The sequence below is a fragment of the Mustela nigripes genome, chromosome 1 (assembly GCF_022355385.1).
Source record: "Mustela nigripes isolate SB6536 chromosome 1, MUSNIG.SB6536, whole genome shotgun sequence".
In the NCBI taxonomy this organism is placed as follows: Eukaryota; Metazoa; Chordata; class Mammalia; order Carnivora; family Mustelidae; genus Mustela; species Mustela nigripes.
This window is the reverse complement of record NC_081557.1, coordinates 198,397,429-198,618,829: the sequence shown is the minus strand read 5'-3', so window position 1 is coordinate 198,618,829 and position 221,401 is coordinate 198,397,429. Positions and strand designations below refer to the sequence as shown.

The window sequence follows — 221,401 nt, the reverse complement described above, 5'->3', positions numbered from 1 at the left end:
TTGCATTATTAAAACTAGTTCGGTTATAATCCAAAGGCATTAGATTACATTTATTATTAATATCTGATCAGAGATTTCTTAGTGATCACTTGGTAACTACCTCTGAGAAAAGACGTTGGTTCCATGTCTCACTATAATATTTGTATGATAGCAGAAATTTTTTCTTGTTCGTTGGAGAGTGCCTTGGAACAGTGCCTAACATAATAGATACTCGATAAAAATTTGTGAAATAAATAATAAACTAATCTCCAACATCCTGGATGGTCCCTAGCATCTTGTAAGCATTTTGAAAGATACTTTGAAAGATTGAGTGGTTACTATGCAGCCTAGAGGTGATCTGGAAGACCTCAGACTATACTCAGAAAGAGAATACAACTGAATTCTGAAAAAGAGCCTAGAACAGTGTCCCAAGAGCCACCCTCATTTACAAATATTTACTCAGAAAGAATCCTTCTTAGGGGAGCTTCTAACACATTAAATAACAGTATAATACATGCATTAATTCATTTAAATGCATTTACTGCCCTTGACTATTCCCTCCCTGACAGCCAAGTAAAAATTCATCCCCAAGTACACCAGGGAACAAATGAGCCATAGTGGAAGACAGATTTGTGCATTGGTCCTAGCTGCTAGCAGTCCATTAAACATCCTACACCCCAGGGAGATAGCTAATCTCTAGTTGCTAGTGGAGGTATACTCAATGTTGGTGAAGGTAGTAAGTGCACTAACCTGCATTTTGCTACTTTCAGGAAAGTGCTTGGAAATCAAAATTTGATCACTCATTAGCTACAGATTACCTAATTGTTTTTATTCAAATGTTTAATCACTAAGGATAGCTAGCTACTCTGAATATATTAAAAAAAAAAAAAAACTAGCTCTCTCTCTTTTTTTTTTTTAAGGTTTTATTTATTTATTTGACAGAAAGAGCACAGAGGGAGAGTGATTGGGAGAAGCAGACTCCCCACCCAGCAGAGGGCTCCATTCATGGCTTGACCCCAGGACCCTGAGACCATGACCTGAGCCAAAGGCAGACATTTATCTGACTGAGCCACCTAGGCACCCCTCAAAAAACCAGTTCTGACCATTGACTTTGTATTCTTCAAGTGAGAGTATGTGAAATATTAACATACATTTTTGGGGCACAGAAGCAGAACCTCTGGGACACCTGGGTGGCTCAGTCAGTTGAGCGGCTGCCTTCGGCTGGGGTCATGATCCTAGGGTCTTGCTCCGCAAGGAGCCTGCTTCACCCTCTGCCTCTGCCTGGTACTCTACCTGCCGGTGCTCTCTCTCTCTCTCTCTCTCTGACAAATAAATAAATAAATCTTAAAAAAAAAAAAAAAAAGAAGAAGAAGAAGAAGAAGAAGTAGGACCTCTGAGCAGTGTCTATTCACATAGCAAATGTGCAAATGTGCCTGTAACATGCCAAGAGAACTTGAAACTAGAACTATGATCATGTCCTTTATTTTTTAATTCATGACCATCAGTTCCTGGACATTCCTCTCTACCACCAAACCATTTGCTAAAGGTAATAATTTCCATCTTCCTGAGAGTTGAAAGAATTAAAAGAGATAATATATGTGCAAATGCGTTATAAACTATCATGTGCCAAACACATATGAGGGATTATTATAGGAGGAAACGTGCCTTCTAAAATTAATCATTTAGACAATGTGATAAGCATAAATTATTGGTTTCCGTATTCGAATCATGACAAATTCCTGTCGCCACCATGAAGCAAGAAATTGAAATCTGGGGGAAGAAACCAATAATTCAGCACTTTTAGTTCATGTGGAAATACTAATTTCACAACCCATACAGGAATGTACAGTATTTAGGAGTTTATATTTAAAGTTTTTGTAACAGTGAATTGCCTAGAGAGTCAGCTATTCCTGGGGATTCTCTTACGATTCTGAACATCACCTAGCGCACTAACGGAAGGCGGACGCTACTCCTCTCCTCATTCCACCTCCCGGAAACTTCCGGCTACCTTTTCCACTCCTAGGAAAGCTAACGGGGAGTGTGACTTAAAATGGGTTCGGACTACATCCGACATGATAAACCATGTCTATCTTATTCACGTTGCAAGTCCCTAAACCATCTCCAGCCTGTCCGCCGGAGTTCGGCAGGTGATGGTGACTTCTCGGCTTCCGATCCCTTTTCTGAGAAGGCGCGTACAGCTCGTTTCTCGGACCCGGGAGAGAGCAACAGAGTCGGGAGACTAGGTTGCGGGAGGAAGAAGCGGGCGAACAACCCGTCCCCACCTCCCGGGGGCACACGGGCGGGGCTGGGCAGGGGTCCGCGCTCCTCCCCCGGGCGGAGCTCGCCCCGGCTCCCCGCGCCTCGCAGCGCGAGCGGGCAGCAGAGTCTGCGGCGCTGCGGGCAGCGGGCGCGATGTATCTCCGCAGGGCGGTCTCCAAGACGCTGGCGCTGCCCCTGAGGGCGCCCCCCGGCCCCGCGCCGCTCCGGAAGGACGGTGAGTACCGCGCCGGCCCCGGCGTCCAAGCCTGAAGAGAACGGACGTCTCGCGCGTAGATTGCCCGGGGTCCCCGTCCCCGCCGGCACCCGGGAGGTTGGGGGGCGACAAACCCGGTCCGAGGGCAGAAGCCTGGGCTTGGGGCAAGGGGAGAAATGGAGGAAAATCGCGGGGAGGACGCCCCGAAGTTCTCCAAGCCTTGGATAGTAGGCAACCTTTCTAGAGCGGCTTCGGAATCCGGACTAGGCTTCGAGGGTTCGAATCTTGATTGGGTAAGGGATTTCACATGTTCCCTCATTTCAAAAATGGGGACAATAATGGTTGTGAGTTTTAATGAGTTAATATGCCGTTAAAAGCGCTTAGAAAAATGGCTGGCTAACGCCCGCGTAGTTTACTCCTTTTATTGCGCTCTCCAGCTTCACGAGGAAGCAGAGGAACGGGTAGCACGATGGAGCCAGGCAGGGCGCGGGAGGGAGTGCGGGCCCACTAAATGTTGGCTAAATGCCCCCGAATAAATAAACTTATGGCTTGTCCGGGGCTCCGCAGCCGGAACTCGAGGAACCTTCGAAGCACTTTGTCTGGGGCTGCGCAGAAACCGGGAGCTATCCACCTGTTCCGCCCAGCCGTCCCCGTATCTCTCACCTTCAGATTTGGCGATGCATGGGAAGAGGGATAGTATTCGGAAATTTCCTAAAGAGGGAAGTTGCAGTTCAAGCTGGAAGCTTTTTTTTAAAAAAATTCTGTTTATTTACGGAGAGAGAGTGAGAGAGAGCAGGAGAGGGGAGAAGATCAAAGGGAGAAGCAGACTCCCCGTGGAGCTGGGAGTCCGATGTGGGACTCGATCCTGCAACTGTGGGACCGTGACCTGAGCGGAAGGCAGTCGCTTAACCAACCGAGCCACCCAGGCGCCCAAACTTGAAGCCTCTTTACTAAAACTTGAAAAATACAAAAGCGCCTACTATAGTGCCGGGAACACTGCAAGGGCTTAATAAGTGTGGGCATGCGTGTTTTCCCTCCCTGCTGCGGGCGGGCTTCGCGCTCCTGTGCAGTTCTGCCCCAGCGGCTCCTTCCCAGACCTCCTCCGCCTCCCCTGTCTTGGCGGTCCTGCTTAACCCAGCGGCTCTTAGACAACCTTTTGGAAAGTTCTTAGTTCTCCCCGCACTTGGCCTCACTTTCTAAGGCTTTGAGGTAGTTTTGCCCAGAGCGTGCGTTGGAGCAGACAGAGAAAGAAACACTGCCGCGGAAGATTCCATGGGCCATGTCCCCTTCCCCTCCTCCCCTCCCCCGCCTCCACTTTAATTAGGCCTGTGGTGGTGGTGGCGGTGGGAGGGAAGGAAGGTCTGTCCAGAAAGCTTTATTTTTCTCTTAAAAAAATGGTAGGAAGCCGTTGCCTCACCGATAACAGAGTAAGGCATCTTCGTTTTCCTTGATCTTTATACTGAGTAAGATAGAGCATTTTTTCACTGACGAAGTAGAACCCATTAATTTTAAACTTCAGAAGATAACGAGGCCGTTGTGATTGGGGGTGGGGAGGGGAGAAAGATGAGCCCCCTGACCGTGGCCTTTGGCGTTATCTTGCGCATGCACCACCGGCTTCAGGCACAAATACGCGCAAACACACACACCTCTTTTGTAGCGACGCGTTTCAGATAGTTTCTTCCCCAACTTGGGGTAAAAGAAAAGCAGGTTAGACATTTTAAATTGGTAGTTAGCAATACTGGCTGTAGCAGCCCTGATCTTTCTCTCATTTTCATCTAATTACTTTTTTTCGTAGCATTGATTTGTTTATGTATTTTAAGAACTATTATTGACCGGGAATCTGGCTTCAGTCATGGAGATTAATTGACCTTTTTGTTGGTACTTTCTGTTTTGATGAACTGAAGAGTAAAATTTTAGCTGAGCCTCACCAAATTGTGTTCTCAGGCTTTTGCTTTTTAAAAATGTAACTTTTTGATGAGTAAATAATTAGGGTTTGTAATAGATCATTGGAAGGAACGCAGAAAGGCAAAAGAGAGGTCACCTGTAATCCTGCCACTCAGAGAATACCACCATTTACATTTTAGTATATATAATGTTCCAGAACTTTCTTCCTCTTGCATTTTATTCTTGTGCACATAGCTTTCACAAACTGAGATAGCCCTGTATAGATTATTTTGCTATAAATTTGCATTTGCTATATTGTAAATATTTCCTCAGGTAAGAAAATATTCTTCTGCAAAACTTCTAATATCTATTTCACATTACATTGATATGCTCAAATTTAACTAATTAATCTTTATTAAATATTTATTTCCCATTTCATTGCTCTTTTATTTTTATTTAAGATTTTTTTTTTTTTTTTAATTTGACAGACAGAGATCACAAGTAGGCAGAGAGGCAGGCAGAGAGAGAAGGAAGAAGCAGGCTTCCCGCTGAGCAGAGAGCAGGATATGGGGCTCCATCCCAGGACCCTGGGATCATGACCTGAGCTGGAGGCAGAGGCTTTAACCCACTGAGCCACCCAGGCGGCCCTCATTACTCTTTTAATTGTCATAATTGTATTTGTGTTTAAGTCTTTACTTACATCTCGGATGATTTTCTTTATTGCTTCCTATTTAAAATAATCTTTTTGATATTTATGTCTGGTTGACAACTACAGAAGCTACATATTCCCTGTTTAGTAACAGATGTATTTTTATTTATTTATTTATTTATTTTTTTTTTTAAAGATTTTATTTATTTATTTGACAGAGAGAAATCACAAGTAGGCAGAGAGGCAGGCAGAGAGAGAGAGGAGGAAGCAGGCTCCCCGCTGAGCAGAGAGCCCGATGTGGGACTCGATCCCAGGACCCTGAGATCATGACCTGAGCCGAAGGCAGCGGCTTATCCCACTGAGCCAGTATTTTTAAACCAACAAAAGCCCCACTACAGGTCAAAGCCATACCCTCTTAAGATAACCTCTTTGGCTACATTGGTGCGGAAAAAATATTTTTTCCAAGAGATGATTGTTTATATACAAACTGAAAACACATACAGGAAGTCTTTCCAGTATTGCTAATACAAAGATTTGTAATTAGGGCAACTGCAAATCAAAACTTCTCCCCAGTCCTCATTCACACCCTGTGTGTCAGGCCGCATCCAATTACTTTGCACTTTTTTAGCTCTCCTGACCTTGCATGTGCTGTGCCTTCTGCCTCTGGTGCAATTTTCTCTCCCTTATTCATCTGACAGTCTCCTGTACTTTCCTTCAAAACCCAGGTGATGTCTCTTTAATTATGACAGGTCCCTTAAGCCAGCTAGCTGAGGTTTTTCACTGAATTTTTATGCTGTTGTTGCAACTTCTGCTTGCTTCTGTTCCAGCATTTGTCACACTGCATTTCAGTTATTTGTGCATTTCTTCCCTCCTTCAACTATGTGAGCTACATGAGGCTCAGGACCTTGTATGTCTTGTTCAAAGTTCTATCCTTAATGATTCTGACAAGACGAAACACATAGTAGGCGCTCAACCCTTTTTTGTTGAGTGAATAAATTAATGTTTCTACTTTTTTTGTATCTTGAAAATAAAGAATTTGAGCTATATGAACTTTAAACTCTTTCTATCTCTGAGTCTATTATTTAAAATTTCAATTCAGAGTTCGGGGATCGCGGGCCGAAGAACTGAGTGTGTAGTCATGTCGGCGTCGGTAGTGTCGGTCATCTCGCGGTTCTTAGAAGAGTACTTGAGCTCCACTCCTCAGCGTCTGAAGTTGCTTGACGCGTACCTCCTGTACATACTGCTGACCAGAGCGCTGCAGTTCGGTTATTGTCTCCTCGTGGGGACCTTCCCCTTCAACTCTTTTCTCTCGGGCTTCATCTCTTGTGTGGGGAGCTTCATCCTAGCGGTTTGCCTCAGGATACAGATCAACCCACAGAACAAGGCAGATTTCCAAGGCATCTCCCCAGAGCGAGCCTTTGCTGATTTTCTCTTTGCCAGTACCATCCTGCACCTTGTTGTAATGAACTTCGTTGGCTGAATTATTCCCATTTACTTAATTGGGGAGTAGGAGACTAGAAGAATGTTCACTTTTTGATTTCCCCTGGATGAGAGCTTTTGAGATGACAACTTGGACATGTGGGTGTTCTTCAGATTTATACTGACCTGGCGACTCTGATTGGGACTGTAGGTGGCGAGCCCAGAGTATTTCCCTTGCTTCTGTGTTAGAGCAGCTTCGTAATGAGCATTTATTAACATGACCTCTGCTTCCCATTAAATGTAACCTTTTTGGCTTCCAAATTAAAAAAACTCCATGCCAAAAAAAAATAAATAAAAAAAAAATAAAATTTCAATTCAAGGGCGTATAACATTTACAAGTTTTATGTATTTAGACATAATAATACAGTACTCTTACCTATTTCTATTGGTTTGTACAGAATTGTACTTCTTCACACATGACCATGTTGTAACATCTTGTCCTAAACAATCTTATATCTGCTCATCTTTAAAGGCTTTTGTTAGAAAAATTAAGATTTCTGTCTACGTAGGATATTTGTATTATAGATTTGTAGAAATGTGTTGGGCTTCAACCTGTTTTAGTTCAAATATATTTAATTCAATTTTTGGAAAGATAATCTTTTCCACTGAAGCCTGTAGTGGAGTACATATAGCAATGGATTTCTTTTGCATCTTGTTGGACTGTTAAAACTGTTCAGTGCTTTTGTCATTTCTCCTTACTCACGCCTGCACTCTTTCCAAGAAAAGCATGATGCTAAGCACGAAGCTGACAGGTTTCATAAGTACTTATCAAATGAGATTGGGAAAATGTCAAATGGAATTATTACCCTACTTTGTGATACTGTATTCCCTTAAGCTAAAAATCACTTGATGTTAATAGTTCACTGAAGGGGAAAATTTTTTTGAGGTATAATTATTTTAAATAGTTTTGCTTAAGTGGTACAGCTAACTGTGTTTCAACTTGTTTTCCTAGCATCTCTTCGCTGGATGTCATCTAACAAATGGTTTGGATCATCTGGATCAAATATGATCTATTATCTGGTTGTAGGTGTCACTGTCAGTGCTGGTGGATATTATGTAAGTGTTTAAATAACCATAATGTTTAGGAATTCATATATTTTGTAATATGTAAAACTCAAAACATTATCAAAGTCAGGACATGAGATTAGTTAAATATACAAGATGGTGGGAAATCAACATTTCTTACACAATATACACTGCCAAGTACAGGTGACTTCCAGTAAAAATGACATTATTAGGGGCACCTGAGTGGCTCAGTTGGTTAAATGACTGCCCTTGGCTCAGATCATGATCCTGGAGTCCTGGGTTTGAGACCTGCCGGCTCCCTGCTGGGCGGGGAGTGTGTTTCTCTCTCTGACCCTCCTTCCTCTCAAGCTCTCTCTCTAAAATAAATAAAATCTTTTTAAAAATGATGTTATTGTAAATACTAATAGTAATAGTCGACCTATGAGTGTTTATCATATAAACATGAGTGACAGACTCACGGCTCATTTAATAACTACAGCAATGCTATAAGGTAGGTACTATTATTAACATTTAAACAAGAACCGTTTTGAAAGATTAACTTAATAGACTATTTTTAAAAATATTTTATTTTTTATTTGAGAGAGCAAAAGAACACCAGTAGTGGGGAGGGGATGAGGGAGAGGGAAAAACAGGCTCCCTGCCGAGCAGGGATCCTGATGTGGGGCTTCATCCCAGGACCCCAGGATCAGGACCTGAGCTGAAGGCAGACGCTTAGCTGACTGAGCCACCAGGCATCCAATAGACTTTTTTTTTTTTAGAGCATTTTAGGTTTATAGAAAAATCAACAGGAAGTATAGCGTTCTCACATCTCCTCTCAATACTCCATCAACAACCTCGCATTAGTGTGATACATGTTACAACTGATGAGTCAATATCAATACATTTTAACTAACTAACGTCTATAGTGTACATTAGGGTTCACTCTTGGTACTGCACATTCTATGAGTTTGGACAAGTGTATAACAATATATCCATTATAGTATCATACGGAATAGTTTCAGTGCCCTAAAAATTCCCTGTGTTCCATGTATTCACTCTTCCCTCCCCAAATCTTTGTACTGTCTCCATGGTTTTTATTAGTTTTATATATCTTTGTATACATTCATTATTTTAAAAAGGTAATATTTATTCATATATTTTCAAAAATTCAAAATAGACATATGCAAAGTTAAAAGAATGTTTTACCTACTCCTTCCAGATGATCACTGAAAAATGAAGCTTTTGATAGTATGATTTTTAGGGCTAAAGTGATGAAATATTTGTGTATTAAATAAGTAATAATAAGTCTATTGAATCATTCCCCATTTTGTCATAAACTTTCTTTTTTTTTTTTTTTTTTTTTTTTAAAGATTTTATTTATTTATTTGACAGAGAGAAATCACAAGTAGTCGGAGAGGCAGGCAGAGAGAGAGAGGGAAGCAGGCTCCCTGCTGAGCAGAGAGCCCGATATGGGGCTCGATCCCAGGACCCTGAGATCATGACCTGAGCCGAAGGCAGCGGCTTAACCCACTGAGCCACCCAGGCGCCCCTGTCATAAACTTTCTAAATCAAAATTTAATCTTCATTATGAACAAAAGGAAAATAAATACAAAATTTTCGGAAACCCTAAGAGTACACAAAAGTCACTACATTTTGGTTTGACCCTACAGAGATGTGTATAACTAGGAGCAGTTTGTATGTAGATGGCATAACTAGGAGCAGTTTGTATGTAGATGGCCAAAACAAAATAACTTAGCCTAATCTTCAGAATTTTGAGGGCCTCAAGAAACCAGATATTTCAAAGATATCACTTATATTATCATCCTCCACTGATCCAGCAGCTTTCACTCATACCCAGATTCCTTTCCTTCTACCATCTATTGCTTAATGTCGAATTCACTGCCCAGAGCTACTATTGTTGGAAGTAGGCCATTGGAGAAACAGAGATTGAACTGGGCCATGTGATTATAGGGGGAGCTGGATAGATGGAATTTCATCTGGAACTCACTATGCCCATAATTATGCTTATTAGTGCCAGACATGAATCTCTCCAGTCCAATCTTTCTTTGCAAGAGCAATCATAAACAGGAAGGTCATAAAATGACTGTCCTTTGAGCCCTTTCTGGCCTTGTTCTCTCTCAGTGGGAGTGGGAGTTGGACAAAGCATGAGCTTCAAGTCCCTTTCCACCTCTAAGAATGTGTGGTTTTACTCTTGAATGTAGGAAGCTTCAATTCCCAAGAATCTTAGGCTCTTGTTAGGAGGAAATGCAGAATGTGAGACACTTGAAAACCTGTATTCAAGTCCCACCTCCTTCCCTTTGTCCTATATGAAAATAAGTTCTCTACTAGATTTATCTGAATGGAATCCAGAGATGGTCACCAGCCAGTCTTTCATTTCCATGTAAAATCTTCTACAATAAGGGCCTCTTAGACTCTGAGGCAGGCCCAGGTTATGTCAGGTTTTTGAGGATCTGAGATGTTTGTGGGATATTTTAAATGCTTACATATAATGAGTGATATCATTTGGAAATAACTTTCGAAGTCTACATTTGAGGCTGTGCAAAGGCCCCTTCTGATAGGCCTTTTTTCTACTCTGTGTATGACCACCTTTGATTTGGAAAACTAAATTCTCTCGGCTACACATGAGTGTGAATCATTCCAATATCCTCATCTCTTCGATTCTGCCTGAACCAGCCTTTCTTCTCATCTTGTGTTTTAGTCCCTTGAACAACAAAAAAAGAAAGCATGTTCACTTGGGCTGGGATGTCCATTTCAGGAACGTGAACCTCTCCCCAGGCTCAGCTTTTGTGTACTGAGTGTGGAGCATGTCGACTCAGCATAGTGGTTTAAGCTCTCAGGAGTTCCCACCCTGCCAGGAAAGTATCCCCTGCTCTCATCCAGATTGGTGACCATCATTCCTGCTGATCCTTTGAAACCCAGATGATTCAAGCCTGAATTCACCAAACTCTGCCGGATTTGTTAGGGCCACTTCGGTATCATTTCCACCCCTGAGGTTGTAGATTTTCCATTTTCACAGTCTAATTCTAACATGCTCTAAAATGGTTTGTAATTTGCAAAGTATAATTTTTAATAAGATACATGGGTTTTGGTTATTAAAAATTTAGAGAACACGTATATAAAATGCAAATTTTAAAAATCTGTAATCCTACTGCTAAGTTTTATTCCTGATTCTGTTTCTGAAATAACCGATGGTCAGGTCATAGTTCTGCTTTTAAGGAAAAACCCTAGCTTACTTAAGGAATCTTCATTAGGGTCTACAAATATGCTGTTTTGGAAGATTTTTTTCAAACTTTTGGTTACGAGATGATTGAGTTTCATGTGCGGTTATGAGAGCTAATACAGAGGTCTCACAGAGTCTTTGCCTCATTTCTTCTGGTGAGTAACATCTTTTATCGCGGTAACCCAGTATCACAATCAGGAAGTGGACATGGATAAAATCCACTGTCCTTATTCATATTTCACCACTTTCACTTGCACTTTGTGTGTGTGTGCACGGGTGCACATATGCACACATGCATGTGTATTTCATTCCAGGCAGTCGTATCACGTGTAGATTCATGTATTCACTACTGCTGTCAGGACATAGGATCCCTTGTGTAGTCCTTTGTAATTGCCCTCAGTCTTTTTTGTCCTCTCCTCCCTTCTTCCTAGCCCTGGCAACCACAAATCTGTTCTCTAGGTGTACAACTTTCCATTTCAAGAATGTTACATAAATGGAATCATGAGGTATACAGCCTTTTGAGACTGGCTTTTTTCACTCAGCATAATTACCTGGAGATGCATCCAAATTGTTAAACCTGTGTTGAGAGTTCATTCCTTTTTAATCCTGAGTAGCATTCCAAGTTATGGGTTTACCACAGTTTGCTTAACTGTTCACCTGTTGTAGGACCCCCCAGCCAGATTCCAGCTTTTGGCTGTTACAAATAAAGCAACCATGAACATTTGTATAAGGGTTTTTGTGTGCACATAAGTTGCCATTTCTCTGGGATAAATGCCAGGGGGTATCTATAAATGCTTGTCAGAGTATTTTGGTTCTAGCATGATTTGTTTTTTCCTTCTTTGTCTTCATCTTTGTATCTGCCTGTGTTTTTCTGTTATCTTTGACTCCTGTTAGAGCATTTGTTTCTTTCCTTTGTAAAGAATTTCACTTAGTAGCAAAAATTTCCAAAGGAGAAGCAAAAGTGTGCTGGTGTACATTGGTTTCTCTTCTTTGAATTATAGATACCTTTGAAATTGGCATGTTGAATTTTAGAGCTCAAGAAAGAAACTTAAGCACACATTTACTTTCAGACTTACAGGACGATCACATCAGAGCAAGGCAAACAAACGGAACGTGTAACAAATTTGAAAGAAAAAAACAAAGCAGAGTTACATCCACTTCAAGGTAAAGTGGATTTATTATTTTTTTCCCTTGAGACACTGATTTCCATGATCTTACTCTAGCTATGAACACTATTTGCTTTCGACTTCTTTACTAACTTAACAGAATGGCTTTGGGGAGAAGTTCATTCAGAAAGGGAAAGCCCAACCAAAACCTAAGGAATATTGTTATATGTTTTGGATGAGTACATTAGATAAATGAAACGTTTTACATTTGTACTGCTGACCAGTGACTTTGAATCTTTGTTTGATAATATTACTTTTCCCCTACTCAGACTTCCATTCAGGCGGACATGTTTTAGTATCTGTCTCTCTCAGCAGCTCATTTCCCTCATTTTTTTTTTTTTTAAATCATTAAACTAATTCTTGTTTCAGTTTTGGCTGTGTGTCTTTGCCCAAAGTTCACTTGACATTAGTGCAGTCAATCATGTCTATTAAGTTCCTGAGTTGATCTGATGATAAAATGGCAACTACTAGAACACAAACTTTACATTTTCACCCTAATGTATGTTTTTTGCCTTAAACTGCTTGCTTTGAATACTTTTTTCATCTCAATTATAATGCCATTATTATCTATTACTTTGATCACTATTTAGGGACAGATACTAGCTACTTATGAACCAATTTTAACCTTTTAGTCATGACAATGTTAAGAAATGGAATACCATCAATAAATACTACTGAATAGAATCACGAGAAAGCTGATTGTAATAATAATAAAACTCAACATTTCCATAGCACCATTTATTTATTTATTTATTGGGGTGGTGGTCAAAGGGAGAGAGAGAATCCCAAACAGACTCCCCGATAAGCCTGGAGCCCACTGAGGGGCTCAGTCTCACAACCCTGAGATCGTGACCTGAGCCAAAACCAAGAATTGGGTGCTTAACCTACTGAGCCACCCACGTGGCTGGAACTTTTTTTTTTTTTTTTTTAAGATTTTATTTATTTATTTATTTGAGAGAGTTAGAGAGCACTGAGCAGGGAGCCCAAAGTGGGGCTCGATCCCAGGACTCTGGGATCATGACCTGAGCCAAAGGCAGACACTTAACCAACTGAACAACCCAGATCCCCCTGCACTTTTGGTTTTAAACCCCTTGTCATGCCTTAATTTTAGTCAGTCCTCACAATAGCTCTTTGAGGCAGATATTATCGATTTCCCCATTTTACAGATGATAAAACTGAGGTTGAAAGAGGATAGTGATTGCTCAGTCATCAACTAGTAAGTTGGCTGTTTTTCCATGCTACTTCATATGAAAGGTTGGCTGTTTTTCATGTTCCTTGTATTTAAATAAATAATATTTGTAAATTTTTTAAAGGTTCAAAAGGGTTATGAAAAAGCAGATGCTTTCCCCTCCCTTTTCCCATTTTCCCTCCCCAGAGCGAATCAATAATACCAGCTTCTTTGTATCCTCCTAGAGAGTCTTTGCAAATAAAAACTATCTGGGTATACCTTACCTCCTTTTGTCCATATGGTATACATTGCTTTTTTTCTTGCTTTTTTCATTTAACAGGCTACCTTGAAGAGCATTTCATATCAGTACAGATAACTTTGTCTCATTTTTAAAAAATGACTGCGGGGGAGGGGCGCCTTGGTGATTCAGTGGGTTAAAGCCTCTGCCTTTGGCTGGGGCCATGATCTCAGGGTCTTGGAATCGAGCCCCACATCGGGCTCTCTGCTCAGCGGGGAGCCTGCTTCCTCCTCTCTCTCTCTACCTGCCTCTGCCTACTTGTGATCTCTCTCTCTCAAATAAATAAATAAAAATCTTTTTTAAAAAATGACTTCGCGGGCTTCCGCTGCGTTCCCATGCTCTTTAAATTAACCCTTTGCTTAATGGACTAAATCTTAAAGGTGAAAAAGAGAACGTGGCAGGAGCGGAGAAAGCAAGTTCAGACGTGTGTGAAGTGTCTGCCCCGGAAGTCCTGGAGGTAGATGCGGAAGGTACTCCAGATGTTCCAGCTGCGGCGGTAGAAGAGGCTTCAGCCGGTCCCGGGGATGTGGAGGCCACTGCCGGCGAGCCCGACGCGGTCAGTGCTAAAGTGGGGGCAGAGGCGACAGACGCCGGGCTGGGCGCCACCGCAGAAGCCAGCGCCGAAGCGCCCCCGGAGGTTCAGAGTGCAGCTCTGGATGGAGCTGTTGCCGGAAATGATCTCGGGACCACAGACAAGGAAAGCGCTGGTGGAAATGCTGAAGGAGAAGAGAAGAGTCCTCCGGTTGAATCAGAATCCTCTGCTGGGGATGATTCACAGGAGCAAGCCAGCGTTAGTTCCGACGCCCACGCCCCGACTCAAGGCTAATCTCTTGCTGACCGACCCTTTAGCCAAAAAAATGCCATCCTGTCTGATAGGTGCTTTTGTAGTTTCAGTCATCATAGCTTTAGGACAGGCTCCTTTGCTAGAAAATTTGAAGATTTCTGGTATGTACTGATAGACTTGGGGATTGAGAGACTTTGAGATTTTTATGGGTGTGAATAGTTGCCTGCTCTCTGAGATCAGAATATGACATTTCAGTAAAGAGCTCACGGAGTTGCATCTTTGTATTTCAGTTTTATATCATAGGAATTGAGCTTTCTGTACAATCTGCATTCACTTTAATTTTGCTATACCTGTACCTTAATGTGTGTTAATCTAGATTCTTGAGTTTTGATTTGAACTCATTTAAATAAAGTTGGAAAGTCATTAGTGCTTTTGTTTTTATTCACTAATTTTTAATGTATAGTCTATAGTATTAAAGATCTATATTATTAAAGCCTATAGTATTAAAGATCTATAATATAGTATTAAAGATCATGTATAGTCTATAGTATTAAAGATCATGTATAATATAAAATATAGATTATAATGTTTATTGTAGATTAACATACACACAGCATCGCATGAATAATGAAAAAAAAAACACTTTGGAGCACCTGGGTGGCTCAGTTGGTTGAGCCTCTGCCTTTGTCTCAGGTCATGATCTCAGGGTCCTGGGATCCAGCCCTGCATGGGGCTCTCTGCTCAGTGGGGAGCCTGCTTCCCCTTCTCCCTCTGCCTTCCTCTCTGCCTACTTGTGATCTCTCTCTCTCTCTGTCAAAAAAAATAATTAAAAATTTTAAAAAGAGTTATTTATTTATTTTAGAGAGGGAGTGAGCGAGGGCAGGGCAGGGGGAGGGGAAGAGCAGAGGGGGAGAGAGAATCTCAAGTAGACTTCCCACTGAGCACAGAGCCCTACCTGGAGCTGGATCCCTCAACACCCACATCACGACGTGAGCTGAAAACAAGTGTCACATGCTTAACTGACTGAGGCACCCAGATTCCCCTAGTTCTCATTACTTTTTACAGTTGCATGGAGCTACATGTGTGGGTACTATGATTTACTCAACTGTCTCCTACTGATGGACATTTGAGTTGTTTCTCTTATTTGCAATCACAAATACTGCTGCATTGAATAAGCTTCTGCAAAGTGTCTTTTTGCATTTTTCAGTGTTTCACTAGGATAGATTTCTGAAAGAGAGATTGCTAGATCAAATACGTAAGTAATTTTGCTATCTATTGCAAAAGCCCTTCAATAGGAGTCATACTATTTTGTATTCCCAAAATAACAATGTACGTGAGTACCTGTTTCCTGCCGAGTGTATTTTAAAACATTTGGGTTTTTTTTTTTTTTTAAGATTTTATTTATTTATTTGACAGAGAGAGAGACCACAAATAGACAGAGAGGCGGGGGGGTGGGGGTGGGGAGCAGGCTCCCCGCTGAGCAGAGAGCCTGATGTGGGGCTCATTCCCAGGACCCTGAGATCATGACCCAAGCCGAAGGCAGAGACTTAACCCACTGAACCACCCAGGCACCCCAAACATTTGGATTTTTGATAGGTGTGATAGATGAAAACTTGTATCAGCATGATTTTAATTTGTGTTTTCTTTATTAAGAGTGAGGTTGAACCTTTTTTCATTGGTTAAGGGCAATGTACCTTTCTTTTTCTGCAAAGTTTCTGTTCATATCTCCAACGCATTTTTTTTTTTTAATTTTGGGAGAGAGAGTGGGGGTGCTGGGAGAGGGAGAGAGAGAATCATAAACAGACTCCACGTCCAGCACAGAGCCCACCGCAGGGCTCCATCTCACAACACTGAAATGACCCCAGCTGAAATCAGGCAGAGACTTAACCAACCAAGCAACCCAGGTGCCCTTTCAATGCATTTTTTATAGTGTTGTTAGACCTTTACTTTTCTATTTTTAAGAAAGTTTTCTGTACTAGAGATAGCAAACTTTGATATAAATTGAAATTATTTTCCAAGTTTGTCTTTCATTTTACTCTACTTATGGTGTTTTTGTAGTACAGGAGATTTTTTCTTTAGTTTTTATATAATCAATCTTTTTCCATATTTTTTGTGAATTTTGAGCCATTGTTAGTGTGGTAGACTGGGAAAAAAACAGTCACATAGTCTTTCCACATACACTCCAATGAAGTATGCCTTTATATTCCTTTCCATCAAGGGGTGGAGATTATTTTTCCACCTCCTTGAATTTGAACTTGACTTGTACCTTGCTTTGATGGAATGCTGTGGAATTGATTTTGTGAGACTTCTCGTTTGCTTGGAATCTTGGGACTACTGTACGGTCTCCATGAGAATAAGAGACCTTATGGAGAGAGCGGCCCCATCCCTAGCTAGCGCTAACCCCAGATGCATGAGTGAGGCTATCCTAGACCCTTCAGTTTCAGCCGCCATGCCGGACAACTGCAACTGAGAGATCCCAGGCAAGAACGAGTAAGAACCGGCCAGCTGAACACCCAGACCAAATTGCTGATCCATAAAATTGTGAGCAGATCAGCGGGTTGTATACTAAGCCATGCAGTTGGGGCACTGTAAGCAGCAATATGTAGTTAAGAGTGTTAGGAAATAAAGCTTAACTTTGAATTTGATGCAGACTAGCTTTTGTGTTGTTGCCTGTCACATTCTTCAACAGGGATGATGAAAGAATGAGCTGTACCCCACAGATCCAGAATTTGTCCGGCTTTACCTTCTGGCCAATTGTTGCCTTTTCTGAAAAAAATTTTAGAAGGGTTTTTTTCCTTTTAAAGTCCAGTATTTATTTAGAACAAACAACCTTTTGAAACAGCAGCTATCAAGTCCAAAAGCAAACTATATTTTATTAGCTTTTTTTAGACTTTAACAACCAATGTGAAACAACAATATTTCACAAACAGTATTTTTCTTATTAGATCATTGGCTGATTTTGATAAAATTGAAAATATACCTTAACAAAGTCAAAGTGATATAGAGTGTGGGGCTTGGAATATGAAACCAATTACAAAAGATTAATAATGGCAGTAGAATCAGATAACCAAGTTCTCTTTGATGAAGACAGGGATATAAAAGAGGACTAAATTTATAAAAAACACAACATATGTTTTAACCAACGACATGCCCCTGAAATTTAAACACTACTTTCACTATTGAAAGAAATGTATGGAGCAGTCTTGAATAATATGAAATAACTGCTTTATTTTTTTTAATGTGAATTTTCTAATGCAGTGTATTCCACAGCCAGCTTCTGAGTCAAAGCTGAATTCAGGGAAGATTAGTTTTTGAATGTGCTAGTAATTTCTGTGCCAAGTATTTGTCCTGTCAGATAACATCTGTTGACCAGAAGCAATACTGTCCGTTATAATAAAACACATTATACAATGTTTTTCCTCAGTTGAAGTTCTCTCTAAAGAAATTTCTAGAAAAAGATTTATTTACTTAACTTTTGGGGTGAGTTTTCATGAACAAATGGGAGGAATTTGGCCAGTTAAGTATTATTATTCAAATTTTTCATATGGATGTATAATTTTAAGTAATCACTGCCCAAATTAATAATTAAACTAATCTAAACATTTACCTTTTATTTTCTGAGATTATTTCTTATGGATGGTGATTTCTGGGGCGGAGGAAGAAAATGAAGAGAAAATTAGCTTTTTCCTTTAGCAGGTGACATGAACATTGTGGGCATTATTACTCCCATTTAAAAATGAAAATCCTTTCTCACAAATCAGAAATCCTTTCCCTCAGAACTAGGGAAAGAACGTTCTTTTGGAGAGGAAGATTTGTAGACTGTAGTTATATCTATTATGTCTCAAGCAGAAGCCACATAGAGTGACCAACTAAACAGATTTTTAAAATATTTTATTTATTTATTTATCTGGGAGAGAGAGAGCATGAGCAGGGGGAGGTCCAGAGGGAGAGGGCGAAGCCCACTCCACCCTGAGCATGGAGAAGAGCCCTACATGGAGTTTGATCCCACAGCCTTGAGATTATGACCTGCCCAAAGTCAGATGCTTAATTGACTGAGCCACACAGGCACCCCTAAACTGATTTTTAAAATGAATTTTTCAAGGGATGCCTCGGTGGCTCAGTCAGTTGGGTGCCTGACTCTTGGTTTTTGCTCAGATCATGAAAGTCATGATCTCAGGGTCGTAAGATCAACCCCCCAGTGGGGCTCTGTGCTGCTTAAGATTCTCGAACTCACTCTCTCTCTTTCTGCCCCCACCCACCCACCCCTCCTTGTGCATGCTGCTCTGTCTAAAAAAAAGAAAAGAAAAGAAAATTAATCTTTCAATTAGATGATAATTGAATTAATCATGCAGTGATTTTATTATATTATTAAGATATTTAGAGGGGCGCCTGGGTGGCTCAGTCTGTTAAGCATCTGCCTTTGGCTCAGGTCATGATCCCAGGGTGCTGGAATCAAGTCCTATATTGGGCTCCCTGCTCTCCCTCCCTCTGCTGCTCCCCCTGCTGTGCTCTCTCTCTCAGTCAAATAAATAAATAAAACCTTAAAAAAAAAATAAAAAAGATACTTAGGCAGATTTTACAAAGGTTTGACCCATTATTTTGCTCAAATTAAAACATTCAATAAGGAAAATGTAACATTTTTTTAAAAGATTTTATTTATTTATTTGACAGACAGAGATCGCAAGTAGGCAGAGAGGCAGGCAGAGAGAGAGAGAGAAGAGGAAGCAGGCTCCCCGCAGAGCAGAGAGCCGGATGTGGGGCTCGATCCCAGGACCCTGGGATCATGACCTGAGCCAAAGGCAGAGGCTTTAACCCACTGAGCCACCCAGGTGCCCCGAAAATGTAACATTTTAAAAAAGAACTCAAATGATAGAAAATATTCTGAAACTAAGCTCTTTTGAATTCACCGCCATCACACCTTTCACTCCTCGAAGTCTTTTCCATCACCATACAGTCTCCAAACTGTCACGTTAGCTCAGTTCCTCATATCTGTAGCCCCTCAGTGAGTCTCCCTATCATTCCATTTACAGTTTTCCTTCTGAAAGATAAGTTGAGCATGTTGCCTCCCAGTTTAAAGCTTTTCACTAGCCCACCAGTATCTAATTTAGGACATTTATATTTGATATTACTTCACGGTCAGTATTTTTACTCCGAGACCCACCACAAACCACACCTGTTCAACCTCTCTCCGTTTTCATCTTTTGTCGGTACTCCTATTTTCCTGCAGCCTCTAGCTTTGACCCAAAGAGCCTACATGATTTAACAGCATTGTTACTTGAACTTGGCATCCTGCTTTACGCCTCAAAGATTTGTACATGTAGTACATGTAGTTCTCTCCACCTAGAAAGACACTCCCAGTTCCTCAACTGGCTCAGCTGCTTTCCAGTTACTCAGCTCAAACACCATCGGCTTTGCAACACCTTTCCTCACTGGACTGAGCTGAATCTTTCACAAATTCCTTTGTGTCAGTTTGTACCTTCTCTATCATTGCATTTATCATTCTGTTTTTCAATTATTTGTTTACACTTTAGAATCTCCAATAGAATGGGAATTGCCTAAGTAGAAAAGACTGTATTAGGGCCCTCAGTAAATGTTTATTGAAGAAATCATGAGGCTCAGAGAGTTATGGCCGGGTATATAGAATTGATCTCTATGAACGATTGATATTTGGCCATTTTGACCTACAAAACCAGCCATTTCCTTCTTTCTTTCTTTCTTTCTTTCTTTCTTTTCTTTCTTTCTTTCTTTCTTTCTTTTTTAATAAACTTACTTGAGAGAGAGAGAACAAAGGGATGGGCAGAGGGAGGAGAAAAGCAGACTCCCCGCTGAGTGTGGAGCCCAAAATGGGGCTCAATCCCATGACCCCTTGATCATGACCTGAGCTGAAATTAGGAGTCTGAGGCCTAACCGATAGAGCCACCCAGGTGCCCCTCGAAACAGCAATTTCATAAATATATTCCAAGAAGTAAATCTTGAGAAAATTTCAGAGGGTCAATTTGACTAAAATAATTGAGGCTTCTACGGTAAATACAAAATTTTCTCAGATTGTATGGAAACTGGAGTGAAGAAATTCTCAAATATAAATGTGTTTTTTTTCATAAAGAAATCAGCCTACATCTTTCTTCTCATAGTACAAAGCCCACTTGTTATTCTGAATGGATTTTTCACTCCATTTGTATTCCTCCTCCCCCAAAGCATTCATTTATAAGATATCTTGCTCAGGCTTCTAAGTAGACCATTTCCCATCGTGTCTTTGTTAATAGTCTAGAGAGAATGAGCAGAGGGGTTGGGTTCAACAGTGCTCCCGGAAGCCTTTGCGGCCTTAGAACAAGCATCGCCACATTAATCAATTTACATGAGAACTGTAGCCGCAGGCAGATTCCAGTGCAATCACAGGTGCCGCCTCACATTACTCTAGCTTCACTGCTCCTGAAGAGATTGTTCCCCAAGTGTTTAAACAGGACTCTTCATGACAGTCACTGGCTTTCTCCTCAGCGGAAAGCTGAACAGAAACATCCAGAAGTATCTTCACATTATTCCTCAAAACTCACTCAAAAATCAAATCAAGATAATGAAATTGACATGAGAGCTTATATAAATCCTTGCAAAGACATTTCTTGTCCAGTGACAACACACTTAACAAAACTTACCCACGAATATAATAGTAATGAAGCAGGGTTCCCAGTACCACCATAACTCCTTTTTACCTATGGGCTATTCAGGTTGCAGTAATATTTTCTGCTTCTCCCTAAAAGTCACATTCCTGTTTCCTCAGAACTCAGTATTAATTGGGAGCAGAATTTCTCATATTCTTGTCAGAGCACCCAGTTGGCCATCATCTGGACTGTGTGGAATGTCAACATGGGGATGAGTCAAGTCCCCATCGTTTGCAGTCTTATATAAATATACGGCTAAAAACATATGGTTAAGACAGGGAGAACATGGTGTGTATGGGAACTTACTCTACTAGATGTAAAAAGCTATAAAGCTATAGCAGTTAAGATGGTTAGGTGAACAGATAAACAAATAGCCGATGGAAAACAATGGGGAACTGAGAAATAAGCTGCACATAGGATGGAAAGAATTATGACCGATTAGAAATCAGTGAGGGGGCACCTGGCTGGCTCAGCTGGTGGAGTGGGCAGCTCTTGATCTCGGGGTTGTGAGCTTGAGCCCCACATAGGGTGTAGAGATTACTTACCAAAAAAATAAAAATCTTAAAAAAAATAAAAAGAAATCAGTGAGGAAATAATGAACTCTTTACTAAATGGTGCAGGGATTATTGGGTATCCAAATTTAAAAATAAAACAAAATTAGCCCATCACCTTACAACCTACAGTCAAAAAATTCCAAGTGAATTAATAATTATTTTATTTTATTTTTTACATTTTTTTAAGATTTTATTTATTTATTTGACAGAGAGAAATCACAAGTAGATGGAAAGGCAGGCAGAGAGAGAGAGGGAAGCAGGCTCCCCGCTGAGCAGAGAGCCTCATGCGGGACTCGATCCCAGGACCCTGAGATCATGACCTGAGCCGAAGGCAGCGGCTTAACCCACTGAGCCACCCAGGCGCCCCATTTTATTTTATTTTTTTAAGATTTTATTTATTTATTTGATATGCAGAGAGAGAAAGAGAGAGCGCACGCACAAGCAGGCAGAGCAGCAGGCAGAGGGAGAAGGAGAAGCACACTCCCTGTGGAGCAAGGAGCCTGATGTGGGACTTGATCCCAGGACCCTGGAATCATAACCTGAGCCAAAGGCAGATGCTTAAGCGACTAAACCACCCAGCTGCCCCTGGATTAATTATTTTATTTTAGATTTTATTTATTTATCTGACAGAGACACAGAAAGAGAGGGAGCACAAGCAGGGGGAATGGGAGAGGGAGAGGAAGGCTTCCCTCTGAACAGGGAGCCCAGTGTGGGGCTTGATTCCAGCACCTTGGGATCATGACCTGAGCCTAAGGTAGATGCTTAACGACTGAGTTACCCAGGCACCCCTGGATTAATAATTGTAAAATGAGAGAAAAAATTTAGTATTTGGGGAGAGAAAATATTCCTTTGGCTTTAGACCAGTGAAGGATACCTTAGATAAAACATTACAAAACAGCATAAAAAGATTAATCGGGGGGGGGCGCAAAGATGTAAAACAAAAATGGCAAAATGTTATACTTCAAAGCAAGATAGTGGGTAGATGTGTATTCATTATACTATTTGGTATATTTTTTGTATGTTTAAAATATTTTGAAATTACAATGTGAGCTAAAAGAAAGAAAACCTCACTGCTTTGTGTTTCACTGCACTTTATTCTTCTTTTCTAAAGCTAAAAGAATATTAGCTAACTGATTCTTCTGCTACAGAAAAAAGAACACAGGGGCACTTGGGGGGGCTCAGTTAGTTAAAGCAACTGACTCTTGCTTTTGGCTCTGTAATGCTATCAGAGTTCTGGGTTCCAGCCTGGTGCTAGTCCCCATGCTCAGCGAGGAGCCTGCTTGAGACTTTCTCTCTTGAGATTCTTTTCTTTCTTGAGATTTTCTCTCTCCCTCTGCCTACCCGCCCCCACCCTGCTTTGTGTGGGCACGAGCTCCCTCTCTCAAATAAATAAATAAATCTTTAAAAGGAAAGAGAGAAAAAAGAATACATGTGGCATACGGCACTACCATGACCTTGGGAGCCTGGGCTTTACTCTCCTTCAGCTTCCAGCTGTGGGGCCTTGAACAAATCCTACATCCTCCCTGGACCTCCGATTGCTAACTTGTTAAATGAGAAGACTGAACTGGAATGTCCTCTAAGTTTCCTCTGACTCTATAAAGTTGAGATCCGTGTACCTGTGAGAATGGAGGAAGACAGAATCGTTGGTGTCATAAGGGGCCTGGGCTGAAGCTAGATGGCTGTCAGGAGACTGAAAACCTCTAGGCAGACCCTGTCCTATAGGCAGATGTGGCCTCTGATCCAAGACTCTGTAATGCAAGAGTGTCTGTGAGTCCTACCAAAAAATATCGTGCATCATAGACCAAATTTCTGAGGAATTTTGACCATTTTCTTCCCCTTGCCTACGGTTAGTAATTAAACACAGTTTCTTCCTCTGACCTTCTCAGAGCTCTCTTTCCATAAACACGGTATGACCCTTCTTCTTTTTTTTTTTTAAAAGATTTATTTATTTATTTATTTGACAGAGATCACAAGTAGGCAGAGAGGCAGGCAGAGAGAGAGGAGAAAGCAGGTTCCCTGCTGAGCAGAGAGCCCAATGTGGGGCTTGATCCCAGGACCCTGGGATCATGACCTGAGCAGAAGGCAGAGGCTTTAACCCACTGAGCCACCCAGGAGCCCCGGTATGACCATTCTTTATTTATCAATGTAAATGACTCTAGGTTTATTTTCTTACTGATCTTTAAACCCTTCCCTCAAATGTGTCACATCTATTGTCTTTCAGGCCTCAAAAATTCTAGAGCACTCTTCTTTTTTTTTTTTAGATTTTATTTATTTTATTTGACAGACAGAGATCACAAGTAGGCAGAGAGGCAGGCAGAGAGAGAGAGAGAGGAGGAGAGAACCCGATGTGGAACTCGATCCCAGGACCCCAAGATCATGACCTGAGCCGAAGGCAGTGGCTTAACCCACTGAGCCACCCAGGCGCCCCTATAGCACTCTTCTAAATGAAGTTCAAAGTGTTGACTCCAGGCTCCAGCATTTTCCCTCTGCCCAAATGGTCTTCATTATCTATTATTTCTGTGCTGATTCACAGTCCCTGATTCCACTGGGAAATTTTTTCCCCTTATTTTGTAAAAATCATTTCCACAGTCTCCCTTTCCTTTCTCTGTCTCTTGGCCTTTCTGGAGGACATCTGTACATTTGAAAGTAACTTATATTCTCCCTTTAATCTACTTCTGTTCTTCCATTCAATATTATCCCCATAAGAAATAAAATAAACTTGCATTTTATATTTATCATATATCATCATATATTACGCTATGTATTTGTTGATTTGTTCTTTGTCAGTTTGTTAGAGCTTAGTGTCACACACTAATATATAATTGTTGTAATTAAAATTGGAAAATATGTTCCTCTCTGCATCTGTCTCTTTCTACATATGACAGAGAGATCACAAGTAGGCAGAGAGGCAAGGAGAGGGAGAGGAGGAAGTAGGCTTCCTGCCGAGCAGAGAACCTGATGCAGGGCTTGATCTTAGGACCCTGAGATCACTACCTGACCCGAAGGCAGAGGCTAAGCCCACTGAGCCATCCAGGCACCCCTCCCTTCTTCACATGTATGTAGATGTAATTAGCTGGTAAAGGATGAGGGAAATCAGGCCAGGCTTATGAATTAGTTCCCCTTATATTCTAGTTATCTCTGCTCTGCTTGAAGAACAAAACCCACACTCTCAAGTATAGGGTCTCAAGAAAATGTCAAAGAAAGGGCCACTTAAAAAAAGATTGTTGGTATAACACAATGTGATGCTTGGGAAAGCATCACAAAGGTAGTATCTGACTTATGAAAGATAAATAATATAAGAGGATGTCACTCTTTATCTGAGACTTTGAGTTACAACCTACATAAGGATACAAAATGTGTCATTAACCTTCCTCCACAGTTTACAGAAAGGTGCTAAGATACATGTGTACTCAAAGTTAGTTAAGGATGATTAAGGAAATATAGTTTTATATTTGTTATTTCCTTATAATATTTATATGGACTTCCAAAGATAGAGTAACTTGCAATGATATCACATCCACACTGAAAATTCGTGTGAGGAAATGTAAAACCCGAAAGAAAGAAGAGCAATAACCATAGATTTGTGAGTAATTTTATTAAATACAAACATTACTAATACTTCTAACTTCTTCAAAGTTAACCATTCACTACACGGACTTCAGTTGTAATTTTAATTTTAAAAGAGCATGAATATATTCAACACAGAAAAGAAATACAATAATGAGAATGTAATTAAATGAGAACGAGATACACTACCTCTCAAAATTCTAGGACTTAGTTGAAGTCATAGAATTCTTTTCTGTCTCCAGAAAAGAGATACCCAGACTGCACAAATGAATGGCATTTCTGCAAGGTGTTTCTAGTTCTCTACTGTATCCCCCACATTTGGAAAAGATGATACCAGCTAAGCACCTCTGCAGTCACTAAAGACTTGGAAGTCAAGCTGCAGGTGACAGCCAAAGTATTCTCCATGGACAGAAAATGCAGACAAAACACTGCCTTTTCACCTCCTTTGGACTGCTGTTCTGTAGGAGGTCAGAGGGGGTCCCAGTGTGTTCCCAGGCACAAATGATAAATTGTGCCTAATTATGATGGATAATAATAGTCCCCCCAGAGCCTCCTCCTTTAGGACATTAAGAATCAGACATTACTTGCTTCCTGCCCTCTCCCCTTGGTAATTTTTAATTTAAAAAAATTCCTTCCCTCTGAATGGATTGAAAATATTTGATTTTCTGCCAGGGATTTTCTTGAAGTAATTTCCTGCTTTATTTTCAGAAATGTAAAATGGAGGTTAGGGATAAAGGAAGATTTACCTGACTTTAGAACAAATAATACTTTTAAAAGGCCCTGTCTAAAACATTCCAAGGCAAGTACACAGCATCTTTTACAATTGATTAAAAAGATTGGACTGAAAACTAAAAATCCGTCACTTGATTGTATGGTAAAATCTTCCAGCTCCATTTTGAGGTGGCTTGGCCTGTAGGGCCAAATGGTCTCCTAGGATTCCCTTCTGGGAACTATTACAGGTTCTGTGATTAGCCAAGTGTTCAAAGACCCGTGGTTTTGCTGCCTCAGATCTGTATTTCTCTGTCAAATGGAAACTTAAGAACAACTTTTCTCATTAACGATAGGTGTTACAGATTTGAGGCTAGATTCTTCTTTTTTGTGGTCAGGAGGGAATGGAGAATGTGTCGTCCTGAACCTGGAAGAGAAGGAAAGGGTCCAGGTTCTCCAGAACAATCCCTGCCAGTCATGCTTGCCACATAGCAAGAGCCCTTACTGAAAATGGGAAAAAAAGGTGATTATTCTCAGTTTTCTATTTTTTTCTGAGTATAAGGAGAAAGCCATAGTAAATTCTTACTGTGTGAGAAGAAATGGAAAGAAAACTCAGCAACACTTCTTAATTTTTTTTCTCTTTTAATGAACAATGAAAAGCTTTGCAGTATCAGGGCTTGCTGCTGGGGAGCTCTCAAAGCAATAACTTTTATCTGGCCAAATCCATTCACCTCGTTTCAAGACAATGAATAACATTTATTAATGGGCATTTATTGAAAGACCTACTAGGCTACCGACATCGCAGCAGGCTCCTGGATAGATGGAAATGCTTACATTCTAGTCAAAGAGAAAGACAAAATGGGCTGTAAAACTAATATGGCACACAGTGTTAAAGTAGCTCTGGGAGCCTATGAAAGTTGGGAAAGAAACAGTGGTCACTGAGGGCTTCCAGGCAAAGATGATTGCTCACCTGAGTTTCGAAGGGTGAGTACCCTTGGCCAGGTGAGGAAGTGGAGACGGGTCAGCGGGCCTTCCAGGTGAGAGGAGGTCGAGGTAACTGTTCAGAGTCTAAGGTGTTAGGGTCTGTAGGTGACTCCTGTCGGCACCATTACGGTTCATTACAATGGATGCAAGCATGTCTGTTGGATGAATTTCAGCGCTCTCTGGAGCTCCATTGTCTTGGAATGTAACCATAATAATCACAGAGGAGGGACATTTTCGGATAGGACAGTTGCTTTTCTGGTCCCTTTGCACAGTGACTGCTGTATTCATGCCTGAGGCATTTGCATGCTTTCACATGAACTAATTTTTTTTTTAAATGTGGATGTTACATAATCAGAACGGCAGTCCCTACGGCAAGGCTTCTTCCCATTAGTCAGGTATGTTCCTGACCGCTGTGTCTCAGCTAAGCCTTCTGCTTTACGTTGCTCCGCTTTCCAATCAGAAGTTTCCCATTGTTCCAAGGCACTAACATGTTGTGACAATTATGGCATTCTGGGGCATTTTCTTGGTTCAAAAGAGAGTGATATACGATAAGGCATTTTATTAGACTTTTTGAATTTAGGTCTTCGTTTTCTAGGAAGAATAACACATACATCTACAGTGTAACCATTAAATTGTAAATGGGACTCACTTCAGAGATCCTCTTTTTAAAAAAATATCATGAATTTAAAGCATATTTCCTGACATTCTTTCCACCTTCTCTCCACTTCTCCCCAAACCGCCCCCCACCAAAACTCTAAGCAGGATTACAACCGTGCTTCTGGACCACACAAAGATATCATTTCTGTTTCGGAAACTTGGCATATGTTGTGTCTAGAACCATCTCTGTCGTACACTGCAAGGTCGCTCTCTTGGGTAGGAGTCACAGGTCCAAGGAGAGCACTCCATGAGCGAGGAGGGTCAGTTAAATCTCGGAGGGATGACAGAGCACCGTCACTCCTGACTTTCTAAATATGAGCTCATGAGAAATAAATAAATAAATAAAAATATGAGCTGATGAGATGTTTTCCTTTTGCGTGTCAATCGTGCATGACCCATGCATCACTGACTTCCAGACCTTGCCTGCCCTTGCCCATGGCCTCCGGAGCCTTGGCCTTCCTGCCCGAACAGCTGTCGTGGGCTGAAACCGCAGCAGCACCACAGGCCAAAGGTCTGTCTGGGCTCGCACTCGTATGTTCACGCTTCCATTCATCCATCATGTGTAAGTAGCTCTGGCATGCCTACTACATGCAGGCGCTGTTCTAAGCACACACTGACACAGACAAAAATCTCCAAGGGGCTTATATTCTTTTTTTTTTTTTTTTGAGTATTTATTTATTTGAGAGGAGGGGGGCACAAATGGAGGAGTGAGAGGGGCAGAGGGAGAGGGAGGAGCAGACTCCCTGCTGAGCAGAGGAGCAGGGAGCCCAATGCAGGGGTTCAATCCCAGGACCCTAGGATCATGACCTGAGCCGAAGGCAGAGGCTTTAAGCCACTGAACCACCCGGGTGCCCCAAGAGGCTTATATTCTAAGGAGTATTCACGTCAGCCCAGGTGCCCTGCTCTGTTTCCATGTCTCTGGTACAGATCTCCACCAGCATGGCTGGGGCTCAGTGTTTCTTCCAGGCACTTTATGCTAGTGTTACTCTTAGAAGGGCCTTCTCAGGGTGCCTCAGTGGCTCAGTCAGTTAAGCATTTCCCTTTGGCTCAGGTCATGATCCCAGGGTCCTCAGATGGAGTCTCCCCATCGGGCTCCCTGCTCAGCAGAGAGACTGCTTCTCCCTCTCTCTCTGCCTGTCGCTCTGCCTACCTGTGATCTCTCACTCTCTGTCAAATAAATAAATAAAATCTTTAAAAAAAAAAAAAAAGTGGCCTTTTCAGCACATTTCTTCCAATTCATCACAAGTTGACATTTTCTTCAAGACATTCTAACAGTATCTAGGTAGGAAGTAATTCCTGTCTCAACTACCCCCTGGACTCCAATTGAACATCTCCTGTGATTCCGGACAAAAACTGCACAAAGTTCTGGGTCATCAGTCCAGATTGTCCCTCCTCTCTAGCAAATGTCCTCTTAAGGATTTTTTTCCTCTCCAGGGTGCCTGGGTGGCTCAGGCAGCTAAGCTTGACCTGCTTTTGGCTCAGGTCATGATCCCAGTGTCTTAGGATCGAGCCCCGCTTCAGGCTTCCTGTTCAGTGGGGAGTTTGCTTCTCCCTCGCACTCTGCCCCTCACCCCTGATTGTGCTCTCTCTCTTGCTCGCTCTCTTGCTACGCTCTTTCTCTCAAGTAAATAAAATCTTAAAATAATTTTTTTTTTCCTCTTCCACTTTAACTATCTGATAGTTTGACTACCTGATTCCTACCTGGCTCCCCACAGCCATCAGACATGTACTAATACGTGGGAACCTTCAAAGAAAGAATCTACATTCCAACTTCAATCTCACATTAGTGTTTTCCTACCATCCCTATACCAATTTGTAGATTCAAATAAGAATGAGTAGACTCAGGGTCCTGGGATCAAGCCCTGCATCGGGCTCTCTGCTCAGCCAGGAGACTGCTTCCCTCTCTCTCTCTGCCTGCCTCTCTGCCTACTTGTGATCGCTCTCTGTCAAATAAATAAATAAAATCTTTAAAAAAAAATACAATGAGTATAGAATACCTTTCAACTTCACTAGTTAGGGTCCAAACTCAAAGTCAGTTTTTTTGTGTTTGTTTTAATCTAACTAAGCCCCAGGCCTTTGTGGAGCTAAAAAGTGCTCTGTTACATATGAAATACAATAAACACTATGCTGAAGTTAATTTTTTAAAAAAACTATCTCAGTATTTTCTGGCTTTTTAAATTAAACTCTTTCCAGTTTTTACTGTAAAAGAAATATGTAATCATTTTTTAATTAGAAAATAAACAGAGGGGCACCTCGGTGGTTCAGTCTGTTGAACGTCTGCCTTCCCCTCAGGTCATGATCTCAGGGTCATGGGATCAAGTTCTACATCAGGCTTCTTGCTCAGTGGGGAGCCTGCTTCTTCCTCTCCCTCTGCTGCTGCCCCTACTTGTTCTCTCTCTGAAATAAATAAATAAAATCTTTAAAAAGAAAATAAGCAGAAACACAAAAAATGTAAGTCACATTCGACTATCTAAAGTTTATTACTTATAATTATATATATATATATATATATATATATATATATATATGTCATTAGGTACATAATTATCATTCCATTGCATTTCCTGCATCTTAATTTCCCATCTCTTAAAAACTAGTTTTTAAATTTTTAATTAATACCCCCCAAATCATACAGAAAGACAAGAGTATATAAAACAGGTCCCAGTTTTCCCCTACAATAGCTTTCCTTTTTTTTTTTTTTTAAGATTTATTTATTTATTTGAGAAAGAGACAGAGAGAGAAAGAGTGGTGGGGAGGGGCAGAGGGAGGGAGAGAGAGAGAGAAAATCTCCAGCAGACTCCCTGCTGGGTGTGAAGCCTGATGTGGGGCTTGATCTCATAACCCTGAGACCATGACCTGAACCAAAATCAAGAGTCAGACACTCAACCAACTGAGCCACCCAAGCACCCCTACAATAGCATTTCTTTTATTTTTTTTTTAAGATTTTATTTATTTGACAGAGAGAGTGAGCACAAGCGGGGGGAGCAGCAGGCAGAGAAAGAGGGAAAAGCAGACTCTCTGCTGAACTGGGAGCCAGAATGTGGGACTCGAGCCCAGGACTATGAGATCATGACCTGAGCCAAAGGCAGACATTTAACCGACTGAGCCACCCAGTTGCCCCTGTACTAGCATTTCTGAGAGTTAATCACTGCTAAGAGTGACTCTAGATATTTCTATGCATATATAAACCTATATTTTTAATCATATTGAATCTGTGGGGATTTTTGTTGTTGTTTGATTCATAAAATGTTACATTTCTTTTTTTCCAACAGTTTTTAAAGGCATATTTTGCATATCATGTAACTCACTCTTTCAAGTGTACAATTCAATGATTTTTTGTACAGTTATTTTACCATTTTACATATGTGACCATCATCACCATATCAATTAAGAACATTTTTGTCACTCAGTAAAATCCCTCATTCTCAGCCCCCATCTTCTGAGCCCATATCCGGGCAACTACGAATCTACGTCTGTCTTTAGAGCTTTGCCTTCTCTGGACATTTCATATAAATGGAATCAAACACTATATTGTTCCTTGTGCCTATTTTCTTTCACTTAGCAGAAATATATATATGGCATATGTATTACAAAGTGGACAAAAATTTATGGATGCTGAGATGAGTCTTACTTGAAAACGATCCCTTATAAGTAAAAAACACAAAAGAAGTTTTATATACTGCTAATGTTAGGAAAAGAACTAACACCAATTATCAGCCATGGCAAATCTGTGAGGATAACGAATTTTTTTTTTCATACTCCACTCTTCCCCCTAGTGGCCAAGTTGAAAAAAGGATATTGTGTTGGTTAGTCTAACACATCCTGGATTCTTCAAATACTCCTAAGCGGGAGGCACTATGTTAGGGGATTAGAAATATTATTTTTTCTGTTTATTGGAGGTCTTTTATAAAGCAAATTTCTTGGGAGGTATAATTGTTCATTCCCTGCAATTTTTCTCACCATCAAACCTGTCAGCTTCCCCAAGGGCAGGGATTTACTATTGGTGTTAAGAGCTCCATGTGTGAAGCCAACAACTCAAGTTCAAATCTCAAATCTGTTACTTGCTATTTATGGGCACTGGGGCCAACTTACCCACCCAGTGACTGGATTTCTTTTTCTGTAAGATGAGGATGATAACAATACCTGTCTCATAGAATTGTTGGGAGGATTAAAGGAGTTAAGGTCATACCCTTGAACCATCCTGGGATATAGTAGGAATTGAATAAATCTTGAGTATCCTCTGTCCCATGTTTTCTGCCTTCTCTCCTACTAAAATAAATGCTCAAGCTAGCCCACCCCGTGCTCTGCTCTTATCCCCACCTTTCTTCCCAAGGATTCTGCTTTGGTAATCTTCTTCTCTCTTTCAGCACTTTCCCTCCTTTACTCTACCAGATCATCCCGCTTCCTTCCATCTCCACCACTGCCTCTGTAGTTCAAGACACCATCGAGCACTGATCCTAAGGGAGACTGTTCTGCAGTTTTCCCATCACTTGCTCTGCTTGTACGTCTCCGGCATACTGTCATCACTCAGCAACCAAAATTGATTTATTTCATGTTTGGTGGGAGTGGGTAATCTGAATGTTGTATGTGATGGGTGCTGAAAGACTTTCTACTCAGAAATAGCTCCGTGCAGCCAACTACTGATTCTCCATAGTCCTTGCTTTCCAGGTCCAACACTTTAAGCACGGGCTTCCCAATTTCAGTGATAATCTTGACCCAGGCAGAAAATATACTTCAAGTTCATTTTGGGAGTGCCTGGTTGGCTCAGTGTGCAGAGCATGCAATGCTTGATCTTGGGGTCCTGAGTTCAAGCCCCATGTTGGGGATAGAGATTATTTAAAAAAAAAAAAAGATGATCAATAAATGTTAAAAATAAAATAAAATAAAGCTCATTTTTACCCATAAGTGGTATCTGGGCTTAATTCTGTTGTCAGCCCTACACTTCTGCCACTCCCACACATCCAGGTTGAATTCTGGTGCCCTAGTGTCTGTCATTTAAGCTGTCCCTTTCCTAATTACCCACCATGCTTCCCTAGGATGTGTGTGCCTAAACGTTTGCTACAGTATATGCTTTAGACACCAAGATCCTCTGCCAGAAGTGCAATCTTTCCTTATTACGAATATACTGGATTGGGATACTCAAAACGTGCTTAGGTTTTGCCATGTTTTCTTTTCTTTTTCCTCTTTAGAGGAAGCTCTCTTTCTTTAGAGAGAAAGAGAGAGAGCTTGAGTGATAGGGGAAGGGCAGAGGGACAGGGAGAGAGAGGATTTAAACAGTGTCCACACCCAGCACAAGTCTGATGTGGGGCTCTATCTTACTACCCAGAGATAATGACCTGAGATGAAATCAGGTAGTCAGACGCTTAACCGACTGAGCGATGTAGGTGTCCTGCCATTTTTCTTTTCAAGAGACTGGACTGGGTCTCCATCCTCTATAGCTTACCTGGGTCCCTGCTGGAGTCTATATGGACCACCACCAACACTGCCACTGTCACTGAGTAAGAGCTCCCCACCAGGAGACTCCTGCTGACATGCCTGGACTGGCAGATTTGAACTCCTTGGGTATTGTGGGGAGTGGAGATGCTTATCTTCCCTCAACGCGGACGTATATGATTGGCCAGGTTCCATGGAACAGATATTGTTTATTTTACAAAAGCAAGGAATAGGCGTGTTCTCTCTTTTAGACCTGTCAGTCCAAAAACACCCCTCATGATAAACTGATTTGGACAGGCTCCATTCCTCTATACTTTAGTGCTAGAGGACTGTAGGTTTCCTAGGCTAAGTCATGAAAGCAGGGCAAGAATTCAAATGGAGGCCCACATACCATATGTCTACATATGCATAGATTATAAGTCAAGCAGAAAAAAATGTTTAATAAAATCTATTTTATCCTTCTGCCTTGAAAAATATCCCTTCAGAGTGACAAAATTGAAATATGACTAAAATATGACTAAAAATAGGTAAAATATGAAAGATGAGTGAATTTAATTATTAGTGCATATCTGGGTGTTCTATTGTGAATATAAAATAAAGGCAATAATAATTCATAAATTTTTTATATTTATTTCCCTGGTTCTTAGTTTTAGCAAATCACTAATTATGCCATTTTAATCAAGATTTTCACAAAACTTGTGAAAACAGTACCTATGATCTAAAAGATTAAAAAAATAAACTAACTGCATTCAAAATATACAAAATTTGAGTGTTTTAATAAAAAACTAAATTAAGTTTAATTATTTTCACGTATCTTCCCCCAAAATTTTGTTTTCTTGTAAAATATCTTAAATTATCTATTAAGGCAGAAAAAACAAAATGCTAATTATAATTAATGACTATTATATCTTAAGATTTAAATGATTTTTAAAAGCTAAAGTTTTAATTTTACTTTTAAAAATTTAATTAAGTGGCATTAAATATTTATAGGAAAATAAAACTACAGTAGTCCCCTTCTTTCCATGGGGGATACACATTCCAAGACCTTCAAGAGTACATCTGAAACGATGGATAGTACCAAACCCTATATATATTATGCTTTTTCCTATATACCCATACTTATGATAAAGTTTAATTTATAAATTAGGCACAGTAAGAGATAAACAGCAATAACTAATACTAGAACAATTATAACAATATACTATAATTAAAGTTATGTGAATGTGGTCTCTCTCTTCTAAAATATTTTATTGTGCTATACTCACCCTTCTTCTTTTTTTTTTTTTTTTAAAGATTTTATTTATTTATTTGAGAGAGAGACAGTGAGAGAGAACATGAGCAAGGAGAAGGTCAGAGGGAGAAGCAGACTCCCCATGGAGCTGGGAGCCCGATGTGGGACTCGATCCCGGGACTCCAGGATCATGACCTGAGCCGAAGGCAGTCGTCCAACCAACTGAGCCACCCAGGCGCCCCACTCACCCTTCTTCTTGTGAGATAATGAAATGTCTATGTGGTGTGATGAAGTGAGGTGAATGACACAGGCATTGTGACAGAACATAGGCTACCGTAGGCTTTCTGAGGATGTGTCAGAAGGAAGATCATATGTTTCCAGACCATGGATCAATGTAGGTAACAAATCGGGGAAAATGAAATTATGAATAACAGGGGGCTACTGTAGTCACATTTTTAATGTTAAATATTTATTTGTCCTTTTTAAAAATTCATGTCATGCTTAACACATGTATCTAAACCTATTTCACACTCTAAGATGGCCTCCAGTTATCCTCACCTCCTGGTATTCATACCATTTTGCTGTCTACTTCCACACTGAATCAGGGTTGGTCTGCATGACCCACAGAATATGGCTGAAAACATGCTGCTGACTTCCAAATCCAGGTCATAGAACTCACCGAAGCTTCTGCGTTGATCCCGTGGACTCCTTGCTCTGGAGGAAGCTGGCAGACATGAAGTGGTGATGTTCAAGCAGCCCATGTCAAGACGAAGGCCTCCTGCCAACAGCCAGTATCAGCCTGGCACTTATGTGGGTACACCATTTTGGAAGTCGATCCTCCGGCCAACATTTGACTACAACCTCACAAGAGATCAAGAACCAGAGCAGCCCAGCCAAACTCCTCCCAAATTTCTGATAATCAGAAATGGTAAGAGAAGATAAATCATTATTATTATTTTTTTTATTTTAGGGGCTCCACTCCCAATGATGGACTTGTACCTATGACCCTGAGATCAAGAGTCACATGCTCTACGGACTGGGCCAGCCAGGTGCCCCATAATAAATCATTATTGATGTTTTAAGACACTATCTTGTAGGATGATTTTATTATGCGACATTAGGGAATAAATACTACCCATACATATACAAATGTAAAAATAGAGGGTGCTTAGTGGCTCAGTTGGTTAAGTATCTCCCTTCAGCTCAGGTCAGGATCCCAGGGTCCTGGGATCGAGTCCTGTGTCAGGCTCCCTGCTCATTGCAGAGCCTGCTTCTCCCTCTCCCTCTGCTCCTCCTCCCTGCTCATGCTGTCTCTCTAAATTTGTAAAAATAAAATAAAATAAGTAATAAAAATAAAAACTTTAAAAATGTAAAAATAAAATACATTTTTTTTAATCGCAAAATGTTCTTCAGCTGCCATGTAGAGCTACTACAAATAAAACACCAGTTCATGAATAGCTTCAGAGACACAAATTAGAAGAGGAGTAAAAGAAGGAAAAATAGGGGCGCCTGGGTGGCTCAGTGGTTTAAGCCTCTGCCTTTGACTCAGGTCATGATCTCAGGGTCCTGGGATCGAGTCCTGCATTGGGCTCTCTGCCTACTTGTGATCTCTCTCTGTCTATCAAATGAATAGATAAAAATCTTTAGAAACAAAAAGAAGGAAAAACAAACTTTTGGTCCTACCGAAAACCAGTACTTTTTTCATTGCATTCACGCTGTTGAGAAAAAGGAGTTGACAAGTTAATTAATTTGACAAGGCCTTTCTATTACATAAGGACTTTTGTCACTCAAACCCTCCCCACAGCACGGAACATTTATCCCCAATGTCACCTGTGGCCTTACACCGAGCTGCTGGCGCTCAGAAGCAGTTGGCTTTTCTTTAGAAGACATGGGGCAAGAGATGGGAAGAAGCATTTCCCCGGGGCCTGAATGGTGTGTTGCAAGGTGGATCCTTAGGATACGGATTCCAGAACACTGAACGCTGCGGTCCATGTGGCAGAGGCACTTAAGGAAGTCTTTAACAAATTGTTGTGTTTTTGTGATATGTGTGGCCCTCCAAAGCATGGGGCCCAAAGAAGAGGCTCTCCTTCACCTGGGTATAAAGGCAGTACCACAGGTAGGCCCATTCTGCAGATTCGGTGAAAGAAGGAAGAAGGAACTCTATTTCTGAGTAGGGGTCAAGCTATATTCTCTATTTTTAATAAAGCTGATGTTTTGAATTCCTCTTGTTTACTCTTAATTTGTTAAGAAGTGGGAAGGAGGAACAGTGACTACGTTCATGCCTTCAACCCCCAATAGACATGGATGGCCAAACCGATCAAGCCTATTTTCCATGATCTTTGGTTTTTTTGATTTAGGTACTGTTAAGTACTGTTTCTTCCTCCTCTCTGAGATACCTTCCCTTAGTCTCAGATCTACTCAGTTCTACCGGCTTCCTCCATTTTCTGCCTGGCATACAACCTTATCTGCCATTTGAATTAGGACAGGCCTGCTACTTCTATGATTCTGTCAGGTCAAGGTGCTTATTCAGTACAAGTTTTAGATTATAAAGTCCCTGAGGGGTGAGCCCGGGTGGTTCAGTGGGTTAATTAAGCCTCTGCCTTTGGCTCAGGTCATGATCTCAGGCTCAAGGGAACAAACCCCGCATTGGGCTTTCTGCTCTGCGGGGAACCTGCTTCCCCCTCTCTCTCTGCCTGCCTCTCTGCCAACTTGTGATTTCTTTCTGTCAAATAAATAAATAAAATCTTTAAAAAAAAAAAAAAAGAAAAGAAAAAGTCCCTGAGAACTGGCAAACCATTGGACTTTAGCCATTTCCCAGTTCAGTACAATTAAAAAAATTTTTTACACCAACTTAGGGTTGTCAACTTTTAATTTTCTCAACTAAGGCCATTTTTCTAAAATACCATAGGTTAACAATGACCAACATTTAATAAATATAAGAATTTATTTATGTGGTCCCTCAACATAAAATTTCAGAACAGAGCAGAATCTTTTGAACTAACTCAGCTTTATGAAAAATGTACTACATTGTCCTTGCCTCACTATGGGTCTTGATAAATCTCAGTGTTTGACAGGTAAAGGGTGCCTGGATGGTTCAGTTGGTTTAGTGTCTGCTTTCGGCTCAGGTCATGATCTCAGGGTCCTAGGATCAAGCCCTAGTTTAGGGCCCCTGCTCAGCAGGAAATCAGCTTCTCCCTCCGCCTCACCCCCCGCCTTGCCGCGGTTATGCGCCCTCCCTCTCAAATAAATAAATAAAATAGTTAAAAATAAAATAAAATAAAAATCTTTAAAAAAAGAAAGAAAAAGAAAAGATTTGGGGCGCCTGGATGGCTTAGTCAGTTAAGCGTCTGCCTTTAGCTCAGGTCATGATCCCAGGGTCCTTGGATTTAGCCCTGCATGGACTCCTTGCTCAGCAGAGAGCCTGTATGCGCTCTTTCTCTGTCAAGTAAATAAATAAAATCTTAAAAAAAGAAAAAAAATAAAAAAGACTTGACTGTTATAGACCAGTGTTGGAAACTACTACTTTAGTACAAGTTGGTCAGTTCTTTCTAATAGGAAAGAATAGATAGGAGCTTTTTGTAGCTAGAAACACTCAAAAGGTTTGATAATGAAGCATTAGGTTGTGAGGTTAATGGTCTGGGGATGCCTGGGTGGCTCAGTTGGTTAAGTGGCTACCTTTAATTCCTAATCCTGTGGTGCTAGGATTGAGTCCCGCATCAGGCTCCTTGCTCAGTGGGGAGCCTGCTTCTCCCTCTGCCTGCCACTCCCTCTGCTTTGTGTGCTCTCTGACAAGCTAATAAAAAATTTTTTTTAATTGTTTTTTAAAAATAAATAAATACAGAAATACATAAATAAAGTTAATGGCCTGAATTTTGCCTAAGGGAAGCAGACCTACTCCTGGGTGCAACACTGGAGATGTAAGGGTAGACAGAAAGCAATGAGCACTGAAGAGGTGGAACGGGAAAGAGACATAAAAGGACTCGAGGGAACAACCGGAGTACAGGATGTAGAAGACAGACAAGGCTGGCTCTGCTTGGGAAACAAATGTTTTTATACACCCTGACCAAAAATTATTAGCCTTCACACTCACTGTTGCATACTACGCGGGGACTGGTTGCTCTTGCTCTGGTTCCCTAACACTCCTAACCTTTCTCCGCCCTCTTTTACTTCCAGACCCCTACAGGAGGACTGAGGTGTTTGAATGGAGAGTAGGGGAGGAGTTCTTCCTTCTTTTTCTCTTTTGAGTTTTCTCTGCCTGCAGGGAACACGCAATCCGCGCTGTTCTTCCGTGTATCTGTCTAGCACCATAGATGATAAGGTAGGTAAATTCAATGCGGGGGGGGGGGGGGGGGGGAAGGGTTGGGGCGGGGCATGGTAGGTCACCCCTTGGCTGACACACCTAGTCCACATCCTTCAGCGGCTTTTAGTGGCAGTAAAGGGGATATGTTTTTCCTCTCCTTCTGCATTACTCTTCCATCTCTCTCTCAGCTGGGTCCGCGTGTGGGCGGGAGACGGGAATATCATTCATTGGGCCCTCTAAATTCTGACCTGCCTTGTGCGTGAGGTTCACATGGGCATACGGTCTGGGAATGGTGCTCCTTTCATAGCCTTTGCCCAAATGTAGGCACAAACTTTTAACTAACTCTGCATAGCACAACTTAAGCCATGGTTTTACTGGAGGCTCAAGGAGGGAGTGCAACCCCGAAAATAATTTATAACTACAGCTCAATCCCAGATCTGCCTAGAGCCTGTGGCTGGCTACATTAACCCCTGTTTGGTTCCCACGCTATTGTAATTAATCTGGGACAGCTTGCTTTGTCCCCACCAAACCTGCTTACACCACTCTAATCTCCGTAGCTCTGCCTCAGAATCCAGAACCAACAATTCCCAGACCCTGCTAAGTCCCAAAGAGAAGAGGAAGACCTTCTCTCCTTTGAGCCTTAGCCCCCTTCTCTAAATCCTCAGCGGCTTTCTGTCCCTGAACCTATTTTTTCCCCAGGCTTAGTGACAGTAGGAACATAATTTTCTTTCAGAGAAAAATTCATCCCAAGTATAGGTGTGAATTCTCACCTTTGGTTTTCACAATGAGGCTCAAAAGTACATTTTCACAAGTCTGGGTTATATAGTGTTATATAGTGTTAAATAATATTATGGGTTGGAAATCACAGTGAACTGTGTGATTGTTGTTGTTGTTGTTGTTGTTTTTTCATAGCCTGTCCTTCTGCCTGAAGAGAAGATAAGGCCCGACTGTCTCTTCTGCATTCTGCATCTCTGAGTATCCACTTCAAAACTACATGCAGCGCTCCTTGGACGCATGGGAGAATCTGGTTGCCTAATATTCTGAGAAAATTTAGCAGACAGTCAGCTGTGGCCTAGCTCTGGCCTTTATGGTGATAACATCATAGATGGTCAGATGTCCTTCATCAGCTATCTGTAACCTCATTATTTAGCAGATGGATTAGTAGAGTCCTGTGGAAAGCAGATAATGAGACTGAGATCTATCTGTGAGTAAAGCCTGTGAAAGATAAAGGGGGAGGATGCAGGTTAGCTAGGGGGGCCTCAGGGCTAAGCAGATCTGATAAGGTCTCAGCCAATCAACACAGAGCCACCGGTCCATGAGAGGAGCCCAGGTTTGGGCAGAAATGATCAGTCCCAGTAACCCTGCCATGTACGCTAATTGGCTGGGGCTGCCCAGAAAGAGAGTGGCTGAGGTGAATAATTCCTTGCACTGAAGGGAAAGTTCTTCCTTGAAAGGAGATCCAAGCATGGAGCCCCCATGGCTCTCACAGCAGGAGGCTTTCTCATTGTCAGCCGATTTTCCATCCTGGTAGAGGACCAAGTGAACCCTTGAAAACGATTTGCTCATCACTTTAGCAAGATCATGACCTGACTACTGTCTCTTTAGCTTTTTCCAGCTCCCCAATCCTAGCCATTAGTTCTCACTAAGGCTCTTACAATAGTCTCTACTGGTCTCTCCATACTTATTCCTGTGCCTTCTAGGCTGTTCTTCCCAATGCAGTCAGAGTGATCTTTTCAAATCCAAGTTTGATTAAACTAGTAGCTTAGCAACTTCAACAACACTATCTTCAACGTCCTGAGGGTCACCCCAACTACCTCTTCAGTCTAATCGCATTCCTTTTGTTTACTGTGCTCTAGTACACGTCCTTCTTTCTATTCCTAGGAAATGTGCCCTGCCTCTTTCTTTCACAAGGCTGTTGTATATGCAAGTCCCTCTGCCCGGGGTGCTGCCCACCATCTTTTCCACATCAGAAATACAGCATGATGCAGTTTGTTGTTTGCTGATTTTCTTCCATACCCAACATGCTCCAAATGTTTTTTTTTTTTTTAATTGAGCAAAATAAGGGCAAAGTTTTTATGAAAATAAAATTAAATATATATAGGGAGTATGAGTAGACATGTAAGAGACTGAAGAAGGATGTTACCACACAAGTCACAGATAGAAGTTGAATGCAATTATTATTTTTGAAGAAATAATGTATTATTTTTAATTATTTTACAGATGACTATAAATAATAAATTTACAGCCAATTATTCTTGTGGAATGAAAGAGTTGTGTGATGCTCTCTGAAAAACAGAATACAGATTGATAAATTTAGGACTTCCATTTCTGGAAGTACAGTTGACCAGATAACTTGAAAAACTTCTTGCCATAGAATATCTAGAAATGTGGGATAAGATATAATAAATGTTCTTTTAAATGCATGGCTGAGCTTGCATAAGAGTAAGCAATATCTCTAAGAGAAAGAGGGAGAGGGAGAAACGGAAGGGGGAGAGAGATGTTAACAATCGATAAAGATAGGCGAGGTGCTTGTGTTTTTTGAACTATTTTTTTCTCACTTTTTTGTGTGCTTGAAAATTTTCAAGTTAAAAAAATTAGGGGTGCCTGGGTGGCTCAGTTGGTTAAGTGACTACCTTTGGCTCAGGTCATGATCAGGGTCCTGGGATTGAGCCCCATGTAGGACTCTCTGCTCAGTGGGGAGACTGCTTCTCCCTCTCCCTCTGCTGTTCCCCCTGCTTGTGCATGCCCTCTCTCTCTCTCACAAATAAAAAAATAAAATCTTCAAAAGAATTTCAAGTAAAGCTATAACATAAATGACATAATAGAGCCTAAATCCTGAAGACAATATCACACGAGACAAGAAAGAGGATGAGAGGGTGATCAGAATGAAAGCACTTGAGCTCCTTGTACTCTACAGGAAGGTAGAGATAACTACCTTCTATGGATGTAAACAGAGAATAGGCTGTGCATATTTTCAATTTCTCCTAACCATGCCTTCATAATTCATAATATGTTGTCTACCTCAAAGACATCAGATATGCTCATTTAAATATCTCTAAAGATAGTGAAAGATATGTACAAGGACTTGGATTTCACCAGTGTTTCTTTTTCTTTGTTAGAAACAAAGTATCAGGCTTTGTTTTTGTTCTAGCAGTTTCACATATGGGGAACAACCTAGTTGATAAATGGCTAAGTGAACCATCCCATATATATATGTAAAATAATGCATCTATGCAATCTATGCAATCATGAATAATGCAAACTATGCAATCATGAATAATTATGTTATTTCACATTTACTGACTAGAAAAGATTTCATGCTTATGGTTGAATAAAACAGGTCACAGAATACATGTATGAGCTTATTTACATACAATTATTTATACATCTGTAATTATGACATTGGTTGTGTTCATAATAAGTCTCTAGGTGAGGGGCGCCTGGATGGCTCAGTCGGTAAAGCCTGTGACTATTGGTCACAGGATTGTGGGTTTGAGCCCCATGTTGGGTGTAGAGATCACTTAAAAAAAAAAAAAAAATCAGGGATGCCTGGGTGGCTCAGTTGGTTAAGCAGATACTTTTCAGCTCAGGTTATGATCCCAGAGTCCTGGGATGGAGTCCTACATCAGGCTCCCTGCTCAGTAGGAAGCCTGCTTCTCCCTCTGCCAGCTGCTCCCTCTGCTTGTGCCCCCCCCCCTGTGTCAAATAAATAAGTAAAATATTTTTTAAAGGAAATCTTTAAAAAAAAATCTAGATGACTTTTTACTTTACATTTTCCTGTGTTTGAATGTGTTAAAATGGGCATGTATTATTTAAATAAATAAATAAATAAAAGCAGAGTGTCTAGGTGGCTCAGTGGGTTAAAGGTCTGCCTTTCAATTTAAGTATTGATCCCACGGTCCTGGGACTAAGCCCCATGTTGGGCTCCTAGCTCAGGGTGGAGTCAGCCTCTTCCTCTGCCCCTCCCCCCACTCATGCTCCCTCTCTCAGATAAATAAATAAAATCTTAAAAAAAAAAAAGGCAGTAAAGCTGTTCTTAAATGTAAACAATAAAATACATGCCAAGTACTTTTGATCTTCCGTTTCCAGGGGGGCTCTGCCCATTCGGAAAGAAGTCTGAGGAGAAATGAAGAAAGAACTAGAGTGCAGCTGCCTTTTCTCCTCTCTTGAAAGCAGCTGGGATCCCACGGTCTGTAACTGGACTTCAGAATACGTAGAAAGGTCTTTACATCCTCATCTGGAACGTAGGACTAGACAGCGTACTCCTGTCTGACAAGGAAATCCACACAGGGAAAGGGTCATCTTTCCCTGATCAGTTTGAATGAAAAAAGGACTCTGAAGGCTCAGCTGCCACTGGGGATTAGAAGAGCAGCTGTGATCAAATGCGTCCCCTCAGGCTGTGGAACTCAATATCAAAGAATTCTTCTCAATCCCGTTGCTCAGGATGACCCCTCCCTTCACATTCTTCCAATATTTCACCTTATTCAGCTAACAGAATACTTTTTAGTTCCTTCTCATCAATTCTTTCCCATCTTCTCTAAGCCTTGTACCTAGGCACTGCTTCCCTCAGGGTTTTAGCAAAGTATGTAAGTGTGCTTGTAAGCTTCGTCTGCGTTATGGGCTGTGGTTACTCCTGGACCCAAGGACCCATCAAAGTTTGTACGTGTTATGGAGCTCACAGCAAGAAAATAGATCTGAGAGTCTGAAGCATTTAAAAAATATATATTTTATTTATTTGACAGAGAGAGAACAGCAAGAGAAGGAACACAATCGGGGGGGGGGGGGGGATGGAAGAGGGAGAGGCAGGCTTCCCACTAAGCAGGGAGCCTGAAGAAGGGCTCAATCCCGGCACCCTGGAATTGTGACCTGAGCCAAAGGCAGACGCTTAACGACTGAGCCACTAAGGAACCCCGAATCTGAAGCATTTAATAATAAAATGTATATCCTGACCTAAGTCGCTTAGTCGAACCTGCTGTTTGTGCAATAATGAACATTTGTCCCACCCTGAAGGTCCCAAAATCCATTTTCAAAACAGTCTGCGTTTGTAAATGTGGAAGCCAGGGAGGGTTTTGGCAAACACAGAGAGCAGCACTATACATTTGGGCAACCTATCTGAAAGACATATTGACAAAAGGTATTGCAATAGACTGAATTGTGTTCCCCCAAATTTATGTTTTAATGCCTTAACCCTAGTGTGAATATACTTGGAGATAGGACTGCTAGGGAAGTAACTAAGGTTAAATAAGATCACAAGGATTGGGCCCTAATGTGTCTCTTAAGGCTGGTTCCGCATAAGAGGAAGAGGCACCACAGCTCTTTTGTGCTCTCTCCCTCTCCCTCCCTCCCTCTCTCTCTCTCTCTCTCTCTCCACATGTGCACAAAAGAAAGGCCATGTGAGAACACAGGGAGAAAAAGGTGGCTATTTACAAGTTGGGAAGAGAGCTCTCATCAGAAACCAAATTTTCTGGCACTTTGACTATGGACTTCAAACTTCCAGAATGTTCTGTTGTTTAAGCCACTCCATTTGTAGTATTTTGTTATGGTTGCACAAACAGACTAATACAGGTACCAAAACTTTAAGGAAGTTTATTGTGCTAAAACATACATAACAAAATTTACCTTTTAACCATTTTTATGTGTACAGTTTATTGGCATGATGTATATTCACAATATTGTTCAACTGTGCCCACTAAGATAAATTAATTTTTTTTTAAAGATCTCTATTTATTTATCAGAGAGAGAGACAGAGTGCACACAAATAGGCAGAGTGGCAGGGGGAGAGGGAGAAGCAGACTCCCTGTTGAGCAAGGAGCTCCATGAGTGACTTGATCCCAGGGCCCTGGGATCATGACCTGTCCTGGGATCATGACCAAAGCCAATGATTAATCAACTGAGCCACCCAGGCGTCCCAAGATAAATTTATTTTTAAACAGTATGTGAGTTATATTTTCATGAAAAAAATATGCCAAATATGTTGTTTTCAACCTTTAGTTATATTTAAAGCAATGGGTCCAAATGCCAATCTGAACTAATTAAATACGCTATTTATTTGTGTTTCCAAGCCTCGTGGACGCTATAGAGCCAGAGACAGGCAGGGGGTAGACACGGGTGAACATGAATTTTTCAGTCTTGACTCAAACCCTAGTGAATATATGACCTCGGACACATTATTTAACCTCTTATTCTACTATTGTTTGACTGCTCTTTCTTCCTATATCCTAGTGACCTCCAAAGAGATTTACTCATTTCTCTACCCCAGTAAGTATAGTTTTATAAGTTGTTTCAAAAGCTTGCCTTCATGGTATTACTGGAAGGACTGTCCATCTAGATCATCTTCCCTAATGGCCTGCTATGTTGTTTCAAATTCCAAGTTGACATCATGGCTTCGTAGAGCTGGCTTTGTGGGTGTGCAACCCGGGCAGATACAGAGGTCCTCACACTTAGAAGGGCCCTGGGCTAGGTTTAATGTTCTGCTGATGTTGTGTTGAAATTCTTAAATTCTTAATAATTTTTGAACAAGAAGCCCTGCATTTTCATTTTGCACTGGGCTCCACAAATTGCATAGCAAGTTATGTGGTCCTGCTCCTTTTGGTGAGAGCATTGTGTTCCGAAGGGCCTTATTTTATGAGCAAATAATTTACTCAAAAGACTTATCATATTAACACCAGTTAACACTACTTTTTCACATTAATTAATGTGTTAGTTAACTCATTAAAAACAGCAGATCTCTGAAGGATTGAAATACTGGCCCTCTAAATTTTTTAAAAAAGGTTTTATTTATTTATTTGACAGAGAGAGATCACAAACAGGCAGAGAGGCAGGCAGAGAGAGGGGGAAGCAGGTCCCCTGCTGAGCAGAGAGCCCAATGCAGGGCTCAGTCCCAGGACTCTGAGATCATGACCTGAGCCGAAGGTAGAGGCTTAACCCACTGAATCACCTGGGCACCTGTGACCCTCTAATTTTTGATGTGAAGAAGCAGCATGAGGGCGCCTGGGAGGCTCAGTTGGTTGAGCATCTATCTGCCTTGCTCTGGTCATGATCCCACTGTCCTGGGATGAAGCTCCCATCAGGGGGCTTTCTGCTCAGTGGGGAGCCTGCTCTGAACCCTCTTCCTCTGCCCCTCCCCCTGCTTGTACTCTCACTCTCTCTGTCAAATAAATAAGTAAAATATTTTTTTAAAAAAGGAAGAAGGATGGGGCGCCTGGGTGGCTCAGTGGGTTAAGCCGCTGCCTTCGGCTCGGGTCATGATCTCAGGGTCCTGGGATCAAGTCCCGCATCGGGCTCTCTGCTCAGCAGGGAGCCTGCTTCCTCCTCTCTCTCTCTGCCTGCCTCTCTGTCTGCTTGTGATCTCTCTCTGTCAAATAAATAAATAAAATCTTAAAAAAAAAAAAAAAAGGAAGAAGGAAAAGAAAAGAAAGCAGCTTGAATAGGTCTGGAGCATGAATACTGCCGGCACAGGCTACCCTGAGGGCCTTCGAGAGGGTGGGTGGGAGGGGCCAATGAAGGCACTGGACACCAGAGGACTTGACATATTTTTGTTGAGTGACAATACAGATAAATAGGTGAATAAATGGATAAATGAATGTGCTAAGGGAAAGAATGGAGGAGACACGTAACTCAGGTTTATATATCTATATATATCAGTATATATTCTATTAGGCATAGACTTACACACTAGAAGCTCTGTCCTAAAGTAAGAGACTGAATGCTTGCTTCCTATCTGAGCTAGTCTGCTTTAGGGTGTGCACTGAGGTGAAACTAAGCCTGTTGCCCCGTCCTCACAGCAAACTGGCTTGAGGACTAGAGCACAAGCTGAAGGCAACAACGTAAGGCATGAGGTGGGCTTGCTGCCTCTAAGGATGTCTGGCTGGCATTTTGCTCCAAGATAAGACTCCTCAGTAAATGGTGATACACTGACTTAAATGAAATGTCTGTTTTGGGAAGACGTATAAATGCTAGATATACCAAAACGAAGGGAAGTCATCTTAGCTAAGATCACTGCTGTGAGTAAACGTCCTGGTTCCTATAGTTTGTTTTACACAAACTCCTGAAGTACGAACAGCAATTCGTACAGGATGAAGCAATTTTTGCTTTTTTGAAGATTGTATTTATTTATTTGACAGAGAGATAGAGAGGACAAGTAGGCAGAGCAGCAGGCTGAGAGGGGGAGAAGCAGGCTCTCCGCTGAGCAGGGATGTGGGGCTCGGTGCAGGGCTGGTGGGATCATAACCGGAGCTGAAGGCAGCCGCTTAACTGACTGCACCACCCAGGTCCCCCCATGAGGCAATTTTTAGAGTGAACTTTCTCTCTGGGAACCCTAGGTTCCTACCCATCTTATCATTGAAGGTGATGTGTGTGTATTCCTTTGATCTTAAACAAGCTAACTGATTCAGAGCATAATATCATTATGACAAAAATATTATATAGACCAGGTGAAAGCAACCCAAATGTATATCAACCGACAAATGGATAAACAGAATGTGGTCTAGACACACAGTAGAATATTATTCAGCCTTAAAAAGGAAGGAGGGGCGCCTGGGTTGCTCAGTGGGTTAAAGCCTCTGCCTTCGGCTCAGGTCATGGTCTTAGGGTCCTGGGATCGAGCCCCGCATCGGGCTTTCTGCTCAAGAGGGAGCCTGCTTCTCCCCCCCTCTCTCTCTGCCTGCCTCTCTGCCTACTTGTGATCTCTGTCAAATAAATAAAAAAATTTTTAAAAAGGGAAGAAACCTCATCCACATGATACAGCACGGATGAGACTTAAGGATACAACGCTGAGTGAAATAAGCTGGTCACAAAAAGACCAACACTGTACAATTTCACTTATTTGAAGTATCTAAAGTTGCCAAATCCCTAGAAACAGAGTAGAATGGAGTGTGTCAGGGGCCGGGAGGAAACAGGGAGTCGTTTAATGTGCATAGAGTTTCATTTTTGCAAGCTGAAAATCTTCTGGAAACTTTCGTGCTTAAGAATGTGAGCTTAACCCTACTGAACTGTACTCTGAAAAACAGTTACGATGGCGGATTTTATATTACTTGTTTATTCATACAATTTAAAAAATTATATAAGAAAAATCTTATGTAGACCATTCAGATCAGGGACCACGTGATTCACTTCGGCTGAAACTTTTCTCCCCGTGCATCTCAGTCGTGATGGTTTAAAGGTCTCGCTAAGCCCTTGAGGGCAGGTACGTTGCTGCTAAGCTTTTATAACAAATACCTTTTACTAAGCAAATCATCAAATTGGGTCCCCAAATGGCTTCATTTTCAAATCCAAAGGGAATTATTTAATTTTATATTTGGGTAGCAATACCTTTGGTTTTATAGGTTAAAAAACATTTTTGCATGTTAGCTCATAAGCACACAGATGAGGAAACTAAAGTTTAGAGAGGATTTACTACGTGACTGTTCATGAGGCACACACCCATTTAGCAGCAAGTATGAGTACTGAAACTGAGAAAACTCCCTTAACTACCGGTAGAGACCTCTGCCACTGAGAAAGTAATGTAACATAATTATATAGTACATACAGTATATAAGTAATTTAGTACATACAGGTCAACATTCATTTTAGCAACCTTAAAGTTTATATTTTTGTAAAATCACAATTTCATGAGGAAACAAATTTATCTCTTAACTATGAAAATCATATCAGTGAGAATCATCAACTTTTTGGACCATGAGATATAACCAAGACATCTGGTTCCTTTGGTGGCAACGTAATTTAATTGTGGTCAAGGTCAAGGACACTTTTCAAACTCAGATATTCCTAAAGTGATGGCTAGTTTATTTTCACTTCTGGTCATGCAGAGCATGCTCTTCTGGGAGTCAGGGTCACTGGGGACAGGAGTGAAGTCAAGGGTCATGAAGGGGAAAGAATCCTGAGTGGCCATCAACAGTGCGCCCTTCACGGTACTATTTTATATTCTATCACTCTCTCTGTCCCAAATGCTCCTAAAGTGGTATTTTTCTCTTCCCAACAGTTACAATCTGATTAGACTGGAGAATGTTATCCTCTGTTCTACTGCCCCCCTCCCCCACCTCTCCAGCAGGTAAAGCAAGCAGTGGGACTGTGGTCAAGGATGTAGTACAAATTTAAACATTCTCTTTTGTCAGAACAATTTAAAAACATTTTAACAGGGGGCGCCTGGGTAGCTCAGTGGGTTAAGCCGCTGCCTTCGGCTCAGGTCATGATCTCAGGGTCCTGGGATCGAGGCCGGCATCGGGCTCTCTGCTCAGCAGGGAGCCTGCTTCCCTCTCTCTCTCTCTGCCTGCCTCTCTCTCTACTTGTGATCTCTCTCTGTCAAATAAATAAATAAAATCTTAAAAAAACAAACAAACAAACATTTTAACAGGGATGCTGGGTGGCTCAGTTGGTTAAGTGTCTGCCTTTAGCTGGTCATGACCCAGGGTCCTAGGATCAAGACGTGTATATGGCTCCTTGCTAAGCTGGGACTCTGCTTTTCCCTCTGCCCCTCCCCACTGCTTGTGCTCTCTCTCTCTCTCTCTCTCTCTCTTTTTCTTTCTTTCTTTCTCTTCCTCTTTCTCTTTCTGACAAATAAAATCTTTAAAAAAATTTCGCTTTGGTGTAATGAAATAGGTAATATACCCTGTCTAACAAGAAAGCAAGAAAACTTGATTTCGTTGATTTGTAAAAGTGTGGTGAGGGGCGCCTAGGTGGCTCAGTGGGTTAAAGCCTCTGCCTTCGGCTCAGGTGGTGATCCTGGGGTCCTGGGATTGAGCCCCACGGTGGGCTTTCTGCTCAGTAGGGGGCCTGCTTCCTCCTCTCTCTCTGCCTGTCTCTCTGCCTAGTTGTGATCTCTCTCTCTCTCTGTCAAATAAATAAATAAATAATCTTAAAAAAACAAAATGAGCCATAGGAAATTAATACTCAGTTTCTTTTAAAAAAAAAGTGTGTTGATATTCACTAAATTAGAAATATTGCGAATCCAAAAATATTTGGCATAGTTTTGGAAACAGAAAGTGAGACAAGTCTAATTTTCAGACATACTGTTCTTAAGATAATGAAAACGAAGTCCTTTTGAATCCCTTTGGTTGTTTCCACATTTCTTAGACGCTTCCATTTACACAATTTTCAACCTGCATAGGAACCTTCTAGGCTTGTTCCCAACAGTTTCAGGCTTTTTCAGGCTGCTTCAGAGCAAGGCCAATTGCCTGGATGCGCACTGGAAGTTTTAAACAGAAGAGGGCACCAAATCTGAGAGCTTCTAACACCATGCTCTCCAGGGAAGGTGGGGGCGGGGTGGGCACAAGAAAGGAGGGAAAGCAGAAGGATGGAGGGAACCTAACTGATAGGGGCTCATAATCAAACTCCACAACGGCAAGTCGGAAAGTGAATATTCATGTGAGTTCTCTTTCATGCTAGAAAGAGCTGGGATTTGGCGTAAGGCGTTGGGCTTGAGATTTTGTGAGTGTTGCTCTGAAGAGGTGGACTTGAGAGGACTGACGGAGGGAGCCTACACACTGAACCTTAGGGCTAAATGTGCACAAAGAAAACGAATAATTGAAAAGATACTGTCTGTGTGTTCATTTTCTAAATATACGGACAAAGACTAGACTACAATGAAACAAATTATTTTGGTCTTACTGCCACCTAGTTCTATTTCAATTTTGTGGGTTTTTTTGTTGTTGCTTTTGTTTTGTTTTCTTTTGTTTTTTTAACATGGAAATCTTGCAGTAGATTCTGTAAAATTCTATTCTAGAAGGAAAAATACTACAGTTCACTGTTTTTATCCACATTGGGAAATTCCTTTTCGAATATTGTGGGTAGATTGCCAGGGAATTTAGCTTTTCTGTTTAAACCTGCAAAATAAAATGTCTTAAATGAAGACTCTGAACAGATTTTAGGCTCGTATAGTTCAAAACAAATATTTCAGTATCCCATTGTAAGAATAATGGCCTGATTTTTAGATTTGAGGGTTTCATTTTCTGGGAGAACTGCCCACACTGTTCCTCACCTCCCTTTCCCCAGGATGTGCAGACAAGGGCTAAGCTCTTCCTGCTGTCAGAAAGTCTGTGCAGAGCAGCACTGTTCACCGAAAATAGAGTGCCAGCTATGTGTATAAATTTCAATATTTTAATATTGACATTTAAAAAAATTTAAAAGGTGACATTAATTTTGATATAGTTTATTTAACTCAATATATCTAAAGTATTATCATCACCATGTTACCAATAAAAAATTATTACTGAGCTATTTTATCTTTTGGGAGGGTTATTAACTAGGTCTTCGAAATCTAGAGTATTTTATACTTACACCACATGTCAATTTGAACAAACCACAACAAAAGTGTTCAAAATCCACATGTGGCCAGTAACTACCATATCAGCAGACAGTGCAGGTCTGGAACATACTAACTTTTAGTCATGAGAAAATATGCAATTAATCAGTTAGGTAGCAAACTTAATGATGTACCTAAGATACACTGCCATCTATGTCTAATTTTACCTTTTTAAAAATTGTTTTTATTGCAGTAAAATACATATAATGTAAAATTTACCATCTTAACCATTTTTAAATATACAGTTGACCTTGACTTTTATTAATTTTTTTTTCTTTTAAAGAGAGAGAGAGAGAGAACCCAAGGCAGGGCGGGGAAGGAGGTAGACTCCCCGCTGAGCAGGGAGCCTGACATGGGGCTGATCCCAGATCTCCAGGATCATGACCTGAGCAGAAGGCAGATGCTTAACTGACTGAGCCACCCAGGCGCCCCTCAAATAATCATATCTTTGTAAATACCATTCTATCTTTTATTTAAACAACAGTTTGCATTCAAAATTGACAGAATTGCATGTGAATAATGTGGTATTAACTCTTATTTGAAAAACTTAACTTTTGTATTTTCTTAGTTTTATGAACTGAACAGTTATAAAACTTTTATCTTTTTGAAACATCTACAGTAAGTTTTCGACTTTGAGACATGCTATGCAGACATGCTATTCATTTTTATGAATCCATTTGACCTGGAACTCTGAAGTAAAATATGGAATTACTTAGCATGCTTGTTCACTGAGGATGCTTTGGTAGTTGGTCCCCAGCCCCTGATCCTCTCCTCCCCAACGCTTCAATTTGGGCACACCTAAACGTCAGGCCCAGTATCAGACTCTTCTCCCACAGTTGCCCCACGGCAGGGATATCTGGGTTAAATATGGTCAGCACTACCTCAGCCTGCTCCAGATGGACCCACTAAAGGGGTCAGTCTAGAATCAAATAACTTACTGTCCTGCTCATTTGCTTGTCTTTGATTCCATGTTCACATGTCTTTTTTTTTTCTTCAAGATATTCTTTAGATACTGCCCATTTCATGGGTTGGCTTTCTTTGTCAATATTCATACTTACTAATATATTTGTTACTTCACAAAAATAAGGACATTACAATATATTTTTTAAAGATTTTATTTATTTATTTATTTGACAGAGATCACAAGTAGGCAGAGAGGCAGGCAGAGAGTGAGAGGGAAGCAGGCTCCCTGCTGAGCAGAGAGCCCGATGCGGGGCTCGAACCCAGGACCCCAGGATCATGACCTGAGCCGAAGGTGCCACCCAGGTGGCCACTGAGCCACCCAGGTGCCCCTATAATATTTCTTATAATATTCTAAATGTTCTTCTCAATAAAGAGAAGGATATCCTTAGGAATTTCTTTACCTTCAACTGAAATCTGCCTAAATTCCTGAACACAATACAATGATAAGGCGTAAATGTCTATTGTGGAAGATACCAAGTACATGTTCCCTTGTTTGGGTCTTTCCTTCTTTCCTTTCTTTTTTCTTTTTAAATTTATTTTTTATTTCATTTTGCCCACTCTTATTGAGCTATACCTGGCAGGCTCCATTGGTGGTGCATACCACTCTTGATCTCAGGGTTGTGAGATCAAGCCCCACGCTGGGTGTAGAACTTACTTTGAAAAAGAAAAAGAAAGCCACATTAGTTAAGTTACAGGGTAGTCAGGGTAATGGTTTGACATCTGTATGCATGGCATCTTTCTTTCTTCTTCTAATTGCCATTTAATTTAAATGTCACTGGGTTCAGTTATGCCTAAGCAGCTTCTAAAATATTTTGGGCTCATCACATGAAAACTGCATCAGTTGCACGCTATCTATAAATTTATAGTTCTACCCATTCAGCTAAGACATGTAGACATAGATAGCCTTGGTAGTGGCCCCTCTATAGAGCTTTCTCCGAGATTGAATGCTCTGAGTCCACAAAAGACTTGACTTGCTATCTCTTTCCAGGAAGTCGTGGCCTATACTCTGTGTGTGGCTTTTTCCACTTGCCCTCTTTTGAACATTGCTTTGAAAAGAATGTTTATCTTATTTTTTATTAAGGGGTAGCAAGGATATTCAGATTTATTGTTTACTTGTAAGTTGTAAGGCAACGAGATGCTTCAACATCCTGATCATGATTTTTTAAAAAAATATTTTATTTATTTATTTGTCAGAGACAGAGAGAGAGAGCACAAGCAGGGGAGTGGCAGGCAGAGGGAGAAGCAGGCTCCCTGCTGAGCAGGAACCTTGACTGGAGGCTCAATCCAAGGACCCTGAGTTCATGACCTGAGCTGAAGGCAGACGCTTAACCAACTGAGCCTCCTAGGCATCCCTCTGATCATGAACTGACCTGACATAAAGCTCCTGGAGCTGGGACAAGGCTGCATAGTGGCTAGGCAAGGACACTTCTGGAATTATATGTAGGGGAAGAAGGTAGGTGTACGAGCGTATGTGGTGGAGAAGACAGCAGCCAAAGAATGAAGAATATTGAAAATGTTTTCTCCCAACATTTTTATTTTCTTATGGAAATAGGACTCCTGTGTTGGGTAAGAATTCGTCCATGATGCCCAGGGACACTGAGGATATGAGCCTGAAGGCTACACTATCTCAATGTAGCAAGCTGGCTTGCAAAATAAATCCAAACTATTAAAAGAAGCAGAGGAGAAAGATGGAGTGAGCAACCTGAAAATGAGTGGCTTTGTTACAATCCTCCTTGTCTGTCCATGGGTTGGATAAGTGAGCCAATAAATTCATTGCTGTATTTGGCTTAGGTGGCTCAAGTCAGTTTTTTGTTGTTAATCGTAAAAATAAAAGCTACCAATTATTTTACCAGCAAAAATGGGTTTATTCAGGAATAAAGGAGAATTGCAATCCAGGGCAAATAAGCTGCTGGTAGAACCGTAGTTAAGTCTGGAGAACAAAGGAGAGGTATGCTCTTTCTAATGGAGAAAAGGAGTAAGTTGGGAAGACTGTTATAAACTAGAGGTCCACTGGAGGAAACTGGGAGTTCAAAGTGTAATGGCTTCTCAGTGGCTGAGCTGTGGTGGTGAGGGAGGAGAGCCAAAAAGTATCCACATGCAAGGTCAAGTCTGTCTGAGTGTAGAGATTAATCTAAAAATAAAATGAATATATTTTATTGCATTCATTTTTTAAAAGATTTTATTTATTTACTTTCGAGAGAAAGAGCACAGAGGGAGAGTAAGAGGGAGAAGCAGACTCCCTGCTGAACAGAAAGCCTGATTTGGGTCTTGATGCTAGGACCCTGACATCGTGACCTGAGATGCAGGCAAACACTTAAACGACTGAGCCACCCAGGCACCCCCAAATAAATACTTTTTTTTTTTTTTAAAGATTTTATTTATTTATTTGTCAGAGAGAGAGCGAGTGAGAGCGAGCACAGTCAGACAGAGTGGAAGGCAGAGTCAGAGGGAGAAGCAGGCTCCCTGCGGAGCAAGGAGCCCGATGTGGGACTCGATCCCAGGACTCTGGGATCATGACCTGAGCCGAAGGCAGCTGCTTAACCAACTGAGCCACCCAGGCGTCCCTAAATACTTTTTTTTTTAAAAATGCATGGATTGGGACACCTGGGTGGCTCAGTAGGTTTAATATCTGTCTTCAGCTCAGGTCATGGTTCCAGGGTCTTGGGATTGATTTCCGAATCAGGCTCCCTGCTCAGCAGGGACTTGGCTTCTCCCTCTGCCTGCTGGTCTCCCTGCTTGTGCTTTCCCTCACTCTCTCTCTTTCTCTGACATATAAATAAATAAAATTAAATTAAAAGGCATGGATTTACTCTCTCAAATTTAAAAACTTTTCCAAAATGGCCATACTCTGCTTTTACAATAAGAAAAAAGGCTAACTTCATTTTTATTATTATTGTTTTTTAAAAAGATTTATTTATTTGAAAGAGAGAGAGAGAGAGAGTGAGTGTGTGTGTGTGTGTGTGTGTGTGTGTGTGTACAGGAGTACAGGGTGGAGGGGCAGAGGGAAAGGGTGAGAAGTTCTCAAGCAGACTCAGTCTGAGCCCTGAGCCAACAGAGCTGCATCTCATCACCTTGAAACCTAGAGTCTGACACTCAACCAACTGCGTCACCCAGCACCCCAAGGCCAACTTTAATCTCAAAAATTAAATCTTCAGATAAGAAAGGATAAAATTTTTATTTCTGTTTGAGGGCTCATAGTTTCTAGACAGGATAAGGATAGGTGCTACAATAAAGTAGAGCAATCTCTATTTTAAGTACTTTCGCACATTCCACTCAAAATTGTTAATATAGCAAGGAAGTTTCCTTCTTATAATTTATTTCTGCTCTAATACTGAAAGTGATCTGCTTGGTTTTGTAGGCAAAATGTTCTATTGTTTGTGTTAAAATTACTTAAAATGTTTATCTCTCATCTCTCCCATTTTGTTTAATTATTCATAATTTTGAAAATAAGCTACCTTCATCCTAATACTACTAATAATGTGAAGCAGATAGGATTGGGGCCTCCCACCCTTCAGAGATTTAGGAAAACTTGGTCCCAGCACTCACTTTTTTTATGGACTGTGAGAGCCCCAAATCTGCTTTTAGATTTCTGTGAATTCCTTAAAGATTGCTTCCTTGGGGCTCCCTTGACCTTAGGCTAAGATGGATGTTGGAAGCATGCTCTTCATTGTTTTGCACTGGAATTCCATACCGCCAAGCACTTTCTGAGGTTAACAGTTCTGCCAAGGATTTGCTGCGTTGCTGAATGAATGCATCTCACGGGGCAGAGCCAACTGTCTATCATCTCTGTGGCTTCAACTCTACCCCCTATCTTTTTTGTGCAATCAACAAATTCCTCCCCTTATTCTCCTTTTGATGAATAGCTCTTCACACTTAAATCTTAGCTTCTCTGCTGGCTAAACATAGAAATTTCCCAACAGGTAGGTCTCATTCCTAAGAGAAATGATCACACTAGTTGCTAGAAGAATAAGATTTCCCATTTGTTAAAGTAAGAAAGAGGAGCATTTGACACCTACTTGGGTTAACAAAGCTCTACCTGGCTGACACCTCTGTGATCCCATTGATTGGAAAGATTGTTTCAGTGATGAAGCTGTTTGAGAGTCTCCCTTTCTCTTATCTCTCCATGTGGTCCCTTTGAAAGATGTGAACTGTGAAAGAGGAGAAAAATGTCATCTCTGACAATGGAGTCTTTTCACCAACAGACTGTAGTCCTATTAACTTTCTAAGCATTTTGTTTATTTCCCTATTTGTCATCAAATTTGGGGGGAGATCAGTTGGTATTACTACTTTTATTTAAAAGATACAAAAAGGGGCTCCTGCCAGCCCAGTCGGGAAAGCATGAGACTCTTGATCTCAGGGTCATGAGTTTGACCCCCACACCGGACCTAGAGATTACTTAAAAAAACCAAAAAGTACAAAAACACGTAGGATACCAAAAGATTGGTAATCAGTTACAAATTGAAGATGATATATTTCTTGATGTCCTAGAATCATTTCCAAGGTGTTTTAAAACCACAGATCATGAATTAACATGAATTAACTTTAAGATCAGTTGCTAGGGGTACCTGGGTGGCTCAGTGGGTTAAAGTCTCTGCCTTCAGTTCAGGTCATGATCCCAGGGTCCTGGGATGGAGCCAAGCTGGCATCAGGCTCTCTGCTCAGCAGAGAGCCTGCTTTCGCCTCTCTCTCTCTTAGACTGTTTCTCTGCCTAATTGTGATATATGTCTGTCAAATAAATAAATAAAATCTTTAAGGAAAAAAAAAAGATAAGCACAAATGTCCTTAGTAAAAATAAAACACAGAGAAACTGAAGTCAACATTTATCCCCAAGTAATTTACAGTCTGACTCTGGTACCTGAATAACTTCTTACTCTGGAAGCTATTCTTGCAAGACACTAAAGACAGCTTAAGAGTATAGGAAAGTCATTTAGGTACTCATGAATATATGTTTGTTTGGTTTCTTTATAAAAGGCTTGTAAAAATTAAAACCAATGTAATTCAGGATGCCTGACTGGCTCAGTTGGTAAAGCATGGGACTCTTGATCTCAGGGTTGTAAGTTTGAGCCCCACCTTGGGCACTGAGATTACTTTTATTTTTTTAAGATTTTATTTATTTATTTGTGAGAGAGAGAATGAGAGAGAGAGAGAGAGAGAGCATGAGAGAGGGGAGGGTTAGAGGGAGAAGCAGACTCCCTGCTGAGCAGGGAGCCAGATGTGGGACTCTATCTCAGGACTCCAGGATCACGACCTGAGCCCAAGGCAGTCCCTTAACCAACTGAGCCACCCAGATGTCTGAGATTATATTTAAAAATAAAATAAAATAAATAAAATGATTTCAGTGCCCTGATGTTTTGAAATGATTTCTTTTTTAAAAAATAAAGTCAATGTGATTCAATATTTTGGGGGAGGAAAACATTATCTGATTTTCAACTGTTTTTTGAGTGACTCACGTGTAGCAGACACTACTGGAGTCTTTGCAAGAATGTAAAATGGTGTAAGATGATGTCCTTGTCCTCAGGAAACTTACATAGGGGGGACACAATAGTGGCATAATAGTAATAGCTAACCTTTTCAGAGTACTTATTCTGTGGTAGGTGTTGTTCTAAATGCTTCTCATTTAATACTTTAAAAAAAATTTCATTTATTTGACAGAGAGAGAGAGAGCGCACAAGCCGGGGGAGTGGCAGGCATGAGGGAAAGGAGACTCCCCACTGAGTAGGGAGCCTGATGCGGGGCTCAAACTCAGGACCCTGGGATCATGACCTGAGCCAAAGGCAGACTGACCAACTGAGCCTCCCAGGTGTCCCCTCTCATTTAATCCTTTAAAATCATATGAGGGGGGCGCCTGGGTGGCTCAGTGGGTTAAAAGCATATGAGGGAAGTGAGATAGAAAGACAAGTAATACTCATAAGTAATATTGAGTACTAATACATGCTGAGACGCTGTTCTAAGTGCTTTATCTATATTAGCTCATTTAATTTTCATGTAAGGCCTAAATGGCACATAGTGTTACTTTAGAGATCAATTAATCTAATCCTTACAACAAGCTTATTAACTAGGCCCCTTTATTGTTCCTTTCTGCAGATGTAAATTGGGGTATAAGAGAAAAAGTCATCATATACCTTGGCCAAGTTCCATGTCAGATAAGTGGTGGAACCAGGAATCAAACTCACTTCGTCTAGTGCCAGAGTCTGCACCTTAACCCCTCTTAAGTACTTTCTCTACTATAAAATCCCATTCTATGTGCACTTAATTTACATGAATTTAACCATCTACACTGAGAGAATGCGAGAAAAATTAAATTGGGAGGCAGTTCCTCCTCACTCTCTCCTCGGTGGGTATGTGCTCTGGAGAGAGTGTGCTAGGGGAAAATGAACAACAGTCCTGGACTGTTCCTGTGATGCTCGGAGGACAGGTATATCGCCAAATTGAGGGGGATTTTAGCTTTGAAGATTTGGTAATACTTATATAGGAGGGTCTCTCCATGAAGGTCAATTCCTTTCCTCTGGGGTGCAACAGTGATGTCTTTCCATGCTGAAGGAGAGTGCAGCTGACCCAGAGAGAACAGTAGGTTGCTCTCTAATTGGGACCTTGTGAGGAATTTCCAGGAATTTTCTGGACTATAACCCTTTTTTCCCTCTTGCTCACTGACTTTGGAGCTCCTGTATACAATGATTATAAACTAAGGCAAAAATAGAGTGTCATTGGTAAAGTAGGAAACAAAAGATCCCATGAGTCAAGGGAAGGGAGAAATCACATTTAGGGTGGGGGATGAGAAGTTTGTTGGGAAATTAGGGAAAAGTTTATGAAGGAGAGGATATTTGAGATAGACTCTAAGGACACATAGCTCTGATACCCAGAGTAAGAGAGGGAGTTGTATGTGGGAGGGGGATCCTGAGCAAAGGCACGTGGGTGGAAGAGCTCAGGGCATGATGAGTGAGAGCTTCTGTGGCTGTTGCCAAGACTCCACCAAGGAAAATGTTGGAAAGTAAACTTGGTAAGATGGGCAGTGGACCATTTTATAGAGGCCTTTGTAGGGAAGGAAAAGATTTTCCTTTATCCTCCTAGGGCTCCTGGCTGCTGGTCTGAAAAGTAAATGGACAAAGACTGATTAACAGGATTATTATATTATTCAAAAATACATACCATATAATAATATAATATAAATATTATATTAACTATATTTTATCATATTAATTTATATTTTATATTATAAATAGAAATATAAATAAATATATTTATCTGTATTATATTAATCATATTACATTATATTAATATAATAAAATACATTATATGTTATGTAAAATATAATATTATATAATATGTATTATTTGTATAGTATGTAGTAACATGTTGAATATAAGTTTTACATGGCCTGGGAATCTTCACACAGAAATGAAGATCCAAAGAAACAGACCTATGTTCTTTTATGCTAGCTTTGATGAAGACAGGACAGTAACAGAAATATATGATAGGTTAAGGAGTATGAGATACTTTTAATAAACTGGGGAAACTTAGCAAGGCCTGTTTGTCAGGATTTTTCTGGGTGTTCCTTTGTCTTCGGATATAAGGATGTTTCTTTCCTCTGTGTATAGATAGGGCGCTTCTCACAGAGGGTTTTATGGGATGGGGATAGGAGGTCAGAGTGACCTTCCTGCTTCTGCCATTTTGTCAAACTGCTTCAGCTTAAAATATTTAACATGCCAAAAAAAAATATTTAATATGCCAACATGCCAAATTTTGGGGTAGTATGTCCTGAACCCCATCACTTCCAATGCCAAGTTGGGGAGTCTGTATTCAGAGATTTTGAGTAGTGATGACATCGTCAGAGCTATGCTTTAAGAAGATTAATCTGGCAGGTATGTATGAAACCAATTGGAATTGGAAACAGCATCAAGTATACTAATTAGAGGGGCACCTGGCTGGCTTAATTGGTGGAGAATGGGACTCTTGATTTTGGGGTCATGAGTTTGAGTCCCAAGCATGCTAGTTACAGGTCTAATGTAGTAATCTGGGGATAACATAATCATATATATATAACAGAGCCTTGTATGAGACATTTTGATTTGCAAAAAATGGGTGCCAACTTAATATAGCTTAAGCCAAAAAGGGGAGTATTATATAAGGGAACTGAGATGATTCAGAAAAACTTGGGGCAGGTGGGCAGGTGGGCCTCAGGTTAATAAGCTTTAAGTTTAGGACTTCTTACTTAAACTGACTGCTGTGGAGAACCCAGGATGGACCCCACCGATATACTCACAGTGGTTTTATAAAAGTGAGACATTCTAACCACAGTTGGTTCAGATCACTTCTCTCCATTCACTTATTTCTGGAGTCTGTACCGGCCACAACTGCCTATTTTTCCTGTTGGGAGAGGGTTGAAACTGGTGACAGCTGCCTCCACAGTGCCTGAACTTGTAGACTAGTTCAGTATTTTACAACAGTTACATGTTTTTTGTTTGTTTGTTTGTTTTTTGAGGTTCATGGTTTAGATGAACTTTTTCTAATCTTTAGTTACAGCATTTAAACACACCTGCTGGGGTGCCTGGGTAGCTCAGTGGATTAAGGGGCTGCCCTCAGCTCAGGTCCTGGGATAGAGCCCCAGGTTGGGGGGGGGTCCCCACTCAGCAGGGAGTCTACTTCTCCCTCTGCCCCACCCCATGCTGTTGCTCACCAGCTCTCACTCGCTCTCCCACTCTGCTCTCTCTCAAATAAATAAATCCTTCTTTTAAAAAAGATTTTATTTATTTATTTATTTATTTGACAGAGAGAGAGTGTGAGAGAGGGAACACAAGCAGGGGGAGCGGGAGAGGGAGAAGCAGCCTTCCCAACTGAACAAGTAGCCTGATGTGGGCTGGATCCCAGGACCCTGGGATCATGACCTGAGCTGAAGGCAGATACCTAACCAACTGAGTCACCCTGGCACCCCTCAAATAAATAAAATCTTCAAAAAAAATTTTTTTTTTAAATTTTAAATTTTTTATAAACATATAATATATTTTTATCCCCAGGGGTACAGGTCTGTGAATCTCCAGGTTTACACACTTCACAGCACTCACCAAAGCATATACCCTCCCCAATGTCCATAACCCCACTCCCCTTCTCCCAACCCCCCTCCCCCCAGCAACCCTCAGTTTGTTTTGTGAGATTAAGAGTCACTTATGGTTTGTCTCCCTCCCAATCCCATCTTGTTTCATTTATTCTTCTCCTACTCCCTTAAGCCCCCATGTTGCATCACCACTTCCTCATATCAGGGAGATCATATGATAGTTAAGTCTTTCTCTGCTTGACTTATTTCGCTAAGCATGATACGCTCTAGTTCCATCCACGTTGTCACAAATGGCAAGATTTCATTTCTTTTGATGGCTGCATAGTATTCCATTGTGTATATATACCACATCTTCTTGATCCATTCATCTGTTGATGGACATCTAGGTTCTTTCCATAGTTTGGCTATTGTGGACATGGCTGCTATAAACATTCGGGTGCATGTGCCCCAAAAAAATTTTTTAAAAAGACAAATTTTAATATTCTAAGCTAGACAAAAATTTAGTTATCTTTATATTCTTTCTATAGAAAATAATATCTGCAAACTCATCACATGGAGAAGCAATGAAAGCCTATGTAGCCAGTGAATGTAATAAAATTACTTTAGAGGCATGTCAGGCAGCTGATTAATAAAAATAGTATCGTATATTTTATTTTTCTGAATTTTATAATATTTGAGATATTGATCAGCTTTTAAAAACCTGCCAGAATGAAAAATCTGTAAGAATGAAATTTAGGAGAACCGATAGAAAAGCTAAAGAGCTTCACAACTAATGAGACAAGAGTAGTGAGTACAAGAAAATGTTAATTGGGAGGCACATACTTAATGGCTCAGTATAGGACTGGAAGTGATCATCAGAGTTAGTGTCACAGGGAAGACTAAATTCTCAGAGTGGTAGTGGGTAAATCTGTTGCCCCTCCCAACATGGAAATTCACTTTTTTAGGCTAATTCTTGGAGGCTTCTAATTATATTTGATTAAGCGAGGCCATATTTCTTTATAACATTTCAAAGCTTGACCATTAGGATATTTTTGGGTTTTTTTTTTTAGAAGATTTTATTTATTTATTTATTTGACAGACAGTGATCACAAGTAGGCAGAGAGGCAGGCAGAGAGAAAAGAGGAAGCAGGCTCCCTGCTGAGCAGAGAGTCCCATGCAGGGCTCAATCCCAGGACCCTGAGATCATGACCTGAGCTGAATGCAGAGGCTTAACCCACTGAGCCATCCAGGAGCTCATTTTTAATATTTTTTTTAAAATTTCATCTCTTCTTGGCTCATCAAGATTTTTCTTATACTACTGTCATACTATTCATTTCAAATTGATGTGAATTTCATAATTTCTAACATTTAAAAAACATGAAGTCCTTTTTTTTCCAAAAGATTATTTATTTAAGTAATCTCTACACTCAACATGGGGCTTGTACTCACAACCCCATGATCAAGAATCAAATGCTCTATTGACTGAGCAAGCCAGGTACCCCAAATGTGAAGTGTTTGTTACCAAGCATACTGAGTGACCTTAGGCCCTGAATTCACCATATTTTGCTTTCTCTTTTTTCTTGTATTCTCTTTTTTTTTTTTTATAAGATTTTATTTTTATGTAATCTCTACACCCAACATGAGGGTCAAACTTAAAACTCCAAGATCAAGAATCACATGCTCTACTTGCATTTCAAAGATCTCTTTGAAATATTTTGCTCTAAGAATAGAAACAATGAGTATACCTGGAGTACACAAAAGACACTTTTAACTTACTTTTTCATTCCTTTACCTCATTCATTTATCTCACTCCAAAAATCTGCTACTGGAAAACAGGATCCCAGTTATTTATTTTTGTGGGGTGAGGGTTTCACAAAATCAATCACACGCACCATGGTCCTGGGAACTACTCATTAAGTTTCAAGTTATCTAGACCACTTACAGAAGCACCTGCTGTTGCCATTTTAAAATTTTACAATCAAAAAGAGTCAGTGCTACTCATTTGGCCGGATAACCAGATATGCATCTTACTTCAGTACAAATTTGCCCCTTGCTCTACTCAGTCTTGTCATTTGGAAGTTCAATGTATCTAGTTCCTGCCTAATTCAGCAAATACCATGTTAGTGATTAAGGGGCTCTTTGGATTAATGGTAAATAAAAAATATTAAAGACTGAAATTTCGCTAGAACAATATAAAAATGATTAAGTTTTCCATCATAGAAGTGTTGGAAAAACACAGAAATCGGCTTATAATACATGTAAACCACCTTATAAAAATATACAGGACATCCTGAGGAAAAACTGAAAAGCAAAATAATTTTGAACATATGGATTTGGCTAGCTTTAGACACAATCGTAAAGTAGATAACTGCCTACATTTGAGTTCACAGTTTGCCTAACCAATTTTAGCTCTTTCCTGAGATTTGGCTTGGCTCCTTAATTTCCCACCTCTCTCTCTCTGCCTCACCAGATCTAAGCTTGTCTCCCTCCTTCTACCCTAGGCTTCTTGCCCCGCCCCCCATCTTACTCTGTCCCTCCCTTTCCTGCCCTGCCCCACCTAGTCAGTGAGAGGGAGGCTGTTATTGCTAAACTTCCCGGTTAGGCTCAAGGGGTGTCAGCATTTCCAAAGACCTTCCTCTTTCCCAACTTTCACCTCAGTGACCTCAAAAGGGAGCTTGTGAAAATAAGAAAAGCGGGATTCAAATTCCAACTCTGTCCTGCATTAACAAAAGCAAGTCACTTATTTTTAGGCCTCAGTGTTCTTAACAGTAGAACAATTGGGTCAGAGTAAATACATAATATTCCTGACAGATCTAGAAGACTAAAAACTGGAGACTGTGGACTCCAAACTTGCCCTTTCCATCTGTCAAAGCTTACTTCTTGGGGCACCTCAGTGGCTCAGTTGTTTCAGCGTCTCCTTCAGCTGGGGTAAGAATCTCAGGGTCCTGGGATTGAGCCCCACGTTGGTGGGCTCCCTGCTCCACGGAGATTGCTTCTCCCTTTCCCTCTGCTGCTGCTGCCCCTGCTCATGTGTTCTGTCTCTCTGTCAAATAAATAAATAAATAAGATCTTTTTAAAAAATTAGTTTTCTTTCTCCATCCAGGTAACCAAATAAAAATGCAGATTTAGTAGCTGGGCTCTGAAAATTCTCTTCTAGTAGACAGTAGAAATTCTCTACTTTTAGCTGGTTGAATTGTGAATAAGGCCCTTTCACTTCAAATCACAGATCAGAGGTATTGGTTTATTCATAAGAGAGCACAGGATAGGGAGAAGCTGGCCTGGTCTCTCCTTCAATCCTGGAGAGGACAACACAGAGGAGGAGGAAGCAGAGCAGAATGGCAGGAACGGAAGGAAGGAACGTGGAGTCTGGAGCCAGCCTGCTTGGGGTCTCCTGCCTGGCTCCCCTGCTCACTTGCTGGTGGTCTCGAGAAAGTTGCTTTACTCTTCCGTCACCTCGATGTCATAGTCTGCAAATGATAACAGTATTTCCTGGGTTGTTATGGGGATTAAAATAAAAGGTGAAAAGTAAGTACACATTCAATCAACACTACTAAGATGATGCTAAATTTCAAAAGTATTTTTTGAGTATTTAGGACTCTGATCACATATAATTACAGTTATTATCAATTACTATACCTCTTGAATATTAACTTTAACTGTAGAACTATTACTATTTCCCTCTCTTCTTCACATTATAGGAGTTTCCATTCACTTATATAGATTCACAGTATTTTAAAGATTTATTTATTTGTTATTTATTTATTTATTTTTGAGAGAGAGAGGGAAAGAGAGAGCGGGCACGCAAGAACAGGGGAAGTGCACAGGGAGAGGGAGAGATTCTCAAGCAGAATCCTGCTGAGCACAGAGCCCATGGCACGGCTGGATGTTAGGACCCTGAGATCATGACCTGAGTGGAAACCAAGAGCTGGACACCTAACCAACTGAGCCACCCAGATGCCCCTAGATTCATAGTTTGTTAAAACACTCAGCCCATCTTCCTATTTATTCCATTTCTTTTTCCCTGCCTGGTATTCACATTTTAATTACTGTTCTTCTTAATTATAGTGACCCTTTCATCCTCCATATCGATTGGCTTCTTATCCGGACCCTAATCTCTCTCTCTCTTTTTGCTTAGTGGTCGGGGTCATCAGCAGATGTGGGAGGTCTAGTCAGACAGTGAAGCGGACAGGAAGAACAAGAAATAGGAACAGGAAGAGAGGGAATATGTTGGCAATTGGTGGAGGAAGGAGTGTCTGGAGAGAGGAGATGAGGAAGATGGCCAGAAACACTCAACCATCTGCTATGTTAGGCAGAGCAGGACCCAAGCAGAGGTGAGTAGACCTGCAAGGTGGCATCCAAGCCCAGCGAATTCGGGAGAATAGGACATGAGGCCAGTGTCAAAGCTGAAGGAGAGGGCAATAATTTTTGTCCTTGATGTTTGATCATGAACAGTTAAAACACAACTGTACTTTAAGAAGTGCTTGTGGTTAAAAGCATGGGCTCTGGAGAAGGATTGAATATCAAACTCTATTGTTAACTGTGTAACTTTGAATGAGTAGCTTAACCTTTCTTACCTTGGATGTGAACTGTAAGATGGAGATACTCGTAAAAACTAAGATGGAGATACTCGTAAAAATTAAGAAAAAATACCTAGTAGTATATTAATAGTGGTCAATATTATTGTTATTATTTCATTATTATTTACTATTATTAAAATAATGCCCCCCACTCTAATTAGTTGGCTAATAGGAAAAAACTGCAGAGAAGAAAGAAAACAAATAGTGGAGAAAACAAAGTTTTTGGTTTGCATTTCTAATCTTTAGAGTGATCCAGGAAATAAACGGAAAGGAAGTTTGTTTATTAATTCATTTTAACTTAGTAGCATGGAAGAAACAGAGTTAAATGCCCTTGAAAATTAGTCAGCTCACAAATATGGAAATTTATTTCAGAACTTTCCCCCTGGAATATATTTATCTTTGCATTTTAACTAATTACTATGGCATTTATCTTGGCTTTTAATAGGAAACCTATTTTATTTAGAAACTCTAAAGATTAATATGATCTTAAATCACCAATAAAATTGTCTTCATGTACATTTCATTTGGATTTTTAATTTTTATAATAAAGACAAGGAGGCAAATCTGCTTACAAAAATTGGTTTTATCATTGAAAAATATTAGAAATTCTAACTAGAATAAAATACAATCCATCTTAACACTTCAAATTTTTTTAAAAAATATTTTATTTATTTATTTGACACTCAGAGTTCACAAGTAGACAGAGAGGCAGGCAGAGAGAGAGGAGGAAGCAGGCTCCCCGCTGAGCAGAGAGCACGATGTGGGGCTTGATCCCAGGACCCTGGGATCATGACCTGAGCCAAAGGCAGAGGCTTTAACCCACTGAGCCACTCAGGCGCCCCAACACTTCAAATATTTTAACAAAGCAATAAAATGTATGCTAAAAGTAATTTATTTGTTGAGAGAACTAATAAAATGTAAAGCACTCTCTTAAAGAGAAAGCTGCTTTAAAAATATATCAAGAACTCAAAATATGAAATGATTTCAAGTACTTGTTTTACTAGAAAACAGTACAAGGTAAAATTACATGTGTGACTCATGAGGATTTAACTTCCCTTCTACGAGGACTTAACTTCTGTTCTACATTCAAACTTTGTACTTTCTGCTTATTTTATCTGATTGCTTTTGATGGTACAAATTTCATTCTTAGGGATTGTTTCAAATTAACACCCCCACCCAGAGGTTTTGAACATTTTCTGGGGAAAGCCTCTTATAACTTGTTTCATATAAAATGTTTTAGAGGGGCACCTGGGTGGCTCAGTGGGTTAAGCCTCTGCCTTCAGCTCAGGTCATGATCTCAGGGTCCATTGGGCTCTCTGCTCAGTGGGGAGCCTCCTTCTCCCTCTCTCTCTGCCTGCCTCTCTGCCTACTTGTGATTTCTATCTCTGTCAAATAAATAAATAAAATCTTTAAAATAAAATAAAATAAAATAAAATGTTTTAGAGATTCTGATGCATATAAGGCAAAATGGTACCTAAAATAGGTGTGAGTCTGGAGCCTGGGTTCCTTTGCAGAAGCAGAGTATGGGAGAGTTATGAATAATCACCTTTGTAGAAGCCCAGAAAAGGGCAGTGGAAGGGATGGATATAGTGGCTTTTAAATAAGGTAGGTTAATACCAGGATATAACTGGACAATAGCACTCAGAACCATTTACTCTCTTCTTTTTTTAAAAGACTTTATTTATTTGAGAGAGAAAGTGTGAAGAGGGAGAAGCCAACTCCTGGCTGAGGGGGTGGAGGAGGCAGAGGGAGGGAGAAGAGACAGGGAGAAGCCAACTCCCGGGGAGCAGAGAGACTGATGTGGGACTTAATCCAATCTGGGGATCTTGACCCGCCAAAGGCAGACACTCAACTGACTGAGCTACCCAGGTACCCCATAATCACTTACTCCTTAAAGAGAAGCAAAAAGTAGAGATTTTTCTGGCTGTTCTTGTAGAGTCTACATAGTTGCTGGTAACATAGCGATTTGCCTATATGCAATGAGGGACTCCCAACAGGTTTAAGGTCAGTAATTCAGAGTCCACTAAGTGTGAAATGCCCTTGTGGTAGCCAGCTTCCAGTAGCAGAAGTTAGTCTTCTGTGTTCCTCATGTTGATTATCACTCCCATTCCTAAACTGGCCCTAAAAGTTCATTTTCCCATTTAACATTCTGATTCTGAAGTGGGAAAACATCTTCTCTTGGCTAATCCATTATACTAAAGACGGTGAAATTTTAAAAAAGACTTTCTTAGTTGGTAAGAGAGAACAAAGTGTAAATAAACCAAGAAAAGAAGTGCAGAAGCAGTCTATCTAATACACATATTATACCATTTTATTTATAGTTAGTCTACATAATTACATGTGTTATGTATATAAATGCACAGAAAAACTTCAGGAAACTGAAATGTTAATTTATCATTCATGGTTACTTGTGGAAAGGTAGAGATGTGGAAAGACTGGTTATGTATGCAGGGTGAGGAGTGGAAAGAGAAGTAGAGAAGGAAAGCCAGAGACTTGACTTTTTAAAAAGTCCATTTTGGGGATGCCTGGGTGGCTCAGTTGGTTGAGAAGCTGCCTTTGGCTCAGGTCATGATCTCAGCGTCCTGGAATCGAGTCCTACATTGGGCTTCTTACTCGGCAGGGAGCCTGCTTCTCCCTCTGCCTCTGCCTGCCATTCTGTCTGCCTGTGCTCTCTCTCTCTGACAAGTAAATAAATAAAATCTTTAAAAAAAGAGTCCATTTTGTATTATTTGAAAATTGATGATGAGACTGCATTAGTGAAGTACTTGTATAATTACAAAATAAACTGTACAATGCAAAAAAAGAAGAGCAACTTTAAAAAAAAAACATTTATTTTATTTTATTTATTTTAAAGATTTTATTTATTTGAGAAAGTGAGAGAGAGAGAGAGAGCATGGGGGGGTAAGGGGCTGAGGGAGAAGCAGACTCCCCACTGAGAAGGGAACTCAATGTGGGGGTTGATCCCAGGACCCTGGGAGCATGACCTGAGCTGAAGGTAGACACCTCAACCAGGTACCCAAAGATTTATTCATTTGAGAGAGAGAGAGAGAGAGAGAGAGAGGATGAGGATGGGGAGGAGCAGAGGGATAGGCAGACTCCCTAAAGAGCACGGAACCCTTCGCTGGATCTCATGACCCTGAGATCATGATCTGAACAGAAATCAAGAGTTGGTCACTTAATTGACTGAGCCACCCAGGCACCCCAGAAGCAAGAGCCGTTTAGTTACAACCTGGAGATCCTGAAGTTTATGTTCATTAGCTAGGACCACTGACCACATCATCCCTTTCCTACTGAATCTGAGGTCTTTAGAATGCCATGCTACACTTTCTGGGTTTTTTACTTGGCTTCGACAAAGCTGTGCCCTTCCAAGACCCACTATGGAAGAGCTGCCCCAGAGACATCAGGCTGCCACCTTTAAGGCCAATGCCAAGGAAACAGATCGTTCCATCTCCTATTCTACCAGTCAGCTATTGGAACACTAGTTTTGGATAGCAAACCACTCCCAAACACAGTGCTTAAAACAACAATTCCTTTTTTTCTGCAGGTCACAGGCTCCAAGCTGGGGATGGTTCTAGACCAGCTTCATGTCTCTCATTCTTGCTTTACCAGCAGACTACCCAGGCATGTTCTTCACATTGTGAAAGGCAGGTGTGGGAGAAAGGCAAGCGGAAACATGAAAAATCACCTAAGGACAGGCTCAGAACTGTTACACTGTTACTTCTGCCCATACTCTTGGCCAAAACCAAGTGGAATAACCTAAGTCCAACATCAGTAGGGTGGAGAAACTTTCTGCATCTAATTAGAAGAACTGCAAAGCCACATTTCAAAGAACATGCATGGAAGGGGCACTGAAGAATTGAGAACAGCATAATTTACCATTGTTAACCACCTGGGACTTTCCAGTTTACTTCCAACTGGCAGCAGGAGAGACACAGTTCTTCTCATGGTAGCTGAAAACAGGAATGATTTGACCCAGGTGGTGAGATCTGTTCCTAACTGCAGGAATCAGGCTTTGTCCTTGCACGCTCCTTAATATGACATGTTATTGTCACCAAGATTCAGTAGTATTATTAATTCATTCCATCTATTGAGCGGACAATGATTCCCCTATTTTGCAGGAAATGTGAGATTAGAAATACTGCCCTAGAACTGTTGCTATGTTTGTAGTATCCTGTTTGTGTATTAAAGATTTGAATTCTTTAGTTCAAAAGAATGTCAAGAGTCGCCATGTTTTAGAACCAAGGGATCCATAAAACTTCATCAGAGTTAAGAGGATCTCTTTGATTAACCCTATTTGCCATCCAGGTTTCCTCTAGGTTTAAAAGTAAAAAATCTCTTAAGGAGTCACCAGAGTTGCTTTTCCAGATAGGAAAAGAAAGAGTACCATTTCCACCCCTGTATCCCCTCCTCCAGTAAATAAAAAGACATTAACAGTTTTCAAAAAGAAAGAAAGAGATCATTAAATTGTTCCTTTCTTCAGGAACACATCAGTGGGGCTGACAGCCCTCTGACATTTAAGCCCTACTCTAAGGTTATTTCCATAGTTCCCACGTTACTTTAAAGAACAGCTACCACTTAAATTCTTCACGTTTTTTTCCTTCTCTCATGACTGATTATGGAGCTGCAAAAAGACTAAGGCTGGAGCCCAGCGATGAACCTGGAGGATACCGCGTCAGGTCTATCAGAGTGGGGCTGCAGGAGCCCGAGAGGGACTAGCATTAGTCCCTCCGCGCACCGGGACAGTCATCGCTCTTTGTTAAAGAAACAAATACAAGAAAAGCGGCGGCGGCGAAGTGTGGTGGTGGGGGACTAGATCGAGGCACAACTTTGCGTTTGTATGCATAACTGTGCGCAAGAAAGATCATTCGCGAGGCGCTCCAAACGCCGGACAGTCGAGGGCACCGTGTCATTGGCTTTTGTGCATTGGAAGGCGCGTGAGTGCCCTGCTCAAAGGTTCCCCTTTGTGTGAAAGTGGGGAAGCCAGAAGCGTGCAGCTACTGCTGGGTTTTCATTTTCGAATTCGTTAGGCACTTGGACCGAAAGACTCCCGCACCAGTACACTCCCGCATTCTCGCAACAACAATACTCGGACTTGAGTTACTTATCCGTCGCTAACCGAGCGAAGAGCGACAATGGCTCGGTGCGGGCGCCCGCAGTTCGGCGGGCAGCGCCAAGGGGCCGCCCGCCGCGCTCCGCAGCTGCGCGCTGAGCCCCGCCACCCGACCGTCAGCAAACGCGGGCACCAACCGCCGCGCGGCCCGGCCGTTGGGCGGGTGGTAATTTCTGGGAATGGGGCGGGGTCGCGGGTGTACAAGGCCGGGCGTCTGAGAGCGGGGAGGAGGAGCGGGCGGCGCCGAGGGCGCGAGGCTGGAGGGGCGGTGCGCCACGAGCGTCACCGACCGGGGAGGGGCCGGGGCGGGGCCGGCGGCGCGCTCCGGCCCGCCCGCGCCCCCACCTTTCTCGGCTGTAGAGAGGAGACTGGAGGGACCGGGACTAGGAGTTTATCCAACCCTCGGCCCTCACTATCTGTCAGACTGCCCGAGCGCGGAGCTGTCCCTGGAGAAGGGAGGCAGTCCAGAGCTGGGGATGGAGTGACAGCCGGGGCCCGCGGGAGGCTTCGAAGAGTGGCGAGGGTGTGTGCGTGCGGTCCGGGCCAGCTGGGAGAAGGGGGCGGGCGGGCGCTGCAGGTGCACGCGCGGCCCCGCTGCCCCCACGCGCCTGCCCGCGCCTTGGGGCCCCTGCACCAGTCTGGGGTTGGAGCCGAGAGTGGGATGGGGGAGCCCCGAGCAGGGAGCGGGACAAGTGGCCAGAGTCTACCTGAGAAGGCGGGTTTGGGAGAAGTTGGGGGATAAGGGGCGGGCGAGAGTCGAGAGAGCCACTGAGGCAGGTTGGCGGGCCGGTGGGGGCCAGCGGCGGTGAGGCCCCGCGGGGTATAAATAGACGGCCCCGGTTTGACAGACGCTGCGGTGACTGGCGGTGCCGCCCCCCCTCGCCGCGTGGGGAGGGGAGGAGCGCTCCGAGCGGGCGGGGTGGGGGAGGCGGACTCGAGTGTCCTGGTGGCGGCGGCAGGAGGCCGAGGGGGAGGAGCTGAGGTGGGGGGTGGAGGGAGGGGGCCGGGAGCGGGGCGAGGGCGGGGGCCACCATTGCTCCCCGCGCCGGGCTCTGTGTCGCCGCCGTCGCCTCGGCGGTTGGGGATCGGTGGGGCGGCGCGGGCGGGGGGCGCTGCGCGGGGCGGCTCGCCGCTGTTTTGTTTCCTCCTCTCCCAGTGGAGCGGCTCTGGCTGCCGGGGAGGCCCCGGCTCCCTCGGGACGCCCGGCCAACGGCGGCGGCGGTGCTAGTCCGCGGCCCTGCCGGGAGGGAAAGCGACGCCTTGGTCTTCCCTGGCGACGCGGAGAGCAGGTAAGAGCGCGAGCAGCCGAGGCTGGTGGGAGGGAGCGCGGAGGGCGCGGTGATAAAGCCTCGCTGTCCCGAGTGCCGCCTCCTCCCTCCGCACCCCCGCCCCGCGCCTGTGTTGTTTGCTCCGGGGTTTGCCGAGGGTTTTCCGGAGGCTGTGGCGGTGACAACGGCTGAGAGCTGGGGAAGGGGGCTGAGTGCCCCCGGGCAACGGTCGGGAAGCGGGACTTGGAGAAAGGGGAAGGCGCGCTGCTCGCCTGCCCGAGGGGAGCGCGGGGCGCGGGGCAGGGCTGAGGGAAGAGGTTACGGACCCCGGCGGGGTGGGGGGGATGGGCTGAGCGCAGCTGGTCTCGCTGTGTTTACATCGCCGCGCGAGTCACCTCTGCCGAGGAGCGGACAGAACTGACCCGCCTTATCCCGCGGGGAGGCCAGGGCGGGGGTCCGGCTCCGGAGGAAGCGTGTCCTGGGAGGGTCTGGTAGGGCGGGAGGCTGCGGCCGGCGCCGGGGCAGGGCAGCGAGCTCGGGGCGGGACCTGGGAGGCTCCGGCCGCGCGGGGTGGCGTGGAGGGCTGGAGACCAGTTTCCTTCCCCGTCGGGCCTTACCGCCGCCTCTTACCTTTCCTTCTCTCCGCGGCTAGCTTGCATGGCAGGTTGTACTCGGTTATCCTTTTATTCTCGCCTTCCACGCCGGCCCCCTGCTGCCACTTCCCCCAGTTCCCCCCGGGTAAGGGAGGCTTGGCTGTGATAGGAATCTGTTTTTTAAACAAAACAAAAACGGGCTCTGTAACGCGCGTCCGGTGACCGCCTTCTGGATCCTCTCTTGGAAAAGCTGTCCCCTTGGGACCGTGCTACTGGATGTTTTGGGGGCGCGGGAAAGGAACGGTGAGGGCTCTGCTAGGGCTGGTGCTGACGGCCGGAGCAGCTTTGCGAGTAGAGTAGCCGAACCCCCACCCCGCCACCCCTCCGCTCCAGTCGGGCGTTTTTATTCCGTGTCGATAAAAGACAGAAAATATTCCATAAGGCCAAGAGTAATCCAGATTGCCCTGTTTCTGGTGTTTCTTATGTGCCAGCATCCTGGGCTCTCTTTCTAGGACCTAGATTCGCTGCAGAACAGCCTTTCTTTAAGTTATTGGTACTAGTTTAAATGAGTGAGGGGGGAGCACTTCATTCGAAAACTGTAAAATTTCCCCCCTTCACGAACATTTACTTCAGTTGTGTATTTAATTTTAATCCGGTGATGATACAACAGTAATCTTGTGTTTGGTAATCAGATTTGCTTTTCTTTTTACCTATGAGTCACTATAAAGAGGTAAATTATGCACTTTCTTTAGTGCCATAATCACAGAATAGTGCCCAAATCACGGAACAATGTACACTTCACTAAGGCAGGATTGGATATTTGCGTTTTGGAGTTTCTTTTTCTTTAAAAAGTAAAAATGACTTTATATAAGCCTAGAAATTATTGAATTACGTTTGAAGGATTCAGGAATGATTAACGTTAATAGGTAGGGCCATACAGTTTATGCAGTGCGTTTATATGAATATCATTGAGCTATCTCCTCGCAAACACATGAAGTAGAAAATAGAAATACTTCCGGCATTTGAAATTTGAATATTTAATGTCAACCTGTTTTTTAAGGTTAGTGATTTAATTACTTTGATTAATCATTGCTTCTAGTTTCTGATACATACACACACACACACACACACACTTACAAACTTATGAGAGTATGATTGGAAGATATTTATAACTTCGAGATTTTTGCGTCCTAAATAATAGGTTGGTAACTTGGGATGTGGCAGGCCTACCATTATTGATGGATGGCTTTGTACTCCCATGGTTTTTTTGTTTTTGTTTTTGGGTAACAGTTTTATTGAGATATAATTCATACACCATTCAATTCACCAATTTAAAGTGTACAACTTAGTGGTTTTTAATATATTCAGAGTTGTGCAACTATCATCGTAATTAATTTTAGGACACTTTCATCATTCCAAAAAGTAATCCTATAGTGGTTACTCTCGTTTTTCCCTCAAGATCCCCCGGCTCTAGGCAACCACTGATTTTTCTGTCTCTATAGATTTATCTATTCTGGACATTTTTTATGAGTACAGTCATACAGGGGTGCCTGGATGGCTCAATCGGTTGAGCATCCAACTCTTGATTTTGGCTCAGATCATGATCTTAGGGTCCTGAAATTGAGCTGGGGGTGGTGCCTGCTTAAGATTCTCTTCCCCCACCCTCCTTCCTTGAGCAGGCAATTGTTCTCACTTAAAAAAAAAAAAAGTAGAACCCTACAATATGTGATTTTTCACAACTGGTTTCTTTTACTTAGCTTAATGTTTTCAGAGTTCATTCATGTTGTAGCCTATGTCATTATTTTTATTGCTAAGTAATATTCTGTTGTATGGTTATATACGTTATTTGTGAATTTGTGGATATTTGAGTTTCCACTTTCTAGTTATTATGAACAATGCTACTGTGAACATTTTTGTACACTATTTGTAGTTGTGTTTTCATTTCTCTTGGGTATGTACACAGCACATAAAATTAATATGCATAAATATTGCATTTCTGTACGCTAATAATAGACTATCAGAAAGAGATGTTAAGAGAACAATCCCACTCAAAATTGCATCAAAGTGAATAAAATACTGAGGAATAAATGTAACCAAGGAGTTAAAAGACCTTACTCTGAAAACTATAAAACAGGGATGAAAGAAATTGAAGATGATACAAATAAATGGAAAGATAAACCATACTCATGGATTAGAAAAGTTAATATTGTTAAAATGTTCATATTGTCTGAAGCAATCTACAGATTCATTGCAATCCCTATTAAAATTCTAATGGCATTTTTCACAGAACTAGAACAAATAGTCCTTAAATTTGTATAGAGTTTTATTTGTATCCAAAGACCCTGTATAGCCAAACCAATCTTGAGAAAGAAGAAGGAAGCTGAAGATACCAAGCTTCCTGATTTCAATCTATATTACAAAGCCATAGTGGTTGTCAAAGCAGTATGGTACTTGCTCAAAAACAGGCACAGATCAATAGAACAGAATAGAGTCCAGAAATAAACCCATTCTTATAAGGTCAGTTAATGTTTGACAGAGGAGGCAAGAAGTTACAACAGGGAAAAGACAGTCTCTTTATTAAATGGTGCTGGGAAAACTGGACAGCTACATGGCAAAAGAATAAAACTGGACCAATTTCTTGGGTTTATTTATTTATTTATCTTAAAAGTAATCTCTGTGCCCAACCTAGCGCCTGAATTCTTGACCCTGAGATCAAGAGCCAAATACTCCACCGACTGAGCCAGCAGGTGCTTCTGGACCACTTTATTACACCATATAGGAAAATAAACTCAAAATGGATTAAAGACTGAAATGAAAACCAGAAACCATCAAAGTTCTAGAAGCAAACATAGGCAGTAAGCTTTTGGACATTTGTCAGAACAATACGTTTCTGGATCTGTCTTCTCAGGCAAGGACAGCAAAACAAAAATAAGTAGAACTACATCAAACTAGAAAGCTTTTTGCTCAGTGAAGGAGACCATAAGCAAAATGAAAAGGGGACCTGCTGAATGGGAGAAGATATTTGTAAATGATGTAACTGATAAGGGGGGGTGTCAATAATCCAAAATATATAAAGAATTTACAACTCAATATATTAAGCAAAATCCAATTAAAAGATAGGCAGAGGACTCCAATAGACCTTTCCCCAAAAAGACAGATGCCAACAGACACATGAAAAGATGCTCAACATCATTACTAATCAAGGAAATGCTGGTCAAAACCATAATGAGATATCACTTCACACCTCTTAGAATAGCTATTATCAGAAAGAGAAGAAATTACAAGTGTTGGCAAGGATATGGAGAAATGAAACTCTTGTGCACTGTTGGTGGGAATGCAAAATAGGGCAGGTACTATGGAAACAGTATGGAGCTTCTGCAAACTAAAAATAGAACTATAATCCAGCAAACCCATTTCTGGCTGTTTATCTGAAGATGAAAACACTAATTTTAAAAGATAATGCGCCTCTGTGTTCATTACATCATAACTTAGTATAGGCAAGATATGGAAGTAACCTGAGTGTCCCATCAATAATACATGAATGGATAAACATGTGAGATTGAGATATCATTAAAAACCAGATTTATTTGTTTCCTTGTTTGTTTATCTTTAAAAGCATTTACAAACTTTAATTCAGCAAAGGAAGCTCTGTGCTGGTGGCCTAGCTGGCTAGGGGGAAAGCCCAGGATCTCCTCAGACTGACAGGTCCTGCTCCTGGGCAGGGGCAGAGCTTATCTGCATAAAGTTGTTGAACTCTACACAACTGGGCCAACAGAAGGCCAAGAGGCCAGCTCCAGGTACTCTAGCTTGGGATGGAGAGGCAGAGCTCCTCTTCAACATGGGGGTAGACAGCAGAGACTCAGTGAGTTGCACAATACCTGACTCCCACAGACTGACAGCAGGACTGGTTTAAGCTTATAAGTCATTTTTAGAACATTTCTGTGCCCTCCAAAAACTACCTCTCATCTGTTTGCAGTTAACCCTTACCCCACCCGCTTCAAGCCAGTCCCAGGCAACTAATTTGTGTTTTGTCTGTATGGATTTGCCTTTTCTGAATAATTTATAGCAATGGAACCATACAATATATAGTCTTAGCTTTTATTTATTTACTTATCTGAGAGAGAGAGAGTGTGTATGCAAGTGGGGTGAAGGACGGAGAGAGAGAGATCGAGAATCTCAAGCCTATTCCGTGCTGAGCATGGAGCCCCCTAAGGGGCTCAATCTCATGATCCTGAGATTATGACATGAGCTGAAATCAAGAGTTGGTTGCTTAACCAACTAAGCCACACCGGTGCCCCTGTGTTTTGCTTTTTAAAATTTTTATTCACTTCTAAATATTTTATTTTATTTATTTTTTCAAAAGATTTTATCTATTTATTTGACAGAAATTACAAGTACACTGAGAGGCAGGCAGAGAGAGAGAGAGAAGGAAGCAGGCTCCCTGCTGAGCAGAGAGCCCGATGCGGGACTCGATCCCAGGACCCTGAGATCATGACCTGAGCCGAAGGCAGCGGCTTAACCCACTGAGCCACCCAGGCGCCCCACTTCTAAATATTTTAAAATTTCCTTTTTGATGTCTTCTTTGACTGTGGGTTATTTAGAAATGTACAACATAATAAAAAAAAATAATAATGATAATCCCCAATTATTTGGGGATTCCCTACATTTCATTGTTGTTGATTTTTTAATTTAATTCGCCTGTAGTAGGAGAACATAGTTTGTATGATTTTCTCATTTTAAATTTATTGAGACAATTTTATGGCGTAGTATGTAATCTTTTCTGAAGAATGTTCCCTGTGGACTAGATAAGAATATGTATATCCTAGATAAGAATATGCTGTTGTTGGGTGGAATGTTTTGTAGGTGTCATGTCAAGTTGAGTGATAGTTTACAGGCCTTCTATGATTTTCTGTTTAGCCATACTATTAATTATTGAGAGACAGATTAAAATCCCTATTATTATTGGAATGTCTATTTTTCCTTTTAGTTCTGTCAGTTTTTGCTTCATACTTTGGGGGCATTGTTAGTTATACTTTACATACATAATTGTTTTACTGATAGCTGACCTTTATCATTAGAAAGATTCCTTTTTGTCTCTAGTTATATTTTGTCTGGTGTTGGTATAGTCACTCCAGCTCTCTTATGCTTATTGTTTGTATTGCAAATATTTTTCCATCTTTCTATTTTCTTTTTTATTTTTTAAAGATTTTATTTATTTGACAGAGGCAGACACAGTGAGAAAGGGAACACAAGCAGGGGGAGTGGGAGAGGGAGAAGCAGGCTTCCAGAGGAGCAGGGAGCCCTATGGGGGGGCTTGATCCCAGGACCCCAGGGATCATGACCTGAGCCAAAGGCAGATGCTTAACATCTGAGCCACCCAGGCACATTCCATGTTTCTACTTTCAGTCTATTTGTTTTTTGAGACTACAATGTGTCTTATATTTGCTTTGCTTTTTTAAAAAATGGGACCATTTCTGCTTTTTGTTTGGAGGGTTTAATCTGTTTACATTTAATGTAATCACTGATTTATATCTGCAATGATATGATATATCTAATTTTTTTTTTTTATTTGAGAGAGAGAGCACACATGAGAGAGGGGCAGAGGGAGAGGGAGAAGCAGACTCCTTGCTGAGTGGGGAGCCTGGTGGGGGACTCAATGCCAGGATCCCAGCCCCAGCATCATGATTCAAGCAGAATGCATACACTCAACCAACTGAGCTACCCAGGTGCCCTGTCTCATTTCTTTTTTATTTCTTTGCTTGTCCTCTGGAGTTAATAGATATTTTCCAAAGTATCATTTGAATTCCTTTGTTAGTGTTTTAACTAGATCTTTTGTATTATTTTCTTAGGTTGCTCTAGGGATTAAAATATATGTCTTTGTCACAGTTTACTTCAGATTGACTAATTATGGTAAAATGTAGAAACTTCCGTCCATTTCCTTCCCATCATATCTGTTAGTATTGTCATACATATTAAGTTTTCATGTGTTAGTAGCCTGACAGCACTGTTCTGTATTTTTTATGCAATTGTATGTCTTTTAAAACAACTAAGAGAAGAAAAAAAATATTTTCAAAGATTTTATTTATTTGACAGAGAGAGAGAGAGCACATGCACAAGCAAGGGGAGCAGCAGGCAGAGGGAGAGGAAGAAACAGGTTCTCCACTGAGCAAGGAACCCTATGTGGGACTTGATCTCAGGCTCCCAGGCTCATGACACTTAACGGACTGAGCTACCCAGGCGCCCTGAGGAGAAAAAAATATTAAGCAGTCTTTTATATTTATACATATGTTTACCTTTTATGTTGCTCTTTATTTCCTTTTGTGCATTTGAGTTATGGGCTGGTAATTTTCTTTCAGTCTGATGGACTTCCTTTAGGATTTCTTGTAAGGCAGTGCTGTTATTAATGAATTATTTCAGTCTTTGTTTTTTGGATTGTTTTTATTTTGCCTTTAATTTTGAAGAATAGTTTTTGCTAGATATGGATTCTTTGTTACAAATTTTCTTTCTTTCGGTGTCTTGACCATGTTGTCTCCGCTTTCTGGCCTCCATTGTTTCTGATGAGTTGTTTTTCTCTTTCTAGTTTTAAGAATTTCTTTGTCTTTGTCTTTCAATAATGATATGTCTGGGTGTGGATCTCTTTGTGTTTATCCTACTTTGGATTCATTAAACTTGAATCTATAGATTAATATTTTTCAACAGTTAGGCAAGTTTTGATCATAATTTCTTCAAATATTTTTTCTGTTCTTTTCTCCCTCTTCCTTCTGGAACTCGCATTACATGTTTGTTGGGTGCTTGGTGGTATCCCATAAGTCTCAGAGGCTCTCTTCATTTTTTAAAATTATTTTTTTCTGTTCTTCAGAATTGGTAATTTCTGTTGATGTGTCTGCAAGTTCACTGACTCTTCCATCATCTCAAATCTGCTATTGAGCTCTGCTAGTGAATTCTTAAGTTAGCCAATTATTGTGCTTTTCAACCTTTCAACTTGAATTACATTTTTCATCTCCAGAATTTCCATTTTTTCTTCTTTTTTAATATAATATTTATATCTTTATTAAAATTGTCTATTTTTTTAGTTATACTGTCCTTTAGTTCTTTAAAGATGATTTCTTTAATTTCAGATAAAATTACATTTTAGGTAGAAGATATTTAAACTATGTGTTAAATTCTGAAATGATGCTTGTTGTATTTATAAATTATGTTCAATAATTTTCATCTGCATTTCATAATATACATGAATGTGTATTACTCATAAATGGCAAATTTCATCTGATAGTTTTAATTTAAACATAATTAACAATTTACTTATAATTACTAATGTTTACTGATATGTAGGATCAGTATACAATTTGAAAGATATACCATTAATTCTCAAACTTGGGGTCTTATACAGTATAACATCTACTCGCTTATCCATATTTCTTGGAGTAAACCAATTCTTTCATTGTAAGTGTTAATGGGTAGAAAAAAAAAATGGAAGAAGCCTAAGAGAGCAAATATGTGTGAGAATCGTTACAAAATATAAAAATCTTCATCTCAGCCTGTACATTTAATTGTATAGTATTAATTTATTTTAGCTCCTTGAGAGATTGTAGTAAATAAGATAAATGCAGTACTTGTTCTTATGGAATTTATACTCTGGTGAAGGAGACATATATTAAACATAAATGAGTAAGATAATTCTCATGATAATTATAATGAAGAAAAAAATAGGGTAATGTGATGTCAAATAGAGACTGATTGGGGAGCTACATGGCAATGGAATATAATTGGAACTGGGGAGCCATGATAGAAATGCTTCTCTGAGGGGGTGGTACTTGAGGAAGTAATTGTAGGTGGGGAGGATTCAGTCTGTGGATGACCTGGAAGAGCATGTAGCCTAGAGAATAGAAAGTACAGAATAAGCTTGTTGTAAATGTACAATTTACAAAAATTGGAAAATACTGTAGTGACCTTCATTCTTGACTAAAGAGTTAATTTACAGCTCAGTTTGTAGTTTATTCTCTCACAGTTTTTGAATGTGAGTAAATATATGTAGGATTTTCTGTAAATGATTTTAGCTTTATAAAGAACAGCAGGGAAAATAACTTCCCTGATGTTTCTTCCTTGAAATTTAGCTACCTAAAAATAAAATAAAATACCAATACCTAGGAAACTTTAAATTTGTAGTATGGTTATAGCAATGGTAGAGATTCTTATGATAACAATTTTAACCAATTCATGTTAGTATTTCATGTTATCATGTTAGTTTTTCAACTGTTCATAATTACGGGCTAAAAGGTACAGATAACATGATGTAGTTAGTTGTGTGATGACTGACTTTCTAAATATAACTTCTTACTCCTCTATTTCACTAGCAAAAGCAGTCAGTTATTATTTTTTTAAAAGATTTTATTTTTTTACTTGAGAGACAGAGAGAACCCAGGAGAATCCAGGGGCTAGGGAGGGACAGAGAGACAGGCAGACTCTCACCTGAGCAGGGCTTCATCCCAGTACCCTGAGATTGATGACCTGAGCCAAAGTAAGACGCTTAACCTTCTCACGCACCCAGGCACCAGTCAGTTATTTTTGTTTGGCTAACTAATATTAACATAAAATAATAATTAGACATTCAAATTACTTCAGATTAGACAGTGTGGAATATAGTCCACTAAAGCTTTATGTGAATAAAATTTTTGCAGTAAAGTACGTTTTCTTTTTTAAAGATTTTATTTTTACTTATTTGACACAGAGAGAGATCACAAGTAGGCAGAGAGGCAGACAGAGAGAAAGGAGGAAGCAGGCTCCCTGCTGAGCAAAGAGCCCAATGCGGGGCTTGATCCCAGAACCCTGAGATCATGAACCAAGCCGAAAACAGAGGCTTCAACCCACTGAGCCACCCAGGTGCCCCTATAAAGTACCTTTTCAAAGTACCTCTATTGTTTATTTTAAAAAAGTAAGCTATGGTTTCTATAAAGTGAGTAGTAACCTCCAATATTTCCCTTTATAATGTAGCGTATTTTTTTTTTTTAAATATTTAAAATGTACTTTCCTGGGGTGCCTTGGGGGCTTAGTCAGTTGGACGTCTGCCTTCAGCTTAGGTCATAGTCCCCGAGTCCCTGGATCGAGCCCCGCATCAGGATCCCTGCTCAGAGGAGAGTCTGCTTCTCTCTCTGTCCCTCTCTCTGGTCTAGTCTGCTTCTGCTTCTGCTCCTTACCCCGCTTGTGCTCTCTCTCAAATAAATAAAGAACAAAAAAAAAATTTAAATGTATTTTTCTAGGGGCACTTGGGTGGCTCAGTTAGTTAAGTGGCTGCCTTTAGGTCAGGTCTTGATTCTGGGGTCCTGAGATTGAGCCCTGTGTTGGGCTCCCTGCTCGGCAGGGAGTCTGCTTCATCCACTCCTTCTGCTCCCGCTCGCCTCGTGTGCTCTCTCTCTCTCACACATAAATAAATAAAAATAAGTAAAATTAAATGTACTTTTCTATAATATTTAATATATGCTTTTAAAATTATGTGTTAATTTAAAAAGATAAGAGTTTTTTAGTATTTAAGTATATTGAAGATATATTTCAAATAAACTAGCTATATCAAATCAACTCATATCATAATTTGGAAGGTATTTTTAAATTACTCTCTGTGTTGGGGTGCCTGGGTGGCTCAGTGGGTTAAGCCTCTGCCTTGGGCCCGGGTCATGATCTCAGGGTCCTGGGATCAAGCTCCGCATTGGGCTCTCTGCTTGGCAAGAGAGCCTGCTTCTCCCTCTCTATTTGCCTGCCTCTCTGCCTACTTGTGATCTCTCTCTGTCAAATAAATAAATAAAATCTTAAAAAAAATAAATTACTCTCTGCGTTAATAATTTACAGTGTGTATCTAATATATTTCTTTGCCCTTTTATTCACTAACCATTTAATCCGACTGTATTCAGTATTGTAGATATAGTTGTTAAAAGGTACTTATTTTTCCCCAAAATGACTTAAAGTGGCTTAACAAAGGACACATATGTATATATATTAGTGATAGTAGAATAGAAGAAGGAAGTAAGAAAAAGAAAACTTGAGTTAGGAGTTAAAATTGTGGTGTGTTATGTGCCAGACACTCTTCTGAGAGGTGTATATACAATGATGATTAAAATAGCTATGGCTCAATTCCAATGGAGTTTATTTTCTAGTTTTTATTGGTGGGGTGGTAGAAAGATTTTCATTAAGCATGTAAAAAACACTCTTCACTTTTTACTTCATTACAGAGGAATGCCAAGAAGATGATTTGGGACAGGATAAAATCCAGACAATTAAAAAATATTCTGTCTTTTCCCTAATATCTTTAGTATCCTTGAGATGATTCATTAAAGATAGAATAAAGCTAATTTCTTTTGGTTCCCAAACTAGCATATGTTAATTTGCATTATTGGGTTATAAATTTGGCTAAAGAGCAAAAACCAAAAAATTTCTGTGGTAATTTATGTGTTCTATAGGTTTCTACTCAGCCATAATCAGTGATAATGAGGAAACTTAGTGGGACGTTGTGGTAGATTGATTATAAGGTTAGGCTTTATAAATAATGTAAGAAAAGTTAAATTCAGGAATTGAGGATAAAACAAACAAATAATATGGTGATTTCAGAATAGATATTTAATCTCAGAATCCTTTGGTTTCTATCTATACTTGAAGGCCAAAGTTTCAATGTTTTCATGAGTCAACTGTCCAATTTGAGTAATTTTGTTTATAATCTTGCAGTAGGTATCATTTAGGTACATAAGTAAAAAATTAAGTTCTTACAAATCTCAGTTCTGTGTTAAACATGTGCCATTCTAAATTGAAATTTAATGGTTATCTTAATTTTAGATTATAATTAGTAAGAATAGAAAGTATATATTCATTTGTAAAAGGATCAGTAAATTGTTTCCTCTTTTTTGCTTAAATAAACTTCCAGGACAAACTCATGTTTTATGTTTTATTTTGTGATCTGGATGGGTTGAGAATGTTCTAGGAAGACTGCCTTCATGAATTTTTACTTAATTTTTGGAAGTGGAGATGCTCTTCTACCATGTCATAGCTAAGCACTTAAACTCAATCATAATATCTGCACTCTGCAATGATAAAGCATTTTAATCCTGGCATATCTTTTACAGCACAAAGATAAGGTCGATGTCTCTTCATTTCAGATCATTATCCTCCTCTAGAAGTTGCTGCTGGGTTGAAGGCTAAGTTTTAAGTTGAAGTTTTACATTATCTGTAACTTTCTGTAGTCTTCATCATCATTATCACAAAGTGATCTTTCCGAAATCTTTTTTTTTTTTTTTTTTAAGATTTTATTTATTTATTTGACAGACACAGATCACAAATAGGCAGAGAGGCAGGCAGGGGGGTGGGAAGCAGGCTCCCTGCTGAGCAGAGAGCTTGATGCAGGGGCTCCATCCCAGGACCTGGGATCATGACCCTAACCAAAGGCAGAGGCTTTAACACACTGACCACCCAGGCACCCCTCTTCTTCTTTTTTTTTTAAAATCTTTATGAAATTTTGCCATTATACTGCGTAACAATACCATGATAGTTATAATAATCGTTGTCGCTGTAAAGTAGTTTCTATTATTTTTTGCTTTTGACAGATGAGTCTCAGACTTCACAAAATTAAATAATTTTCTGCACAGAAAAGAGTTAACATATTAGGTTTGACATTGCTGTCTTTGGAAAGACCTGTTTGCAAGGTTGGCCCATAGCTAGCATCTGGTAACTTGGCTCTCAGGGTGTTTCCAGTAACTGATAAGGATGATTCACTGTGGGGCGCCTGGGCGGCTCATTTGGTTAAGCATTTGACTTTAGCTCAGGTTCTGATCTCAGGGTCCTGTGACTGGATCCCACCTCAGGGGGATCCTGTCATCGCGGGGTCTGGTTCTCCCTCTCCCTCTGCCCTTACCCTCTCCTTGTGCAGGCCCGTGTGCATTCGGATTCTCTCTCACAAATCTTTTCTTTCTTTAATTTTAAGATTTTATTTATTTATTTGACAATGAGAGAAGGATCATAGCAGGAGGAGTGGGAGAGGGAAAAGCAGGCTTCTGTTGAGCAGGGAGCCCTATATGGGGCTGGACCCCAGGACCCTGAGAACATGACCTGAGCCAAATGCAGACTCTTAAGGACTAAGCCACCCAGGCGTCCTTAAATCTTTTTTTTTAAAGGATGATTCACTGTGCCTAGACTGTTTGCAAACAATATGATTTATGTTGAACACCTGCTTTCCTTTTGGGGGTCTGGAATTTTGGTATACACAATCAAAGGGTACCCTTGTGAGCAGGCCTCCATAAAACTTTGGGTGCCGCATCTCTGATGGGCTTCCTTGGGCAGAAACGCTGCACATATGTTGGTGCATTTTTGTTAATGGGGGAAGTGTAAGTTCTGCATGCCCTCCTCTCATGGGAAGGAAAGAAGAGTATGAGGAAGCCTGCTAATGGATTCTTGTATTTTATTTTATTTTATTTTTATTTTTTAATTTTTAACTTTTTAAAAAGGTTTTATTTGGGTGCCTGGGTGGCTCAGTGGGTTAAGCCACTGCCTTCGGCTCAGGTCGTGATCTCAGAGTCCTGGGATCGAGTCTCGCATCGAGCTCTATGCTCAGCGGGAAGCCTGCTTCCCTCTCTCTCTCTCTCTCTGCTTGCCTCTCTGTCTACTTGTGATCTCTCTCTGTCAAATAAATAAATAAATAATCTTTAAAAAAAATAAAAAAAGTTTTATTTATTTATTTGACACAGAGAGAGACCGTCAGAGAGGGAACACAAGTAGGGGAAGTGGAAGAGGGAGAAGCAGGCTCCTTACCGAGCAGGGAGTCCCATGCGAGGCTGGATCCCAGGACCCTGGGATCATAATGACCAAACCAGGTGCCCCCATTATAATTCTGTGGGCCTATATGTGCCAGGCCCTGAGGAGGGATCTGTAAACTTTGAGAACTTTTACTACCTTGTAAATATTTCAGGTCTCAAAGTGGGAGAGTAGATGTACTTTTTCCCCTAGTTGCTTCTGCAGGGGATCTGTCTTTCTATCTATCTTATCTGTCTACTTTTAAAGATTTTTATTTTTAGGTCATCGCTTTGCCCGATCTGGGGCTCAAACTCACAACACTGAGATTAAGAGTCGCATGTTGCATCAACTGAGACAGCTATATTTAGCACTATGAAAATGTTTATATTTTGGTTTCAGGTAGTTCTTTTTATTTGGAATATGGGTAAACTTGAATTAGGATATAAGGCTTATATCTGAGAATCTTTGCTTGTTGCTAGTATAGAATTCCAGGCCAAAATTTCTTTCTAAAAAACAAACTCAACCTTGAAGAGAGTAGTAGAGAGAATTTCTAATGCTGTCACTTTCTCCCTAAGGCCTATAGAACACGAGACAATTTGTGAGTTAAAGAATTCATCCCCCCTATCCGCCCCCCCTTATCTACATTATGTATACAGAAAGAAAAGTCTGTATACGTAATGTAGATAAGATGTATGTAATTTCCACTTACCTTTAAGGCTTCTAATTGTCCATGTTATGAGCCAGTAAGAAATTAGGTAGAAAAATCCCAGGGTAGGGTGGAAGAGGTTTTATGTGATTCTTTCATAGTTTTAATAAAACAAAAACAAGAACACTTTTATGCAATTATGAGGCAGAAAATCTTAAAGATTAAGAGCATAGATAGTCTCTGGAGCCAGACTGCTTACGTTAAACTGTGACTCTGTCACTTGCCTGTTGCTTGACCTTGAGTAAATTATTTGAATCTCCCCATGCCTTCAGTTTTCCCAAATATAAGATGGAAATGGATAATATCTGTTTTGTAGGATTGTGTAGATTAAATAGATTAACACACTTAATGAATTTAAAACAATGCCTGGTACAGAGCAGTGCTATATGAATGTTACCTATTATTATCCCTTTATTGTTTGGAAAAAGAATGCAAAATATTCTAAACTAGGCTAGTTATCGACATTCCTCCAGGATAAATTGAGTTTAATGGATTCATATCCTATCAAATCAGAATATTAAAAAAAGATTCTTCTATAAGGCAGTTATGCTTCCTTTTTAAATCATGAAAGTGAGGAAGTTGGCTAAGATTTTAGAAATAAATATATTAAGGTCTTTAGGATGGCAATTGCTAAACTAGCAATTTATCCCTCCTTTAAAAAGAAAAATTCCCCCAGTTTGCTTTCTGGAATAGAACTTAACTAGATTTTAGGCTTTCTTAATGACTGGGAATCTGCCATATATCCCAACCACCTCTAGCCCTAGCCTCTTGTAAAGGAGTTACTTGATTTCCATAAGCCAGTTGAAACAAGTCTTCTAAGCTTTTTATGTATCTCTTTTTGGATAAACAAGAGGCTATGATGGCCAAACTTCAGACTTTTCAAAACATCTGAGCAACAGTCAGGGCATAAGCCTTGACTTTGATTATTACTTTTTCCATAACTAAACCTTGTAGTACAAGTCCTTTTGTCTGGTTCTTAATTGATTTGGAAGTTTGCTTATTTGCAGAATATACATGGCTAAACATATTTATTCCCACAATTTAGTATTTCTTAGGAATAGTTCATGAAGTCTGAGTATGAATAGTCACATAAATTTGGGGTTATTGATAAATAATCAGAACTTTGTTGCTTATCTTTAGCCTTAAGATAGGTTGGATTCTATAATTTTTAAAAAAGATTTATTTATTTTGTGGGGGCGGTATAAAGGGAGGGGGAGAGAGAAACCCAAGCAGACTGGTGCTGAGCACAGAACCTGATGTAGTGCTGAATCCCAGGACCCTAATATCATCACCTGAGCAGGGGGCTTACCCAGTTGTGCCACCCAGGCATCCCGAGATGGGTTGGATTCTGAAATCTACTTGTTGTGGTTGCTTTTTCATACTTATTCTGACCCTTATTCTTGCTGCCCTAGAATTTGACCATTATGTGAAATGGTAACAGAGATGAGTAGAATAGTAATATTAAAGGAATATAACTAGGCAGCAGTATCATTTTTTTTAGCTCCAGTGGTGATGATAGCAGCCAAGTCAGGTTGATTTTGTCTTGCTGTTTGCTCATCAGTTCTTTAAATAATTGTAAAGTTTGATTATTCAAAGTATTTTTAAATTCCTCTTTTTTTTTTTTAAGAGAGAGCAAGTGCATGTGTGCGCATGTCCAAGTGTGGGGATGGATGGGGGAGAGGGAGAGAGAGAGTCTTCAACAGGCTCCACACCCAGCACAGACTCAGTCTTAAAATCCTGAGATCATGACCAGAGCCAAAATCAAGTTGGTTGCTTAACCAGCTGAGCCACCCACATGACCCAAGAGTATTTTTAGATGATACTTCTCTATTAGATTTTAATCATCATAAAATAGGTTGAACAAGTCAGCATTGATTAGGTTACACCTGGGAACCTGGCCATTGTAGTTCTTTGGTTGAAGAAACCAACCAAAGAATGTTTTCAAGGAAAGCATCAAAATATTTTAAACAGGGATGCCTGAGTGGCTCAGTTGGTTAAATGCCTGCCTTCGGCTCAGGTCATGATCCCACAGTCCTGGGATCATGTCCCACATTGGGCTCCCTACTCAGCCAGGAGCCTGCTTCTCCCTCTGCCTGCCACTCCCCCTGTTTGTGCGTGCGCTCTCTCTCTCTCTCTCTCTGACAAAATAAATAATAAATAAAATCTTTTAAAAAATATTTTAAACAATTTAGATGAAATCACGGATTATCTAAGTTCACCCTATCCATATATCATTCATACATATTTCACATATGAATATATAAGATTAAGAACATATATCTTAACTGAGTAACAATGTCAGGGCCATGAGTAAATGAGAATATTAAGTTATTGTTATTCATGGTATGGGACTCTTGAAATGCAAAACTTTTTTTATGGTTGGCAAGCTGTTTCATGCAATTTTCTGTGAGCTGTAAGATCTCTTCCAGATTAAAATAATTTTCTTTTATCCTATGTAATTTCTGCAATTGCGTTAATCCTGTAAATTTCTCTTCTCCTGTAAGTTTCTAGCATCCAATTTTAAATATCTAGATCAATCACCTTGGCCTAAAAAGTAGGTCCCATGACATAAACTCTTGCTGCCAAAATTTTTCCAGCCCTTACTTATGGGCCCAACTATTTCTAAAGAGTATACTTCTTAGACATAGTTCCTCAACATGATCTCATTCCCATTTCAAAGGAATTTTTTTTAAAAGATTCATTATCTTACTGTTTATCCTTTTATTTATTTAAAAGGTTTTTTTTTTTTTTTTAAGATTTCGTTTTATTTAGAGAGAGAAAATGCAAGGGGGAAGGGGCAGAGGAGAGGGAAAGAGAATCTCAAGGAGACTCCAAAAGCATTCAGCCTGATGTGGGACTTGATCCCAGGACCCTGAGATCATGACTTGAGCTGAAATCAGGAATCGAACACTTAACTGGCTGAGCCACCCAGATGCCCCTTACTTATTTTTAGACGTTTATTTATTGGGGCGCCTGGGTGGCTTAGTCGTTAAGTGGCTACCTTCAGCTCAGGTCATGATCTTGGAGTCCTGGGAAGGAGTCCCCCATCGGGCTATGTTCTGAGGATGCAGTAGCCAACAGACTCTTAACTGTTATATCATACTAGCTCTTAAATATAAAAGATACTGTCAAAAATAGTCTTCATGTAATAAGGGAGATAATTATACCTATTTCATAGAGCCTGAGGATGAATAGATGATGCATAAAATTTTGTGGTTCAGTAATTAGAATACATGGTGAAACTATATGAATCAGAAGTATTTCAGGAATTGAAATCTGTTTTAAAAACATTTGATTTTACCAGTAAAATGGCTAAGAATGATAAGGATTTTGGGGGGTGAGAATTCACTGATTCTATGGGCAGGAGTCAGTTGTGAATTAAACTGTATGTGGATGGGTGCCTGTGGCTCAGTTGGTCAAGCATCTGTCTTTGGCTCAGGTCATGATCCCAGGGGCCTGGTATCAAGTTCTGAATTGAGTCCTGCATTGGGCTCCCTGCTCAGCAGGGAGTCTGCTTCTCCCTCCAGCTCCCCTTCCCTGCTTACATATTCAACGTGCTCTCTCTCTCTCACAAAAATAAATAAAATTGTTAAAAAAAAAAGGAACTATTAAAAAAAACTGCTTATGGATTTGGATTATAAGCTACAGTCCTTAATATCATAATATTGTTAATATTGAATAAGAGTGTTTCTTTAATAAATTAAATTCTAATTTTAAACACTCCTCCCCCTCTTTTAAAGTCGTTTATTGAAGCTTAATTTACATATAGTGGAATTCATTGTTACATTTCTATGTGTTTGACAGATTCATAGCATTGCAATCATTATCACAATCAATATGTAGAACATTTCTATCACCCCAAGGCACAGAGCTGGGTGGTGCAGTCTGTTGAGCATCTGGCTCCTGGTTTCTGCTCAGGTCCTGACTTCATGGTGGTGGGATGGAGCCCTGAGTCGGGCTTCTCACTCAGCACAGAGTTTGCTTGAGATTCTCTCTCACCTGCTTGTGCTCTTTCCCTCTGTCTCTCAAATAAATCTTTGAAAAAATAAAAGAACATTTCTATCCCCCAGAAATTTCTTTGTGCCCTTGGAGATCAGCTTCTTCCCATTGATTTTTCTGCTCCTATAGTTCCACCTTTTCTTGAAAGTCATTTAAATGGAATTGCCCTTCTTCCTGCTGTTGTTTAGCTATAATTGCTGCAATAGCAAACAAGATAATTAACCCTTGTGCTGATATAGCTTTCTTACAAATTAGGAATTGCATTAAGAAGCAATTAGATGAAAAAAAAAAGAAGCAATTAGATGAGAAATAATTAATCTAGCCTGTTAAATTGTAAAAAAGAGACTTTGTCAAGGGATTAGTAAATATTTTTTAGTTTACATGACATATTTAAAAAGAAACAATTCAGGTTTTCACACTTTAGGTGGGAAACTAATAATGTCAATATGGTTTTGAACCCCCTTCCTTGGACCCCAGTTATACAAAATTAGATGAATCATAATCCTTAATTTATGACACACTTGAATATAAGCATGGCTGTTTGTTTATTTTTAATAATCTAATAAACACACATCATTCAATACACCATGACAAATAGAACCTTGTCAAGAATTCACTTGACTTTTACCAATGTGTATCTTAATACAAATTATATAAAAATCTTTAATAGAGGGGTGCCTGGGTGGCTCAGTGGGTTAAGCCTCTGCCTTTGGCTCAGGTCATGATCTCAAGGTCTTGGGATCAAGCCCTCACATCAGGCTCTCTGCTCAGCAGGGAGCCAGCGTCCCTCACCCTCTCTGCCTGCCTCTCTGCCTACTTGTGATTTCTCTCTTTGTCAAATAAATAAATAAATAAAATCTTTTAAAAAATCTTTAATAGAATTTTGATTATATATAATTAATTAGTAGGAGTTCCTTCCCCCGCCCCACCGTTTTCTTTTTTGGAAGGAGGGAAATAAATTTACCCAGTCTCTTGTCTTTCAGTTTTGTTTTTAGTTTCTGTTTTTATGCATTAAAAAAAAAGAAAGTTGGTATAGTCAAGTTCATTAATTGTTTTTTTTTTTTTTTTTTTTCATGTCTTATCTAGTAATTTCTCCTTAATTGAGTTTGTGAAGATAGTCTGTATTTTCTTCTAATTTTGCAAAATATTTTGTATATTTTGGTCTTTAGCATATACCTGTAATTTGTTTTGTGAATGGTGTGAGGTAATGATTTAATTTCATATCTTGTATGGGTAATTACTTGTTTTCATGCCATTTATTAAATTTTTTTTCACTGATTTTAACACTGCCTCTGTCATATATTGTTTCCAATATGCAGGAGTCTTTTTCTGGCCTTTAGATTCTGTTCAATTAGGATATTTGAGTGTATATACACCATTACTTACTTTACTTATTGCTTAACTTTATAGACTAGGTAGGGTAATTCTTCAGGAGGTTCTTGGCTAACTTTGCCCTTTACTCTTTTACATACTTCCCCCCCCCCCCCCTTTTTTTATTTTTTTTTTTTTTTTTTTTTTAATAAAACCCCCTTTGAGGGGCGCCTGGGTGGCTCAGCCAGTTAAGCAGCTGCCTTTGGCTCAGGTCATGATCCCAGGGTCCTGGGATCAAGCCCCACATGGGGCTGTCTGCTCAGCAGTGAGCCTCTTTCTCTCTCCCTCTGCCTGGCTCTCTGCCTACTTGTGTTCTGTCAAATAAATAAATAAAATCTTTAAAAAAAGATAAAGCCCTTTTGGGATTTTTGGCTGGAAATATATTGAATTTGTTAGATGAATTTGGTGAGAATTGACATCTTTAAAATATTGAGCCTTTCTTTCTGTGAGCATGGTTTTCTCTACAAATACATAAGACTTTTTAAATTCCTTTCAATACATTATATGATTTTCTCCATAGAGGTCTTTGTATATTTTTTGTTAGATTGAATCTTAGGTATCTTGTACTTTTTTGTGATTATGTTACCCTATTTAGTTATTTGTAAGATTATTATCATTATTGTTTTGAGAGTGAGAGAGGGAACAGGGCTGAGAGAGAATCTTTTTTTAAAAAATTTTAAACGATTTTATTTATTTATTTGATAGAGATTACAAGTAGGCAAAGAGGCAGGCAGAGAGAAAGAGGAGGGAAGCAGGCTCCCTGCAGAGCAGAGAGCCCAATGTAGGGCTCCATCCCCAGGACCCTGAGATCATGACCTGAGCCAAAGGCACAGGCTTTAACCCACTGAGCCACCCAGGCGCCGCCCCCCGGGGGGGAGAGACTCTTAATTAAGTAGGCTCCCCTCTCAGTGTGGAGCCTGACATGAAGCTGGATCTCAGAACCCTGAGATCATGACCTGAACTGAAATCAAGAGCTGATGCTTAACCGACTCAGCCACCCAGGTGCCTGCTGTCCTTTTTAAAGATTACATTTTCTGTTTACTTGTTTATCCTTCTTAAAGATTACATTTTCTGTTTGTCGCATCTGTATAGAAAAACATCCACATACTTTGCAAACACTCTGATATCTGAGGATTCTTTTGGATTTTCTGTGTAGATAGTCTTATCATCTGCAAACAATGATAGCTTCCTATCTTCCTTTCCATTTCTTATACCTTTTAATTTTTTCTTATCAAACTTTACAGGTCAGGATTGCTAGTGAAAATCAAATTGATGTAGCAATTGTAGATACAGTTTTTCTGGTCCCAGTTTCAGGGGAAAGTTTAAATATTTTGTCATTGAGTTTTGGCTGCATTGTTTTTAATTATAAAGTTTATTTCTTTTTCTTTTCTTTTTTTTTTTTTAAAGTGTATCTCATGTTAATGAACTTAGATTTTAGTCCAAACTGGAAAGGGAGTCACTGAAGGTTTTTAAATTTTTTAAAACTATTTTTTAAAGATTTCATTTCTTTGTCAGAGAGCACACAAGCATGCAAAAGGAGAAGCAGGCTCCCCACTGAGCAGGGAACCCGATGTGAGACTCGATCCCAGGACCCTGGGATCATGACCTGAGCCAAAGGCAGATGCTTAACCGACTGAGCCACTCAGGCAGGCTTCCTGGGTTTTTTTTGTTGTTGTTGCTGTTTTTTTGTTTTTTTCAGAGAGAGCAAGCAAGAGCATGAGCACATAAGCAGGTGGAGTGACAGGCAGAAGGAATAGCAGGCTCCCTGCTTAGCAGGGAACCCAACTTGGGACTGAATTCCTGGACCCTGGGATCATGACCTGAGCTGAAGGCAAGGTCTTAACTGACTGAACCACCCAGGTGCCCCTTTAATTATAAAGTTTTATCAAATGATCATTGTTGTATCTACCCGGATGATGTATTATCTATTGCTGCAGAACAGATTACTACAACATGTGTTGATGGAGATGTGGAGAAATTAGAATCTTTATAGAGTGCTAATGAGAATGTAAAATGGTAGCTACTTTGGAAAAAAGTTTTTCAAAATGTTAATATAGAGTTACTGTATGTTTCAGCAATTCCATGCCTGGGTATATCCCCAAGAGAGATGAAAGCATATGTCCACATAAAAATTTGTACATGAATTTTCATAGCAGCATTATTTACTATAGTGAGAAAGTAGAATACAACCCAAATTTGCACCAACTGATGAATGGATAAATAAAATATGATGTATCTATTCAATAGATTATTATTCAGCAACAAAAAGAAATGTAGTTGACCTTTGAGTAACACCAGTTTGAGCTGCATGGATCTACTTGCACACGATTTTTTTTCAATAAACACACTACTGTAAATGTATTTTCTCTTCCTTATGATTTTCTTAACATTTTATTTTCTCTAACTTCTTCTGAGAATCAAGTATGTAATATATATAGCATACAAAATATGTGTTAATTGACTGTTTATATAATTGGTAAGGCTTTCAGTCAACAGTAGGCTCTTGGTAGTCAAGTGAAAATTTATATCTGGATTTTTGACCGCATGAAGGGGTAACATTCCTAATTCCTATGTTGCTCCACTAACACACGTTACACATAGATGAATACTGAAAATATTATACCTAGTGAAAGAAACCAGTCACAAAAGTCCATATGTTATATAAAGCTATTTATAGGAAATGGCCAGTACAAGCAAATCTCTAGAGATAGAAAGTAAGTTAATGGGGGCACATGTGTGGCTCAGTTGGTTGAGCAACTGTCTTTGGCTCAGGTCACGATCTCAGGGTCCTTGGGCTCTCTGCTCAGCGAGGAGTCTGCTTCCACACCCCCCGCCTGCTTCTTTGCTTATTTGTGATCTTTCCCTATGTCAAATAAATAAAATCTTTAAAAAAAAAAAAAAGGAAAGTAGGTTAATGGTTGTCAGGGACTAGGGGTTGGAAAAGATTGGGGAGTGACTGCTAATGCACATGGGCCTTTTTTGGGGGGGGTGTTGGTGCTGGAAGTGTTCTAAAATTAGATTCTGTTGATGATTGTACTTCTTAATACACTAATAACCATCTAGTTATATACTTCAAATGGTCAAACCAAATGAAATGTCAGTTATATCTCAGTAAAGCTCTATAAGGGGTGCCTGGGTGGCTCAGTGGGTTAGTCACCCAACTCATGATCTCAGGGTTGTGAGATTGAGATCCATGCTCAGCAGAGTCTGCTTTAAGATTCTTTCCTTCTGCCCCCCTCACAAATTAAATAAACAAAAATTTAAAAAAAAAAAAAAAAGCTCTTTAGGGGCACCTGGGTGACTCATTCGGTTAAGCGTCTGCCTTTAACTCAGGTCATGATCTCAGGGTCCTGGGATCACCCTGCCTCAGGCTTCTTGCTCACCCGGGAGCCTGATTCTCCGTCTCCCTCTGCCTTTCCGCCCTACTTATACTTTCTCTCTCTCTCTCTTCCTGTCAAATGAATAAAATCTTAAAAAAAAAAAAGCTCTTTAAAAAAAGTGTGTATACAATTTGTTTAGATATTACCAAATTATATAAGTTTGCATTCCCACCAGCAATAAGTGCACAGCTTTATCAAAAGAATGTAAGTCATACATTTTAATTCTCACCAACTTGAGAGAAAAGTTCTCTTATTTAAAAAGGTTTATAAAAAACTTGTATTTCCCAATGAGTAAATTTGAATATCTTTTCGTATGTTTAAGGGCCATTTTTATATCTGCTTTAGTGAATTGTATGTTTACTTGTTTTCTCTATTTTTCCCTTGGGTTTTTTGGTCCTTTATTCCTCTATTTTAAGTGTTCTTTATATATTAGTGATATTCACCCTTTGTAACATAGTATCCTATTTCTAAGAGTGTCCTGCTCTATGGACTGAGCTAGCCAGGAAGTTGCCCGTAGTATCCTATTTCTTGTATCATAGTTTGGGTTTTCCTTGTTTTTTTTGTAGTTTATATAAATAAAGTCATACGTATAAACTGTTTCTGATGAGAGTGTGATTTGTACTCTAAGCAGCTAACAGTCTGAGCAGAATTTACTTCTGAGTGATACTTCAGTTTTTATCATTTTGCAGTTTTTTTTCAGTCCTGAGAATAACATTTATTATTCAGAGTTATTTCTCTTTTTATTGCTATGTCAATTTCTATCCTGTGTAATAGTCCCAGAGTAAATGATGGTTTCTTTCTGAAGTCTCTGTAGAACTCCCCGAGGTCGACTTAGATGTTCCTTTTTTTATATTCCCATTGTACTTTGTAGTTTCTTTAATGACATTTACATGATTGTAATTGTTTCTATGTTGTTTCTCCTTACCAGACTTTAAGCTGTTTGAAGGCTGAGTCCTATTTTTGTGTTTCTGGCATAGTTCTGTATTTCGTATTTAGTAAGTGCTTAATAAATATTATTGAAAGAACTGGTATAGTAAGAGGTAGGAAAGAGGTAATGTCATTGTAGGGAAAAATTTGTCCTTGAGGATCAGGTGGAATTTGAATAATCAAAGAAAAGGGTGAGAGAAGAGGACTAGCAAAGGGATGGGATGGGGATGAGCATGGTATGTGTAGTGAACAGTGAAGATACTTTTCTGATGGGAACATGTTTCTTTATACTTGTATTTGTCAGTCATATCTTTACTTTGTATTTGCTATATGAAAGGCACTGGTTTAGGTGATACAAAACACAGATTTTTAAAATTTGGTACTTTGGCGGGGCGCCTGGGTGGCTCAGTGGGTTAAAGCCTCTACCTTCGGCTCAGATCATGATCCCAGGGTCCTGGGATCGAGCCCTGCGTTGGGCTCTGTGCTCCGCAGGGAGCCTACTTCCTCCCCTCTCTCTCTCTGCTTGCCTCTCTGCCTACTTGTGATCTCTCTCTCTCTGTCAAATAAATAAAATCTTAAAAAAAAATTTGATACTTTGGGAGAGTAGTCGGAAGTAAGATTAGAAAGGTAAAGAGGAGCAGGATTTTAGAGGACCTCGAAAGAAAGGCATAGGTGTTGTGCTTTAAGATTGGTAAGAGGTACCAAGTGAAGGATCTGCTGGAAGCTGTTATTTCACTGATGTTTTTATGAGGGAGGTACCTGTGTGGATAGGGAAGAGAGTGATAGAAAGTGATATTGAGGGGCACCTGGGTGGCTCAGTTGGTTAAGCATCTGCCTTCGGCTCAGGTCATGACCCCAGGGTCTGCTCAGTGGGGAGGCTGCTTCTTCTCTCCCTCTGCCTGCTGCTCCCTTTGCTTGTGCTCTCTCTTTCTCTGTCAAATAAATAAATAAGCTTAAAAAAAAAGACCTTGGCTAGGTCAGAGGATATGAGATTATAGAGATTGGGTCAAGAATGAGAGAGTATGGGCGCCTGGGTGGCTCAGTGGGTTAAGCCGCTGCCTTCGGCTCAGGTCATGATCTCAGGGTCCTGGGATCGAGTCCCGCATCGGGCTCTCTGCTCAGCAGGGAGCCTGCTTCCTCCTCTCTCTCTCTGCCTACTTGTAATCTCTCTCTGTCAAATAAATAAAATCTTAAAAAAAAAAAAAGAATGAGAGATTATGATGGTTTTTCAGGAACTCTGAACTTTAGAACTTTACTTTTTAGATAACTTGTGTGGGTGTTAGGGTAGCTTTCTGAGCTAAGCACAATAGGAGAGGTAATACGTTTTCTTTTCTTTTTTTTTTTTTTTAAGATTTTATTTGTTGATTTGACAGACAGAGATTACAAGCAGACAGAGAGGCAGGCAGAGAGAGAGAGAGGGAAACAGGCTCCCTGCTGAGCAGAGAGCCTGATGCGGGACTCGATCCCACGACCCTGAGATCATGACCTGAGCCGAAGGCAGTGGCTTAACCCACTGAGCCACCCAGGCGCCCCAGGTAATACGTTTAGTGAGCAGAGGAAAAAGTGAGTTTAGTTTGAGACACATTGAACTTCTCTTCCCACACTTTTCCCTAGCCCATTTAATGGCTATTCCATTGTGCTCCGACTGCTATCTTTGGATTCATTTTTGATTCTTCTTTTTATCTCATATCGATATTCACATTGCTATAAAATCTTGTCCATTTACTTTTGAAATATATCCAACAGTTGACCACTTTTCACCCTCTCCAGAACCTAACCACTATCATTTCTCACCTAATTATTATAGTAGCTTCCTAACTGATCTTCTTGTTTATGCCCTGTCCCCTTATCTGTTTTCAACCCAGCTTCTGAATGATTCCTATAATAATCAAGTCATCCGTCTCTGTGCATAAAACTCTTCTTTCCTGGAGTAAAAGTCACAGACCTCGAGGAGGGCCTACATGTCCCCTTCCCCTTTCTCTCCCATTTTCTTCTTTCTTCCTTTTGCCTTTTGCTCACTTCACTCCAGCCACAGTGCTCTTCTTGCTAATCCTTGAACTAGTCTGGTGTACTCTATCCTGAAGTTACTATATTTCCCTTTCCTTTGACTAGAGGGCTCTTCCCCCAGTCACTGGCGCAGCTCACTCCCTACTTTCGGATCTTTACTCATATGTCACTTTTTTAGTGAATCCTTCTCTTACAACCCAGTTTGAAATTATAGTTCTCTTCCTGCTGAATGTTCTTTCCCTTTGATTCATTTGTCTCCTTAGCCTTTGTCACCATCTACATGTATACTCTACATATTTTATTTTCATCTCTTCCCACTGGAATTTAAGATCCATAAGAATAAGGATTTTTACTTTATTCACTGTTGTACCTCTAGCACTGAGAACTGTAAGCATATAATAGGTGCTCAATATTTGCTGAATGACTAAATTAATTAATGGAGTGCCTGGGATATCTTGGAATAGATGCTTGCTATTTATTTATACCCTATTTAATTTCACAAAGAAGTAGAGGCAAGAAAGTGTCTACTAGACAGGGGTGCCTGGGTGGCTCAATCAGTTAGGTTTCTGCCTTCAGTTCAGGTCATGATCCTGGGGTCCTGAGATTGAGCCCTGCATTGAGCTCCCTGCTCAGCAGGGGAACCTGCTTTTCCCTCGCCCTCTGCCCCTCCCCTCGCTTGTGTCCTCTCTTTCTCTCTCTCAAATAAATAGATAAAATCTTTAAAAAAAGAAGGAAAGAAAGAAACTAATAGACAAACCGGAACCCATTAAAATGGTTTAGAGTGGAAGAAAGATTTGCATGAAGCCGTGGCAGTACATGAGATAGCTTAGAGAAAGTATAAAGAGTCAGAAGAGGATTAGGGATGGGATTCTGGAAACACCTCCATGTAAGCACTGTTCTTTGACTTTGCTAGGCAGGAACCTAGGCCTTGTGCTTCAGAGTTCCTTATTGGGCCTTTGTTGAGTTTTACCCCTACTGATAGAATGAGGATATGGGTGGCGGGGGGGTGCGAGGTGCACAAGGAAACTCGTTCATTTGATACCATTTCTACATTAAGTTCTGAGTATTTGAACCCCAGAATTCCCTGCCCATGTAGCGCTTCAAAAGCCTCTTCTCTGATTCTCTCCTCTCTTGACTGAACACATGTATTGGCTTCTCTGGGCTTAAGTGATGACCAAGCAACTGCTGTGTGCAGGCATGTGGCCAGAACTTGGACTTGTGGGATGGGATGTCGACATGTATACATATGAGGCTCCTTATGAATGGAGTGGAACTAAAGGTGGGAGGAGAGAAAGGGGGAAGGCTCCCAAAGAATTTGAGTGACTCCCATGCCACTATAGAACTTGAGGGAGTTTGAGAATTCCAAATCAGAACTTAGCCTTTTAGATTGTTATATTCTAGGGGCACCTGAGTGGCTCAGTGGGTTAAAGCCTCGGCCTTCAGCTCAGGTCATGATCCCAGGGTCCTGGAATCGAGACCCACATCGGGCTCTCTGCTCAGCAGGGAGCCTGCTTCCTCCTCTCTCTCTCTCTCTCTGCCTGCCCCTCTGCCTACTTGTGATCTCTCTCTGTCAAATAAATAAATAAAAATCTTTAAAAAAAAATAGATTGTTATATTCTATCCTCCCTCTATATGGGAGGATAGAATATAATAATTTAACATCTTGTTAGCTTGATTTATAACTTTAAAATATTTAGACATGTAGAATGTAGGCTTCCATTTGTACTCTTGCTCCAAGCCCCCCAAAATTAGGGGTTGGCCTACAGGAGGGAATTGAAAAAGAGTAGTTAAAGAGGGAGAAGAGAAATTCAAGATAGAGTTTCAAGGAGGGAATGATCAGTAGTGTCAAATACTTAAGAGACATCAAGTCCTGTGAAAACAGATATATCCATTGAATTTGACTGACAATCGGAATTTAGTAAAAATTTCATTTGGTGGTGATAGATGCCAAACTTCCATAAAAGGAGAAACACCTTTCTTTTATGAGAAAACCCATAAAAGGAGAAACTTCCTAAAGGAATTAGGAAGTGGAAACAGAAGTTAGAGGAGATTTCCCCCTAGATTCATCTCTGAGAAAGGAGCAAACTAGAACGGGAGCTGGAGGGCTTTGCAGGGTTATGGAGGATGACTTTCCTTTCCTGTGTTTAAGATGAAAGGGTCTTATAGATCCTGCCATTTTGAGGGGAAGGACCTGATGTTGTAAGAGAAGGTTAAGGAAAAGGAGGGAGTAATTGATGGAGCAAGACCTAACATCCAGTCCGTAGGTCGTTCGATCAGCCTCTGAAGGGAGGGGGCTGTTTGAGGAGGCTCGGGATGTTTGGATGTGTATGGAAGCTAGGTCCGGAGGGTGAGAGAGCAGGAATGTGACTTAATAGGCCGCATATCATTGATTTTATGTTACAATAGTTTTTGGGTTAGGGTTTTTAAGCCTGATTTTATAATACTGGGCATCAGGGTTTATGCTTGCAGCCAGATGTTAAAATCATCTTGGTTACTTGAAATATAGCCCATGGTATGAGGCCTAGGCCATAGCATGTTGGGTCTGTCTGTATTCAATAATTTTGACAATTTAGTGGTGACTTAAAATTTTAAGTTTGATAAAGATTTCTGATTCCTCAATAGCCTAGAAATAGTTTCTTTATTACATCCATTATATAATGTGTGTTATCAGGATTTGGAGATGGCTTATTGTAAGAAGTACATATTATCTGAATCATACCTATTTTGGGTAAAATATTTTCAAATGGAATTATATTAATACTGTCTTTTTTCCCCCACATAGTAGTTCCAAAGAACTGCTGGTTTATATTTTAGCTCTTGCCAACTTGTGAAAATAGTGAAGGATGATTACACTACTTAACATTCAAATTGTAAGTAAACTTTATTTCTGCTATTATTACCTAAGTGTTAAGAAAACAGATATTGAAAATAGCTATTACCTTTTAATGATAGTAGTGAGCTTTAGTGTGATATGAACTGTGGATTTTTACTAGTTTTTGTTGTTAAAATACAAATACATCCTATCCCATTGTCTGTGATAAGATAAAAAACAATACTAACAGTCCTGAATGAATTTTAGAAGGTGTGAAATTTCTGCCTTTTTTCCAGGTATTTCTTTTATTGTATAAATTTATGGAAATTCTTTATTTTATTTTCATATCTGTATAGTGCCAGGGGTCAAATTTTAACATAGGCCATGATATTAATGGAATGATTTATTAGAAATGTATATTCATTTCTATTTAAATATACTTAATTTTTATGCATTATTTAATTTTTATATGAAAATATGTAACAAATAAATCTTTAATTCTTTTATGAAAAATATAACCTACATAAAATCAAATAAAATATAACTTTATAGGGATAATCTAATGCATAAATCTAGATTATATGTATATATCAACATTCATCACTACTAGGAAAAAGGCTTGAATTATGTTTATTTGAAGTGATTTCCTATATTGAAATTTAAAAAATATATATTTATTTTAGAGGGAGCGTGAACACAAGTGGTGGGGAGGGGCAGAGAAGAGCGGGGAGAGAGAATCTTAAGCAGACTCCTTGTTGAGAGTGGAACTGCATGTGGGGCTTGATCTCACAATCCTGGGATCATGACCTGAGCTAAAACTGAAGAGTCAGATGCTTAACCCACTGAGCCACTCAGGGATCGCTGCTATAATGAATTTTTAACCAATAGCAAAAAAACCCCAAAAACTACTGAGGAAAGAATGATAAAGTAATATTAAAGGCATTCCATGTGATTTTGCTATTTTATTTTTAAACTACTCTATTTGAAAGCTTAAATATATAACTCAAATTAATCCATTTTATAGTCCTTATAGAGTATTCAGAATATGAACACAAAATGAGATTGCTACCATAAGCAAGCAAATGACATTTTTAATTATATTAGTCAAATAAAGAAACTAAAGGAGCCAAGGAAGAATGAAATATTTACAAACCAATAAATCTTTTAATTTGGTAAATAGGCAAATAATTTTAGAAGTTGTCTTGATTTAGCATATTTTATTATCAATGTATAAAAGATTTTTTAAATTTCTATGAAAATATTTCAGGAATAAAAGTACATCTTCATAAAAAGAGAAAGTTATAACATTTTACATTTTATCCGTTAGAATGTAAGTATCATAAGGTCATCTATGTGCAATCACTTGATTGCAATAACTTGTTCATGAAGTTGACGGCTCTAAGGAGGAGAATGCTCATTACTGCCCTCTTTTGACACTGGGCTTTGTAAGTCTGAGCTCCCTTTTCTTAGTTTACAGAAGTGTCAAAGATTAGATTGTAAAATAGATTGTGTTTTTTATATCCTTCCTGTATATTTTTAATAACTTCTCAAATTCTTCCTCTTTTTAGGCCCTCTGGTTAATCATCTTTAGAAGACTGGATTTCTGGATATCTCCTTCACTCTAAAAGTCTGTTGACTTTTAGAACATGATAATGCAAACTTGTAACACTGCAGTCATCTATGAATCTTTAAATTACATTGATTAATAGCGTTCGAAGCTTCCTCAGGGAATAACAATGACATCAGCAGTGGTTGACAATGGAGGTTCTGTTTTGGAGCTTTCCAGCAATGGAGTAGAAAATCAAGAGGTTAGGCATCCCATGTATTACATTACTGTTTTGTTCACAGAAATCAGTATATGAACTCATTTTGAAACTAATGGGAAATACACACATACACACATTTATACACACACACACACACATATATATTTAAACTTGTATATTTTAGTAGAAATGTACAATGCATGAAATTGTACATGTACATATTATGTGCCCTCACATAATTTAGGTAGTAGAAGGTTGAGGTAGGTATTGCCAGGCTCATCTGAGTTTTTGAAACATGCATATATTGGAATGAACTGGGAGGAAAGAACTTAAAGAAAGAACACAGAAAGTTTTGAGATAGGTTTTAATTCCTGATAAAAATCCATTGTTTTGGATTACAGAATCTGTAGGTAAATACTGTACCTAAAGACATAAATTAGATTCATCTTAAATTAGAATTTTGTATTTCCTTTAGTTGTCATCTGTGCTTTTTGGTTATTTTATTATACCTAATTCAGCGTGGAGAACTATCATATTTTAATCCCATATATATATGTGTATATATATATATGTATGTGTATATATATATACACACACATACATACACACACACACACGTACACTTAAGAATTTGGGTGATTTGTAAATCAGAAAGAAAGGTTTTGAAATGTTTTACATGTAGAACTCTGCATCATTAGCATATTTGGTTATTTTCTTATTACTGATAACATTGAAGAATAGGAGATAGGAGTAGAAAAATAACAGTACCAGAAACATAAGGACTTCCAAGGCCTGGCTTCTGTTCCCTCCATTCAGTAAAGACTGAGTATTGGGTAGGATCTAAATTAAAATATATTAGTGCTGTCATAACAATGGACAAATACTTGATCAGAGAAGAGATGGGCAAATGGAAATCTGGCTGTGTTTTAAAAATCTGTATTCTCTCTATTCTGTGGAAGATACTCCTGTTACTGGTCCTTAGTACCAGCATAGTAGAATAGTATCAGAACCAAGAAATGTTAGAATATTAGGCTGTGTATTCTGGAATCTGTTTCTTTTTCTTGCTTGTTTTTGTCTGTTCAGTCTTCCAAGGTAACTATAGTTAAATTCAGTGGGAAGGGGATAAAATGAAGGTACTACTTTTTCTTTGTTCTCAGTGGACTTGGTAACCAGAATGTTCTTACTGTGTTTGAATCTAAAACTGATTTAAGGTCCGTTAAGAGAAGTCACAGCTAGAGACTGTACTTAATTCTCAAATTCAATAATTCTCGTAATCAGTTTCTGTTTGTTCCTTGAAGATTCACTTTCTATATGATCACTTCTAGATATGACTCCCCAAAGAGATCAGAGATTCTGGGGACTTCCATCCCCTTCACATCACCCAGACCAATTATTACTTCTTTTTCCAGTGCTTTCTCTTTGATATATAATTTTACTTTGTTGTATTTAACCCTCAGAAGGGAATCACCAAGAGTAATAGGCAGTGTCTATTTACCTTGTGCTCATTTGGTATCATTATTATGGGAAAAAGGGTGCAACAGTTTGTTTCTGGAAGACACTGTATTTTTCTTCCTTTACATGGAACCCAGGTGTTCACGGCCTGGAGGACTAATTATTATGGAAGAAAGAATCTGATAAATGAAGTCATTTTACCAAAGCATTATTGATTAATGATTTATGTAGTAGGTAGCCTATGGGTAGTCACAGGCATTTTAGGTGATATGGCCCTAGAATGGGGGAAATTATTCTTGGGGAACTCTTTCTTCAAATTATACTATGTAGATATGCACTTACTTTCATTTATTTATTCCTTCAGTAAATATTAATTGTTTACTTACTGTGCGTCAAGTACTTTTCAAGGCACTGGGAATGAAATATTTCAGAATGGCTATGAAGAATAAATCAGGGCTAGAGTTAGATGGAGAGTTGGTAGGGGATATTTTAGTTAGGGTGGTCAGAGAAGCTTTTTCTGAAGAGGTAGCATTTTATTTATTTTTTAATTTATTAAGATTTTGTTTATTTATTTGAGAGGGAGTGAGAGTACAAGCAGGAGGAGCAGCAGAGGGAGAACGAGAATCAAGCTCCCTGCTCAAGGAGCCTGACATGAGGCTTGATCCCAGGACCCTGGGATCATGACCTGAGCTGAAGGCAGACACTTAACTGACTGAGCCACCCAGGTGTCCTTGAGGAGGTGCATTTTAGTTTAGATGTAAATAAATAAAGTAAGGGATTGAGCTGTAGAAATAGAGACATCTGGGAAAAGAGAACTCCAGGAAGAAATTGGAAAGTAACTAGTATCTGAAATGTCACCTAATATTACAAAGGGAATTTTGAGGATAGTGTATGTTATAGATAGATTTAATATCTATACTCTAGAATATAGGGTGGGGTGAAAAAATGACCTGTCAAAATTTTATAATCCTAGTTCCAGAATCTGAAGAAAAAAATAAATGTTTAAAAATTGTGGGCATTTGGAGAGTTATTGATGATTTTTAGGCTTTATTTTTTTTAACTTTATTTCTGATTATAAAAGTAATGCATTTGATACAATTAGAATAAGTGTATTTCTGGCAAAGAGACCAAAAACCAAAGATGCCAACTACAGTCTTACTAATGAGTATAGATGCAAAAATAAAAAATGGAATAATAATAAATATATAAAATGCAGTCATATATTAAATTCAGTACTAAATATCTTTTAGATACACAAGGGTAACAATTAGTGTATATACCCCTACTAATAAGATGCATGACCTATGATATATTAATAAGGATAAAATACCAGATGAAATGAGATTTTATGAAATTGAATATCCATTCCTGATTAAAAGTCCTGATAATATAAATACAGATACATATTTCTGTAACATTATAAAAAATAACTGATAAAAATCAATAGCCAGAATCCTGTTTAATGGTGAAGTGCTGGAGTATTTCCTTTAAAATTGGAAAGAAAAAAAATAAAATTGGAAAGAAGATAAGTATGGGCACTATCGTAACTATTATTTAATATTCTCCTATAATCAGACAAGATAATGAAAAAATATATAAACACTGGAAATAAGACCAAATTACCATCTTTAGATAATATGATTCTCTACTTAAGAAAACCTGAGGAAGTCCGTGAAAACCAATTAGAATGAGTAAGAGTGCTTGGTAGTTTGGTGGGTGCAAATTAACATTAAAAATATCTAGCTTTCTTTTGTAAGGGGCTAGTTAGAAAAGATCATGGAAAATAAGGTTCCTTTCAGAAAATTAACAAAAAAATACAAAATATTGAGGAATAAATGTAAAAGATAATGGGACTTCTTTCAAGACAATGAATTAATGGTACTGAGGTACACGAAAGAAGACTTTAGCAAACAAAGAGATGTACTTTGTACTTGGATAGGAGAGATGGAAGGAGTCAATATTATGGAGGATGTCAATTTCCTCCAGTTAGTCTACATATTTTATTCCATCTTTATCAAATGTTAGAGCAAGTTTGGGGGAAATTGATTATAAGGACCTAAAGATTGTATGGAAGAGTATATATGTAGGAATAATCAGCAGTTTTTGAAAAGGAAATGTATAGCAGGTAAGTCTCATAGAAATGGGAGTTAATGCAGAAAAAAAAAAGAGGACTTAAAAACATAGCAAATACAATTTTAGAGAACATCTGCTTTCTTACAGAATTGGGAGTTCTTCCACTCAGATTGTGTTGGAATAACAGACCATATTTTTATTCTAGCCATTAACAAGGAGGAAAATGAAAACATGTGAAAGCACAGTTTTGAAACATTGGTGCTATGGTCTGAATGTTTGTGACCCCCCAAAATTCATATGTTGAATCCTAACCCTCAAACATGATGTATTGGGAGGTAGGGCCTTTGGGAGGTAATTAGGTCATGAGGGAGGGACTTTATGCATGGGATTAGTGCTCTTATAGAAGGCTCCAGGGAGATGGCTTGCTCCTTCTGCCATGCAAGGATGCGTTAAGGAGGCTTTGACTAGAAAAAGACCCTCATCCAGTCATGCTGGCACCCTGATTTTGGACTTATTGCTCCCACAACTGTGAACAGTAAATTTCTACTGTTTATAAGCCATATAGTGGTATTTTGTTGCAGCAGCCTGAATGGACTAAGACAGTTGGACATCAGAAGGCACAGGGCTGTGCTTCCCGAGAGAAGAGCAGGTGATCTCTGATTGTACTGACTCATTGCTTGGAGCCACTTTCTGGATCACAGTGTAGGGAGAAGGAACCCAAACAAAGAGTGACAGTGTCACTGAACTGAGGAAATAGAATTTTGAATTTGGTGGGGTTTATTTTATTTGTTTTTGTTTTGTTTTGGGGCAGCAAAGCAAGGTTTATTGAGCAATTTATTGAGCGATAACAAAGTGATAGTACAAAGCTCCCATGGAGGAAGGGTATCCAAGAGGGTTGCCTAAAATTTGGAATTTGGAGAGACAAACACTAATTTGAAGTGCAGAGTATCTGAGAGGAAGAAGCTACCTAGAGAGAGAATACCAAAACGCAACCTCAGGCACTCTGGGTTTTAGCTGAATAAACTTCCCAGATATAATAAACTCAAAACCAGGCAAAGAATGACCAGAAAAGTATAAACTCAATACTTAAGCCTGAGTTCACTCAGGGCTGGGAGATATTAGAATTCTTACTAGTTAGGAGAGAGAGTCCTTGTTAAATGCTCAGGGCATTGCTAGAGTTATGCCTTCCAGTCGGGCTAAAGTAGTCCTAAAATAAAGGGTAGTTCAAACTTGCCCTAAAAACTTAAAAAAAAAAACTGGCCTTGAAAAAGACCCATAAGCAACCTTTTTTTTTTTTTTTTAAGATTTTATTTTTAAGTAATCTCTACACCCAACATGGAGCTTGAACTCACAATGCTATCAAGAGTTGCATCCTTTTCAGACTGAGCCAGCCAGGTGCCACTTGACCTATAAGGAACTTAAACTTCATAGTAAACATTATTAAAATACTACAACTGTATGTAAATTGCACCCAACAGTGTAAAATTTACACATTTTACTTACTTACTTATTTATTTATTTATTAAATATTTTTATTTATTTATTCATTTGACAGAGAGAAATCACAAGTGGGCAGAGAGGCAGGCAGAGAGAGAGAGGAGGAAGCAGGCTCCCCGCTGAGCAGAGAGCCCAACGCGGGACTCGATCCCAGGACCCTGAGATCATGACCTGAGCCGAAGGCAGTGGCTTAACCACTGAGCCACCCAGGCGCCCCTAAAATTTACACATTTTAACACCCAGTCATGTTAAATGCAAAGAAGGAGGTACAATATAACCGATAACTTGAAGGAAAAAAAACTATCAAGACAGAAAAACAAATGATAGAGATGATGAAATTAGCAGATAAGACTTCAAAACAGCCATTATAAATATGCTCAAGAAGTTAAAAGAAAACATGAACCGCAGAGGAGAGCCATAAAAGACATAAAAAAATAAAAAACCCAAACAAAACATCCAGAAATGAAATACATACTATTTGTAAAAATTTCACTGGATAGGATTAAAAATAGATTAGGTTTAGGGCTTCTGGGTGGTTCAGTTGTTAAGTGGCTGCCTTTGGCTCAGATCATGATCCCAGGTCCCTGGGATAAGTCCTGCATCAGGCTCCCTGCTCCGTGGGAAACCTGCTTCTCCCTCTCTCACTACCCCTGCTTGTGTTCTCTCTCTCACTGTGTCTCTATGTCAAATAAATAAAAATTAAAAAAAAATATGTTACCAGGAGTAAAGATAGACATTTCATAAATGATAAAAGGACCATTTATCAAGAAATGCATAAGCACTCAATATTAGAGCTTCAAAATACACAAGGCAAAAAGTGACAGAAAAGAAAGAAACATAGATAAGAAAGGAAACATAGATAAGTCCACAGTATTAGTTGGAGATTGCTCCATTCCTCTCAGAAGCTGACAGGACAATTTAGAAAATCCATGAGGATATAGAAGGCTTCAACAACATTATCAACCAGCTTCACCTAGTGGGCATTTATGGGACTCTCTACCTAATAGTACACATTCATTCTGAGTGTGCATGGACAGTGAACCGAGATAGGTCATAAGCTGGGCTATATATCTGAATACTTTTTTAAGGGTTTTTTTGTTTTTTGTTTTTTTTTTTTTTTTAATTTTTAAGTAATCTCTACACTCAGTGTCAGGATTGAACTCACAACCCTGAGATCCAGAGTCACATGCTCCACCAACTTGGGTAGGCAGGTGTATCTACACATTTCAATACTTTTTTAGAAAAGGATTTATTTATTTTAGAGAGCACGTGAGCAGGGAAAGGGTAGAGCAAGGGGCAGGGGAAACAATCAGATTTTCCATTCATTGAGGGGCCTGACTTGGGGCTCTATCCCATGAGCCTGAGATCACAACCCAAGCTGAAGTCAAGGTTGGATGCTTTCCTTTCTTCATTAAAACTCTCCACAGTGTAGGGATAGAGGGAACATACCTCAGTATCATAAAAGCCATATATAAAAGCCCACAGTGAATATCATTCTCAACGGGAAAAAACTGAGAGCTTTCCCCCTAAGGTCAGGAATATGCAGGCATGTGCACTCTCACCACTGTTTTTCAACATAGTACTAGAAGTCCTAGCCTCAGCAATCAGACAAAAAAAGAAATAAAAGGTATCCAGATTAGCAAAGATGAACTCAAACTTTCACTCTTTGCAAATGACATGATACTCTATATGGAAAACTGAAAAAGCCCCACCCCAAAATTCCTAGAACACGGATTCAGCAAAGTGGCAGGATATAAAATCAGTGCACAGAAATCAGTTGCATTTCTATACATTAACAATGAGACAGAAGAAAGAGAAATTTAAGGAGTTGATCCCATTTATAATTGCACCCAAAATCACAAGATACCTCGGAATAAACCTAAGCAAAGAGGCAAAGGATCTGTACTCAGAAAACAATAAAGTACTCATGAAAGAAATTGAGGAAGACACAAAGAAATGGAAAAATGTTCCATGCTCATGGATTGGAAGAACAAATATTGTTAGGATATTTATGCTATCTAGAGCAATCTATACATTCAACCCAATCCCTATCAAAATACCATCAACATTTTTCACAGAATTGGAACAAATAATCCTAAAATTTGTGTGGAACTAGAAAAGACCCCAAATAGCCGAAGGATTGTTGAAAAAGAGAACCAAAGCTTGTGGCATCTCAATGCCTGACTTCAAGCTCTGTTACAAAGCTGTCATCATCAAGACAGTATGGTACTGGCACAAAAACACACCCATAGATCAATAGAACAGAATAGAGAGCCTTCAATTCTATAGTCAACTAATTTTTGACAAAGTAGGAAAGAATAAATGGAAAAAAGACAGTCTCTTCAACTAATGGTGTTGGGAAATTGCACAGCCACATGCAGAAGAATGAAACTGGGCGATTTTCTTACACCACAAACATAAACTCAAAATGGATGAAAGACCTAAACGTAAGATAGGAATCAATCAAAATCCTTAAGGAGAATGCAGGTAGCAACTTCTTTGACCTCTGCCACAGCAATTTCTTCCTAGACACGTCTCCCAAGGCACGGGAAACAAAAGCAGAAATGAACTACTGGGACTTGATGAAGATAAAAAACTTCAGCACAGTAAAGGAAACAGTTGACAAAACCAAAAGACAACTGACAGAATGGGAGAAGATATTTGCAAATGCCTTATTTGCAAATGCCTTATTACTTTGGATAAAGTGTCCAAAATCTATAAAGAACTAATCAAACTCAACAACCAAAGAACAAATAATCCAGTCAAGAAATGGACAGAAGACATGAACAGACATTTCTCCAAAGAAGACATCCAAATGGCCAACAGACACCTGAAAATATGCCCAGTATCTCTCAGTATCCGGGAAATACAAATCAAAACCACAATGAGCTACCACTTTAGACCAGTTAGGAGAGCTAAAACTAACAAGTCTGGAAACAACAAATGTTGGTGAGGATGCAGAGAAAGAGAAAGTTCTCACATTGCTGGTGAGAATGCAAGCTGGTACAGCCACTCTGGAAAATGGTATAATAGGTTTCTCAGAGTTAAAAATAGAGCTACTGCAACTACTAGGTATTTACCCCAAGATACAAAATGTAGTGACCTGAAGGCACCTGCACCCCAATGTTTATAGCAGCAATGTCTGCAATAGCCAAACCATGGAAAGAGTGCAGGAGATGAATGGATAAAGAAGATGTGGTGTATGTGTTCAATGGAATATTACTCAGCTATGAAAATAAATGAAATCTTGCCATTTGCAAGGGCATGGATGGAACTAAAGTGTATTATGCTAAGTGAAATAAACAGAGAAAGACAATTATATGATTTCAGTCATGTGGGATTTAAGAAACAAAACAGAGGCACATAATGGAAGGGATGGAAAAAGAAAAGACAGAATCAAAGGGGGAGACAAACCATAAGAAACTCTTAATCATAGGAAACAAACAGGGTTGCTGGAGGGTAGCAGGTAGGGGGGATGGGGTAATTGGGTGATGGGCATTAAGGAGGCAACAGGATATAATGAGCACTGGGTGTTATAAAGAACTGATGAATCACTGAACTCTACCTCTGAAACTAATAATACACTGTATATTAATTAATTGAGTTCACATTAGAAATGATCCCTTTATCCAAATAAAATAAAATGTTAGTCTATGTTAAAAAAGTCAGATGCTTAACTGACTGAACCACCCAGTTATCCCATATCTACTTTTTAAAGGATTGAAATCATACAGAGAAAGTTTTTGACCAAAGCAGAGTTATGTTAGAAATTAACGACAAAAAACTCTTGAAAAATCCTCAAATATTTGGTTGTTAAACAGCTCACTTTTCTATAACTCATGGATTAAAAAGAAATCACAAGAGAATTTAGAGAATATCCTAATTAAATGAAAATGAGAACACAATATATCAAAATTTGAGGAATGTAGTTAAAGCAGTGCTTAGAGGGAAATTTATACCTTTAAAAACTTATATTAATTAGAAAAGGAGTATAGTCTAAAATCATTTAAGCTTTCGTCCAAATAAGCTAGAATATGAGGATCAAATTAAATCGAAAGTAGAAGGAAGGAAATAAAAATAAGAACAGGTCAGTAAGGTAGAAAATGGACAAACATCAGAGAAATTAACTACCTGCTGGTTCTTTGAAAAAATTAACAAAATTGATAAATCTCTTAAGTAGACTACAGAAGAAAAAAAAAAACCCAAAACCATGAGGCAAAAATTACTAATAGAGGGCGCCAGGGTGGCTCAGTCAGCTAAGCTTCTGTTTTCGGTTCCACTTGTGATCCCAGGGTCGTGGGACCAAGTCCCACGTTGGGCTCCCTGCTCAGTGAGTAGTCTGCTTCCTCTGCCCCTACCCCCCATTTGTGCATGTGCACTCTCTCAAATAAATAAAATCTTAAAAAAAATTACTAATATAGGGAATGAAAGAGTCCTTAGTATTGACACTAAATATTATGAACAACTTCATGCCAATAAGCTTGGCAACTGAGATGAAATGGACAAAATCTTTGAAAGTCATTCCAAATGAAATAGAAATTCTGAATAGCCTTCTATCTTAAAATAAATTGAATTCCTAGACAAAATCTTTTCCACAAAGAAATTTCCAGAGCAATTTGGCTTTATTGATTGTCTAGGCCTGCATTTTTTTTTTTTTTTTTTAAGTTGACTCCAGGCGGCCCAGTATGGAGCCCAAGGCAAGGCTTGAACCCACAATTCTGAGATTACAGCCCTGAGATCAGGACCTGAGCTGAGATTAAGAGTCAGACAGCTGACTGAGCAACCCAGGTGCCATGGTTTTATTGTTGATTTAACAAGTATATATGCAAGAAATAATAATCTTACATAATTCTTTTAGAAAATAGACAACATAGCATTTCCTAACTTATTTTGAAGGCCATCATTATTCTGATACCAAGACCAGAGACACACAGGAGAAGAAAACTACAAACAATATTTTTCATGGGCATAGACAAAAACATTCTTGACAAAATGCAAGCATAGGTTTCATATGTCCCAAATGGAGTTTATCCCAGCAAGGTAGGTTTAATCAATCCGTGTAATGCATCACATTAACAAAGTAAAAAGGGAGAATCATGTGATCATATCAGTAGCCACAGAAAACCAATTTGCCAAAATTCAACACCTGTTTATTATACAGATTCCCTAAACTAGTAATGAGGGCAACTTCTTCAGCCTGTAAGTGCATCTGTGAAAAACCCACAGCCAGTATCACTCAAAGGTGAAAAGGGGTATGTTTTTCTTTTAAGGTTGATAGTAAAGCAAAGATATCTGCTCTAAGCACTTCTGTTCAACATTGGAGTGCCACCATTGCTGCAGGGCAAGAAAAATAAAAGACCTATGGACTGGAAAAGAAGAAGTAAAACTGTATTTCTAAATGATACAATCATGTATATAGAAAGTCTTAAGAAATCTACACAATGGTTAGAATTAATAAATTCAGAACAGATGAATATATAAAAATCAATTGTGTTCATATAAGCAAAATACAACTGGAAAATGAAATTTAAGAAGAGGTACTGTTTAGCAGTATCAAAATAATACAGAGATAGGCTTAATAAGTAAATAAAAGATCTATATGCAGACAACCTCAACATGTTGAGAGAAATTAAAGACCTAAATAAATGAAGAGTTACACCATGTTTATGGACTGGAAGACATATGTTAAAACAAAGTTGGAGGGCTTATCCACCTGATTTAAAGACTTACTATGAAGTCCCAATAATTGAGACAGTGTGGTTTGATATGGCAACAGACATGTAGATCAGTGGAATATAATATAGATCCATATAACACTGATTAATTTTCAGTAATGGTGGTAATGTAATTTGGTGCAGAAAGGATAGTCTTTTAAACAAATAATGGTGGAACTACTGGATATCCATATGCAAATAAATGAACTCAATCCGTTCTCAGATCATAGACAATGAATAACTCGAAATTGATCATAGAGTTAAATGTTTAAACTATAAAAGCTTCTGGAAGAAAACATAGAGGAGAAGATTTTTTCAATCTTGAATTAGGCAATGCTTTCTTAGATTGAACACAAAATCATGAAAAAAGCTTTAAAAGAAAAAATGATGAATTTCATTTACATTTAAAACCTCTGTTCTTAAAAAAAATTCCATTAAAGGGCACCTGGGCAGCTCAGTCATTTAGATGGCTGCCTTTGGCTCAGGTCCTGATCCCAGAGTCCTGGGATCAGCCCTGCATCAGGCTCCCTACTCGATGAGGACCTGCTTCTACCTCTTTCTCTGCCCCTCCACCTGCTTGTGCTCTCTTTCTCTCAAATAAATAATGTCTTTAAACTTTTAAAAAAATTCCATTAAGAAAATGAAAAGGTGAAGCAAAGATTGGAAAAAATATTTACAATATATATACTGACAAAGGATTTATATTCAGAATGTATAAAATAATAAGTATGATGGGCACCTGCCCGGGTGGCTCAGTCCTCTAAGTGTCTGCCTTCCTCTTGGGTTGTGATCCCTGGATCCTGGAATGGAGCCTCAGTGGGGGGTTGCTTCTTTCTCTGACCCTCCTCCTCTCATGCTCTCTCTCTTATACTCTCTCAAATAAAATCTTTAAAAAAATAAGTTGGAGATAATCCATTAAAATGGGGAAAAGATTTGAATGGTTAATAGTATGAATGGCCAATAAGTGCACATAAAAACACCCTTTTTTTGGCCTCATACAGAGTAGGAAATTCAGTATTAATATATCAGGGAAACAAAACCACAGGGAGCTAATACTACATACTTACACACAATGATAAAAATAACAGGGATACCATGTGTTGGAGGGTTGTGGTAGCTGGGTTGGTTAAGCATTTGCCTTCAGCTCAGGTCATGATCCAGGGGTCCTGGAATCAAGTCCTGCATTCGGCTCCTTGCTTAGTGGGGAGCCTGGTTCTCCCTCTCCCTCTGCTTCTCCCCCAGCTTGTGCTCTTTCTCTCTCTAATTGGATAAACAAACAAACAAACAAACAAACAAACAGGGATACCATGTGTTGAAAGGATGTAGAGCACGGGAACTCATACATTTATAGTGGAAATATAATTTTACAGTTCTTTTAAAATGAAGTGCACAGTTACTGTATGATCTGGTAAACTGACTCATAGGTGATACAGAATACAGCAGAACAGAAGGGAGGGGAAGAGCAGGGACATTAATAGCAGCATTACAGCCCTGTTTATGATAATTTGTTACAACACCTCCAAAAATTAATATATCCCATTTACAGCCTTATTTTCTGCATTACTTCTCACAGTTCTCTGATTACTTGCTTTGTCCTTAATTCCCAAATGGGAAAGCTTCCATGACTTTTGCTCATGAGCCTACAATTGCCTTCCACATCTATCAAAATCCTTTTCATCCATTCAGGACCATGTTCTAGGAAGTCTTCTATAATCCCCCAATCTGAATCAATTCAACACCTAATGTGGGGTGAGGGTTATACTTCAAAGAGTGTTAAAAACCATTGTTTTATATGTTCAGTTTTCTTTTTAGACAAGTGGGGAGTCATGGAAGCGTTTTGTACAAAGAAGTAATACAATTCTGATTGTAATGTGAAAAGATGCCCTTCACAGTTGAGGGCAAATAGTAGGTTTGAATACTATTACTAGTGTTATAATATGACAATTAGCTATCACTAATTGAGTATTTACTCTGTTCTAAACCCTGTGCTAAGCATATGTACTTTGTGGATATTTAATTTTCAAGGGACTTTGAGAGGTATGAATATGGTAACCTTTTTCTCTTTCTCTCTCTTTTTTTAATATGAAGAACCAGATTTAGAGAAGAACACAGGGTGGGAGAACAGGGAAAGATATTGTTGTTTGTTCCATTTAAACATGTTAAGCTTGGAGTCTTAGCTGATTATTCTTGTACTGATGTTAAGTTGGTAGTTTAAAACTTTGTTCTGGAGTTCAGGAGATGAGTCAGTGAAGAAGAAAAATATTTAGTAATCATCAGTATAGAGGTGCTATTTTAAAATAAACCCTAAGAATGGGTGGCCTTGCCAGGGAAGGTAGAATAGACTAAAAAGGAAATTCTGAGGACAGAACCTTAGTTAATTGGCTATATTTCAGTCGCTGGAGATGGAAGAAGAATCAGAGGAGATGCTTAAAAGTAGAGTGGTAGAGAGTGAAAAAGATGGAAGAAATAGTTTTTAAAATGAGGTAAGAGTGTATAAGTGTGTAAGAGTCTGCAGAAAGGGAAAGGAAGATGAAAAGTAGGAAAAGAATTTAGTCCTTATTGACATTTAAGAGAATAGTTTCAGTGAGGTGGTGGAATCCAGATGACAATGTATGTGTAGATAACTAGCCAAAGAGACTATCTTTTGAGGTATAAGAAGGTATAAGAACAGGTATAAGAAGCAAAGATCTGGAGTTTGGTTAAAAGAAAGAAAAGTTGAATTTTTCTAATAAAGGTGGAACCATTGAAATGTTAAAACCCAACTAACGTATATGACAGAGAAGAGTGGGTCTAGAATCCTAGTTGGTGGGGAAAATAGTATAAATGGGCAAGTTGACGTACAGAATTCTGGACTCAAGTATTGCATAGTTTAGACAACTTGATTTATTTCCTACTGGTAAGGTGGAGGTGGAGAGTTCACAATATAAAATAATTCAGGTTAATGTTACTAATAGTAAGACTATTAGATTTCAGAGGAATTAAAGAAGTTATAAATATCTTGAGTTTTATTTACTGCTTGGGTCAGTACTAGCTCAAATGCCACTTCTGTTGTTGCATTCTGAGTTTCTGATGAGTGGAGATCTTGTTAGTTTTTACCTGTGCCATGCTCCTCAACTGTTAGAGCTAGGTGATGTTGCCTGTAGGTTGTAGTTATAAAGCTGAGAAAGAAGCATGGAGATTCAATTGTTAGTATATCCAATTTGTGGGAAGGGATTTTAAAAAACGATTTATTTATTTGAGAGGGAGAGTGCTTGAGCAGGGGATAGGGCAGAGGGGGCAGGAGAGGGAGAGGGGAAGCAGACTCCCCACTGAACGCAGAGCCTGAAATGGGGGTCAGTCCCAGGACCCTGAGATAATGCCCTGAGGTGAAACCAAGAGTCCGTTGCTCAACTGACCAAGCCACCCAGGCGCCCCAGGATTTTCTTTTTTAATATAAACTTTTTTTTTTGCCTCATACAGAGTAGGAAATTCAATGTTAATATTCAGCATATGGGCTTGTTTATTTTTAATTTATTGTACCTTTATTTTTAATTTATTTAAATTTTTTGTGAAGTGTTTGATACAAAATGAAAAGTGTATAAAATATATATGTTTAGTTTGAGAATAAAAAGAATATTACTTATCAATCAGGTTAATAAAATAGCATTTAGTAGTATTTTAGAATATGAAGTATGCCTCTCTTAATATTCGCAGAGGTGCCATTATCCTGACCTATGTGGTACTATTCCTTTACTTTTCTTTATGGCTTTATTGTCTTTCGAGATACTCCTAAACATGTTGTTGTACTTTGAAAAAATGAATAATGTCCCAAGCTAACTGAGTTAGGAAATGATAGCATCATCACAGTTAGATTAAAGCTTCCAGGAAAAGGAAGTCTAGTCTGGCATCTGGTCACAGAGTTTCAGGAGGTTCTCCTCAGCAAGTGAGTAAGGAATGTTGTGACTTAGTTCTTGGAAACATAGGATCATCTTGGTCAGGTTTCAGGCAATGGTATGACCTGGTGTTGCAGGTTTGTTCAGCAGGTGTATATACCATCACAGGGAAAGCTGTTCTGCTTTTTGCTTGTTTGTTTCCCAAGCGCTTTGTTGCCTTCCTCTAACACTTAAGAGTAAGTAGATCAAAGTAGGACACATCTAGGAGGTGAAATGAGTGTTCTTCACTGATGTAGTTAGCAATGCAAGGTAGATACATCAAAGTAAGCCAAATATGAATAAAAATGGGGAATAGGCTTATCTGGACACTGTGTCCTTAGGAACAGTGCCGGTGGTTGTCTCGGTGATGACAGTTTCTCTTCTGTCTCAGGAATCATGTTCCTGCAATCCAGACTGTTTGCCTTATAAATCCAGTGCATTGCTGGCATTCTGGGCTCACTCTTCACAGTCCACATCAAGATTACTAGTGTTTCTCTCCCATTTTGAATCTCCCATATTCTCTATCTTAAGTTGCTGTCTTAATAAAATTTTACTTTTGTTTTGATGAAATACATTCTCTACTTGCTTCTTGAGAAAGGATGTATGGAAGGTAAATGTTTTGAGATCTTGCAAATTTGAGAAAATACCTAATTTTCATAAGATGATTTGACTGGCTGAAGAATTCCAGGTTAGAAATAGTGTTTCTTTCTAGGGGTGCTTGGATGGCTCAGTCTTTCAACGTCTGTCTTCAGCTCAGATCATGATCCTAGGGTCCTGGGATCGAGCCCCACATGGGGCTCCCTGCTTAGAGGAAGCCTGCTTCTCCCTCTCCCACTCCCCCTGCTTGTGTTCCCTCTCTCTGTCTCTGTCAAATAAATAAATCTTTAAAAAAAGAAATAGTGTTCCTTTCTAATCTGAAGAAATGGTTTCAATGTCATTTTTCTTTTAATATGATTATTGAGAAGACTGAAGTCTGAGTCCATATTCTTTGTATGTGATTTGCATTTTCTCTCTAGAAACTTGTAGAATCTTTCTTTTTTTCCCCAGTGTTGTGGTATTTTACAGTGGTGTGCCTCATTGTAGGTTTTCCTTAATTTTTTATATTAAATATCTGGTAGGTACTTTCAAATGGGCAGCTCATATGTGTCAGCTCAAAACATTTTCTAGAAGTCTTTTAATTTCTTTCCAACCTCCCCCCTCCCCCATCCCATTTTCTTTTTCTGGAACTCTGTTATTCAGATATTGGACCTCTTAGACTATTCCTCTGATACCATTCTCTTTTCACTCCTATTTTTCAAAAATTCATCTTATTTCTCTGGTTTCTGGAAGACTGCTTCAGTTTTGTCTTCCAAGCCTCTGTCTTTTTAATTTCAACTGTCATGTTTTTAACTTCTGAACTCTTTCTTTTTAAATCTTGATTAAATTGTATTCCGTTCTTGTTTTATGGCTATAATATCTTATTTCTATGAAGAATATGCCCCATATGTGTGTGGGTGTGTACGTATAAGTATATATTCGGTGGTAGAGGCTCTTCCTTAGATGACTAGTAATACTTGGCTGCCTGCTCATCATTAAGAGTGGAGGTCTAAAAAGCTGATTGAAAACTCTGTTTTTGGTGCAATACCGATACAAGCAAATATGCCTAAGATTCCTCAAAGATGCTTTTGTTTTTCCATCACCAGAAAGTTAATTCTCCAGTCTTCTCCTGAGGTGAGGGCCAGTTGCCTAGCATCATGTATGAGGGAATGGTCTAGGAATCAAAGTGCTTTTCAGACAGCTTTAATGGAATCTTCCTGTTTGAACCCCTCCTCTTTCTCTACACCTGCTGCTCCATTTCCAGGAGTGATGGGAATTGCTTTCTGTGGGCTCTCCAGTGTAAAGTGTGTTGTCTCTCAGCTTCTTTTTGCTGCCAGACTGTGTTTGGCTTTCTTGGGTTTGCTAAACCATTTCAATACACTTACCATCCACTTTAAATCTCCCAAGATTCTGTTGCTCTTAGGTCTTCTCCTTATGGGTTTGTGTTGAGAAGTCATTTACTTGTTTTTGTGGGTTTCATGAGATAGTGCAATGATATGCATGTTTTTAATTTGTCATCTTAATCCTAAAGCCCTGCTTATTTAAAATGTCCCCTCCTGAGATTTGATTATTAAAGTTCCCTTTTCATCTGTTTTGGTTTTTACATTCGTAATTATAGTATATGACACTCATTGTGTAGCCTGCTTGAGACTAGGGGAACTCAAGTATTTATAAGTAAATTGAGAATTTGTGAATAAAAAGGTTGATTATTTTCTCAATTTGCTCTTGTAGGAAAGTGAAAAGGTTTCTGACTATCCAGCAGTGATTGTGGAGCCAGTTCCAAGTGCCAGATTAGAGCAGGGCTATGCAGCCCAGGTTCTGGTCTATGATGATGAGACTTACATGATGCAAGATGTGGCAGAAGAACAAGAAGTTGAGACCGAGAATGTGGAAACAGGTAGACATCTCATAAAATGTTCATTATTTGTAACTCCTTATTTTGTGTCACTATTACTATTGTGATGAGTACTATACCAAAGAACCTCTTTTTGCTTGGAAACCAGTGAAATATCTCTTATTTAAGGGAACTGACATACAGTTCTACATTACAGTTCTTTTTAGTGTAACAGGTCTCATATCATGGACCCTCAGAACAAGATTACAGGCCAATAATAATAAAATTACCATTTTTTCCCCTGATAGTGTGAATAACTTACAGAAGTCCATAGGCTAATATATGAGAGTAACTTTTTAATTCAAAAATAAAGACAGTAGTCTCATTCTATGACAGATTAAGAGTTTCTTTGAATTGATATTGGTGGAGAAGTATGATTCCTTTTTTCTTAGATCAGAAGCATCTTTGTAGCAGTCTATCAGAGTCTCCTTCCCTTTTTGTCTTCTGAGAAATTTTGATATTTCAGTCTTTTTATGGTGAGATAATTATATGTTTAGTTGGAGATTAATATATATAATTCTTAGAAAGATTTTCATTTTTGCCACTGGCCATAAAGAAAATAGAGTATTTTACCAGAAAGATTATAGTGACTATTTTGTAATAATAAACATTAAAATTTACCTTCAGCTCTTAATGGAGAAAAAGAATCCTTATACTTGGTTTACAATCCTAATAAACACTCTTAAATATTTATGTATGTATGTAGGCTCCATGGCCAGCATGGAGCCCAACATGGGGCTTGAACTCACGACTGTGAGATCAAGACCTGAGCTGAGGTTGAGTTGGATGCTTAACTGACTGAGCCACCCTGATGCCCCATCATTCTTAAGTATTTAGATAAGTTTCTGTAAATGTACTGAAGTCCCGTGACTAAAAATTTTGAATATTTGATGCCAGTAGCATTCCCTAAGACTACTAGCTTCTTCTAGCTTACTGCTGTTCTTCTCCAGTTTTATTTTGATTTTCTTTTTTTCCTACAGTTGTATTTTTTATTGAGCTGCGGGATTAAAAGTTACCTGGCTCTGCAGAGCAATGATGACAATAGTGCCAGCAAACCCCATGTGAAGTGATAGTCACATCATTTTCTCAGATTAGGTAGCGAAACACTTTATATAGGCTCTGTGACTGGCCTGGAGTGGTACTTGATTTATAGTAGATAATGCAAGTGGTAGGAAGACACATGTGTGTTTTTTTGAGAGTTTTGGAGAGTTTTCCAGTCTGAAGCTAGAAGCATCATGGCAGACATAAATTTTCTTCTTGAGGAAAAGAATAGGAAGTATAGTTAAAAGTATTATGCAGGATGATATTTTGAAGTAGGAATTGTAACTGATTTTATTATAGGAGTGTAACTAGGGTGTAATTAAACAAAACTAATAGCACAAGAAAAAAAAGTATGATAGCTTCAGTTGAATGAAAAAAAAAGAACCTGTTTGAAATTTCTGGAAAATGTTTTGATCAAAAAAATAAGACTCTGATTTTGGTAGCAAACTGGAAACTTTGTAAAGTATGAAAGCTATAGTACCAAATTCCCATTAGTAGAAAATTATACATATTTATCACATTAAAATACCAGAGCAGGTCAGCCAAATCTTATGGGTTGTATAATTGATGATCAGTGTTTCATTAATTAAATTACTCATGTAAAAACAATTCCAAATAGGAAGCAAATATAATCTATTCAAGGGATTTTATTTTCTTTGTTATCTTGAACTCTGAGGATGGGAATAATCATTTGCAGGGGAGAGATAAGAATGATTGTAATATTGAAAAAGAGGATATACATAGTCTGGTTAAAGAATAGTTACTTTTGTGATTTTTAAAAAAGATTTTATTTATTTATTTGTCAGAGAGAGAGAGAACATGCACAAGCAGGCAGAGTAGCAGGCAGAGGTAGAGAGAGAAGCAGGCTCCCTGACAAGCAAGGAGCCCAGTGTGGGACTCTATCTGAGAACTCTGGGATCATGACCTGACCGGAAGGCAGCGGCTTAACTGACTGAGCCACCCAGGCGTCCCTACTTTTGTCATAATTTGAAATTGGTTTCTGACTAGTTGATAATATTTTTTAGATTGGTTTTCTTTAGCACTAAAAGGAAATGTTAGTAAATAACTTACATTATTCTAAAATAGTCTAGAAGAAACTGAGAAGTTCATTTAAACATTTTAAATTCCATTCTGGCTCATTTTTTAAAATCTATGTTTGCTTTACTACCTCAAAAAATGAAGAATAGTATAGTATAGCTATTCTTGTCTCTCTTTACAGAATAACACTGTAAAACTTAGAATTCATTTATAATTCTTTTAAAGGCAATACCAAATTCAGACTGAAGTCTACGGCTCATACATCTAATACAAGTATAATCAGAACAATTTAAAACACTCCCATTTACTTATCATAAGACATGTGGAACTTGAGACTACAATATACTGAGTTATTTGAAAATATTATGGCTCATAGGTTTTTAATGCAAGTTTATAAGGATTGTTAATATATATACATTAGTTTAGAATCAGTTAATCTGAACTTAGTTTTGTTTTGTTTTTTTAAAGATTTTATTTATTTATTTGTCAGAGAGAGTGAGCACAGGCAGACAGAATGGCAGGCAGAGGCAGAGGGAGAAGCAGGCTCCCTGCTGAGCAAGGGGCCCAATGTAGGACTCGATCCCAGGATGCTGGGATCATGACCTAAGCCGAAGGCAGTGGCTTAACCAACTGAGCCACCCAGGCGTCCCAAACTTAATTTTGTTTTTATTTAAAGAATAAAATAAGTTTTAAAAAAGTTATTATTTTTAAGTAATCTCTACACCCAACATGGGGCTTGAATTTACAACTCCAAGGTCAAGAGTCCCATGCTCTACTGACTAAGCCAGCCAGGCATCTCGTAAAGAATAAAACACATTTTTAAAAAGTTAAAATCTGAATAAATTTTCATTCTTCTGACATCTAGAACATATACAGATAAATAAATGTTGTTATGACTTATCCTGATGTATTTCCTTTTAGGTAGTGAATTAGGATCAGGTTCATTCTTGTGGTGCTATAAATTTTTAACTTAAATTCCATATATATATAGGCTTTAGAGAAGAAGCTGATTGGGAAGAAAAGGAAAGAAATATTTATAAGATGTCTACAGTGGTTTTTATTTGGTGAATTGGTGGACATGAGATCCGTATAGAACAGAATTTCCTTTTGTACATCTAGGAAATGCTTCCTGGAATACTTCTACATTATAACTTAGATTATATTAGCCTAAAAAATGTTCATAATTATATTTAGTGACCTGTTATATCAGTTCTCTGCATGTTTACATAGAAATTTTTCTACTTTTATTCCTGTATACCCATATGTATATGTCTATACAAGAGAAAATGTTCATGATGAAATCCAGGCAGGAGTATTAAAATTACATAGTGGTGTATATTCAGCCATCTTATTTTATGTATAAAATAATTTCTCATCTTGTTAGTCGTAAATGTCTTTTATAGACAGAGAAAATCTACATTTTCCTCAGAGTTTATGAGTAATAGTAATCCTCTCAAATTTTATAGGAAGAACCAAATATGTTTGAGACTTTAAGTGTATTCATCTAAAGTTATAAGTTGCCTTTTTAAAACAATAGATTGCTTTTTGATGATAATTGGATATCAGAAATCATAAAGAATCTTTGAGGAATAGCTATGAAGTATGAATGAAGGGTGGTCTTGACTGGCAGGCTGGAAATACCTTTGCCAGTGGCTGCAGAGCCCAGCAGCTCTGGAGACCTGCTAGAAAGACAGAGGTGCTGAGTTGGGGCTGGAAGGGAGTCTCTGGGATTCCCTACTAAGATTCCCACTCTTAAAAAACCGTATATATGTACATATGTATAAAGTACATACAAATTTTAAAAGGCTATTATAGGTTACCTTTTAAAAAGGAGTAAGTTTAAAAAAGTAAAAATAAAAAGTAGTAAGTTTATACCAATGCAATCCATAGTAGATAAGTTTTGATAGAAATCCTAAGGCTTAGCTGAGAAGATTGAGCTGTTTAGGATCTGCTTCTTCATCTTGCACCTTAACTTGCTGTACTTATCCTCTTAAACTTTGACTTTAATTTATGATAACACACCAGTAAATAGTTTGCATTTCTTATGTGCAAGGGTACTGTTTTCAGCATGTTTCCTTCCTTCAAGGGGTTAATAATGTACTTATATGTAATATAAATCATATTGAAAATATAAAGCAGTATGGGGGCAACTGGGTGGCTCAGTTGGTTAAGCCTCTGCCTTTGGCTCAGGTCATGATCTCAGGGTCCTGGGATCCAGCCCCACATTGGGCTCTCTGCTCAGCAGGGAGCCTGCTTCCTCCTCTCTCTGCCTGCCTCTCTGCCTACTTGTGATCTCTCTGTGACAAATAGATAAATAAAATCTTAAAAAAAAAAAGAAAATATAAAGCAGTATAGGACCAATAGGGTGTTATTTATAAATTCAAAGACATTTTCAGAAGAAGAAAGCTCAGTTTACAGGATTAGGGAAGGTTTGAAGAAAGGAAGGGGGACAGATGGTAGGGTTTGGATGGGCAGATAGGAGGTAAGTGAAAGGTATTGTAGGCTGAGGGAAATATAATTAGTAATGGGAATATTCCAGTCAAGGCACGTTTAGAAGATACTGAGTAAATGAGACTGTGACAGGAGGTTCCATTAGGAGTTGTGACTACACTGTGATTTAAACCAAGATTTAGTGATTAGGTATGTAAGAAGCAAAATGGTTTGGAAGGTTTTGAGTAGAAACTACGATGTAATTAGTTTCTCAGGAGATAGTGGATGATTGTAGTGGGGGGATGAGGCAAGACTAGCTGTTGTTGTATGAGTTAAGACACGACTTGAGCAAAACAAGATAGAAATGATAGGAACAGAAGGGGCTGATATAAGCAATACTACTATATATGCTCTAACAATCTTTGACATGACAAATTAGGGGGAGAGGCATAGTTAGCTAAGATACCACTCAGGTTTTTTTTTTACCTTAAGTGATGGTCATAGTATCATATAGTGATTTGAGGAAGGCAAGACTGTTTTGGGAAGCAGGTGAGTTTGATATTAGGTGTGTTGATTTTGAGTTGAAGCAGAACATCTAAGGAGAAATATTTAAGCATTTAAAAATGCACAAATATATAGCCAGGATCCCATCACAAAGGAGATGTCATACTCAAATTAGGATAATTTAAAAAACGTCAGAATGACTCGTTATAAATATATGGTCAAGTGTGGGGAGAGCATAAGAAATAGAGCAGTAGTCCAGAGGCGGCGGCAGCAGCGCTGTTTCTGTCCTTTGGCCGGAGGCCCAAAGGGAGAGAATTGTTGCTGGAACCCAGAAGAGAGCCCTGGAAAGAGGATCACCTTGGGAGAATCTGGGACCTTTGAGCAAAGGGTGCAGCTGGCTTGAGGATGATGCCACAGAGAGGAGCCAGGGAATAAGGACTCTGATTTTCTTCTTCTTCCCTCTAATCCCCTACCAAGGCTTTCCACTGACCCAGTGCAAAGGGAAGAATATTGATGGTTACTTAGTTGTGACTTCAGATTCCTACTTTACTACTTACCTATCAGTATTTAACGTTTTCAGAGTCTCTTTCGTTGTCATAAACTAGTAACTCAAGGTCGTGAGGACTACATAAAATAAAGATATAAAGCACAGTGCTTTTGATGTAGTAAGTGCTCCGTAAGTATCCCCTTAACTTGATTAGAACCTTTCCTTATGCCTTCAAATATGGAGAAGGTTAAAACAGAACATTTGTTTGCTTCTCTGTTGTATTTTTCTCTTTCCTCTCACTTCCACTTTAAAAAAAAAAAAAAAAAAAAAAAAGCTCTATACCTTCAGTCTGTTCGTTTTCCTTGACTTACTGTGCTTTGGCACCTACCTTTAGCCTTCTCCTGAAGCTCTTTGTTTATCAGATGTCAAAAGCCACTCCTCTGCTAAATTCCGTGACTCACGGAATCATCCAGAAGTAGATCCTTTCAATCTGGTCTTCTTATCTATTGAAATACTGTATTCTAGCTGCTTTCCTTATTGCCTCTTGCATGAACTGTGCTATTTATGCTTCTGAGCTTTTGCTCAAATACAGTTTCCTGTCAAGACTATGATTAGGTTTTATCCATTTTTTAAAGGCCCCACTGCACAAAACTCTCCACAGTGATTAAACTGCCTACATTAAACTCTCCCATTCCTGATCCTCTGTGAGACCATCTGGACTAAGGCTCTTGACCGTGTACTTTCTCATACTGCTCTTGTGTGTATGCGGACTCCTTTTGTTTTCAGAGTGGATGTATGAGTCTCTCAAAGACAGGGACCATACTTCTTAATTTTGTTGAACATAGTATATAATATAGTGTTTAACACATAATTGTTAGGAAATACAGATTGAAATAGATTTGAGTTTTGGCTCAGTATGGCAGCATAATCAAGAATCATCTATGTAAGATCTAAATATATTTTCTTTTTTGTTAATATGCTGAACATTGAATACCTTAGGGTTATTTAAAATATAAAAAGGTAGTCATCCAAAAACATCAGTATGGCCATCCAAAATATATCAGAGCCATAATGTTGTGATATTAGATTAACTTCATCTTAAAGTCATAGTAGGTTTTAATCATTCATACTTACAGCTAAATTTGATTTTTTTCTTGTAAGAAAATCAACACATGCTCATTGGAGAAATTGGGAAGTATTACAAAGGAAAACAAACAGTGAAAGTCACTTACCAGCAAGGGAACAGCAAGTATTGCTTTTGATATTTCTTGCTGGCCTTTTTAAAATGTACATTTTAAGCAAAATTAACATTATGTTATATAATACAAGTAGATTTGCTAAGCTTTACTAATAGACATTGGCTGAAAGCAGTCTGGTAGCTTCCTACTTCTCTCTTCTGATTGGGAGTAGGACTTTGGTTCTTAACCAGGTATCAAAATATAAAAATTTGGTGTTAATAGTTAAAGAAATGATCAAGAAAACTTACCTTCTTTTTGTGATCAACAAAATTGTGTTTAGAGATTAGTTGAAAAGACAAATGATAAGAATTTTTACCTAATTCAACAAGAAAGCACTGCCTTTTTTTTTTTTTTAAGTAAATGAAAGTAGCTTTTTGAAATGCAATTAAAAAAAATAAAACCAGATTTCTATCATGAAAAATAAGTTCAGGAGCCAGATTTCTTTCTTGAAAAATCTCAAGACTAAGTTGACTTCATGATGAGCTGTGGTAACTTTTGTATTTGTTATACCATCAGAAATCCTCCCTGTGGCACAAAAGGACTCTTTTAATTAGAAAATATTGTTGCCACAGGGAGGTAGAAGATCGACATGAAAAACTGGGGATCTGAAAAGGAGCCCCTATCCTAGGATTACCTGAAGGTGAAACAGATTGAGCCAGAAGGAAGACAATGCTGGTAGGTTGGTTTTTAATTTACTAAGAATGTTTACAATTTTACATTTAATTACAATTATTTCAATTACCTATTCCATATTTTTGCTTAAAGGGTGACAATGATTCCTCCCTTAGGAGGGAGAAATAATACAACAGTATCTTTCCTCCTAGACAGTTTGTTATCTCTGTTAACCCCTGCCATGTTCCTAATATTTGTTTCTTTTTATAGATTAAGCTCTAGGGCTATTTCATGCCTCCACTTCCATGGTAGCTACTACTGACTGAACATCTTCAAGTTTTTTTTTTTTTTCCCATTTCTGTTATTTCTTCTTCTTCTTCTTTTTTTTTTTTTTTTTTAAAGATTTTATTTATTTATTTGACAGAGAACACAAGTAGGCAGAGAGGCAGGCAGCGAGAGAGAGAGAGAAGCAGGCTCTGCACTGAGCAGAGAGCCCGATGCGGGGCTCGATCCCAGGGTCCTGGGATCATGACCTGGGCCGAAGGCAGAGGCTTTAACCCGCTGAGCCACCCAGGCGCCCTTATTTCTTCTTCTTAAATCTAGAGTTTTTCCTACATTTTTTTAAGAAGTGTTTTCTTTTAATTATCCATTTTTTGAGCTTATCCTAGTCACTAGTTTTCTAAAAAGGTAAAATGTGAATCTTAAGTTCATTTAGTATTGATTCTAGAACTGTTTGAATTATAATTGTATTGTGATTTAGATGAGTTAGAAAGCATTATTAGAGAAAAGTTTTTAATATTTTCATAACTATATTTCATTTAGCCTAAGATACCATCTGTTGTAAGAAACATTTTTAGACCACTAAAAGAAATAAGTGCTGCCAATTGTAAATTTTAGGATACCATCAATTGTAAGGTACATCCTGATTTCAGAGATGTTAAAGTGTGAAAAAAGTACATCTTAGAATTAATGAAATATGGTATCATGCAATTATGAGTCTTCCTGAAATTCCTATTTACTGGGAATTGCACATTAAAATATCAGGTTTATAAAAATGGAGGTGAGTTGTGGTTGTAGAAGTCCATATATATGCTAAGTAAGGTCTCTAAACTCTTTACTGTCTTTTAACAGAGGGTGTTTAAGTGAAAAATCATTTAACTGTATTGTTTAAAAGTATACAAAGTAATTATAAGGTGTTAAATTATGAAGAGTATAGAAGATGAAAAAGTGTTTTAATATGACACATTACTTCTTCAATCAATAGAGTTTTATCATAATTGTTACTTTTTAATCAGATTTTGTGATCCAAGAAGAAAATGAAATGAAGCTTCTGCTTTCTAAACTATAATTTTAAAACAGGATCCTTTAAGGACTCTTAAAAATAGCCATTGATTTTTAGTGCACTTGAATATATGTTTTACAGATTGTCATGTGAAGGAAAAAAATAGTGGCCAAAAGTAAAAAACTACCTTGTCAGTTAATAAAACAGAAACGAAAAGGAATGATTTTAAATGGTGTTTGTATGCTATAAGAATCATGTTTTATATATGAGGAGAGATAAGTATATCTAGAGAACAGATCAACTAAGGGTGTTTGCTCTTGGAAACTAGTAGCACTCATTCCTTTGTGCTCAGACTTTTAGTTTTTATTTTTATTTGTTTTTTAAAGGATTTTATTTATTTATTTAAGAGAGATAGAGAGAGGAAGCACTCGCCCTCTAGCAGGAGGAAGGGCAAAGGGAAAGGGGGAAAGAAAATCTCAATCTCATGACCCTGAAATCACAACTTGAGCCAAAATCAACAGACTGAGCCGCCCAGTTGCCCCAGACTTTTTAGTTTTTAAAACACTAGTTAGCTTCTAATTTCACTAATAACAATGTGTCTATGTAATTTTTATTCATTTTTTTAAAAGATTTTATTTATTTGACACAGAGAGAGAGAGAAAGCAGGAGGAGGGGCCTGCAGAGGGAGAGGGAGAAGCAGGCTCCCTGCTGAGCAGAGAGCCCAAAGTGGGACTCCATCCCAGGACACTGGAGATCATGACTTGAGCCAAAGGCAGAGGCTTAACCAACTGAGCCACCCACGCAGCTCTCGCTGAAGGTTCTTAAATGTAGGAATGCTTTAAAACACATTTCTAGGTAAATTATCCATCCATTCATCCTCTGCCAGCTCTTAACCAAGGGCTGCAGCATGTCAGGCTCAGAGCCCAGTGTCTTAGGGTAAACAAGACCCTCTCTTTCCTCTCACCAGGCTTTCAGCTATGTGGAGAAATGAACAATTAAACATGTTATTATAATCAAATGTGATGAGCGTTATGATAGGATTAATGAAAAGTTTAGGGAGTATACAGCTGGGGAATGCCTAGGAGGGCAGAGAATGCCTGCCTGAGGAAGTAGCATTTGAACAGATTTGAAGGGTTTGAAGTAATTAGTCAAGCAGAGTACGGCATGGTAGGAAGTCTGGAGGAAGGAGAACATGGCCTATTTGAGTTGTAGAAGGGAATTCAGTATGGCTGGAATATGGATTATGGAAAGGAAAGGGGATTAAAATGAAGTTAAAGAGGTAAAGTCTTATTGCTGAGGACTTTATAAGGTTTGTACGTGTTTGGCCTTATCTAAAGGGCAATGGGAAGCCTTTAAGAGTTTTTAATGAAGTCTGTTTCTTACACAAATTTAGTTGTTTCCCAAATAGTATTGTAAAGAATTTTTTTTTTTTAAAGATTTTATTTATTTATCAGAGAGAGAGAGGGGGAGAGAGCGAGCACAGGCAGACAGAATGACAGGCAGAGGCAGAGGGAGAAGCAGGCTCCCGCCGAGCAAGGAGCCTGATGTGGGACTCGATCCCAGCATGCTGGGATCATGACCTGAGCCGAAGGCAGCTGCTTAACCAACTGAGCCACCCAGGCATCCCAACCAAATAGTATTGTAAATGAAAACTAAAACAAGCAAAGCGTTACCTAAAATAAAGTCTGAACTCCTTAGCTTCTCATTCAGAGCTAGTTAACTTCCACTAAATTGTCTGCTTGTGTAGGTCTGAGTTATAGGTATGCTCATTGCCCAAATTAAGCTAAAAATTATAGAGATTAAGTTAGTTGCATGGCTAGCCTTTCTTTTTAGAATTCAAAGCTGGGTGCCTTGGTATAATTCTGTTTCAGAAGAAGTCATTGTTCCTTACGTATTGTCGATGCCTACTTGCAAACTGGGAAAGAGGCCTACGAGTTTTCTTAGGTTCATGAAAGGGCATCATTTAAATGAGGTCAAGAACATTTTCAACACAGCTATTAACTTTTGTAGAGTTTTTCCATATTTTTGTGTCATGGGCCTCTTTGATCATATGGTGAATTCAGCCTGTGGGTCTTCTCACAACAATTTTTTTTAAATATAGAAAATACAGTATTTAGGATTATAGAGGAACCCAATACATTGAAACATAGCTTTTAGACTATTTTTAATTGTGATGTATTAATGCATATGCTTCTTTAATAATGCATTAAACAATGAGAGCTAGTGGCAGATTTAACTTATGCCTATAATTTCATAGTAGTGATGACCATAAATTATATTTTGAGGTATCTGTAGCAACTATAATATGAACATATTGATGTTTCTCCTGGTTATGATATCATAGATGTTGCTGAAACTACTGTGATTTCTGCCTTTATTTAAAATTAAAGTGCTTAACTTCAATTAGAATCTAAAAAACAGTTTTTCTAGGTCTCATCCATATATTATTTTAGGTGTCATCCACCTTTTTCTCATACTTCCCTACTCTATATTCTTCCCTATTGCTATTCTTTTTTTCCTAATAACTCATTGAAGGCATCTGAAAGCCATTTTATTTAAATAATTTATTTTTTTTTTAAAGATTTTATTTATTTAACAGACAGAGATCATAAGTAAGCAGAGAGCAGACAAAGAGGAGGAAGCAGGCTCCCTGCTGAGCCAAGAGCCTGATGTGGGGCTCTATCCCAGGGTCCTGGGATCTCGACTGGAGCTGAAGGCAGAGGCTTTAACCCACTGAGCCACAGGGCGCCCCCTAAAAGCCATTTTAAATGTTGCTAATTGAATACACTTTCATGATTCCTGCTAAGGAAAAAAAAAAGGCCCTCGACTATGTAGTGGTAATTTTTTATGTCCCTTAATTGATTGACCTAATTTCCTTTATCCTGAGACACTTTGATATTTGAACATTTAGTATATTTCTTTAAAGCCTCATTTAATATTTAATGACCTGTTTGTGTTTTGAGATCCCTCTATTTCCATGACAAAGATTTCTGTGGCCAGTGGTTCTCAAACTTGAACATACATCAGTATTTTCTGGAGCACTTGTTAAAATACAGGTTGCTAGCCGTACCTCCAGAACTTCTGACCCAATGGATCTGGGATGGGACTTGAAAATTTACATTTTTAGCAAGTCCACAGGTGATGCTATTGGCACAAGGATCACTTTGAGAACCATTGTCTAGACTATTAGGAATGACAGCACTGAAAGAGAGCTTCTGCCATCATGAAAACCCAGTTAATACAGTAGCTTCTTGTGATACTGAGTTATACTCATCACAGAATATTGTTATTGGGGGTGAAAAGATACTAAAATTTTTTTAGGTTTATATTAGATGATGTGCCAGATTACTATTAATTAATTCATCAATAAATATTCATTGAGCATTTATTATATGCCAAGCAGTATTTTAGGCGTGGGCTAGAGGGGTAGAAGAGACAGGCAATGTACGTGCATTCATGGTGCTTCGAATATAGCAGAGGAAGCATATAAACTTGCCATGTTGTAAAATTGCTCTGTCACAAATCAGATCACATAAATTAACACCTCCTGAAATTGTTCTTTAAAGTTAATATTTGCTGTTAAGCTAAGACCATTTCTTTTCAAACATTTGAAGCAGCAGATAAATTCTCCCCCTTCCTCCTTCATATGACAGTTATTACGTACACTTGAGACACTGGTAAGCATAACATTTATCATGTACAAAGTACTTGTTATATACAAACAGTGTCATGGCTCCTAGGAATAAGTGATTCAAAGTTGAATAAAACATGGGGCTTGGCCTCAAAGAAGCTTACCAACTAAATTGAGAAAAACAAGCATTCAAGGATATAATACTATGGAGTAGAGAGGGTTGGGGAAAGGTGAGGAAAGACAAAGAATCGCCAAGTGTAGTAGCTAATTTAAAGTTCCAGATTGTATTATTGCTATGTGGTGGGTCATTTTAAATTTCATCATAAGGGCATAGTTGACAGTTAAGGCCTCTGGGTTTAGGGGCAGAGGAGCAAGTCAAATAGAATTAAGCATTTCTAAATGTCATCATTTTAATTTTTTTATGTACAAAAAATTTTTATGTACAAAAAAAGTCGAGACAGTGCAAAAAACGCAACCTATTTACAGCACTTAATTACCCCTTGGGGGGTGGGATTAGGAAATGAGATAGGATGATTGTTATTTTTAAAATTTTTTATGTTTCTGTAATTTTTTTTTCATTGAGTATATACATTAAGGAAGAAGGAATACAACCCATTTCAACTCTTTCATATAGGCATTATTAAGATAGAATGAAGTTTTTATAACAGATAACCCTTATTCTCCTACTTTAAGGTTACTGTTTGATTGTAATTGGATGTTTGATTTCTTTTCACTTTGTTTTTTAAAGGTAGGTTTATTTATTTATTTATTTGGAAGTGAGAGAGAGGGAGAGCTGGAGCGATTGGCGGCGGGAGGCAGAGGGAGTGAATCTTTTAAGCAGACTTCCTGATGAGTGAGGAACCACATGCAGGGTTCGATCTCACTACCCATGAAATCATGACCTGAGCTGAAACCGAGACTCAGTTGCCTAACCAACTGAGCAACCCAGTGCCCTTCTTTTCACTTTGTAAATTAGCCAAGATACTATGCTCCTTGACTGAACAATTTTAAAATTTAACAGAAAATATTTTTCATATATTTTATATTAGAGGGTGGTAATAATAAGTAGTTATTCTCCAGAATAACTTATTTATTGTTTTATTATTTTTTATTACCTATTTTTAAGAATATATTTGAACAAAATGAATTCTTTGTTAGCCAGAACTTGGGAGACATTTTCTTATTACTAGATGACCTTGCAAAAGATCAGTCTAGAAAGTTTTACATCAAAAAGAAAGGAGTTATGTCTCTAACTTGTTAGCAAAAAGGTACTTCTTATTGTACATGACATTTGACAAGACTTTTAGGAAAATCTAAATCCTTTTTCTTCTATAACACCTTTTTTATGCTACTTAATTCTCAGAAAATAAATATTTAGAATACTAAGTTAGAATGAAAAAATTCTTTTCAAGCAGAAATCAAAGATTTTGTCCAAGAGGAAAAAGAAATCGAAAGTTGCTGATTTCTTGGGGCGCCTGAATGGCTAAGTGGGTTAAAGCCTCTGCCTTCAGCTCCGGTCATGATCCCAGAATCCTGGGATCGAGCCCTGCATCGGGCTCTCTGCTTGCCTGATTCCTGCTCTCTCTCTGCCTGCCTCTCTGGCTACTTGTGATCTCTGTCTGTCAAATAAATTAATTAATTAAAAAAAAAAAGAAAGGTGCTGATTTCTTTTTGACATTTGCTTTCTTGAACAAACTTGAAAATCTTTTTTTTCCCCCTTCTTCTCTAGAGACATTTTTCTACAGTTAACATCTATTTGGACTTACAGTATGAAGTTTTAGCTATTTAGTTTGAAAAAAAAATGAGGTGAGCAGAATCACATTTGTTTTAAATTTCTTGCTACCACTACATGTCTGTTTAGGAGGCTTTCAGAAGTGCCAGTTATCTACTTGAGACAAGAAGACACCAATTATTTTGTCTGGGTTTCATCTGCAGTCCTATATTCTGGGAGGAGAAGCCTCCACAAAAAAAAGAAAGACTTTTGGGAAACTTATCCTTGGGAATAAAAGTCAAGGGTAGAAGCCAGTGCATTCAGCTTGCATCTCACCAAGGGAGTCAGAAACTATAGACTTGAAACCCTACTTTAATTTTGTCACCTTCTGTTTTTCAATAGTAATTAATAGCAAGCACTTTAATAGAAAGACTCCCTGTGTACTTGTTTTGGGGGGCCCCAAGAAATGGGGGGTTAATGAGAGATGAGTTTAATTCTGCAGCTAGTCTTAGGAGAAACAGAATTCCAAAAGATAGAATGAATAGCTGAAAAAAGAAGAAAGCAGTCTGAAATCTTGTAGTTCATAAAGGAACGAAGTAAAAGAGCATGAGGAGCCACCCTGGCTTTGAGACCACTTGCAGAGTTACCGGAGACTGCCTGTGCTATGCAGAGACAGAGCCTGTGCTTTGTGTGTCTCTCGGGGGGCTAGAACAAGAAACTAGGTAAGGCCGTAACTGTAAAGGAGCTTGCCCTTTATTAGGTAAAATATGTAAGAAAACAACTTTTTATAACCCAAGGTTAAAAAAAAATCAATATTATGAGAATGAGGGGGAGAGAGCTCCTAGCTGTTGTAATGGAAATTTCATAATTTCGCTGAACCTGGGAGAATAAAATTTCATTTCAAAAGTGTTACAGAACAAAAAATTCAATGACACTTGTTAAAGCATGGTAAGGAAGACTTCATTCAAAGGGGAACTATTGTGATAGGGATAGAGACCATTGTGAGGGATTTTGCAGTGAGGGATAGAGAGTGGGCTCAGCTCAGAATACAGCATAAGCCAAGTGGGAATTTATAGTTAAACAGCAGGAAGGGGGTCAATGGATGGAAAATTACTAAGAGGAAATATCAGGAATGGAGGAGTGGAGGTTTTGGCCTAAACAGATTCTTGCTGAAGACAAGCCAGGGTGTTCACACATCACCTGGGGGAGGGGGAGGATGAGGAACACTATCAAATATTTAGAGTGATCAGATACAGAGGATGGGGGATGCTAAACGGACTTAGCAGAGTTCTTGCTAAAATGGGATTTTACAAGGAAATACACAGATGGACCTATGAGATGGTTTAGAAGCCTGACTAAAGTTTGGTAGACAAAGAATCTTTGTCCAGTAGCAAAGGATTTTCTGGTTGAGAAGTCATCATTTACACCTTTTTCTCCCTCAACTTCTAGTCCAATACCAAATCATGTCAGTTTTGCCTCCAAAATATATCTTGACTCTACCAATTTCTTTCTTCCTTCATTGTTACTAGCCTAGATCAATCTGTAGCTATTTTTTATTTTTGAGTCATTATCATGGCCATTGGCCTTCTAACTTCTTGTTTTCATTCTTGGCCTTTTCCCCTTTCACTCTAAGAAATCTATGCTTTAGATAGTAACCAAAGTGATTTTTAAAAAATATCTTTATAAATTTAATCATTACATTCCTTTCCCTAAACCCTTTCAGTGGGTTCTAATTGCACTTAGGATAATATTCAGAATTTTTTTTTTATATATTTTATTTATTTATTTGACAGAGAGAAATCACAAGTAGATGGAGAGGCAGGCAGAGAGAGAGAGAGAGGGAAGCAGGCTCTCCGCTGAGCAGAGAGCCCGATGCGGGACTCGATCCCAGGACTCTGAGATCATGACCTGAGCCGAAGGCAGCGGCTTAACCCACTGAGCCACCCAGGCACCCAATATTCAGAATTTTTAACATGGCCTTTAAGACACTAAATAATTTGGTTCCTCTTACTCATCGAGAAATAGTAACAATAGCAACAAAAACAAAACCCTAACATTTCAATTTTCTTTACTATATTGCCAGGAATAGTTCTTAGGGCTTCACATATTAATATATTTAATATTTTTAACAACCCTAGGATGAATAACTTTTCCAAGACTAGACAGCTATTTAAGTGTTGGAGCAAGGATTTAAATTTAAATGGTAGGGGTGCCTGGGTGGCTCAGGTCATGGTCTCAGGTCGATCTCATAGGATCGAGCCGCGCATCGGGCTCTCTGCTCGGTGGGAGCCAGCTTCCCCCATCTCTCTGCCTGCCTCTCTGCCTACTTGTGATTCCTATCTGTCAAATAAATAAATAAAATCTTTAAAAAAGAAAATAAAATAAATTCAGATGGTAAGTAGGGTTCCAGAGTCCAAACTCTGAAGCATTTTACTCTGATGAATTATATACCACCCCTCTCACCTCAGTATGCATGCGCGCACGCACACGCACACACACACACACACACACACACTGTTGTCTTTTTGCATTTCCATGAAATGAAATGCAAAATTTCCATGAACTGCATTTACCTTCATAGTGTGCTCACAATGTACTGTTTGCTTTCCAGTTTTTCAGTTTCTTACTTCTGGTCATCCTTTAGATCGCAGTTTAAATGTCACTTTCTCAGAGAGAGATTGCCTTTAGCTGATACTCGTCAATCTCAGTTAGGATTGTTCTGTTATTTTTTGTCATAGCCCCCCATTTTTCTTTTTTGGGTAGGACACAACTTGTGATATAGTAAACTCTCACGGTGAGGTAGTAAATAATTCCTAGAACCTCAGATCACATAAAATAGGGCATTATTGTGAGTTTAATAAAATGACCTGAGACAATGTGTATGGAGGAAAATGTGCCTTCCAGGATTCAGACTAAGACATATCAGTCTAAGGTCTGGGTGTGGTTTGGTGCCACCTGGTGGGTAGTTGTGTATTCCAGGGACGGTGGTTTGAGGATGGAGTGGAAGATGGGAACCAAGTATCACCAGTTAACTTACCTGAATTCATGCATTCATGATGTTCTGTTCTATTCTATTTATATTTATTAAATGTTTCCACATTATGATGCTTCATAAAACCAGAGACTTTATCCTTGGTACTTACTGGTATTGGTCGGAGCTAGGTACCAAATAAGTTTTCCATAAATTGTTGATTGAATGAGTGAGTGAATGAGAAGATGTCATGAGCCAGGAGAGAATGCCAGGAATTTTGTATTTCATTTAGAGATTAACAAGCAATATAGTTTAACTAGAGATTAGGCTTTGTAGAGGCATATGGTAGAGAGAGGCGGTAAGGCTATAAAGGGTGGAACCAGATTGTGGTGGCCCTTGAATAAAATAGTTAGGAACTGTGTGAAATGTGATTGGAGAAGATGAAAAGTGAAAAGGACATTTATTTTAAGCAACTGGAACATACTCAAATAATAGAAATAGAAGGAATAGCTTCCAAAATACTAAGTTGGGGGTAGGGAATAAACTAAACTTGACAATCCAACAGAAGGCAACAAAGGAGAAAAAATGGAAATACAAATCATAAATCAAGATAGTAGAAATAAGTCCAAAACACCAGAAATTATATTAAAATAATCTGTTGTGATCTTAACATGAGTATGTGTTATTTTTAACAGATACATGAAACAAAATGGTATAAAAAGGGTGTAGAGCAATATATTCATCTGAAAAATACTGACCAAAGGAAGCTGGGGTAATAACATAGAATTTAGGGTAAAAATTTTTAACTGGGACAGGGACTCTTTAAACTGCTAAAAGGAACAACCCAGAAAACATAATCATCATAAACTTATATGCATCTAACAACATAGCCTTGAAATATCACTTAAAACTTTTAAAATTACAAAGAGTAGTGGACATGCCTATAAAACAATGAGACTTTAACACACTTCTCCCAAAATTTAAAAATGAAATAGAGACAAAATTTAAAATGGGATCAAAGAATTGAACCTCAGGACTGACACACTTCATAAACTAGAGATTTATAGAATTGTGCCTAACCTAATAAAATACAGCCCTGTACAAATTTTTTCAGTTGCATATAGGTCAGCTCTTAACTGTGTGCTAGGTCATAGAGGAATCTCAACAATGTTCAGAAAATATGTATCAATCAAAATGTATCCTTTCATCATAATACAATAAAACTAGAAATCAGCAATGAGGTAAAAATCAAAATACTTTATATTGGCTCACCGATGGATAGAAGAGAAAATGAAAATTAAAAATATTTGCAACTAAGTAACTATGACAGCATTGCATATAAAAATTTGAGATTTGATTTAAGTAGAACCCACTGGAAAATTTAGTAGCTCTAAATGCATTTATTGGTAAATATGAAAGATATAATGAACACATGTTCATCTAGATGGTAATAAAGGACCAACAGAATAAACCCAAACTAAGTAGAAGAAATTATAAAGATAAAAAAGTAAATATTAATGAAATAGAAAAGAAAATAGATAATAAAAATCTTAAAATCTAAAAAATGGATGTAAAGGTGAATCAAAGAAAATGAGCCCTGTGAAGAACAAAAATAAGGCCAATAGATTAGAGTTTGAAAATCATAAGAAAATACTATGAACAACCTGTTGGCAAGGAATTTGAAAACCTATGAACACTTAAAATTATATATATGTATATGTAAGTATATATATAGTTGACTCAAAATAGAAATAGAAACATTCAAGTCAACTTTTGAGTTCTTTAAATTTACATATGCATTCCCTAATTCAAGTAAAATCCATCAGACCCAGGCTTATTAATAAAATTTCAAGGGATACATTCATAAGCCCCATTATGTACAAACTATAATGGAAACAGTGAAAAGGGAAAGCTTTCCACCTCATTTTATGAAGGTAGTAATCCTTAACTATAAAATGGACCCAGCATTAAAAAAATAAGTTTCTTGCAGAATTTATGTATGATCATAGCTACAAATATTCTAAATAAATAATAGTAAATCTAGCACTGATTAAAAAATACATAATGACTAAATACATACTAGGAAGGCAAAGAGGGCTATTAGAAAATCTTTAATAAAATTTGCCATATGAATAGATTAAAAGAGAAAACCTGTATAATCATCCCAGTAGATCAAAAAAAATTTGTTAAAATTCACTATCCTCTGAGACTTTTAATCTGGATTGGGACTTGATATGATGTCTATGTTAAAAATTTATGGCAACTGTCGTGATTAATAGGGAAATAGGATGCCAGCTGTCATCTTTACTAACAAGCATTATTTCTGGGGGTTCTAGCAAATGCAAGTAAGAAAAAGAAATAAAAGGCATGAAGATCAGAATGGAAGAAACCAAATTGGCATTTACAAATGGTTTAATTAACACATAAGTTTTAAGAATTTATATAGATTTTAAACCTGCTTAGAGGGTTCCATCACAGTTGCTCTATATAAGAATGATAATCAGAGAGTCATAAAAAAGGTGTGTGTTTGGGGCACCCGGGACAGGGGCACCTGGGTGGCTCAGTGGGTTAAAGCCTCTGCCTTTGGCTCAGGTCATAATCCCAGTGTCATGGGTTCGAGCCCCATGTTGGACTCTCTGCTCAACAGGGGCCTGTTTCCTCTCCCCAACACCTGCCTGCCTCTCTGCCTACTTGTGATCCCTGTCAAATAAATAAAATCTTAAAAAAAAAAAGGTGTGTGTTTGCGTGCACACACACAATGGAATATTACTCAGCCATAAAAACAGAATGAAATCTTACTATTTGTGACAACATGAATGGACCCAGAGGGTATAATATGCTAAGTGAAATTAAACAAAGAAAGACAAATATATGGATTCACTTTTAAATGTGGAATCTAAAAAACAAAACAAAACAAAACAAAACAAATAAACAAAAACCAGAAACTGATCTATAAATACAGAGAAAAAAGTGTTGGTTGCCAGAGGAGAGAGCTTTGGGGGATGGGCAAAGTAGGTGAAGAAGACCAAAAGGTAGAATTTTCCAGTTATAAAATAAAAGAATTCATGAGGATAATAAGTACAGCACAGGGAATACAGTCAATAATATTGTAAAAATATTATCTGGTGACAAATGATAACAACGCTTATCCTGGTGAGCACTGAGCAACATACAGAATTGTTGAGTTACTATGTTTTACACCGAAGACTAATATAACATTGTGTGTCAGCAATACTTCAGTAATAAAAATTTTAAAATAAAAAATAGCAATGAGACAAAAAAGATCCCATTCATAATAGTAAAAAAAAATACATAAATAGGTATTTAGGAATAAGTCTAACAATAATATGCAATACCTTTATGAAAATAATAATTTAACTTTGTTGAGGGGCATAAATACGTGAAGGGATATAAAACTTACTGAAGAGGAAATAGACCCAAACCATTTGATTTCTTTAATCTTTAACCCACAAAGAACATGGAAAGATGGACAAGGTAAAGCTGTTAATTCTTCTTCAATTAATCTATAAATTCAGTACAATTTCAGTCAAAAGGTCAAGAGAACTTGTTTCTGGAGGAATCTGATAAACTCTTAAAGATCCAAAAATAGTCTAGACAATTCTGCAAAAGAACAAAGTATATGGTGTTTGCCCTCCTACTTATAAGGAACAATTCTGTGGCCCTAGAAAAATTTTAAATGTGTTACTGACCCGCAGACAGTTTATTAGGGTAGAATAGAGACCTCAGGGACAGAATAAGCATGTATTTATACCTGGTTAATAATAGACATAGATTTATAAGTCAGTGGGAAAGGACAGATTATTTAATAAATTTTATTAAGCTAGTTGGCTTTTTATACAGAGAAAGGCTTAGATCCCTATTTCACACCCTCTTACATATTTTTTCAATCAATTTATCCCTTTCTATCCTATTTATAAACAGTCACATCTCCCTTGCTCATAAGCATCAACTTTAATTTGATTGATGCATATTTTTTACATATTGTGTATATGCTATTCTATATATTTGAGATTCATATAAATGGTATTATGTATCTTACTGTTTCTATTATTTTATTAAGTACTGCTCTTAATAGCCACGCATGTGCTTTGTATATATGTAATATGCTGCTACGAATTGCTGCACAATGCTCCGTGATAGATATCCATCACATTTTACCTTTATACTTGCCCAATAATGGATACCCATCACTCATTACTTGTGTCAGCTATTGATGCATAACAATCCCCCCAAATTTATTGGCTTGAAACAAGAACTAATTACTGGTTTTCCTGAGACTATGGATTAGCTATGTGGTTCTGCTGAGATGGGCTGGGCTTACTTCCCTATTTGTGGTCATCTGTGGATCAACTGGGAGCTTACTCGTCTTGGAGGACCTCATCTGATATAACTCAAACTTCCTCTCCTTTCCGGTTATCTTACATCTTTTTCTTTTCTTATAATGTTGGTCAAGAACTCCAGTATGATGAAGAGTAGTGATACTAATTGGCATCCCTATTTTGTTCCTAATCTCGAAGGGAAGTATCTTAAGTTTCAACTTCAAGTTTAACGTTTACTGTAGGTTTTAGTATATAAAAACGTCCCATCTCTGCCTTTGGTTTTATTTTTGTGTTAAGTTCTACTTAAGAATGGAGTCTTATTAGGTGCTTTTTCTGCATTTTTGGTAGGTCATAAGTTTTCTTCTTTAGTCTGTTAATACGGCCAGTTGATTGATGGATTCTCAGATGTTGAACTATCCTTGCATTTAAAAATACCTGTTGCTCATCATTTTGCTTTGTTTTCCTTTAAGTTTAGGAACTTTAATAAGAAATACGGAGAGGAGGCTTTGGCTTACATTTAATTTCTTTACTACTTATTACTTATTTTTTCTTCTATAATTTACACAACTTCTTTATGCATTTCATCCACATTTAAACTTAATTAAGATATAATTGTTCATAATACTGATTTACTGTTTTTGTATCTATTGTGTCTGTGGTTATTTCTCCACTTTTGTTTCATATTTGTACTTTATTTTCTTGATAACTCTTGCTCAAGTCTATTTTATCAATCTTTTCAAAATCATCTTTTAGTTTTGTAAATCTGCACTATTTTTAAAAATTATTCTTCTCAGGGCACTTGGGTGGCTTGGTTGGTTAAGCATCCAATTCTTGATGATCTCAGAGTTGTGAGATCAGGCCCTGCCTTGGCCTCTGTGCTGGGTGTGGAGCCTGCTTAAGATTCTCTCTCTCCCTACCACCACCACCACCACTGCCCCTCTCCTGCTCTCTCTTTAAAAACAAATTATTGTTCTCTATGTCATTTTTCCTATTCTCCCATCCAAGTACTAACCAGGCCCGACCCTGCTTAGCTTCCGAGATCAGACGAGATCGGGCTTATTCAGGGTGGTATGGCCGTAGACTCATTTTTCCTATTCTTTATTATTTCTTTCCTTCTATTTCTTTGGTTTTGTTCTGTTGATTTGTCCATCTTTATGATTGAATGCTTAGCTTGTTAATTTTGAAACTTTTCCATCTCCTGACCTCTAAGTTCTGTTTTAGCTGTGTCATACCTATCTGATATATTATATTTTAATTGTAATTCATTTTTAAATATTTAATTCCTTTATGATTTCCTTTTTATTCCAGGGACTATTTAACATACATTGTAAGGTGAAACACATATTAATTTGACTACATCAATACCTAAAATTTTTGTAAGACAAATGATACGATAAACCAAATTAAAAGTCAAACAGCAGGCTAGCAGAAGATATTTGCAACACATGTCTGAATTATTATCTAGAATATGTTAACATTTGACATATGAATAAGACAAAAAGTATCATAGAAAAATGACAGAGGATATGACTAATTTATAAGGGAAATATTAATAGCCAGTAAGTATATGAAAAAGTATCTTATTAAGTATATGCAAATTAATTCAAGAATGATAGTTTTCTTGTCACCCAACAGACGGCAGAAATTTTAAAGTCTCATTATATCTTGTACTGACAAGAATTTGAGAAAAGTGGATACTCTTAACATATCACTGGTGGAATTTTGGACTTGCATAGCTACTTTGGAGAGAGTAACATTTAAATTAAAAATGCACTTATATAATTTTTATTATATAAAAATTCTATTTGTATGTCAAAATTTCTATTACTATTTCTATAATAGTAATTTCTATTGTAGTAAAATTTCTATACTGTGGAAACACTCTAGCATACAGGTTTAAGAAAACATGGAGAGGAATTTTTTTGCAGCATTGTTCATGAAAGTAAAAGTGGAAATACATTTATTTGTCAATCAGTAGGTAATTTTATGAATAAAATGAGGTAAATTGATGCACTGGAATAATGTGTATCATCTAAAAAGCATATCTATGTTTATTTATACCAATATGGATAGCATGTAAATTTTGGATGAAAAAAAAGAAAATTTTAGAATGGCATATATAGAATAATGTCATTTATGTACCCAAAGCATGCAAAAATAATAGTATATATATTATTCTGGGATACACACACACACACACACACACACCTGTAAATATATGCATACACAAAAACATAAAAATGTAAAAAATTGAAAGAATATGCATAAAACCTAAGATAGTGGTTTCTTTGGAGAGATGGAATGGTATGTGAAACTGGGGCTAGTAAGATGTTATCTTCCCCTGTAATGTGTTATTTCTTAGGGCGGAAAAAACACCTTTAGGCATAAATAACAAAATGTTAACAGTTGTTGGTTCTGGGTGTGGGAAGGTGACTATTTTTTACATTATTTTTTATAGTTTCATGTATGTTTTAAATCCCCCTCAAAATTGTATATATTATATATAATATAAATAATATAATATATTATATATAATAATATGTAATATAATAAATTGTATAATAGGATGGTCAGTCAGTTGAGCCTCTGGCTCAGGTCATATTCTGGGATCAAGTCCCTGCATTGGGCTCTCTGCTCAGTGGGAAGCCTGCTTCTCCCTCTATAACCCTGTGCCCCCCCCCATGCTCTCTCTTGCACGCTCTCTCTCTCTCTCTCTCAAATGGATGGATAAAAATCTTTAAAAAAATTGTGTAATAGATGAGTTCTTAAACTAGGATCATAGGTGACTCAGATTTGTAGCCTGGGATGATGGTAATGCTCTTGGTAGAGAAAACAAAGGAGATTTTTGTAGATAAAAGAACTTTAGGTACCAGTGGGTTAGCCAAGATGTTTGTAATATAATTGGAAATTAGAACCTAGATCTAAAAAAATAATAAGTCAAGCCTGGAGGTACTGATTTTTGAATCAGTACAGAAACCCGGGTAGTGAATGGATAGTAAATTCTATTCTTGAGAGAGTGAAGAATGAAGAGAGAAGGTGGTTAAAGATCATACTATGGGAGAACACCACATTTAAGGGGTGTGTGGAAGTGGATGACATCAACTGAAGAGAAACAAATAGGAAAAAAAACCAAAGCCAGACAGTTTATTCTCATGAAAATCAAATGAAGGGAAATATTTCAGTAAGGGCTGGTTAATAATGTCATTTGTTAAGAGAAGTCGAGTCAGGTGAAGACTAAGAGGAGGCAGATGGGTTTGGCAATTAAATGCTCAATTAATGTTGACCTCTGAGGAACTTTTTGGTGAGAAGAGTGCAGAAGCTATACTGTAAGAGGGGAAGAAATTAGTTAATCTGAATATTCCTTTAGGGATCAATCAAAATAGAATTTGACTTAAAGTGGTAACATAGTTGAGAACTCCACCACTGTAAATTTTTCATAAACATGCTAAATGTGAATCATATATTAGCTCTTGTAAAGGTTCACAAGAATTGAAAAAAAATTTCCAGAGTAGTCAAGATACTATATATTCTCTAATGAGAATAAAGAACCAAAGCCCTTGAAATCACTTGTCATAAATGTTATCTAAAATATAGATATCGTTAACTAATATTTAAACTCATTTTGCTGGATATCATGTACATATGGGTGCTTAATAAATGCTGTTTGGAAAGAGTTGTTTGTGTAATACCCATAAGAAAAGACTAGCTACAGTATCAGTTGACAGTCTTCTAGGAATGGCTGCTAAGAATCAGAAGCAATGTGTCACCTAGTGTAAACCAGAGTGAAGAGTCAACAAGCTCAAGGAGAGTCTGGCCCAGGAATAACTTAATAAGTAAAATGCAGAAAACACGAATGTAAACCATACCATCAGTTTTTTTTTTTTTTTAAGATTTTATTTATTTATTTATCTTTTAGAAAGAGAAAGAGGAAGAGTATGAGGGGATGCGGGGAAGGGAGAGAGAATCTGAAGCTGTGCAGAGTGAAGAGCTTGACTTGGGGTCCCCTCGACTTGGGGCTTGATCTCATTACTGGGAGATCATGACCTGGCCCAAAACCAGGAGTTGGATGTTTAACCGACTGACCTGCCTAGGCGCCCCCAAACTGCCAGTCTTAAAAATCATACATATTGAGTCCTTACTCACTGTAGAGTTTTTGTAATCCATAAATGCATATGCCAGGGTAACTCATGATAAAATAACTTATAAGAGTCATGGATCTCTTTGAGAATCTAAAATAAGCCATGGTCCTTCTCTTTAGAAAAATGCAGAGTACTAACAAAATTTTGCCTTTGTGAACCCCTCATTAAAAATCTATGATGTATGAAGGCTTTTATGCATATAAGTAATTTTAACTTTCCTGGGTGGTAGTCCAAAAACATATTATATAGCCACTATTCCCTAATTTCATGTATAATCAATTTTATGCATCATACTGTCTCTAAGAATTTCACCCTTAGTGGGAGTTCTGTGTGCATTAGGAAGGCTTAATTTTTTTTCTTTTGTTACATAACTTACTGCTACCAGGTATAAAAATAGATGGCTATGACAGAAACTTGCTCAAATTAAGTGTTAGATAATTATTTGTTGAATAAATGAATGAATATGTGACTGGGGGGTTCAAACACCTTCATTTTATTATTTTATTTTATTTAAGACTTTATTTATTTGTCAGCGATTCAGAGAGAGAGAGGGAACACAAGCAGGTGGAGTGGGGGAGGGAAAAGCAGGCTTCCTGCTGAACGGGGGACCTGATGTGGGGCTCTATCCCAGGGCTCTGGGATCATGACCTGAGCCGAAGGTAGACGCTTAATGACTGAGCCACCCAGGCACTCCCAAATATCTTCATTCTAATAATAGTTTATAAAATCTGACTATTAAATAAAACAAGTCAGTAGTATAAAAAATTGTAAATAGATAATAAAATAGTAGCAGAAAACATGTGAAATAATTCATCTTTTCTCTGTGAATCTGTAGTTTCTACTTCTACCTCTATTGTCTATCTTCCAAGGCTGATGAATGAAGATTTACTTAATGGTCCTAAGTCACTTGATTTCCAGTTTGTCCTTGATAGGCATGCTTTTTGTTCCTTCCTTCCTTCCTTCCTTCCTCCCCTTCTCCTTCCTTCCTTCTTTCCTCTCTTCCCCTCTTCCTTCCTTTCTTTCTTCGGCCTATTTTTCTTATAGCTTAGTTTTCTTGACTTTTTTCTCCTAAGCATGTCCAACACATCACAACCCAGCTCTGAATTTAGTTACTAGTTCAATTGTATCAGAAAAGTTTAGACCATTTGGCCTTCTCTTATTGTTCTCCCACCCTTCACTGCTCGAATTTTTTTTTTCATTTTTTTTCCTTAATTTGTCAGAAAGACATTAACCATTGCTTTAGCTTTTGATGTAAAAAAAGCAATCATTTTGCAACTTATAGTTTATAAATACAGTAGTGGTAAAATGGATTTAACTTTTCATCTGTTTTATAATTTCTAAGTTTTATAGAAGTTTATTTTATAGAATTTTTTACCTTGAAATCTTAAGATACTGTATGACCAAATTATTTAATTTCTTGGGGCCTTGGTTTCCTCATGTGTATAATGTGAGGGCACTGGACTAAATTGGTGATTCTCAAATAACTTGCACATTGGTAGAGAGAGCTGTTCTTACTAAAATAGGAAACTGGCATCCTTCTCCTGAATTGTAGGAAGATAACATTAATGCATGGAATGTCTACTTCCTTAGATTCCAGCCCAATTTTTTAAAAACTTTAAAGACCGTGTCTTTTGTTTTTATTAGCATCTACTAGAGCACACAATTATATATTTGGTTTTTAAAATGTAATATATCTAATTTATGGTAGCCAGGAAGACAGATCATGATATTCAGGTTCTTTATTTTTTGAAAAACTCTAGGTGATGTGGTCTCTAGGTTCCTTTCCAATCTGTAATATTTTATAATTAGTATAATCTATTTTATAATTATTACATAATTATATAATATTTTATAATCTCGTATAATACACGAGATAAATGGAAAGCATAAATGAAACCATCTGGGTAATCTAAAAATAAAAACATTTGCAACTTATATGGTATTGGAAACAATATCTCTCAAGAATGTTTTCCGTTTTGGTTACTGTGGAACCATAAAATTATTAAAAAAGCCAAGGGTATCTATTTTTTGTTGTATTAGACTTTAATGATAATGATTATATTATAGACTCATTTTCAAAAAGGAGAGCTTGGAGGATGAAAGAGTTGATGCCCAGACTATAAAGAATTTTATAGTCAGGATACTGTACTGGATACTATATTATCAGGATACTATAGTTAAAAGTTAAAGTCCTTTATAAACTTTATCCTTTTTTAAAATCTGAGCTCTGAAATGTGACAAGTTGAGAGTTTAAATGCCTTCTGTGTTCCTTCTTTCTTTTGCTGATTAACAGATTGCCCCAGATTTAGCAGCTTACAACAGCAGCCATTTCTTATACTGTAGTTTTTATAGTTAAGGATTGAAGAGTAGCTTACTTGCTGGTTCTAGCTCAAGGTCTTTTGTGAGGCTGTAGCCCTCTGAAGGCTTGATTCGGGCTGGAGGATCGGTCTTCTACTGGACAGACACAAGACTGTTGGCAAGATGCCATTGTTTCTTGCCTCAAGGGCCTCTCCACAGTTACTTGAGTGTACTCATGACATGGCAGTTGGCTTCCTCAGAGAGTGACCCAAAAGGAAGAGATCAAGCAGACAGTTTCTGAAGTCTTGCACCTTCACTCTTGTTTGGAGTCTTTTAAGTCCAGCTCACACTAGGGAGAAGGGTCTTGGGTTCCATGTCTTGAAGGGAGGAATATAAAAGAATTTTCAGGGTTACCTGGGTGGCTCAGTCAGTTAAGCATCTGAATCTCGATTTCGACTCAGGTCATGATCTCAGGGATGTGAGATGGACCCTGGTATTGGTCTGTGCGCTGAGTGTAGAGCCTTCCTCAGTTTCTCTCTCCCCCTCTCCCTCTGCCCTCTCCTGCTCATGTGTACTCTCTTAAAAAAAAAAAAAAAAGGATTTTCAGACAAGAAAATGGATGTAAATGGAGAATAAATGGATATAAATGGAGAATGGAGATAAAAAGGCTTTGTTACTTTGGTGCTTGGCTAGTGGTGGAGGTAATGACTCTGGAGTCAGTGCTTGGGTTCAAATCCTGGACGTGCCTCTCATTAACTTTATGACCTTGGTCAAGGAAACTTAGATTCTACATCTATAAAATGAGTGCAGTAATAATATATAATTCATAGGAACGCAGAGAGGAATATGTGAAAAAAAGTGAACATAAAGCAGTTAGCATAGGAGCTGTTATTTCAGTAAGAGTTACCTATTTATCTTTTTCCCCCTGCTATGATATAGCAATAACTTTGATGTAGGAGATATCTTTCTGTAATGTTACTAGCAGAATATGAATTTACTCTTATATGCCGTAATATGATTTGTCTACCTCCTACCCTATCTATTCTTACTGTTTTTTATTCTACTTACTAATACCTGCTTAATCTTGAAGACTTGAGAAGTGCAGATGAGTATGTGTGAAATGTGTATGTATACACATGTATATAGTGTATACATACATTCACATGTACTACAGGGCTTGAGTCATATTAGGGGAAGAAATAGATATTTAAATAGATATTTAAATCTTAGCACATTTATATTTTTACTATTTTACTGTGTTGTTTAAATTTTTTCGAATGCATTTTTAATGGAACAATCCACTGAATGTTTTATTTCCTCAGGCTAGGCCCAGGAAATGAAACTCCTGGGTCAGAATGTATGAACCTCTTTTAGACTCTTTATATATAATGCCACACTGCTTTCCTGGAAGTTTGTACCAACTTATATTTCCAGCAGCAGCTTGCCACTTCCAATATACTTCTTTTGGTTTCTAAGAAGTATTGGTGGCTGAAATCATAGTTTCAGTGGCAAGGCAAAATTGCATTAAAGCCCAGGGAATTGTGTTTTTACGAGAACTTTAAATATATAGGAATATTTTCCAGTCTTTCTGAATTGATTTGTACACACACACACACACAATGAAGTATTAGGTAGGAATAGATAGTTTCTCTTTTCTTGGAACTTAAAATATAAGGCTGAGGTAAATACATATAATTAAGATGTACAAATAATAAAATACATACTGTTGACTTAAGATATATCTCAAGAAGCAAATTATAAGGTAAAAGTTACACATCAGATCAGGCTGCAAAAGACTTGCATATTGAGAATGCCTTCTTGAGCCAAGTTAACCTGTTGCCTCCAGAAAAAAATAAGCTGCTTTTCCATTTTAAATACAGGAAAATCTACTGATTGATAGGAGTAGAAACTCAGGTTTATTATCAATTTCGGTGATCTGCCTAAAGCCAGGAGTAACTGCTATATTCTGTATCACATCCCACCTGTAAACTGTCTCAGGTTAAGATGCTGCCCATCAATGGATGACCCTTTTTTAAAATTGACCATAGATTTTAAAAGCTACCAATCATATAGTTCTGTCTAGTAGGTGAAAGTTCACCTAATGCAAGAAAGATCCTTATTGATTTCAAGAGGAGTTGTATTTTGGAAATGGCATATAAGTTCTTTTGGGGAGGGTGGAGATCATGGTGGCAGGGCTAGGAGAAAGCTTCAGGAGAATAAATGAGTATTTAGAAGAAAGGAAAAGAAAAGTCATGGGCTGTATATATGTATTCTGAAACTGCACTGACACACTGGGCAAACTTGTAAAATTGTACATTAGTATTACCACTGGAAATTTTTTTCACTTCAAGATTATCAGCACAGTTCATTCCATTCAGATCATAAGTATTATACCTTAAATTTGTAACTGCCGAATCTTTTCTGGTGTTTATTTAGCAAATACTTATTGAGCACTTACTCTGTAGAAAGCACTGTTTTATGTAAATTATGTGTCGAAAGAACTTTAGGGCAACGTTTTATTTCAAACCTCTTTTGGACCAGGGAAGCATTTTTTTTGTTTGTTTGTTTTAGAAGATTCATCCGAGTCATCTTATTGGTTTGATTTTCTGTGTCAATAAATTTATAGTCACTAAATGGCAATTTATCCCTCCTCGATTGTATTTTAACATGTACGTATTTATAATAGGATTAGTTTCTGTGAAAAAGATTTTAAAAGGGAGATGACATAAATGAATGTTTGTTTCCAAACGAACAAAATAGGAATGAAAGGGTACATGAGTTTCATGACTAGCAAATGGGGGAAGGATAATCTACCAGAGGCTGGCATGTTGTTTACTAATAAATACCTGTTTAGTGTGCTCTTTAACAGTTCTGTAGTGGGGAAAAAGACGAAGTCGGCCTCTGAAAGTAGTTGGAAACTCCTTACTTTCCAAGTAAAGCTTTTAGCATATTTTGTAGGCATGCCTCTTTTTTTGTTGTTATTGGTATTCCTGTTTTAAAGTGCAGCTTTTCAAGTGGACGGGTTACATGTTGCATAAGCTTCGAAACGGCCAAAACAAGTTAAATAGCCACCTTTATTTACAGCTGTGGGACTAGGTATTAGATCTCTTCCAGGAAGAAAATTTGATTAATGGCTCTTTTCCAAAGTGGGGACAATTGCAGACTTTTCTTCCGCAGAGCGTGAAATGTGCCTCTTCCTGCCGAGGGCCCTTGTCCTAGCCGCGGCTCCCGGGGCGGTTTCCAGCCTCAGGTGTCTCCCCCGCCGTGGGCCGCGGCCGCTCTCCGGGGCGGGCGTCCGGGACTTCCTGTCTGGGCGCGGGGCGGAAGGATCGCGTTGCCAGCCGAGGCGGCCGCCGCCACCGCCGCCGCCGCCGCCCCTGCCGTTAGGTGGTGGGGTTTCTCAGCCCCGCGGCGGGAGGCGGGCCGGCCTCGGCTTCCTGTCGGAGGACGCGCAAGGATCCGGGCGTCTGAGTGTGTGCGAGTGCGTGAGTGTGTGTCGGTCGCACGGCGTGTATCTCCGGCCGCGGGTTCCGCCTCCTCCCCTGCCGCCGCTGCTCACGGTGTAAGTCAATGTGAAGCAGCAGCTCCAGCCCCGGGATAAACATGGCGACGTCTCTGCATGAGGGACCCACGAACCAGCTGGATCTGCTCATCCGGGCTGGTAAGGACGGGGGAACTTTTCTTCTGTGCATCGGTGCAGCAGGAGAGGGGGTGCACAGAAGGCGGGGTGTCTCCCCTGTGGCGGTCAGTGCAGGGGGTTCAGTGTCCACCTCAGTCACTGGGGCGGCCGGGGGAAAGGGGGGTAGTGAATGAAGTAATGGAGGCGACGAATCAGGAAGTGATCACCTTGGAGAGTAACCTGCCTCGAATCTGGCGCTGTCGCTTCAGGGTGTGTTCGGCGAGCGGCGGCGGCAGCTGCCGGGCGGAGCGCTGGCAGCCGGTGCTGGAGAGCCGAGCCGCAGTTAAGTTGGGGACTCGGGGGCGGACGAGTTGTGCGCTTCACCCCAGTTGCTGAGGAACCAGGAAGTGAGTGAGGCTGTTGTCTCTCGGCTGCGCCTGCCACGCTGTCTGGCCGGAGAGGCCGCTGCTGCCCGCGGTCGGGGGCGGCGGGCTTCTCCGGTGAACGCTCGCCACCCCCGCTCGGCTCTCCTTTCAGACTTGGTTCACAGATCCACGACTTCCGCGTGGACGAGGCAGCCCCGGGCCATGTCCGGTAGATCGATACCCGCCAAAAAAATGCTCTGCCCCTCCTCTTCACGTCCCCACCTTGTGCAGGCTCAGGAGTAACGGTTCTGGAAGGGGTCACTCAATAATGTGGAATGGCCCGGGAGGATGTTTCTCTCGGGGGCCCGCCTCCCTTTCCTCATTTAATGGGTGGCTGTGAAGAAGTAGATTTAATGCCCCTTCCCTCGTGGGTTGTTTTTTTAGGGGAAGAATGGGAAGGACACGGTATATATTTGGTACCCCTGACCTGGAGCCTGGGGGCATCAGAGAAGAACGTTTATTTTCGTAAACAGTGGGTGAATGTGAAGGAGTGGGGTGGGCGACAGGGAATCTTGGCCCTAGGGAAGTCTCAGCACGGAATTGCCCCCTTTTCCCCTCCCCCCCAAACCTCCCACCATAGCGGAAGCGCCTCGGAGAGGACAGAACGGTCGGGATTGACAGGCCCCTAGTTCCAATCTGCTCTCGGAGATGTTCCAAATAAGAACGTTGATTTCTGGGGGCGGGACTCTGGGCCAGCGCTGAGCCAATGAAGATTGGGCGGGAGTGAAGCTGACAATGTACGCATGGAATTGGAGGGAAGAGGAGTGTAAACACGGAAGTGGCCGCGGGGGTGGGGGATGTGCAGCGCCACTGCTGCAGCGGAAGGGCACGGACTTAAGTTACATAGAAAAAGCAGCTTTACTTAACAGACAGCGCAATGAGGACTCTTAGTCGCTGTAGCAGTGCTAGAATATTATTTACTTATAGCAGTAATAAGCATACATGTTCCCTTTCCCTGGGTTCTATTTCATACCGCCAACTGTGGGAACTGGGAGGTAGGAAATACCGAAGGGTAATGCTGTAAAAGATCTAAAAGTAGTTTGATTGGTGGAACTCTGATTCGGTTGATTGGGGAGAATCATGAACATAATGCGTATCGCTAAATTTAACAGGACTTTTAGTTGAAATAAAGTCTTGAATAATATAAGTATGTGTTGTCTGATACATGAATGACCAGACTTTTTTTTCTGTAAAATGTAATGTTACACGTTTCAAAAGTCCCAAAGAAAAATCACAGTTTACTGCATGGTGACTGAAACACATTTGACAGTTATTTTCTGATAAGAGCAAGAAGTTAAGTATTAGTAAATAAGAACTTGGTTCCTTTTGTGTATGTTCAGTCCATTAATAACACAGTATGAATTAAGGAACGGAATTTTTGGTCTTTTATTACTGGTGCTAACAATACCTGTAATTGTGTGGGTCGATGATATTTTTGTGAGTGTTGAACATTTGAAGAGTTTACAGTGATTGGAACATACCAAGAGAACCTTAGCATAGTCCCCGCAGTCAGAATTTTGCAAAATATTGTAAAGTTTAGAGGGCTAATTTGCCAATTGGAGGTATTTTTTTCATAAGCTTTTGGAATTAGCGAGGCTGAATGTGACATATAGGTATTTTGCTTGGAATGGAAACCTGTGGAGAGTCTACAGTTGGAAAATACAAGTTTTAGCTCCCTTTGATAAAAGTTTTTTTTTTTTTTTTAAGTTAAATGTTGTTTTCTGGTCCTAATGCATTTCTTTAGTATTTACAAATCTTAACAATTGAAGTTTCCTTTATGATTATAATGTTACGTAAAGAATATATTTTACCTGTAATTGTCTCCAAATTACTTCCTCAATAATTTTCATGTAATTTGAAGCTCTCTTACAAGTCCTATTTTAGAGGGAAACTTGAGACAGGTTTGCTGATTTACCCAAAGATTACTCAGTGAGAAGTTGGGAAGGAAAGGTGGCCCACAAGATGAGGAATCATGGATCCAAGTTAATAAAAATTTAGATTGCTGCCAATTTCCAGTGATGTTAGAAGAGTAATGTGTGTGAAGTTTTTATTTGTAAAATAGAATACCTTTTTATTCCTCTGAGAGAATTATATGTTAGACATAATTCTTCCTCACAAAGATTTTACAGTCTAATTGAGACAGATGTAAATATACTTAATATATAAATGTTAATGTAACTACAGTGATTGCTATAATGGGTTGATGACTAGTGTATAATGACTGATATTAATGAAAACTTCTAGAGGAGATCAGCTTTTAGTCAAATATTGTCAGCATAAGTGTTTCTAAGTGATTTTAAAGCACTTAATAGTACACTACTATATTGTTATATGTTAAGGTACTAGGTGATATACTTTTGCTTTTATTTTCTCCCTTTTGAGGCTTAACTATCAACTGTAGTTAACCAACTTCAGCTATCAGCTTCAGCTTTAGTTATCAGCATTTTTGCTGTCAGAGGAGTCTTAAGAATGAAATGAAATAAATAAGCTTGTTTATTAAAAATCACTTATTTGAACACACAAAGTGTTTTTGTGAAGACTTGACATATGTTGTAAAACTTTCACTTATAATGCTATTTATGAGAAAGAATTTTGACCCTGAAGTCAGGAGATGAGGATCTGCATCTCGCTGTCACTAAACTAGCTCTGTCCTAGTGACTTTACTTCTTTAAGGTTTCATTTTTTTGTAAGAGGACAAGATTGACTAGGTGATCTCTAATAACTAAGATTATAACTAGTTCAAATAGTTAATGGAAAGTGAAGGCTTTTTTTTTTCTTCTTGGGTTTTTTTTTTGTTTTTTTTTAAACAATGCAATGTGTAAATAAATATTTGAATTGGGAGGTTAGTATGTGCTAGCCAATGTTTGTGCCAAAATGGAATTTGAGGCCAGGTCTATATGTTGAATGACATTATGAAATAGTTTAGGATCTTCATATATGAAGATATATATATATGTCTGTGTGTGTGTGTGTATATATATATATATATATATATATATATAAAAAACACTAATCTTACATATATAGTGAATTGTAGGAAAAACAAATGTCTAGTTTGTAGGAACAGTGAATGTTACTTTCTTCATTGTGATCTAGATTTTCTGGAAGATTTTCAATTTAAAATATTCTGCCTTCTTCTCAAGTATACTTTCCTTGACTTGTTTCTTCCTTTTTTGAGAAACTGAGAATTGAGAAATTGGAGAATTTGGGTTGAGAGATATGGTCACCAGAACTTTTTTCTACTTTAATGCCGTTATTAAATGGGAGGGAGGGAGTTTCCTGGAAATGTAGCTTAAGTATTTTCACTGATAAAACAAATCTGTCTGGTTTGTCAAAGTTCATTGTGAAATTTGAACTTGAAAATCTTATTTCCAGTTTACTGTAAATTGAAGTATCTGGTTATCAGTCTTGAAAAAATCAATATGAAAATTTAGGATGTGAGAAAATGAAGCGTGTGTTGAAATAAAACTGGAAGAATGGCATTCATTTTTTGTTTTTAAAGATGTATTTATTTTAGAGAGCGAGTGCAGTGAGGAGGGGCAGAGGGAGAGGGAAGGAAATTTAAGCAGACTCTGCTGAGCTCAGAGCCCATTGGAGTCCAGGGAGGGGCGGATCTCACGACCCCTGGGATCACAACCTGAGTAGAAACCAAGAGTTGGAGGCTTAACTGACTATACCACCCAGCCCCCATTAAAAAACAAAACAAAACACAAACTTATTTGAATATACATTTAAGAAATTACTCTTCAGAATTCACTGCAACATTAGGACTAAAATTAAAAGCAAAATGAGTTAAATTGTAACGTCAGTATTTTAACATTCAAGCAGGATAGTTCAACATAAAACAGAGAAAAGGGTGGGCAGGAACATGTTCCTGATAATTATTTAAACTCCTTGTGTTATCTATAGCTTAAGTGTTCAAAGGGATGCAAAGAAGTGTTTATGAAAAACTTCTAAAATCTTTTATGTGTAAGTGGACAGAATACTGTTGTACTTGGAAAAGGGAGTCATAATTTTTCATCTCTCCCTGTTTAGACGCTAAAACTTAGAGAAACAGGATAGAATTTGGGTGTTTTTATTCTGTTTGGTAATAAATTATAGTTGCAGTCCTTAAAAACTAATATCTCTGAGCTGAGGATCTGTGGAGTCCTGAGCCTCTTTCAGAGAGTCTGTGAAGTCAGAATTGTTTTCATGACAATTCTAAGACATTATTTGCTTTTCAGTTTCACAAGTGATCAGAATTTTCTAGAGGCTACGTCTTGATACTACATCAATTTAATGAAGAAGCAAATCTGAATCTAATCACTTTCTAGCATGTATTAAAAAGATTTACCAAAATGTAAAACAAAGCTACTCATTTTTTTGTTACAGAAAAGCTATTTTTCATTAAAATATTACTTGGAAGTTATTAGATTTATTATTTGAAATGAATTGATAAATATTTTAATTTTTTCTTAATTTCAGTTTGAAATAGAATAAAATCTAAAAATAGGACTTAGATAAACAAAATCTCTTTGTGGTCCTCAAATAATTTGAGTATGAAAGTTGCTGTTGACCAGAAAAGTTTGAGAGTAGCTGTATATTTTTCAGTACCATAGGCATTAGCCATATGTGCCTGTTGAGTGGCTGAGAAACTGAATTTTTAATTTTTTAGAATTTTAATTAAACCTAAAAACTGAAGCTGTGGAAAACTTTTATATTGATTATCTGTTGAAATGACAATATTTTTTAATATACTGGGTTAAATGAAAGACAGTAATTTCAGTTTCTGCTTACTTTTTAAAATCTGGCTGTTGGAAATTTAAAAATTATAACATGGATGATGTTATATTTTCATCAGGCAGCTTAGTGCTTTTCCCTTCTAAACTTTTAAATTGTAACTATTGATTAGAAAGTCAAAGAGGAATAAGACAAGATGGAGTATCCCCAAATTTTACCTTTCCCCCTTTTTATTGTATTCATTTGTATTTTTCACTTACCTATTATGCCTTGGGGCTTTAGAAGATTAGCTGTATTAAGTCAGGTGCCTGGTTGAGTGATGATCTTGTATTATTAGTTTATGGTCTTCCTTGTAGGGACATACTACTGTCATTTAAGGAAGTGTTTTCTAATTTTTTTCCATTGCTTTCAAATTAAATTGCTATTAATTTTTATTTTTGACTTTAAGAACTTTGTTATGAGCTAGATCCATTGCCAGCATTCTCTTCTGCAAAGCTGAGAGGTATGTCTCTTGTCAGACTTAATTACCAAGTTTGGTATTTTGTAACAGCTGTTGAGTGAGTCTGGAATAGTCTACCATACAAACACCAGTTGATTAGAAAGCTGGAAATGGAACAAGAAGACACTTAACCAGTAGGAAAGGAGGGTATAAGCAAATTTGAGTTTTGGCACTATGAGTAAAGTTAAAATTGTTTTGAAATTTGTTTGATACATTTATTTCTTCAAAAGGGATTGAGCCCAACACCAAGAAATAATCTTAAGTAGAAAATAATACCTGCCAGATTACTTTTCACTTCATTGTTTCTATTTTTAAAACGAGTTCCTTTTTTTTTTTATTGTGCCATTAATTTCATACACATGTCTAGAAAGATACTAGTAAACCAAGTTTTAAGTAAGAGATAAGGAGTTTTCAGCCCTTGATTCTAGTTTATTTGCTTACTCTGGTTGTACAACACTGTTAAACTCATGTTTGTCCTTAAGAATTGTGCATAATTCTAGTTTAAATTGTGTTTGAATTACTGAGCTGAACCAAGTGAATTGAAAAGTTTTCAAAAATTACAGAAACTTAAATAAGAGAAATATTTCTTAAATTTCTTTTATCAAAAACTACTTATATCAACAAGAAAAAGATGAGGGTTTTCTTTTTCAAAATGGCAAAGTATTCTTGGAAACTGATAGGTACACTGTTGTAATAATTGACCTAAGTATGCGCTCTTAGGTGTTCGTTTGCATGTGCTTGGGGTTATAGTTAATAAAAATGACAAAAGTAAAATCAGTAAGCATCCAAAAAAAAAAAAAAATCAGTGCTCCACTTAAGCTGTTAGCTTACAGAATAAGTTTAAATTCTTTTATAGCTTTCGTTAGTTTTGAAATATTTTACTTCTGTTTGTTTTCGATACTACCATTTATGTTTCTAAACTATTAGTATAAGCTTCACAAAGTTAGAGATCTATTCACATTTGTCTCTCAGATTTCTAACACAGGGTCTGATACACGGTAAATGCTCAACAACCAAAAGTTGACTGTCCATAGAACATAAAATCTCCTGATTGATAATTCCCAGAGAACGTATGCATTTTGGTATTCTCATCCTAAGTTTAAAATATGAACTAATAAATGTTATTCTTTTTGTGTTTTGTTTTGCTCTGTAAGTGTAAAACTGTCCTGGGAAATAATATGTTGAATTTGGGAGAAAGGAGAGTTTGAGGTCAGAAATATGAGCAAGAAAATACACTTTTAAGAAATAATTTCCACTGACATAATTAACATGAAATCAGGGTTTTATAAATGTGCCTCAAGCTACATAAAAACCCAGGGCAGCAGCATTTGTAATTGTTAGGCACATTTCATTTTGTTTATAACTGAAAACATTAAAAAAAATCGGGTAAAATTCTGTTGCTGTATGAAGTGTTTGAAGCTCTGATTTTAATATGGTAAGGTTTTTAGGGTATGTCTTAATACAATTACATAAGGAATTAATTTACTGAGGGTAGTTTATTTATAGCACCTAAGACAACACCTAAATTGCAACACAAGCAGACTTTAAAAGAATGAAGTTCCTAGAATAAGTTTTAAAAACCTGAGAATTTGTTTTCCAAGGTTCTTTAGTATATGTGAGTATTGTGGGGAAGCATTTTGAAAAATTACTTGAGAATGGTAATTTATTTTATACTCACTAAGTTTCTTAAAGTTGAGCTAGAAGGACTGATTGAATCCTTTGCTTCAGTGAAGCTACAGATAAGAGTAAGCAGGGTCACCTAAAGATAGATTTACTTAGAGGTTTGGCTGCCTCTCTGGAACTGTTTAGCTTTGAGCAGATTTCCATAAATGGAAAGAGCAACTGGAGAGACCCAGTACCTTGGTTGAGAGTGTGGATGATGTGCAACAGGTGGTAAAACAGTCTCTGGATTTTTTTTTTTTTTTTAATTGCTCTCCAAAAGGCTAAGGCTTTAGCACTTGGTAAATTTTGAGATTAAGTGATTTTTTTTTTTTTTCATTTAAAAGTTTCCTGGAAACGGTTTTAAAAGATTCGTATCTTTAGTGTGTAGAACTTGAGAATTTGTAATATAGCTTACGGAATTTATACAAATACTTCCTTCCTTTTAATCTTTTTTAGAGGACATTTTGAGAAAAATCTATCCAATTAGAAACTTACATATTCATGTTTCAGAACTAAGTAGAATGTTCAATATTTTTTAAGTCAGGGTGTGAAATTAATATATCACCTTACAGGGAAATTGGTACTTAATTGGCCAATTTCCCTGTAAGGTCTGTGGGTTGTTCTCAGCTTTAATATATAAAAGAAATACTTGCATACCTCTTGTATTAAAAATCTGTATTACAAATTATAGCAGATATAAAGATGAATTAAAGATAGTTCCCCCTGACCTCAGGGAACGTATAATCTTACAGGGGTGATAAGAAATTACCATGATTTAGAATTCTTATCTATATGCCAGGCATTGTACATGTTTTTTTATGGGTATCTCCTCAATTCTCACAACTATAGGAGGTAAGTAATACACCTGTTTTGTGCAAGAGGAAATCAGTTTCCTCACAGAGAAATTAAATTGCTGGTCTAGGGTAACATTATAAGTAGCAGAGACTAGGACCCAAGCTGTTGGACTTGAAAAGCCAAACGATTGCTGTATATTGTTTCACAAGTAATTCAAGCAACAAATCATAAAGTAAGTGCTAAAAGAGTTACAGAAGGCGGCAGAATTAGAAGAGGCTTCATGAAAAAACAAACATAGAAACTTTAAAAACAAATTTCTTGGGTAAAATGCAGAAAAGTTTCTTGAAGTCTTGAAGAGACAAGTTTATTGGGAAGACAGTTCCCAAGTGTCTGGTGCTATGCACTCACCTAGGAGAGTGTAAGAATCAAACTAATTCATTAAACTAACTTGGAAATACATGTTTCTGACTGTGATTCTGCAAGGTATTGATTTCAGTAGCTTTATATCACAATACATAATGGACCTCCTAGGACTGTTAATCTACAACCATCCTCCCCCCACCCCACCTCCAAGTTCGTTTAGTTCTAAAATTGATACAGGGTTCAGATTTCAAGGGTCTTTGTTTTCCTTTGGATAAGATTAAGAAATTTCTCAGTAATTTCTGATCATTCTCAGTTGCTTTATAATCAACATTCGTTTTGCAAAGAGTACATACTAGATCATTTTTTAAACTATTTCTGTAAATAAATTTTATGGACGAATACTAGAGTTATTCACGAGTTTGTTTATTTAGTAATGTATTCTGTGCATTTTTAATTGAATAAACTTATTTTCCCCCCAGTGGAAGCATCAGTTCATAGCAGTAATGCACACTGTACAGATAAGACAATTGAAGCTGCTGAAGCCCTGCTTCATATGGAATCTCCTACCTGCTTAAGGGATTCAAGAAGTCCCGGTATGTGAATTGTTCTTTATAATAAGCATGTCACATCACTTCACATATCTAAAATGGGTTTCTTCTTAAATACATGGGAATTATTGTTCTCAGGGTTTATTATGCATGAATACCGGTGACAGTAGTACTTAGTTCCCTAGTCTTACATACTTTTTTATAATAAATGATACAGAAAATACCCACTATAGACAGATAAATGTTTGTTAAATTGCTGTTTATATTGTTATGTCTTATTTCCTTAACTGTGGGTAAATTATAAACCTTTGTAGTCCTTAAGGGACTTAAGGAACCTAAAGGGAATGGCAGATGGGGTGGAGGGATTTGCCTCCCATGACTACTTTCTGGCCTTTATTTAGTGATAAATAGGCAGTAGCTCCAGAGAACCTTCCATGGTGGAGAGAGGAGATAGCTTCTACCATTTCCTCATACTCCTTCAGGCTGGGAGTTTCCTTTTCTTTTGTCCCCCCCCCTTTTTTTCCCCCTCATTAAGGCTGCCTTTGACAGTCATTGTCCTCTAATTAATGTCCAAGTATTAATTTGACTTAATAATATTGGCCCTTCTTATTATAGGGATTTATAAATACCAAGAGCAACTATACTTTTTGTTTTGCAACTGTACTTTTTTTTTTTTTTTTTTTTTAAGATTTTACTTATTTATTTGACAGGCAGAGATTACAAGTAGGCTGAGATGCAGGCAGAGAGAGAGAGGAGGAAGCAGGCTCCCTGCTGAGCAGAGAGCCTGGGCTTGATCCCAGGACTCTGGGATCATGACCTGAGCCGAAGGCAGAGGCTGTAACCCACTGAGCCACCCAGGGGCCCTGCAACTGTATTATTGTATTATTCAGGGATGTGAGAAGAAAATTAGGGCATATTGGTCAATGTATTAATCTACAACAGTATTATTAGCCTGTCTCTTAATTGAAATAGAAATATGTCATATTCTGATTATTCATGCATATTGGAAGGAAGCTGGAGCACCATTATTGTATGTAATAGAATACCAAATGGCAGTTTCTGTATACTGCTTTCGACACCCAAAACATCAGGACTGTTACATTAAATACAATTTTAAATATTGGAAGATGAGATTCAGTGGGCTTTAATGAGCAGGTTTTCCTTTTCTACATATTTTGAAATGATCTATAGGTGCTTTCTTTTCACTGAAGACACACACATTTATTAAATGTGATTTTTATTGTGTTAATGTGTTAAATGTTTTAAATTTTATAACATGTGGATATATTACCTAGTTAGAGAATAATGCTGGGTATCATGAAGGAAAGTAATTACTAAAGAACTCACTATGACTCTGATATCTTATTTTCAAATGTTTTCCCAGTTGTCAAAATAATTCAAAGTCTTCTATAGTGAGCTTGAAAGTACTTAAAAATATGAAGAAGGGAGGTGATTCCTCATAATCCCCACATGGATTACAGGATTAACTTCCTTCAAGCTGATTTTCTTTGCATTTATTTCCTTACATACTTTAGATTGTATTGCATATTCAGCAAATTAACTTAGGCTCTTACCCTGCTCTGATAAATTGTTAAGAAACCTCACCTCTACTAAATATTGAATTGTCCGCATGAAGAAGTATTGATGGGGGTGGGAAATTTTAATTTTTTGACTTTTTTTTATAGTGGAAGTGTTTGTCCCTCCTTGTGTATCAACTCCAGAATTTATCCATGCTGCTATGAGGCCAGATGTCATTACAGAAACTGTAGTGGAGGTGTCAACTGAAGAATCGGAACCAATGGATACCTCTCCTATTCCGACATCACCAGATAGCCATGAACCAATGAAAAAGAAAAAAGGTAGAATATATTTATAAATTTATGGAAAAGTGGGTGAAATTTTTTCTGGTTATTTTTTTTCCCCCGTCAAGGGACATAGGAAAATACATGCTATAGATTTATGATTGATGTTATCTTTACCTAGGTATTCTCAAAGAATCAACATACTGAGATTTTAGTTTTGTGTTAACATGTTCATACTGTAGCTAGTGTTTGCGCTCTAAAGAAAGTTGCCTGGAAATGGAATTAAAATAAATGTTGGACAAGCAGAAGGAAGGTCAGAGATTCACTGCTTGTCTGTCTGCTTTCGGATCTTTTTAGGTACTTGGTTATTTTTTTAAAAACCTTTATTTTTTTATTTTCTCTATTTTTAATCTTATCTTCCCACTCTTTTATGGGCATTAAAATCAAAAGCCCAATATTATTTTCTTCTTATATCTTCTGTCTTAAAACACCAGTATTGCCAATAGGGACTTTTAAGTGGAATAAACTCACTAGTGGGTAAAGAGCATTTCCACTTACTATTTATTTGACTCCTGCTGAAACTTCTCACTCCTGATGGGTGAGGCCCCACACACCTCTGACATCCCTAGAAGAGGGGCAGGAAGTGGGTCCTTTTCCTGTTTGAATCGGGTAAAACTTGAAAGAAATTAAATTCTTTATAAATGGTACTCATCTAATTCTACTTTCTTCTGTATTTTTTTCTTCACATTTTATAGTAGGAAAAGCAAAAATAAGAAAACTTGTGTTAGAAATAATGGTATTTTCTTTCATTTATTAGAGGTATTTCAGATTGCTGTGATGTTGGTGTGTCTGTGCTTATTACTGTGAGGGACACAGTGAAGAATGAGATTGAGTTCCTTCCTCATGTAATAGATTACATGTATCTTGCGAGAGGTATGATTGAAAGAATAGAAGGAAGAATTACTTCCTGCTGTTTAAATGTTTAAAGACAAAAGGCATACATATAAGTAGCCCTGATTACCATCTTCCCCACTGTAACCTTTGACTGGATTTATTTGATAGGAGCTATTACAAAACACAAATTTTTTAGATTTATTTTTTAAGGAAGAGGGAGAGCACACACATGTGCACATGTGCACACGAGCAGGGGGTGAGGGCAGAGGGAGAGGGAGAAAGAATCTTTTTTTTTTTTTTAAGATTTTATTTATTTATTTGACAGAGATCACAAGTAGGCAGAGAGGCAGGCAGAGAGAGAAATAGGGTGAAGCAGGCTCCGTCTTGAGCAGAGAGCCCAATGTGGGGCTTGATCCCAGGACCATGAGATCATGACCTGAGTGGAAGGCAGAGGCTTAACCCACTGAGCCACCCAGACACCCCAGAAAGAGAGAATCTTTTTTTTTTTTTTTTAAAGATTTTATTTATTTATTTGACAGATCACAAGTAGACAGAGAGGCAGGCAGAGAGAGGGGTGAAAGCAGGCTCCCTGTGGAGCAGAGAGCCCGACATGGGGCTCGATCCCAGGATCCTGAGATCATCACCCAAGCCGAAGGCAGGGGCTTTAACCCACTGAGTCACCCAGGTGCCCCAGAAAGAGAATCATAAGCAGACTCTGTGCCCGATGCAGGGCTCAGTCTCATGATCCTAAGATCAAGACCCTGGCCGAAATCAGGAGTCAGACACTTAACCAAATGACCCATCGATGTGCCCCAAGAAATTTTTAGATCTGAAAGAAGAGGGGAAAAACCATGAAAAGCAGATGAATAGGTTCATCTGCCTATGGGATGTTGGTATGATAGAAACCAGAAGATTGCCAATTTAATATTTTATATATTTGAGAATAGATTATCTTAATGACCATTTAAAAATTATATATAATGTATATGTAAATATATATGCTTAAGTTCATTTGGGACATACAAAGTTAGGTAGGTTATTTTTGAATAGCAGAGCCTTCTTTTTATTTCCAGAGCTTCTAACATACTAGTGGTTGTTGTGAATCTGCAAGAGAAGGTAACATGCAGTGTTCTAAAAGTAACCTTGACTGTAGAACGTTGTTTACTACTTATAAATAAACTATTTCTTAAGTACAATTTGGGAAGTACTGCTTTATATAAAAATAAGCCTTTTTGGACTAACATTTCTATGAAGTTTTTTGTTTTTGTTTTTTTCATTTGTATTCTTAGTATTACTTAAATTGAGAAATTAATCTCTGTTCTAATAAGGAAACCAGCGAACTTTCCCTTTTAATTTTTGCCAGAGCACACATCTTCTTGATTAGTTACCATAATGAAATCCTGGAATATAATGGCTGTGTATTTAGAAATAAAACGCTTTGATTTTTAGGTCTTTATTTAGCTCTAAATAATCCTTGCTAATGAAGACCAGAGTGACATTAGAAACCCAGATGTATGACAGTCACCAGATAAGTAATAATGTATTTAATCTGCAAATTATAATATACTTGACTATTCCTAGCCTTTCTGGAGGCTTCACCTCATCTGCCAGCATTCTTTTATCAGTGCTGAGGATTGAAAACAACGCATTTCAGCCTTATACCTTCTTTAATATAAGTATTGCTTTTCTGTTCATTGTGGATGCTAAGTCTTTCTGGGAGAGCCCTTTTGGTAGAAGTGAAGAGAAGCAAAAGGAAGGGCACACTTTTTAGACATATAAAATAGTTAATTAATTGAAAGATTTTCTTTTATTCTTATAATGTACCTGCACGTTGAAGTGGGGGAATTTGAACACTTATGCTTAAATTCTGGTGAATGGATTGGCTCAGAGCAGTAGAGTGTTTAAAATAATATCTCTTACTTTTCCTCATTTGAGCTCAAAGGGCTTCACAGATAATCAGATCCTCTGCAGTAGGTAGGTAAAGTTTTTTCTAACAATCTTGTAGAACAGAAAAAAAGTTTGTACTAGAATTTGTTTCCATTGCTGCATTGTTGGAAGAGGTTAGCAAATTGAGGCTCTGACCAAGTAAATAATAGGTTGGGTAGTACCTGACTTGCTCTATACACTGAAATTGCTGCCAACTAACTGCTGTAATTTAAAATTGCAGAAGTGCTTTTAATGCTCCTTTTCAGTGCAACTTTCTATATACACTGAGTGTATTAATCCACAAATTAGTGTTCAGTTTCATGAATAAATGTGTTATCAAAGAGTCTGCTAATCATGCTTCTGGTATTTTTTTCCCGTTTTCAATGTATGGTTTCAATCTTTTTTTTTTTCAGTTGGCCGTAAACCAAAGACCCAGCAATCACCAATTTCCAATGGGTCTCCTGAGTTAGGTATAAAGAAGAAGCCCAGAGAAGGAAAAGGTAATTTGGGGAGGGCTGTTTGGGAGGTGAGATGACTCCCCCCGCCCCCTCGTGGACATTTTTGCATTTGTAAGAAAATGATTTCTAGTACTCGAACAGATGGAAGTACTGTCTTTGGTAATAGGCCTCATCTGAGCGTTGCCTGGGGAGCTTTTTCCTAGTTCCTACCCACTGAGATTCTATAGCCATAGATACTCTATAGGGGTGTAAAAGGCAGTAGGCATTTGTGTTTGGAAAAATCATCTAAAGTGCTTTCTGATGCACAGCCTTCTTAAGAGCCATTGTTCTTAGGCGAGGTATGTATGTGTAAGAGCACTCATCCTAGAGCCGCTCAGAATTGAAGGGGTTGGGTTTATAACTAAGACTTACTTCTGATACATAATTTCTTAACTGATAGAATGCAAGAACTCTTAAGGCAAGCTGAATTTTATTTCCTAATCAACCAATTCCAGTCATGTCAGGAATTAGAACAAAAACACAATTTTGCTTTAGAATTTGTATACTTTCCTTAAAAACAAAAATTAATGATAAGCCTCCTACATTCTGCACTCTGGTTGGATGATTTCAGGTAATATTTTAGTTATGGTTTTAGGTGTGTTCTGATAATCTGTAACCAGAATTTTATCACTTTCATGAATGTTTTCAGACCAATATTTAATAGTTGGATCCATTTTGGAATAATATATTCAAAACTTCAACAGGTGGTCTTAACATCTAATTTTAAATAAAGCAAAAATGAAGCCTTTAGTAAAAAAAGAATATTTTTCTCCAATAAGGCTACCAACAAATTTAGAACAAAAAATTCAGTAACATTGAATTGTTACTTACTCAGAAACTGAGAAATTGAATTTGGGACAGAAGGATACTTCTCATCTTTGTCTTTGGTCATTTTACATTTCTAACATCTTAGGTTTTGTCTTTTATGTTGAAAACTTTAAAACCGGGGCACCTGGGTGGCACAGTTGGTTAAGCGTTTAGCTCAAGTTGTGATCTCAGGGTTCTGGGATCGAGTCCCACATCGGGTTCTCTGCTCAGCAGGGAATCTGCTGCTCCCTCTCCCTCTGTTGCTCCCTCACCCACTTGTTCTCTCTCTTGCTATCTTTAATAAATAAATGAAATCTTTAAAAAAAATTAAAAAAAACTTTAAAACTTCCATAATAGTAAATATTAAAAAGCTAAACCATAAATATACAATTATTACTGTTTTTTTAAATCCCATCATCAGTGGTCTCTTGTACTCAAAGATCTGATACTTAACAGTGGAGGAAAAACTTTGTGATGACTGTTTTTGCCAGTCAAAATCACCTTTTATTAAAGTTTCAGTCTTTTATTGTCAAACTTGAGGCTACATGTTGAATTGTGAAGATTAAAAATCCAGTTGAGAGCATCTGACTGCCTTAGTCGGTATAGAGCCTCTGATTCTTGATCATGAGGCTATAAGTTCAAGTCCCACATTGGATGTAGGAAGTACTTTAAAATCTTAAAAAAAAAAAATGCAGTGTTTCTTCTATAAAATGGCAATCTAAATGCTGATGTCTATTATATGCTTAGTGAACTACCTTATCTAGTAAAGAAGGCTTCCCTTTCTGAATGTTTTCCTTAAAGTGAGATATAGAACTTTCAGTTTTAACTTGAGGATGGGAACTGGGGTGGAGTTAACACCCAAAGACAACCCGAGGAATGTTGAGTCTCATTCCACAAACACGGATGCTTTCAAATCCCTATTATGTATGTTTAAGGCATTGTTTTTGTTACTCAGAAGTTTCTTCCAGAATTAGCTCACTTTTACTGTGTCCAACCATAGGGCTTGATAATCTTTTGATCACAGAAATGTCCCAATTAAACATCTTAATGTAGTTGAAAGTTACATAAAGAGTTTTTACAAAATACTGATGCTGATGCAGTGGGATTTCAGAGATGCAGACAGAACATTGTAAAGTTGAAGGTTCATCTTCTTAGGTCAAGAGATGCACACTGGTCTCAACTATGGCTTAGTAAATTTGTTGAATTTTCAGAGAATTCAGAATGAAAATGAAATGCCTGAGGAAGAGCTTCAGCATTTAGACTCAGTAGCAGTAGCTTAGTTCGGAAGCTTCCTACTCTTAGAGGTCCTTCTCACAAAGCCTGTAATTTGGATCTAGATTTGATGATAGTAAAGAGATAGTGAGCAGGAGCCTAGAGATGACCTGGTGACTCAGTGGTGGTGTATATATTCTAATTTTCTCCTTCTCAGGGTTCTTTTCTCTTCTTTCATCAGTTTAAGAATCTCTGGCCCTAGAGGCTTATACAAAGGGAATAAAAGAAAAACAGCACTCTGAAAATTTCAGCCTGATCTCCCCATAACCACTGTCCACTACTTGCCCATCTTCCACTCTCCGAAGGGAATGAAAAGAGTCATGCTTTCTCTTTTTGGGATGAAGTTCCTTATCTGAATCCCAGATTTGCTCTTTTCCTCTATGTAAATCTTAGTCATCTTCCACGTTTTCCCGTTTTAGCAATCCATTGTTTTTATTCCTGAAATCCCATTTTCTGTCATTCATTTGGAATATAATTATACATTACCTTGTGATACGTCATTTCACAAACTATTACTTCTTTTTTGTATTGTTAACTTGTCATTAACTTTTCTTTTCCCTTCCCAACTAAATTGTAAATTCCTTGAAGCAGGTACCAAGTTTTAAATGCTCTTCTGTATCCTCTACAACACTTAGAGAGCAGTAGTGTATGATGAATAACTGTGTTATTCTGCAGAAATAGCTCATTTTCAAATTTTGCTAGTCATGTCATCATATATGTTATATATAGTTAGCATTTGATGAATACTGGACTAGTTAAAGGAATTCCCATGTTACTTTTTAGTGTTTCTATGTAAGGAGTTGGTATTTTAAGACTGAAGCACAAATGTATTTACTCAACTGTTCATATATAATGAAATCCCAATACATAGCTTATCTTCACGATATTGGGTATGGTCAGAAGGAGATTAGGAATTTAAAAAAACAAAACAAAACCTGTTTTTAGAGGAAAGTAGGTCTCATTGATCATCAAATCCAAACTGACTAGTAGACGTCCAGAAGATAAGGAAGAGATCATGTTTAAAGGGTCATGGGTAATTTGTACTTTATAAAATATGTACTTCAGAGTTCCTGCATAAAGGCAAATCAAAGGAAATATATCAAAGAAAAATATGTTTCGGGGTGCCTGGCTGTCTCATTCAGTGGCGCATACAACTCTTGATCTCAGGGTTGTGGGTTCCAGCCCTGTGTTGGGTGTGGAGTTTACGTAGAAAGATAAAATCTTAAAAATTTTGCACATTTTACTCTGTATTGCTTGCCTTTTCAACAATTAAGTGCCTCTTGATGAATTTTGATCATAGAATTGGGGCTTATTATATAATAAACATACTGGTGCAAATAAATTTATTTGTGGTTTAGATCTATGTAATTAATAAACTGGATTCTGTTTAATTCAGATTCACTTAGTACTATGCATTATGCCTTTGCCTTGCCTCTACTGAACTCAAAATTTAGGATAGGGTGATGTATAATAGTCTAAAATCCAGGACCTTTATTAGTATCATAACAGTAAACATAAATAGGACATTATTTTTGAAAACCAAACAGGTATGTTAAGGATAATGTTATAATGAAATGCAGTGTATCTATAACTTACTAGGCAACACAGTTTGACAGTGTATAAATGATTACTCATATAGTCAAGTACTTAGTGACAGACTTTTAGGACATTTTACAGTAGTTACTGAATTTTTGTCCAGGATAAATAAGTATTTGCCTTTTTTGATCAAGGGTGTGAGTGAAGACAGAGGCAGAGAGGGAGAGGGAAAGAGAGAAAATCTTAAGCAGGCTCCATGCCTTACATTGGGCTCGATCTTATGACCTTGAGCAGAAAACAAGAGTTGGACACTTAATTGGCTGAGCCACTGAAGTGCCCCTAAATATTTGCTTTTAATTATGTATTTAATTATATCAATGAATTTTTAATCGATGTCTTATTATTTTTTTCAAAGGAAACACAACCTACTTGTGGGAGTTTCTTTTAGATCTACTTCAAGATAAAAATACTTGTCCTCGGTATATTAAGTGGACTCAGAGAGAAAAAGGCATATTCAAGCTTGTGGATTCAAAGGCTGTCTCTAAACTTTGGGGAAAGCATAAGAACAAGCCAGATATGAACTATGAAACTATGGGACGAGCTCTGAGGTAGGAACACAAGAGAATGAATTATTGAATAAAACCTGTATACCTCTGTATTGTTTATTACTTGTTTAAAGAGAATCTCTAAACCCCCCCCCTTTTATAAGTTTTAATTTGGTGGGATATTCTAGAGGAGTTTCTTAGGTTTGGAGGTAGATGGAGAAGAAAGATTTTGGTCTCGATGTCTGAAATTTCAGCAGCTCCAAGGTCATCACTGGAAACCCATTTTTGCAGAAAAATGTGCTTTTGCACTTAGGACTATTCCTTAATAAGTTGAAGACCTTTAAGGAAATTAAACCCAAATGAAATACGGTTTCTAATACAGGTTTTTAGTTCCTATGAATTTGTTATAATGGATTTATCTTAATATGAAGTTTTCTCTTAAGTTTTGTCATTTGAGAAACCTACAAAACTTTGCAGTGTACATGGCTTTTTCTAATTAGCGGTGTTCGTAAATGGACACGTAGTTTTTATGATAGTATTCACGTGTCCCACAGATTTCACTCTACTAAGCACCATTTAAGTAATTTTTCCACATACCGTCAGATTGTTTTTATAACCTGTGTAAATCACAGTTGCATTTTTACTGATGCCATAAGATACAGTAAAATATTTGGTATTAGGTTGAATTACTTCCTTTAAGAAAGAGAACTTGTAGCTATTTTAGAAACCCAAAGGTTAAAGGACCTGTGACACCAGATTCCAATTTCATTCTTATCCAAATTCTTAGCCTTTTAAACAGTCTCCAGCCAGTAAGAGCTCCTTCTCCTCTCTAACAGGAATAAGTGAATGTTTCTGTTAGTATCCATTCAACATAGTGTTTTTGGGGGGTAAAAAAATGTAATATAATTGATTCATTTAGTACTGTTTCCATTACAGATACTATTACCAAAGGGGTATTCTTGCAAAGGTTGAAGGACAGAGGCTTGTATATCAGTTCAAGTATATGCCCAAAAACATAGTAGTCATAGATGACGACAAAAGTGAAACTTGTAATGAAGATTTAGCAGCAGCTACTGATGAAAAATCATTAGAACGAGTGTCACTGTCTGCAGAGAGTCTCCTGAAAGCAGCAACCTCTGTTCGTGGTGGAAAAACCTCATCTCTGAACTGCTCCAGGACAGAGAAGGGTGTAGCTAGAGTTGTGAACATCACCTCCCCTGGTCATGATACTCCATCCAGGTCTCCTACTACTACCACATCTGTGTCAGCAACAGCAGCACCAAGGTCAGTGAAGGAAACCATGTCCCTTTTTTAACGTTAGCAGCCTAAGAATCCACTGTCCTCAAGACTCCGAAAAGTGCTTGATCTTTTGAGTCTATTTTATTGTTAAAGTAGAGGTCTCAACTACCCTGAATTGTTTTCTTATGGTTTTATAGATGGAACTTAATGTGGGCATGTTTTTAAAATATATTTCGTGGCATTTCATACACCTGTAAAATTTGGGAGCATTAGTTTTGTACATTATAGGTTTGCATTCATCCTTTTGCCTAAGAAACCTATTGTCTAACTTAACATTCAATCAATTTTTTTTTGAATCTACTAGGACAGTTCGTGTGGCAATGCAAGTACCTGTTGTAATGACATCGTTGGGTCAGAAAATCTCGACTGTGGCAGTTCAGTCAGTTAATGCAGGTGCACCGTTAATAACCAGCACTAGTCCAACAACGGCAACCTCTCCAAAGGTAGTTATTCAGACAATCCCTACTGTGATGCCAGCCTCTTCTGAAAATGGAGACAAAATCACCATGCAGCCTGCCAAAATTATTACCATCCCAGCTACACAACTTGCACAGTGTCAACTGCAGACAAAGTCCAATCTGACTGGATCGGGAAGCATTAACATTGTTGGAACCCCGCTGGCTGTGAGAGCACTTACCCCCGTTTCTATAGCCCACGGTACACCTGTAATGAGACTATCAGTGCCTACTCAGCAGGCGTCTGGCCAGACTCCTCCGCGAGTTATCAGTGCGGTCATAAAAGGGCCAGAGGTAAAATCAGAAGCAGTGGCAAAAAAGCAGGAACACGACGTGAAAACTTTGCAGCTGGTACAAGAAGAAAAGCCAGCAGATGGAAATAAGACAGTGACCCACGTAGTGGTTGTCAGCGCGCCTTCAGCTATTGCCCTTCCTGTAACTATGAAAACGGAAGGACTAGTGACATGTGAGAAATAAGACAGCAGCTCTACCAGGGACTTTAGACGTAATGTTAGTGATAGTACTAACATAAATATTTGCAAGGGAGGTCATCAAGCAAAGTCAAAAGACTTTAAAACCTTTTTAATGCATATAAGAAAACAATCAGACTTACTGGAAATAAATTACCTATCCCATGTTTCAGTGGGAAATGAACTACGTACGGAGATGCTGACAGAAAACTGCCTCTTACAGTAGGAAACAACTGAACCCGTCAGTAAGGAAAAGGATTGAAAGGGACCAAGCAACTCACTACAATATCAAGTTACACTAAGACTTGGAACACTAACATTCTGTAAGAGGTTATATAGTTTTCAGTGGGGAGGGGTTGGGATGGGTGATCTCATTGTTACATATAGCAATTTTTGATGCATTTTATATGCATACCAGCAATTATTACTGTGTTCACACAGAACTCACTTAACTGGTGCTATGTGAAGACTGCTAATATAGGTATTTTAGAATGTGAATTGAAAATGGATCCAAAAGCTTTTCAGAAAGAGGATAGCAAAAAAGATCTAGTGCGATTTTTTTTTATATCATATAGCTTAAGCTGATTTAAAACAAAGGCCTTAGACTAATTTTCAGTTTTCTTTATTGAAATAAGCTAATGGCTTGTTTGTGTAAAGCTTTTTTATTAAAAAAAAATTTTAAAAATCTTGTACCTAGCACAGTATTGTTATAGAATTTACATGTAACATTTTATATGGTAGTTTAAGTCTGTCAGTTTCTTAATTGTGGACAAATTAACAGTTGGCTCTGGCCTTCTGCTGTATCCTGCCTGTGTCACTCACTTAGCCCTGGCGTCTGTGCAGACATAGCAGTTTCAGTTCTACTGTCACTTCGAAGTTCAGGCTCAGCATGAATTTTTGTCAGGTAGCTCTAATACCTGGTGTTTTTGTTTGTTTGTTTTCTTCCTTCCTTTTTTTTTTTTTTTTTTTTTTTTTTAGTTGAAGTTTAAGAGGGAAAGTACCAGTGTTCAGATTTGAACTATAATAGTTTGTATATTCAACATTTGAAGTATATTCTATTTTGTTGTACTCTTGTTTCAAAGTGTATTCAAGTAGGTTTTCTGAAATATAGAAATGAAATTTATGTTGTGTTTTGGTCTCTGGTGATATTTATAACAATATTCAAAAGCTAGTATAGAGACACAGTTTTAGTTAAGTATAGAAGTCTTATTTCTCCTTCCCAATACTGTGTGAAGAACTTTTCCTTCTGTTTGTTCCATTACATTACTATTTGGCAGATATCTGCATGTTGCCACTTATTTTCTAATTACTATCATGAACTATAATGTTCTACTTACCATGAGTTTATTATTTTAATTTTGGCCACACTTGTATCTATATTTCAAATCAAACCAATTATTTCTCAAACAGACCTTTTAAGGGTTAAGAAGATCAAGTAATACTCTAGCCCTTTTACAAATTAGGAAATGGAGGTACCAGAGGGATTACAAGAAATTTCCTAATTTCACACCAAATTAGGTCCGGTGACCCCACATCTTAATGCTCTTTCAACTACAAAGAAAAGTTGTCTATTTTTACATCTTTTAGAAATTTAAATAAACTGATACTTAATGTTTTGTGGCCTTCAGTTGTGCATTCAATCAGATACTACTTAGGTCGACAGATTTTTAGAACAGCACCCTTGGTAATTGTTTATCTTTTCCATAAACATAACCTGATGGTACTTTTTAATAAAAGCTCGAAGAAAACTCACTTGATTCTTACCCCATTTGGGAGTTAAGCTCAAATTCTACTACTCTTAAGACATTTCCTAAATATTTCAGTTTTCTTTGGCACTGAATTGTATACATATTTTTTTGTACTATAGTTTCCTTAGTCTAATTCCATGGTATTTTTGGAGAGCAAAGAATATATAGCTTATTCCATACCTACACCTTTCCCCAAATGCTGAACTTACTGGACACTCAGACATGTGTTGGTTTTGGTAACATACTTGGTAAGAATCTAAGTCATGTCCTATGGAAGACAGCTAAAGCGACTTAAATTTTGAGTAAAGATTCCCCCCCACCCCCACCCCGCCACTATATTATTAGTTGGTTCTAACTGGGTTAGGTCAGACCTTCTTAGCTTGCTCTACCACTCTACATAGACATTTCTGTCTCTTTCAGAATAACTATACCTAAGGTCTAGATTTGGAAACATGTACACAGTATATACCAGATCAGTGTTTTTCTGATTAAAATTATCAGTGGTATGGCTTTTTAATCTCAATCCTTTAAATCTGTAAACCACTATAACTTTTTCTGTGTACAGTATATAGGAGAAGAACCTTCTAACAATGGCTTGATGCCCCTATGTAGTCCAGCCTTACTAGGGCTTTTGAACAATAATTAGCAGTCTGTCCATTTATTCTTTAGGTCTTCTTCCAGCAACAATTCCAGCCGTACTACCCTGCTTAACCAAATGACCAGTAAACCTCTTTTATAGAGAACATGGAGGTCCAGAGCTGTACTCCCTCCATTTCTGGACCCTTTGCTTTAAGAGCATCTACTTACTCTGGCATCCATCCTTACCCATCTGTTTCAGGAAGGAGGCAGGTGTGTCTTCCTCCTGTACTCCGCCTTCTTTTCATACCTGCTTGTTCTCCTTGTTCCAACAAGTTTTACAGTCTATTGCTCTCTTTGGTAGCTGAATTCTGGCTTAAAAGAAACAGTTCTCATTGAGGTCCAACAGTCCAGTAGTAAAATCAGACACTTCATTTTTTCATGTGATCTTGTGCCTCAGCCTACTTAAAGATTCTTTGGTTTCCCATGACATCCTTCTTCTGGTTTACTTCCTGCCTGACCAGTCTTAGTCTGCTTTGCTCTCCTTCAGCTTCCCGTTTAATGTTAATACTTCGCAAGTTTCTGTCTATGGGTCTCTGACAAATTAATATGTTAAGGATTTAGAATCAGTGCCTGGCACTCTGTTAAGTGTTTACCATCAGGATTTCACTTCAACTTTTAATGGATACATAATTTCATCCATGCCTTTGGTTTTTACTACCAAATGCCTGGAGTTTTAATACTCAGATGGGTTTATCTAATTGCGTATAAATTCCTGATTTCCTCTTTCATGTCCAGTTAAACTCTGTTCTAAAATCTGTTCTTCTTAGCTCAGTAAATGACATTACCAGCAGTCCAATACTCATGCCAGAAGAAATAATTCTAGACACCTTACTTCCTACCTCCAGTCATTCACCAAATCCTATTGATGTGACCTTTTAAAAGTAGCTTCCTTTACCATTTTCCCAACCTTTACTTCTGCTTGTCTTCACCAAGCCTCTCTCTGCTCTTTATTTCTCATGCTGTAAGGTGAGAGCATTGTAAAATGTAGATTTCATCACTCCCTTGGAATTGCTTTAAATACTTCAGTGGTAGGGCGCCTGGGTGGCTCAGTCGATTAAGCATCTGCCTTCTGCCAGGTCATGATCCTAGGGGCCTGGGACTGAGTCCCGCATTGGGCTCCCTGCTCAGGCAATGCTCCTTTTTTCTCTCCCTCTGCCTTCTCCCCTTGCTTGTGCTCTCTCAAATAAATAAAAATTTTTTCAAAATAAATTCTTCAATGGCATCTTTTACTAAAAACATAAAAGTTCAGAGTATAACATTTAAGTCCATTGATCTGGACTCTGCCTACCTTCCTAAGCTGCCCTCCTTGCTACTTAGTCATCTCTGGGCTACGGACATTCCAGGCACCCATACCTCACTGGGCCATTCCAGCAGATAGCTACTCTCTGGACCACTTTGCTTTCATCTAGATCTGAGTTCACTTTACTGAGTTAGAAGTGACAAAAATAATTTCTGAAATAGGCTTGAAAACGGAGTGGTCCACTTTGAATCCCGAGTCTAAAGACTGAAAAGTACCAAGTATGTGAAAACAAGGGTTATGGGAGAAGAAAAAATTTTGAACCAGCAGTGGAAATGAAGGACTGTTCACAGAGAATTAACAGGACAAATGAGGTAACATTTCCAGCTCTGGTGGGCAGTGCTATCAAGTGTAGCAGGAAGGACTAAGCAAATAAAGCTAAAGAAAAGGCCAAAGTTTGTTGATACAGGGAAAATAAAGGACAATTCTAGCAGAGGGGTAGCCCTGAAGGCAGAATGTAAGGGATGGAACACCTGGTGCATTTTATCTCTGATCACTGTATATAACAGCTAAACTTCTACACAAAGAACATTTTGGGTTATTTTCAAAGTATCCTTTGCTCCTTTTATTTGAAATCACCTGGCCTTCTCCAAGGCGCCTCACAGCACATTGTTTTGGGGAGGCAAGAGTAATAACCCTACTTGAATTCCACAGCCATCACTGCAACTTCTCCCTGTATTAGCTTATCCCCTTTTACAATACAAGCACCATGTGGTTTGATTTACCTGTGCTTCAGCCTCTCTTACAATTATGTCCCCTGTAATTAAAACCAGTAGTAGCGGGTAGGAAGTCAGTACACAGTGATGGCCGTCCTAATGAGAATGAGGTTACTATTCGCCCCTTGCAAGCGTGATTTGCCCTTCTGCACCACCCCTCCAGAGCTTTGAAAACCTAAGTGCAGCAGGGAGATGGATTTGATTTTTGTCTAGTTCACTTTTTAAGGGACCATAACTATTTTTGAACACTGCAACTCAGCAGTAAGGCTGAGTTCAGGACTTAAACACAGTATGTTACAACTTCTATAGCGAGAACTTATAAACAGAACATGACCATTTAATGCAAAATACTCCAGGGGCTCCTGGGTGGCTCAGTTAACCATCCAACTCGGATCCGGCTCAGGTCATGATCTCGGGTTGTGGGAAGCTCCATGCTTGGCGTGGAGTCTGGTTGTGATTCTCTCTCCCTCTCTTTCTGACCCTCCTTGTGTGCTCTCAAATAAGTAAATCTCAAAAACAAAAACAAAAACAAAAACAAAAACCAAAAACCCAACCAAACAAAAAAAAAACACACACAAAATTGCACATCAAAAACAAGACAACTGTAAATAGGCTATAAATCAACAGTTGTCTTCTCCCAAGATAATTGCTTCTTCCCATCCCGTTGTAGTACTATGTCTAACTCTGAGAAAATGTCTATTTTAGAACTTTGATGAAGTGATACCATCACTGTCATTAACAGGCAAAATACATTTTGAGTGGTAGGATATTCATTCCCTGTAACACAACGGTAATTTTCCTGTCCACTAGAATCAGATCACAATGGGAATGGGAGCCAGGCATTGGTATTTTTAAAAAAATCCCTCTGGGAGATTTCATTGGTGCCATCAAGTTTGGGAACCATGCTGCCATATAGATACAGTCAAGGAGAGCTTTATGTCCACGAAGCTGCATCATAACATAGGCTTTTCTAAAATGTTCAGTGGAAAATGGCAGTTCAAGATGTTAAAATGGGCTTCTGAAAAGCCTTCATACTATAGATTACATCAATTCTAAAGTCTTGTCCTCATATTTAACATCTCCTTAACTAGGATGAAAGAGTCCTACAAAACAGTACAGCATGTTCATATGCTTTGTCCCTTTAAGAAATTATTTTGGGAAGCTATATACCAATGCCAACAATGTAACCATTGTTCAAAATACTTTAGAATTGCTTCCTGGAGCAATGCCTAAAATTTTAAAACACAACAGGCAAGTTTTTTGCTGAGGAAGATTCTGGTTTTAGAAATAGCCAAGTCATTTGAGGTTAATAAACTGATGTGAATCAAGCTAGGTAATGCCATATTTGGTTCAAAATGAGATGTGGCTATTAAATTCGCACTGATTTTGAGACTTTCATAAAACTGGATATGGAAGCAGTTGCAAAAATTTGCAAAAATATTTGGGCTGTGGCAGCAGAAACTCAAATCGTGTTGAAGTGCCTCAGTTTAATGTTTTTAAGAAACCTTAGAGATTTTCTGGTCTATTGCCTGTATTACAAATAAAGAAACTAAGGTTCGGGAAAAGATGGGCTCCTCACTCTCAGTTCAGCTGGCCAGAGGCAGATCTAAAAAGAGAACTCCTCCTCTGCCTCCTCATTTTGTTTTAGCCTCAACCTGTATTCCCTCCCATCCAAAAAAAAAAAAAAAAAAAAAAAAAAGGCAGGTGGGGAATGGAGGTTAGTTTAGGAGTAAGGAGTAAGGCTAGTCTAACATGTAATGATCCTTTTTTTAAAAAGATTTTATTTATTCATTTGACAGACAGAGATCACAAGTAGGCAGAGAGGCAGGCAGAGAGAGAGAGGAGGAAGCAGGCTCCACGTCGAGCAGAGAGCCCCATGCGGGGCTCGATCCCAGGACCCTGGGGATCATGACCTGAGTTGAAGGCAGAGGCTTCAACCCACTGAGCCACCCAGGCACCCCTGATCCTCATTTTCTTACAAACTAAATCTTAAAATGTTGCAGAATTTTGTTGTGTGTCCTCTTCAGGTTCACCAGTCTATGGAAACCAAAATGAGATGTGGGCATATATTTATTCGCTATGCCCAGTCTTCATTATCTTTCTTGATTGGTGTTTCTCTGTATTATAGGTAACATTACAGATAACAGATCTGTAATCCTATTTTGACATTCTTCTACAAAAACTGTCTCCATCTAGGTGTCTGAATCTTTTTTTTTTTTTATTTATTTTAAAAGATTTTATTTATTTATTTGACAGAGAGAGATCACAAGTAGGCAGAGAGGCAGGCAGAGAGAGAGAGAGGAGGAAACAGGCTCCCTGCTGAGCAGAGAGCCCGATGCGGGACTTGATCCCAGGACCCTGAGATCATGACCTGAGCCGAAGGCAGCGGCTTAACCCACTGAGCCACCCAGGCGCCCTGAATCTCTTTCTTGTAGCAAAATAATTTATACTCTGCTTTATTACCAGAACAATTTCAGATTTACAATTTACATAATCTAAGAATTAGTGAAAGTTAAAAAAAAAAAAGGTAAAAGAAAATTAGACAAAGAAAAGAGAAGATGGCAAAAGATTAAAGCATACAGAGCACATACTACTATAACAATGTGAAGCGTCATCCAGTAATTAAAATTCAGCTATAAGGTCCGGTTTTGAATGTCTTGGAGGCAAAGCAAAAAAGGTAAGTTGATCAGTAATGAGATCCATATAATCCAGTTTGCCAGCTGCTTGGAAGCAACAAAACTTTTCCTAGCATTCTATCAAGAGGAATGGCTGGGTCCACATGTCTAATCTTAGGTGAATGTTTTCTTAGAGGTGAGCTTTCCACAAAAATCTAGAGAACAAGGGTCTGGAATTATGAATATTTTGTTTTATCACACTTTTACCAAAGTAGGGTTGACATCCCCTCATGAAATTAAGAACCAGATCACCTACAACCTCATATATGCTTGGAAGAACAATTAGGAAAAAAAAAATCTTGCCATTCTATGAGCCCCTCACCTATTTGGGGCTCAGGTTTCTACTAACCCGATTTGTTCTGCATTTTCAAATTGAAAGATGATTATTCTTGGAATAGTGATAGTCCGTTGTTAAAACATCCACGAATATTTCAAGATACCAGGTACAATGCCCTTTTCTTGCTTTGAAATTTTGAAGCAAGTTCCAGTGACTTCTGTGTAAATTTTATATAATAGTTGATGATATTATTTTACAAACATCTCACAAATCTATGGGGTTCACAGAGCAAGTGCCAAGCACTCCTCTGTGGATGAGAGAACTGAGGCCTCAGAGATGGGGCAACTCGTTCAGGGCCACGCTGGTCGGTGTTGTCTTCACTAGAGCCCAGGCCCCTTTATTTGACGTTACTTGTTTTCCCCTCCCTTGTTTTAGAAGCCCAAACTCCAGTGCTCTCCCACTCTGGTATGTAGCCCCTCTAGATGAAAGCTTGCTGTGCCGTATTTTTATACATGTCCTTAAAAAAAGCTCTTTCTGCAAGTACATTCATTTTTTTGGATGCCTTTCCTTTTCTAAAATTGAAATCAATTAGGATTATGAGCATGTGTTTTTATCTCTTTTTAGAATTTATATCTTGGATATAAACTTCCTGAAGCCTAAAACACATTATCTAATTATATGCAACATTTCTGTCACTATTATAAAATCTTGGCTGTTTTAAAAAATGGCTCCAATATAGAATATTTGCACCAATCTCGTTTTCTAGTTTGAAACACTACTAGAGTAACTGTTCTTACTGCTTCCTTCTAAAGAGAAGTATGCAAACAGTAACGGATATTCTACTTTTCAACTACTCTACTGTAGCAGAGTAACTGAGATCTGTTCTTCCAGCCACCATCTGGCCTCCATATCTTGCTTCTATTCAGTATTGCATAAGTACTACAAAGTATCTGCCCTATGTGTTTGACCATTTTTCATTGAACAGATCTCTTCCTCCCGCACATATCGTTTTGTCTCTCTTGTCTCTTTTGTCCTCACTCAAGGCCAAGGGGGCATGTTGGTGGGGACAGAAGCAAGCATTCTAGACCAAGACAGACATAGGCCTGAATATTGGCTCTCCTATGGCTAGCTATCACTCTGGTCAAATGATCTGATGTTTTACACCCTATTTTAAATTAAGAGTAGTTGTAGAAAAATTAATTCAGAGTAGTTGAAAAGATCGTATTGAAAGCTCTTAGAGCCAAAGGTAAAGAACTCAAATATTAGTTTTTTCTTATGTATATACACCATTATCCTTTGCTCAAATGAATGAAATGGTCATTCCTATTCCTTTTACCTTGTAGAAGGGAATCTACTGAAATATGGCATGGAGGAAGAAAAAATCCACTGCCACTTTCATTCTCTCTCCAAATATGCAGTTTGCCTTCTCTTTTAAGACGCTTATTATGACCACAATTAAAGTATTATGTGATATAAAAGGAAAAGCTGAACCAAAAGGTACACGGGGGACAGAATAAGAGAAATTCGTTAAATGGAACATGCCTAAAAATTGAGAATACAGATTTGTTACTTACCATTCTGCTTCTGGTTACTCTGACAGTCCATAAGGAAAAGGTGTCTACAAAGACTTAAAAGGAAAAATAAAATATGAAGTACAATCCAAGATTTAATATACTACTAAAACCCGTTTACATAAAATGCTCACATAATTCCATTTTAAATAAAGACAAAATATAAAACCAACAAACAGAAGTATACTGCTGTAACTCCAAAGGATTACTCATAAGAAGAGTTCCATTAAAATTTCCGCCCTAGGGACGCCTGGGTGGCTCAGTTGGTTAAGCAGCTGCCTTCGGCTCAGGTCATGATCCCAGCGTCCTGGGATCGAGTCCCACATCGGGCTCCTTGCTCAGCAGGGAGCCTGCTTCTCCCTCTGCCTCTGCCTGCCATTCTGTCTGCCTGTGCTTGCTCCCTCTCTCTCTCTGATAAATAAATAAAATCTTTAAAAAAAAAAAATAAAATTTCCGCCCTATTTCCTTAATTTATAGGCACATTACAATTGCACAGTATTTCCAGCTTTTTTCCTCATTAGTATTCCCAGCCATCCCTAGTCTAACCCTCAACCCTAGTCTAACCCTCAAGCCTGTTAATTCATATACTGGTGGACAACATCTGAAATGCAAACATTATTTTGGCTTTCATTCTCATCCGTATTTGCTCTCTTACGGCTGCTGTCATCGTTTCTCTTCAGGTTGGTGTACTCTGGGGCATGCGAACAATATTTAATGCCTGTTGGAATCAGTATTGGGTTTCTCAATAGCTGATATGACTACCATTATCACACTAAGATCTGAACCAAATGACAGTTGGTACAGATGTTCTTCCTGCTTGCTGCTCCTTCCAGGAAGCCCCAAGATGTGTATACAATGTACCGAACACCTCGCTGGTTTCAAAAGTAGCTCTAATGCAGAATACTTGGGTGAACTATTTTAAGAAACTCCAACAGTGATGCCTAGAGATATTACGTAAGCATAGCATAGATGACTTCAATGTGCAGCTACAGATCCACTTAAAAAATGAAGGTCTGTGTGTAAATGGATACTGTGGGTCACCATGTTAACAGTATTAGAAGACCAAATCTCCTCCCAGATTCTTTTTGGACTAAAAAGACAAGATATTAAAATCACTAGCTTTAAAAGACCATTTATTATTCTTAAATATTTACAACTCATGGGTTAAAATATTTATCAATTTATTACCAACAGGTTATTTGTTGGGATTTTGCTTGAAAGGGGCTTCACCTGTTATCTTGCACCATTTTTATTTCTTATGAAAGAGAATTCCAGGTTATCTTTCTAACTTTTTACATTCTTCCTTTCTAGACATTTTGAACTAGCCACCTGGCTATCAAGGAGGTTTCAAGGATAGCCTCGTTAATAGGCTTTCTAGTTTCCCACCTCTGAAAAGAAGGCCCCACTCACTTTCTTAGCTACTGCCATGTAACAGCTCCTAAATAACCTAATGTAAGAGCACAGTCCAAGTGTGACCACAAATGAATACCATAGCATTCCAATGGAAAGCTATAAATGTGAAACAGTGATTCAATAATGAAAACTGACTGGTCATGGAATCTCTTTTAAGAAACACAATAATGGGAACATGGAGGCATAGTGAGGATTACTTATGAAGAAAGTTATCAAGGAGACCTGATATTCCCACTTAAATAAACAACAACAAAAAAAACCCATCAGGCTAAACAGTCCCTTTGTACACTACTATTGTTAGACCCCAAATAAAAAGATCTTAGAGATTTAAGAAAATCACTATAAAATACTCTATTACTTATGTTTTGCATGGTTTTAAAACATTCACAATGCTCTTAATCATACATGAAAATATAAAAAAATAAATATTGCCATGCATATCTTGCTGACATTTTAAAACCCCACAAATAAATAACTTGAAATGCTATCTAGAGAAATTGCTCCTGTATACTTTTTGTTAATTATAGAGGGCTCAAGCAAGTCTATTTTTATATAGCATCCTTCAACTGAAAAAGCTATAAAAGAAGCCTAATTTTTAATGCCTGTCAATGATCAAAATGTAATGCTAAGGGAAAAAATAATACAAGCCAAAACTGGAGCGCAAACACCTTTTTTGCTGTAGGTTTTAATGGAAAAGGTTTGCGGACTAATGGGATTCCTTCCCAAGGGCATGCTGGAAACATGGAAAATGACGTTAGAGAAACTGAGAATCCTTCCTCAGGCAATTTCTTATCCTATTTCAGTTTCCTGAAACATCCCTGGTTAAGACTCCTGTGATTAAAAAGATAAGCATTTATAAAAGTCCATCAGGTTCCTCATTAAAGCTGAAGTCACACACTAGAGACAGGTGGTCTGAAGGGTAATTAAAAGATGGTAGCCGGTTGGGTCCAATCTGTTCTTCAGTGAGCAGATCAAGAGCTGACCTCACACTTAGGGCGTGTTTAGAATACCAGATATAATCCAGGGTATGCCGGCATTCCCCTGAGGTCCGGATCTTCCAGGTAGTATACGGAGGTTCTGACTGCCCATCAGCACTCAACAGCTTGTAGGCACTGTTCAGGTTGAGGCTGGAGGAAGCAAAGTGTTTGTAGACCTCCTCTGTTGGCTCTGCATTGAAGTCCCCACACACGATAAGTGGAATCTTGGCTCCTTGGGTGATGTTCTGCAGGTTCTGGAGGAGGTCACAACCTTGAGCGGAGCGAAATCGTTCCCAGCCAGTACGTGCTTTTAAGTGGGTGACAGCAATGCAGAACTGTCGGCTGGACTCCTTGCACTCTAGAGTTTGTGCAATGGCCACCTGATTGGTTTTCAGTGTCATGGCCGTCAGCCTAATATTGGCACTGTTGACTAGCTTGAATCGGTTCTGGAGGAAAAACAAGGCACAGCCATCTGGCCCATTGTTATGTTCTACATCTAGACAAGGTGACCAGGGCTTTGGGAAAAATGTGCCTTGATAGCCCAATCTACTGAGGAGTGGTTGGAAGGTGTCAAAATAGTGGTCCACCTCTTGGAGGCACAATATATCAGGCTGGTAGGCTAGGATTTCTTCAAGGATGAGACATTTCCTTTCTTCCCACTTGAGTGCTTCCACGGGGCATTGTACAAAGTTGTCTTTTCCTTCTCCGAGAGCTGAAATAAAAACGCCAGTCAGCTGTCACAGGTACGTAGAAATCATAGTGCTATAGCTAAGTACCAGAAGTCTCCTTCAGTTTGACACTACTCAAGACCCTCAGAATGCTTTCTCTATTTCAGATGCTTTGGGTGATTCTTTGTTGTCTGAACTGTATTAACCAACCAAACTGGGGCGCCAAGGTGGCTCAGTCGGTTAAGTGTCCGACTCTTGATTTTGGCTGAGATCATGATCTCAGGGTCATGAGACAGAGCCCCGCATTGGGCTCTGCTCTCAAGGTGGAGCCTGCTTCAGATTCTCTCTCCCTCTAGCCCTCCCCTGCTCATGTGTGTGCATGTACATGTGCTCGCTCTCTCTCTAAAAAGCCCCAGAACAAACAAAACCTACTAAACTAAATAAACTCTTAATATCCAGAGAAGGCAAACAATTTGTTTTCCTACATATTAAAACTGTTTCATAAAACTATATTCTAAGATGAAAAACCTTAAGTTTGAGCCTTCAACAGTGTTTTATTTTTTTTTCTTAAGATTTTATTTATTTATTTGACAGGGATTACAAGTAGGCAGAGAAGCAGGCAGAAAGAGAAGAAGGAGGCTCCCGGCTGGGCAGAGAGCCTGATGTCGGGCTCGATCCCAGGACTCTGGGATCATGACCTGAGCCGAAGGCAGAGGCTTTAACCCACTGAGCCACCCAGGTGCCCCTTCAACAGTGTTCTTTACAATCCCAGGAACTGAAACTACGTCAGATGAAGTAATACATTTAACTTTATGTGCTAATTTTTTTTTTTAAGATTTTATTTATCTAAGAGAGTGCACGCACAAGCAGGGGAAACAGAGGGAGGAGAAACAGGGTCTCCACTGAGCAAGTAGACTGATGCAGGGCTGGATCCCAGAACCCTGGGATCATGACCTGAGCTGAAGGCAGACCCTTAACCGCTTAAGTCATCCAGGCACTCATATGCTAGCTTAAAAAAAAAAAAAAAAAAGTCACTGTTGGGACGTCTGGGTGGCTCAGTTGTTAAGTGTCTGCTTTCGGCTCAGGTCATGATTCCAGAGTCCTGGGATCAAGTCCCACGTAGGGCTTTCTGTTCAGTGGGAAGCTTGCTTCTCCTTCTCCTACTCCCCTTGCTTGTGCTCCCTTTCTCACTGTCTCTGTCAAATAAATAAAAGTTCTGTAAAAAAAAATTTTACTTTTAAGTAATCTCTACACCAAACATGGAGCTTGAACTCACAGCCCCAAGATCAAGAGTCACATGCTCTACTTGACTAAGCCAGCCAGGTGCCCCATCTATACACTCATTTTAACACCTAACTCTATGAGCTGTATGAAGTGATATGGAACCTATCTTAAAGAGGCAGCTTTTCCTATTTATGGACGAACGCCTAGGAGAAAAAAAAAACCAAATCTAAGATTGAAAAGTCAGAGTATATGCCCTTCTTTAAAAAGCTACCTTTGTTTCTTTTTCTTAAAATTTCAACTGCTATAGGAAAGGTAATACTTTAAAGGTATCTTTAATTCAGCAGACCTAGGAAAGGTGTCCTTTCTACCCTAACAAAGTAGTTATCTTTATTTTTTTTTTAAAGATTTTATTTATTTACTTGATGGAGAAAGAGATCACAAGTAGGCAGAGAGGCAGGCAGAGAGGGGGAAGGGGAAGCAGGCTCCCTGCTGAGCTAAGAGCCCGATGTGAGACTCGATCCCAGGACCCTGAGACCATGACCTGAGCCGAAGGCAGAGGCTTAAACCACAGAGACACCCAGGCGCCCCACAAAGTAGTAACTTAATGAACAGAGAACTAAAGCAATATCCCTTTGACCTCAGTTCTACAGACACATATGGGTGAGAATCTGGCCTCAAGAATACCCAGACTCAACACCACCCACAATGCATCTCCATTCCCTGCAGGAAGTTCTACCTGCCACTCATTCAGCAGATTCTGTTTCTCCCTTACAAATGTTATCTTAGGGGGCACCTGGGTGGCTCAGTGGGTTAAGCCTCTGCCTTCAGCTCAGGATCCTGGGATTGAGCCCCGCATCGGGCTCTCTGCTCAGTGGAGAGCCTGCTTCCCCCTCTCTCTCTGCCTGACTCTCTGCCTGTCTCTCTGCCTACTTGTGATCTCTATCAAATAAATAAATAAAATCTTTAAAACAACAACAACAACAACAACAAAAACAAATGTTATCTTAGCACTGTGGACCGAGAGTTGGAGGCAACAGAAAGTTTGAGGCTGAAAAAAGAGAGGGTCCTTTAAACACGGAAGGTGAGGAATAAATCTAGAGTGCTGGATTTATTTGTGAAAACTGGATGGCCTTCTTTCTTACCTTCCCCTTCTGGGAGCTCCTGGTGCTGTCCTAGTCACCCCATCCTTCTACACCTCTATCTGCCCACACCTCTTCCCTCCGGTGCTCTAAGATGTGTGCAGAAACAGAAAGGCAGTCACAGCAAACCTAACTGCTCAGGTACAAAAGCATTAGGCATACCTTGGGCGAGGATGTTCCACTGCATGACCCGAATAGGTGGATGGCTACTGGGGCAATCTGTCCTCAGATCCACAAAATCCCTCTGGAACCTCGGAGGTCGAGTGTGCAGGACAGCCCTGCATTCCTCAAGGAGTTCTTTAGGATCAATGGGCTCCAGATGTTCTGGGTCAGGTGACACCAAATATTCTGGGTGCTGGGAGGCAGCGCTGCTGTTCAGAGTCTTGGCGAGAGCACTGTAGAGTCTGCTCGTTCCGTTTCCCATGGAATACACTACAGAAGAGGAAAGTACAATTATACACGCAGCTCCTTTTTTGGCCTTTCTTCCATTTTCACTCAGCTCAAATAGAAGATAAAACCTTTACTGTCCACAGAAGCCAAGAACTTGACTGACGGCAATGTTGCCACCAGGTTCATGTATGAAGCCATTTCTGCAGAGGTGGTTTAAAGGAGTTTCCAGGCTCTAACTTTCTATAGGACAGATTAATTGAAATACCAATGTTAAAACTGGTCTCTGATGAACTAAGATATTCTTTTAAGAGAGAAATACCTTGATCTTTATGGTCCCTTCTAATTTAGGATTTGTCTTAATAATTTATAAACCCAGTCTTATTATGAAAGCATAGCTAGACAAAATCCACGTTCCTTTTTCTAAATATTTTAATAAAAACTTGAAGGCCAGTTTGTAAAGAGCCAAATGTTAGAAAGCCCATGATAATCCTGAAGAAAAGATTAGGTGATAGCAGGCTGCTGCTCAGGCCACCTCATCTAGACAGATTCCTCTGTTATGGAAAGTAACAGCTGGGTTAAATCCATATCCATTTCTTAGCTGTTAACTATCCATTAAGGGCTCTGGCTTTCTGGAGGACTCTGAATGTCACTGAGCAATACAGTCTATAATATCAATTGCTAGATTTCTTAAGAATCCAGAAAAAGGGTTGGAGGTAGAAGGGGTAAGAGAAGGTTACCCCCTACCCCCCGCTGGGATCCCGAGGGAAGCCTGCTCAGTGCATTTTCTAAGTGCTTCTCTTTTTATCCTGATAGATTATAATGCACTTAGGAGGGGAGAGCACAATCTCCCACTAATTAGCCTGAGGGAAGTTCTACCTGTAAGCAGGTGATTTTTCTTTTCTACTGTTCAGTACAGTATAAATTATGGTCAAGTTTTACTTGGAACAACCTCCAAGATTCTGTGTTAGGATGAATCGTCGTATGAAGGAATCCAGATTTCCCTACCACATCCACATCCTTGCCTTCTCTTGATAAAGACACACAGTTTTCTTATAAAATACATTATCTGGCTGGCTCACTGACTGCATCTGAAACCAGCAATCAAGCATATTCACTGTGGCAGGTCAGAAAAGCAAGTCCAAATATTTACCAACGAATGTCCTTAAACACCAAGGTCAGTAAGCACGCAAGCGTGCGCTCTATTGTTCCTTCTCATCAACTCAATATAGTTGTCTTTTCTCCCCCCAGGTAAGATGACTAGATTAAGGCAAACACATCAGACATTTAATTGCACATGTATCTGGAAGCAAACCTGTTTGTCCCCCCCACACACACACACATGCAAATGCATGCACACACCTGTTTCCAAAGTGTTTGATTCAAATATATTAAAATTCTTTTTAATCAATCTGCTTGCCTATCTGAGCACATGGGTCCAAAGGAAGACATTTTCTTCTTGGCTGGTAGTACAACGTTGAAAATCTTTCTTCTATACTTCTAGTTTTTAAGAAAGAGAAATTAAAGGTCTTACTGGTTGATTTCTCAAGTGTAGTCCCTCCAGAAAAGTAGCACCAGACCGGCTGTGAGCCCAAATGTCACACAGGCGGTATAGCAAACTCACGGGGCGCCAAGGAGCATTTAACATGTGAAACACATGGCAATGTTTGACCTAGGTCAGCCTTTAAGCATACCACTAGCCGGATGTCCTTCAGTTTCAACAGGACTCCTCCACATCCCTTTGATATATCTTTGTCAAGCTGAGTTTGGGGTGGTTATTGTGATAAAAAAGCAAATATGTAAAAATGATCATGAAAAAAAGAGTAATAGTGTCCAACAGGAGTTTGTGTATTTGGCGAGTTACGTGAAGTCAGAAAAACCATCTTGAACTGCACTTCCTTCTAAAAAAAAGTTAGGAAAACCGTCACATAAAAGAGTAAAAGGAACAGAAAAACATCCATTTCAGACAATGAAAGCATACCAGAAAGACATACCCAGAAAGCAAAACAAAACTATCTTATTAAAAATGAGCTAAAAGCCATTAAGAAAATGATAGAAGAGCCTAAATCAGAATTAGGAAACTCAGAAACAAGGCAACAAAGAGAATTAGTTTTTTTAAAAAATGAAGAGACAGAGCATTGGGGAGATAGTAATAAATACTATATTTAATTTAAGCAAAGATCCAATATATGGGCAACAGGAATTCTTGTAGCAGAAAAACCAATGCAAGGAAATGAAACAAATACTAAAAACTGCATGTAAATCAAGAAGACTTTTATTGAGAGTACAAAATTTCAATCATTAAGGGTTGAATTATATTCTGGAGGTATAATTTCAGCATGGTAACTATAGTTAATACTGTATTAAAATCTGGAAATCTCTTAAGAGAGTAGAACTTAAGTGATGTCAACACACACAAAGTAAATGAGGTGACAGATGTGTTAATTAGCTTGGTTGAGGCAATAATTTCACAAGGTATATGTATACCAAAACACGTGGTATACCTTAAATACATACTACCTTATCTTTTAATTATTATCTCAACCAAGCTGGAAAAAAATAAAATCGTTTAAAAGAATAAATTATGTAAGGTTAAAAAAAGACATTATGGATATATTTAAACATCAGATACATAAAGTTCTGCCTTAACTTTTTAGTCTAAAAAAAAGGGGAAAAAGTGGAAAAAAAAAAAAGACTCAGAACTACATATTGAAAAACACATCACATACCTGAGAATATCAACCCAGAATGACCAACACCAACTGGACTGTAATGAAGGAAAAAAAAAAATCCCGTGGGCATCTGGGCAAAAACATCAAGTAACTTGAAAGGAAAATAAAAGCAGGCTATCATCAGACTGCAACTGCAATGTTTTATGCCAAGAGAAAATGAAGTTACATATTTTAAATATATAACTCAAACTTTATATTATTTGGCTCATCTGTATATGAGCAAGGAATTTTATATTCAGCAACACTGGAATACTGACTCCATGAGGAAACTTTAGAGCAGGGCTGACAAACTGTACCCAGAGGTATTTTTGTACAATCCTCGAGCTAAGAATGGTTTAAGGGTTGTTAAACATACAAACATGATCCTGGAGCAGGATCCAGGATCCTGCGTTGGGTTCCCTGCTCAGCGGGAATCTGCTTCTCCCTCTGACCCTCCCGTTTCCGGTGCTCTCTCTCTCTCTCAAATAAATAAAATATTTAAAACAAGAACAGGGGCGCCTGGGTGGCTCAGTGGGTTAAGCCTCTGCCTTCGGCTCGGGTCATGATCCCAGGGTCCTGGGATCGAGCCCCACATCGGGCTCTCTGCTCAGCGGGGAGCCTGCTTCCTCCTCTCTCTCTGCCTGCCTTTCTGTCTGCTTGTGATCTCTCTCTCTCTGTCAAATAAATAAATAAAATTAAAAAAAAAAAATAAAACAAGAACAACACAAAAACACCGACATATACAAAATATGGAATAGGATCACTTTTGGCCTAAATGTTTAGCCTAAATGTTTACTATCCAGTCCTTGGCAGAAAAATTTTTGCCATCTCTACAACTAAAGCACAAACTTTTGACCAAAATGATCAGCAAGACTTTGATATAAGATGGATGCTAAGCATTAAACATACAGCTACTTAGAAAATCAAGTCTAAATGAGGTTGAGAGTACAATGCAATGTATAATGGCTATGTGATTCCACAACAAACTTACGAAGACTTAATAACAACTCAAAGGGGAGTGAGGGACAGGGACCAACCAGAATGAGGAAAATATATTCAACTAAAAAACTTCAAAATGGGGGCATCTGGTTGGCTCAGTTGGAAGAACATTCAATTCTTGATCTCAGGGTTGTGAGTTCAAGCCCCACACTGGGTGTAGAGGTTACAAAAATTTGAAAAATAAAATATTATAAACTGTTTTCAGTGGTCATAATTAGTAGTGGTAGTATTTGGACAGTTATTTTGACAATGTTGTAAGGATGTGAAATGAACCAAATGGATATTCTAATTCCTTTATTCTCTGTTCTTTTTTTTTTTTTGGTTTAGTTTTGAAAATCCATTTATAAGCTATTAGCCACACAATCAAGGAAAACATCTTGCCAAAGCCAACTCATTTTGGACCACCAGCAGATTATTAAGTTTGATTATCTATCTTATTTGTAAGAGGGCCTCTCAAAGTATTACGGTGTTTTTCAAAAATTGAATCTACCCTCAAAAGACAAACTTTGCAGCAAAAAAGATGAAGAACACACCGTAGCATAGCTAAGTAATAAGGCCTTGAATGGGATAGACAGTCACAGACCAATTCCAATCCTGTTCTACCACTGTGTACAACTCTCTAGACCTGCTTAGAGACCTATCAAATCAGGGCTTGGTAAAAGATCCTAATTTCCTCAAGAATTTTTGGAAAATGCATATAGGTTAGAACAGGTGGCAACTTCAAAATAACATCTATTATTTATATTAGGGACATATATATTTCTATTAAAAAAAACTTGCATTTAGGGACACCTGGGTGGCTCAGTCAGTTAAGGGTCTGCTTTTGGCTCAGGTCATGATCCCAGGGTCCTAGGATCAAGTCCCACAGTGGGATCTTTGCTTAGCACAGAGCCCACTCCTCCCTCTGCCCTTCCCTTCATGCATTTGCTCTCCTACGCTGACAAATAAAAAGACCAAAAAAAAAAAATCGCATAATTGTTCATCCAGAATGAACAATTTCATGTGTTAACAGTACGGCTGACTCTGAACACCACTTTAAACATGTGATCCAATTATATGTGGATTTTTTTATAGTACAGTACTCTAAGTGTATTTTCTCTTCCTTATAATTTTTTAAAAGCACCTTCTCTTCTCTAGCTTGCTTTATTTTATGAATACAGTATATGATACAAGTACATACAAAATAAGTGCTAATCAACTGTATGTTACCAGTAAGGCTTCCAGTCAACAGTAGGCTACTAGTAAAGTTTTGAGGGAGTCAAAAGTCACATGCAAATTTTTGATTGTGTAGGGGGTCTGGTTCCCCCACCCTCCTTACGTTGTTCAAGAGTCAACTGTACTTGGGTATGGAATGCACTGAAAATAGCCTTTAGAAAAGTTTTACTAGCATTGACCTTTTACTGTAGATTCATCTACCTGAGAAAGATGTCATTAGACTCAATTTTGAATAAGAGACCAGGTAGAGAGTTACTGTTAGGGAGTATTTTTTAGAGTCCTGTCTTTGCTCCTTAGATCTTACAGGAACTCAAGGATGGTCCTTAACGTGGACTGATGCAAATATGAGTATCAAGTTATGTAGTAACAAAGTGACACAGCACATGCCTTCTAATACTAAAGTACCTGCAGCAAAGCAACCTGTCCTATACGGAGTCTGAGTTAGGAGAGAGCCAGATGATTCTGAAAGATGTCTCTACCAGTCCACCCTTCCCCTGCATACCTGAAGGCCCCCCATGTGTCAGGCTGTCCTCACAACACACTCTTCAACTGAATCACCTCTACAGACTTCCACTCCCTTGGGTGTGGTCTGGCATAGAACTCTATTCTTCATAATCTAATCCAATCTCTCAGGCCTGAGGCATAATTTACCGCAGCACGTTGATTTTACATTCTTAATTCCCTATTCTTGAGTTTTGAAAAGGGCACTTCATCTTGAGAAGTTACCAAGTATTTGGCGAAAGATTAATACACATGAACTAATGAGAGAAAAAGCAAGTACTTACTTTGTGGAATGGGCTAGGGTATATATAGTGAGGGTTAAAACCATCAGGATAGGTAACAATAATCAGAAGAAGACTGTAAAATATGGAGCTTTAATTTCTGACTAAACCACTTACTTGGTCCATCACAGACAGGTAGTCACCATAATTTAATTTCTTGCCTCACTCTCCCAAACACACATACACGCCCTGGATGCCAGTCTAGTACTCTAGTCCACTGGATCAGTGAACAGACAGACTAGGATCTCTGCCCTCTTGGAGCTTATGCTGCAGTGGGGAAATACAAGACAATGGTCATATGGTGAAAAGTGCAATGGTGAAGAATAAAGGAGAAAGAGGATATAGGGAATGCTAGCGGCTGGGGAGTTGCTGATTTACGTGGGATGCCCAAGGAGGTCTCACTAAAAGATGGTATTTGAACGGAGACCTGAAAGTGGTAAGGAAATAAATCTGGAAGTCTTAATGGGCATACAATGGAAGAACATTCTGGGCAGAGGAACAGCAAATGCAAAAGCCCTGAAGACAGGAACATGCTTGGCAAGGCTGATGAAATAGCAACGCACTGAAAAGATTTAAAGAATGAATAAAAAGATGTGGTCAGTGAAGACGGGGGTGGGGAATGGATTATATATAGCACACTGTAGTCCACTCTAAGGACGTGAACCTTTATCTGATATGAGAAGCCACTGGAGAACGTTAAGCAGGAATAAGAGAATCTGATTTACATTAAAAACAACAATAACAACAAAAACAACTCACTGGGGACACCTGGGTGGCTCATTCGGTTAAGTGTCTGCCTTCACTCGGGTCATGATCCCACCAGGGTCCTGGATCAAGTCCTGCATCCGGCTCCCTGCTCAGCAGAGAGCTGGTTTATCTCTCTCCTTCTGCTGCTCCCTGTGCTCTCTGTCAGATAAATAGAATCTTAAAAAAGGGAAAAAACCCCATACTACACTGTAGGGAAACAAGGGCAGACAGAGAAAACCCATTAGAGGACAATTACAATTATGCAGGCAAAAGACAGTGGTAGCTTGGACTAGTGACAGCACTTAAAGTGTGGATTCGGAAAAACTCAAGTTGGAGCCAGTAAGTTTTAATGATTACCTGCCTGTGGTCTGGGAGTGAAAGAATGGCCAAAGAGGCCCCAACAGTGGCCAGGAGAGCAATTAGAAATATGAAGTTGCCAGTACCGTCTAGGATGATTCGATGGGGATGGCAGAAAATAAAGTTTGGTGATTCAATATGATTGAGGCGTAGGAGAGAGGAGCAAACTGGAAATAAATGTTTGGGAGAAGTCGGTGGGCACTTGAGACTAAAGTGAGTTGAGAAAAAATAATTAAAAAAAAAAAATAAAGAGAGTTGAGAAAAGAAGTCCAAGTACTGAGCTCTGGGGCAAAATGTACACAAATGTTAAGAAGCAGTTTTATTAATAATCACCCCAAACTGGAATTAATCAAGGTGCCCTTCACCTTGCGAATGGATAAACTATAGTAAATCCTTATAATGAAACAGTATCCAAAAATGAAAAGGAACAAGCTGCTGATTTGCAAGATACACCCATAAAACATGGATAAATCTCAAATGCATTTTCTAAGTGAAAGAAGTCAGACCTTAAAACTTACATATTACATGGTTTTGTTCACATGACACTCTGGAAAGGTAAAACTATACGGATTGGTAGCTGCCAGTGGACGGGGGTGGCAGGGAGAGGGAGCAAGGGAAGCAGCGGGGTAGGGCAGAGCTGACCTGGGGAATTCTGAGGGTGATGGAGCCGCTCTGTACAGTACTAGGGTGGTAGATACACAACCCAGTGCATTTGTCAAAAGCCATACAACCGTCCACCAGGAAGAATAAACTTTAATGTGTACAAACTTTAAGTATTAAGTGGAAGATGCAATGATCTCAAAACGGAGTGCAGATTTTGACAAATGCATCTAACTGTATTATAGATGTATGGCAATCTCACAAACGGGGTTCAGTAAAAAAGGACCTGGGATCTGAGTAATTTTGGAAAAAAGCATTTTAATGGGAAACTATCCAGCTCAAGACTAAAGAAACTGTAGTTAGTAAAGTTTCTCATAGGGGTAGTATGTGTTAACAATTCCAAAACTGCTTCACATACATACTGGGGTTGAACAAGTAAAGGGACAGTGGAAGATGGGAGCCATAGCTCTCAATGACAGAGAATGAACAGACAGGCAAGGAAAAAAGGCTAGAATGAATCATGTGGTACTAAGCTAGGGTCAGAGATATCAGGATGAGTTCATGTTTCACTTACTATACACACAGATATATAGGTACAGAAAAAACTTAAGGTATGTGTATTGTAGGACTCTGATTTCTCATTTGGTGTCTGCCATTATGTGACCATTTAGCTATCTCTGCCATCTACCTGCTTTTCCCCCTGCCACAAACATATTTCACAGCTTTTTATGTCCAGGATTATTGTGAGGATAAGAACAAAGACATAAGTCTAAAACATTTTTTAAGTATTTTATTTGCCACAGAGAGAGCACAAGCAGGAGGAATAGTAGGCAGAGGGATAAGCAGACTCTCTGCTGAGCAAGGCCCGATGTGGGACTTGATCCGAGGATCCCAACACCATGACCTGAGCCGAAGGCAGACATTTTTTATAAAACCATTACACTTAAGGAATTTTGCTTGGGTTTATGTATTTATTTTTGGCCCGAGGTGGTCCTGATGCCTTGTCTATTCACTCCTCAGAAGGCACTGCCTCTCTGTGGTGATGAACATTTTAAGTTCAAAATGTCACTAGAAAAAAAGTCATTTCACATGTTGCTGTGTGAACATATATAATGCAAGTATTTATATACTCATATGTGTAACTTTTAAGGTACACGTTTTAAGCCAGTCAATGTGAAAACTGATGTGACAAATAAAGCCTACATTCCCAACTCAGTACACACCCATAGCATATATTAATGTCTAATGAGTTTCACAAAATGATTGTTTTTTCTACAATAAATGTGTGCTATTTCCTAGTATATTCCCTTTCATTTTTTAAAAATGCTGGTTTTGACCCAACGAAATTGAGTTTACAAACAACTAACAAAACTGTTCTAGTAGCAGTTCCCAGAGAGTAGTCTACAGACCCTTTGGGATGCCTGAAACCCTTTCAGAGGTATGCATGGCCAAAACTACTTTCATAATACTAAGACACCATTTTCCTTTTTCACCGTGTTCGTCTGTTTTACCCACAAACGTGTTAAAACTGCTGCTACCTCAGCATGAATGAGGTCCTGGCATCGGACTCCACCAAGTAGCCATAGTATTCTTCACCACTACACACTCTTCAGTTTTAAAAAAGTCAGTTTTACTTAAAAATGTCCTTAGTGAGGCAGTAGAATTTTTGTTAAACCTGGAACATTAATGACATGTCTTTTTAATATGTGACAATGGAAAATACACAATAAAGCACTTTTGCTCCATACCAAAATACAACAGCTTACAGAAAAGAACTTGGGTTGCAAAATGAACTAGTCCCTTTTTTTCATGGAACACCATTTTTGCCCAATGGTAAACCTAACAAATTATAGTTAATCAAGTAAAGATATCAGGCATTTTCACTAATATGTATAAGCAACCCTGTCACTTTAAGGAAAACAAAAGACCATATTTGTGTCAATGATAAAAATTTTCAAGAGAAAACTTTGGAAAAATTTTATCTGCCATCAGGAGCACGACGGGTTGCCAAAACTTAAAGACTTCTGACAAGACGGGGATTATATTAACTAATGCTATTTCTTGGTGAAAGGTCTGCATAGCCGAGTTAACCAACATTTTCCAAATGACTGATACAAAATCATTCATGGCTAAAAAAATCTGTTCAAAATACCAGAAAAATCAGTTGATTTTAATGTCACAGAACACAAAAAGCTCACTGATAGGGCACCAGATTTCAAGCTGTAAATAACTACTAACATACACTCTACCACAAAATATATCCATAATGATCTAAAAATGATGTTAAAGTAATTTTTTCCAACTACGTTATCTGTGAGATGGGAATGTCTTCAAAGACTTTAACCAAAACAACATATCACAACATATTGAATGTAGAAGCAGATATGAGAATTCTAGCAGTTTCCTAATAAGCCAGACTTCAAGAGATTTCAAAAAAAGTAAAACAAGGCCACTCTTTTAACTAATTTCTTGTTTTGGAAAATATAGCTACTTTTCCATAAAAATGTCATTTATGTTAATATTGATTGTATTATATTAAATGACTTTATAAACATGTTTATATTTTCTCTTGTTCTACTTTCTATCATATTTATCGATATGCATATGAATATATAACCCACATAAACAAAAGTTCAGTGGGTCCTCAAAATTTTTTTAAGAATGTAAAAGGATCTGGGCACCTGGGTGGCTCAGCTGTTAAGCGTCTGCCTTCGGCTCAGGTCATGATCCCAGGGCTCTGGGATTGAGTCCCATATCAGGCTCCTTGCTCTCTTCCTCTCCCACTGCCCTGCTTGTATTCCCCTCTCTTCCCGTCTTTCTCTGTCAAATAAAAATCTTACTTAAAAAAAAAGGGGGGGGGGAGACTATAAAAGGATCCAGAGAGTAAAAAGTGAGAATTTCTATTCTAGATGAACCATCTTTTATTTTTTTAAAAGATTTTATTTATTTTTTTGACAGAGAGAGAACGGCGAGAGAGGGAACAGAAGCTGGGGGAGTGGGAGAGGGAGAAGCAGGCTTCCCACTGAGCAGGGAGCCAGACAGGGGGTTTGACCCCAGGACCCTGGGATCATGACCTGAGCTGAAGGCAGACACTTAAGAACGGAGCCACCCGGGTACCCCGATCAACCATCTTTTAAGTATAGACATCCTGTTCTGAGGGACATAAAATAAAATAAGGCAATCCCCTGGGAAGAAAATGAGAACTTTTTTTATCTTAAAAAAACAAAACAAAACAAAAAAAAACCCAAAAAACAATAGATTGAAAGCAGACATGTATGTAATTGATATAACACAGAGCACGTATCTAAATTTGTTTTAAACTGGCAGAAGATAAAATCACAGAAGCTGGGAGGTCACTGCTGTAAAGCCATTTCCTTGCTGCTCCAGAGAGTACAAACACCCACAAATCATGGATACTCTTTCCTTACCTCCCTCTTTTATTTCTGCTATCCAAACTAGATTTTTCTGTACTTCAAAAACATTCTTTTCAGGGGCACCTGGGTGGCTCAGTGGGTTGAACCTTTGCCTTCGGCTCAGGTCATGGTCTTGGGGTTCTAGGATCCAGCCCTGCGTCTGCTCTCTGCTCAGTGGGGAGACTGCACCCCCCACTCCGCCCACCAGGTCTCTCTCTGCCTGCTGCTCTGCCTACCTGTGATCTCTCTCTCTGTCAAATAAATACATAAAATTGTACAAAAAAATTATTGTCATAAAGTCATGAAACCAGAGAAAAAATCAGAAAGGATTTGGGGAAGTCCCAATGCATTTTCTTTTCTTCTTCTAGTCCCCAAAATGTATGAACTTACTTAGTTATTTCTAAAGGCTGTATTTTCCAAAACGTTCTGGTAATATACAGACATCATGTCAAAGCAAGCACAAAATCCCAAGCTAGGAATTAATAAGTAAAACTGAACACCAAAGACTTCTCGTATTATTTTTGTGAAGCCAACCAAGACTCAGACCCACATAAGGACTGCAGGGTAGTAAGGCAATGTAAATTTGAAAACAAAAGAAAGCAAAAATTATGGGGCACCTTTCTTCCCTCCCCTACTCACCCTAAAATAAAAAAAAAAAACAAATAAAAAACAATGATGCCAGTGGCAGCTAAGGATTACTTAATACTTAACATGCACCACTTACAAATTCTGCCTGCTTTGACTGCATTTTCAATTAAACCTTTTACAAATCCTAGGAGGCAGCTACTCTTATTATGCCCTTTTTACAATGAGGAAATAACTTATTTTCATTGTTTCTCACCTGGTTGTTGTTTTTTTTTAAGTAACATTCATTTTTTTCTTTTAGAGTATGAACCGATTTAAAAAAATTCTTTCCATGGGGCACCTGGGTGGCTCAGTGGGTTGGGCCTCTGCCTTCAGCTCAGGTCATGATCTCAGGGTCCTGGGATCGAGCCCCCCCGCTTTCCCCTCTCTCTCTGCCTGACTCTCTGTCTACTTGTGATCTCTGTCTGTCAAAAAAAAAAAAAAAAAAAAAATCTTCCTACACATAAAACCATGTCCGATTCCCAGATTTCAAGCCATCCTACTTAAGCTTTATGCCATTAAAGGGGTTATTATATGGAACTTTGAAAAAAACCGTCCAAGCTTCAGAATAGCTCAACATCCAAAGCCAATCTTCTCAGGCAAGACAGGACAAATAATTCATCCCTGTGGTAATTAAGATACTGAAAGTATAAAATTTCAACAAAACCTGTTAAACTTTATCTGGCAGTTATACTGGCTTTCAGGTAAACTTTATTATATGTATTTGGGGATGGGTATTCTTGATTTGACCCCATATTGTATTTATTTTTTCCCCCCAAAGTTCATTTCTTTCCCCAGGCATTTTACTAGGAAAAGTATCAGCTGTCATCCTGAGTGTGGTACACATTATATAAATTATACAGGCAATAGGCAGATCAAAATAGCTTCATTTCTTATCCTAGCTATGATTTAACAATAACACTTCAATCCCCTGCCTTTTCTTCTTTCTATAACCCTATTTCCATTTCCATTTAGAACTGGACGCCTTCATTCCTTACATTAATACCTCACAGATATTTTACTTTATAGGAACAAATAACTCTCACCTCCCTCATGAGAGCCTTTAAAGATTTGCCAGAGAGTTGAGATTTAGATTCCTGAAATATAGTAGTAGTATGTAAACATCCCCTGTTTAGTCCTTTCTTTCCCAGAAAACAAAGCAGAAGTAGGCTAATCACAAAAATACAGAAAATATGTTTATTCTTTATATCAAAGCTGAAGGAACAGGCAGACCACAGTATCAGTGCCTAAGAGTGCCAACCATCAGAGGGAAATGATCAGGGTTAAATGAAACACTTTCACACCAATGATCAGAATGCTGGACGAGAATCATAACGGTTGAGACCCAAACTGGCTGGGCCTACCCATTCAACCAGTCCTAAGAGCATTTAGAAATTACACCAGAGAGACATCTGTTCACATGTTTCTAGTTACTCAGCAGTTGCATACACTGGAGTTTGCCCAAACAATTCAGCCTGTGAATTTCTCTCAAAATTAGTTTGAGCTTAGTCTCCTGAAACTGTGGCTTGGCAAAAACTGCTGATTAAACACCAAAAGCTAAAAAAGACCAGGATAATCTGCATACACACCTGGGAGGCTGCTGGAGCTGACCAACCTGGGCCCAAGGAAACCTCAAAGAGCCGAGTACACAAAAATTGTTAAGCTACCTACATCACAGGAAGGCATCATGGAAACAGCAATCCTTTGCTACCATCTACTGGCCATGTGCTGAACTACCTCAGAAAGTTCACATCATTCCTTCAGTAGCAAGCAAATTTTCAATTAGCTTTCTTAGAGTTCCTGAATAAATGCAGCCACCTTCAAGATAAATTAGTGGTGACAGGCAAAGATAAGCAACATAATCAGCTTGGATTGTTGGGTATGAGATATATTTAATATTTATTGAAAAAAATCAGTAAATAAAGATTTCCAGCTTCTCTGCCTATACAGCTTTATGATTCAAAAGCCCTAGTGCCTCCCTCTTCCTTCCACATGGCCTGCTTCTCTGAAGCTGTCCTTGACATTTGAACTACAAACCCTGTCCTTTACTTATTAGACTGTAAATTCCAAAAGGGCAGGGACTGTGTCTACTTTGTTTACGACTTCCTCGAACACCTCGCCCAGGGCGTTTAAAACTGTTGACAGAAGATGCTGAAACTACTATAACACTGTATATGTGTATATTTTATATATGTATATGCCAACTAAACTGGACTAACAAATAAACACACACACACACAAAGCCAAGAGAGAGCGAAGTGCCAAGGAACCCTGTCAAAGTCCTTGGCTCTTCACAGGTGAGGACACTGAGGTTCAGAAGTTTAAGTGACTTGTCCCATTTGGTGAGACTGTAGTTGGGGCCCTCTCTCTGTGTTAGTACACAGGTCCACTGGTAACTGCACATAAGCACCTTCAAATTTTGTGTATGAATGTGGACGTGAAGGACATTAATTCCTGGATCCTAGGAACTGGATTCTAAGTGCCAATTTAGGAAGATACCATTTTCTGGTGAGGATTAAATATTTTTAGTCAGTGTCCAGTCTTCAAATCTGTTATTCAGCATCATGGATTAAATGTGACAGGCATGCACAGAGCACGTAGTACGTGAAAGTACTATGGCCAAAGCCTCAACTATTCTCAGTACCATCAGGCTATACAGTTCAGCAGAAGCAAAAACAGTCTTAAACACAGGAACTCAAGTTAGGCTGGCTTGCATCAAACCCCAGCTCCTCCTTTTACTAATGAGATCCTGAACAAGTTACATTTTTGGGGCCTCAGTTTTTTCATCTGAGGTTCACTCTAATTTACTTCACTGGGTTACTGGGAGGATTGAGTTAAACTAGATACACCTAGTAACCCTAAGTGGTCAGTTAAATGTTCACTATTCTGTTCTATTTAGCAAAGTTCACTTCCTGGGTTTAAAGAGAAGGCTGGCTCTTAACATCTAAGAGCCCACATGCCATACTCCTTCCAAGTATTTTCATTACTCTTTCCAACAATCCACCAAAGTAGGTCCTGCATTCACTATATGATAGAAACAGATACTGAGGCTGAGACATCACGACACAGTTTTTCAAGACTGCACAACTCCTGAGGCGTCTGGCCTTGGAGAAAGTTATCTGCACCTTGGACTGTTGCTCATCAGCATCTCTGACAGGACTGACAGGACAACTGCAATGGTGCCTTGCCAGGGCACACACAGGAATAAACAGAGGTCGAATTCCACCTTCTCCGTCTGCCGACGTCACTGCCACCACAGCACACGCACTGGCATGGCACAGAGTGTACAGAGCAGTGTTAACAGCCTGCGTGGCATTACTAGAGATACCAAGTGAAGGTCATGACTCTAACCTAACATGTCTAAAAATACAAACACCTAGACACAGCGTGACAATCCAAACGACCTTTCTTCACTAGGCAGCAGTCACAGACTAAACAAGAATGCGAAAATGTTTTCCAGGCTAAGCCATACCTTCAGTCATGCCAGATTCATCTAGAAAATATCACTAAGAAGGGGCGCCTGGGTGGCTCAGTGGGTTGGGCCACTGCCTTGGGCTCAAGTCATGATCTCGAGGTCCTGGGATGGAGCCTTACATAGGGCTCTCTGCTCAGCAGGGAGCCTGCTTCCCCCTCTCTCTGCTTGCCTCTCTGCCTACTTGTGATCTCTGTCAAATAAATAAAATCTTTTAAAAAAAGAAAAGAAATTATCACGGAGGAAAAAGAAATCTATCCACAATCAAAGCTTAGCTTAAATGTTTTAACTGGTGCTCAACTGTTGGCTGACCAACCATTTGTACAAACTGGGTTTTTCTAGCATAATGGCTCTGAAGTGAAATATGAAAAGGTAGAAACTGACAGAACCTGGTGGGATAACTGCTCTCCACTGAGACATTAAGTTTGTATTACTACATGATGCCTAAGAAAATGGTCTGTTTTTAGTTGTGAATGGAAAAATGAAAGCTAAAAGGAAAAATCTACTGATTAATACAGACCTTTTCCTTTGTGATCAGGAGTCCACCAACTATAACCCATGAGCTGCATCTAGTCGGCACCCCTGTTCTGTACTGCTGGTGATCTTGCACATTTTTTAATGTTTGAAAAAAAAAATCACAATAATAGTATTTCATGACATGGGAAAACTGTATGAGATTCAAATTTCAGGGCTGGAAGCTTACGTCCTATCCAGGGCTGCTTCCATAATACAATAGCAGAGCTAAGTAGCTGTGACACAGACATTAAGGCCCACAAAGTTTAAGATATTGCCTACTTTTCAGCAAGAGTTTGCAGACCTCTGTTCTAGATTATACTGAAATGAGATTTTATAGCCACTCTGTATGTATTTCACAAAACCAATAAAGGATTTTCAGTTACCTGAAATAAGGGAAAACGATTTTCACATACAAATTTCCATGGCCTACCTTGAATAATTAAGGGACATGAAGAAAAAGAATGATCTTCATAATCTGAAGTGAAAATGTTAACAGCTTTAAAATCTCTATTCCCACCACTCATTTTTAAAATGGGGATTGAAACAAATAAATTAAAAAAAAAAAGAAAATGGGAGTTGAAATATTATACTCAATAGGTCACCAGGTATGAAGCAGAACATACATTCACTCTCTCCTTCCCAAGAACTTTCAGGAATAAAGTAGTTGTATTCAAATTTTTATAAAGAATGAAACAACAGTATGGGAAGACAAGAAAGGATGCCATCAATGAGCCAAAAATTTGGAAAAATACCAAAAGGTAGAAACAGACAGATATGCATTAGCAGAGAAAACCAGAGTAAAGGAAAATACAGTACAAGTTACCACAGGCCCATTAAACACGGTTCTTCCAAGAGAGCTCTGAAGAAACTCAAAGCTGAGTCAAGAAAGACAAAGGGCAGGAGAAGCTGAGGGGCAATTGTTAGGGTAATTCTCTCAACTATGACTTCTGAAAACAGATGAGCTAGTTGCCCTGCTTCCCTCTTAGACAGAAGCCAGTAAGGGTGGACAAAACCAGAGAATGCTTCAAAGAAAAGTGGGATATATGCCTCCAAAGGGCTACCAAGGGTGACAGATCTAAAGGAAAAGCAGACCGGGGGAGCCTGGCTGGCTCAGTCAGAAGAGCATGAGACTCTTGAACTTGGGCAGTGAGTTGAGCCTTACGCTGGGTGTAGAGATTACTAATAAATAAATAAAAATTAAGAAAGCAAGCAAGCAAGCAGACAAGATCAAGGTCTAACTCTGACCTAAGAATATTTAAAGAGGAGTTAAGTCCAGCCTGCTCCCTCCTAGGGGAGCAGACCTGTCCACCTACCACATAACCCTCCCACTTACAGAACACATAAACTGCTCTCCCCTTTAGAAGAGGCCTGAGGGAGAAATAGGAATACATATCTACATTTAAAGCTACAGGAGAGGTCGCCTGGGTGGCTCAGGCATCCACCCAGTGGCTAAGTGTCTGCCTTCGGCTCAGGTCTTGATTCCTGGGTCTGGGATTGAGCCCTGCCAGCCACCAAACCCCCTATCAAAGGCTTTCCTGCTCAGTAGGGAGCCTGCTTCTCCCTTTGCCTGTGCACTCTCTCTCTCTCTCCTGAAAAATAAATAAATAAGGCAAGTAAACAAGCTACAAGACAGTATTATGGACGTGAAACAAGAATAGGATTCTATCGGGGCGCCTGGGTGGCTCAGTGGGTTAAGCCGCTGCCTTCGGCTCAGGTCATGATCCCGGGGTCCTGGGATCGAGTCCCGCATCGGGCTCTCTGCTCAGCAGGGAGCCTGCTTCCTCCTCTCTCTCTCTCTCTCTGCCTGCCTGTCTGCCTGCTTGTGATCTCTCTCTATCAAATAAATAAATAAAATCTTTAAAAAAAAAAAAAAAAGAATAGGATTCTATCAAAAAAGGGAAAATGTCTAGAAATTTTAAATGACCCAGAGAGACACCTGGGTGCTCAGTCGGTTAAGCGGCTGCCTTTGACTCAGGTCATGATCCTGGGGTCCTGGCATTAAGCCCCGCATTATCAGGCTCCTTAACAGGGAGCCTCCTTCTCCCTCAGCCTGCTGTTCCCCCTGCTTGTGCCGGCTCTCTGACATATAAATAAAACCTTAAAAAAATTAAAAAAAAAAATGACTGCAAAATAGAAATACTCAGAAAAACTCACAAATGGAGAAGCGATAAAGACATTAAAAGATGAGGGAAAAGGGCATGTGGGTGGCTCAGTCGTTAGGCATCTGCCTTTGGCTCAGGTTGTGATCCTGAGGTCCTGGGATCGAGGCCTGCATCTTCTCTCTGCTCAGCAGGAAGCCTCTTCTCCCTCTCCCACTCCCTCTGCTTGTGTTCCTCACTCACTGTGTCTCTCTCTGTCGAATAAATAAAATCTTAAAAAAATTAAAAAGTTAAAAATAAAAAACGAGAGAAGAGATACACAGTATAGATCTACATGGCCACCAACCTAACAGGAGTTTAAGAACATGAGAGTAAGAGATGACAGAGTTGATTAAATGATCCAAAAAATAAGACACTTTTCCTTGTGCTAAAGAAAGGAGATTCTAGGGGCACCTAGAATCTGGTGGCTCAGTCATTATGTATCTGTCTTCGGTTCAGGTCATGATCCCAGAGTCCTGGGATGGAGTCCCGCATCTCCTTCCTTGGGGAGCCTGCTCCTCCCCCTGCTATGCTTGCTCTCTGTAAATAAATAAAATCTTAAAAAGAAAGAAATAAAGGTATGCCTTTAGATTAAATGGGTTTGCCCAATGCTGAGACATTTTTCCTGATGGAATTCTGGAACACAAAGGATAAGAAAAATCCTGTAAGCTTCTAGAAATAATCAATACTCATAAAGACATTTAAAGTTTTGAGGAAAAAAGATTTTTATTAATGGGCATGTTACTCCTGTAATTTTCTAAACACTTAATTTAAAAAATCATCATGGCTTTTTACCAAATAAAATTCAGAATGAACCATGTGAAAGAGAAACTAATTCCAGAATAGGTCTCAGCAAACCTATTTGACCTAGAAGATCTGAAAGACAAAGTTCTTTCCACAGTCCCTCAATAATGGCTGACATTCATGACAGCAAAACATAAAAAGGAAATATAAAACCATTGTATTTACGTATCTTTAGAATCTGCAAACTAATTTACTTTGTACACTGGCACAAGTTTATCTGGAGACGGGCAATGGACCTGGCTCAAGGACTTTCAGAAGCTCAAAGAGCTGGGGGAAAGGAAGTCAGTGGGAGCAGGCACAACAAGATTAAGGGACTCCCTGGACATTTTACTGCATCAGTTCTTTACTCTAATTTTGTCTGCATTGCTAACTTTTATTTTCGTGGACTTTTCATACTACTCCAATTCTGAAAATGGAATAAAACTGGCTTTAAAATTTTCCTTTTGGGGTGTGTGGGTGGCTCAATTGGTTAAGCATGCCTCTTGATTTTGGCTCAGGTCATGATGTCAGGGTTCTGAGATTGAGCCCTGGGCTCTGAGCTGGATGTGGAGCCTGTTTAAGATTCTCTCTCTTCTTCTGCCCTCCCTTCCCAAGCTCTACCCCCACAGCCGAGAATATACACATGTACATATATAAACATATATGTATATAAAACATACAAACATATCTGTATTATACATACATATATACACATATACATATATATAAAATTTTCCTTTCTGCACAATCCCTCATAATTCAATAGCAGAATCTAACTTTTGGAGGCATGGGAATCAATGTGTTGGTAAGAAACTTCTAGCAGGCTTCTGTGCATTTAGTAAAACACACCTCTTCACTGGATGGGTGTCCACCTGTGTGTGTGGTCAGTAAGTGGCTGTCAGTCTGGGCTGTACATCAGAATCACCAGATGCTCAAGCCTCATGTTAAAATTCAGAAGATCAAAGTGTGCGCAAGCATTTGTTGATACTAGAAAGAGAAGAGTATTTCTTGGGGGGGCATTCAAATATGACTAATAATTTTCTTTATCCTTCTTTCCCCCTCAGCACTCCTGCCCACTCCCCTGTCAAAGAATTCATGGTAACAGTATGTTAAGTGTTGCTTTGACACCATGTGGAGACTAGAGGACAACTAAAATTATCCACTTGAGGTCTTACTCCTTCCTGTGGGAAGGCTGGTTTTGCCTTTTTTTTTTTTTTTTAAAGATTTATTTATTTTAGAGAAAAGAGTGTGCACAAGTGAGCATGTGGGAGGGAGGGAGAGAGGGAGAGGCAGAGAATCTCAAGCAGACTCCATGCTGAGTGAGGAGTGCAGAATGGGGCTCCATCATACCTCCCTGAGATCATGACCTGAGCTGAAGCCAAGAGTCAGACATGTAACAGACTGAGCCACCCAGGTGCCCTGGTTTTTGCCTATTCCAACAATAAATCCAAAATACTTTAGCTGCTTTTTATGAAAATACAAGTGAGTTTAGTATGAAGCCAAACACCCGTGCACATCATCTTAAATTTCTCAGTATTTATTCACGTCTATAAATCCTGATTAGAATTTAAGCAAATACAGATGCTTCCTCACTTCTTCCTCCTCCAAGAAATCAGAAATTGCCTCACTTCTCCTTAACAAACATCATTGAAACCTACATGGTTTTATACTTACCCACCTACCCACTCCCAAAGTTGTACAACTACACTGATCCACTTCTAGTACAACGTCAGACTCAAGTTTCCTTCACTGAACTTTCATAAATACACCAACTCTTCCCCTTTCATAAAGCCTGCTTTTGTTCTGGTAAATGTTCTTGCTCAGAGGCTTCCAAAATGTCTGGGGGCCCAAGCTCACAGACTCTAACACTCTTCCAGAATCCTCTCCCAGGTTTCTCGAACTTTCCAGAAATACATACCTTTGGAAAGAGGTGTGAAGCTTATAATATTCTCCAAGATTTCCAGAAAGAATCACCTGGGGAACTTGTTAAATATACAACTTAACCAGGCTTCTCCCGGAAGCAACTGACTGAAGTACGTAGGTCAAATACAAGAAATCTATATTTTAACAAGCGTCCCAGATTCTTGAAGTACCTCTTTTTCTGATGGTGTTCATCACGGCTTGCATACCTGCCACCTTCTCACGTCCTCTTCTCTCCCCATCATCCACCATGCTCCCTTCCACAGATGTACCCTCCTTTTCACTATTTAAAGCAGTTTTTTCCCAGTGAATCTACCAGCCACACTGATTTCTGTCTCCTCAATTCCTGCTGAATGTAGTCATATGATACAATATGGACCTTTTAAGTGTACTGTATTCAATAAAATTTCTGGATTGAATGAATCTTTTCTAGGCAAGTCCAGTGTTGAGATAGCAAGCAAGATTAAATGACTTGCAAATGTTCGTATGTAAGTGTGCTAAATATGATTCTGAAGACACGATTATTAGGTCATATGCCTCTAACAGCTCACTATTTAAACTCTTAGCATTGAATGCTACAGGAAAATGATACCTTAGTTCTCCCACAAGGAAAGCAATTTATTCTGTAGGAACTTGGTAATTACAAGCTTTCTCATTTCTTCTCTCTCATAAACAGCTTACTCACAGAGCTAAGGGACATACTAAATAGAGTCGCCTCCTGAAATGAGCTGGTATTTGCTTTAAAAATTGTACCAAGAAAAAAAGCAACATGTTCCAGTGGTTGTGAACAGTTAATTCAGCCAACTCTTAATTATCTGAGGAGGAGGGATCTGGAAGACTGCATTTAAAAACCCACAGATGACTCCTGACTGCATTTCATCTAGTACAGTAACTGTTGCAATTGCTGCTTCTTTATGGGGGTGCTGTCCTTGTGTGAGGAAGACAGCAAAACACTGAGATTATCTCCAAGTTCCCCTTTAAATTCTTGTAACATCTAGGATTTGATGACTGTACTCACCTTTCCAGTGACCTCTGACTGCCAAGGGGCACAAATTAGGAAGAAAATGATTATCAAATGGAGTCAAGGATTGGGACTCATTACTTACCCTCCCCCCCCCAGCCCCTCAACAACAGACTCTCTTGGAGGGAAGAGTAGCTTTCAGCTACCTAAAGACTTCTCTTGCCAGATGCCTAAACTTTGGGACATACAAGAATAATCTGGAATCTGGGGCCCACCAATAAGAAGTCTATTAATAGGTCTACAGTAGGATCCATTAATCTGCATTTTTAAAAGCACCTAATGCTGGTTCTGAGGCTCTTTGGAAAACATTTTACAGTCTCTTCTCTCACCTTGCTGCATCCATGCTTCATGCCTTTCCCTTTTTGCTCCTGCCTTTTCCCAAATAAAATATTTTAATTTCTTTCAATCCTAACCATGTTTCAAGATTGAGCTCAAATATCAATCATGTTTTGAAGGCTAAAATGGTCATCTCTGCTGAAAGGGACTTCCCAATCTCCAGCACCCGTGTCATGTGCAAACTTTAAGAGAAGAAAAGGTGTTTCATTTCATTAAATAGTTATTTTTTTGTGTGCAAACTCTTCTCTTGTTAGGGAGTAAAACTCTGCAAAGGCAGACTAAGGCTCACATGCTTTCACCTCTTATAATAAAGCACCTACAGTATGTGTGCAGCATTCTGCAAAGACTTCTCAAATGAAAGAGATCAAGCAATAAGTGAATAAGTGAATGTGTTCCCATGTTTCTTCTAACAAGTAGCTAAAGTTAAAACTGTAGGAAAAAGGAAAATCTTCTAGATTTTGTAGTAACTGAGTTACTAAAGTTATGGTACTTTAGTACCATAAAAGGTCTTTCAAGTTCTTTATTTGTAAAACTAGGGTTTTCAGAGACTTTTAAAAAGTTCATTAAACACCTTACTATGTTAAAAGCCTAACATTCCAAATGCTCTCTCCAACCTGACCTTTTTTCATCAGCACAGTTAGCCGTATCTGTGTCACACGAGCTATCTATATTCCCATGTACCACTACTGACTAACTTGGCCTGAGGGACTCTTGAGATATGAGTTGGTACAGAAGAGATCAACTGGTTTTCTTTTATTCCTTCTCCCACCTCCAACCTAACAACGACCTGTTGAAAATTTCCAGCAAGAAAGAACACTAACAGTTATTAGGTGGCACCCATTCTAACAGCTATTTCACAACATGCCAAATTCCTGTAAAGCTCGGGGGTGGGGGGGGGGGAGAAACCCTGAGAATAGGAACAGTGTAATTTCATGTAATGAATGTATTCATCGCGCTATAAAAACCAAAAAGCCAAAAACCTGAATAGGACTGTCAAGTCCACCCTTTCTAAAGACTATAGAGTTTGGAGTCTACAGCAACCTGGTGAACCATCCTAATTTTAAAAGTATGTCTCTGCCAAACCACTCACCAATCATAATCTGGGAAGAGTTTAAAGTCTTAGTTCCCACTCAATCACTTTTAGATTTTAGATGATCAATTTCATTAATAAAAGAAAACCACATTAAACATATTCTTTCTACTGCTCAATTTGCCCTAATTAAATTAATCCAAAACTTTCTGAGCAAAATGAGGTTATTTATAATGCAGGATGGTTTTGACGAATGTCTTGAACAGCAATAACCTAACTTGAGCACTGCCAAAATGCACTGTATAGGGGGATGAATTGCCAGTTTTGAAAGAGAACCTTCATTTTTCATTTTTGAAAGTATCATTAATTTGTATGTAATTTGTAGACACGGTAAGGTGTCCACCGGCAGAAACGGAGGTCGCACAAAAGGGAAAGTCCAGGGGAGGTGATGCATAAAATTGGCTCTTGACAAGCGGAAGGCATCGGCTTTACAAGATCTTAACCCGGGTATACAGGACACAGACTAGGTAGTAAGAGTGGAAGGCTCAGGAAAAAAATCCAAATAAATGTAAAACAAGTAAATGTGTGTTACTATACGATTAACATGACTTAATAAAAAATTCGTAACATCTAAATCATACAAGTGACATGATTAAAAAAAATCACTTGAGGTGACTTTTTCACACAAAATCTAGCGCAATAAGAAGTAAAACAGACAAAACAGACACAAGTTAATTTGCGGCCTTGGAAGGGGCAGGTGTAGCAGGAAATCAGGAACGCGGAATGCCAAAGGCACCGCATCCACGGATCACGCGGGACCCCGAACAGTGTTCCAGTTCTTCCAGGACGTGCAAGCCCCAGGATAGGTAGGGCGAGGAGAAAGCGGAAAAGGGAGGAGGGGAGGACCCGCTTCTCGGCCTGACCCACACCCCAGCAGCCCGGGACTTCCCATTCATTCCGCGCCGTCTCCAGGCGGCGGCCGCGCTCGGAGCCGCGGCGTTCTCCGCGCAGGAGCGTGCACTCACCTGCTCGCGAACACGACCTCGCGGCGCCCGAGGCCGCGGAGGCCGCCACCAGGAGCCGGGGGGACGCGGGCCGGGGGGCGGCCGCCGGCGGAGGCGACTGGCGGCGCAGTCCGGGAGTGGGCAGGCGGCGCAGGCCGGACGCGTCTCTCTGCAGCAGGGCGGAGCAGAGCCGCCGCGGGCTCTGATACATGCCGGGCGCCGCCGCCGCCGCCGCCGCCGAGGCCCCTCACGCGCGGGAGGAGCGGAGCCTGGCCGAGGTCGAGGCCGACGAACCCAACAGACTCTCGGGAGCCGTCCGAGCGTTTGCTCTCCCGGTCCTCGTCGCCCGGCCCGGGCCTCGGGGCAGTCTTGGGCAGGCGAGCCCGAGATGGACGAGCAACAGCAGCTCGAGCAGCAGCGGCGCCGTCTGCTGCGGACTGGCGAGAGCTAGAGGGTAACCGGCGAGCGCCGCGCGCTGACAAAGCGGGCGCGACCAAGCGAGACCGGGAGGGGGGGATCATGGGATCGGACCCTGGCGCGACCAGGCTGGGGTTTCCGGACTCAGGATAATACCATTTCGACAGGAAGAAGATCTTAAATTCTTTGTAGGGTGGAGGATGTAGGAGTTCTAAAGTAATAAGTATCTGTTAGAGTGTTTTATAGAAATGCAGCCTCCCCTTCCGCTGGCTGGAATGGAAGCGTCCACAGGCTGAGAGTCCCGAGACAGTTCAGGGCTGTGGCCCTAGGGACACGTGTGTGTCCAGGTGGAAGACCGCATCAGTGTGTGCGTGTGTATGTAAGTGTGAATACAGAAAAAGGCATCCACCCCATCCCTTCGGAAACATAGGTTGCGTTAAGTGAAATTAAATAAAGCATATAAAGCACCCACTGTGTGCAAGGGCCATGATGACTATGACAATGTCCCCTTCCTCAGTGGTGTTATATTCCAGCAAAGTGGGCAGAAAGTAGCAAGAGAAATCAGACGATAAAGCTCTACGAGGTAGATTAATATTAGTGCCACAAAAGCCACAAGCTTGTTATTAGAAGTCATAATAGGCTTGAGGAAAAAAGAAAAAGATAAAATTGGAAATTAAAAAAAAAAAAAGTTGTTTAGAGAAAAAAAAAAGTCTTGAGGATTCTCAGAAGTTTATTAGAATTGGCATTTGAGTTGGGCCATGACTAGGAGGTCTAGAATTTAACACACCTGGAATTTGGGAGGGGAGTGGTGGTTATTTATACAAGAAGAAAGGAAATAAAGCCATGGGTGTGTGTGTTTGGGGAAAAAACAATTCTTAGTTATGTAGGATGGAAGCTAAGGAGTAAGAAGACAGACGCTTAGATAGGTTGTGGTTCGGATGGCAGAGATTATACCAGACTTAATTTGGTAGGAAATGTGACTTACTAAAGTTTTGTGGGCTACACAAAGATATGATTAGGGTCGTGTTTTAATTGGAGATCATGTGTTTCTGGCACATGAAAAGGCAGGAGACAGTAGACCAGCTGAGAAGAAAGATATTCTAGATCTGTATCTAGTACTGGAAAAGAATGGATGGAAGAAACATCTCCCATCGGGTAGGAAATGACTAACCAGGAATGGAAGTCGAGTGAGGGGGAGGGTGGGCCAAGACTGGATTCCTCTTTGGATGACTTATGAGTTAGAAATGTTTTCTTGTTGGTTTTCCCATGATTTTGCTGATTCTCTTATCTTGTGGCATTGGAAGCTTTTCATTAGCAAGAATATTGAAAATATTTTTCAGACCCTGATTATATATCCAATACTCAGAGAGTATGGATGAGTCAGCTGGTACAAGTTGATCACAACTCTAGGAGATAATCTCCTTATCAAGTCATTAAGCCCTCTTTTTATTTTATTTTATTTATTTATTTGACAAGAGATCACAAGTAGGCAGAGAGACAGGCAGAGAGAGAGGGGGAAGCAGGCTACCTAACTGAGCAGAGAGCCCAAAGCAGGGCCAGATCCCAGGACCCTGAGATCATGATCTGAGCCGAAGAGATGGCTTCGACTGAGCCACCCAGGCACCTGTCATTAAGCCCTCTTGGTCTCAGTTTCCTTATCTATAAAACATAGAATCACACTTTAGTCATTACATAAAATAAAGGGTGATAATAAAATTAGCTCATAAAAAGTGTTTTGCAAGTACAACAAAATGTCAAATTAGAATTTAGGTGATGGGTATGTGGGTGTTCACTGTTATTTCCCCCTATGTTTGGAAATACTCATAATAAACGTGTTAGGGGAAAAGTGCTTTGAAAAGTTAAAAATACTGTTCAAATATAAACTGTCATCATTAAAAGGATTTCAAAGGACAATTCTATCCTGAGAATGGGTTAGTACTATTATTTTTATGACACATTAAACACTGTAATGTGTTTTAATGTAATGTGTTTCTGATTTAAGCAATCAAAAACATAAAACTTGCTTCAAAAATTCATTCAGTAAACATTTGTTGAGTATGTATTAGGTGCAGGCTCTGCATTATGGCACACAAAAATGAACTGAACAGTCTGTTCACAGTTTAGTGGGTGAGACATTGTGTAAAACCAAATATAATTATCCGATAATAAATATAGAATTATGATATGAACAAGATACTGTGGAAACACAGAAAATGCCTAACTGCCTGGAAAAGGCAGAAGAGGCATTTGGAACACAGTGACTTCTAAGCCGGAAGGGATGAGGGATGATATCCACTGAGAATAGCAAGGCAAAGAAAGGAGGGATGCTCCAGGAACAGAAAGTACCACACTTTGATAAGGCTTGAGTGCAGAGTGCCCATAAGGGAGTGGCAGGAGATGAGGTGGAAGGCTGTGGGCAAGAACCAAAGTGCGAAAGGTTTTCAGAAGAGTTTGGACTTTATCCTGAGGGTTCTGAAGAACCGCTGAAAAAATAAGCAGATAGTTTGCACTATTAAGGTTGCGTTTTTGAAAGATCATCCTGTCAACAGTGTGGAAGGTGGACTGGAGACCTGGGAAGAATCAGAACAGTGCAGGTGAAAAAGAGCATATGCTGGTTTGGAATCTCGGGAGGAGGGGGAGTGCAAGCATGCTTATTTATTAATCTTTTTTTTGAACTACACAGGTGATCCTGATGGACATCTCTCTTCTACTTTCAGCAAATAGATTAGGGCCAGTGATGGTGGAAAAGAGAAGGGTTTAAGAAGTATGAAAGAGAAACCACAGGGTTGAGTGACAGATTAAAGGTCGAGGGAGAAGACAAGAGTCTAGGTGTGACTTAGGTAGTGGATAACAGTACCAGATAAGGAAAACTGGTGGAAATGCTCCTTTTAAGCACTGAGTTAAGGTCAGAACATTTAATTATGGTGTGCTCACGGAACACCTAGGTGGAGTGACTTTGTAGACAAATAAAAACTAGGGACTTAGAGTCCATAACAGGGTCAGGGCCAAACACTTTCAAGAGCTCCAGAGTTGAAGCCATGGATAGTGAGGTCACTCACGAAAAGACTTTCGAGTGAGATAAGAAAAGCACTAAGGATGAAATCTCTGTGAAGCAGGAAGCCTGGGTGGCTCAGTCAGTGAAGCAAGCTGCCTTTGGCTTAGGTCATGATCCCAACCCGGGTCCTGGGATCAAGTCTCACATCAGGCTTCTTGCTCAGTGGGGAGCCTGTTTCTTCCTCAGCCTATAGGTCCCCCTGCGTGTGCGCACTCTCTGACAAATAAATACAATCTTAAAAGAAAGAAAGAAAGAAATCCCTGTGAGACAAGTACCTTTAAAGATTGGTAGAACGGAGAAAGACTTGAAACTTGGTCAGAAGAGAACAAGGAGAGATCGGTGTCATAGAAGTAAGAAAGTTTCTAGACGGGTGTAGCCATGATGAATGCTCCCAAGAGATCAAGGTGGGGACTGAATCCATTGACTTTTACAGTTAGGTAGGCGTGGTCATGGTGGAAGAAATCAGATGGCTGATTAATGGGACCGGAAGGCAGAACACCTATAAAAAACAATGGGATAAAGCACCATGTGAGTTTTCTTTTTCTCTTAAGATTGGAGCAGCCTCAAAATAGAAGTGGAGGAGAAGGTGTCCAATAAACACAGGAGACATTGTAGTTGAAAAACTATTGAGACTCTCTGCTTAGCCCTGTTTGCCCAGCAGTTCTGTTATCTCTATTAACATCAGCTGTCTGAAGCAAAGCTACATAAGAAGAGCACACTTGCAGGCTGGAGGGGGGTAGGGGAAATCTTTCTTCCTCTTTTTTTTTTTTTTTTAAAGTAATCTGTATGCCCAACGTGGGCCTCAAACTCACAATCCCAAGATCAAGTGTCACATGCTCCATCAACTGAACCGGCCAAGTGTCCTCTCTTCTGCTTCTTGGAAGGCCACCAGTCTTTTTGGATTAGGGTGCAATCTTTATGACCTCATTTTGTTACAGGATTTTTTCTCCGTCAGTGCCCGCAGTTCTTGGTCATGCCACTTCAAAGAATGAAGAGGTAGACCAGACAGTGGTGGGCAGCCAGCCAAGCCAGGTTTATTGAACGATAGCAAAGTGATAGAACAAAGTGGTAGTACAAGGTTCCCAAGGAGAGAGGGGTTTGCCACCAGATTTTCTAAGTCTAGGGGTTTTTATGGGCTTGTTGGCTGACTGTTTTAATCTGATTAACCTTCCCTGTACCTGTCATTTAATCAAATTTTTGTCACCTATCATAGGGAAAAAGGGTGGAGGCCTCCTTCCAGGCTGGTGTAAAATCCTTTTATGGGAGGATTCCTCTTAGGATGGGGGCCACCTTCCAACTATCCTTCATCAGTTTAACCTTAATTACTTTCCTAAAGCCTTTATCTCCAAATAGAGTGATGTTGGTGTTATGACTTCAGTGTATGAATTTTGGGGGACACAATTCAGCCCATAGCACTGTCAGGGACTGGAAATATATCCGTTGATGAGTAGTCAAACAAAATGAAACAAAGTAGTAAGAACTCTCAGATTCTATTACTGTAAGTTATTCTTTAGGTTTTTTTTTTTTTTAAATTTTAAAGGTTTTATTTATTTATTTGCCAGAGATCACAAGTAGGCAGAGAGGCAGGCAGAGACAGAGGAGGAAGCAGGATCCCTACTGAGCAGAGAGCCCAATGCAGGGGTGGGGCCCGATCCCAATACCCAGGGATCATGACCAGAGCTGAAGGCAGAGGCTTTAACCCACTGAGCCACCCAGGTGCCCTATTCTTTAGTTTTTAATAACTGAATTAGTAAACTAAATTTATTTTTAAGTATTTTATTTTATTTTTATTTTTAATTTATTTTAAGTATTTTTAACATGAAGCCCAATGAAGGGCTTGAACTCACAACCCGGAGATAAGACCTGGCCCAGATCAAGATTCAGACACTTAAATGACCGAGTCTACCCACATGCCCCAATAAACTGAATTTAATAACTGATATTGTTTTGAGCATATTTAAAAGTGCAGAAAAATCCCAGTTGCTTTGACTAGATTTTTTGTATAGCTAATATATTCACTCAAAAATCTATGTTAGTCTCCTTTGGCGTTTTTTCATTTGTTATATGTTTTTTCTCAGAAGGTCACATTTTTATAAGTTGTCTTTTCAGAGACTGGACTCATCAGGCATCCTCAGTCAGGAGAATGTGTTTTCTTATACATGCTATGACTGCAAAGGTGTGATTGCTCTGACCCCCATCACTGCTGTGGTGCTGGGGTCTTGCTTCCCACAGTGCAGCTGGTGGGTACTGAGCTTGCCAGGGTCACCAAGGCAGTCAGGCTCCTGCAAAATGTAGGACTACTTTGAGAAGTAATTGAATTGGCTCCATAACCCCACACTGGCCTTAGCAAATTCCCTGAGAACTGCATTGCCATCTAACGTTCCTTTTTCCTTTTCCTCCCTTCCCAAGTTACCTGTATGCTGCCGCAGACCTTCTGCAGGATGGCAGCTCTCTCAGCCTCCTCCAGGTCCTTCCGGTTTCCTTCACAGAACTTGCCCTGACAGAACTTTTGCATGTATTAAAGGCCTGTTCCCAAATATCACCAAAGATAAAACTGAGTTTATTGTTCACTGTCTCACTCAGAAGAATTATCATCTCAACAGAGCTTTGTTGTGTCTCAAAGGGGGAAGGGCGAGCCCTGTTTTTAGGGAGAATCTTGAAGTTTGGTTTAAAGCAGGACTGTCAACGAGGCTATTAGGTACAAATTGTGATATGACTGTGATTTAGGATTGGTGGAAATGGCAAGGGAAGGATTAGGAGACCAGGAGTCAGAAGAGTGTTGGTAGGAAAAATGTTGATGCTTTCTATTGCAGAGTTGATGATCTTTCAAACAAGTTCTGGAATGAACAGTAAAGCCATTTGCCTGGGCAAGAGTATCCTGAGATAGTAAAGTTATGCTAATAAAGACATGGAACAGTAAACCAGGTTACTGTAGACAGTTAATTATTCTTGGCCTCTATTTCTTGGAGGACAGACTTACACAGCTATAAATAAAAAAGCAAATTTCAAAAAAACCTCCCTTTTTTCTTTGACTCTGTAATGGACACTCAAACTCTTGCAGTAGTCCATGACCAGAAATTAGATTTTAATCTCTTACCCAGTTTGGCCTCAAGGAACCATCAGATTTGCTCTTTATTCTTGTGTTCCAACATCCAGAGGTATTTTATAGTCTTACTCGTGGAAGTAAGGTCCACTGATGCCGTATGAAATTATTAATATTCCCAGCTTCCTGTTTACAGACCCAATATTCCTTCTTATGATTAAAACTAAAACATGGCAATAGCTTGTAATAAGAAGCCCGTATCTTATTCTTTAAAAGATAAGAACATAAAGCAAAGGATTTTATTATTGTTTTCGCTCACCAAGTTTTATTATGATTCACATGTTTCTTAGAAACAGGAATGTAGCAAACAGGGTAAAATGGAAAAATGTTTCAAAACTGCAGGTTTGTATATGTTGCTCTGTTTACATCTGGAATGGGTTCTCACCCACGTCAGGCACAGCAGCTTTACTTGCCGATGCCTCCTTGGCAGAGGCAGCCCGAAGCACACTTGGCACAGCCTGCGGGGCAGCAGGGGCAGCAGCTCTGTTGGCAGGGGGCACATTTGCCCCTTTGCCTGTGTAGGAGCCCGGATGGAGCAGGAGCGGTTGGAGTCCATTTCGACCCAAGGAGAGGAATGAGGTCAAAAGCAGGCAATACAGAGACAATGGTGTGGCCGGAGATGTGGTCGATTTCTCCTTATTTTTATTTATTTATTATTTTAAAAAGGATTTTAGGTAGAGAGAGAGAGTGTGAGTAAGAAATGGAGCAAGGGAAGGGGCAGAGGGAGAAGTAGATTCCACTGAGTAGGGAACCTGCCCTGGGGCTGGATCCCAGGACTTAGAGATCAGGACCTGAGCCGAAGGCAGACACTTAACCAATTGAGCCATGCAGGTCCCCCTCTCCTTATTTATTTTTCTTAAAAAAATTTTTTTTTAAAGATTTTATTTATTTATTTGACAGAGAGAGAGAGAGAGAGAGATCACAATAGGCAGAGAGGCAGGCAGAGAGAGAAGGAAGCAGGCTCCCCACTGAGCAGAGAGCCTGATGCGGGAATCGATCCCAGGACCCTGAGATCATGACCTGAGCCGAAGACAGCGGCTTAACCCACTGAGCCACCCAGGTGCCCCCCCCCCAGTTTTTTTTTTTAAATTTTTAAGATTTAAAAAAATTTATTTACTTGACAGAGTGAGCACAAGTAGGCAGAATGGCAGGTAGAGGAAGCCTGATGCAGGACTTGATCCCAGGATCCTGGGATCATGACCTGAGCTGAAGGCAGTTGCTTAACAGATTGAGCCACCCAGGTGCCCCTACATATAGTTTTTTTTTTTTTTTTTTAGGAAGGGGCAGAGTTACTAAGATAAAAGGCCACGAGTGCAGCTCTCATTTAGGATCTGGAAGCAAAACGGGGATTCAAACTAGGTTAACTGGGATTGATTGGGTAAGTATGCAAAAGAGAGATGGTAAGTGGTCCCCAAATTGTGCTGGCTCCTTTAGAAGTGAGAAATGTAAAGGAAGAATTCAGGTGTCCTGGTGAGAATGGAGTTAAGTCCAGGCAGAAGGCCTGCTGCTGGCAAAAAGTTCATGGTTTCTCTGAAGAGGAAGTGCATAAATTCCTCCCTTATGGCCTCCTGACCAGAATTAAAAGAAACTCTTAGTAGGCTTGCTTGACCTGTTTTGAAATCTCCTTTTACCTCTCCATGTCACCAGAGCTTCTGAGTCTGATGGATAACCGGAAGGAAAGCAAGCAGGGACAAGGGGCCCCTACCCTAAAAGGAAACCACCCTTAAAAGGATTTTACACCAGCCTGGAAAGAAGTCCTCCACCCTTTCCTACGTCATAGGTGGATGACAAAGACCTGATTGGGTGACAGGCACGCAGAGGCTTAATCAGATTAAAACAACCCACTAACAAGCCCATAATAACCTGCTAGACTTAGAAACTATCAGTGGCTGCACTCTTGGGTCCCCTTCCTCTTCAGGAGCTTTGTATTATCCCTCTATAAACCTTGCTTTGCTACCTACCACTCTGTCTGGTCTACCCCTTCAATCCTTGAAGTGGCATGACAAGAACCACAGGCACTGAAGAAAAAGGAATCCTGCAAAAATTCCTTATATTTTTCTGCTCTATCATCCACTGAACAGAGTTTTCATCCTTCAGCTTACCTCATTGTACAAGATAGGGCTGTTGAGGGGCGCCTGGGTGGCTCAGTTAGTTAAGCATCTGCCTTTGGCTCAGGGCTTGATCCCAGGACTCTAGAATGGAGCCCCGCATCGGGCTCCCTGTTCAGCAGGGAGCCTGCTTCTCCCTCTGCCTGCCGCTCCCCCTGCTTGTGTGTGCGTGCTCTCTCTCTGACAAATAAACAAAATCTTAAAAAAAAAAAAAAAATAGGGCTGTTGGAAATATCATGTACACATTGTAGGCAGCAAGCAGCAGAAGAAAAATAAAGGATCACACCAGCTATTTGTTCTCATTTTAAAGAGCTTTCCTAAAAGGACTTCCAAAAATGTCCATGTATATACCCCCAGTCATTTCTATACCTGTCCATAGCGAGCACATTGTCTTCAAAAAAGCAAGAGAAACTGAAATTAGATTGGGAACTAGTAGCTTCTGCTACATATGGGCACTAAGGAATGCAAATTTTGTATTTGAAGTCAGCATGTAATAAACAACTAAAACTTCAATTGTGGTATGATAAATAATACCAGACAATGATGGATATAGGAACGTATTCTCTTTCCAGTGCTATTACCACCAGCAATCGAAACTTGCCGCTTGAGTGTTGGAACTGATAATAATAATGATTAAAAAACAAACTTTTCCTTATTTCATTTGTTCTTGAAATAAATATTTAAATGTCTTCCATCTGTCAGGCACTGTTCTAGATGTTTGAGATATATCGATAAACCAAGATTCCTGCCCTTGTAGAGCTTATATTCTAATGGGGATATATAGACAATGAACAATAAATAAGTAAATATTTATCTTTTTTAAAGCTTTTTATTTATTTATTTGAGAGAGAGAGCGCACATGTGTACTCATCGGGAGAGGTGGAAAGGGGAGCAGAAGGAGAGGGACAAGGTGACTCCATGCTGAGTGTTAGCCCGATGCGGGGCCTGATCTCACAACCTGAGCCTAAATCAAGAGTCAGATCCTTAACTGACTGAGCCACACAGATGCCCCAGTAAATATTTCAATGATGAAAACCTAACTTAGAAATTTCAGGTTTTAAATTATACGTTGTAGCACACTAAATCTATCTTAATTATCCCTGTCAAATGACAAAACTACAATAATTCAGTAATCAGTTTGATGTCCTTTATTCAAGGGAGAACAATCTATGTATGTCTAGGGAAGTGCAGTGCTTCACAAGTGATAGAATGCTCTTCCTCGGGGATTTGGGACAAGAGCGAGTCTCGCAGAGCCATAGACGGACAGCATGATTAGCCATGTCAGGGATTTCCTTATAAGGCAGGAAGGTCCTGTTTTCTAGGGTAAGGTAAGCTAGCTAACGCTGAGTTGGATGATTATGATTGGTGTATGCTGGGTTTCCTCGACAGGCGTTCCTGTGCAGGCTGACTTAAGTTTAGATTTGTGACTTGGCCTGGGACAAGCTCCAGTTTGTGGGTCCTGGTACATGAATTACATTAATAACATCACGTCTCAATATAAATGTGAATTGGTACAACTTCCTGAAAAATGCTATGAAATGGTCATGTCCTTTGATTCATTAGTTTTAATTCTTAGGAACCAGAATCTATTCCAGGAAATAATCTAAATACCAAAAGCTTTCTGTGTAAAGATATTAATCTCTTTTTACCATTACTCCACATAGGGAAAACTGGAAGCATTCTACCTGCCCAGTGATAAGGCAATGGTTAAACAAACCTCCACTGGCATTAAATGATATTTATAAGAACTACTTAGTGACATGGAGAAATGCTTATAGTGTTAAGTGGAAAAAAAAATAACAACAAACTACAGGGCAAAATTATTGGAAGAAAACACATGGAAAAATTAATAGTGATTATCTTCGAAGGTTGGGCTCCCCCTCCCCCTATTTGGATATGTTTTTCTAATTTTCTTGATTGGTCATTTATAAACAGGGTAGAAATAAGAAATGAATACAACTACTGGAGACTTGATTAACTGTTCTAGTGTGACTCCTAGGTAATTGACCTCCACAATGTTAAACTCACATTGTTATGCATCTGCTAGAGGTTTTTCATAATTGACCCTGCTAATCATCTAAGTAAATTGAAATCATATCAGGTTTTGTCTGTTTGGGTCTTTTTTTTTTTTTTTTTTTAAGATTGTATTTATTTATGAGAGAGAGAGAAAGAGAATGAGAGTAGCAGCAGGAGGGAGAGGGAGAAGCAGACTCCCCACTGAGTAGGGAGCTGGAGGCATGCAGGGCTATATCCCAGGACCCGGAGATCATGACCTGAGCTGAACGCTTAAGGGACTGAATCACCCAGGCTCTGAGGAGAAAAAGAAAACCAGCACTTCCACTGACAGAGTCCAAGCTCTTCTAGTGTCACAGGAAGAACGTTCAGAGATCATCTGCACAATCTTTTTTATTCACAAATGAGAAAACTGAGATCCATAAGGTTAGGCTGATAAAAGCTCAACAGGGATTGGGAGTTAGGTTTACAGACTTTCTAAAAAATCAAGCCACTGCCAGGGTGGCTCAGTCAGTTGAGTGGCCAGCTCTTGATTTCCACCCAGGTCGTGGTCTCAGGGTCCTGGAATTGAGCCCTCCATTGGGCTCCACGCTCAGTGGGGAGTCTCTTTGATTATTCTCTCTCTCTTTCTCTCTCTCTCTGCCTCTGCCTCATCCCCAAATCACATGCTTTCTGTCTCTAAAATAAATAAATAAATCTTAAAAAAGAAAGGAAAAAAAACCCCCAACTTTAGAATCTAACCAGAGCCTCAAGATTCAATTCCTCAGTACTGACTATAATTTAAAAAAAGAAAAGAAAAGATAATCTGAAAATACTGATGGTAAGGGGAAACGGAATGACTAGTTGTCAACTCAATATTTGGACCTCTGCTTGAAAATGTAAACAAAGAGGCGATTTAGGGCTTTCTTTTTAACACCTTTATTGAGATAAATACGATACAGCTCACCGATTTAAAGTATACAATACAGTGGTTTTTAATACACTCGCAAAACTGTGCAACCATCATGCCAATCAGTTTTAAAGCATTTTGATAACCCTAAAAAGAAATCCCATAGATACAGTAGTTACTCTTCATTTCTCCATGAATCTCCCATTCCCAGGCAACCATGAATCTGCTTTCTGTCTCTATAGATTACCCTACTGTAGACATTTCATATAAGCAGAGCCATGCAATATGTAGTCTTTTGGGGCTGCTTCTTTCACTTAGCATAATGTTTTCAAGATTCAAGTACTTTATTCCTTGTCATGCCCCAAAAATATTCTATTGTAAAGTTGTACTGCATGTCGTTTACCATTCATCAGTTGCTATATTTGAGTTGTTTCTGCTTTTTGGCTATTATGAATAATGCCGTTGTGAACAAGTGTGCACAAGTTTTTGTGTGGACATATGTTTTCCTTTCTCTTGTATTTATACATAAGAATGGAATGGCTGAGCCATATGGTAACTCTATATTTAGCCTTTTGAGGGACTGTCAAACTGTTTTCCAAGGCAGCTGTACCATTTTACATTCCACCAGCAGTGTAGGAAAGTTCCCGTTTTCCCTGTCC

The 221,401-nt window shown here is 39.0% G+C and overlaps 4 protein-coding genes across 10 annotated transcripts; 3 read left to right on the top strand and 1 right to left on the bottom strand.

Moving 5' to 3' along the window:
* Positions 1-2,340: 2,340 nt before the first annotated feature.
* On the top strand, positions 2,341-14,550 carry MGARP (mitochondria localized glutamic acid rich protein). Its single transcript, XM_059395545.1, has 4 exons — positions 2,341-2,473; positions 7,417-7,520; positions 11,781-11,874; positions 13,723-14,550. Exons 1-4 carry the CDS (start codon positions 2,392-2,394, stop codon positions 14,166-14,168), a joined length of 726 nt encoding a protein of 241 aa, XP_059251528.1. The 5' UTR covers positions 2,341-2,391; the 3' UTR covers positions 14,169-14,550.
* LOC132014728 (dolichyl-diphosphooligosaccharide--protein glycosyltransferase subunit DAD1-like) lies at positions 6,088-6,752 on the top strand. The gene has a single exon (XM_059395544.1). It carries the CDS (start codon positions 6,124-6,126, stop codon positions 6,463-6,465), a length of 342 nt encoding a protein of 113 aa, XP_059251527.1. The 5' UTR covers positions 6,088-6,123; the 3' UTR covers positions 6,466-6,752.
* Positions 14,551-70,548: 55,998 nt separating the features above from the next.
* ELF2 (E74 like ETS transcription factor 2) lies at positions 70,549-172,374 on the top strand. 7 transcript variants are annotated; one of them, XM_059378452.1, is made up of 10 exons: positions 70,549-70,715; positions 99,991-100,078; positions 101,589-101,828; positions 118,741-118,906; positions 159,187-159,300; positions 160,941-161,114; positions 164,291-164,377; positions 168,405-168,597; positions 169,471-169,818; positions 170,138-172,374. In XM_059378452.1, the coding sequence occupies exons 3-10, from the start codon at positions 101,757-101,759 to the stop codon at positions 170,763-170,765; spliced, it is 1,782 nt and encodes a 593-aa protein (XP_059234435.1). In that variant the 5' UTR covers positions 70,549-70,715; positions 99,991-100,078; positions 101,589-101,756; the 3' UTR covers positions 170,766-172,374. The 7 variants fall into 7 exon arrangements, with proteins under 7 accessions (XP_059234435.1, XP_059234450.1, XP_059234427.1 ...); XM_059378467.1 differs by lacking the exon at positions 70,549-70,715 and adding an exon at positions 71,228-71,481 and having other exon boundaries at positions 160,977-161,114; XM_059378444.1 differs by lacking the exon at positions 70,549-70,715 and adding an exon at positions 71,228-71,481.
* Positions 172,375-179,758: 7,384 nt separating this feature from the next.
* NOCT (nocturnin) lies at positions 179,759-209,603 on the bottom strand. Its single transcript, XM_059378430.1, has 3 exons — positions 209,179-209,603; positions 185,265-185,534; positions 179,759-182,783 (listed from the first exon to the last, which is right to left on the bottom strand). The coding sequence occupies exons 1-3, from the start codon at positions 209,366-209,368 to the stop codon at positions 181,948-181,950; spliced, it is 1,296 nt and encodes a 431-aa protein (XP_059234413.1). The 5' UTR covers positions 209,369-209,603; the 3' UTR covers positions 179,759-181,947.
* Positions 209,604-221,401: the final 11,798 nt, after the last annotated feature.

Coding starts and splice junctions, on each gene's coding strand:
- MGARP (XM_059395545.1), top strand. CDS start 2,392: ATGTATCTCCGCAGGGCGGTCTCCAAGACGCTGGCGCTGCCCCTGAGG. Junction 2,474..7,416: donor CGCGCCGCTCCGGAAGGACG/GTGAGTACCGCG, acceptor TTGTTTTCCTAG/CATCTCTTCGCTGGATGTCA. Junction 11,875..13,722: donor AGAGTTACATCCACTTCAAG/GTAAAGTGGATT, acceptor TAAATCTTAAAG/GTGAAAAAGAGAACGTGGCA.
- LOC132014728 (XM_059395544.1), top strand. CDS start 6,124: ATGTCGGCGTCGGTAGTGTCGGTCATCTCGCGGTTCTTAGAAGAGTAC.
- ELF2 (XM_059378452.1), top strand. CDS start 101,757: ATGACATCAGCAGTGGTTGACAATGGAGGTTCTGTTTTGGAGCTTTCC. Junction 159,301..160,940: donor AAGGGATTCAAGAAGTCCCG/GTATGTGAATTG, acceptor TTTTTTTTATAG/TGGAAGTGTTTGTCCCTCCT. Junction 164,378..168,404: donor GAAGCCCAGAGAAGGAAAAG/GTAATTTGGGGA, acceptor TTTTTTTCAAAG/GAAACACAACCTACTTGTGG.
- NOCT (XM_059378430.1), bottom strand. CDS start 209,368: ATGTATCAGAGCCCGCGGCGGCTCTGCTCCGCCCTGCTGCAGAGAGAC. Junction 185,535..209,178: donor GAGGTCGTGTTCGCGAGCAG/GTGAGTGCACGC, acceptor CCTCTTCTGTAG/TGTATTCCATGGGAAACGGA. Junction 182,784..185,264: donor GTGGAACATCCTCGCCCAAG/GTATGCCTAATG, acceptor TTTTTATTTCAG/CTCTCGGAGAAGGAAAAGAC.